The 288,358-nt window shown below is 36.4% G+C and overlaps 10 protein-coding genes across 27 annotated transcripts in view; 5 read left to right on the top strand and 5 right to left on the bottom strand.

Moving 5' to 3' along the window:
* The first annotated feature begins 15,652 nt into the window (after nucleotides 1-15,652).
* Nucleotides 15,653-18,122, top strand: s1pr3b (sphingosine-1-phosphate receptor 3b). The gene is made up of 2 exons (XM_087792429.1): nucleotides 15,653-15,796; nucleotides 16,887-18,122. Exon 2 carries the CDS (start codon nucleotides 16,945-16,947, stop codon nucleotides 18,049-18,051), a length of 1,107 nt encoding a protein of 368 aa, XP_087648555.1. The 5' UTR covers nucleotides 15,653-15,796; nucleotides 16,887-16,944; the 3' UTR covers nucleotides 18,052-18,122.
* Nucleotides 18,123-22,623: 4,501 nt separating this feature from the next.
* shc3 (SHC (Src homology 2 domain containing) transforming protein 3) lies at nucleotides 22,624-39,737 on the bottom strand. Its single transcript, XM_087790689.1, has 14 exons — nucleotides 39,662-39,737; nucleotides 38,150-38,519; nucleotides 35,909-37,091; nucleotides 32,665-32,735; nucleotides 29,765-29,828; nucleotides 29,133-29,252; nucleotides 28,192-28,245; nucleotides 28,006-28,057; nucleotides 27,799-27,928; nucleotides 27,579-27,732; nucleotides 27,382-27,472; nucleotides 26,430-26,609; nucleotides 24,943-25,268; nucleotides 22,624-23,882 (listed from the first exon to the last, which is right to left on the bottom strand). The coding sequence occupies exons 3-14, from the start codon at nucleotides 36,506-36,508 to the stop codon at nucleotides 23,754-23,756; spliced, it is 1,971 nt and encodes a 656-aa protein (XP_087646815.1). The 5' UTR covers nucleotides 36,509-37,091; nucleotides 38,150-38,519; nucleotides 39,662-39,737; the 3' UTR covers nucleotides 22,624-23,753.
* Nucleotides 39,738-43,177: 3,440 nt separating this feature from the next.
* LOC148079219 (cyclin-dependent kinases regulatory subunit 2) lies at nucleotides 43,178-43,853 on the top strand. The gene is made up of 3 exons (XM_087790690.1): nucleotides 43,178-43,236; nucleotides 43,440-43,567; nucleotides 43,775-43,853. Exons 1-3 carry the CDS (start codon nucleotides 43,178-43,180, stop codon nucleotides 43,816-43,818), a joined length of 231 nt encoding a protein of 76 aa, XP_087646816.1. The 3' UTR covers nucleotides 43,819-43,853.
* Nucleotides 43,854-44,998: 1,145 nt separating this feature from the next.
* On the bottom strand, nucleotides 44,999-48,968 carry LOC148079220 (uncharacterized). The gene is made up of 4 exons (XM_087792274.1): nucleotides 48,896-48,968; nucleotides 48,171-48,305; nucleotides 46,498-46,710; nucleotides 44,999-45,147 (listed from the first exon to the last, which is right to left on the bottom strand). Exons 1-4 carry the CDS (start codon nucleotides 48,966-48,968, stop codon nucleotides 45,005-45,007), a joined length of 564 nt encoding a protein of 187 aa, XP_087648400.1. The 3' UTR covers nucleotides 44,999-45,004.
* Nucleotides 47,946-97,860, bottom strand: sema4d (sema domain, immunoglobulin domain (Ig), transmembrane domain (TM) and short cytoplasmic domain, (semaphorin) 4D). Of its 7 annotated transcripts, XM_087790696.1 has the most exons (17): nucleotides 97,736-97,860; nucleotides 84,671-84,765; nucleotides 78,231-78,289; nucleotides 63,333-63,466; nucleotides 60,422-60,567; nucleotides 60,284-60,346; nucleotides 60,122-60,220; nucleotides 58,808-58,901; nucleotides 57,841-57,954; nucleotides 56,809-56,960; nucleotides 55,572-55,741; nucleotides 53,786-53,942; nucleotides 52,730-52,952; nucleotides 52,445-52,557; nucleotides 51,550-51,722; nucleotides 51,418-51,464; nucleotides 47,946-50,155 (listed from the first exon to the last, which is right to left on the bottom strand). In XM_087790696.1, exons 4-17 carry the CDS (start codon nucleotides 63,427-63,429, stop codon nucleotides 49,188-49,190), a joined length of 2,616 nt encoding a protein of 871 aa, XP_087646822.1. In that variant the 5' UTR covers nucleotides 63,430-63,466; nucleotides 78,231-78,289; nucleotides 84,671-84,765; nucleotides 97,736-97,860; the 3' UTR covers nucleotides 47,946-49,187. The 7 variants fall into 7 exon arrangements, with proteins under 7 accessions (XP_087646822.1, XP_087646819.1, XP_087646817.1 ...); XM_087790693.1 differs by lacking the exon at nucleotides 78,231-78,289; XM_087790691.1 differs by lacking the exons at nucleotides 78,231-78,289; nucleotides 97,736-97,860 and adding an exon at nucleotides 89,475-89,546.
* A 4,140-nt stretch (nucleotides 97,861-102,000) lies between these two features.
* On the top strand, nucleotides 102,001-133,232 carry add1 (adducin 1 (alpha)). Of its 10 annotated transcripts, none has more exons than XR_015711318.1 (18): nucleotides 102,001-102,139; nucleotides 111,882-112,087; nucleotides 113,359-113,521; nucleotides 113,691-113,842; nucleotides 115,485-115,565; nucleotides 115,628-115,777; nucleotides 115,841-115,984; nucleotides 116,709-116,807; nucleotides 116,881-117,054; nucleotides 118,433-118,789; nucleotides 122,518-122,613; nucleotides 122,691-122,780; nucleotides 125,729-125,885; nucleotides 127,012-127,257; nucleotides 127,665-127,760; nucleotides 129,796-129,902; nucleotides 129,935-131,258; nucleotides 132,337-132,412. XR_015711318.1 is itself a non-coding variant. In XM_087790702.1 (18 exons), exons 2-17 carry the CDS (start codon nucleotides 111,893-111,895, stop codon nucleotides 131,254-131,256), a joined length of 2,268 nt encoding a protein of 755 aa, XP_087646828.1. In that variant the 5' UTR covers nucleotides 102,001-102,139; nucleotides 111,882-111,892; the 3' UTR covers nucleotides 131,257-131,258; nucleotides 132,337-132,475. The 10 variants fall into 10 exon arrangements, 9 of the variants coding, with proteins under 9 accessions (XP_087646828.1, XP_087646831.1, XP_087646834.1 ...); XM_087790702.1 differs by having other exon boundaries at nucleotides 129,796-129,811; nucleotides 131,205-131,258; nucleotides 132,337-132,475; XM_087790705.1 differs by lacking the exon at nucleotides 129,935-131,258 and adding an exon at nucleotides 129,419-129,452 and having other exon boundaries at nucleotides 129,796-129,811; nucleotides 132,337-132,447.
* A 1,757-nt stretch (nucleotides 133,233-134,989) lies between these two features.
* Nucleotides 134,990-145,836, top strand: nop14 (NOP14 nucleolar protein homolog (yeast)). The gene is made up of 19 exons (XM_087790709.1): nucleotides 134,990-135,143; nucleotides 136,123-136,305; nucleotides 136,428-136,562; nucleotides 137,514-137,655; nucleotides 137,729-137,865; nucleotides 137,933-138,070; nucleotides 138,772-138,894; nucleotides 138,957-139,088; nucleotides 139,159-139,480; nucleotides 139,694-139,824; nucleotides 140,731-140,816; nucleotides 140,877-141,012; nucleotides 141,074-141,175; nucleotides 142,316-142,469; nucleotides 143,453-143,612; nucleotides 143,900-144,047; nucleotides 145,245-145,363; nucleotides 145,444-145,599; nucleotides 145,662-145,836. The coding sequence occupies exons 2-19, from the start codon at nucleotides 136,123-136,125 to the stop codon at nucleotides 145,756-145,758; spliced, it is 2,601 nt and encodes an 866-aa protein (XP_087646835.1). The 5' UTR covers nucleotides 134,990-135,143; the 3' UTR covers nucleotides 145,759-145,836.
* A 916-nt stretch (nucleotides 145,837-146,752) lies between these two features.
* Nucleotides 146,753-152,945, bottom strand: LOC148079224 (uncharacterized). Its single transcript, XM_087792430.1, has 6 exons — nucleotides 152,784-152,945; nucleotides 152,422-152,571; nucleotides 152,327-152,356; nucleotides 149,978-150,120; nucleotides 148,436-148,504; nucleotides 146,753-147,127 (listed from the first exon to the last, which is right to left on the bottom strand). The coding sequence occupies exons 2-6, from the start codon at nucleotides 152,540-152,542 to the stop codon at nucleotides 147,110-147,112; spliced, it is 381 nt and encodes a 126-aa protein (XP_087648556.1). The 5' UTR covers nucleotides 152,543-152,571; nucleotides 152,784-152,945; the 3' UTR covers nucleotides 146,753-147,109.
* A 103,646-nt stretch (nucleotides 152,946-256,591) lies between these two features.
* On the top strand, nucleotides 256,592-261,505 carry klf4 (Kruppel like factor 4). The gene is made up of 4 exons (XM_087790710.1): nucleotides 256,592-256,848; nucleotides 256,970-257,768; nucleotides 259,161-259,331; nucleotides 259,402-261,505. Exons 1-4 carry the CDS (start codon nucleotides 256,780-256,782, stop codon nucleotides 259,575-259,577), a joined length of 1,215 nt encoding a protein of 404 aa, XP_087646836.1. The 5' UTR covers nucleotides 256,592-256,779; the 3' UTR covers nucleotides 259,578-261,505.
* Nucleotides 261,506-264,899: 3,394 nt separating this feature from the next.
* The window catches only part of znf462 (zinc finger protein 462), a 53,700-nt gene continuing 30,241 nt past the window's right edge, over nucleotides 264,900-288,358 (bottom strand). For 2 of the 3 annotated variants that reach the window (XM_087790711.1, XM_087790712.1), the window contains exons 3-12: nucleotides 283,511-288,358; nucleotides 282,573-282,707; nucleotides 278,986-279,392; nucleotides 277,309-277,427; nucleotides 276,139-276,330; nucleotides 273,554-273,797; nucleotides 272,154-272,550; nucleotides 270,708-271,098; nucleotides 269,678-269,804; nucleotides 264,900-268,431 (exon numbers count right to left, since the gene is read on the bottom strand). The exon at nucleotides 283,511-288,358 is cut by the window's right edge and continues 290 nt beyond it. In XM_087790711.1, coding sequence (XP_087646837.1) covers nucleotides 268,272-268,431; nucleotides 269,678-269,804; nucleotides 270,708-271,098; nucleotides 272,154-272,550; nucleotides 273,554-273,797; nucleotides 276,139-276,330; nucleotides 277,309-277,427; nucleotides 278,986-279,392; nucleotides 282,573-282,707; nucleotides 283,511-288,358 — 7,020 coding nt within the window. In that variant the 3' untranslated portion in view covers nucleotides 264,900-268,271. The remainder of the gene's footprint in view (nucleotides 268,432-269,677; nucleotides 269,805-270,707; nucleotides 271,099-272,153; nucleotides 272,551-273,553; nucleotides 273,798-276,138; nucleotides 276,331-277,308; nucleotides 277,428-278,985; nucleotides 279,393-282,572; nucleotides 282,708-283,510) is intronic. The other variant, XM_087790713.1, reaches the window with a different exon arrangement.

The raw sequence follows: 288,358 nt of genomic DNA on the forward strand, positions 1-288,358 counted from the left end.
TTAAACACAACATGTACAGGAAAGGAGAGACGCAGAGGAAGCTTTGCGCTGAAGAATATTAATGAAGTTTGAATCGTACAAATACAGTCTGATGCGACACAAAGTGCCTTTTTTGGTAATTAAAGTCAAAATTCATAAAAAAGAAGCTGTAGGACTGTTGTTTATCCAGGACTAGTGTTCGTTCAGGACTATTGCTTGTCCAGGACTAGTGATGTCCATGACTATTGTGTGTCCAGGACTATTGTGTGTCCAGGACTATTGTTTTTCTAGGACTATTGTGTGTCCAGGACTAGTGTTTGTCCAGGACTAGTGTTTGTTCAGGACTATTGTGTGTCCAGGACTAGTGTTTGTCCAGGACTAGTGTTCGTTCAGGACTATTGCTTGTCCAGGACTATTGTGTGTCCAGGACTATTGTTTTTCTAGGACTATTGTGTGTCCAGGACTAGTGTTTGTCCAGGACTAGTGTTTGTTCAGGACTATTGTTTGTTCAGGACTATTGTTTTTCTAGGACTAGTGTTTGTTCAGGACTATTGTGTGTCCAGGACTAGTGTTTGTCCAGGACTAGTGTTTGTTCAGGACTATTGTGTGTCCAGGACTAGTGTTTGTTCAGGACTTTTTTTTGTCCAGGACTATTGTTTGTTCATGACTATTGTTTTTCTAGGACTATTGTCTGTCCAGGACTAGTGTTTGTTCAGGACTATTGTGTGTCCAGGACTATTGTTTGTCCAGGACTATTTGTTCAGGACTATTGATTTTCTAGGACTATTGTCTGTCCAGGACTAGTGTTTGTTCAGGACCTTTGTTCATCCAGGACTATTGTTTGTTCAGGACTATTGTCTGTCCAGGACAAGTGTTTGTTCAGGACTTTTGTTTGTCCAGGACTACTGTTTGTCCAGGACTACTGTTTGTCCAGGACTATTGTGTGTCCAGGACTATTGTTTGTTCAGGACTATTGTTTTTCTAGAACTATTGTCTGTCCAGGACTAGTGTTTGTTCAGGACTTTTGTTTGTCCAGGACTATTGTTTGTTCGGGACTATTGTCTGTCCAGGACTAGTGTTTGTTCAGGACTTTTGTTTGTCCAGGACTACTGTTTGTCCAGGACTATTGTGTGTCCAGGACTATTGTTTGTTCAGGACTATTGTCTGTCCAGGACTAGTGTTTGTTCAGGACTTTTGTTTGTCCAGGACTAGTGTTTGTCAATGACTATTGTGTGTCCAGTACTATTGTGTGTCCAGGACTATTGTGTGTCCAGGACTATTGTTTGCCCAGGACTAGTGTTTGTCCAGGACTATTTCGTGTCCAGTATTATTGTTGTCCAGTACTGTTTTCTGTTCAGTACTGTTTTCTGTCCAGGACTATTGCCAGTCCAAGACTATTGTTTATCCAGGACTGTCGTCAGTCCAAGACTATTGTTTATCCAGGCGTGTTGGAGGTTGAGTCTCCGAAGACATGAATATTTAATCATAATGCAGCTACAGCGTCTTAACGATGTATTAAAACCTCTCTAATTGCCAGTAATGCAGTTTGAAGAGTGGACAGGATAAAGCCCTCATGTTTTACTACATCACAGAATCCGCTCGTCTTATAACTTAACCTCTCATTAGTGTGCGGGAGTTGCGGGGTCAGATTCCCGGGCAGTGGGCAAGTCTACGTGCAATTACACCGACTCTGTCTTTAATTTGCTCTTCTAGTCTTGCAGAAGCCAAACACACGGCCTCGGAAATCTGAGACTCCTCTGTGGGTTTTCGATGTCAGGATCTGGAAACTCACGTGAACGAAGAGATGTTTCCGAGGAATCGTTTCACTTTGAGTTTAGACTCTTCTCAGGCCACACAGACCGACTTCCTCTTTCAGGGTCCAACACCTGGCTTTTACCTTCCAATGAAAGTCACATATACATATACTATTATAGTACATCTGCTTCAGTACAAGTTTATATTTAACTCTTTAGGATAAAGTTTGGCCCGGGGGCCACATGTGAACCTACAACTATATTTATCTGGTCATCATTCGCTCAGACTATAAAACCGATCACATGGAGATGACTCACAATTTAACTTTAATTATGATTTATTTCATTCTAAAAATAACATATTGTTTTTTACAAAACTTGTTTTTTTAAGGTTGGTAGAAATTTGGAAAAACAAAACATAGTTTTTCATGATGAAATAAAATGTTGATAAAACGAAATAATGTACAATTAAGTAACTAACATGTAATAGCATAACAACACTTTGGAAAATCTTTACCTGTGGGTTTTTTTTTTTCAATTCTTTCTTTGTATCTTTAATATTTTTGTAAAGTTTTTGATCAGATCTTAATATTTTCCATTTATCTCAGGGGCCCCTTGAGACAGGCCGGTATGTAATGTGGCCCCTTGAGAAATGAAGCACCTGGATTAGATTTCTCGAATATATATTTAAAATATATATATATATACAGTGTATATAAATAAATATATAATATATAACAAAGAAAGAGAGAGTGAGTGAAAGGTTCTGAGTGAAACATGAGCGTGTCATCGGTCAATGAGTTTATTTGGGCAGATCTTTAACGAAAGTAAAACCATTTATAAAAACATCAAACTAAGAGGAACATTCTGAGAACTTCTAACAACCCTCTGGACGCATTTTTGTAGGGGAAACAGGACGTCTGGTCACCATAGACTAGTTACGACTTCCTGTCAAAGCAGGTTCGAAATTGAAGAACATTTTTGACATCCTTGCTGTGGAAAGACAATCTGAGGTTGAACAAGATCTTTAAAAAAATCTTGATCAGTTAAAAAAAAGTCTCAACCAAAGTTCAACACAAAGTCAAAAAGAGTCCAGGACTAGTTTTTGTCCAGAACTGTTGACTGTCCGGGTCTATTGTTTATCCATGACTATTGTTTATCCAGGACTATTGTTTCTCTAGGACAAGTGTTTGTCCAGGACTATTGTTTGTCCAGGACTATTGTTTCTCTAGGAAAAGTGTTTGTCCAGGACTATTGTTTCTCTAGGACAAGTGTTTGTCCAGGACTATTGTTTCTCTAGGACAAGTGTTTGTCCAGGACTATTGTTTCTCTAGGACAAGTGTTTGTCCAGGACTATTGTTTGTCCAGGACTATTGTTTCTCTAGGACAAGTGTTTGTCCAGGACTATTGTTTGTCCAGGACTATTGTTTCTCTAGGAAAAGTGTTTGTCCAGGACTATTGTTTCTCTAGGACAAGTGTTTGTCCAGGACTATTGTTTGTCCAGGACTATTGTTTCTCTAGGAAAAGTGTTTGTCCAGGACTATTGTTTCTCTAGGACAAGTGTTTGGCCAGGACTATTGTTTCTCTAGGACAAGTGTTTGTCCAGGACTATTGTTTCTCTAGGACAAGTGTTTGTCCAGGACTATTGTTTCTCTAGGACAAGTGTTTGTCCAGGACTATTGTTTCTCTAGGACAAGTGTTTGTCCAGGACTATTGTTTGTCCAGGACTATTGTTTCTCTACGACAAGTGTTTGTCCAGGACTATTGTTTGTCCAGGACTATTGTTTCTCTAGGACAAGTGTTTGTCCAGGACGATTGTTTCTCTAGGACAAGTGTTTGTCCAGGACTATTGTTTCTCTACGACAAGTGTTTGTCCAGGACTATTGTTTGTCCAGGACTATTGTTTCTCTAGGACAAGTGTTTGTCCAGGACTATTGTTTCTCTAGGACAAGTGTTTGTCCAGGACTATTGTTTCTCTAGGACAAGTGTTTGTCCAGGACTATTGTTTCTCTAGGACAAGTGTTTGTCCAGGACTATTGTTTGTCCAGGACTATTGTTTCTCTAGGACAAGTGTTTGTCCAGGACTATTGTTTCTCTAGGACAAGTGTTTGTCCAGGACTATTGTTTCTCTAGGACAAGTGTTTGTCCAGGACTATTGTTTCTCTAGGACAAGTGTTTGTCCAGGACTATTGTTTCTCTAGGACAAGTGTTTGTCCAGGACTATTGTTTCTCTAGGACAAGTGTTTGTCCAGGACTATTGTTTGTCCAGGACTATTGTTTCTCTAGGACAAGTGTTAGTCCAGGACTATTGTTTCTCTAGGACTAGTTTTTGTCCAGGACTAATATTTTTCCAGGACTAGTGTTTGTCCAGGACTATTGTTTGTCCACGACTAGTGTTTTTTCCAGGACTATTGTTTGTCCAGGACTAGTGTTTGTCCAGGACTATTGGCAGCGCTTCATTAATCCGTGACAGCTGATATATTTTCAGGCACAATATTTTTACACTTTTAACTTGTGGCCCTTGTTGTCTCAAAGATCATGAAGAAACTACATTGTTAATTATTTAATTCTTTCATTCATAACTAAACGGTCATGAGTTCGACTCCCGTGAGCTGAGTGCCTCCAGTCAGCCCGGCAGACGGCAAACGTCCATTTGTCCCGGACTCGTCCTCCCGCTCAGACGCATTAGTGCTCCGAGCAGGTCGTTGTATCGACGTGCAACAGTCGCGCTGGACTCGCTGCTGAATGGACAGTTATGACTGATAACCAGAGACACGTCTGGAGCCCCGGAAGTCACTGACGGAGATGAGAAGATTAACTTTCCTCTGGTCGTTATCATGGAGACAGTTTAGCTCAGTTTAACCTGCTCTGTTCCTCTCTGACGCAGGAATGTCTGGCATCTCTATTTTTCAATGTCAATGTCAGAAGGAATACAATCAAATGTCATCTTTCATCATACAGTAATATCATCATATAGTTAAGTTGAAACAGATTTGTATAAATGACTTATGGATACTGATAATTAGCTCATGTGTTATATAAGGGTCAAGTTGACCCAAAGGCCCGAAAACAAATGTGTTTATTGTATCCCTTGTGTTGTCTGTTTCACCTTGACATAGAGGCAACACAAGGGACACCGCAAACACATTTGTTTTGGGGCACTTGAGTCAACTTAAACCAGAGACAACACAAGCAATAATGTAAAAGAATGTAAATAAAAAATCCAACTTTAGTGTCCTTCTTTTTTAGTTTAAGTGTATTCGTTAAAATTACATTAAAACCAACATCTGCAACAATAATACGGCAATTTACATTAAGAATATTTACAATAAATGATTAATAAATTGGATAAAAATTAGCATACATACAGCTAGCATTAGCATACACAAAGCTAGCATTAGCATACAACATCTAGCATTATCATACACACAGCTAGCATTAGCATACACAAAGCTAGCATTAGCAAACACACAACTAGTGTTAGCATACACACAGCTATCATTAGCATTCACAGCTAGCATACACAGCTAGCATTAGCATTCACAGCTAGCATCAGCATTCACAGCTAGCATTAGTATACAAAGCTATCATTAGCATACACAGAGCTAGCGTACGCTGTCTCTACAGGATTAACACAGTTACAGTATTCACACGAGCATGCGCACTGGCCTCTAACTCTAGGGCAAACTATTGACAAACTGACTTTTAAAGAAAGTAAAACGTTGTTTTATAGTGTTTAGCGAGCGTTTTGGACAAGTGCATTTGTTACAAAATACAACTTTATAAGCGATTTAAAGATACAAGAAAAAATGTATTTATTAGTTTTGTTTCCACTGTCAGTGTTGTTGTTGTTGTGTGTGTGTGTGTGTGTGTGTGTGTGTGTGTGTGTGTGTGTGTGTGTGTGTGTGTGTGTGTGTGAGTCTTATTAGATCAATAATAATGTGTTTGATTATTAAAAACGTGATACTTACTAAACAAACCTTTTTATCCTCACAAACAAAACAAGGACCTTCATATAAAATGTTTTGTGCGCGAGGTTTATGATCGTTATTATCACTGACACTATTTCTTCTAGCATCTAGAATTATCGAATATTGTTTTAATTATTATTAATATTTTATCATATTTTTGATAGAAACACTCGATTAAAATGGTTAAAATCACCAGAATTTAAAGTTAAAATAATATGTTTTTACTGAAGGTTTGAATAAATCAGTGCTGAACACCTTTATACTTCAATATATTTACAGTAAATATGAAAAAGATACAAGAAGGTGATTTATTCATTTACATGAAAAACACGTTGTTTGTTGAACAAATGTGTTCCTGCGCGTGTTTGTTTAAGTGTCATCATTGGAGAACGATGATGGTTTGATATAAACCATTACGAGTTTTATGTTGTTGTTGTATGAATAATTAAATCATTTGCTATTTTCCACGTCTGATAATTGACTTCATTCATGAACCTCACTGCACCTCATTAACTATTTAAAATGTTATTTAAAAGCTACTGGTTCAGTGAATAGTTTTCTTCCAGTTGCTTTTAAAGTTTTGTTTTGTAAATGAATAAACTTGCACAAAACAACCGTTGATCACTAAAACGCTTACTTTAATTTAATTGTATTATTTTTTTAAAGTTATATTTTTTAAGGTGATACGTCACATCCGTCAATACATCGTCACTTCCCGTTTGTGAATACTGTACTACGATCTAAACTACGATTGTTTCTGTCTGTTTGCTGACGGACTTAGAGAGGCCAGTGCGCATGCTCGTGTGAATACTGTAACTGTGTTAATCCTGTACCGACAGCTAGCATAAGCATACACACAGCTAGCATTAGAATACACACAGCTAGTGTTAGCATACACAAAGCTAGCATTAGCAAAACACACAGCTAGTGAAAGCATACATACAACTAGTATTAGCATACACAAAGCTAACACTAGCCAACACACAGCTAGTGTTAGCATACATACAGCTAGCATTAGCATTCACAGCTAGCATTAGCAAACACACAGCTAGCTTACACTGCTGTATACAATTGTATCATTACAAAAAGAGTTTTACATGTGGCCCTTAAGGAACTTAGAACAGGAACTGGTTGTAATAAAACATGCAGAAGACGTGGTGGTAGAAGATAGTCGTTACAGAGCGGCACCTGAAGAAGAGTCGATCGCAGTGAGATCACTGAGCCTGGACGACAAAACCGAGAGTTTAAGAAAGTGTAGAAAACATCACAACTGATGAGAAAATAGGTCAAATTATTCAACGATAGAATCCTATCTCTGCTCTAGCATACCTCTGCCAAGGACCATATTGTTTTAAATAGAACTCCGTGATAAAATCAACAAACAAGTTCAATATGGGAATCAAACTCCACAAGACTAAGTTCTTATCAGGTGCTCCAATCTTACCTAGTAACCATAAAACAATCATGAAACACTAGAATATGTATTTGAATGTATTTTGTTGATTCTGTAGTGTTTCTATAGTAAGTAAGTAAGTAAGTAAGTAATATTTATTGAGAGCTTTTCCAGACCAGGGTCACAAAGCGCTTAAACAATCAAAACAATATTCAATAAAGTATATACTTTAAAGGTCAAGATAATACCGAGAACAACAAAGGAGTTCCAGAAAATCAAGGAAAAGCCTGAACAAATAAGACTGTCTTAAGATGTTTCTTAAAGGAGTCAGTAGACTCCAGTGTGTTTCTGCAGCGGTTAAAGGCCATACAAGTGACCGGAAATTCCTTCAAAACCTTCATTGGTTTTATGATCCGATGCTAAAGGAAAAACTTTCAAAGTTGTGTTTTCAATCCGACAGATTTATCCATCACGTCGTTTTCTCCTCCAGATGATCCTGAAAACCTCTCAGTGGTCGTAATCGCATCATCTCAGGTTGAGCGTTGAACGCCGGCTCACCTTTTACAAACCTCAAAATGCATTTCGGATCAATGTCTTCGCATCACGAGCCGATCGAACCCTCGAGTGTGACGACCAGATTCCGGTCTTGGAACTTTTGACGCTCGAGGACAAAGAATCCAGACCATAGTTTCACTACAGATGACATCATGTTCCATGTTTGTTTGCGTCTCCTCAAGTCTGTCGATGTTTCCGTCTTAACATGTTTCACAACAAAACAATCCGGGATTAAGACGTGAAGTGTTTCCTGCTTCATGAATCGATACTTCACCAGATAATTACGGGATGTTTGGTCAGTGAAGGCACCGTGAGTAAACGTAGACGTGCATTAGCTTCACACTCTCAAACTGCTGACTCAGGTTCACACACTCGACCCAGAGTTTGGACGAGATTTTGTTGATTTATCTTTTTTTATATTTATTATAAACATGTTTAGTATATTTAAATGGTTTTGCTAAGACACTTCCTGTTAACTGCCCCCCCCCTGCATGACCTTCCTCTTGTCACATGACCAGTTGTTTTTAAAAAACACTTTTGTGTCATAAAAGATTTCATCTCAGACTCAACTCGTCCTTTTACCAAAACTATACATATTTTATTAGAGTCTGGAGCCTTCCTGACCTTCACACACACACACACATTAACACACACACACACAAACATGCACACACACAATTACACATGTATATATACACACGCACACACTAACACACACACACACACACACATAAACACACCTACACATATACAGTATATATATATACAGTATATATATATATATATATATATATATATAGACACACACACACACACATAAACACATATACACAACTGCACATACACAAACATACATATATATACACACACAGATACGTAGTAACATATTCAGACACACTCACACACATACACACAAATACATATATATATATATATATATATATACACACACAGATGTGTACTAACAAACACACACACACACACATAAACACACACCTACACACACAAATATTCATACACACACAGATATGTATTAACATATACACACACTCACACAGATACACACACATATACTGTGTATATATATATATATATACTGTATATATACAGTATATACAGTATATATATATATATATATATATATATATATATATATATATATATATATATACAAACACACACACAGATACATACGAACATACACACACACTTCTTCAAGAAACATCTGTGTTTGATGATCTACTGACTCCTTCAAGAAACATCTCTGTGTTTGATGATCTACTGACTCCTTCAAGAAACATCTGTGTTTGATGATCTACTGACTCCTTCAAGAAACATCTGTGTTTGATGATCTACTGACTCCTTCAAGAAACATCTGTGTTTGATGATCTACTGACTCCTTCAAGAAACATCTGTGTTTGTTGATCTACTGACTCCTTCAAGAAACATCTGTGTTTGATGATCTACTGACTCCTTCAAGAAACATCTGTGTTTGATGATCTACTGACTCCTTCAAGAAACATCTGTGTTTGATGATCTACTGACTCCTTCAAGAAACATCTGTGTTTGTTGATCTACTGACTCCTTCAAGAAACATCTGTGTTTGATGATCTACTGACTCCTTCAAGAAACATCTGTGTTTGATGATCTACTGACTCCTTCAAGAAACATCTGTGTTTGATGATCTACTGACTCCTTCAAGAAACATATGTGTTTGATGATCTACTGACTCCTTCAAGAAACATCTGTGTTTGTTGATCTACTGACTCCTTCAAGAAACATCTGTGTTTGATGATCTACTGACTCCTTCAAGAAACATCTGTGTTTGATGATCTACTGACTCCTTCAAGAAACATCTGTGTTTGATGATCTACTGACTCCTTCAAGAAACATCTGTGTTTGTTGATCTACTGACTCCTTCAAGAAACATCTGTGTTTGATGATCTACTGACTCCTTCAAGAAACATCTGTGTTTGATGATCTACTGACTCCTTCAAGAAACATCTGTGTTTGATGATCTACTGACTCCTTCAAGAAACATATGTGTTTGATGATCTACTGACTCCTTCAAGAAACATCTGTGTTTGATGATCTACTGACTCCTTCAAGAAACATCTGTGTTTGATGATCTACTGACTCCTTCAAGAAACATCTGTGTTTGATGATCTACTGACTCCTTCAAGAAACATCTGTGTTTGTTGATCTACTGACTCCTTCAAGAAACATCTGTGTTTGATGATCTACTGACTCCTTCAAGAAACATCTGTGTTTGATGATCTACTGACTCCTTCAAGAAACATCTGTGTTTGATGATCTACTGACTCCTTCAAGAAACATCTGTGTTTGATGATCTACTGACTCCTTCAAGAAACATCTGTGTTTGATGATCTACTGACTCCTTCAAGAAACATCTGTGTTTGATGATCTACTGACTCCTTCAAGAAACATCTGTGTTAGATGATCTACTGACTCCTTCAAGAAACATCTGTGTTTGATGATCTACTGACTCCTTCAATAAACATCTGTGTTTGATGATCTACTGACTCCTTCAAGAAACATCTGTGTTTGATGATCTACTGACTCCTTCAAGAAACATCTGTGTTTGATGATCTACTGACTCCTTCAAGAAACATCTGTGTTTGATGATCTACTGACTCCTTCAAGAAACATCTGTGTTTGATGATCTACTGACTCCTTCAAGAAACATCTGAAGACCTTTTTATTTGAGATTTTCCCTGATTCTCTGAGACTCCTGTGTTTGTCTCACTGTTGTCTTGACCTTTAAAGTATATCTTTTTATTAAGTATTGCTTTGATTGTTTAAGTGCTTTGTGACCCTGGTCTTTTAAAGCGCTCTATAAATATAAATATAAATTCCTTACTTACTCACTTACACACACACACAACTACAAACATCTACACACACATACAAATACACACCTACACATACAACTACACACATCTACACGAACACACACAGGCACACACACTCACCTACACATACAAAAATATATACACAGTCACACACATACACACATGAGGTCACATGAGGTCACATGACGTCGTGAAGTCTCCTCATTTCCAGACTGGACTTTGAGCAAATATACAAGAAGCTCTAATGTTTTAGTGCCGTCCTTTGTTCTGCTTCTTCTCTCCGGACCTCCAGGAAGGATGGGCCGGGCTGGCAGACCCGGAGGGAGAGAGAGGGGGAGAGAGAGCGAGAGGGTGAGAAAAAGAGAGAGAGAGAGAGAGAAAGTACTTTTTTTAATACTAGACCTGAGTCCACAGTGTGAAGGAGAAACCACCAGAGACTGTGTCACGTTCGACTCCGGCGGTGAAAGTCAGGAGCAGATTTTTTTAACACGAGCCGAGAGTTTCGAGACTCGGTTTCAAACCATCAACTCCAAACTGAAGGAAGCGTTTTCACTCCAGATGTTTCTAACCCTGGAACACAAACGCCACAAACCATGGCTAACATTACATACCATAATATACCAGATATAATAGGTCTGGAACATATGCTGGTATTTACGTGGTCCCTAGAGGTCTTAGAAGAAGAAAGAAAATGATTAACATATAATTAATTTTATTAACTCAAAATACCACATTATTAAAAAGTTATTTGTTTATTACTTTCTTCATCTTTCTTTTTTTTGTGAAAATTTCTTGGCCCTTAAATAGTTTGAATATCTATTGAGACCTTTTCAATAAAAAAAGTATTTTCTATCAGTTTCTATCAGCCCCTGGTCTAGGGTCAGTCTCAATGAGGTCATTGACAATTAAATAATAAATATGATTTAAAGACGCATCGTTAGCATCATTAGCATCGTTAGCATCTTAGCTTCGGTGTTAGCGACTAAGTATATATAAGAATTGATAAATGAAGTCTTAAAGTTGTGTTATGAGGCCAGTTTAAAATCTACTGAGTCAATTGAAAACTTGTAAAACACTGAGATTTTCTACACATTTGATTTAAAATATGAACCATCATTAATTATGATAAGAATTTAAAAAAATGCATTTCTGTAAAATATCGATTCTGTTTCGTGAAATAAATCATTTATTTTGAAACCAAAAATATGTCCCAACATCAGCCTGACAGCGACTGGAGTTGACTGTATCCTCTCGTCCTCAGCCATCTTTTGGATCTCGCAGGATTACATCGCTCCCTTAGCAGTGAAGGATGACTGCTGCCATCTAGAGGCTGGAGGTTCAATCGCAACACAAACATGAAAAAAACGCTTTAAATAAATCCATGTTAATGATAGATTAAATAAAAATGGAATATTATTATTTTATACACACTATACTAAAATATAAACCATTACATTTCCACACACTCAAAATGCTACATAGCTAGCATGCTAGTTTAGCTAGCAATCGTCTGTGAATAATAAACCAGGATCTGGCTCCTGCGAGAGGTTCCTGCAGCTGCAGTGAGAACACGTTGGAAAAAAGCTCTCATGACTTAAAACATCTGCGTTTACATGAAGAAAAATGAAAGCATCAGCGAGTTTGAACCCATAATGTGTGGTTAGCGCTGCTCGCTGTGTATTCATAGAAGAGCAGCGAGGGGGGGGGGGGGGGCTGAGAGGGGGAGAGACCACCCTCACCCTCACCCTCACCCTCATGAACGTGAGTCTTCCGTGGATGAAACCTGTGACTTCCTGTCATTAAAGAGCAATAACCAGCTTCACACTGTCATGGAGGAATTGAACCAGCAGCTGCCGAAAGCATTGCACCCTGGGAAAGTTTTATCCACCGCAGACCTCGTGTTATTCCAGCGTAGTTGAAGAATTTCAAATGTATCTCAGTGGAGACATAACTATATCACAATGTGGATGTGGAAGATGTTTGTTGGTTTATTAAGAGCTGAGCCAGAGGCTGTGTGTGTGTGCAAGTATTTGTATGTTTGCATGTCTGTGTGTGTTTGCAAGTCTGTGTGTGTTTGCAAGTATTTGTATGTTTGCATGTCTGTGTGTGTTTGCAAGTCTTTGTGTGTTTGCAAGTATTTGTATGTTTGCATGTCTGTGTGTGTTTGCAAGTCTTTGCGTGTTTGCAAGTATTTGTGTGTTTGCAAGTATTTGTATGTTTGCATGTCTGTGTGTGTTTGCAAGTCTTTATGTGTTTGCAAGTATTTGTATGTTTGCATGTCTGTGTGTGTTTGCAAGTCTTTGTGTGTTTGCAAGTATTTGTATGTTTGCATGTCTGTGTGTGTTTGCAAGTCTTTGTGTTTTTGCAAGTATTTGTATGTTTGCATGTCTGTGTGTGTTTGCAAGTCTTTGCGTGTTTGCAAGTATTTGTGTGTTTGCAAGTATTTGTATGTTTGCATGTCTGTGTGTGTTTGCAAGTCTTTATGTGTTTGCAAGTATTTGTATGTTTGCATGTCTGTGTGTGTTTGCAAGTCTTTGTGTTTGCAAGTATTTGTATGTTTGCATGTCTGTGTGTGTTTGCAAGTCTTTGTGTGTTTGCAAGTATGTGTATGTTTGCATGTCTGTGTGTGTTTGCAAGTCTGTGTGTGTTTGCAAGTATTTGTATGTTTGCATGTCTGTGTGTGTTTGCAAGTCTGTGTGTGTTTGCAAGTATTTGTATGTTTGCATGTCTGTGTGTGTTTGCAAGTCTTTGTGTGTTTGCAAGTATTTGTATGTTTGCATGTCTGTGTGTGTTTGCAAGTCTGTGTGTGTTTGCAAGTATTTGTATGTTTGCATGTCTGTGTGTGTTTGCAAGTCTGTGTGTGTTTGCAAGTATTTGTATGTTTGCATGTCTGTGTGTGTTTGCAAGTCTTTGTGTGTTTGCAAGTATTTGTATGTTTGCATGTCTGTGTGTGTTTGCAAGTCTGTGTGTGTTTGCAAGTATTTGTATGTTTGCATGTCTGTGTGTGTTTGCAAGTCTGTGTGTGTTTGCAAGTATTTGTATGTTTGCATGTCTGTGTGTGTTTGCATGTCTGTGTGTGTTTGCAAGTCTTTGTGTGTTTGCAAGTATGTGTATGTTTGCATGTCTGTGTGTGTTTGCAAGTCTGTGTGTGTTTGCAAGTATTTGTATGTTTGCATGTCTGTGTGTGTTTGCAAGTCTGTGTGTGTTTGCAAGTATTTGTATGTTTGCATGTCTGTGTGTGTTTGCAAGTCTTTGTGTGTTTGCAAGTATTTGTATGTTTGCATGTCTGTGTGTGTTTGCAAGTCTGTGTGTGTTTGCAAGTATTTGTATGTTTGCATGTCTGTGTGTGTTTGCAAGTCTGTGTGTGTTTGCAAGTATTTGTATGTTTGCATGTCTGTGTGTGTTTGCAAGTCTTTGTGTGTTTGCAAGTATTTGTATGTTTGCATGTCTGTGTGTGTTTGCAAGTCTGTGTGTGTTTGCAAGTATTTGTATGTTTGCATGTCTGTGTGTGTTTGCAAGTCTGTGTGTGTTTGCAAGTATTTGTATGTTTGCATGTCTGTGTGTGTTTGCAAGTCTTTGTGTGTTTGCAAGTATTTGTATGTTTGCATGTCTGTGTGTGTTTGCAAGTCTGTGTGTGTTTGCAAGTATTTGTATGTTTGCATGTCTGTGTGTGTTTGCAAGTCTGTGTGTGTTTGCAAGTATTTGTATGTTTGCATGTCTGTGTGTGTTTGCAAGTCTTTGTGTGTTTGCAAGTATTTGTATGTTTGCATGTCTGTGTGTGTTTGCAAGTCTGTGTGTGTTTGCAAGTATTTGTATGTTTGCATGTCTGTGTGTGTTTGCAAGTCTGTGTGTGTTTGCAAGTATTTGTATGTTTGCATGTCTGTGTGTGTTTGCAAGTCTTTGTGTCTTTGCAAGTCTATTGGTTAATATAGAGATCCCGGTGATGACTGAGGACAAGAGGACGCAGTCTTTTAATGTTTGCTGATGTTTGTGACATATTTTGGTTTGAAAACAAATGAAAGCAGTTACAACTTCTTCAAGAGTCATGTGGTCTGTAAATACTACAACACCAGAGTCAAGTACTCCACAATACTACAAATAAATCCTTGTTACTTTAGTATCACTATATATCGTATCGCTGACCCTGTATGGTGATACATAGCATAGATTTATGCCAATACACACTAACTATGGCAATAACATATTGATAAACATTTAATAAAGACATTTTTACAAAAGTGTTTGTCATTATCAACATGTATGAGCATCACATTTACTGTGAGATCACGAGGGCCACTTAAATACAGTCTAAGGGCCAAATGTGGCCCATTAGGCAGCATAAGCTCTGTAATAACTAATAAACAAATGTTTGTAGTAAGATTTATTAATGGACAATATTTTATCTAAACTAATAATGAGTTCACGAGCTGAAGCACATCCCAGCTAACCGGGTCAAGAGGCGGGGGACACCGTGGAGAAGCCGTTATAAACCAGGATAAACTGTCACGCTTGCGTTTTTAAACATCACGAGCGGTTTGAAGAAGTTGATTCTTCATGAACAAGTCACTTTTTTTTTCCATCTGTCGATCCCACACAGATGCAGGAGAAACATCACTCACACACACCTCCTCGAGGGGGGAGGAGGAGAGGGAGGAGAGGCAGGAGAGGCAGGAGAGGGAGGAGAGGGAGGAGAGGGAAGAAGAGTGAGGAGAGGGAGGAGAAGGAAGAAGAGGGAGGAGAGGGAGGAGAAGGAAGAAGAGGGAGGAGAGGGAGGAGAAGGAAGAAGAGGGAGGAGAGGGAGGAGAGGCAGGAGAGGGAGGAGAGGCAGGAGAGGGAGGAGAGGGAGGAGAAGGAAGAAGAGGGAGGAGAGGGAGGAGAGGCAGGAGAGGCAGGAGAGGCAGGAGAGGCAGGAGAGGGAGGAGAGGGGGGGAGGAGAGGGAAGAAGAGGGAGGAGAGGGAGGAGAGGGAGGAGAGGGAGGAGAGGCAGGAGAAGGAAGAAGAGGGAGGAGAGGCAGGAGAGGGAGGAGAGGGAAGAAGAGGGAGGAGAGGCAGGAGAGGGAGGAGAGGGAAGAAGAGGGAGGAGAGGCAGGAGAGGGAGGAGAGGCAGGAGAGGGAGGAGTCCAAGGGTCCGACTCTCAGTCTGAGTTTGGAGCCCCAGATGAGGAGCAGCTTTCTTCAGACAGGAGGACATGAGGCTTGTTAGGAACCAGGAGAGATCAAACCTGTGAGATGGTTTTCTTCGGGACGAACTCTGAGCTCAAGACTCACACGGTAAGAACTTTGATGCTGAAGAGACTCTGACCTTAAAGCAGACGTCCATCATCAGCAGTGGACACTTTTATAGAGCCTTATTAGAATAATATATTCAATTAAAACATGTTTATTTTCATGTTTAATTTTTAAAAAAATGTAAACGTGGATTTAAAAACATCCGCAAACATAAAAATTGTATTTAATAATAAATCATTCATTATAGTGTTTAAAGATCAATGAAAAAGTATAAAAGTAAAAAGTAAACTTCATGTAAAATTACAAACAACTAAAATGTAGCTGAAACAAATGAATGAGAAACAAAAATTAGAACCAATGCTAACGTAGCAACATTAAAAAACTAGCTAAAATGAAAATAAAATACTAATATGTTTAAATTTGTTTAAAAGAGAATAAAAGTACTTAAGATGATTTAAGCTGTGAAGTCTTTAAAGCTAGCATGCTAACTGCTAATAGTTAATGTAATTCAAGCTACAAATTAAATATGTACAAAATTCAACAAAAATATATATGAATAGTTTGAGAAACATTTATTACTTTTACCTGAACTTCAATCCTCCTGATCTTTGGAAGGAGAAAACTAGAGGAAAGTGGAATAAGATTTTTCCAACATCCGTGAACAAACCAAGAATCATTGCTAACGTAGCAGCATGAGCTTAAGAGACAAACACGGTAAAACACAAACAAAAATATAAATACTAAGCAAGATGATAATACATTAGAGGAGGAAACAAACTTGTGATTGAAGAGCTGAAGTGAATCATTAATGTAGCAAGCATGCTAAATGCTAAAAGTTGACAAGCTAACTTTTCAGTAGTTTTATTACATTAGTACATTAGCTCACTTTTCTATCAGTTTATATTTCTGTTCAGTTTATAGTCTGACCTGTACTTTCATTGTGTATTTTATTCGCTAACATCAAGATCCCTTTAGCTAATCTGATCAGCTAATCAAACAGCTAATCTAGTTAACCTGTGTGGTTGTTAACTAGCATAAGACCTGTAGGTTCTCATCTCATGGAGTCAAATCAATATTCGCTTCAGAACTTCTCAGGTGACATTTAAGATAAATCTTACACTTTCCTGTCCAGACGCTGGACTCTGGCGTCCCGTCTCTTCCGACCTCCGGTGGATCCTGAACCTCTGAAGATGAACAACTCCCAGATCTACCAGCACTACAGCTACACCGGCAGGCTGGACCACCGACCATCCCTGGACGCCAAGACCATCGTGTTCATGGTGGTGTGCAGCTTCATCGTGCTGGAGAACCTCACCGTGCTGGTGGCCATCTGGAGGAACCAGCGCTTCCACAACCGCATGTACTACTTCATCGGGAACCTGGCGCTGAGCGACATGTTGGCCGGGGGCGCCTACCTGGTCAACCTGCTGCTGTCCGGCGAGAAGACCTTCAAGCTCTCGCCCGCGCTCTGGTTCGTCCGGGAGGGCAGCATGTTCGTGGCGCTGGGGGCGTCCATCTTCAGCCTGCTGGCCATCGCCATCGAGCGCCACCTGACCATGATCAAGATGAGGCCCTACGACGCCAACCACAACTACCGGGTCTTCCTGCTGATCGGCGCCTGCTGGCTCATCGCCATCTTCTTCGGCGCGTTGCCCATCCTGGGCTGGAACTGCCTGGACAACCTCCCGGACTGCTCCACCATCCTCCCGCTCTACACCAAGAAGTACGTGGCCTTCTGCATCTCCATCTTCATCGTCCTGCTGCTGGCCATCTCCGTCCTCTACGTCCGGATCTACATCCTGGTCAAGTCCAGCAGTCAGAAGGTGAGCAGGAACAACACGCCGGATCACGCCATGGCGCTGCTGCGCACCGTCATCATCGTGGTGGGCGCCTTCATCGCCTGCTGGACGCCCATCTTCGCGCTGCTGCTGGTGGACGTGACGTGCGAGCAGCGCCGCCGCTGCCTGCTCCTCTACAAGGCCGACTGGTTCGTGGGGTTGGCCGTGCTCAACTCGGCCATGAACCCCATCATCTACACGCTGGCCAGCTACGAGATGAGGCGCGCCTTCCTCCGGCTGGTGTGCGGCGCCTGCTACGTGGGGAAGGACTCCATGAGCGGGAGCGTCTACCAGCAGGCCCGGGAGCTCAGCCGCAGCCGGAGCAAGTCCTGGGGCAGCCAGATCAACCAGAACCAGCTCGGGGCCAGCAGGGCCGAGCTGGATCGAGACCAGGCGGTGGAGGAGACCCGGACCGCTGCGAGAGGGAACACCACTTCTACTGGGACACAAACTACTTAGAAGACCATCAACGACTGTGCGTCTGCGGAGCAGGAACATCCTGTGATCCAGTTATTAGTGAAACATGTGGAAGTAGATCAGTGACGTCACAACATTCAATGGTTGAATTTAACATTTTAAATGTTTAATTTATTATTTACATTTTTTTTTTAAGCATTTCATTATTTATTATATATTATTTAATCAAATAATTTCCATATTGAAATGAAACGTTAATTTTTTTTTTATTAATTAAATGTAAAAATTGAATGATTTCAAACTATATTTTTTCAACATTAAATTCGATATTCTAATAACAATAATAATAAAAATAAAAGTTTAATCTCAATAAAAAAAATAAGGTATAATGGTGCTACTGTTTTTATATTGAATTTTATAAGGCTATGAATGATTTAAATATTATTATTAATTATTTTTTTTATTCAATATAATAATGTTGGTATAATACATTTTAAATGTATGATTTAATCACAGGAATCAGAATATAAAATTCTATGTATAAAATAGGTTAAAACATATTATTAAATAAATTATTGATTGTTTATTATACCAAAAAAATAAATAAAAAATACACTTCAATATAAAAAATATTAAATTTAAATATTAAAATCTTAACCAAATTTAATTAATAAATATAAATATTTAGCAAATAATTGAAATGTTGAATTACATTCTGATGTCCCTGATTTACTTCCATAAATGACAGGAATATTCCTGGAAATACTCGTGTCCGAGCTTCACTTTAAAGAAACATCTGTGATGAAGTAAAACTGAACTTATTTATTATTCTGAAATCTCACGAGGATCTCCAGGACCAGTCGGAGAATATTAACGCAGTTAGTAAAGAAAGTTAACAAAGTAGAAACAGGTTAATGGTGGATAAAGCTAACGGATGGTAGTCATTATGTCATGATTCGATTAAACTCATTGTAAATATAAAGACACGATCATCTAAACTATTTATTACAAACATCAAGGGTCATTTTTTAAGCTAAAACAAGTATTACGGTAATGTTCGCCATCTGCTGGTTAGTAACGGAAGTGAATAATTCTGTCAGAAAGTTGCATGCTGGGTAAATATTAATAACCAATTATATTGTCCGATTGTTACCACATTGGATTGTTTATGTCAATTTACGGAGCGATTATGAACATTGTAATGATCCTTTGATTTTACCAGTCGTTTTACTATAGCGCCATCTGGTGTCCAGTAATGGCAGTACCTGGAGTATATATCTTTTTTTATATCAGACATGTCGCATGATAAGAAGATATTTCCAGATGCACGTGAATGTAACAGTTTGTGAAACCATGAAAAAAAAATGCAGAACTCACAGGTGCTGTTTTGAACTCTCTGAAATAAATACAGATTATCAATAAACATTTGTAAGTGTTATAATAATTTGTTTAATTGACGTGTTTAATTAAACCACCATTTATGATGTAGGATTGTTAATTTAAAGACATCATCGCCTAAACCGCTTTTATTTGATACAACGTCTTTTTATTTTTCAACCATTAATTACTTTATTAATAAAAAATGCATTCTTTATCTAAATGATATTAAATCTTTATTATTAAACAACATATGTAGTTACGAAGGACGATAACATATATATTAATAGTCATATTATATTCAAGTCATTAAAAAGTATGATGAGAGTTGTAACAAGAATACAATAAATAGAATTACAAGATTAAAGTTGTACAAAATGCGTTTATTTTGAGATTAAAAATCTCAAAAAATACTTAATTGCGATATTAAAGTCGTACAAAATAAAGTTATTACTAGATTAAAGTCATACTAAGTCATTTATTAAGAGATTAAAGTAATTAAAACAATAAAAAATGTTTGAGATTAAAGTCATATATAATTAATAAATTAAATTCATTAATTGAGAGATTAAAGTATGTTTTTAAAATAATTTATTGCAAGTTTAAAGTCATTTAAAAAATGGATTCATTACAAGTCTAACAAATGCATTTATAAAGAGATTATAGTTTTACAGAAATGCTACAATTGCGGAGTTTGAAGTAGTTATTTATTTATTTTACCAAAGCATTTATTAGATTAAAGTCTTACAAAAATACTTTTATCACAAGTAATAAAAAGACATTTATTAAGAGATTAAAGTCGTACAAAAAAAACATTTTTATCTCATAATAAATGTATCATATACTAATTTAATCTTGGAATAGATGTAACATAAAACTGTAATCTCGGAATAAAATGTAAAAAATACAATTATTTTACAAAACATTTGGGATTAGAGAAATGTTTTTTTATCCCTTTCAAATCTTATTAATCTTGTTATGATTGTTTTTCTTAAAATAACAAATTGACCAAGACTGAAACTGGACATTCACAGGCACACAAAGTTGTAGCGCCATCTGTTGGACAAAAACATGCATCACGACTCTAAAGAAAAAACAGATCAGGGGAAACTAAACGCTTGTGATGACTATTATGGTCTGTGATCACTTACTTTGTTGCCGAGTAACGACTGGAGCCAGAGACGAAACCAGCGACACATCATTTGGACTCTTTGTTTTTATTGAGATTCTAATCCTGTTGCAAAATAGTGACTTCTGCTGTGATTCTCTCGGACAATATTCAGAATCTGGAAAAATGAAACATTTATTATAATATATATCTGGAGAGGGAGGGAGACAAAAGGAGGACTCGTCTCAAGCATCGAACACACAGCAGGACCCGACGCCACCCGGCGTGAGATCGGACTATTGCACTTTGAAGAAAACAAAGTTCAGAAACACCTTTTGCACAAATAAAAAAGGCACATCTTCATCAACACAACCATGAAAAAGTCTCTGCAAACACTTTAGAATTGTATACTTTCGTCTTGTTTTTGAGCGCCTGTTGCCGGGTGAGATATTTGAAATGTGGTCTTTTGAAGTAATTAATTGTTTTTATTGAGTAATGAGTTTGTTTTTTTTATAATTCAATTAAAAACGAATCAATAATTGTATTTAGAGATGGAGAATTTGATCATCTACTTCCAAAAAGTGTTTTAAAGTAAACATTTGTTGCCTTTTAAATTGAATATAAAAACGTCGGTATAATATTGACAGCAGACAATACTGAATTTAAAAGGCTACAAATGAAAAAACATTAAATTTAGAAAGTGTAGGTTTCAATTATTAGAAATTGAATATAAAATTCCATGTGTAAAAAAAAACAACTACATTTTTTTAATGATTATAAACAAAAATAAACTAAAAAAAGATAAATCCTTACAAAAAAAAACAACTTAACATTCTTAACAAAAATGTATTTTTTAATTCCATGACTTTTTAAAGGCCTCCAAAATTAATATAACGAAAAAAATTATCACTTTATCACATTATCACTGATTTACGAACCAAACAGCATCACTTCTATGGTAAATTTGGAGGTGCTGATGCACATCCTGGCTGCTTCAGTGAACAGAGCCAATGGACGCATAACATATCAGCTTCAAACTTTGATTTTAAGGCAGTTAAAATGAACTTTTTTCAAATATTATTATAGTATTATATTAATATTATTAATATCATACATTTAAGGGTAAAAAAGAAGCTGATCTTGGCACCCGGCAACAGATGGAAACCTGGAAAAACAATTTTCCGCCTCAGATTTCTAGCAAAGAAAAAGACAAATGTGCTGATGTAAGATGTGGATCTAAGACCCTCACTCTGCTGGAGTGTGTGTGTGAGATGCTCCTCCCTCTTGCAGCAAAATACAGGCACGTTAATATTTTACATTGCATCTGTCTCGTCGTCACACGCGGGGTTTTGGTTGGATGTCGGATGGTTCAGTGCATTTCGACTCATTCATAAACACAAGAGGAAAGAAAACAGTCTGACCAGGCAGTCGTGATTCACGTGTTCCTCGTGACCCGTCGAGCACGATTTCAACAAAAGTCACAGAAAAAAGATAAATATCATCGATCGTCGACAACATATCAAAACTTTTTCTGGTGACACATTTTTTAAGACTTTTGTTTGATAAACTCACTGGAGATTTCATGAAGAAAATCATTTTTAACCATAACTTTTGACAGATTTACTTATAAATGTAAGACGTTGCACCAAATTTAAATCTTAAATCTAGTTAGATATTTATTTTAATCATCGTAAAGTTTACTGAAGAAAATTCAGCAATATTGGATGAACCTGCCATAAAAAGTTTTGAGCTAAGATGCGACAGTAAGAGATGGAGCTGATTTATAAATGTATTTATGGGAATTTTTATTTAGATTTTTGTTTTGTTTTTTACAGTATTAAATTATTATTTTTGGATTAATTGAATTTAATAATTTGTTTATTGAATGGTTGGAATATTTACCATTTGAAATGTTGAAACTTTTAATTAAAATGTTGTTGTTTTTTTAAGATGAAATGATCATTATTGTAGAATTAAAATCAAATATTTGCACATTTAAATGTTGAATTCGTTTTAAATTGAATAACATCTTAAATAATTGAATTTTTAAAAATTGCATTTTCTCTAAATTAATTCATTTTTCAAATATTTATAGAGTTTTAATTTTAATTCCAGTTAAAAATAATAATGTTTAAATTTTTATTCGTATAAAGCAACTTTTTTCAAAACATCAAATTAAATTATTTGATTTATTTTGAATAATTCATGGTTTTGCACACATTTTAATACATTTAAATAATGTGAAAGACAGCATATTCTGTGTGTGTAAAATAACTAAAACTATTTTTAATTTCAGATTAAATACAAATTTCCATGTAAAAAAAAACAAAAACAAACTGATCTGTTGAGATGATCGTATTCATAATAGTCATCATTTCATAATGTTTCACACAGAAAAAGTGCAAAAATTATCGTTGACTTCCATCTTCTTAGTTAGCATCTGTTAGCATCTTAGCTCAGCCACGACTGTCACAGGCTCGCGCTGAAATCAACGGGTGTTTGAAGTTTGAATTCATGTCTCACCTCCTTCATGAAGTGACCAGTGAGCGTACGAAGGGTCTCCTAAAGTGATTGTGCTATTTACTGGAGGTGGTCGAACTAAGAATCCACAAACAAAGTGAGTGAATATCGTGAGAGTATTTAGTGCTTCCAGAACTAATCCTTCACTACACACTGGAAACAAATGATCCGGAGGAAAAAAACCGACTCTCGAGTCGTCACTACCGTCAAAGCAAAAAGTTATTGTACAGTGTCAGCAAACACAAGCACCTGCTCCGTGTAAAGGGTCTCGGGATCTACGAACGACGTCGACGACAACGGCTGATTCATGCGGCTGCAGTGACACGAGAAAGAAGTGAGAGTTCCCACGACTGCAAAAGCAAAAAATCACATTCAGCTCTAATCCTCGCTTCGGAGTAACTCGTCCGCGGAGCGGGAAATAATCCAATATAAAGTTTGCCGTCTCATCCTCAACCTTCTAACCAGCAGCTCCCGTAGAAATGTGGTTGTGCTTGACAGACAAAAGTTTTTCTTATTCTAAAATACTCTCACCGCTGTGAAGTCTCCTCTAAACTACGAGAACAACCTTCTTTATTACCAGGACATCACGTCCAGATGCACCTGTGTCTTCTCAAAAATATAGTATTTCAGTCGTCGCGACAAAATAATAACAGTTCTATAAATATCTTTAACAAGTGGATCCTCTGCCTACAGTGTTGTGATGACCTACGATTCCTTCTCCCGCGCTCCGGAGCTTCCATCACAGTTTCCTCGCCACCGGCTGCAGGAGACACAGTTCACTCCCGGCAGACACGATTGGTAGATTGTTGTCACGGTGATGACCAATAAGGTGGCTAATGCTGTCGAACACGTGATCTTTTGTCCGTACCTTTGAGGAAACAAAGGGAAAAGAAGGGTTATTTGAACAGAACTTTAATACAAACACAGGGATGCACAAACTACCACACCCACCTCACGTATGGTGCCAGAAAACATTGAACTCCCATAATGCATTTCCACACATTGCTCTATTTAGTGACCTCTGATTAGTTGATACAATACTGGTTTTAAAGTCTATGATGCTATGACAAAAGTGATCAACAGCTGTGATTAGGTTTCTGGGCGGCAAAGCATTATGGGAGTTGTTCGGGTGTGATATGAAATGTTGTTAATAGGAAAGGAAACCAAACTACTGTCTGGATCTATGAATCGTTCAAAGAATCACTTCCTGTTTTGCAGAAGATGCAGCGAAAGCTTAATGGAATTAAATCAGTGTCATCAGATTATTGAACGGTTGAATACCTATTTTTCTGTGTGTTTTCAATGTTTTTATTGTGATGCTTTTATCCTTTGTAAGGCGTCCTTGGGTGTCTTGAAAGTCGCCATCAAATTTAATTATTATGATTATTATTAATTATTATCATTATTAGCGTTTCAAATGTTACAATTTTAATTTAATTATTTTTTTATTTAAAATTTTGCTGATTTTGTTTTTTTTAGATATTAAAATTTAACAATTTGTTTATTATAGGTAAATGTTTTTTTTATAATTCAATCAAAAAAGTTTTTCAAGAGTAATTTCTTTTCTTTTTTTTTTCCTTTTTTTTGTTTTTGTAGCCTTTTGGATTCAATATAAAAATCCTAATAGTATAATCGTATCACCAGATGATACTAAAACAGTTACAAGTTACTTGATCAAACTTCTAGCCAATTGTGACACAAAAATATTAACATTTTTATTATTAATTCATAAGGCTGTGAATACAAAAATATAAAGAACGTATTTCATATTCTAAATGTTAAAAAAGTATAGAACTCAATCCTAAAGGTCATTTAATTTATTGTTTCATTCTGGTTGCTCTAAAGAAGAAACTCGAGTGAGATTTAAGACAGAATCCAACGTCTTCTGACAGATTTTAATTTTGGCCTTCACTGCTGCGAGTCCTTACCGTGCCCTCGGGGTCCACCAGCAGAAGGTGCTTTGCCAGTCCGTTGTGCATGCCCGTCAGTACGTAGGACCCGGGGTTGGTGGTGCTCTTACGGACCAGGAAGTCTCCGTCCTCCATCAACAGCTTCTCGGCGTCGCGGCGGCTCATCTTCCCGTGGTACCACGTCTGACCCTCCAGCTCCTCCTGAGTCCTGAAGGCCAGCGATCGCACCAGTAGAGGACTGGAGTTGTCCACGGACGCCGCCTTCTGAAGACCAGATAACTGGGACTGGGGCTGAGATTGGGACGAGGGGTGTGACTGGGACTGGATGGCGTCTTCGAAGGGCTCTGGTGGAAGTTGTTTGGAGGAATAATGAGCGAGAAAGATGGAAAATATGGTGGACATGTAAGATGTAAGACACAGAATCTACCGCTCTATCATCTATCACTTCTCACATACAGACTAATATTTTAGGACTATGGGAGGAAACCAGAGTGCCAAGTGGGAACCACAAAAGTACAAGAAATAAAAGTACAAGAAAGGAAAACAATTCTTAACAACACTACACGGAACGATCTTCCTCCCTCTTTCCGCTTGATGGATCTACTGACTCCTTCAAGAAACATCTGAAGACACTTTTATTTGTTCAGGCCTTGATTTTCAGGAACTCCTGTGTTGTTCTCAGTAATATCTTGACCTTAAAGTATATATTTTATTGAGTATTGTTTTGATTGTTTCAGCGCTTTGTGACCCTGGTCTGGAAAAGCGCTCTATAAATATAAATGACTTACTTACTTACTAACTTACACAAGATTTACTGCTGCCATCTAGTGGTCGAAAATTGAATTGCAACACCAATATTAACAAACCATTTGAATATTTGTAATATTGTAAATGAAAAATAGAATTATTATATCATAAACACGATATATTGAAATATAAGCAATAAAAGACCTATGATGAAAATGAATTATTATTATTATTTCAAAGCCAAAAGAACAAAACAATACATTGCTGTTGAATTTTGAAACAGTACTGTTAATATTGTAATGGTTTCAGATGTGTTTATGTTAATGTTGCTATAGTTACGGATCGTATCGCGAGAATAGTGAGGTCAGAGTTGTGATTCCGGATGTGGTGTGTGTGTTGTTGTGGTTCTGAATGTGTTCTGCATGGCATGTGAGTGGTTGAAAAAAGTAAAAAAGACTAATATAACTGCGCCTTGAATCCTTCAAATAACAACAGCGTATATTACATTATCGATACCTGGGAGCAATTACGCAACTTTTGTTGCCAACATGATATATATAGATATATAGACATATGGAAGATTAAAATAAAATAACTAAATCAAGTTTGCAAGTTCTAATAAATGTTGCTAAATAAATGCCATTAACTTGAACAAGTAAAAAATGCAATGGTCACTACCTTGAAGATATCATATAGAACATAGTAAACAAAATAAACCAGGGGCGACTGTAGAACAAAGAAGTTTTAAAGGAACTCACTCATGTCAAACAGGTCCTTCTGTGGACTTTCTTTGTTCATCATCCCTTTGTTTGCATTGTCAGCCTCTGCCTGGAGAACAGCGAGAACCTGGGCGTCGATCTGCTGCGTGTTCACATACGTGGCCATCTCCCCTCCTTTGCCCCCTTTACTCTCTGGTTGAGCACTTATGTCAAAGGACCCTGGGTGTTAGGACATGATGCAGAGCAACAGTTAGGATGTGATATTGAAAAGAAAGTTTACAAGTATGAAAGTACATCAGTGTCATTGGAAAATTGACTGTTTGAATTTTACCCTAAAATGTTCATTTGAAATGTTGTCTTTTTTTGTTGTCATTTCATTAAATAATTGATATCAATAATTATATATTGATAGGTTTTTTTTTGTTTATATTAAATCATTTAATTCAATATTTTGTATATTTAAGGTTGGATTTCAGTATGTTTTTTAAAGGTCAACTAATGTGAAAACCCAACTCTCCTGACTCACATGTTGTAAAAGTCTTCTTTTCCAAGATGCAGTAAGTCTGTAATCATGACCATGTTTTCAATTTATTACTTTATAAAGTTTCTCGGAAATCTGGGCAAACGAGAGGTTACGGTGTGTGGTTATGGTCAACAAGATTTAATCTCCAGAAAAACAAAGTGTTTTTAGCTTAATATCATTTCTTATTCTCAGTTGTTGTTTGACCATGTGGCTTCTATTGCACATGCTTGATTCTTGGTTTAATATTGCCAACTGACAATGGTAAAAGAGTACTGAACTACTATATATATAGTTGCGTGTGTGCGTGCGTGTGTGTGTGTATTGCAATTACAATATATATATATCAGTTATAATTCAATGCGTTTAGTGAGAACAACATTTTAATTCAAAAGAAAAAAACATTTGAATGTTAAATTAATATCCGATGACACTGAAATACTTCCATACATAAGTCTGGGTTTATCTTACCCTGTTGAATGAAGTTGGACTTCTTCTCGTCAGCCCAGTTCTCTCCACAGTGCCGACCCTGATAGTACGTCTGATCCACGGTTGGACCCATCTGAGCAGAAAACAGATTTATTTTTAACAAAACTCTCTTTTTTTTACCAACAGTTAAAGAGTGTTATTGTAAAATTATTAAAAACTATTGTGAGGTTCAACTGTACCTGGCCTCCGTCTGATGCTGCGCTCTGATTGGTCAGACGTGTGTCGATGAAGCCTCCAGGTGGCGGCATCTTGCCGGGGATATTGTTGTAGTAAGGGTGCTCGGCTGACTCCTCCTCTTCCTCCGTCCACGGCAGCTCCTCCATGTTGACCACCCTGGAAGTGAAGCGTTATGCACCCACAATGCATCTGTGGTCAGGCGTCGAAATGGAAACCTCTCACCTGTCATGTGTGGACGGGAGCTTGGTGGAGGGACACTGCAGGTACTGCTGGAAGCGAAGGTCGAAGGCCTGACCGATGGTGCTGATGACATCCTGGGCCAGACCATCCGAACACTCTAGGATATGACAAGCTTTGTACGGGTGGAAGCAAAGAGTCACCAAACCGTTGTTTTACTGCATTTAAAACAAATGTGAATAAAACATGCACCTCTTCTGTTCACAGGGTCTTTTGCTACATAAGCAACAAAATCAGTCGTGTCCTGAAAAGACATGAAGGGAAAGTGAATATTATTCGAAATAAAACAAATTATGAGACTTTGATTCACTCTTGCTCAACAAAATGTGTCGTTATTTTTTGCTAATCGTGATAAGATCAACCAAATCAGTTACTTACAGGGTCTCCTCCTGATGCGAAGGAGATAGACTGCATATGATGGTTGGCTATGATCTAGAGGAGGAAATAAACATGATCAATCATTATTGAAATATGAGCGAAAACACAAACGCTATCATTTTTGTTTCATTATTATTCTATTCTAATGTTTATATATTATTATGTATTGTATTATTGCGTAATTATTTTAACATGTGTACTGTGTCTCGTAATATAATGTGTATACATGTTAAATATTTTTTGACTACCCCTTAATTCCCCCAAGTGTGAAGAATTAAAGTGTATCAAATCAAATCTTCCTTCAGGCTGTAAAGCACTAAAGTTGTATTTGGCTCCCTCTGCTGGTGTAAAAAAAAGAAGAAATAAATAATCTATTTCACTCGACTGTCATTTTGGTAATGATGAGATCATTTGATCGAATCACTAAAAGATCAGCCATGTATTAAACATGAGTGTCAGCTCAGAAGGTTTAACAAAAGTGGTTAAAAAATTAGAGAGTGAAAATGGACAGACTTTTTAATATTTTTTAATTTAGTGCTTTTTTAATTTCTTTTTTTTTGGAACAAGTGGAAAAATAACAAAGGTTTAGGTTAGGTTTAATGTATTTATTTATCTGGTCACAATGCTTGAATATTGTTTTTTATTATTATTATTAACAAGTTTTTAATTTGGTTATTAGTGTAAATAAAAAATATTATCACCTTTGATTTACCCTAATTTATTTATTTAAATTTTTATGGGTTTTATTGTATTTTCATGGAAGACGTGACACGATACAAAAAACAACAATGAACTAACAAAGACAGAAATGAGTCATAAATATAACTAAAACGAACAGGAAAAACAATTATTAATTTAATTACATTTTTTAAAAATTTGCATCAAATGGATTTTAGTTTTTCATCTGTAAAAAACATAAAAAAAACTTTTCACACACTTACCTGTTTGCAGTCCGGCGTCATTAGGTTGAGGCTACTTGTGGAGATATTTAGGTTGATTGACATGCCAGCGAACTGCAGGTTGCTCTTGCCCAGGATATTGGACAGAGATTTGGAGGGCGGCTGAAGAGATGAAAGAGTGATGTTACTGAACGTCTTCGCTTGATTCGCTCGCGTCAACTTGTGTATATTTTCTTATAAATGGTGCGTTTGTTCGTCGCACAAATATCTAAATAATAATTAACATTATGCTCCACTTTAGTGTCTAATGTGAATGAGTTTGAGCGGATGAGGCTTCATCTTGTACAGACACACTCTTCACACACACACACACACACACACACACACACAAGCTCAGCCTCCTGATCACAGATATTGTGAACTACATGAGTCACTGAGCACTGTGCGCAATGCATCATGGGATGGAGCTACGCCCACACAGTCCCAGCACCTCTTCATGTCTTTTCTCTCCAAGAACAATCTCTCATTATCCCTGGCACTTGTTGTCGCTCCACTGAAGGTGATCCAAGTGCACCAGAAATAAGGATAAATACTTTCCAACGTATGTTTTCTGTCTCACTCTCCCGTGCGTCTCGTGAACCTATAGCGAGTGTTTCGAGCTCCCTCTGACGTACCTTTCTCTTCCGGAGAGCTCCCTTTGTCCCTGGAACCGCCTCGCACACCATGCTGATGGCCTCCCTGAAAACAGGAAGAACATGTTGCAGTTGCATCTGCTCAGTGACCTGACGAACACTTTAATATTTTGCTTTTATATGAACTATTAAGTAAATACGACCATTAAAACATACGACTCTTGAGTAGATTTTGGAATAAATCTCTACATGAAACCTTGATCTCTGTGTTACATATGTTTCTTGTAATATTTAATCTCTGCGATGGTTGAACCAACTTGTTTGACCACCTGATGGTTCTGAGAAATCTCAAGATAATTATCCACTTCATGCACCAGATAGTAGTGATGGGTTGAAGAGACCTCGTGAAACAGCTCATGAGGCTTCATGATATATGTGTCTTCATTTTGAAAGACCACTAGATGGCGCTGTGAGTTTGAAAATGATCGAATGTTTCATTGAACTAGTAGATCGGAGACAAGGATCATTAAGCAGAGAGTGACATCTAGTGGTCTTTCAAAATTAAGACACTGTATCATGATACTGTTTCACGAGGCCTCGTCGATCCATCACTACTAGACACAATAAATCAGAAACTGATAGAATGTAACGTGTCATTAAGAAACAGGACTTGTAGAGCAGGTGAAGTACTTTGATTTTAATTACTGTATGTGGTTCGATCTATTGTTCACTAATAATATTCACACGTGATATTTGTATACAAGACTCATGTGGCTAAATTGAGACGAGAAATACAGGTTTATATCTTAGATTTCTTAAATAAGGTTGACATTTTTGAAGGGTTTGAATTTATTTTTCTATAAAATGAAGACATGACATGAACCTTGACCCGGTTCCTTCCATCTTAAGTCGAAGGAAGATCTAATACAGACCCTGACTAAGTACAGCCCGGGGGCCCTTAGTGGCCATATGAATATATTTATGTGGCCCACATTTTGTTATTCATTACTAGTATATGACGAGAGTTTTTTTGTTTTAGGACTTTACACTTTGTGAGGATTTATTGCCCCTAAAAATATATAATATTATTATAGTAATTTATAGTATTTGGACTAAGAAAGCTTTTAATATGATATTTTAAAATGAAATAAAGGTTCATATATACATCTTAGCATATTTAGCTTGATTTGTTTTGTCTTGATATGTTTGCTTGATGGCTCCTCACAAGTAACACTGTATAAAATATGGCCCCTGGTGAAATGAAAGTGCCCAACACTGATCTAAAATGCTGGAATTCAGGGCCACATTTGGCGACGTGAAAACAAACAAGGGCCAAAAGTTTAGAATGACATCATACCAAGAGTTGTTTCATTCATAACTTCAAAATAAAAGCCTTTATGTCTTCAACCATTTTAACACTTGTTAAGATATTCCTCTTACAAGAGCAGACAGGAAAAACCTTTTCAGTATCTTGGAATTAACTTCTTCGTTTTCTTGCGTTTTCATTTGATTGTCAGAAAAAGATTGTGTCTCATTGGAAAGTCTTATTATTAGAATTAAAAAATGTGATATATTGTTAACTGACTCAATTATTTTTTCTTTTTTTTTCTTTTTTTTACAATAGGAGATAATACTAGGATCTAATATGAACAAATTAAACTAGCCGCAGAATTTTTTTTAGTTTATTCGACAACATTTTATCCATAGAGACACGTTCCGCACAAAAGCAGGAGCGACTACAAGCGACCGGTGAACGTCCAGGCGGCGCCGCCCTCAGCTAGTGGAGCAGAAAAGTGGACATGACACAATCGGATGTGACTCTCAGCTCTCGGCTCACCGCACATCACTCAATGATTTCACAGATAAGACCAGAATAGTCGGTGAAATGTATGCACCAACACATGAGGAGGAGCCATCGTCATCCAAAAAAAAAGAGCAGCACGACTGAAACCATTTTTTGAAGGCGGCAACATAAGACGATTTTTTTAATAAAGTGACCCTTAGATTATGATTGTTAGACGTTTTATTAAAGCTACGTGTCATTTTAAATCCCCTTTTAATATTTAATTGAACTATGTTTGGTATTTCTCAAATATCTTCAAGGAAACTATTTAATAATCTTCCTCTTGAGGGTTTAACAATTTGGTTTTTGAACATTGCTAGAGTTTTCTTGTTATTTCAAATGTTGAATAAAATCCTGCAGCTGTAATGGAAGAAGCGTGTATACATGAAAATAACAGAATCAATTATAAATTTGGTTCTTGATCTTTCAATCAATTTGATAATTAAGACGGTTCATTTCAGTTTTAACAACATTATGTGAGAGACGGTGAGAGTTAATTTGAGCCATCAGACTTTAAATATTAATTTCAAACATTGAATTTATACTGCTTTAAAATCAGACGTTCAATCAGATTTCAAGCACTTGTAATTTTTCGCAGTCTATTTCTTTTTCAATCTAGAAACTCATTCAGTTTAAAATTGACTGTGTAAGAATATTGAATTCAAATAATGTTCAGTGCAAACAATTGGATTTCATTGTAAAGCAATTCAGTGTAAAATATTTTGTTGTGAAAAAATATAAGTGTTAACATCAGGGCAACTATCAGACTTTAAATATGAATTTCTAATACTTGGTTTTCACAGCATCAAAATCTTTAAATTTGAAAAAACATCTTTTAAATTTTAAACCACACTTTTGTTTCTTCGCCGTCTATTTTTTCAACCTAGAAATAAATTCAGTGCAAAATTCTATGAGTTAAGAAAATAAATGTAAAACACATTTATTGCTACCAATTAGATGTAAAAAAAATAATAATAATAATAATGTCAAATACATCACTGCGAGATATTTTGATATTAAAATAGGCGAATTTCAAGCACTCTTTTTTTCACTGTTTTTCAAACCAACATTTATCCGTTTTATAGCGAGAAAGACTCACCTGGTTATTTGTGATCTTGTGGTGAAATCCAGAGACCTCATCGATCGCAGAACTTCAATACAACCAAGGTACTGGAAAGACAATTGTTGATCAGTGTATTCTTGAAACGACATAATAAGAAACAAGTCACTGTTAACAGCAAAATATTTAAGTTAAGATATTTCAAACATATACTGTAGATCATTCTATGAGTTATAATGATCTTTAAAAGGTCATTTCTACCTTTCATGAGTCCTTGTAAACAAAAGCCATTTTGCCAACATTCTGTGGAATTGTAATTAGATCCGAGTAAAGTGCCGAACGTCCAAAAATACATCAAAGACTGCTAAATGTGGCGGGAAACTATTTTGGGAATATCATGGGATACCGTTCCCTCGAGATGCACTTTCAAACAAAATGTGAATCACAGTGTGAGGGAACATCAGGAGATCATAGATGAACCTAAACATCAAGAATCGTTTGGCATTTTCTCATTAAAAGTCAATTTATAATTGAGAGTATCGTGGCATCTAGATTATATTAACACGCTATAACAAGTTAAATTTTCAATCAATAAGGTGTAAATCACAAACAAAATATTTGCATTGAATCTGTGTTTTTAACTTTTGCGAATAAGGCTCAGAACCTATTATTAAAGATGTGCGATAGTTGATGCATTCTACTTTACGGCCACTAGGACTGCAGCTGTCAAATCTTTCACAATAAGACTTAGTTAAACTATAACAAACACAACAGAGGAAATATTACATTTAAATTAAGAATTAACGACCATCTGCTTTTAAGATACACAATTATTATTTAGTAACAAAATCAAGAAAAACTAGAAAGCATGAGGCATTAATGTTAAAGTCATGTTTTATTTTGTATTTGAGAATTTAAACTATTATCTGCAGATATTTCGAAACGGTTCTGTGTCAGAACAAGGGGATAAGATACGTATCACGATAAACAATACGATATATTGCAATACTGTAGGAAAAAGGATATATTACGTTTCTTTAACATAATTTAATTGACAGTTAAATAGAGAAAATACTTAAACGTCCTCACTGCTAATGCTAGTTCTTAAACATCAACTTAATAAATTCAAACATATTAATTGATATTGTTTTATTTAGTAAGAGAAGGAAAAAAAATGATGGTGCTGTTAATTATTCATACAGTCTTGTGACTAAATTGTAGCAGAAATTTCAATTGTATCAATATTTTATTACACCACTAGCGAGAGTATCTGGATGTTCTGTTCTATGTTAGTCTTTGTATCCTTTGTCTTTGTTGTTTTTCTTTGACCTATGTTCTTTGTCTTTATCTTTAGACTTAGATTGTGTCATCTTGTTCTTCCTCTTTATGTTCTTCTTCTTATTTTATTTTGTATGTATTATATTTTATTGTTTATAAAACAAATTGCTGGCTACTGGAAAAAAAACAATTTCAATCAATCAATAAAGTTTTACCTACCTACCTACCTAGTTCTGTTTATAAAGTACCGTATTGTTGATCCGTTGATGAGCCAGCGTGGTTCTCCTAATGTTCTTCAGAACTTTTGTTTGCCATCAAAGTGTTAGACCTCGAAAATAAAACTCCTCCGAGCTAGAAAACTGCCCTTACAGATAATTAAAGACGACTTTATTTTGACTTCCGAGGAGCATCACATGCTTCCTGTTATCTCTTTAACACGCCGTCACCCGTTCATAACTCTGTGTTTTAGTAAACGCTTCTACTTTTGACGACATCAAATTCAAGCAGATTGGCAGGATCAACGTGGACGTCAAAAAAAAAAGGGTGAAACGTGCGAGTCCGAACCGTGTCAGGGCGGATCAATGTCGCCACAGAGTAATGGTGCATGAAGTGCGGGGAGTGACCACATGACGCTAATTAAAAGTGCTGTGAGCAGAACACCATGTTGAACTCAATACACGCCGGACCTACAGGAAGAGCAGGGGGGCTGGCGGAGAGCAGACCCCCTTCTTTTTTCTTTTTTTTGTACCCTGTCAGGACGGACGCTGTCGGCAACATGGACCGGACCAATAAGTGCCGGCAGCCCCGACACAGTTAATGGAGCGTCACGCTGGACACGGAGACTGTGGTCTTTGTTCAGAGTCGTCGTAGGTGTCATGTGATGGCAATCAAACCTTAACTCGATTTAAACTGGAAACTCTTTTCACCTGACAATCGTTTACCCGTTTATAGATGCTTTTTTTTTAGATGCCGCTTTAAGTGGAGGCTATAAATGTACATATAGCTTCAGTTTAGATGGTTTGATGCAAAGGTTTTACTAAATATAGATAAACTAATATATCTGGATATTTAGTTTCTTGATTCTCTATTGATATTTGACAGCACTGTATCCATTTTCTTATATTTCTCATAGTTTTTACACTTTTATGATTTATGTTTCGATTCATATTTTTTTATTTACAATAAACATTCAACTGATTACGTCATTTGTTTGTTTTTGTGTCGCAATTAAACATCTGACGCTGGATGGCAGCATTATGTCATCTGCAACTATAGGAACAATGAAAGCCTGCGAGATGACTGAGGATGAGAGGATACAGTGGACTCCAGCAGCTTTTAAAGCTGATGTTTGGACATATTTTGGTTTGAAATCAAATGAAAGCAGTTACGTCTTCGCCAAGAGTCATGTGGTCTGTAAATTCTGCAACACTAGAGTCAAGTACTCGACAATACTACACATATATCCTGGTTACTACAGTATTGCAATATATGGTGACGTTGCCCTGATCTTTTCAAAAGATTCTTGCCAACACACACACAGCTCTAGTTCGTTCTGTTTTCCTTCCTTCAGCTCACACCGTGAGGAAGTCGACATCATCGCTCCTCATGCTAGTGACTCATTGCCAGCATGATGATATTCACCGCCTCACAGTTGTGCGCCAACTTGCTCCCCTTTAAACGATGTGCGCCGACAAATACTGATGTTATTAGATAAACATTATATTTCCCCTTTTACCACCATTTCACTGAGGACAGCTCAATGTACAGAAATAACATGTCGCCATGGTTACCGAGCATAACGCCATGGCTGTACAAAAACGACTGTGGCTACATAGAACACGATTAGCAGCAGATGAAGGATTTTTCCAGCACTATTTTTTTCAATGTTTGTTTAGTGGTCGCTGCTCTTCACCTCACCTGCATTCAAGGACATGTTGTGATGACGGTTTCCTACTTCCTCTCTCTCACAGGTGGATGCATGTTAAGAGACGGAAAATCCACTGACCTTTACGACGTATGTGACTCCCGGTCCGGAGATCTTGTCGCTGGAGTGCAGCCATCCCCTGGAAGGTTTGCTGACCAGTCCGCCCGAGTTCCAGTCCTCCCCTCCGTGGTGAAGGTCCTCCAGCCTGCTCTTCTTGCTCATGCCGACTGCTGGCTCCAGCTGCGAGCAGGGGGTCGAGCCGCACAGAGAGCCGCCCACACCAGAGGCTGCCGTCGCTGCCGCTGCTGCGCTGGGACTGGATCCACAGGAGCCGCCGGAGCCCGACCCCCCACCCCCCTGCAGCTTAGACACAGCCAGGTCCTTCACAGCCGAGGGCAGACTCTTGATGCTCAGCAGGCTTCCCGAGTTGCTGAATTTCAGGTTGGACACCTTGTTGATGAGGGTGCAGAGGGTGGTGCCTCCATCTTCCAGGTGGTCGGAGGAGCCGGTGGTGCCGGACGATGAAGAGGTGGTGCCGCCGGAGGAGGGCTGCGCCTCGGTCGGGTAGGACGTCTCGGGGTTGGCCGAGACCTTGGAGTTCATGGACAGGCCGTGGAGGAGATCATCGACGGATGTTACTGACTCATTCCTGAAGCGGTTGTATTTGGTACGGTGAAGCATAACCCTTCTCTCTGGTGGACCCTCCGCTCTCTCTCCCCGCCGAGCCACGCTCACAGCCCGCCTCGTTCACAAGTGTGTCGGCAGACGTGGCCGAGCACCCGCTCCGTTGACATAGCCGCGGCGGCGCTGGCGGCGACGGTGGTTACAGGTAGCGAACGCCTTTGAGCAATCAGAAGCCACCTGACTGTAATTTCCTCTATTGAGGTTACAGTGGCGCTAGTGTTCGGTCGCCAAACTGCTGTCAGTGAAATCCACGGCCGTAATCCAATCAGTCGGAAGGAAACGTTGAGACAAAATCCATCGAGAATCTGAAGCTGAGGAAGAAAAAACCTAGAAACTGGCGTTTCCAGCGGTGACACTGTTGCCACAGCCAACAATTTCTCACCCAACAACAGCAACAAAAAATAAAAAAATAAAGAAAATCCAAAAAGTATGGAAGCAGAGAAAAAGCTGTATTGGCGGTGATCACCGCGAGGGAAGAGCAAACACTGTGTACTGACTGCCTGCTCAGAGCCGAAGCATGACTCACTGATCTGAGAAAACCGTCTCAACAAAAGGCTTGCTGAACACTGCAAATCACTTCCTGTTGGAGGGAGAGAGAAAAATAACTCCCACTTACAGCACACTAGAACCAATCAATTTTTAAATTCCCCAGTCTGTTATTAGTTCACAGAAATGTGTACCCTCGCGCTTGGTTTTTTATTCACCAGAAACTAAAAATGAGGTAGCTTGAAACAAGGATTCAACGACGGTTCTTCCTAAAGAATAAATCAAAAAAGTGGCTTTTAAATAGAAATCATAAAGTGATAAACCCCTTAAACACGAAAAAAAATACTGCCTTATATTTCTATCTGAATGTCGAATCAGACTTACTACGCATGAATATAAGAGAGAACATTTCTTGACGACTGAAGCCCATAATAACGACTTATAAAAATATAACCGCCGTTCCACGCTTTCTATCTTAGCAACGACGGATAAAGAGCCGTTTCCATGATCAACCTCAAAAGTCTGACAAGGATTTTAAAACAACAACCTGTTTCTCAGAGAGACGTCAGGGTTCGGCACAACAGTCTAAATATACACGCATCAATTGCTTCTGCCTGAACTCCATGAATGACACAACTCCCAAACAGACGGCGAGAACGACATGTTACTGAGGACGGATGAGTCAAAGCCAGGACTGAGCGGGAGCAGAGAAAAAAAAAAAGGGAGCTAAAGGAGACGACCCTCAAAGCCGGCGGCGTGCGATCATCTTTGTCTCTCTGCTGGAGGAAAAAGCGTGAAGCCAGACACCATTCATGTAAAAAATGTCCTCAGGAGCATCTAGCGAAGCCAAAAGACTGACGCTCATTCATAAGCTGCTTCCGCTCTCACTCTGCCGCAGACTTCGCACTGCAGTCCCTCCCAACATCTCTCTTTCCTGCCTGGCAAATATAGAAAAAAAGGGAGAAAAAAAAAAAAAACAGCGCGTCTGCCTTCTCTCCTTAGAAACAAAGCAAAAAGACAAAAGCAGGGATTGAAATCATAGTCCCTGGTAAATGAAAAGTAGCACGAAGATGAAAGAGGAAATGGAAAGAAGAGGAAAAAAAACATGCAATATTTAGTCTTTTGTGTGAATGAAATAGCAGGCTGGCATACCAATGTTTCTGTGAATGGAAGCAAGGCCTTTCTGCCTCTGCAAGGCAATCCCTAGGGATGGCAGGGTCTTATCCAATGAGGAGCCGGCAGGATGACTCATTCAGGGAGGCTTGCAGAATAGTGGAAGAAACCATTCTGACAAAGCAGGTGCTCGCTCGACGGTCTCCTCGTAAACCTCGACAAGAACGCTTCGGGCATCGTCGGCTTCAAGTAAAACGCATGATGCGGAACCGGAGCGTGATTCTTGAGATGATGGTGGTGTCAATAGACGCGGCGGTACGTTAGTGGAGATGCACGAGTCCAACCCCCCCTCCTCCCCGACCGACACTATTTAGGGATCTTCTTCAACATCCATGTGAATAGTCGCCACCTACACATTTAATTAGTAATCATCAGCAGGGATGGATGAGAGCAGGTAGTAAAACATGCAGGAAACAATAAATTAATGTATATGCTTTAATACGTTGATTATTATTCATAATACATATTATTATTATTATCAATTATAATAATTATACGTTTATGCATTGGTCACTCATTTTATTGTATTTTATTCATCAAATTTTTATCTATTTATTTATATGTATTTTATTAATTCTACTCTATACTGTCATCGCCACAAATAAACCCTAGGTTGTGTTTACAACACCTACAATCTGATTCAGATTTCTTTTTTTAAACTTGCATTGTCTCAGGGTCAAAGTGACCCGGAGGTCCGAATACAAATGTGTTTGTGGTATCCCTCGTGTTTTCTCTGGGTCCAGGTGAACGACCTTCACCACTGCATTCCAAAATATATATTGTTTTGGAATGTGAAAATAAATTATAATAATTATTTATTTCTGTACTATTGTTTCCCTGCATTTACTGGTATATAATTTAGATTATATTAAGATAAAATAATCCCACAGTGTAATAATCGGTCAAAAAATCAAGTTCACAGCAAGAAAAGATAAGACGTGCAGTGCAAGTATTTAGAAAAAACGAAATAAAAAATAATCAAATAATGTTAAAAAAAATCGAACACATTTTTTTTTACAAAAAATACAAAACAAAAAGGTAGTAGTACCATAACGTAAGTAGTGGAAAATAAGACTACAAAGTACGACAACATAATAAGTGATTAAATTATTTTGTCAATGGTATATTAAAGGTCAACTCAACGTCCCTCATCATTACCATGTTTTGAACTTATTACATTATAATAAAAATCTGAGCAAACGAGAGGTTACGAGAGTCCATTATGTAATGTAACAATGTCTCCACGCCTCCTCCAGTCAGCTGTAATCACTCCCCGCTTTGTTTATACAATGAGTCCCTTGGAGGTGGAGACTTCCCGGGATTGATGACGTGCAGCGCTAATCTTGATGTTTGACCAATTACAGCAGAGTGGGTGTGGTTATGGTAAACAAGATTTTAAATAGGTTCCTGTTTATAAATGAAAGTGTTAGATTGCTACAGAAGAGGATTTAAAACTAATAGTTCTGCTGATGCCATGAAAACTAGACTCACCAACAGTGGAGGTCCAGGCAGGTCAGCAGAGGGAGGCGTTCCCTGATATCGGCCTGTGCTGTTCATCCCTCAGCAGGGGTTGTCAGCGGGTGAGCTGATGGAAAGTTTGGGATTCATTAATGGACGAGAACAAGAGCAAGATATGTTTCACTCGTGTAGAAGCATTTTAAACAGTAGTGGAGAATCATCACTTTTTCTGTCTGTTTGCAGGAAAACCATCTAAAGTAGATCATGTTTCAATCAAAATGTACAGAGACGTCAATAATAGGACAAGGAAGGTTCAATACTACTTTTCAAGAGAACGCTGCAAAAAGAGCTCAATTTCTTTAACATGCTACACTTTCTGCCACATACTGACGTATAGCACTGATTAAAATTCAATATTATTCATTTTAATTATATTAGAAATGGTGAAAATGTATCTACTTAAGGGAAGCGTGTCAGTGTTGTCAGAATATTGAATGGTGGAATTTAAAACTTTTCAAATGTTTAAACTTTTATTTATTTTGTACATATATTTTTTTTAATAATTGAGGTCAATATAATATATAAAGAAAGGCTGAATTTGTTAATTAAAGAAAAATTACTGAATCAAAAAATGTCTATATTTTTAATAATGTATTTAAGATAAGTATGTTTTTCTAAATTCAACATTTCTGTAAATCATAGCCTTTTACATTCAAATATACAGTATATCAAATGTCAGTATGTTAGTGCAACCAAAATTACTGAATTGATAAGGGATACCAATTAAAAAATATTAAATTTCAAAATTTTAGTTTTTAATTATTGGTTTTGAATACCTAAATCTATGTGTAAAAAAAATGAAAATATTCCAATGTTTAAATAAATAATTTTAAAAAAGTAATTCAACCCTTAAATAATATTGAATTCAATTATGCAACAAAAAACAAATTCCAACTTTCAATATAGAAGATTTTTGAATTCAGTTGTTACAGAAAAATACATCAATGCTTTAAAACAAAAATTCAATTTAAAAAGTCGATATTTTAAATATTAAATTCAACCATATAGTTCTGACAACACTGACATACTATTAGAAAACATTAAGCTTTATGAGCAGTTTAACGTAAACATCAACATTCTGGTGAATAAAAAAACATGTTCCATCTGCAGGTGACAGTAAACTTGGACATACAATGAGAGACGATAAGAGCATCCACCAGGAAAGGATCTCACACTTTCTCCACTTGACGACTGTTGCCTGGTTACGGAAAACATTTTTTTTTGTAAAGCAGTTATTTTCAGGCGTGTTGGAAGCCAAACTATCAATTGAAAACTTACCCTAGATAAAATAATGTAATTTTTGATGGTAAATGATCTGGTCTACATCGGCTTGTTTATAGACTAATTGAAAAACTTCTTGGCTCCAACATTAGGGAAATTCACGCCATTTGTTCATTTTTGTGTTGCAGTCATTATGTCCTCCCCAGCGAAAAGTACATTTTTTATTGTTCTTATTTTATTTTGATTTATTTTTTATGAAAAATTGCTGTATTTTCTGTGGCTATTGGAAAAAAACAATTTCCCGAAGGAGATCTCCTGAGGGATCAATAAAGTTTTACCTTACCTTACCTTACCTTAAATTGAAATCTCATGAGATACCGGTGATGACTGAGGAAGAGAGGATACAGTGGACTCCAGCAGCTTTTAAAGCTGATGTTTGGACATATTTTGGTTTGAAAACAAATGAAAGCAGTTAAGACTTTGTAAAGAGTCATGTGGTCTGTAAATTCTGCAACACCAGAGTCAAGTACTCGACAATACTACAAATACATCCTTGTTATAAGCATTACTTGCATAACACAATGCATACAGCATTACTACAAGTACATATGGCAATATATCGTATCGTTGTCCCTGTATCATGACTCTAATCTTATCCAATACACCACACTACCTATTAGACTAATTAAAATAGCCTTAACTGAAGTTAAATATATAAATAAATATATAGAAAACAAAGTATGTTAATATTTTAAACAAGAGCTAAATTCCAATAAAGGATAAATTGCGTCGTCAAAAGCGAGGGATGTAATACTTTAAACTTATTACTAATAGATAAAGATCTTTTGTTGAAGAATAAAACATCAACTATTATATATCTCTGGTTGTGGTGATGAAGAACATATAGTTGTTAAGAAAGAAAGCTGTGCTAACAGATACTATAAGATGGTAAGATTTCTCAAAAGACTTTAAGAGACTAATAAGACGTATGAGAGAATGTTTTAAGTGACTTTTTTCAACCAGTTGTGTAATTTAATCAATACTGTCTAGGTCGATGAGTTTCCTGCTTTTATACAACATTATATCAGATTAAAATCCTAAAAATAGTGGTGAAAAAAGAAGCAACGTTGACGTGCGCAGCCGAGTGATGCAAGAGTTTCCTGAAGGAATGAAAGAAATACTCTTTCTTCACAACTAGGTCAGGGTCACCGAGAGCATTTTTGTGAATGAGACGCTTCACAGATTCAAACTATGAAAATTATGCAGAGAAGAAGAGAAGACAAGCATGTCATGTATGAACGATCAGCAACACATGGTAAAGATTCAATTGTAAGGAAGTAAAGGAAGTTATTTATATTTGTAGAACGCTTTTCCAGACCAGGGTCACAAAATATACGTATGGAAACTATAATTGTCGCAATTGTCACTATAGAAACACACTCTTAAATAAATGTTTTAATATTTTTCTTAATTCTCATTGAGAAAATATGTGACTCTATATTAAAATAAGTTGTTTTTTTAAATGGGTTAAGCGGTATTATTTATATATCATAATTAAAAAGAATATTTTCTAAATAAAAAATAAATAAATACACAAGTGTAAAATGTAGACTCTTATTTAATCATGTCGTAAATGTTTTATTTTTGTTGTTGAATTACTCATTACAGATTCATATCAGGCACATCTTACTCTTTAAGGTTAATTTAGAAATATTCATATTTTATTTAAAGTAAAAACGTTATTTAAAAAAAAAAAAACGCTTAGAAAGTCAAATAATAACGATAATGGAGTAAAAAATTTATCATAAAATGCTTTATTTTGTGATTACAACACTGGCAATAAAAGTGTCAAGAATTTAAACAATAATATAATTAATAATAAAAAGTAAAAAACAATAAAGTTATATGTTTATATAATTTTAAATATCGCTATGAATGAGATGACAATGCAAGTATTAGCTAAAGCAGCTAGCTTGTACTTGTCACACTTTTTATTCAAACGCGGAAAAAAAGAACAAAAACCTCAAAATGAGGGGATCTATTAACGTGTAAATACAATAAAATATTTATAAAAAATAACCTAAATGAAAGTATTATACTTTAAATAATATTATTTTATTTCGCTTGTTCTCACCTGTTTCTTGATTGCTACCCGGAACCAGAGTAGGTCACGTGGTTTTGCCTATCCAATCAGGGACGAGCGAGTGTGTATTTAATCAGATGATTCTCCAAACGTTTGGGTTTTTTTCCCGGATTTTACCAACAATTATGTCTCAAAACCAAATATACTATTCAAACAGATACTATGACGATTACTTTGAATATAGGTGAGTCACTGTAAGTGCGATATATATATATTTTTTAACTTATTTAGTGAAATTTGATCGATATTAGAAAAAAATAAAATAAAAATTCAAAACTAAACTAGTAAAAGTCAAATTTATTCTTGGTCCAGTATCGTGGATACTATAGAACATTTACGATCAACAGGTTATTTTATTTATTTTTTATTTTTTATTTTTTACCTCAGACACGTGGTCTTGCCTCGAGAAATGGCGAAATACGTGCCGAGATCTCACCTGATGACTGAGGACGAGTGGAGAAGACTTGGAGTCCAACAGTCCCAGGGATGGATCCACTACATGATCCATGAACCAGGTACTCTTAATACACGAGGATGAAAACTTCTATAATCCATATTTATGGGTTTTTTTTACTCACATTCTTAGACAAGTTAATAAATGATAAGTGACAATTTTATATATTAATTTTCGGAGAGAAAAACATCTATAAACACATATTTTTCTCGCACAGTAAAAAAAGCGACTTGTCTTTTTAAAAGTTGACGTTTTGTGCATGTTTCAGAGCCGCACATCCTCCTGTTCAGGCGGCCCATCACGAAGACTTGATGTATATTTTAAATCTGAACTCTATAGAGGACTATTGTTGATGATGTTGTCCCAGAATCCTTATTTATCTTTTTGGTTTTCCTCAAACTGTGAAAATTGTGTTATGAATATATATTTTTTTTGTCTCAATTTGTCAAATTTTGAATTAAAAAAAACAGAATTTGTTAAAATAAATATTTGGTTTATTGATCAATTACCAAAATGGCCACTGGATGGCGCTAGTTGACAAATGACAACTTCGATATCGACGGACATGAAGGACTTAATCTGTTTTATTTTGGTGAACATGAGACTTTAATTCGTGGCCTTTCGAACTCAATATAAACCTGTTTGTTTGCCACCATTATTTTTATTTACTTTAAAAAACGCATATAACTAACTCTATGGAAAAATATGAATTTTTAAATTCAAAATAAAAATTGTTGGTATACTTCCGCCGTTTTTACATTGAATTTAAAAAGCTAATATAATATAAATAGAAAACATATTGAATTTAGAAAAGTATTTAATACATTGTTGGAATAAGAATATAAAACTGTTGAAAAAGAAAAAAGAAAAATTAAATTCTCAGCTCGTCAAATTGTTTTTTACATGTTAAATTTGGAATTAAAACAATTTTGTTTTACACGTCAAGGAAGTAAAGTTTGACTTAAAAACGTCCATTTTTGGTAAATGTGGGGCTTCAATTTGTAGCTTTTTAAATTCAATATAAAATGGTGGCACATAGTTCCACCATATTTATTTTGGTTTTAATATTCGGTTTTTAACTTAAGTTTTATTCGTAACCTTTTAAATAGAATGAAAATGTTATCGCACCACAATTTCCGTATTTTTGAATTAGAATATCAAACTATGTAAAATAAAAAATATTTAGAGAATATTCGTGGCCTTTTATTTATGGTATTTTAACAATTTCTCTTCAATTAAAAAAAAAGAATTGTGAAAACGATGATACCAAGGTTGGCCACTAGATGGCGCAAATGTCGCTAATAAGTGAATCAGATGCAAATAAAGTTTTATTCTTAACAGAAAAGAACAGCTCGTGCAGGTGGTCATAATGTAACGGCAGCAACAGAATTACAAATGTGTACAAAACGTGTTTCCTCTCGACGTCTTGATCACGACCAGCAGATGATCTTCAGTGACGCCTGGAGGTCCTCAGTGTCCGTCACACGTCTCCTGTCAATCACAGGTGAAAGGTCAGAGGGCGTCGCTCACAGGAGGAGAAGCTTCTTCTCACCCAGGCCTCCTGCCACCTCCTCAGCAGACGCTCGTGCTCGTTCAGAGAACTCCTCCACTGGTTCAAGTCCCGCCACGGAACACTCTCGTCTGTCGACAACATGTGTTTAGTTCATCGTTTACATCTTCAATTATTTATTCGTTTTTTTTGCTATAATCGACAAACTGAGCATGTTTTTGCTCCTGGACAAGAATAAAACACAAATTTAAACAATAATTATCGACTGTTTTCTTTATAATCCAAAAGAAAAAGTTTTAAGTTTTTGCTCATGGAATATTCCACCTATTTGTATTTACACTGAATATTTTAAAGTACTGAACATTATAAAATATGTCAGTTATTTACTAAATAAATGGTGTCAAACATTCTTTTAAAGATCTTGAAAAAATGTCTTTATTTTTATTTCCTTTGCTACAGCGAGTGTCTACTGTGGTGTACCACAAGGATCAGTTTTAGGTCAGATTTTATTTTATTCCTCTTGAAAACTGAGCATTTGTTGTCATTGATACGACGACCAGAGTGTGACTAAAACTGAGGTTCATGTGTGTAAATATAAAATATATAAATGTCAACAAAATTATATTATTTCTGGAAGCAAAAACTTTTTTTTTTTTCTTTTCTGGACAATTTATAATTAAAATATATATATATATATATATATATGCTGTGGAATTTAAAATCCAAAAGAATTAAAGGAATTTTTGCTCCTGAATATTCCTGGATTTTTTTCCTCTAAAAAAAAAACAGTTAAATTTTCCAACCAAACAAATGTATCTGACAGGAAGAAGTTTGTGATTTCTGAATTTGGATTTAACACATTTATCTCTTTCAAGTTCATTTTCTTTCAGTTTGAATCTTAACAGTCTTTATATGATTTATGAGTATTAAATGATTATATAATTGTTGATAATCCAAAGTTTATCTCAAACACATCTTTATAGGTCGACATATCAACACGAACACTGAGCTTAATTTTCATCCTCAAAAAATGACTCCTTGACGGAAAAATTCACATGAATTTGATTGACGAACTGAAGGCTCTGGAAACAAATAAAAACTGAGAATAAAAGTGTTTTAGTGTTTCCTGTAAGTACTTCAGATATATAGTTGTTTTCAAAATAAAATACATTTATATTGAATGTGTGAATTTAACTTTCCCAATAACTAATTTTAATAATATTTTTTGGAATAGTTGAATAATTTATTAAAATATTGATTTAAAAAAAAAAACAATAATTGAATTAATTAATTTTTAAAGATTTTCACATAGTTTAATCATTCAAAAATATATTTTCTAAACTCAATATTTTTTAATTCGTAGGATTTCAAATTCAATATAAAAAAGTGGCCATAATTGAAGTCAGTGTTAAGTTCAAAGGTCGTCTCTAATGTCGACCTTTGACCCAGGAAGGAAGAACGTTCGTCCAAACACCAAATACCTCCGATACTGAGCTGCAGGTCGATCTCTGACGTGTCACTTCCTGTGCTGGCCTCGGCCACGCAGTGGAACGTGGCGTCCTTGAGCAGCGGCGCCTCCTGGATCCAGCTGCTCACCAGAACCGAGCCCGAGCCCAGCAGCTGCCGGTGCTCCTGGACCGGAGAGTTCAGGACGTGTTTGTCCCGCAGCCAGTGGACGCTGATGTCACTGGGACCTGAAGGACGGAAGCGTGAGACGGAGACGCTCGTGGACGGAGATCAGCGGCTTCAGTGTCAACGTGTTAATGTTTTACATGTTTATTTGTTTTTTAAAAACTGAATTCAATTTTATTTTTATTAAAAAGTTCAGTGATTGATTCGTACATTGAAAGGTTGACATTAAAAAAATGTAATACAAATAAAATAAAAAATTCATAGCCTTTTACATTTAAAATTAAAATGGTGGCACTATTTCTACTAATTAAACTATTATTAATTTAAAAGGCTACAAATAAATTTAGAAAAATGTAATGTAATATCAAAACTATATTTTGGAAAATCATTGATGAAATGTATAATCTTTACTTCAATCATTTAAAATAATAAATACATTTAAACGTTCAGTATTCAAAATATTCAAATAAAGAAGTTAAATGACAAACATTTTCAAGATAAGATTAATAAAAAATTCAAAGTTTTGTAAATGTTAATCAAACCATTAAATATTCTGATACCACTGAGTTGCTTCCATAAATCGGAGTAAAAAAAAACAACACAAACCACAATGAAATCCATGCAGCACTTCACGCTTGTTCCGAGCACTTGCATTTTGTAAAAATACAATTTTAAAATCACATTTTTTAAGACCTAAAATAACTTTTGAGACTGAAAATATATACCGAGTAAATACATAATTCTTCGAACTAACTGCATTTAAAAGTGTTGACATCTGGAAAATAATAGGTGCTGATAAAGTTCAAAGATATATTATATTTATATATAAAGACTTTAAATTTGTTTTATTTTTTGTATCATTTTCTCTTTTTTTTATTTTTTATCTTCACATGTTTTGAATGAAATTATTACAAACAAGTAAAAATACTGACTAAACATGCATCAACTAAAATTTTAATTTAAAAATATAAAATAAAATGACATAACCAGAGACCAAATGTAAAAAAAAAGAACTTTAAAAAATAATCGGCTTAAAATTGATGAATAATTGAGAAAAACAATGTTAAACTTTATAAATTAAAAATAAGGTCATATTAAAGCAATTACATTTAAAAAGAAAATGTATTCAGTGTACCAATGAGACCGCCAGGGGGCGCCAACGACCAAGTCCGCAGTTTTACTCTTAAAATATTTACAATGATATAAATATATTCTTTCACCTCCTGGTCCTACAAAGAGACGACATTTTATTCCACGAATGCTTCACGTCTGAATGAAAAAAACAAAGACACTGATCTGAAAAGTTTCACAAATTTTATTGACAAGAACTGTTGCCAAAAAAAAAAAAAAAAAGTCACCTAAACACGTCTGTACATCGCAAAAAAAAAAAAGTTTTTTTTTCCAATATTTACAAAAAATATTTACAGGATTTCAACTAAAATTCTTCATGAGCTCAAGCAACACGACAAACTTGTTAGTGAGCAAACGTCAGCGAGCAAGGGTCAGAGGCAGCAGGACTCACCCACGGCCAGGCAGACGAGCAGGAAGGCCTCGTGGGCGTGGACCCCCCAGGCCTGGTCCTTCAGCAGAGGGGGCAAGAGTCTGACCTCTTGACCCTCCGCCGAGGAAGAGGAAGGCAGAGAGAAGGGAGGACGACCTCCAGAGAAGGAGAGTGAAGGTGAAGAAGCGTCGACAGAAGAAGAAGAGGCTGCGAGGGAGGGAGGGATGGAACATGTGACTTCAGGAAAAGTTGTGTTTTTTCAAATATATTCTTCAAAAATAATATTTTTTTTTTAAAACCTTCAAAAATAATCTTTTAATTTCTTTTCTCACTAAAAGAATCGTCTGGAAAAGATGGTGATGCCGCAGGAAAATGAGGGAAAAATGAAGGAAGTGACGTTAAAAATAAGGGGGAAAAAAGAAAGTATGCAATAAATAAAAAACACAGGTTTTAAATAAATTTCGCTAAAAATATGTAAAAAAAAAAAAAAAGTTTCAGATCGTTTCCAGGGAAGAAGAAGAAAGAGGCGACAGGAAGTGAATCCACAGCGTTAATGTTTTAACAAATAACACGATTTAAAAAAAAAAAAACGTAACCTCGTCTCTCATTGGACGTTTTCCCCACAGTGGTTTGATCGGCTCCCCCTACAGGCTGTACAAAGAACTCCCAATTTTTGGAAAACATCAACGCGTCGTCTTACCAATTTGGTAAAAGAAAAGTTTCCAATTTGGAATTTTTTTTTTTACTCGTAGCTTTTCTTGCTGGACATGTCAACGAAGAAGCTCCGCCCACGATTCCTGCGTCCACACCGTGTAGCATTTAATGCTAACTTGTAGCATTTAATGCTAACTTGTTGTTTTTTTAACATGTAGCATTAAATGCTAACTGTTTTTTTTCGTGTTTTTTCGCGAGTTTTATGATTTCAAAGTGACGCCAAATTTCTTCTTATGGCGTATTTTTAAATCTTCATCATCAGGAATCAAAGTCGTGTGGACGCAGAGTCCCGTCGCGGAGATGCTAGCGTCGCCCGTTCCAGCGCTAAAGCTCGTCGGCGTCGGCGAACTGTATGGGCTGCGCCGTGCAGTCCACGTCGAAGGGTTTCTCCGCCGAGAGCATCTCGTCCCCGAAGGAGATCCTGCCGTTGCCGCACTCCGGCTCGGTCTCGTACCCGGTGTCGCGGAGCGCCCGCAGGCTCTGCGCCGTCTGACCGCCGCCGCCATTCTGCGTTGGCGGCGGCGGCTCGGCGGCGGCGTCGACTTTGTCCACCGCGGACGCCTCCATCATCAGACCCGCCTCGCAGGTCCGGTACTCGGTCTGCGCCGCGCTCTTGTGGCTCCCGAGGAGCGCCGCCCGCAGCCGCAGACACGGCGGCGGCAGGTACTGCATGTAGCAGTTGTAGGCGAGGGCGGCGAGGAAGAGCAGGAAGAGCAGGAAGAGGAGCAGGAAGAGCGAGACGAGCGCCGTGTTGTTGTTGTGCTGCAGGTACCCCGCCTCCGGGTCCTGGCTCTCCGGTCGGGAGGCGCTGGATCGTGGGAGCACGGGCTCGGGCCCCAGGACGAAAAAGGTGCCGCCCTGGGACTGGGTTAGTGGGGCGTCGGTCCGGGGCGTGAAGCTAGGCGCGGTGGCGCGAGCTAAGGTTAGCACGGTGGCGTCGGGCTGGGCAACGTTACCTTCCCCGCGGTGAGTCGCCGTGACCTCGGCGTGACGGGAGGGCGGGAGGTCCAGAGCCAGGGAGTACGCCTTCAAGAGGCGGCTGAAGTTCCTCCCGACGCCGTGAGACCACTCCACGGACCAGCACTCGTACTGGCCCTGGTCCTCGGGGGCCACGCTGTAGATGAGGAGGGAGTTCTCCCGGATGAAGTGGAAGCGAGAGTCCTCGGTGAGCGGCGAGCCGTTGAGCTTCCACGTCTGCTGGGCGGCGTTGGAGGCGAGCGAACACGGAAGCTCCACGGAGGCGCCGGGCTTCGCTCGCACGCCGCTGTAGTCGGTCGTCAGGAGACGAGGCGCTGAGGAGATGAAGCTACAGTCACGACGACACTCTCCATATGTTATATTAAAAGTGAGAAGAAAATGGTTAATATTTTAAGTCAGTTAAAAAAAAAAAAAAGTATAAATATTTTTGGATTATTGTCAAAAAAAAAGTGCAAAACGTTTCATTTATTAAAAAAGAAAAATCAAATATTTTTGGGTAATTATTTAAAAATTATATATATTATCGAAATTTCAATATGGAAGTGTGTAAAATGTTTTTTTTTTCTTTTTCCAAGTCAAATATTTAAAACTCTTTGAATATAATTTTGATAATTAAAAAAATATTGAATTCAATTATTAACTCATGTGTTATCTCTGGGTCAAAGTGACCCAGTGGCCCGAAAAACAAAAGGCTGTTCACTTTGACCTTGAGATAACACATGAGTTAATAATTGAATTCAATAATTTCTATATTAAACTTAAAAAAATATATATTTTTAATAATTAACTTAATTTTTTAAAATATGTTTTAATAAATAAATAAACACACTTTAATACTCTTATTCCAAATTAATTTATCTAAAGTCAATATTGTTTTAATTTAATGTAAAAAAAAGAAAAAAAAAAGAAGATAAATAATGTTGGTATTATAGCGCCACCATGTTTATATTTAATGTTATAGGCTAAGGATTTGAAAAGAATACATTTCAAAAACTTATTTAAGTATTTGGAATAATAATATCAAACTCTTTAAACAAAAGAGTTCATTCATTTTTTAAATATTAGATTAGCTTAATTCAGTTATATATAAACTACACAAATTCGACCATTTAATATAGAAAGTTTTGAATTAAATTATTCTTATATAATTCAATGCTTCAACTATATATACACATATATAAAGTTGTGAATATTTCTAAATAATGTATAAAAATGAAAGAATTTTGATAATAAAAAAAATAATTTACACAAAGATATTACATTTATAAAAATAATTTAGGAATTAATTGAATTAATGATCAAACTATGTGTAAAAATGTATTCACACTGAAAAACTTTATAATTCAAAAACGTAATTAAATGATATATATATATATATATATACACACATTTAATTATATAAGTATAAGTATTTTTCATATTCAACCTAAAAAATACTAAATAGAATTATTACAAAAAAATAAATTAATAAAAATGAATAAAATATATTAAAAAAATATATATAATAAAATTAATAATAATAAATAGTTTAATTTCAATGTATTGATGCTAAACCTCCACAGATCAGTTTCTTCACCTGCTGGACACTGGTCTGCGTCGCCGCTGAGGCTCTGGATCAAAGAGCTGCAAGAATCAAGAACAAACACGTTAATACACAGAGTTACACGTTTGGAAAAAAGATGCTGTTTTGAAAACACGGAGCCGATACCTGAGCTGCTGACTGGGGGTTCCCAGGATGTTGACACATGCGTCGCCATGAGGGTTCCACGCACAGTAGGGGTCGCGGGCCAGAACGCAGTCCATGCACGACTGGTAGCGGCCGCAGGAGGACGTGGGCGACTGGACCACACCCGAGTCAGAACCAGCGTAGAGCGAGCGAGTCTGAATATCACAATCAAACCTGAATCAAACTCTACTCTGTGATACCCCTTAGAACACATTTCAAACTCTGACATCTAGAAAGACTTATACTCTGGAGAGATTTATTTGTGAAATTATTAACACATTATTACCGGTACATAATTTCACATGTTATTTTCACACTAAACCGCAAGAGGGCGCTCTAGGCCTGCGTTGATAATGTCGACGTAGAAGAGGAAGCGCCGCATCTTCTACCTCCGGAGTTAGTTAGTTGTTTAAAAGTGACACCGAGGATGAAGATTTCATTGGATTTTAGTTGTTAGGAGTTACACGGATGGTTTGGTAAACTTAAGTTATTTATGCTATAGTTCTCTGAATAAGTCTTAATATGTTATGTTAACATACCAGGTTCTCAGTTGTGTCTTGTAACGTAACGTACAATTATTCAGCCTGTTGTTGCCTCTATTCTATTTTTATTTTAAATTGTCTTTCAAGATGACATGTCTGATCTTGGTGTTGGATTTTATCAGAGAAATTTCACTGCAAAAATGAGACTTATACTCCAGTGCGACTTATATACGTTTTTTCCTTCTTTATTATGCATTTTATGGCCGGAGCGACTTATAGTCCGGAAAATACGGTATATATATATATTTATTTTTTTTGCCTCGTGGTACCAAATACTTCAGGTTGGTCCAGATACAGATAACTTCCATGACTGGAGGCACCAAACGCACACTGACCTCAGACGACAGAAGCAGGTTTTTGATGGACTCCGCCTCCTTCAGCAGCTGAACCTCCTCCACGGTGTGAACGTCTCCGTCGTAAACCACCGACTTGTGAAGGACGCCTTGATCTGAAAAAGGACATTGTATATGAGGAGTCTTCCCTCTAGACAACCCTCTCAGAAACGGTGACCTCAACAGCTATGGTAATGCTTTGCCGCCCAGCCACCCAATCACTTTTGACAACATTGACGCACAATTCAAAAACACTATCGTAGTCAAAACTTAAATACGATACGTTACCTGTCGCAGTGAAGATGACGTCGTGGATCCGTCCGTCCAGCGCTCGCACTCTTTCCACCACGATCTGAGTGTAGTTGACGTCCTTGGCGATGAGTCGGGGTTTGTTGCCGATGGGCAGGATTTGATCTTCCAGCAGCGGGTGGTCTTTGACGAACTGGAGCGTCTTGTCCGGGAGGTGCAGAGAACTGCTGATGTTCTGACGCCGCATCGCGTTGTTGATGCACTGAAGGCGACACGGAAACATTTAACGTTAATGTTAATGTTCAATCTTAGCCGTCATGGTATATTCATGTTATGAAGTTATTATTTATGATGGATGATGAAAGCAGATGGAGTGAACGAATGCTCCTCCCATGATGCAACACTAATAGACTCAGGGACTCATTCATTCCTTGTGCTATTAGTCTGTTTATTTCTGAGTTTGGGGCAGGAGTGAAAAGATATTCCATGTTAATCTTTGTATCCTTCCGTTTGCGTTGTTTCATTTTGACCTACGTTCCTTTATTTTGATCCATGTTCTTCATACTTGTACTTTGTTTTGCCCTTTGTTCCTGTTTTTATGAAACTATCGTCTGCTGTGAACAGGAAACCAAATTTCCCGAAGGCGATCTCCAGAGGGATTAATAAAGTTTATCCAACTCTAATTCAAATCAAAAAGGTAAAAACAGATAAAATACAATAAAATAAAGTAAATATAATTGGAAAAATATTTAAAAAGTGACTCGTACTTTTTACAGCCAGACAGAAATGAAAACATGAAAATTAAACCATAGAATAACTGAAGACGATAACTAGGACTGGCATTTTTAAAAAACAATATTTTCAAGTATAACTAATATTTAGATAAAATACAATAAAATAAAGTAAATACATATAATTTGAAAAATATTAAAAAAGTGACTTGTACATTTATCAGACAAAAACGTAATTAAAAAATGGAAAATTAAACGATTGAATAACTGAAGACGATAACTAGAATGGCATTTTTTTTAGAAAACAATACTTTCAATTACAACTAATATTCAGAGGATCAAAGGTTGAACGTGTGCAACTCACGGATCCGGGGCGTGGCGTCGGCGTGGCGCCGTTGTAACGAACCCACTTGGTGTGCGACTGCTCCACCGTGGCCTTCTGCATGTACTTGCCTCTGGAGAACACGTCTTCCACGGCCGTCATGTTGTAGGAGCACACGGCTGACAGACCCACGTTACTCCTGCGACACAACATCAAAATATCATTAAAACACCTGTAAAACAAACGTGTCTGTGGTATCCCTTGTGTTGTCTCTGGGTCAAAGTTAACAAGGTCAATCAAATTAAACATCAAAATATCATTAAAACACCAGTAAAACAAACGTGTCTGTGGTATCCCTTGTGTTGTCTCTGGGTCAAGGTGAACAAGGTCAATCAAATTAAACATCAAAATATCATTAAAACACCAGTAAAACAAACGTGTCTGTGGTATCCCTTGTGTTGTCTCTGGGTCAAGGTGAACAAGGTCAATCAAATTAAACATCAAAATATCATTAAAACACCAGTAAAACAAACATGTCTGTGGTATCCCTTGTGTTGTCTCTGGGTCAAGGTGAACAAGGTCAATCAAATCAAACATCAAAATATCATTAAAACACCAGTAAAACAAACATGTCTGTGGTATCCCTTGTGTTGTCTCTGGGTCAAGGTGAACAAGGTCAATCAAATTAAACATCAAAATGTCATTAAAACACCTGTAAAACAAACTTGTCTGTGGTATCCCTTGTGTTGTCTCTGGGTCAAGGTGAACAAGGTCAATCAAATTAAACATCAAAATATCATTAAAACACCAGTAAAACAAACGTGTCAGTGGTATCCCTTGTGTTGTCTCTGGGTCAAGGTGAACAAGGTCAATCAAATGAAACATCAAAATATCATTAAAACACCTGTAAAACAAACGTGTCTGTGGTATCCCTTGTGTTGTCTCTGGGTCAAGGTGAACTAGGTCAATCAAATCAAACATCAAAATATCATTAAAACACCAGTAAAACAAACATGTCTGTGGTATCCCTTGTGTTGTCTCTGGGTCAAGGTGAACGAGGTCAATCAAATCAAACATCAAAATATCATTAAAACACCAGTAAAACAAACGTGTCTGTGGTATCCCTTGTGTTGTCTCTGGGTCAAAGTTAACAAGGTCAATCAAATTAAACATCAAAATATCATTAAAACACCTGTAAAACAAACATGTCTGTGGTATCCCTTGTGTTGTCTCTGGGTCAAGGTGAACAAGGTCAATCAAATTAAACATCAAAATATCATTAAAACACCAGTAAAACAAACGTGTCTGTGGTATCCCTTGTGTTGTCTCTGGGTCAAGGTGAACAAGGTCAATCAAATCAAACATCAAAATATCATTAAAACACCAGTAAAACAAACATGTCTGTGGTATCCCTTGTGTTGTCTCTGGGTCAAGGTGAACGAAGTCAATCAAATCAAACATCAAAATATCATTAAAACACCAGTAAAACAAACGTGTCTGTGGTATCCCTTGTGTTGTCTCTGGGTCAAGGTGAACAAGGTCAATCAAATCAAACATCAAAATATCATTAAAACACCAGTAAAACAAACATGTCAGTGGTATCCCTTGTGTTGTCTCTGGGTCAAGGTGAACGAGGTCAATCAAATCAAACATCAAAATATCATTAAAACACCAGTAAAACAAACATGTCAGTGGTATCCCTTGTGTCGTCTCGTTCACCTTGACCCAGAGACGACACAAGGGATACCACAAACACATTGGTTCTCGGGCCTTCGGGGTCATCTCGACCCCGAGCTAACGCAAAAAGTTCAAGGCTCTGACGACTGACCACTGCGAGGTGAAGACCCCGTAGATGACGGTTTCCTTGGGGTCCTTGAGGATGAAGACGTCTCGCACCACGTTGAAGACGAAGTTGAGCTCAGGCATGGAACACACCAGCTTGGCCTTCAGGAACGACGTCCACTTCTTCTGCAGAGTCCTCTGACCCCCGAGGTCGCCCTGAAGGGACGAGGAGAGATTGGAAAACGGTGTCAAACTCGAGATGGTAACATCGGGGTCAGGGGTCAAACATTAAAATCTTTCAAAAGAAGGATGTGGTTTCAGTGCAATTTAAGATTATCATGTTAAAATTTTAAAATAAAAATTTAAAATATACAGTTTATATACACATTTGCTGTATAAAATATTTGTGTATAAAAGCTTTTAGATTCACAATTAACGTATACATAACAGCGTGTTTATTTTTATATCGCAATTAAACTTCCAGCCACTAGATGACAGCAATCATTATGCCCTCCATAGTTAAGGGAACAGGGGGAATCCTGCGAGAACCCGGTGATGACTGAGGACGAGAGGATATGTAGCATTATTTAACAGGACCATATCGGTTTAGATTATTTATTTTTTTAAATGATGCATTTCAAGTTATTTTTACTTTTACCATATTCATTTTATGGGTTAAATTTCATAAAGTGTGTGTGAAATAATTTCTTCTTTTTTTTAAATTCACAATTAACATGCAAATATTCACAGTGTTTGTTCATTTTTGTGTTGCAAATAGAATTTCGACTGAGGACGAGAGGATACAGTGGCTCAAGCAGCTTTTAACGCCGATGTTCGCAGTCATTTTGGTTCCAAAACAATTGAAAGAAGCAGTTACGACTTCGTCAAGAGTCAAGTACTCAATACTAAAAAAAAAAAAAATTCCTACAGTATTACAATACATCTTATTGTTGACCTTATATCATGATACGTATATAGTATCATCAGATTCTTGACAACACACACCTCTAAATTGTGATGCTACTAAACAGTAAATACGTTTTATTTTTATTTTAACACCCTTGCAGGCCTCATGAAATGATTTGGCGGGCCAGATTCGGCCCCCGGGCCTTGAGGTCACTGAAAGTAGCAGCGACGACTACGATGGGGTCACAGAGGGTCGTGCTGGGAGGTCAAGTCTCTGATCGAGGACGGACAGAAGATCGAAGGCGTGTGCGTTAGAACACGTGTGAAGAGACGAGCCGAGCAGAGAGGCTGCTGGGAGGTCGACGGCTTGCTCTGACCTTGCAGACGCGGGCTATGCGGGGTATGAACAGCTTCCCGAAGAACTCGTACTCCACGGACACCTCGGTGAAGAAGTAGTAGACCTTGTCGTCTTCGCCGTCGGCTTCGCTCCTGCCGTCTCTGATGACGTCGGCGAAAACAAAACTGGGTTCTGTGAAGGAAGAATGAAATCAGTTCGTATACGAGTGCGTCAGTCTATCAAACGAGAGTGCAGACCCAAGCAAATATGATTGACCTACATTAATGAGATCTGGATCATTTCAAAAATCGTTTAGTTCAATATGGTTGAGAGCGATACGCTTACTGGGCAGCAGGTGGCAGTGGTGTTCTGAAACTAACCTTTTACACGCAACATAGAGAGGAATCTTGGAAAAGATGATGGTACCATCTCAAATGACCATTTGAATCCACAAATATTTTCATAATTTCCATTAGCAACATTTCCTGAACTATCAAAACACTTGAAGAGAAACCAGTTCCTGGTTTAAAAAGTATTTTCTTTAAAAAAAATAAATAAATAAAATCACCAATAAGTGACTTTTTCCTGGGAGTGTGAGAAAATATCAATTCTCTTAAACATGGCAATACATGTTTTTACTTTTGCTATTAAACAAAACTGTTTTTTTGTTAGTTTTTTTCAAATTTCATGTTGTTATAGTTCTTTTATGGTCATATGTCCATGTGTGTACAAGACAAAAGTATTAAAAAAAACTTCCATTTTATATTCAGAGAGTTGCATCTAGTGGCTGGAAGTTTAAATGCAACACAAAAATGAACATTCATTAGGTCCTCCACAGCTATGGGAACAATAATTCCCCGCTAGATCCTGGTGATGACTGAGTACGAGAGGATACAGTCGACTCCAGCAGCTTTTAAAGCTGACGTTTGTACATATTTTGGTTTGAAAACAAATGAAAGCAGTTACGACTTTGCTTTCTAACTTAACAAACCACATGACTCTTGAAAATTACTCAACTATAAACAAATGTCATTCATTGCCCAAAGGGGAGAAAATAATTCCGAAACCGTACCGTTGAGCCAAGACGTGGAGTACTCCGTCCTGAGCGATTGCAAGGGAGAGTATCTATAAATGATGGGTTCGCTTCCTAAAAAGTTGAAAGATGTGCCAGAATACAGCTCTCCGTCTGGAAGAAAAACAAAAAACATTTGAATCTCAACCGCTTCATATGAGACATTCGATTTGATACTCGAGCTTGAGGTTGCAGGCCCAACAAAATGTACATTTACCAAACTGTCTGTAACAGGAAGTACGAGTTTGATTCTTTTTATTCTTCTAGGCTCGATCAATTATCTCTGGAGTTTCCAATCGAATCCTTTCAACATGATTTTTAACTTTTATTGGATGTGCAATAATTGAACTTGACATCGATCATCTCGTCCCTCATCTTATCTTGAACTCAACATCTTTACATGTTGCCATAGCAACATGCATGTTAATCTACTTTTATTCAGAGACTACCGTCCAACTGGCCCCATAAAGTGACTTGACAAAAATGTGTTATATTTATTGTTCAGAAATAATGACTTTTTCTTATTTTCATACATTTGAGTATTTGTTGTTATAAAAATACTCTTTATTTTTATATGTGGCAAATTTTTTAAATTGTATTTAGTTTGAAGGTAGTTTATTGCTTAAGATAAGAAAGAGTTTATTGATTTCTACAATTAAACAGAGACTTTCAATAAAGGTTCAACTTTTGCCAACTGAAAGAAGTTGGTTTTGGAAGAGCCTCTAAAATTGAAAAGACAACATTATCAGAGTTATACTTTCTGTCAAAGACAGTTTGATAACTATTCATTTTGCTCGGCCTTTGACTGATAGTTGAAATACATTGTGTGATTGACTTCTTCTGACTTAGTGACAGGACATGTCTGGCCTTGTTTGATGTAAATATAAAGGAAACATCAACGTGGATTTGTAAGAAAAAGGAATAAAAAAGCAGTGATTCTCCCTCACGGCGTCGATGTTTCACTCACCGACCATGACGCTGGTGAAGCTCTGCGAGGGGTCGAAGGAACATTGACCTCGACCGTCCTTGGGTCGACCTGCCAGTGAAAAGTCCGACAGTTTCTGAAAAAGACAGAAAGGAATTAAAACGACATCAAATGTTCTACTTTATTTTTCTACCATGTATTTAAATAACATTAATTAATAATATTAGCTTGTAGAGTTTAAGACAAAGATGAACATTTAAATGTATACATTTGATAATATTTAATTGACACGATAGTCCAAATGTCTTTTAAGCACATCTGCAATAATAAAGATACACACAAATAACTAATACAGTGGATAATATTACTGCGATAATGTAACTGTTTTTGTTAATAAACTTTCAATAATTGCATCTTTTACCAGACTTGTGTGCATTTACATTTAGATTAAAGATCATTAATCTTTTTTCTTTACACTAGAGGTATTTAATTTATGCACCGTTTTAAGAACAAAATGGAAAATTGTACCATTTCAGTCGTAAAACTGTCTAATCTGAAGCATAAACACAACTTTCTGGCTGCTTTGACTTCTAGGAAAAGAAGAATCTACCAATAAAAAGTAAAAAATTATGAACTATACTTTCAATTCTGACATTTAAAATGCTGAGAATTTTTTATTTATTGAAATGTTGGCATTTTATAAAGCATTGTTTGTTTGTTTGTTTTCTCAAATAATTAAATTCAAATATTTTCTATATCAATTGGTTTGACTAATTATTTAAATTAAATACACTTGCTTATTGAAGAGTTGAATTTTATTTTAATAATTTGAATGAAAGAAAGAAAAATTGTATTTCAATATATAAGATGAGTTTATTTTTGCCGTATTGTACCAACATTTGTATATTGATTTTCAAATGGCCGGGAATGAAAAATACTGGAATGGAAATAATATTTTTAATTATTGCTCAAAATTTCATATTCTAACATATTGATAATCCAAAATGTAATTATTAATTAAAGAAACACTTGTATTAGATGATTTAAAAGATAATAAATTCTTAAAAGAACAACCTTTTAAAATTTAAAAAAGCAATAGTTTCAACTTTGAAAAGATTAATTCGACCATTTCATATTTTGAATTCTGATTGACTTCAAAAATAATAAAAATAAATGGACAAAATGGACTTGTTATGGGTTTCGTTGTAGCTAAAACAAAACATGGAGCTTTAGTGCATGAGCTGCACTTTCTAATGAAATCTCAATTTGATTTAATTAATGTATATACAGTTTTTAGTGGAATAAATACAATGGATATAATGTGTATTCTGACAACCATGAGTCCTGAGTACGTACCAGATAATCACACTGAGGCTGGAAGGCGTGTGTTCCGCACACATAAAGCTGCTGGTCGTCCATGAACTGAAGCACTCGGATGTAGTTCAGACAATCTCTCTGTCAGATCACGACAGTTAACATCAAGACAAAAACCTTTCTTCAAACCTCAAAGTCACTCACATCTTTGCTCTTTCCTTTCAGCATGCACATATTCATGGGCTCGTCCGCCACCTTCCACGTGAGCTGTCAATCATTGGAAGCGTGAACATCCAGGTCTTTTTTTTTCTTCTTAAAAATCCTCAAGTGTCGCAAAAATACCTTGTTGTGACTGAGGCTCACGTTCTTCTTGCTGAGCTCGAACACGGCTTCTCTGGCTCCCACGTACAGCGCGTCCCTGTCCTCGCTCAGCAGCAACGTGGAATAGTTGAAAATCCCCGGCTCGGAAAACTCCATCAGATCCAGATCTGGGAAGAAGATTTGTTTTTTTTTACCACCGTAGACAAACTGTCGCCGTCACACACTTGAAACAGTTTTGTGTTTGGACCCGGCGTGTCCGGCCGGCTCGAGTCACACCAGGTGCGAGAGGGTTTCGAGTTGCCGCTGCTCGACCACGAACACCGACATGAAAGCAAAAGCTGTCGCCGACGGACCGGTGGGGAGGAGAGGAACTCCACTGTGAGAACCAGCTTGAGCAGCTATTTATGTCGGAGGCGACGGGCAGACGACCTCCGCTTGAAGGCAGGAGAGCGTGGAGATGAAGCAGGTGTTGACACAGTTGACAGTTGAAGAAGAAAACATGTCACGTACAGTTCAAAGATACACTCAGAGTCTGTTCAGTGAATTACTGCAGCCACGTATGCACAATTATGCATACACATAAATTACTCATTTATTCATTTTCTACCGCTTTATCCCTGACCGGGGTCGCGGGGAGACTGGAGCCTATCCCAGTGTCATAGGGCGAGAGGCAGGGGACACCCTGGACAGGACGCCAGTCTGCCGCATGGCAAACAGACAGACAACCATTCACACACACACTCATACCCAATTTCCCCAAGTTCTGAATCAACCTCTGTAAGTACAACTATAGATCGCAATATTTGATTTCAGGATACTGCAGCCTGAAAATAAAAATGATTTGTAAGGAAGCAAAAAACTGTTTTTTTTCAAGGTTTATATTTAATATAGTTCATATAAAGCAAAATCATTTGATTTTTGATTTCCAATTAACTTAAAAATATTCACACCGTTTGTACATTGGTGTTCATATAGAGTTCTGGCCTCTAGATGACTGAGGACGAGAGGATACAGTGACTCCAGCAGCTTTTAAAGCTGATCTTTTGACATATTTTGGTTTGAAAAGAAATGAAAGCAGTTACAACTTGGTCAAGAGTCATGTGGTCTGTAAATACTACAACACCAGAGTCAAGTACTCGACATTACTACACATATATACTTGTTACTACACTATCACAACACCAGAGTCAAGTACTCCACTATACTACACATACAGTATATCTTAGTAACTACAGCAAATTGCAATACATCACAATATATTATCATTCGATTCTTGCCAATAAACCCTCCGATCATTAAGATCTTTTTCTCTTTTTTTTTCCCACTATTTCTACACATCAAACTGTCAACACACAAATAACAAACTAGCTAAAAAAGAATCAGGACATGTATAGAACATTTTAAGTATCTAATCACAAAAATGATTATTATATAATATATTTATATACTATTATATAATATTTCTCTATTATCCATTTTCTGGATAAGACAATAATGAACAAATCGAATGTTAAATTCATCAGCAGATGATTCATTGAAGGCCATGTTAGATGTTTATTCTCAGGATCAAAGTCCAGTGAGATCCTGAAGGCACCACTGTGATCTAGTGCTCTACAGGTGACATATTATGAGTTAGCGTTTAGTCATCTTGTGGTCGGAATATGACCTCCAGAGATCAAGATCAAACTGGTTCTCAACGCTCCACTCTTGCACTGATAGCTGGAAATTCCTACGCTGGTGAAGTCAGCGCTTGATGCTGCGATATTTGGATGGAAACTGGAAAGTTGTGGTTCAGACGTCTGTGGGGATGCATGGCTGCTACAGGAATAAAGTCTGCTTTTTTCTGCTCGCTCATCACTTCTAACGGAGCGTTTGGCATTTAACATTTTATATTATTAGCAAATAGAGTAAACATACTTTATGTTTTAAGGGTTAATCATTTAATTTCTGCCTGTAAGCCTATTTGATGTCTAAGTTTAATGATGCAGGTCGAGCAAGAGACCATCTTTAGCAAGAGGTGGTCAAGAAATAAAAAATCATCACATAAAATGTTACCATCATATCATAGCTTCGATTATATAGTTAAATTGTAACCGATTTGTAAATTAAAATTGGACAAAAATGGCCCAAATTTACCGTAAAAGCACACAAAGACCAACAACAAATTTAATTTAGAATTTTTTTGTTTCAAAGACTTTTAAATAAAAAAAATAAGTTGAAAGACCTGCGGCCCCTTCTCCACAAGAGTTGACCTCTGGTGACCCTGCGGACAGTTGAGTTTGAGACCCCTAAAGTAGAGGCTTCTTCAAATCCTTTTAAATATGCTTTAGGTTCAGACTTTGTTTTCTGCGTTAAAAAAAGTATAATTTTCTGTCCACCACAGAGGAGGTTATAGAATAGTAGTCAAATATAAACCTATTAAATATATTTATATATCATTCATATGGCTATATATTATATGTTGATATATGAACATTAACATGAGGAGATTGCAACATATAAATAAGCCATATGGATCATAAAGCTCACTATTAATCTGAAAACATCAAGGTTTTATGTCAGTAATCTTGATTTGTAGCTTAAACACATTAAAAACCATGTTAGAGCCAGACAGAATTATTATTTCAGCTTTAACTCATGACGTTTCATCCTCTGATAAATGTTTGACGATGAAGTGCATTTAACTCTTTATATCAGTGGATGTAGTTACGAGTAGAAATCATGTTGTACATCTCAGCTGTAACACAGTGACCCTCGAAGAGGCTCCAGCCAGGGATTACAACACTTCAGCAGCTGCTTTACTGAAAGTGTGTTAATGAGGTTTTTCCGGGGAACTCGGGGTGTTTCTGTGTTCTATGTTCTTTTCTGCCTTTCTCAGAATCCCCGAAGCAACCAAAAAAAAAGAAAAAAGAAAGAAAAAAAAGACACTCACCTTTGTGTTTCCACGAGCTCCGGGGCACAGCGTGGGGTCCGTGAGTGGACACCTCCAGAAGCAGACCCAGGAACACCCCCAGCACGCCGACTCCCATGTTAGAATCCGATAGCTTGGGAACCGTCAAGTTTCCTCTGCAAGACACGGGAGAAAAATGGTTGAGACATCAGTTCCAGGAAGGTTTTTAAGATGAGTAAGATGATGAAAAAAAAAAAAAAGGCAGGAGTTCCTCACAGGCTGAGCTCATGTGAGGACAGAGGCTGACAAGAAGGACATAAAATCCACTTCCTCTCATAGCGAGAGCTGGCAGATCTGATTCATCCTCTTTTCTGTTGCTCCGTCGAGCGAGTCACATGATCGACATCAGTGCAGATCTATTGGGCGACACCGTGTGCGACGTTTCTTTATCATGTCACGTCAAATAATGATATTAAAGTACCTTTGAATGCATGTATTACACACTGTTGCAACCAGTCTAAGAGACTAATAAATAATAATAAAATAGTACATAATGACCTGAATTCTGTCAACCATATATTGAAGAATTTTTTTTATATAATAATAACAATTACTTTATAATAATGTCCTTTGCTTTTTCTACAAAAAAATGCCCAGAAAAATGAAATACATTATAACATTATATATATATATAAAGATTTCAAAAGCAACAATTAATTATGCATTTATTTAATAGAAAAGTAAGTATATCAGTAGAATCATTAGTTCAATACGACTACATGTTGTCACTTTGTTTCATTCACGTTTGCCGATGAAATATGATATAATGACATTAAATGTCATAAAAGTCTAAACTTGACATGAGGTCACCGTACACAACTATATACGTGCGGTCGAGATAACATCAAAGGTCAAACCTGCGTCTACCACGTCAGCATCGAGCGCCAAAATACTTTAGAAAAATCCCCTTTTTCAAACAAACGAGTTCTTCCACACACAGGCGAGCGTATCTGATGACGACGGGCGTCGTGGCGACAACATTCCTCGTGGATATCAAATGCAGGTGTTGTTTGTGTTTAGTGTCGTAATAAACAAACATCTCTACGCCGGTCAGTCCATCACTGTGATCCGTGGACAAAAGTCACCGGAAACATGTTATTTACCGAGAGGACTTCATACAGGCTGATGTTAAAAACTGTTTGACGGGGTTGAAGAATGGTTTGTAACATCTTTTCCCATTTAGATCTGTCATTTTGTTTGATTCTTTTCATTTAATTTAAACAAGTTGATGCAAGTTAAGTCAGTTATTAATCCGCCTCTGTAACAATGTCAGCCATAACGTGTGTATCCACAATATAATGATACAAGATGTTGCAAGACTGAGATCTCGATCATAAAAACCACAACAATTTTTTATTTGTTCAGGCTTTTCCTTGATTTTCTGGAACTCCTTTGTTTTTCTAAGTATTATCTTGACCTTTAAAGTATATACTTTATTGAATTTTGTTTTGTTTGTTTAAGCGCTTTGTGAACCTGGTCTAGAAAAGCACTATATAAATACAAATTACTTACTTACTATTACTATGATTTTTAAATAGTTAAAAAGCATAGTTTTGCTATTTAAAATTTAAAACAACATGGAGCTTATTAACCGCTAACTAGAAGCACATTTAACAACGTGAGTCACAAGTTTCATCCGAAATAAAAATGAGCTCCGAAATAAAACTTGACATAAGCACTGGGTGGAGGAGTTGAACTAACAGCTGGAACATCTGTTGAAAATGAAGCGATCTGACATATTTAGAGGCCGGGCTTCCTGTTGTAGGAATGTGTTGCTGACCACCCAGTGACCCTTTCATCTTCGCTATTTCTCGTCGTTCTAATGCTCCTGTGCACAGACTTGATACTTAATTATATTAGTTTGCATTAGAATTAATGTTTGAATTAACTTTAAAAATCTTTGCACTTACGAGCTCCATAGTTTCAACTATTTTACTAGTTTGAAGGCAGACAAGGTTCAAGTCTCTGAAAACTCACAAAACATTGTGTTTTTCTGGAGATAAGATCTTGTTGAACATAACCACACCCAATCTGCCGTGATTGTTCGAGCATGGAGGTGTGTCACCACGCGTCATCAATCCTGAAAGTCCCCACCTCCATTTGACTCGTTGTATAAACAAAGCGGGCGTAATCACAGCTGGCTGAAGTTCATAATGGACTCTCGTAACCTCTCGTTCGTCCAGATTTCAGAGCAACTTTATAAAGTAATAAGTTGAAAACAACCTCGTGATGAGGAACTTACTGCGTCATGGAGAAGAAGACTTCATTATTTACTACATGTAAGTGAGTCAGGAGGGTTAAGTTTTCACATAAATAAATCTTTAAAGAGACTAAAAAGGTGGGCTATTAGTCTGGATTAAATTGCATATATTGCAATATAAATGGCTGATAAAAATCACAAATTAACAAAAAATAGGCACTTCATTTCAGACAGTATTGTATTCCTTCTCTTTCACAGAACTTTCCAGATTAATTCTTAACACTATATAACAGGTGAAACATTCAATCTGTGATCAGGATGATAGCAAATATTTTACCAAACAGACTTTAATTTTAAAGCTCTTGAGGGGCCACATAAAATGGGTTGCTGGGCCAGATTGGGCACATGTGCATATCTTTCTGGGTTGAAAATAAAGAAAATAAAATGGTTTTAACTTTTGTTCTCATTGATTATTGCCGTTTTAAATGGATTTTATTTTGAAAAAAGGACGACATCGTAAAATATAAGCCTTCAAGTCTTGACACATCAAGACGTTCTTTTCAGTTTACAAAAAACGAGTTAAAACGTGTGAAACATGATTTATTTTGACTGTTCAATCAGAAGCTCAGTCCGTGAATATAATGCCGACATTAAACTGGTCGTTGGTGTAAAATAATTGGGGTTTATTGGCTTATTTTTTTCCCCATTGTAACTTGAATTACTTCATCTGTTCATCACAGCTTTTTCTCTTTTGATGCGTCAAGTTAATTTTTTGGGTCACATTAATCCAATGTTGCAAAAAGTGCATAAATTAGCCTGGATTCTTTACTAGCAACACACTCTTGGCCCATATGTGCTCTTTGAATAAAACTTCTGTCTTCTGGTCTCAGTTTCCTTGAAGCGATTTACCAAAAGAAGAAGAAAAAAAAACAAGTGTGTCACGTCGGACTAAATATAACGGTGCAAGTTAGACTCAGTCGAGCGAAAGACCTTCAAGTCCTCACGTTATGCTTAACCTCATTATCTGTTTTCAAGTCTTCAAACCCGGAAAACAACTTTGACTCCAAACATGCTTTGCCGTTATTAGCAGTTTTTTAAATAAATGTAAACATGTTAAAAGTCTGCAGTTTTAGGTCAGATTGTGGAAGCTTTAAAGCTTAGGTCAATGTGAAAATAAATCTAAATCTGTTCCCAATCCTGCACATGAACCTTGAGCAAAATGATGCGTCTACAGATGCTACAGTTTCCATTTCTAACTCAATAACGCTCACTTCGACTGCTTATTGAATTTCCAGGTGCGTTTGGGCTCGATCATGTGAGGAGTAATATGATGCAGTTAGTTTTGGTTCCTAAGAAGGAAGCCATGAAATACCTCAGGGGCCGAATTATAAACAGTGATCGCTATCATCGAGCCAAAAGAAAGAAGGGATCATGAAAAGAAGCCTTATTTTGAAGGGGAAACTCAGGTTACAAGGAAAGAATAGAAATATATTTAAAATTTTACGCAAGGATATTACAAAGTGCAACATCCAGTTTGAATTATTCAATATAATCTATATTTTATTTAAATATACACAGTAAAATAACTATGAACCAAACATGTAAATATTATTTTTTTAAAACCTTAATTTCTTAAAATACTTTTTTTTAAGTGACAGTTCTGGATAATTTAAGAGTAAAAAAAAAAAAAAGTAAATTAAAGTCCCTAGATTAAGAAACAGAAATGTGGAGGGGAAATGTTACATGTTGTTGCTTTAATGCTATAAATCCCTTTGCAATGGTTGGTTTAATTTTGAAAAGTCTTGACTCATTTAGTAGCACTAACATCCCATGTTGTAAACTGTACAAAGAAACTAAAAATGTACAAGCAGAAATGTGTAAATGATGCAACAGAACATTTAGGACATAGTGGTTTCACTACTTAGAGACTAAGGAGTCAGAAAATCCATGTTATACATCTGTGGATACAGACTTTAAAACTAAAACATACATGGAAAATACAAAATACCACCAGTCAGCTGTCAGAAACATTTTCCATTATCAGTTTTATAGTTTACTAAGATCTCATAAGGGCAGAATAAATACAGTGCTAGTACTGAGCTACTCACGTGGAGTGGAGTTTTATTAAAAATAACTTTAAAAGAAAGCAAAATAAACCACAGAGCAGACTCAGTGAAGGGGTGGGCCGGCCCCACCAGGACTGGGATTAAAGGTTATCGGATGTCTAGGGTGATGAAGGCCGAGATAAGGAAACGTTTCACTTGATATAGCGCTGCGGCGAGTAGTAATTACAGACCTTTCTGACGACTTTAAAACTGGAGATTTCCAGGGCATGGATAACAAAAGGAGGCCAAATCTAAACATCTGTGCATTTAAGATGAGTGAAGCCACCTGGGGTTCTTCACACTGCCAAATACAACCTGATTTAAGATGAAAGTAAGTGAGTAAAGCTTTATTTTTACAGCAGCAACTAAGGAGAGAAGATATTAGTGGTAAAATAGCATTTTAAATCACATAGATCAAGTTTAGTTTGATCAGTTCTTGGGTTGAAAACACTATTTAAATGTAGTAATGAAGGCTAAGAACAACCTAAATAAACTAGTATTTTACTGTTTATAATTAAAGTTATTTTATTAACCAGCGGTTTTGCCTCGACAAGCTTCACATCTTTTATTTTGATTCAAAAACACATGTTCATTTGCCTGCGATATCAGTGATGACCTGAAATATCTTCGTATATTCACATGATTGTTGCTACATTTATTTATAGGTTCTTCGTGTAGGTTCTATGTAACGTCTTCCTGTCTGTAGACAGAAAAAAGTTACATTGTGGTGGGTTGTGTAAGAAATGCAACCACACTGGAAACGGCGTGTGTCAGCCGTGTGGTGACAGAAGAAGCACGCTAGAGCCATCTGTCACACGCGTTCACACGGATGTCTTCATCATGGTTTTAACAAAGCCTCCCCCGCCCACCTTATCACAGAAATCTGCAAAACAACCAATTTTTTCCACTTCCCCATTGCAATTCATTTTTTTTAATTCAGTACCCGTTGTTTTATGAGTTTTTTTTACCCCCCACTGTTTCCAAACTATGGTCCCAAATGGACCTCGACCCATTGGACAAGTTTGTTAAACTAATCCAGTTTCTTGGGATTTTCTGTTTGTATCAGAGGTATCAAACACAATCAAGTGGCCAAAAATCCTTTAGCCACAGGCCTACAAAATGTATATTTACAAGGAAGTATCGGTCAGATTGCAACATTTCTTAATATTATTGGAGGCTCCATATATCTTAACCTTCTCCGTTAGTCCTCTATAAATAAATATAAATAAATAAAAATATAAATTATTATTTTTCTTTGATCTATGTTCTTTATCTTTACATTTAGACTTAGACTGTATCATCTTGTTTTTTCTCTTTATTTCTCTTTGTCCTTGTTCTTATTTTATTTTAACATTTTTTTAATGAAAAATTGCTGTACTGCTGTGTCTAATTGGAAAAAAAACAATTTCCCGTAGTAGACCTCCTGAGGGATCAATAAAGTTCTACCTAACCTAAATACTTACCATTCTTTTAATACAAGTCTTTTGGAGTCCCTGTATTGTTGTTGACGATGAGCTTTGTTACTCATCTTATATTAAACTTAAGTCTTCATAGTTCATGATATAAACATGAAAAGGGTGGGTTGATAATATGGTAATATCAGCCGTCTTGAGTGCTTTAAGAGCCCCTGTAGCATGAATAGAAGAAGGAAGTATTTTGTTTATTATATATAAAGTTTGGTCAAGATGTAGTATTCCTTGGATGGAGGTAAATACATAGATTTTTTTTTTTTCAGCTCTGAATTTATCTAGAGAAGTTTTCCACTGATATACGATTGATCTCATTTTGTAACATCTCTCATCGATGGGCCTTCGCTCTACTTTGGATTATGAATCGGAATGCGATTCATCCATTTACAACTCCAACTAAAGATTTAATTAATGGCACAGCAGGAACAAATCTAAAAGTATTTAACGTATAAATCACTCAGTCATGACCTACTAGCACACTTTCAAGTTGTTCCACTTAAAACAATCTCTGGCAACACGGTTTGTAACGCGCAGAATCAATGAAAGATCGATCTGTTTAAAAATGAAATGAGAGGCGCTTTGAATTGATTATTGATCCCTTGTTAATGTGGAAAGGTTGTGGTGTGACCTTGTTGTTTGTGAACGTTTCCACCGAGTAAATTCGGGCTAAGTTGGAATTCCGTTACAGTGTTAACTGTGGACTCTGGTCGGCTAAGAAGGGTCAGATGCACAAGGACCTATTGTTTCCTGAAGATGAGGGTAGCCTCCACTCGACTCCACCTCCTCCTCCTCCCCCCATCGCCGTCCACATCATCACTGTGGAGTCCGGAACAATGGACGCACAGAAACCAGGAATAGAAAAAGGGGGACAGGGAATGAAGGAGAGGCATCACCCTTCACCAGAGTTTCTTTTACGGTCTTGCCAATCCAAATGCCAGGACGAAAAAAATCACCGCTAAGATCTGGAAACGGCCATAAAAACGGCCTTCGACCGTAAGACGATCGTTCGTGAAGCTCTCATGCTCATCTCTGAGGCGCGACATAAATAAAACCTTCCAACTAGACCATCCATCTTCGAGTGCCGCGACTATCAATCCCTACCCTCGGCGTGAGCTCCATTTAGGGCGATGACTTAAAGAAAAAAAGAAGCTGGAAACCTCTTTGAGAAGCGGTGATACAGTGGCAGAAAGAGCATGTTGGCAGTAACCCTGTGCTGCCGAGAGATTTAGAGCCGAGGCCACACTGGCGGAGGACATTTAAGGTGGTCGCCATGCTGGCAGGTCTCTTTGAGCCCTTTGTGTTCCCGTCTCGGCTCCTTTGGCTGGACCGGGAGGTTGACACCTGCTAGGGGCCTCGGGGTTCCCAGCACCACACTGTTCCGCGGGCACGCGGCCCAGCCCGGGCCAGAGAGAAGCAGGATTTCTGTTTATGGAAGCTTACCCGGGTGCGATAATACGGCATGTTTATCCATCGGAAGAGGCGGCGGTTCCTTTGTAAACGGCTAATAAGGTTACGGATCACGGGCGGGGCTTCACATTTACAAGATACTTGCGGTCGGTCCATGTTTGATGAATCATAATCACAAGGAATTTCTGACCAGCTGTACAGTTTCCACTTCTGAGCGAGCGTGTTTCACGGGGGAATAACATTTCCGACATTGGACTCCAAAGATCGGTTAGATGCACTCGATTAGACGAGGGAAAACCCTAGAAAACCTTTCAGCTCATTTCATTACTTCTGGAACGTTAACCCTTAAGTGAATGAAATGTCAGATTATAAAAGGTCAAACCAAATGGAGCATTATACAAGTGTGTACAATTTTATATTTTAGATACACATGTCTAACCAGAGGGCCCAGTCTGGATGGATGGTCGCCCCGAAAATCAAAGTATATGAATGTTCACGATGATATGGTGACTTATAAAGATATTGTGTTTGAGATAAAGAGATTATTGAAATTTGAAGGTATGGTCTAGTTCAGGAGGACTAACAAGTAGATGGTTATGACAGAAAACACTGCAACCAGATCCTGTTAAACATCGGTAAATATACATTTTTTTGGGCCGATGAGCTTGAGCGTTGGAAGAATTTTGGCTCCTTGTTTTATACAATCAAGGTAAAGCAACAGCATTTAACTTAACCTAAATCTTCCCTAAACCCGTCTACTGAAATGTCAAATAACACAAGTTTTCACAACTTTGGAGAACCACCGTCGTAAAAACGAAACATGAACCACAGTCGTGACAAGCAAGGGTGGCTTACTGGTAAAATCTTTCATGGGAAATGCCAAAGAAGATCAAGACATTTTGCAAGATTTTGCCCCCGAGTGTTAAGTGATCAACGATGACATCTTGGGCAATCGTTTGGTGGCTTTTGCAAGACGAGCCTCTCCTTTTATGATATCATGGCGGAATATATCCTCTTTTTGAAAGAGTGGTAGAACCATGTGATGATTTCATATTCCAGAATGTGCCACTTTGAATCTCCCTCCATAACAAAAACAAAAACACCCATAAATATAGATCTTGTGATAGAACATACTATAGCAGATGAGACGGTTGAAAATTGGAAAGGAAGGAAAACCTTCAGGGAATTGTGGGAGGAGCTGGGAAGCATTTAAGAATAAGCAAGAAGTGCCAACATTCAGTAAATTTGAACTTCTATACTATTTGGGTTTGGCCTCGGTACTTACCACTGCACAGAGGGTGTGACCAGAGGGCTGGTGGCACAAGTGCAGTGACGACAGATGTTCTGTCGGATTAGAAGGTAAAGCTGGCGTATGACAAAATGGGAATGGATCATTAAATAACCTTTATTAGTATCCTTGGTGACAAGACGACTCATAACGTTTTAACTTATACGTTTCCAGTTTACGAAGGACGGCGTGAAACCGTTTGTCAGCTGATAACTTGACTTCCTTTTTTAGTCTGACATTTAATCCTTAAAGTGCTGCCTCATCTTCACCGGTATCTTTTATTGCGTGTCCGGTTAGTGCTTACCTAGTTTTAACTTCAGTATTTCACACAGGTCAGTGAGGGGTCAGGACACTGGCTTATTGACCGATTTCTTTTTCCAGGTTAAAGGGAAAAGAGTGAGAATTGTTCTGGTCGTGGAAAAGCGCGAGACAAGAAAAGTGTGTCGGCCTTTTGGAGTCGACTGAGGTCTACAGCAGTGTGTGCATCCGTTCATCCAAAATAAAGTCATAAAAACTACAAAGCGTCTCGTAGCTCGGTCAGTCGGGGATGCTACAAAATATTAAAGCTCCTCTGATCTCACTCTGTCCCACCAATCGCCCGTAAAGTTTTCCATGGAAAATTATATTTACCGTAGTCTCTCGACCAATCACGACACAGCACTTTGATGCTAACCCAATCCAAACTGAATACAGGATACAAAACCGATTCATACAGTAGGATTTAGATGAAGAATTTATTATTATAATATATTATTATATATTTTTAAAGCAGTATCATCTTGTTCTTTCTCTTTGTTCTTATTTTATTTTTATTTATTTTTATGAATAATTTCTGTATTGCTGTGGCTGATTGGAAAAAAACAATTTCAATAATTCGATTAATAAAGTTCTACCTAACCTAACAGATGCAAATAAAACCTGCAAAACAGCAAGACTGCAGAAACTGTAATATGGTGAGGAAGCATTGAAGTCTCTCAGTTATAAACTTCAACCACCTTAGTTGAGGTTCCATATTAACAGTAAAAAAAAAAATAACTTGATGTTCAAATGACGCTCACATGACGAATGATAGAGAACTAATAATATCCAAGAGACTAAAATCTGCAACACCTCAACCTTTTTTACAAAATTCCATCTTTATACGCCAATTCTAAATGAATATGAATAAGTCTTTATGCCCAAGACAGTAGCAACCTTCAGGGAATCATCTAAAAAAACCTGTTTGTGGCTAAAGAAACCAGATTTTTAAGAAAAACAGTCTTTCATATCCATCTCTCAAGGCTGGATTCATACTAGAAATAGTTCAATTGCATATATGAAGCAAAACATGACAGAAATAACCAAACGCATATCAGAAATGTAGGCTTTAACATCAATTTATTGCGTATAAAGAATCAGAGCTTGAGCTTTATTCCCCAACGTCTCCAAATCAACCTCTCATTTTAACCAAAGAAAGGGAAAAAGCCGGCTTGGATCACGAGCAAATTAAGCAAACCGTCATTTAAAGCCAGACACCACAGACATGACACGCTGATGGGGACAGATGTCCACTGCAGTCATTTGCACTTAAGACTGTGGCGGTAAATGACAGAGAGAGGCTCGCTTGTGTGTAAACAATAATGCCAGGCCCAGGGTTGTGGTTCCTCTCATACATGTCCAGCCAGAGGCCAAGGGTTCAAGATCACCGGCTGCTGTAGACGTGTGTCCCGACATCAATGCTCGACTTTACAGAATGAGGCAGAAAATGTTGATGTAAAGACTAAATCAATCGGTGAAAAAAAGAAAATATTTTAGAAAGTATCTTAGCAGAGAATTCCCTTTTTTTAAAACTAAAGCCATACAAGGTGTATTTATGGTATTTTAATTCTGAATATATTTCAACTCAATTGTTACCAAATCTTAAAATCAAGAAACAATTCCGTCATATTTCATTTTCAGTTTAAAACTGGCGCACGTACAATATTTGGCCTTCTGGCATTTAAGTAAGTAAGTAAGTCATTTTATTTAAATGATAAAACTGATAACACAACAGGAGTTCCAGAAAATCAAGGAAAAGCCTGAACAAATAAAAACGTAATTTAATCGTGTTGAATGTAAAGATTCAAATAATGAACTTATTTAGCTTCTAAGGTTCAATTACAGGCTGAGGTATGTTTTTAGATTCCTCTTTTCTACTTCCCCCACAAAACCTTAATAGGAGAAGCAACAAAGAAGAAATGAAAAGGTGAAATGACTATTTTGGTCATGTGGACCAAATAATACTGAAAGTTGAGAAAGGAAATGAAGTATTGAGGCGACACCAAGTTGCTTTATAAGGACATTGTTAGTACATCCGTTAAAACAAACAAGTTCAACATGTGTCCAACAAGGTTGTGTTGCTCAGTACTTTTTTAAAGGACAGATTTACTCCGTTAAATAAGTAGCACTTTCAATAACATTAAGTTTTAGAATTGCTCTTCAGGGCAACAATGTAAATGTATGATTATTAAAAGTCAAGAAAAAACAGTGAGTTGCATTCGTGAGGACACTTTTGGCTTCAAAGTAACATCACTCTGCATGCACAGCCCAGAAACATCTGGGCGTGACGGTAAATAGACGTCGCCCGGACTTAAGCCTCTGTAATAAAGCTGCATCATGTTAACATAAAGTCACCATAAACCTCCTGGACAGCTGTGCCACCTCCTGTGGAGAGCGTCAGAGTATGGGGTCGTGCGGAGAAAAATCAAGTGCAACAGATGATGAAAGTCTACTGGTTGACAGATGCGGGAACCTTTTAAAAAGCCCGATTTTGGATTAATAAGTATTAAAATATTGAAATTAATCCAGGACTGAACGATGAGAATCTCTATTCCCGGAGCAGAAACCAACCGCTAACAAACCAATTCTTGAGGATTAAGAAATAATTTGTTCCATCATTGACGGCCTTAAATCCGAACACCGAGTAAGAAGGTTTGTGTGAAGGCGACACCATACGGGGGAAATAAACTGGAAGCCCTCCTCAGTAATTACTAGTTGGAGGGGCCGCATTGAGCGTATGTCAACCTAAAGTGGCCACAGCAAAGGCAAATGAGGGGTCAGGTCCAGTAAAGAGTATATTTAGTCTTCCAATGGCAAACTTTTTAAAAACAACACACCCTCTCTGAGTCACATGGCTCTGAAAATTCTGAAGGAAATCCATATAAACACTCGAGTGAAGTTGTCCAACTCGGAGGAACAAGGATTTCTGTGTGGCGTTCCTCCTGCGGAGCTCTGAATGTGCCTCTGTCGTCCAAAACCCTTCCACCAGAATTCACATTCGCTCTAATTAAAAGGGACAAGAGTTTTACTATTGACATCTGCACCAACAAACAGCTGTTTACGCTTTAATATTGTCCACATAATAACACGTCACCTTAAATGTTGAGATCTGTAGTTTAGTTGGGTCAAGTATTAGGTGGTTATATCTAGTGAAAACTTGTTTTGCCATTAACTATACCATGTCCCATTAAAATAATAAAATTTCTGCTGTGGAACTGATATTTCTACCTATATACAATATTTTTTTCACTTCCTTGGAATGGGAATTGATAGTCATCAGGCGTGTAATAAAACAAAGTTTTTTTTTCGCGATACCTTCTCGATATCCAACTGCACTTTATTAAAACAATTTAAAAACAAGTTATTTTTTCTTCAAACTATAGGTCATATATTGTTTTAAGTTAATAAGCTGGTATAAAATACAAATACATCTTAATTAACAAACGTGAAAATATTCAGTGTTCATCATGTGTTGCAATTAAACTTCCGGCCGCTAGATGGCAACTTTCAATATGGCCTCCGCAACTACAGCAACAATAAAAACCCACGAGATCCTGGCGATGACCGAGGATGAGAGGATACGTAATGTTTAATAAATTATGCGTAAAAGGTTCCTGAAATCACAATGATCATCTGCATAAACTTCTTTCATGATAATTAAAAATGTATTGTTTCCCTTAAATATCAAATGTATACAGTTTAATGTTCATTGACATCTAATGCGCAAGAAAATATCTATACACTACTATTCCACAGTACCGTCTCTGATAATAAATATGGTATACATTTCAATGATTCCAAATAGTTTTTGTGTTTCAATTGAACTTCTGGCCACTAGATGGCAGCAGTCATTACATCCTTCGCAGCAAGTAAGGAACAAAACCCTGTGAGATCAAAGCAATGACTGAGGACGAGAGGATACAGTGGACTCCAGCCGCTTTTAAAGCTGGTGTTTGGCCATATTTTGGTTTGAAAAAAAATGAAAAGCAGTTACGACTGTCAAGACATATCATGTATCATAAGTAAGGTATTGCCAATTCACACCCCTAGTTTTAATTGATTTTTTTCCAAGTAACCATGAGCCAAGTCCAATACACGGTGGAAATAATATTTAGTTTTAAAAGCTGGTTCCATCTAGCATTAATTGTGGCTGTTAATACAAACAAGGTCAGAAGCAAGCCAGCAGTCCCAGTAAAGTCACAAGGCACTCACTTGATGGAGTTTCCTTGAGGCTAATGTGAAGCCACCGAGGCCTTGAGGTGAACATCGTGAGACTATTTTCAGACATTGCAAAAGCCCAGCTGAAGGCCTCGTGGTTTAAAAAGTGGTGGATGGCGTTAAAGTGAGAGAGCAGGTGACTGCGACACCCTGAGGAATCATCTTGTTCTTTAAAATAAGTATCAATGAATTGGTTACGGCTACAAAAAGCACGATTTCCTCTCCTCTGGCACAAACAAGAATTCTCCATATTCAGCAGCGATTTCATGGTGGAAAGTTGGATCAGCAGGAGACAAAACGCTCCTTCCTGGAGTTTTGTGAAAACTCGACCCATCGCCCACAGGAAGCCACCACACACTTCCCTTGATAAACACACAATATAAACTAAAACCATCAAGATGTCATCTGATGCATTTCTTCAAAAAGGGGATATGGAATTACCTTCCATTTTTTTTCTTCAAAAAATACATTCAACTTTTATTAAAATAAAGTCCATGACATCAGTCACACACACAATTGAATCCCTAAATTATACTGATGTAATACAACTCGACATAAAATGTAAAACTATGCAGGAACGTTCAAACTTATTCCACTTTTCACAATGTTAAAACCCATGAAACCTATAGGATTTGGCATGTAGAATGTTTTGCTCATAGTTTTAAAAGGGTAGTTAATAATGTACGCTTACAAAATTGCTCATAGATATAACAATACTTCCTGCTGCGCCTTCTAAATATTTATTAAAAGATATGACTAGTTTTCATTAGTGTTAATCCCTCACTTCAGTGCTATTTTCACTGCTACTTGTATCATCATACTGCAATTGTGTAGTATAATTTATTATTGTTTTATTAGTTGTATGTTAGTCATTTATATTTATTATTATTTTTGCACTGTATGTTTAATTTAACATGTATTTATGTTCAGTCCTTTTTGATTTCCATTTCTACTGAAAACCCAAAATTCCCCAACTGTGGGACAAATAAAGTAATTTCTTACCCTTATATGGTTATAGATTTTAATAACACACTGCAGCCGAAGAATATATGTGGGATGCCTGTGTTCCTCACTTATGTTAAACATGCAATTTTTAAAGTTAAACGAAAATGTAACATTTAGAATCTGGAAAGGTTTCAGATTTGAGTACATTTATAAAGCAGCGTTGAATTTAATACTTGCACAACAACATTTTGAAAAGAAAATATTTATACCCTACTATTCCACAGTACTGTACTAGTTTTTGTGTTTCAATTGAACTTCTGGCCACTAGATGGCAGCAGTCATTACATCCTTCGCAGCAAGGAAGGAATGAAACGCTCTGAGATCACAGCAACGACTGAGGGCGAGAGGATACAGTGGACTCTAGCTGCATTTAAAGCTGATGTATGGACATATTTTGGTTTGAAAACAAATGAAAGCAGTTACGAACTTTGTCACAATATATCATATCGATAACATTTTGAAACGATTGATAAATAAATGAAATGTTACAACTAGGTAGTTTGAATGTTGATATTTGAATCATTTATAAAACAATCAGCTGAAATGTGAAAAGGCAATAAGTGCAATTTGAGGAAAGCTGCAGCTGATTTAGAAGCGGAATTCACAGAAGACACAATAACATTTTGCAACAGCACAAACACCATGCAAAAATAATACAATTGCAAAAATAAAAGAGAACCTTAAAAAAGGTTTGACCCTCAATCACCACAGAAAGGCAAATTGCAGAGGTGTGCTCATGCAGGAGACGGGAATAAGAAGGGAAAAGCCTCAGGGTGGTCTTTGGGCAGAAGATTAAGACAAGCATGCAGCGTCGCGTTGAAGCATGCGAGCCCAGGATGAGGCCAGTAAAAGTTTGCACAGCGGGGATGAGATAGGAGTAGAGTTTCTGACCTGTGGCTCCTTACAAGTCGCGCCGCTCTTCCTCTGGACAGAACTATAAAATCCTCAAGCTGGCGAAGGGGGAGAAGACAGACAGATCAGACATGGCAGTTTAGTCACAATGTATGACAGGAAGGAAATGGTTTTGTTAGTTCTCTTGAGCTAAAACAGATAAAATGATTTTGCGACATTTAGAAGAAAAAAAAACAAACAAACTGTCGAGTCAATTCAACGCACCGTCAACTGACCGCATGCTCATTCTTGTAAAATGAGCTTTTAAAACCATATCTTTGAAATGACAAACCACGTGTTAAGAAGAAGTACCAGGGACGGAGGTCGGTTCCCCCTTCGTTCATTTCCCCTCACGCTATGTGGCTAACACCATTGCAGATTCATGTACTGCATCTACTGCTTGCTGTGACTTCTTCTCTGAAAGTGACTGAACCACAAACCTACTTCTGGAACATATGAGTGCACGCTATTGTATATCTTATCAACCTACAGCGCCTCAGAACAATAGGAGCATATGAAACTAAGCTTCAAGCTACAGTCACAAGGGGAAAAAAAAGAAGCTGGAATATTATAATTATAAGGTGGAAGTGGTCTTGGTCTCTGAAGCCACTTTTGTGTTATGAGAATAACTAGTTAAGCCACGTAGCTTTGGACTAATTCTCACGTTAAAACCATGAAGGTAAGCTTTAGAGTCAACGACAGCGATGAATATATTAAGCATAACAAATTATTTTTAAGATGTTTTCTCGACCTGCAATCCTAACTTCTATTTATTTTGAATAAGTAAAAAAAAAACACTTTGAATGTTTGACTTCTAGAGTTTTGTAAATGTTCCCTTTTTCTGGATATAGAACAGAAAAGAAGATCACGGGCAATGAATTTTCAATCATTTCTGTGGCCACTTTGCCATCGTTATCATTCCGATCGCATTTGATGCACGGTGGTCTCCGGTTTGACTTTCTTTCATACTCGTTTTTCTCCTTCTCTCCTTTCATTTTCCTTCCACCAAACTAGTAGGGGCAGATGGCTGCCCACCCAGAGCGAGCGACGTCTCGACACACTTCGTATTAAGACAATTTTGAACTCGTATTATAGACAATACTCGACTCTATGGTCAAATTATTATCGAACGTAATCGCAAGTGATAAACTCTCATGAGGAAGAGAAGGCACTTGAATCATAAAACTAACAACATTGATCTATTCCAGGCACTTAAATTCATACTTTCCATTAACACAAGGTCCTGGTTAATCTAGTTAATGGATATTGAGTGTTCGACCGGTTCTCTCCTTGACCTGGGGGAAAAGCAAGTAAAAAAAAAAATAGACTTTAACCTGCACATACGTTACTGAGAAATATTAATCATTTATTATTTGCAAACTACTCATCTGGATGTATACAACGAGAATGTCAGTTGGCAACAAAAACAGGGTTAAAAATCTTCTTGTGACAGATGGTTGGACTTCTATTCACAAAAGTTTCCAGTCTGTTCCCTTAGACTGCCTCTCTGAGTGTGAAGAAAAAAAAAAAAAAGCTCACAACCGGCCTGAATTCATTCTCCTCGCACAAGTACACCAGCTTTTATTCCCACAGTCCCCTGCGATTCCAAATCTGTTTGAGTGGAAAACATGGGCTTACATATTTGCCCCGGCCCTCACTATTGTTCACTTCACCAAAGCTACCAAACGTCCACTACTCTGAAAAACACTTCAGTAATCCGAGCGCCGACGACTGTAGACACCAAAACATAAGTCTCAAAAGTGAGGTCATGTAAAACGGTGGATCTCAGACGGACATACCAAATACAGGTCAAGCAAACTGACCTTATTCATAGGCACTGGTGTTTTACTCTAAGCTCCACTGTACCAAGAGACCCCTTAAACCTCGGTGTATAAGAATAATCAGATTATGTAAAGCAGACACAACAGACCAGGCGATAGGTGATTATTGAACCAAAGTCCATTTAAATATCTCAAATAGAGTTAATGTCATTATACTCAAGTGATGGGAGAAACATTCGCTACAGTTACATGGACAGATGTTGGGGATTAGCTGGAATCCGTGGGCACCATTTCAAGCTTACGTCGGAGGATAAATAAAGGAGAGCAGGGTTGTCAAACACGATGAAACGAGGGGCAACAATCCTTTAGCTGTCCAAGACTAGTGCTGTCTCAAATCACATACTTCTCTTAGTATACTATAAGTTGGTTGCATCAGTTTAGTGTACGGACTAACTAGTACGCACATTCTCGACTGATAGTATGTCTCAAATCAAACACTGTTGCTACACACTGACAGGAAATGACGCGACAGCTTCTTCTTCTACTATTTAAAGATGGTTTCAACCAGCTGTTGGAACGCTATCAACACCTGCTGGCAGCAAGTTTTGCAAGTTTGGAAGAATAAATAAAGAAAAAATATGAGAAATGATTTTTTTCCGAGATATTTACGCCTGTATCAGCACCAAAGACGCGTCATCCTCATACTGCTGCTGAAAATGCATCTAAGATGGAGCCGTTTAGGGTAGATAGTGACCATCGAACCATACTCAGTTTTGTGGGCGTTTTAGTGACAATTTAGTGTGCATAGCGCATACTAAGAATTGAGTCGCACTTATGCACTAAAAATACTAACTTTGAGTACGCAAGTATGCGATTTGAGACACAGCTCAGGTCTGAAATGATTTTTAGTTAACCAGGCAGTCTGATTGCGATGTTGTCTTTTTATTCTTGGAGACTCGATATATCCTGATTATCTTTGTGTCCGTCCTCCTACAAACACTCACCGTGCAAAAGCCTTTCACTTTACTGTTATTGGGAGTCTCTGTATAAATTGGTGAGAACAATCATCTCTTTGAAGGTCATGATATAAACATGAACGCTGTTTTTCTTTGATTTCAGGAAAGCATCTAGCATGTCAAATTAAATGACATGGTGGGCCAAATTTAGCCCTGTGGCCTTGAGTCTGAAACATTTTTAGTAGAAAAAAAACAAACGGGCAAAATCCACTTAATCATTCTTAGGGTTGTGTACTTACATTAACCAAAATAACCCAGTAAGTTCCGGGTTACAGATACCGCAGACAAATAAGACGCTTGACATATCTTTAACGTTTTATTTCAGTAGTTAACATCGATCATTTTACTTCTCATTGTCAACCAATGCAGACATTGCGGCATTTTTCAGCAATTTTAGGTAAATCTTTTGTTCAAGTACTTAAAATAGGAGTTGCTTCATCAATTTGTTTGGGGTCAAAATTAATAATAATAAAAAAAATAAAGTAGAATCAGCGTGAATTTGCAAGTAGGATTTGTGGGTTAACTCGGATCAAGGTCAAGATGTGAACCCTCACAGGGCATGTTGCCACTCCAAGACCGCAAAGAGGCTCCTTCAAGTTTACAAATGTGTCTCACCATCATTATCATGCGTATTGTTTAGTCACCACTTCTCACCGTCGCACAAAGAAAAGTAAAACATGCAGCCCAACGGACGACACAACGGTCTCAGTATCTCGCCCACTTTCACAGCATCAACGGGGCGGAGGGCGCAGGTGACAGCGACGCAAGATTGATGGGGTGCAGGTCGAAGGTCACATCCCCTTTCGACATCCTTCGGAAGCACTTTGACTCGTCTAACCCCGGCTCGCACAAAAACCCTCTGACAGCTGAGGTTTCAACTGAGCCCCGACGAATCCCGACGACGACAACGCCTTCGCTTGTCTCAATTCAAAACATCCCGACAGTGACCCACACCTTGCCCTTGCTGACACCCCGGTCTGGAGAGGAAGTGGACATGTCAGGGGACAGGGGGTCTTAATTGATGAGTGGACGTGAATGAGGAGTGACCGAGTGGGGTCTTTTGAAGACCCTTCATCCATGGACAGATGTTTTAGTAGAGCCCCTTTAGACCCTTGGACCTTTAAGTCCAGGGTAAACATGGTGTCGCAGCTTCGTAGTTTCTTCCCACCCGTCTTCATAGGTAAATAAACCAAGAACCAAATAGTAAAAATGGGTGGTAAAAATAACAGGAATAGATTGGATTGCTGCCATAATAAAGTTCTTGAAAGTTACTTGGAAATGACTCCTAAAGAACCTAAACCAGTTCCAAACAATAATTTGTCAACTCTACATCTGCCAAAAAATCATTCGTACAAAACAAACTATTACGACATTTGTACTCTTGGCAGCCTTCAATGGAAGACAGAACATTTCTTTGCAAAGAATTCCAATCGTTGCGTCCACAGGCCCGGCTTGTATCTGGGAATCCATTCGGAATGCAAATATCTAAAACAGGAATGTGGATCCACGTGTAAATGTTTGCTCAAGAGTGAACCAGAGAAAGTAGGCATTTGTGTGCCGGGCAGAACATAAGATGGCATCTTCTCAGGGAGGCTTTGTTTGGCTCCACCATCGGGAGAGGGGGGTGTAGGGGGGCATCCTCCAACTTTTCCCCTCACTTCCACTTTTGGCACAACATTTATCATTCTTCAAGCTGACGAACAATCGTCCAACATGGACGGTGCTAGTGGCCCACAATAAACCGCTGCCCTTCCCCTTCTTTTCACCCTCGTTGTTGCTCGGTTACCTTTCATCCTACGGGACAGCTCATCAACAACATCATCAGCGACTTAAAAACTCCCTCGTGTCGGATGGATTTGTTCCAGTAACGCTTGAATCCCATAAAAGACACATAAAAGGTTGTTTTCTTTATTGAACTTTTTTAAAGATCATATTGTTGGCACTTTGTCTGACCTGTTCTGGTGTTGGAGCTTAAATAAACAGGCCTTCAAATGCTTGCAATGTAATGGTTTTAGAAAATTAGTTTCTGGATGTACGTCTTTTACAAATCATATTTTGAGAAAATGAAACGCTATAAATCACAGGTATAAGTGGGGAACAACATGCGTTCTTTTTGTGGCCAATACCGACGGCTGAGTCTCCACAGGACAACACTAAACTAAGCAACTTAAACAAAGGACCCCTTTTTTTTTCTTCTTTTTTTTTTTTTTTTTTAAACACAAATGTATTAAATAGCGACAATAAAACTGAATGAAGTTGTATAAAAACACCTTTTAAAGGAAACTTAATAACAAACAATACAAAACTTAGTTAAAAAGACATATAATAATAACTTGAACCCATGAAATAATCAAACCCAAAATCTAAACTTCACTTAAATAACTTAAATAAATGGCGAGTTTATCTTCACATATTTAGCAATTGTCATTTGTTCTCTGCTAGTTTATTTGTTTTGTCGTTTATTGCAGTGGTTACTCTTTAGATATATTTTTCCCAGTCCAATTTTCCATGCATCCATTGATTTAAAATGATCAATAACCAAAGGTTCTAGCTATCCATCATCGTGTATGAATATAATTGGCGTATACTTGTCATTAGATCAGCCGATAAGGATGACTTTTAAAAAAATGCTAATTTTACTGCGCTAGCTTTTACCAAACAATATCATGGCATAACTACACCCAATGCAATATTGCACTCATTTATAGCATTTGATTTTTTTCAATTATATTAGAGACCTTTTTCTTAATACCCAATCTGCTTTGGCCCCTCAACTCTGTATATATTGTGGACACATAAAACACTTGAAAACATTAAATTGCACTTATTAAGGTTAACAAATACTTTCATTTCCAAATGTCTACCTTGTTGTCTTACAGTACAACACGCTCAGGACTCAACAAAGACTTTAACAATCCACCAGGTCTGTAGAACAGGAATGCATTTGTTCACAACTGGACTTTAGATAATAAAGTGTCTGCGAGCCCAAATGTATTCAAAATAACAACCATTTTCAGTTCGAAAAAAGGCCAAACTTGTTTCACTGCGATTTCCATTTTCTTTACCGAGGCACATAATAGGCCTGGCCCTCATCTGGCCCCCTTGTGCCGTTTGTGCCGATCCTTTTCAGCTGAGCGGACTGCACCGCCAATACTGTTCAGTAACAACGCTGACAGATTATTTTCTTACTAGACCAGAATCCTCCATCTTCTATTAAACTCAAGACACACTTGGAAAGAGAGACAAAAGCCGAGTTGACAAAAGAAAACGCACAAAAAAAAGTAACAGGGCCAGTCTGCACTAAAAGAAAGCACCAAAAAAAATGAGATTGCAAACAAGTAGCGAAGAAAAAGTAGCACAAATCCTTTAAAAGCCTGTTTTGTAGGAGAAAGTGAAGCAAGGGCTGGGAAAGAAAATGCAAATTGGCCTTGATGCGAATGCCATACATCTTCATGGGGTGACACAGACCATCTTTTCTGACCAACCCCCCACCACAACTCGCTTCACTTTGTACTGCGATACCTCGGGCTCTCGCTTACGCACGTCAACACACTCAAAAGTAAACACGACTGGGACGAGGCGTTATCTCCTGAGACACAGAATCATCCTTGTGAGAAAAAGAAAACAAAAAAAACACACTTACTTGTCGGTCATAGCGTCAGCCAGCGTATAGTGGTTCATGAAAACTTCTTTTGAGTTCTCCTTACTTTTGTAGGAATGGTTTTTCACAAGAGGGTTCTGGAAAAAGAGAGGCAGAAAATTAGTTTTGTTGCAGTTTATATGATAAGATTAAAGTAATTCATGATTAACAAAGATTTACCCAAGTATGCAGGAAGATATAGATTACATAATAAACACAAAAACCTTTGCATTTAAGAAGTAAAATTACAAACAACTAAAATAAAGCAACTGTTTTGTAGTTTAGGGCAAACAAAAAAATGCATCTCAAACCAAGAGACATTCTTGAGCAGCCAAAGTAAATATTTGTTCAACATTTCTGTGACTAATAAGACGTACATGGATGTAAACACCAAAAGAAAAAACAGACGCAAACCGTCTAATTATGCGTCCATGCTTGACTGACTCACAATCATCCTAACAAGGTCACTTAAACTTTCTGGGGAGAGGTTGCCATGGTTACCGATGCAACCAAGCAGCCAGCTAGCTAGCATAAAGGGAGCACAAAGTAATCCGGCAGCCAGCGAGCCAACAGTAGGAATCCAGAAGAATGCATTGTGTTTAAGATGAGCAAGAGCTGCCGGTCGCCCCCCCCGGGAAAATAATCTAAAAAAAAATAAAAAAGCTTTCGTCAATATGGAGCGTTTTAGGTACCAATCACATGAGTCGTAACAGATGTTTTCTCTGCCAGAATTCCAGCAGTGAAATTATTTTGAGGAGATGAGTCCAAGCAAATCCTGAATCCTACTGGCCGATGAGTAATATCCAAAAAACCTGGCGTTAACCCCGAGGCTTATCTGCCCTTAAAGGATTATGACAGGAGCGATGGAGCTCTGGTGGACGCCAGGCCATTATGTACAAACACGGGAACATGACACAGATTTAAAGAGGGATTGTGGGGTTGAGGAGCAGAAACGGATAATTCGATACATCTCGGTTACACAAATATGTGCCGCGGAAAGATGTTCAAATTGAATTTGGGGGATTATGGGAGTAAAAATAATTTTCATCGCACCGCCCAGAGAGAGGCGTCACATTCTGTGGGTTCAGACGACGTAAATAGGTTTAATGTCTGGTCCCGACTTAATGCTACTCATTATTGTCACAAACATTTTATCTGCATTACTCATCCTCCATGTGACAGTAAGTCAACTAGAAACCGATACATTAAAATAAAGGAGAATTGGCACCGTGAAGAAACTCTGTGGGTGTAGTTTGAACGCTCAGGTCAAGTGACTTCTGCTTACAACACTGTGTTGGCAGGAAGTCAGCAAGAGTATTTATCTCATGACCAATTTCAAAACATGCCAAACCACTGAAATTCACAAGACTTTTGACTCATAAATATCTCATTTTTTTAGAGTCAGAGTTCATATGGGAAGAGTGTTTAAGACATTAGGAATTTGATTAACCAGCTAACAATTCTTGACGCTATGAATCAAAATTAATTAAGTTTAAATCCAAAATCTTTAAGCCATTCTTGGTTTATTTAGTACATAGCGCTAAAAAAAAAATCTGTCAAAGGCAGCGCAGTATGTTGACTCCCCGAGTCATACTATTACTCTACGTGACAGAATTATTACTCTAGCCAGGGTAGTATTAAGGGCTGTGTATTGACAATAATCTGGCGATACACGTGTCAAGATATATTGCAATTCCATAGGAACAATGATATATTGTTTATTTTTCTGGCTTTTACAGCAAATAAATAAGCAAAAACCTTCTCTACTCAATTGTGAAAGTGCTTGTAGGAAAGTGCTTCTCAAAATATAAACAAAAATATTTACTTATATTAACAATGAAGTGCATTAACAATCACAGACAACCTGGAGAAACATGTAATATCCAGTATCCGTCAATGTTTAATGTTTGTAACTCTTGTTTTAAAGCCAAAATTATTTTTCTAAACATTCATGATTTGATACCATAGTAACCGTTTACACATGTAGACGGTGACACCCATAATAGAAACCCATCTCATGTAATGTATATTTTAAAAAACAATAACAAAAATCCTTTAACGCTATAAACATATACTGTATATAATACGTATAAAATCATGGCCAAGATTCTGGGGAATCTTCTCACAATAACCACACATGCGAGCAGGGACTTAGAGGTTTGGAGTGAAGGTCTCAGTCCCGCTCAAGACCATCAGACGGACACACCCTGCAGCCATGGAGACCGTCAGCGGGCTGTCAAGGTTTATCACGGCTCAACAAGCGAAGGCACCTCCTGCTTCTTCATCTAAAAATCACCCTTTTTAATCATCATTTTACAACAAAGCTTTTCATCTCCGACTCAGCAAAAATGCGTCCAAGTGTAGGAGGACGTCCAGTAATGGAGGGATTTCCCATGATTGAAGTGAAGAAAATGACTTTCACAGTAGCTGAGAGTTTTCACATTTAAGCCATTTCACATTCTTGGGTTCAAAAGCACAGAAATTGCAGAGAGCGACTTTCAAATTCCCCTGATCCTCGAGCTAAACCATAATTAGGTGCATGACTACTGGACCCTTGTTTGACGCAGTTTTCAAACCAATAAACATCCTATGCCACAGTCACAATATTGCCATGTTCCGTCTGCATCTGGTGGTCGAAAAAAGAAGAAGAAAAAAGTCACATGAATGAGAGCAGATGAAAAAAAGTGTTGTGACTGTTGAGGAGCGATAAGGAGTGGCTTTGAGTCGGACGACCTTTAAGGAGGTACAAATCACTGAAGCTGAAATGTATTCAGAGATTTAGAGCTACAGTTATATACACAGTTAACATGACAACTTCTCAATCTAACATAACATTAAGAGCCTTGTTGTGATTTACCCGCCACACATTAAACTGTATTATTTTTTAAATGAGTAGTTGATAATGGTCGTCCGCCCTGGTACAATGCCAAAAATGTGATATTAAAAAAAACATTGAGCAAAAAATAATTTGATTAGATATTTTTTTAATAAATATCCGAAAAACTACAATATTTGTTTCACCATCTAGGACATTTCCCAGATTCTTTTGAAAAATATTTTTTTCATGATACCATAATTGATATTCAACAGAACTGTATTGATGTTTCTAATCAACAATTAACATCACTTGTACTTATATATATATATAGATCCCTCCGTTTGATTTTAGTAGGCTGGTGTTAAGCATGCAACAGTATTGAGCGTCTACGACAGTTTTTCTAGAATAATCCATATAGTGTTCCTACAGAATAACAATTTATCCTAATTTATCGTTACCTGTATTGTGTACGTATTGCAAAGCAAGGTTCTTGCCAAAACACACATTCCCGTCAATAATCAAAAAAACAACTCACCAGGTTTAAGAAAAAGTACACGAGCATAAACAGAAAATATCGAAACACCTATTCTAATATTTATTTATTTTTGCACAACACTCTTGTTCATAGTTAACAGCCCTGTATGGACATTTTTAATTTAATAATAACATGTAAATATTCTGTTCATTTTGCTTCCTCTTGTGAAACAAACATAAATCCCAGTAAGCTGGAGTTAAGCATGTAAAAACACCGTGTTTATATTTGCGTTGACAGATTTCCCACAATAGAATCATTTAAAAGAAACACAATAAATCCTTGTTCTCACTGTATCACAATATAGCGTGAATATGCCGCGCCGTTGCTCCTGAATTGCGATACGAATCCCCGGATTCTTGCCGATACACACCACCACTTTACCAACCAAGAACAACCATCTTAAAAAAAAGTGACACAACTGCCAACAGATGTCTGACCAATTGGGGGACTTGGATCAAAACAACTAAAACCACTTCAGCAGGATCTTTGATAAATATTGTATCCAGTACTAAACCATAGACAAAGCAGTTTTGAAGGAAAAGTCTCCTGATACCACCGCAGTCACAACAACCTCTGTAGCACCTGTTTGTCTGCCGTCTCCAAACCTACTCACGAAACACACAGCAGAACCAAACGAAAACTAAAGGTTTTACAGTAGTTATAATGTGGGATTGCAGACGACCATACCGACGGAGACGCCGCTGACTTTTTTCAAAGCCCGATGAGACGCGCAGCAGACAGCGTGGAAATAATCCTTTCCATTCCATCAGACAGTTGGAACAACACTGAGCCTGTAAGAGGCAAAAGGAAAAGCACTTAATGGACTTACTGTGCTTTGACATAGACACGTTGGCCACACAGTCCATTCTCAGGTCAAGGTATACAAACAGATTAGAAAAGTGAGAGCAACTCGGAATGACCAGAAACGTCCAGTACCAAATGAACTAGATAAACAAAAAGGGGTTACCGGGTCCACTATCGCATCATAGACCCACTCACTTTCCAGCTGACAAACAATGAATTATTAACATCTTTGAATAGAAATAGCAGGCAGCACAAAACAAAGCTGACAACATCTGTATCCCATCCTTTTGATTCACAGAACAACAGGGCGAAGTCGACGGCATCTGCAGTGACGCCGAGTGACAGGTCTGGTCTAGCTGTTTACAACGAGAATCTCACCATCACAAGAGGGGAGTACCTGGAGGAGCGCTGGAGCAGAAGATCATCCCACTCAGGGTGTTGTCATTTGGAGAGCGTTGTCGTCGGTGACAGCTCAAAGAAAAGAAAAAATAACCTGGTCATCCAGGACTGTGGAGCCTCTATTTGACTCTGAACCGCCACCCGATTCCCCCCCTCTCTCGTCGCAGCGTCTTCAAGCAGCCCTCGCAAGTCGACAACCTCGTTTCCCTTTAATAAACGTCAGCTGAAGTCATCCATCGGGTCCGTCTTACCGCAGCCGAATGCTTCTCGCCTGCCGACAGCAGCAGCAGCAGCGCAGGCATCGCGCCTCCGCAAAGTGTTGATACCAGCGCCGACTAGGGGGAGGGGGGAACTGGGGTGACGAGTGAGAAGAGAGGAAAAAGGGGGGAAGGGGGTCCGAGGTTAGAGTAGCGTGCATCGGTGGGAGTGTGTCTATTGTTAAGGAGATGCCTTTTTTTTCCCCCTTCGAGGCAGGAATGGTAGCTCCGGGTCCAGCTGCCGCCGCCTGAGGTGCGGTCAACTACACCGACACAAAAGGTGAACGCCAGACCCGGTTGGCAGCCCTGGGGGGGGGGGCGATCAACAGGCATCAGAACCTCTTGGTCTTGATGTGTAAACAGTACATTGTTTCCAGTAAATTGTTTCCCATCAGAGCAACTTTGAATACGCTGACTGGTCGAGATTTTTCAACGGACTATCACCTAGAGACGGTTGGTGCCGAGTCAGCCAAAGATAAAGGTCCGAAAGAGAAGTCTGTGTTCTGACGCGTGACACAGCGATATTAACCTTGATGACGGAATGTACTGCATGTACTCCACTTCATAGCACAGAATACCTTTTTCTAAAGCCTACACTGCAGCTGACATATCAACACTTTCAGCTGTCAAGTCACAGGACTTTAAAATCTACTTGAAAGTTTGCAGAGCTCGGCATTTGGTAAGTTTTATAACCTAAATGCTACTGTTAACTATACCAGGGAGGTCATTTTTTATTACAACTCAAGGAGTACTGTACAATATTTTGCGGTCTGAGGCGCTTTAAGGGGGAGTTATACTACGAAGCCTTGGGGTGTAATACTACGAAAACAACGAGGAGTAATACAGTACTATGAAGCCACAAGGAGTCGTACTACTGAGCCTTAGGAGTATTGCCAAGGAGCTTGGAGGTGCACCTTCGTGGCTTAAAAGGTTGTGCTAAAATATTTTGACACATTTTTGAGAGCCATGTACCAAATAAAATCAGTCCAGGTCAGTGGAACCACAAACAATACAGTAGGAACACTTAATTTTGGGGGGAAATTGTAAGGTTTTATACAAAAATATGGTACTTGGAGAAAAAAAATTCAGAGAAATTTGAAAATGATACAATTTTGTGGTTTCTTTAGCTCCAGTTGGATTTAGAGTCGTTTTAAGTATCGCCATACACTTAACAGTAATACAAATATTGTCTTTGTAAAACACAGCGTACAATCGAGCAATTTTTTTTTGGCCACAACTTTTTCCTCAAACATGAAGGTCGTTTTTTCTCTTGGCCGCGATATCAAGACATGAAAAAAAGCACATGGCAGAAAAATGTGAAGTATGTTTGGATCTACACTATTGCATGTAACACGATATTAGCAATAATTCAGCTCAGAGTTTAAATGAAATAAATGTGTGAACTCATAATGCAGAGTGTTTACAAAAAGAGTCAAAGCATTGATAAGATTAATAATAATAATAACAGCCCTTTTTCATGTCAATAAACCATCCAAGTCTGCCTAATGTTTAAAGTTATTTTCCAGCATTTGTTTTAAATGTGTATGAAAACAAACAAAAAAAATAACCATTGCGAAAACCAAGCACTAAATAAAACATTTCTGATTTGTAGAAAGCAGGAATAAATAGAAGACAAACATTTGCGTCCATCCCGAGTGATTTTTGCTGAGACATCTACGGAATGCACCGATTTATTATTCATGTGTAGAAACGCTCAAGCGCACACGTTAAGTGTCGACACATGCCCGAGCTTTTTGCTCAACAGCCAGACCTTCGCTGGCAGCAGAAAATTATTCAAGCCCGGGGGTGTCCTGGGTACCTGGGTGTGGCAGGGGAGTGTTGTTTGTATGCGTTTGAATAAAAAGACGGGGGGGTTGGTGGGGGTCACCCAAATGTCTGCTGAACCAGTACACCTCCAACATCAGAGCCCAACTCTCTGGCCTTTGACCTCCAACTCCCCCCCCTGACTAAAACAAAAGAGGTTCCGGCAAACCATACATCAAACTGTCCGATCTCGTTTCCTTGAACTACACCAGCTAATAGATATTTGGAGAAACATTTCTTTACCCGTTATTCATCTGAAGCTGGGAATTGCTGAATCAATCGTCGGGAAATCCTGATAATGGGATTGCTAATGAGTCGAGGCGGACATTAAAGCCTACGTGGGTCAGTGTCAAAGTTGTCACCTTCCTGGGTGACCCCCCACAGCAGGGGATTAAGTGCCTCCCACAGGATTCAAACTAGGCTACATTGGAGTGAAGCAGACGACATGAACATTTAAAAAGGGGGGGTTTTCATGAATTCCAAAGCTCAGACATTTACCACCTACTCATCTATCAACGACCCAACACGTCTCCATGAATATGTTGAATGTATACTTAGATCTGGGTCCCTTCTTTGTGACGCCAACATTTGGGAGACCTCTCGGAAACACCAGGATCTTCTCTGAACACAGTACTGGACCGTCGCCACATCACAACCCCCGGGTTTAAAGGTTCCAAGCTTGAGCGAGAGAACTGAACTCGATGAGAAACTAAAAACAAGTGCCATCCCTGTCCAAGGTTCAAGCGCAGAACAAAGCTCCGCTTCAGACCCACCGAGTTCCCTGACCGAGTTTTCCCACCGATGTTAAGTTGATAATCGACTGTGAAAATGCTCTTAAAAGGAGGTTTTGCGTGCTTGAGCGCGAGCATGTTCTGTGTAATCACATTTGAACATGAGAATTCCATGCTTTCGCTCAATATATAGGAGAAAACATTCTCTCATAGCTTATTTTTTTTAAGAATACTGTTTACATTCAAATCAATAAAACAGCAAGATTAAGGGATTGTGTTGGCTTATGGGAAATAAATCAATACACAAAGACCACTATTGATCTATAGCTTAGCAACATTTCAGAGATTTAAAAAAACTTTAAAGACTATAGCAATATTCCTTAGCAACCCTAAGACAATCCTGAGAATTATACATTGTGTTTGTATAGACTTTTGATTGTATGCCACCTTTTTCAGTTCAAGTTTTTAAGATTTGTTTTCGTGTTCAAGACCAGACTGTCTTTTCTTGGTCTCAATGGTCAATGATCTTGGTCTTGGGTTCTGAAGCCCAGATAGTGGTCTCTGCAAGGATTATCTTAAGACTCCTATAGTCGCCATTTTATTCATTAATAATGTTGTCTTCAAAGATTGACTTTGTGTGAAGAAGGAAGGTAATGTTAATGCTGGTTATGTGACGATAACTTTTGACTTTTACTAGACTGAACCTGAACTAGACTAAAGAGTATCAATGTGCCTTAAACAAATTTAAACCAAAAAGACTAGACTTCAATTTAATAATTTGCCGAAAACAGTATTAGTGTGTACTGGACTTGGTGTGGTATCAGGCCTTGGTAGCATCTTGGTCTGGTCCGAGGCGATCTTGACTTAAAGTTTAGTTTTTGTTTGTGCGTGAGCAGCAGCAGTAAGAAGCCATAAGAGTGTATAAAAATGATTTCAAAACTTTTCTAGAGACCACAAGAGTGTAATCACTCGTTTTTTGTACCAATATTAATATGCTTTGAAAGTGTCCTTAAATACACGGAAGTAAAATCTGATGAATAGACCAGAAAACAGCCTCCTTGGTCATGAATATAAATCTCTCAAGTAGAGTAGTGTCTCTAAATACAAATTATGATTCAATAAAGCATGATGTTAAATGATAGACATCAACTTGATACACAAAGTATAATAGACTAATAACAGTATCGCTTAATAAGACATTTCCTTTGCTTGGTTTTCGACTACATATAATTGCAAAGTTGTTTTATATTAAATCGGCTTTATTTTCAAACAATTACTTTTCTGTCTTGTTTAATCAATAAATCCAACTTAATGTTGTAAATCTTCTTACAAAGGTTGAACATGTAAAAAAAAAAAAGACCCATTTATTCAGGATTAAAAGAAAACTTTTTTTCTTCAGGATCCGTTAAACCTCCTGCTACTGCCAACAAACAGGAATCTCTGGCATAGCAGTTCAAATAACAAACCCTTGGGCTTATCATATTTTCGAGTTTAGGCCACAAAGTTTCTTGCCGTTGAAGCAGCCTTAGGCCATGTTTACATAAGATGTTGATAAAGTACTTGTTCCCAGGAAAATACAATATACAAAGCGATAAAATAGGATCAACCTCTTAATAGAGACGTCTGTGAAGAAAATGTTAAAATGTGGAATATCTGACGAACAACCTCTCAACCGAGGGGGAAACTCGGTGATAGAAAAGCAGACAGAAAGCTCAGAGCCAGCAGCTTAATGATTTGTCTGCTCTGGTGAATGATCACACAGTAATATCCTGTTCTGGCTGGTTCTTTGGGCGCCCCTCGGGGGTCTGGCGAACATGAGACCGACTCTCCCAAGTTCCAGCCGAGAGCCAGTCGGAACCCATCGCATCGACAGCATCCGGGTGACGTGACCCAGGCGTAGAGGTGCGGAGTCAAAGTCAACGGCGCAGAAGAAGGACTTATTCAAGCAGCTCCGGACGGGGATGTCATGGCGGCGGAGTTTTGCTGGAGGAGCCCGGTGGCTAATTGAACCGACCCAAGAAGTGGAAAACCCATTTGGACAAGACAACAGCTGTATTTAGAAAAAGGGTAAACAGCTGGCGTGTTAGAAAACGACCCTTTAGTGAAGCAAATCAAGTGAATTATGTGAGGCGTTCCTATGAAGCAGAACCATTTCAGATACAATAATCATAATTTAATGTATTGAGCAACATTCAGCTGTATAAGAAAAGCTAGTTTTAATGCATTATGCATAAAATGTACCTGATAATAATAAAAAAATGTATTGCTTTCCTTAAATATCGGAAAAATGTCTCATCTTTAATAACATCTATTTTACAAGAAAATATCTATACCCCGATACCATATACTGTAGATATTTAACAGTAGTAGAACTTTAATACTGTACCATATACATTTAAAGAAATTGCCAATATTGACAGCGCTTGTTCATTTTTGTATTGCAATTACACTTCCGGCCACTAAATGGCAGCATTCATAAATCCCTCAAGATCAAAGGTCACTGGGGACGAGAGGATACAGTGACTCCAGCATTTTGGAAAGCAGTCATGACTTCGTCAGGAGTCATGTTGTCTGTAAATTCTGCAACACCAGAGTCAAGTACACGACAATACTAACAATACATCCTTGTTCCAATTGCCAGATTCACCATAACATCCAAGGGAAGTTGTAGCATGAAGTCACCTTCGTGTTACAACATTTTTTTTATTATTATTCTTACGAGCAGATTTTATTTTTGACCATCAACGCAGATGCAGCACCACTATCTGTTCATCTGTAAAACGTGTTTAACTACGTCGTTGGATCATGAGTAGATAAGGAAGTTCTTAGCCGAAACAATACACCTCAGCTAGGAACTCAAAAGGGCAACAAAGTTCAGCACCTGCTCAATGAATAGGATCTTGGCCACAGATATAAATTTGTCAGTATTCAGTATTCTAGGTGAGCATGTTAAACTCATTTTGGCATTTGTAACAATTTTTCTACATGTTTAAGAGGCGTTTAACCTGGTGGTGCTATATAACCTCTTAATGGTTTGCTTTCTTTCAAACACCTAATCCCATTACGGCAAAGCCCTTCCAGTAGTAATCAGAGAGGAAGCTTTATTCTTGTAAACCCTATGGGCCTTATGTATGAATTCTGGTTTAGCTTACACGGCACAAATGGATTAATGTGTTACATGGCCCTTAAAATGTCAAAAAATGCTGGTAAGCTACAAAACACCATTAACTCCAGGAGGCTTCATAACAATGCGCTTTATGTTTATGATTTGATATTCGTGTAGCTGCAAGTGTAGCAGTGAAACCCCTAGCACTGAAATAGACCCTTGTTCCTACAGGAAAATGGAATTCTATCTTTATTAAATCCCTGCCAAATCCAGGTCGGATTCAACGTTATTTGTGCATGGGTTTTTCACAAGGGAAATTCCATTAATGACACTGCATGGCAAGGAAGAGAAAATATGAATGAATGAAGTGAATATAATTTGATTATAAGAAATATATTCGGTGTGAATAAGGAGCTTTTGAACTGGAAAAACGACTTGAGTGTCAACTTGATTTTGAGCCAACCAGCCATCTGTCGTTAAGTTCAACACATGTGATCTAGATTTTTGGTGAACGGGTTGGTGAAGTGGTCCAGGTATGTTTAAGTGCTGGATATGTTTGGTCATTTATATCAGAACTTGGATTTTAAAAACAGATGAAACACTTTATGTTTACACAATTGTCAAGTTTACTTTTTATGCCAAGACAAGCTGACAGTACAGACGTACCATTAGCAGTCGTGTCGTTTTTATCTCGTGGTAAACTAAACTTGTGATCTTTTCTTACGAGTCAAGTATAAATATAGTTTCTAACTGAACCACATTTTGTTACCAATCACTCGTACAAACGCCCAGCATTAGCTGAAGAAGTATGTTGGTCCGACTCCTATCTAGCAGAAGTGATTTACGAGCTACTCGTCTCTGATCCTGGCCAGAGCCATTCTTTTCTCTAAACATATGCGTAAATCAATGACCCCGTCGTCGGTTCACCCACTATGGACGACTATTTATAGGCCTTTGCGGAGCCGGAGCACCCCTCTAAAGTTTTGGCAGCGAAAAAAAAAGAAAGAGTCCCACATAATATCAGCAAGTTGTCACAATGGCATGACAGCTTTGTGGGTCTCCTAATGGTCAGCTATGCCAATTAACGCATTGCTTTGATACGTGGCATAGCTGCAGTGGTCACAAAGCAGGGGGGGGGCACTGCTGGACACGCCAGAGGGCAGGAAAAAGGGGGGACAAAAAGCATCTCGAAAACATCCCATTAATCCCTCCAGCGCTCAAAACCTGCAGGTGAAAGGTTTACGAGCCCCAGCTGCATGCACACGACACACCTCTGGCGTCTGGACCAGACCAAACATCCCATAAAACTACAGCAAATGTCTGCTCCCGACATTAATTCCTCCCAAGAAACCGGAAGTGTTTTGGTTTTGAGCCTCGTTGATGTCACTGGCGAGAGCTCCTGATCTATGCATGCTGAAATAGGACTCACAGCGATGACTGAGGACGAGAGGATACATTGACTTCAACAACTTTTATACCGGATGTTTGGACATGTTTTGATTTCAAAACAAATGAAAGCAGTTACAGCTTCGTTAAGAGTCATGTGGTCTGTAAATACTACAACACCAGAGTCAAGTACTGGACAATACTACACATATATCCATGGTCCTATCACAAATTATCACATTAAATTGTACCTTTGCCCCTGTATTGTGACATCTATCATATTGCCAGATTCTTGCCAATACACCCACTTACTAAACACATCCGCTCCTCCAGGAACTGAAGTTGGACAAATGACCAAATCTCTTTTCAGTTCAGTTACTCTAAATACCGCCAAAATAGTATATTATTATTGTTACACCTTTAAAGCACAGCTTTCTTATATTATTATCCATCTATCCATCTATAATACTCATCTAATTTTACTTGTTTTGTTTTATTACAGAGTGGACTAACATTTTTCTACACCTGTTGAGCTCAGTTTTCTCCGATTAATATTATTATATTTCCATTATTTAACTTGTTTTGTTAAGAAAGTGTGGACCATTAAACTTCCTACTTTTGTTATACAGAGATTGATTTTAGATTCTTGTTTTGTCGTGTGTTTAATGTCAATAAAATGTTAAAATAGCAACAATACAAATGAATAAACCAACTAATATTTAAAAATAAAATCAAGATTCAAACTCATCGTGATTTATTTTTTGTTGGCATCTCTCCCAGCTCTTTGCTGAAAGCAGAAACCTCTCGGTGACCTCCAGTGCCATCTTTAAAAACTCCAATCGGACTTTTAATCTTTAAAGACATCTTAGAATCCACATGGAAGTTTCCTTTTATTTTCCAAACTTAAAAACACGGTATGTTCATCCAAAGTGTCGTCGGCGAACAACTGCGATAAAACATTTGTATAATCGTGGAGAAGAAGTAGCGAAAATATATATATATATATTTCAAAGTGAAAAAATGGCGCTTTTAAATCAAAAAGTTTGTGCTTCTTTAATCCTCGTGTTGTTCTGATGCTGCGGGAACAAGTGCAACAAGACTGAAGCTCCGCGACCCGACATCAGAAAAACGGGTCAAAATGGGTTCGTTTCTTGATGCTAGCAGAAGCTAATTCACTTTAGCATGGAAGCTAAACGAGTCAAACTCACCTTCTTGTTGTTTTTTCTTCTTCTTCTTCCTCTTGTTTCTCAGGCGGTTCGTAGATGTCGCTGCAGCTGCGGAGTGAGAAAGTTGCGAGTCCTGCTCTCAGCTCAGCATGGCGGCTGTGACCGGAGTCTGATTCAAATCTCTCCCGGCTATGATAGCAGCAGCCCGGGGAGGAGGGGGAGCCGCGGGGGGAGGAGGTGGAGGAGGGAGAGTTGAGGGGAGTTCACCTTTTTCTTTTGCATTTCTTGCTTTAATGTTCACTCTTCTCTGCATTCCTACACTGAAACCTAGTTGTACATGTACAAAACATTAAGTGTATTCCAGAATAATATTTCTTAATCATTTACTGCAATTTAAAGTATTTTCAGAAGTAAAAAAGTGCAAAGAAAGTAACTTTTAAATCTCATAAACACCGAAATGTATTCATTTTAGTAAATATTTCTATAAAGCTATACTTGCATTGAACTTTCTTTTAGTTTCAAACATTCAAGTTAAAGATTTAATTCCTTCTTTTTAAAAAAAATCACATTTCAATAAAATCTGTTACTAAATAAAGACAATATATTCCTATCTTTAAATTTGTAACAAGCTGGAAACGAAGTAAACTTAAAATCTTTGTTTTAAAAATGTATATTTTTCATTACTTGTTTTTTTTTTATCAAGATATTTTTATTGAGGTTAAACAGGCAGTGCTTATACTTCAGTACCACATACTGGTAAATACAATTTTAATAGATTGTACCAGCAACAAACAATAATAAAGACATAGATACTCATTAGAACGTCTGAGATTAACCTGTAATACTTTATATATTTTCGAAATCAAATAAAAGGACAAATCATACTCACACAGAATTGTTAAACGACAAATAAAACAACTAACAATCAAAGAAGAAAAATCAGTTTAAACCTACTTATTTTAACATTTAAGTATTTGTCACATTTAGGAGAGAATGAGTTTTAAAATGAATGATATACCCACAAATTTGCTTGTATTAAATAAAGACAGTTTAAGAAGTGAAAGTTTAAAAAGCAAGATGTTTAAATAAAGCCACATGAGGAAACTGACCTGCATTTGAAGGCGATCGATGTTGTTGAGATCAAATTCTACAGTAAAACAAACAGCTTTAAGTCAACAAAAGCATCTTTCTCTCTCCTTTTTTGCTAGCCTAGCTAACCCGAGCTAAGCTAACGCTAAATACTAAATACTAAAACAAATCAAAGGGCCACATGTCCCCGAAGTCTGAATGAATAAGACGCTCGTGAAGTTCAGAAGAAAAACAGAAACGGACATTACTCATCACTCAGGCATGAGGAGCGTTCGAAACCAATTAAAAGTATTTACTTTGTAAAGCTTATATAAGTCACTTTGTGTTTTAATAACTAAATAAAATTAAGCTCTTTAATAGTGTACAATTATCAGTTGACAATAAAAACTAAATATATTTATCGACAGTCAATACTAGTGAGATTTCAAGACATTAAAAAAAACCAGCAGTAAGTAAGTAAGTAAGTAAGTAATATTTATTTATATAGCTTTTCGAGACCAGGGTCACAAAGCGCTTAAACAATCAAAACAATAGTGAAGTATTTTGATTTATAAAGTTAAAGTTCAGAGATTTAAACTACTTTAATCAATTTAACTATTAAATTAAATGATTAAATATACACTATATATTATAGTGGTTGTTTAAAACTCAAAAGCATATCTGTTTGAAACTTAAACAGTTTTTAATACAATTTATTTAGTCATTTTTTACAAAGTAATTTATTTGAAAAAAACCTTTTTAACTGAAGCTTCCTTATATACTGCCTAACATGTGTTTTTTATTCATTAAATGAAGATACAAGACGATCTCAAGCGACCGTATGCTCTCGCTGAGAGACCTTGTTGGCAGGGGCAAGTGGGTTTGGTAGGTCACTGTTTGGGGTCAAAGGGTACGCAACATTTTGCCAAAGGAGGAGTGAATCAAAAACACAGGCAGGGCGAAGACAGTCTGACCCTTGTCTCATTGTGGAGAGGAGGGCGGTGGGTTTCCCCTTGGCCCTGCAGACTGAACACAATACCATCTTTGAGTCACATTTCTGCTGGTCTGGATGATAGCGCCCGGGTCTACCTCTGCACCTCCTCCCGTGGAAACACAAACACCCAGAAAATACACCTGAGGATCGAATATGTCGAGTCACCCCGGCAGCGTTTCTGCAAATCGTTTATTTTCATTTGGGAGCGAATCGAGGGCTCCGAGGGCGAACGCTGGCCCGAGTTAAAAGGGGACGATAAGTACCAGCTGAAATGAATCTGAAAAGCAGCTGGGTTTATCTTCACTCACCCTCTGACATGTGCTGCTGAGAGAAAACAGGTGACCTCAGGAATGCCTGCGGAAGTTTGAATCCAATACCGAAGCTCAAATTGTTTGTCGCTACTGATCTGCGTTTTAACAAAACACATGTATTATTATTATGACTCACGTCCATTTGTTTCATTTAATACCAGCGTGTATAACGTTGACTTAACCGTACTTCCACATGCTTGAATAGAGTTATTTCAATATCGCAGACTCACAACCTGTCGGGACACAGACACGCGCACACAAAGGACAAGGAAGTAATATAGTAAGGTGTAGATTTCCAGTCTAAGTATATGATCTTCATACCACAAGTTGGATATATTTAGAGCCTCTTTGCTGGTGTATCCATGTGACGCAGCAGACCGCAATTATTCGGGAACACCGGGAGGTCCAAGTCTCATCTGCGAGCGGTCATGAGGAGGGCTTCGGGGACAAGATTAATGCGGGGGTCAAAGGTCAGGGCTAACAGTCGGCTTGAATTAATGGAACCTCCGGTGAGTTTTGAGGCCATTGCGAGATTATTTTCACACGCTGAGAATCACAGAGCGGGAGAATCAATGCATGACATGCATGAGAAAATAAGGGAAATATATTGTATTTAATTCACATTTACAGTGTTTTCTGTCTTCCTTTTATTAAAATATAGTCAGTGAGGAAACTTCAAAACAAAACCTTAAAATGTTGAAATTTCTCACCCCTCAAGTTTAAACTCAACAAATCAAATCTGAAAAGATAATGTATATTAAATATAAGCTTGTCACCTTAATACATTCCTGTTGATGTTTCACAGGATATTGCTCGTTCTTTCAAGTAAGGAAGTATCAATCCATGAGAAGAAAAGAGTCAGTGTTAAAAGGCAGCACCACCTAGTGTCAAATTATGGTGTTACAACAATTTACCCACTAATGATTTATTGATAGATATAACAATATAAATCCCTTATATTGGAGCGAATGAAAGTTTGTTGAACATGCCTTTTTATTTTTAGAACCTCTGTAAAAAGGTTGCCTTAATAATATAGCACCAATAATTCGCAAAACAGCGTGCAAGGGAATTAAAAGGTCATTTTAAATAACTTTATTATAGAGTTGTATCAATCAAATGATGTAAGAGATCATATAAGATTCGTTCTTTCCACAGAAAGTTCAGAAAAAATATTTAAATAAACGCACATTGGATTAAACATATAGTAAACATATATAACAAATATTATATGCAAACAAAAAGTTAAATATACTATTAAACTAATAATAAATAAATTGAATATTCATGAACATAACAATAACAGTAAAAATACACGCAGACAGTTCACCTTTTAACCTTGTCTCTGACAACAATGTGGTGTTTTTTGTTCTTAAAAAATGATACAGTCTATTCAATGAATTGCTTAAATCGTAAATTGGTCATAAAAACAAAATAACTAATAAATTAGTCCATAATGTTTGGGGAAAAACTTAAAGGAATTATACATACAATTTGGATAAGTTAAAAAACGTTTTTATTTTACACAAATCATTTTCAGAGGAAATTACACTGACGACATTATGTTATAATGTAAATTCCCTTTACTTATTATTATTATTTATTTATTATTATTTATTTATTTATTTATTTATTTATTTATTTATTTATTTATTTATTTATTATTATTATTATTATTATTATTATTATTATTATTATTATTATTATTATTATTATTTACTCAGTATATTAATTGTAATTTGATTTAAAACAAATTAAAACATTATAAAATGTTATACGTAGTAAAAAATAAACTATATTTTAGCACTAACGTAAAAACCTTTGTGAGGCGGGCAAAACGCTCCGAGAACCAATCGCGTTGCCGTCCTTCGTCACATGTGTCCGTTCAACCAATAGGATTTGTGAGATTATCTTTTTTGCCGCACCCAAGTGGGATGGCGGTGGAGGGGCGGAGTCGGGCGGAGAGCAGCAGAGATAAACTCCGGAGCCTCCAGGATCCCAATAAAAAAAAATAGTGGAAACCGTGGTTCCGGTCGTGCTGACTTTTAAACACTTTAATCGCGACAACAACAGAGGGTAAGAGCAACAAATACACACATTATTTGCAACGTTAGCTTCTGGTTTTAACTGCACCGTGTGTTAAAGTGAGCGAGGCTACCACTGTTGTGCTAACGTGTCGAAGCTAGTCTTGTGTTTTTCAACACGTTCCAAAGCATTTTAGGAGAATTTTAGTGTTTTTTTTTTAAAGCACACACACCTCTTTTCGGACGGTTTCCGGTGAGGAACAACAACAACACGCTAGCTTCATGTGCATGTTCGCCTCAGGTATCCTCGGAGCAGGCCCCGTTATTTTTGCTCTTCTTTTAGCTCCTCTTTTGCTTTTCTGACTCCATTTTATATTCTCTTGGATGAAGAGAAGTTTTTTTCGATCAGGGTGTGTTTTTCTTCTTCTGGAGCTGGCAATGATGGAGCAGTTTCCTGTTCGCCACACGGCGTCATGTCCTGCATAACAACAACTATACTTTAGCAAATAATCACTTTACTATTGTAGTTTATTTGCCATGTTTTTGTTGTAATTCATTTCAAACCACCATTGATAAATACGTGTGGAACATATGTTATTCAATCACAAAGTAAATTGAGCAAATCTAAAATACATTTGACTTTTTTTCCCCCAATATTAATTGATAATCTTTTATCCATTCCTGTACATCTATTTTTAAAATAATTATTAATGACCTAAATCTACAATTAAAGACGGATTCAATTTTTTTCGTCGCATCCAGAAAGTCCTTATCATTTAGTGACCACAACTGAGTACTGCTAAAGTTTTTGTCATTAAAAAGGGCCAAACCCATATCCATTTTACCCAAAGACATTTCCATTACTCTTATTTTATTTAAGGAATTCAATCACTCTTTAGAACCAGAGCATGAATAATCCTTGGAGAAAATGGATCCAGATGGTAATATTCGGTTTCTTGTCCCATCTTAAACTTTTGTTTTGGGGTTATTCGCCAGATCACATTAGCTCGGGAGATAAAAAGGTAAAATAATACAGATTATTTGTGTTAATTTAAGATCCATTCATCCATCATTACCAGGGTTGTAAAAAAAATCTAAACATTAATACCCTTGTATTCGAAATATTGTTTTCCATTTATCAATATTAAACAGTACTGTATTACTGTTTTTATAGAACGACGCATGACGCTCACATTTGATTGATTTAGCTTCTTTGTGAAATGAATGTATAGATCCCTCTTTGTAACTCCAGAAATCTGATGTTAAACATGTAACAATATTTTGTGTTTACTATGCTATGATAGTTTTATTCCAATTAAATTCTTTAACGTAAACCCAATGTATTCTTGACTAAAAGAGTCTCTTGATATATCGAAGTACATCTTGGGTCTGTATCGCTGGATTCCTGCCAATACACACCCATAATATTTGCATGGAGGGTCATGCTGTGGAGTTATTAGCCGGGGCAATCATCTATGAAAGTGTACCGAGGCATCAAGCTGAAAACAAGCTCTTCAATGTATACTAGTTCTGCCCCGAGTTCTCTTCTTGTTTCTCTGAACTCCTAAAAATAAAAGCAGAAACATTGCAAGCATGTTTGCACAAGGGTGGGCGTGATTGCTTCGTACACTTAACAAGGCTCTCACCACTTAACTCCCCTTTACTCATTACCCGTGTGGGTTTACTGTTGTAATTCAATGATTCCTTTCTCATGTTCTGGACCATGATGAAGTTGTTTTTGCACATAGAAGTTTAGTTTTTTTTGGCCATAAGCCGTTGTAGAATGACTGCCATGGTGCTTGGTTCTGTTTTCTATTGCTAATTTTGGGTGTTATTTAATTGAATTCTTTGATTCTGTACTGACACAACATAAAACCTTTGTGTTTACAACAATAGCAGTATGAGTTTCTGATTCAGATGAAGATTATTTAACTTATTTTTCTTGTTGAAAAGCAGTGAATTATCACAATATTTTGGCTCTATATATATATTATTCTCTATGATAAAGAATCATAAAAGAAGATCGTAATTCATTTCTGTTCCTTCTTAATGCCAGGATGTAATAAAACCAGGTGAAATGATACTGTTGTTTAACAGCATTTAATGTAAAAGTTTTTTGGTTTTTTTAAACTTTCTGTTCATTGAAATCTGGACATCAAAATCTAATCTGTTGCTGTATTTGATCGACACCCACAGTGAGCCAAACCCCCCCCATCCCCCCTTTTCATCTACTGGATGCTGAAAGTGGATTAGCGAAGCAATACTGTCAAGATGAATTTTGGTAGCTTGCACGATGGGAGACGGCAACGACTAGACTCTCCGTTAAAGGAATGAAACTCGGACGAAAAACGGCTTAGTGTTGTCGGTCTGGCTTTGTGTCGCCACCTTTGACACACGCGCACATATCTACACTCTTCATACGAAGATGTGTGTTTGCTTTACTCCCACTCCCCGACACCCACGCTCGGCTGCAGTGTACTTGGAAATGTGTTTCTCTTTTTAAAAAGACCAAAAAAAACCATTGCCTTGATTTAATTTTCTCCTTCATATGGGATCACTTAAACATTCCTGCCCCTTTAGGTTCAGTAGGAGAAACGATGATGTATATGACATTATTATGTTGATACGGTCCAATCTTACGTCATCAGAACGTTCACACACACACACACACACACACACACACACACACACACACACACACACACACACACACACACACACACATACTGTTTCATACAACAGCTGATGTGACTCACTGTTGTCCTTTCCCTACACAACTTTGAAACATATAAACATGGGAGACAAGTCAGAGTTACGTAGAGTCTTGTACTTTCATGTGTGTCTGATGGATTATTTGACCAGTTGCTCGCAAGTTCATACTCTTAAGCGTTAGTTGTTTGTCCTCACATTCAAAAAATAAATGCAATGATCACATATTTTTTGCGGATGAAACTGCCCGTCGAATTAAATGTCATTGTAGCCCAGTAGGGCTGTGTATTTGCAAGAATCGGGCAATACGACGGTATTGAGATACATTTGTGACGATACCATGTATTACGATATTGTAGGAAAAAAAACATTGTTTCTCTGGATTTTACAGTAAAGAAATGAGCAAATACTTTCTCTAATCTAATGTGAAATAGTTTGTAGGAAAGTTATTCTCAAAATATCAACACTAAATGATAGATGGATGGATGGATGGATGGATAAACTTTATTGAACCCTCTGGAGAAATATAAACTTGTATTAACAATGAAGAGCATTAACAAACTGGAGCAAAATGCAATATCCAGTAACTGTCAGTTTAATTCTTTAACTATTGAAACCCCTTTTATATGGCTTTTAACCTAGTTTATCATTTATTTTTCTGTCCTAAAAAGTATTTGCTCTTTTTTGAAAAGAAAATAAACTTTTAAGCATTTTGTACGTACTACTTTTTCCCCTTTCTGTACAGCGTTGTTGTTTGCAAATGGATCTTATTTACATAGCACTTTTCTATTCTTATTCAGCAGCCAGAGCACTTAACACTAATTTACACTTTCACCCATTCACACACACAATCTTACACTGATGGGAGTAGGCTGCGATGCAGGCGTAAACAGGGTAAAGTGAGTCTTGCTCAGGGACACGACATCACAATCTCGTCCTTGGATTGAACCCACAACTTCTCAGGCCACGAGCCAACAACTCTACCATCTGAGCTATGACGCCCTTAAAATAAATATATATATATATATATATATATATATATATATATGTGTGTGTGTGTATATGGTTTACCTCATCGGATCTTTACTTCACTTGAGATCCAGAAACGTGTAACATTCATAAATAAAGATATTTTCCTTTATATTTATCACTTTAAAATAAACTTTATTAAGCCTTTCTTGCACGAATGGCAAACCATTCATTTTCAAGGTTTTTTCCATGTGTTAATATTAACACAACGGCAGCTTCATAGTTGCTAGCGTTGAACCTCCATTTAATTCCGTTAACCACTGTAATTTAGACTCGCGTGTTCACTTACTGCTCTGTTCTTCATACCAGCTTCTACACACAACCTTGAGTTGGAACAGTGTCCATATGACACCATAGGCATTCCTATCAGTTAAACATGACACACACTCACGACCAGTTGCTGTTGGATTCTTTCTCCAGTAATGCCTGGCATCTCTGAGCCTAGGAGTGAGTATTTCTGTTGCCATACTGAACCTTGAAATGTACAGTAGTTTAACTTGATGCTGCCTTCATGGTAGAGTTTGTTGGCGAGAATATGTTAAAACGATAACGTATCCCGATTACAGAGGTATCGATACAACTTATAGTATACTGTAGGAACAAGGATATATTTGTTGTATTGTTCAAGTACTTGACTCTGGTAAATTCTACACGTTTATTCCGCAATGATCCTGCGGAGTTGTAACTTTTTTCAAACCTAAATATGTCCTAAATCATCTTCAAAAGTTTCTGTATACGACTGTATCCTCTCGTCCTTGGTCATCGCCAGGATCTTTGCAGAATTCCATAAACTGAGGTCGTAACGGGTGCTGCCATCTAGTGGCCAGAAGTTTGATTGCAACACAAAACTAACATCGTCAACATTTGTGTGACGCTTTGATGTGTGTGTATTTTTACACAATAATGCAATGTTTAAGTGTATCGATATTATCTTGCAATCCTACTAGACGGCAGCAGTAAATGAGTCTGTTCATATTGATCAGTGGTCGTTCTACTCCAGAGCTGTCACTCATGGCACTTTGCATCCCCTTTGATCCCATTAGACATTGGATTTTAGCAACTGTACAGTCGCCACTTCCTCTCTGTACAATATCAGCTGTTTAGGGAATATAACAAATCTGAATTGGTTACTGCTCTTTGGTCAATGGTTAATACCAATCAAATCTATCAATACACTTGATTATCTTAATATCGTTTTTCATGATACGTTATTTATATTCAACGGTACTGTATCTATTTATTTATTCATTTTTTCAAATCAATGAGTGGATTTTAAGCATTTAACGACATTGTGGGATTATTGTGCTGAGCTTGTTTTCCTGCAATTCAATTCTAAAATAAATCAAATCTATCGTTCTTCCTACAGTATCGCGACATCGCAATATATCGTGTCGTGGCACTGTATCGTGATGCATATAGTATCGCCTGTTCTTGCCAATACACACCCCTATAGTAACTTAAAAACTTCTTAACTAATTCTGCAGCAAAGATTATGTTTGAACTTGGAAGAGATACTGTAGCTTTAATGTAAAACTGCCAAAATACCTACATATAACTTAAAATGTATCTGGTTTCCCCTGTTTATCGGCCGTCTAAAGTCTCTAAATTAAGTTTCTCTAGTGGACTGGAATGTTCTAAATCCATTGTTTGGACTGTCACGACTGTACCTCCAGGAATGAATGTTCCCACAAGTTTCCTCCGTGTGATGGTGGCCTTACAGCTGGTCTTACGTAACCCAGATCTCAAAAGATCGTCTTGTGTGTTTCCATGGTAATGTTTGGTTTCCATGGCGACGGCGCCCTTCACAGGAGTGGAGGCTGTGTTGAAGCCCATGTGCGTACATTTTTTCGGCGGAGAAGATGAATCGAGGGGTCCGGTGTCGAGGCGGGGGCGTCGGCGATTGTAAAACCTCACAGTAGTTTCCCTGCAACGTTTTCCCAGCTTCGTAACATAAACTCCACTCTGTGTTCAAGAGAATGCTGGACATGGAACGTGATCAAATGGTTAATTTATCGTGAACGACAAAATATCATATAAAATATTACAAAAATACAACTTTTTAAAGCTGATTCTTCAAGTTGTACTTCAAAATGAAACTCTTGGTTCTATAGGGTTCCAAATAAATCATGAACTTCAGTTATTTAATTTTTATATAGATAGATGGATACTTTATTGATTCACCAAAAGGAGAAATAATTTGGTCCTGTAGCAATAACACATCCATAATTACATCTAAAGACAATCAAATAAATACAATCCATACAATAAATACACACATACTTTAATGTACCAGTCACCTATTTCATCGTGTTTTATTTATCTTTATTTAATTAAATATGACGAGGGAATCTGATGCATATCTTGACTGTAAAAACGGGTATAATTATTGCTGATGTTGTACAATGACAATAAAAGGTTTCTGATTCTGGGAACATTTCAAACTATCAACTGAACTAGTTGATTTTAAAATTGGTGAACTGAAGTTTCAACTAGTTCACATAGAAAGTAAACTTTCCCAACAATGTTGACGACTCTATTTAATGTCATTTAAAATCATTTTTAGTTTTCCTTCAATTCACTTCCTTGTTTATTCATTACAAGTTGATTAAACTAAAAAGAATATTATTTTTTACTTATTTATTTTGCATTTAAAAGCTGCAACCTTTTGATGGTCGTCTTCAGAGAAGCCTGATTGAAATGTACACTAAAATGGTATTATCGATGAACATAACAACTGTTTTATGGCAGCCCTTATTCATAAATGTGCATAAAAAATATGCTTTAGGCTAAAAGATTTGATTTTTATTTTGTATTATTAGTTTTATTTGGGTAAGAACTTTACAGAAATAACATAACACTATCTTGAAGACCAGGCCTGCATATTATGATAAAATTAAAAGATCTGAACTGATCACAAAGATTGATTTGAGTTAAATATCTTAACTTTTTTATCTGTAAAATAACACTGCAAAAAACAATTCTAATGGCCAAAATATATAAAAAATAAAAACAAAAAAATCACACAAATTAGAGTTGCAAAAATCACAGTGTCCGAATTTTAAAAGTAGCTAAATATTGTATTACTATGTTGGTTTGAAATGGAAAATAATTTGTAGGAATAAAAGTTAATTTTGAATATTTATTTAGGTTTTGAAATGGATAATCATATGTCATTTAATAAACTGTTTTATTTAGCTTTGATGTCGCAGAAAAACAGATTAAACTCTTATTTACTATATTTTAAAAGCCATTATTCCACTCGGCTCGTCTCACTTTCGCTGCTTGAACAACGTTATGTTTTTGTAGAGCAACATGACTAAAGCTACTTTGGCTTTCCTATGACAAGTCGTCTCTCACTTGTGCTGCTTGAACAACGTTATGTTTCTGTAGAGCAACATGACTAAAGCTACTTTGGCTCTCCTACGACGAGTCAGCTCTGGCTCACCAGCTGCAGATTCTCACTCTGACGTATAACAAAATCATCCCAAAGGGAAGATGTGACTCTGTCATGCAGAATAAGGATCAAACTGAGGCTTTAGCTTCTGTTAGATGGTTCGGCTCGGCCTCGTATGAAGATGTTCAGGGACGTGTTCACAGATGTTTGAATGTGTATTGTCTTCATGTGTTATTTCTTTCTCAATTCCCTTTTTTATTTGTAAACAATCTTTGCTAATGTTGAATTTTGAATCTGAATCCAAGTTTGTCTTTTATTATTTACACATGACAAGTTTGTATATATGATGGTGTGTTATTGTTGAGACTATAGTGCATTTGTGGCGAGTCCTGTCGTGTTGGTGACAGTAAACAAATCTTGTGACGCATCCGTCGTGTCTCAGGCTATTGGAATAAATGTCAGCCTCTTACAACATTGTCCTGATCCAAGACAAACCCTTTACCTTCTTTTAAATGAAGAAATACAATCAAGCAGTGATGTGTGTTAGTGATATTTGTATTCAATTTCATTGCTGTTGTGATTTTAGGCCTCATAAATCTGTATTATTATCTATTTTAAACACGTTATTTTCAGTTTTGTGTCGGACCATTAGTGTAATGTTGATAATCTTGGAATATTTTTTAGTTTTATGAGCTACATTTTCTTAAATAAATGTATTTATTTTTGGTTTATGTTAAATAATTATCTACCTTGTCTGAGAGTATACTCAAATATTTAAACAATTTCAATACAGTTCTATCGCTATCTATCTATCATCTATTTTCGTTGATTACACAAACATATTAAAATGACAATAAAAAACTGAACAATGCTGTATAAAAACAGTGCACCATTTATGGGAACATATGGTGTTATATAAATAAGGAGCAAATCTTTTTTTTTTGTTAAATATCCTACCATCTAAAATAGTGGTGTTGGAGAATATCGATACGGTTTATCGCAGTATTTTATCTTCAAGATACTGTATCAATATTCTACGACAGTCTATCAATTAAAAAATAAATAATTAATGTTAATTTTTCTTTAGGACATCAATGACATATCATTGGGAAATTTGCTTTTTGCTGGTAGCCAATACATTTTTTAATTATTCCCCTTTGAGGATGTGCTAGATGTTTTTTTTAAAAGGGGTCAAAGGTCAAGCTAAATAAGCTCCTTGGCAGGTGTATGTGCTGTCTTAGTGTTTTCCTGTTTCTTGCTAATGGAATCGATGTACACTGGTTTTGCCCAAATATTGGCAATATATGTTTGTTTTTTTTGTGTCCAATGTCTTGTTGTGCGTTTGTGGTTGTGCGTTGCAATGGCCGCTTATGTGGATCAACTGTATTGATGCTTCACTGTGGCGTGACCTCGAATACACACATTATCACGATCGGCTTCTGCGTACTTCTCTATGTTCAACAACTATTGTCCCTGACTCGCTTTCTAGTCTCGCAGCATCTTGTTATAAATGTCCAAGAGACCGATCGGTCAAAAACACTTTTGCTATTTTTACTTCCCTGGTGTGGTGATGCTCTTCCTGCTAATGCTTCTGTAGAAATCAATCAAACCTTTTATGTGCAGGAAGTGGATCGTCTCTGTATCTGCTCTTGTTCGTCCTCTTCTCTGAGAGACGATGACTTTTGTTCATTGAGGACTCATTTATATTTGTTGTACTGACTTATTTAAAAAAGTTATGTGTAAATGTTAATCCCCTGAAAATAATTAGAATTAGATTTCACTCTTTCAAATTAGAGTTATGGAACTGTATCTTAAATACCTTGAATTCAAGTTACATATTATTACATAAACATTTTTTTTTTTAACTTATAGACTATTTTATAACTTAGACATTATTACAGTTTAACGGCTGACCTAACAAGCATCAACTTGTTTAAATTATAAATAATAAAATAAGATAAGTTATGAATAAAATGCAAAATAAGGCCTTTGTAGACTAGATTCCTTTGTTAATTTTACATTATTTGGTTGTGTATTTCTTTTTATATTTGGGCCATATTCCCCCATTGGAGAAGTTTTCTACCGCTATCTTAATCGATACCTAAAGTGTTTCGATAAATTATATTAAATGAATTGTTTGAAATATTTAAGAATACAGTTAACAGTCATATCCAATTCTAAAGTTTGTCTTTTTATATTTTCCTGTTTTTCCTTCAGTGTAGAATAATATATTACAAAAGTATTTGATTGTTTCAGGTCATTTATTTAGTAACATAAATATGAACCAATAGTTGTAGTATTTCAATCGGTTGTTTTGACTTGATCATTGAAATATATCATGGCATCATCAGAAAACAAGCATTTGTTATTGATAGTTATTCCTTTTACTGCTCACTTAATACTATATTTTATATTCTTTTAATGTTAACTTGTGTTTGACGACCCCATATAAAGCTGCAGGAACATTATTTAATACAATTATCAGATCAGTTTGTAGAGATGTTGCTGAAGGAACATAAGTGATAAAACAAATGTTTCTTGTTCTACTGGCCTGAGGATCCTTCTGTACTTGTTAACATCCAAGCTTCATAAGTGCACATGACCAGTGGCCATTTTGTCCTGCAAGATCTTCACCATCGTGTCGTTCCCCCTCTGACCTCAGGTCTGCCCAGGATGAACGGCGACTCAGGCGCCGGTGTGGTGACGGCCCACCCCCCCACCGCAGCCCCCCACAAGGAGCGCTACTTCGACCGGGTCGACGAGAGCAGCCCCGAGTACCAGCGCGAGAGGAACATGGCGCCCGACCTGCGGCAGGACTTCAACATGATGGAGCAGAAGAAGCGCGTGTCCATGATCCTGCAGAGTCCGGTCAGTGCTGGAGTCGGAGGGTGAACTTCTGACACCGCAGTTTGTGAATCAAGTTTAGTGTAAATAGTTTGGCATGTCGTACATCCCATGATGCAGCTGGTTCGGTCCAAATCAATGATGTGTTTGTTCAGAACACAGGTCGTCACTGTTTACATCATATGCTTAAGTGCTCAAGTGCTTAAGAGAGCGTCAGGTCAAGTTGCTTTTAACAACATTTAACATCTGTGCTACACAATTATTCAGAATGTTTTAACAATAGAACAAAAGTCACGTGTGGATTAGACGATAATGACAGTTATTAAAAGGTCTGGTTCAGTTACTTCAAACCTATTTACACACATGTTGACATTTAACTATTTCAGTTTAGTATATTTAGTGACGTCAAGAGATTAAGATGGTATAATTTATTATGCAATTAGTTGATGTAGTTAATCTATGTTTTAATCTCAACTGAAAATTCCGGAGAAATTGCCTTGAAATATCATTTAAATGTACTTTTCTGTCGGGTATAAAAAATGTATACATAACAAACATTATTATTGTGTTGACCTGATTGATTAATTGTTATTTTTAATAATCTATTTCAAAAATATTGGTTGAATTTGTTTGATTTGAATAAGTGTAAAAAAAAAAACCATTGGAATTTAGAGTTTGAGTTCAATCATTAAAAACAATCAATATATTATACAAACATTTTTATATTTATATTGAATGTAAATGACAATAAATAACAACAGCATTTAATTCAGAAAATATATTTTTTAATTATTGAAATGTGTAAAAAAAAAAGAAGAAAAAAGTTATTAATTTGCAAAACAACAAACTTATTTAAGTTCAATTATTATTAAAAAAAAAAAATAATTTAAAATTTGGATGCAGAAATGTATTAATTTATTTATTCCAAATAAAAGATTTGAACGCACACTTTAAATAAAAACCAAAACAAATCTAACAATTCAATATTGTGATGGAACTTGTATACTTTCATACATCTGGTCTTTATAAGTTAAATTAATATCAAGTACTATATGATTTACCATCAATGACTAACCAACGCCAATAAATTAGATTTTTGAGCTAAAAATATGTTTAATTAACCATCACTAGTTATTATTCTAATTAATTAAATTCAATTAATGCGACAATTTGACCATCCATATTTACGATGATGTCCTTCACCTTGTTCTTTATTCGTTCTTTATTGTAAAGTGAAGTAAGAATATTTACCTTTTTTTTTTCTTCCCATCCCTGTGCTATTTTTGCCAAAAAAGGCGTTCTGTGACGAGCTGGAAACCATGATCCAGGATCAGCTGAAGAAGGGGAAGACGCCCACGAGCCTGCTGGCGCTGCAGCAGATTGCTGACTTCATGACCACTAGCATGCCTTCCATGTATCCAGCTGCTCCGCAGGGAGGGATGGCAGCGCTCAACATGAGTGAGTAGAACCAACTCCATCATCTCCAGCACTTGATTTTCTACTTTTGTTCTGAGCGACCGTACGTTACATTTGGACCCTCTCGGAAAAATATCTTCCCCGCTTCTGCTCGACCTTTCCTGAGTCTCTGCCGTTCGACGGACGGATCTAACGCTCTGCCGCCCGACAGGTTTGGGGATGGTGACCCCCGTCAACGACCTGCGGGGCTCGGACTCCATCTCCTACGACAAGGGCGAGAAGCTGCTGCGCTGCAAACTGGCCGCGTTCTACCGACTCACCGACCTGTTCGGCTGGTCCCAGCTCATCTACAACCATCTATCCGTGAGACACACTTGAATTTACATCCATGTTTTGTTGGATCTGGACATTTTTAACCTGAACATTTTCACATAAAACCAAACACACCAGGGAAATCAAAACCAGCAATAAAAACTAAATGGAAAAAAATACAATGGAAGTATACACACGTATGTGCTAAAAACAAAATCCTCACACAAGTCGTTGCTGTGTAAACATGGTCCATTTCATCCATTTGTATATACATTTATCTTCTTGTATTTTCCATTTCAAATCCATATAATACAGTCCATTCATCAACCAAAGGTGATTGTATCTTTTGGCATTTTCTCTACATTTATCTTGTATATATTATATATAAATTAGGTTTTTTAAATGCTGGCAATAGTATTTTAATTTTTAATAATAAACATAATGTACGATATTTAAATGATATGATATAACAAAGACTGTGAAGTTGAATATAATTACCAAATATATTTTCAATAACTTCATGCACATCCTTTTTAATATTGTAAAATAATATTGATCTACATTGACATCTGTAAAACTGCTCCAACATAGTTGTTCAGGTGACGGTACTTCAAATATAATTAGACTCTTTATTGCACCAAAAATGATGTTTCCTCCAGATACAGGAAGTTGTGTAGATTGTTGCCAAATATGAATTCACTCTTCTTGAGAAACAATGATAGGGAAATATCCTTTATTTCCATCAGTTGTCAGTAGGTGTGTTTGAGAAAATATCGATTATATGTTATTTCGTAGGATGTCATTTGTATCGACATTCAACATCACTGTATCAATTTATTTATTTATTTTTTATACATCCTACTATTTATCTATTTTTCAATAAAGTTTGTAAAATAAATAAAACATTTTATTATTAACATTTTATGTATTATTAAAATTGTGTGTATATATATATATATATATATATATATATATATATATATATATATATATAATTATTCACAATTAACATGCAAATATTCACGTTGTTTGTTAATTTTTGTGTTGCAAATAAACTTCCGACCAGTAAATGGTGGCAGTCGTTAAGCCCTCCGCAGCTAAATGAACAATAAAATTCCAAAGGGGACCGGTAATTACTGAGGACGAGAGGATACAGTTGACTAAAAGACGATGTTGTCGGCATATTTTGAACAGTTACGACTATATAAAGACTCAAGTGATCTGTAAATTCTGCAACACCAGAGTCAAGTACTCGACAATACTACACACACACACATGTATATCTATATCTATATCCATCCATCCATTGACTGGGGACGAGAGGATACAGTGACTCCAGCAGCTTTAAAAGATGATGTTTGAAAACAAATGAAAGCAGTAACGACTTCGTCAAGAGTCATGTGGTCTGTAAATTCTGCAACACCAGAGTCAAGTACTCGACAATACTACACATATATACTTGTTACTACACTATCACAATGTATGGCAATATATCTTGCCACAGTGTCGCGTGATGCGTATCGTGTTGCTACACCTGCAGATACAGATACTTATCAATGGCTTATTGTATATAAAAAATCTGCCATTTGACCATGAATAACTTGTATCGTCATATACATCATATTATGGAAGACGACTTTATAAAAGGTGTTTAAGTTCAATAAAAAAAAAGGCTATTGTTGTGTTCCTTCAGGTCCGAGTCAACTCTGACGACGAGCGCTTCCTGCTGGTTCCTTTCGGGCTGCTGTACAGTGAAGTCACGGCCTCCAGTCTGGTGAGAACCTCTGCTGGTTCTTCCTCCCTCTCCCTCGCTCACACCGACTCTCCCTCCTCCAGGTGAAGATCGACATCCAGGGAGAGATCGTGGACCGAGGCAGCACCAACCTCGGGGTCAACCAGGCCGGCTTCTGCCTCCACTCGGCCATCTACGCCGCCCGGCCCGACGTCAAGTGCATCGTCCACGTCCACACGGCGGCGGGTGCTGCGGTGAGACCCCTCGCTGGTGAACCCTGAAATAACTCTGGTTCTAACTTCCTCTTTCCCCGTCAGGTGTCTGCGCTGAAATGTGGCCTGTTGCCCATCTCGCCTGAGTCCCTGGCCGTGGGTGAAGTGGGTTACCATGACTACCACGGTATTCTGGTGGATCTGGAGGAAACCGAGCTGATACAGAAGAATCTGGGGAAGGACAGAAAGGTTAACGATTGTCGTATTATTATTTTTATGAGTTTAAGAATGTTACATTCAAACCTGGGACTTTGGATTTAACATTTTAGATTTTGACAACTTTAATGTTGTCTCATTTTTATATTGAAATGTAATATTTGTTTCAAAATTTAATTATTATTTTTTTAATTGGTGGCTTTTTAAATCCTTAATTAAAATGTTGGTGTAATAATTCCTCCATAAAAGTTCCATCAAGTAGCTCGGTATTCGTTTGCTACTGTCTGGTGAAACTATTAGAGCAACATTTTTACATAAAACTTAAAAGACTTGATTTTTTGACTCGGTAATAAAAAATACTGAAAGTATTATTTAATTTATAACATTTTTTTTATTTTTATTATACATCAACTTAATTATTTGGCTTTTTTAATTTAAATTTTATTAAGCGTTTAATTTCACTTTTGACATGTTAAATTCAACAATTCAATTTTCTAATGGCTATTATATACTTCCTTTTTACTGTAATTACATATATCTCATTAGGTTCAGAGAAAAACCTTTAAAATGAATATTATAAAATAAAGATTCTGCAACTATTCTTATTCAACTCTAAATAAAATACATTTGATTTAGGTTTATTTCTTTGTGATCAATTAAAAGGAAATTGATTTTAAAATACTGTCATTTCCGGTCCAAGTATATGTTATTTATTCATAATGTATGAAACGTAAGATCTAACATCCAACTGTTGCAGGTGCTGATCCTGAGGAACCACGGTCTGGTCTCTGTGGGAGAAACCGTGGAAGAAGCGTATTATTACATCCACAACCTGGTCACGGCCTGTGAGATTCAGGTACAGACGCTGAGTCACGGAAGAAACCTCGATGGTTCAAGCGTTAACGTTCTCGTCTCTCTCTCTCTCTCAGGTGCGAACGATGGCCAGCGCTGGAGGCGCAGAGAACCTGGTGCTGCTCGACCCAGCCAAGTACAAGTCACGTCCTCGGGTCCCCGAACCAGCTGGTGACGGGTCCGCTGCACATCCCAAGTGGGGTGTCGGGGAGCAAGAGTTCGAAGCCCTCATGAGAATGTTGGACAATTTGGTAACTATGAGATTTTATGAGATGAAAAACGTGTATAAAAGAAGTTTAAACTTTGCCCTAATGGTCCAGGTTAAAATGTGGAAATTTAAATGAAAATTTATCTGACGTTGTTGAACGGTTGAATTTTATATATATATGTATATATATATATATAATATTTTATTTAATATTTGCGAAATGAATCAGTATCCTGTACATGAATCGATAGTTTGGTATTCTATTAATAAATATAAATGCAATATACGGTTGAATTTTAAATGTTGAAACTGAATGTTTTTTTGTTTTTTTAAGTGAATGATGTTTTTTCAAAGCATTAAATTATTATTTTATTTAGTATTTATTGAAGATGATATATATATATATATATATATATATATATATATATATATATATAATAAAATCATCTTAAAACTTAAAATAAAGTTCACTCGTGCGACCTCATATATATAATATATAAATACAATATACAGTATTTACAATAAGTAAAAAAAATAGTATATTTTAATTTGTAGCCTTTTAAATTTGATAGAAATGTTGGTATTTTTGTTGGTAATGTGTGTAATTCCACCAGACAATTAAACAAATTTAAAGGTAAAAAAAAAAGAAATGGAATTAGAATATTAAACTTTGTTTTATAGTTGTATTTTTTTTTTTTTTTTTTTACACAAACATTTAAAATCTAGAAATTATTGAATTCAATTTTTCAATAAATACAAATCAAATATTTAAAATATAGAAATTATTGAATTTAATTATTGAATAAAAACAAATTAATATATTTTAATTTGTAGCCTTTTAAATTTGATAAAAATGTCGGTATTTTTTTTGGTAATGTGTGTAGTTCCACCAGACAATTCAACACATTTAAAGGTTACATGTTGAAAATTAAGTGCTTATTCCAATAATTTAAAATACAAACATTGTGATGTGAAAAAATCTTAATTTTAAAAATATATTTTCTTTTAAAAAGAATATGAAGGAAAAGGAATTTTATGTGTTTAAAGGAGAATGAACACATTGTGATTGACACTTTTTTCCTCAGAAATAAAGGCACAGTTTTACACTCATAATTAATGATAGTAAATATACATTTAGTTCCTCTTGGTTTTTAAATTCAACTTAATAAGTGGCTAAAATCTCTGACGGTCTAGATCTAACCATTGTGTTGTGACTCCTTTAAAAAACATCTTAAGACGTTTTTATTTGTTCAGGCTTTTCCTTGATTTTCTGGAACTCCTGTTGTGTTATCAGTTGTATCTTGATCTTTAAAGTATATACTTTATTGAATATTGTTTTGATTGTTTAAGCTCTTTGTGACCCTGGTCTGGAAAAACGCTCTACAAATAAAAATGACTTACTTACTTACTCCGTGTCCCAGGGCTACAGGACCGGCTACCCGTACCGCTGCCCCGCACTGCGAGACAAAGGTAAAAAGCACAGTGACGTGGAGGTGGCCGCCTCCATCCACGGCGGCTACTCGTACGGCGAGGACAGTGACTCGGGCGCTCGCTCCCCGCTCAAGCACAGCTTCCAGCGCGGCCAGCGACCCGACAAGACCCGCTGGCTCAATGCCGGCTCCCGCCCCGACGAGCCCTGTGAGGACGGGCCCGACGGCGGCAGCAGCCCCAAGTCCAAGGCTAAGGTGTGGACGAACATAACACACGATCACGTCAAACCCTTGCTGCAGTCTCTCTCGTCCGGTGTCTGCGTGCCAAGCTGTATAACCAACTGCTTGGTCTGTGCCAACCTTATTGTTCATAGTATAGATTGTTGTGTGAAAGAAGGGGCCGGTGGTCGGCATCTAGAGCCTCGGGTCAGCAGAGGATTCTTTTTACTCAACCCTTCCTGGAGTTTAGCTCAAAAATAATATAAACATCAACCTCAGTCAGCCCTCCACCCTGGTAAATCTTTGAAATTTAATTGTTATTAAAGTACTTTTCATTTTATTTATTTTTTAATTGGTTTTATATATACATATCATTTTCCAGGAAATTATTGATTACAAATTGAAATGTTATCTTATTGTATAAATGCACAAACATTTTTTTTGTACTTTAAGTATCTGCCTATAGATGGCGCTAACAAAAGGCAAAGACTATATTTGTTAAGAAGAAGAAGTATTTGCCATCAGATTATTGTGAATGATTGAATTTTTGTGTATGTAATTATTTTATTTGGAATACTTTTAAGCAATAATTTTAATATTTAAAGGAATTTGTTTTTTTAATTTAATACAAGTATTTAATTTAAGTTTAAATTTTATTTTCTTTAAACATCTTATGCTTTATTGAAGCATATAGTTTTAAAAAACATAATTTAATTCAATAATTTCTATATTGCGTTTGAACTTGTTTTTAATTGAATAACTCGATTTAATAATTTCTATAATTTAAGGTTGAATTGATTTATTTTTTTAACTTTAATTTATTTCAAAAATATCTAATACATTTACACATAGTTTGATATTCTAATTCCAATAATAACAAAATGTTCTACATCGTCTACATTTATTTCATAATATTAATTCAATTTTATTAATTTTTTTTAATTCCTCATTCTGATATTTTAAAAATGTAATTCAACCATTCAATATTCAAATGGCGCTGATATACTTCCATAAAAGAAACTCACTTTAAATCTAATTTAATATAATTATTTGTGACTATAGATGCTGTTAGTGACTTTATTTTCATACGTTGTTTTATCAAATTTGATATGTATTTATTTCACGTTACTCTTCAAGAACGTAGGTTCATTGATACACAAGAAAAGTAGTAATTATTTATAATAAATGCATCTTAATCCTGTAATATTGATATGTCGAATCCTAAATAATTTAGTTTTGAGAAGCTTTACTTTTAAACTTCTATGTTGATTATTGCGTAACAACATGATCCAGTGGAAGCTGACTCCTCCTCCGGATGCCGGACCACCTGCCCACAGCACGCTTTATAACCCCCCCTCACTGCATGATCGTCCTGAAATGCATCGTCGTGTCGACGTGTTTCCCAGAGGAGCGAGCAGCAGGTTGTTGTCGCACGAGTCCTCAAGTGGACGAGACGTGGGCGGCTCTGAGAGCGAAGCTGCTTCAGTATAAACACCATTATGTTGAAACGATGGAAGAAAACACACTGAGAGTCATTTTAAGTGAATGTGAACAAAACACTAGTGTTGTGTCTCAAATCGCATACTAGCGTACTAAAAGTTAGTATTTTTAGTGCGTAAGTGCGTCTCAATTCTTAGTATGCGAAATTTAGTGCGCCATGCACACTAAATTGGCGTACTAACACGCCCACAAAACTGAGCATGGTTCGATGGACACTAACCACACTAAACAGCTGCCATCTTAGTGACGTTTTAAACTAAGGTTACGTCATATATAAATGCATATATATTCATATACTTACAGGTGCATTTTCAGCAGCAGTAGAAGAATAAACACGTCTTCGCTGCTGATACGAGCTTAAATATCTCGCGAATATTTAGATTCTCATATATTTACTTTATTTATTTTTCCAAACTTGCAAAACGTGCTGCCAGCAGGTGGCGATAGCGTTCAAACAGCTGGTTGAAACATCGTTAAATAGAAGTAGAAGAAGAAGCTGTCATGTGATTTCCGGTTGGGTTGGAGCTTCAGTGTTTGATTTGAGACATACTATCTGTGGAGAATTTGCGTAATAGTTAGTACGTACACTAAACTGATGCATACTAACTTCTAGTATAGTAAGAGTAGTATGCGATTTGAGACACAGCATAGTTGAGTCTGTAGTTAAAAATAGTTTTTTTTTTACTGTTAAATTGAGCTTATTATTGAAGAGAAACTGTTAATGAAATGTGTTTTTTTTTCGATGAACTTCTGCATGTTGTCGGTAAAAGTCTTACCTAACATGTGAAGTAATTATCTCCTGTTGGGAAAGTAGGAAGTGTTGTGTTGTGAAACTCTTTCAGTGAGTATATCACGTTCACATCTTCATCTCATCCTCCGACTCCACTGAGCTTCCCTCATTTAATTTAATTAAAGAGAAAAAAAGCTGCATGACGGTCAAATATCTTCCTTCACCTGCTGCTCATTCAGTTTTTAGTCCCAGGCTTGTTTTTCTTCACTGAGCATTACCAGGTTTTTCTTTTTATAATCTAAACCAACGTGAGATTGATGAGGAGAAAAACAGGTTTGATGGTTGAGCGCTGGTGTGTTTTTCTCTCATCTGTCTTGTCATGTGTGTCGGCCTGGACATGACTCTGGTGATGCTCACTCCTCACTCCTCACTCGTCTCGCTTCGTAAGCCTCATCGTCTCCATCCCTCTATCTCTCTTTCAGTCTCTCTCTCCACCTTCTCCTGTGTTCAATATGTTTTCTTTTATATTTAAGTTTGTCAATGATGATGACTGATGTGTGACACAAGGTTGAACAGAATTGTTCCACCAGACAATAGACTGTTAAACCTTCATTTTATATTGAACTGAAAAGACTACAAATAACAAACAAACACATTTTTTGTTGTAATTACAATATTAAACTTTTTTTTATAGTTTAGTAATTATTATTTTTTTACACAAACATTTAAAATCTAGAAATTATTGAATTTATTCATTCAATAAATACAAATTAAATATAGAAAATATTGAATTAAATTATTCAATTAATACAAATTAAAAATATTTCAGTATAGAAATTATTTAATTGTTCCAAAAACAGTGCTGAAAAAAACCTGCTTTTTTTTAATCAAAAAATGTCTAAGGTTTTCAACGTGTTACATTTAACCATGTTATACGAACATAGCCCCACTTCAATTTAAAAGTAATTGTTTAGTAAAAAGAAATGAATCAAATACTTGATTAAAAAATTAATTCATGTGATTTTTCTTTTTTTTGACAAACTCGTCACTGCTTTCATTTGTTTTCAAACCAAAATATGTCCAAACATCAGCTTTAAGTCGACTGTATCCTCTCGTCCTCAGTCATCAAAGGGATCTGACAGGATTCCATTACTCCTCTAGCTGCGGGAAACGTTAATTATTTCAATTGTAAAATTAAAAAATCAATTTACTTTATACACGTTATCGCAATATAAACCCTTAATTAACTATATTAAAAATAAAATATGATTTGAAAACCAAATGAAAGACATTTGAATGATTAAGATTATTAACGTTGTTGAATGTCGATACAATAGCGTAAAGAGTTCATTGTTTTTTTTAAAGTAAATCAATAATTTAATAATAATGAAGATTTAATATCACGTGTTTGTATTTAGTGTTGGTTCTTCACACAAGTCTCTCCCGATGACTCATCATCATTGTTCGGTCGGTTCTGTTGATCCATTTCATTTCAGCATGAGTCAGTCTGGTGATGCCTGCGATTATATACTTTGTGTTTTTATACTTTGTGCTCGTGTTTTTGACTTTGATTTAAAACTCAAACCCGTGCGGCGCCGGTGCTGACGTTGTGTCCTGATGTTTCCAGTGGACCAAGGAGGACGGCGGGCGTCAGGCAGCCGTAGCCAATCAGTTCATCCCGCTCAACACCAACCCCAAAGACGTGCTGGAGATGAGGAACAAGGTCCAGCGGGTTTTTCCCTTCTTCGGTTCTGCCAAGGAACGTTTTTTAACTCTTCACTGTGGTGGTCGTTGTTGTAGATCCGGGAGCAGAACCTGCAGGACATCAAGACCGCCGGGCCTCAGTCTCAGGTGCTGTGTGCCAGCACGGTGGAGCGCAGCTTCAACCAGGTCAGAACCACCAGCTGTAAGACACTGATGTTGATCATGTGCAGGATGTATCAGTGGAACTGGTTATTACTGGTTGTTATTACAACACATGGATCACAAACGTGTCCTAGAACTGTCACATGATTGATGCATTACGTTCAATTTAAAGTTGAATTTAAAATTTCAAAAGTGTTTCTAGTTAACATTACATCTGTCAACAAGTTATGTGTTTTCATGATAAATGTATTTAGTAAGAATTCTGACTGAAAATAATTGTTATAATTCTCAGTTTACACCAGTGCTTCTACGCCGTCACATGATCGTGTTCGGGTCGCCTGATTGGTCAAAAGTTCTGTACTCTTAGTTTAGTCTAGTGTTACCGTTTGAACGTTTTTATATTGAATTTAAAAGGCTACAAATTTAACTTAGAAATTGAGTTTTACATTTTAATTCCAATAATTAAAAATCTATGTGTAAAAACAAATTGATTCACTTTGAAAATATAATATTTTTGAAATTCAATTATTAAAAAAAAAAAAAAAAAAGGAAAAATAATTTAAACCTTCCCAATATTCATAGTGTTGAATTCAATTATTCAATAATTACAAATTTAACCTTTTAATATCCAAACTTTTATTTTATATTGAATTTAATAGGCTACAAATAAAATAACAGTTTTTGGTAATTTGAATATCAAAAAAATCATTATCATAATTATTATTTCAGAAATGATTGAATTCAATTATTCAATAAATATAAATTACATCTTTTAATGTAGATATTATTGAATTTAATTGTTCAAAAAACAACTGCTTTTAATTTTAAAGATTTTTAGGTTTTAAGCATTTTAAATTATTGATCAATTTCTCACAAAAAGAATCAAATGCAAATTTAATATAATAATATTTTAATGGCACTGATATATTTTCAAACCAGCATCAATTGAAAATAATAATAAAAATAAATCATATTAAAAAAATAATTATTGTGATGTTATACGATGAAAATAGAATGATATTGATTTATTTTTAAATAATAATGATATGAAGCCTCGTATTATGTTGGTACTAGTTTTTAATTTCTAGTGCGTTATATTCAAACGCATCAAGAGAAATGAAAAGATTAAGATCATGTGAGTCAATGGTGGACAGAGAAGCATTTGTTGGCTCGCTGAAGCTGTAACTGTGACATTATTCTCTGACCACAGAACTCAGTGTGGCAGGTAAGTTCTGACAGGTGACCTCACTCTGCTCCTCAAAGCTGCTGCCTCCAGGTCCATAGTCATACATCAGACTTTACTTTGAATTGATGTGACTCAGTTTAGTTGAGGATTACTTGACTAACTCTTCATTATCATTCCTGCATGAAGTTTTAGTTTCTATCAATGACGCCTCGTAGGATCTCATTCTTGTCGCCTGCTTCAAATCTGGCTTCACTGAATAACGTCCTGCAGAAGAAGACGAGAAGGAATTCTGCTGCTTGTTTGTCCCTCATTCAGCTCTTGTTTCCAAATGACCTCTTTCTATGGAAGGTCATCAGTGCCTTCTGAATATTGAATTGAAACTTTGAATATTTTGTATTGAGATTTTGGTTTTTAATTATTTATATATTGCTTTTAGAATAATAAATTAATGTTTAGGTCAAAATATAATCATTTATTATAAAGGTTGCATTTTAATTTTTTTAAATAATAAAACAAAATAAAATAGTGTACATCAAAACTATATTTTTGAGTCCATAACCTGGTAAATTCAATACAAAGGTTTTTTTTTAATCATTGAATTTAATGATTTAATTATTGAATGTTTTAATTAGAATTTTTAATAAATAAATTGTATATTTTGACATAGAAACTCAGTATTTTTTGATTCCAAAGCCTGTTAAATTCAAAAGTAGTTGGTATAATAGCGAGGCCAATGTTGACCGGACAATATTGTAGTGTCCACCATTGCTTCTGTGTCGTGATCACATGATCGTCTGCGCGTCGCATGATTGGCTGAATGTTTGATCAAGTAGCTCGGTGCTCTTATGGTATTGTCTGGTGGAACTATTATAGCATTTGAATATTGAATTTAAAAGCCCCCCAAAAAAAAAATATATATATATATATATATAACATTTATTTCTGCATGATTAGAATTTGAAAATAAAACTAAAAATTATCAAATATTTGCCAAATTAATTGTTTACCTTTTTTGTTTTAATTATATAAAAATCGAGTTGAACCTTTCAACATTGAAATTGATTTAAATCAAATATAAAAATGCTTTAAAAACAAGGACATATCAATAGAAAATGTCAAGGTTTCAACATTAGAAAAGTAAAATTCCAACCACTCTATACTGATGGCACTGATTCTTCCTCATCTTGCTGCACGATCCCTCTTCCCTTCACAACCCACTCATGTTGGCCATCATTCAAGTGCAAGTCTTGTTGAGCGTGAACGCCGAGGTGGAAAACGAGCTGCTTAAAAACATCGAAATAAAACATCGAAATAAAACATCTCTTGTATTCTAGAGTATTCTTGATGTCAAGTCGCTGAAATAAATGATTCTAATGAATCAAATGTATTGTTTATATAAGTTGAAAACTGCTCTTTCCACCTCCGAGTGAACGACGCTCCGCTTGCTCGTGTTCCTGCCTGCATGGATGTGCTAGTCTTGATCCACTAGGATGTTTCCGATGGGCTCACCTGGTTTACTATTGCAGGACGCCCCTCTCTCTGACTGTACTGACACTATTGACGGCCTCGATGTGTCCGAGGGGTCCTATAGTCCTGCTAGATCCTTTAGAAAGGTACTGACTTAGAAACAGATGATTTGAAAATACATCTCAACGTAAACACGATTGAATCCTTCAAACCCTTCACGGTTTCTATTTTCATTTCCCACATTTACCGTTTTATAATTATCTGAGGAAAATGTATTTAATTAACGTTCCGACGTGCGTTTCTCGTTTCTGTCCTGCAGGGGGAGCTCGTGACGGCTTCCAAGGCCATCATTGAGAAGGAGTACCAGCCGAGGGTCATCGTCAGCAAGCAGGGTCCGAACCCCTTCACCAAGCTCACCGACCAGGAGCTGGACGAGTATCGCAGGGAGGTGGAGCAGAAGCAGAGAGGAAGTGAAGGTAAAATGGTTTGACTTGAGTAGAACTATTGATCCTTAACAAAGCTTGAGAAATCATTGACTTTAAATGAATAATTCTTTTTCATATTATGCGTTTTTCAAGTTCCTAAAAATAATATATCTATAAACTAAACTATGGCATTTGTTTTATTTCCTGTATTTTTGTATTTTATTGTTTTTATTTTATTTTCGGGGAGTTTTAAAAAAAAAAATTTTTTGTTGCCTGAAATGTCTGAAGAGTAAAGATGAATCTTTGTTGAAAATTGAAACACTTAACTTTAGCTTAATATAAATAAAAAACTGCCTTGATTCTTTTATAAATAAATGCCTTTTCTTATTTTGATGATGTTAACAAATTATATTCTGACAAAATCAAATGTATAACTTATTAAATTGGTAAGAATTAATCAAACACAAAGTGGTTTTAATAGGAACCATAAAGGTAAATTTAAATAAATAAGATTTAAAATAATGTTTCTATCAAATACAATTGGCTCTTTATTATTATTATTCGAGTGAATACATGGTCGGAACAAATGATGCTCAACAGAACCTACTTTGAACATAAAACAATGTTTCCTCCAGTCAAAGAATTGATCTAATCTTTATCTTTTATGTTGCAATAAACACCAGTTCTTGACACGAACAATTTAAAAATGATAAGATGATGCATTTTACAGATCATTGACTCTGTTCAAATTATTGAATTTTCATTTACTATTATTTAATTATAATATTATAATATAATTATTTTTTATATATGCCATCTTTAATGTATGAATCACTTATTTTATTTTACTTAAATTAATTCATTATAAAATTGTATCCACACCACAAATCTTAAAAAGAAATTCCCTGCGTTAAACATTTTCTGTTTCGTAAATTAGTTTTAATCACCGTGGATTAATACAGAAAAAAGTGTTGCTTTTAACTTTTATAAGAATAAAATAAATGCAATTTTATTGCCTTAAACTATGAATTGATAACAAATGTATGTCATTCAAGTCTTAAAAAGCCAATACAATAAACAAAATAACCTTGTTTATGGTATTTCTTGACACTCTAAGTGGCCCTACTGTGTTGATGTCGCCCCACAAACACACACACACATCACTGTAACTTCACAGCACAAGGACGAGACTCGCTGCAGGGCTCGCCGCGCTCTGACCCAAAAAAAGCAGCACCTCCTGCTCCTCAGCAGTCGCTCGCTGCAGCATCAGCAGCTGCCTCGTCCTCCGCCGTGGACGAACCCACTGAGGCGGACGAGTCGAACCAAGAGTCCGTCCCTGAGTCTCCTCACCAGGAGTTCCACTGCGCCGTGGTGCGAGCGCTCAGCAAAGAGTCGGGGGTGACGGTGGCCGTTCTGGCTCCAGGTACACAAGGCGAAGTGGAATTCCGAGTGAATTTTTGGAAGTTCCGCTTCCTCCTCCTCCACCACCTCAGTCCTGGTCCTCCTGGTTCCTTCCAAGTCTCTGGGAATCCAAACCTGTTTTTTCCCCCTTTTTTTTCTGGGTGTTTCTTGGTCGTATTCTTTCTCCTCCGTTGAATGTGCCGAGGTCGGATGTTTAGAAAAGACTGAAATGTTATTTATTTTAAAATAAATATTCGTCTTAAGGGATCAGACGAGAGTCTCCTTGGGTGTATTTCTGTTGCTGTGGTTCCCCCTTTTCTCAGATTCAAACCAACTCTCTGAGTTAGGTTTGACTTTCAGTCACGTTGGGAACATTTAAAAAATATTATTTAAATCTGTCGTCCTTTAATTCCTCCCGCTCTCTTCCAGATCAACCACAACTGGAAGCAGAGGAGGAGGAGGAGGAGCCTAAAGGCCAGAAACCCACCTCCACCCCCCCCAGCACTCCGGTCCGAGCAGAAGAAGGTAGGTCGGTCCTGGTCGAGTCTTTTTAAGCTGAGCCGCCTCAGTCCTGCCTGGTCCAGTATGGGTTCTTTCTCCGGTGGTTTCTCCAGATCTCGGGCGGCATCTGCCTGTTCATCTGCCTGTCATGTTGTTTCTCTTCCTTTAAAGAAATACTACTGCATATGTTGTGCTGTGATGAACGTGATAACAGACCAGGAGTTAAAACTCACACGAGTTTAAAAAAAACAAACTCCTTTTCTTTCACTGAATCTTCTCCTTTGGTTTTGGCTCCTGGTCTTTATTACTATTGGATTACACCGGAACGATGATTGACAATTAATCCTGAACGTTTTGATGCATCCGCACTCGATTAACACGAACCAAACACCAATGTTCTGTCGTCAGAGCCTTTAATTTAAAGTAAATTATCAATAAAATTATACAAATAATCATGTATATTTCCCAAAGAAAGGTGTAGTTTTAATCAAATTATTCATAAAAGGTTGGAAAAAGATTTCCTTAAAGCAGCACTATATAACATTTTGACGTTTTTTTTTCATAATATTTTCTCTGATAGTTTTTTTGTAATTTGAACAGTAATGTGAAGTACAACTCTCCAGCGATTATTTAGGTTAGGTAGAACTTTATTGATCCCTCAGGAGGTTTCCTTCGGGAAATTTTTTTTTTTTTTTCCAATAAGCCACAGCAATACAGCAATTTTTCATAAAAATAAAATAAGAACAAGATGAAATAAAAATAAAATAAAATAAAGATCAAATGAGAACCTTAGGGAATAAGAACCCTTGTCTCGTTTTGTATGAGGCAACAGAGGATCCACGACATTGACCCGTTTTTGATAATTCTCTTTATTTTAATTAACAGCTTTTCTACAATTCTATGATATAAAATGGTTAAGTATTGGTTTTATATATTTAATTGTATCTGCAGTATTTTGTAACGGACGATATGGATTTATTTATTCACCTTATTTTCAATAGTAGGATCATTTATACCTTAAGTAGTTTATTAGAATAAGATTAAATTTACAGTTGACATTTAAAATATAAGAATATAATAATTATAATATTAAGATTAAAAAAAAAAAATGATAATAATACAATTAAAACGATTACAAAGCAGTAGTAGAGTAAAAATACAAAAATAAAAAATGTATGATGACTTTTATTCACAAACATTAATATTGTTGTATTAGTTCAGCAAAACAATTATTACCAAATAATAACGTTTTCAGTTCTTTGTTGGTAAAACAAATAGATCTTTCGTGAAAATGGTTAAAAAAAAAAACCAACATATTATATTATTTAAAAGCTCACAAATGTTCTAATGGTGAGTAATATTGTGAGACCTTTAAATAAATCCAATCAATGATCAAAACTTATTAAAGTATATAAACGTCTGATGCGTTAATAATAGTACAAATGATACAGTGGCGTCGTGGAGCAGTGACAGGTGTAATCTAATAAACTGTTTCTCTCCACCTTCATTCTTCATGTCAGATGGGGTCTCCTGAGAATGTCTCATTCTCCACATGACCTCATCTGTTATTTTATTTATTTTCCATCCCTCCCTCCCTTTGTTTGATTTGAACTCTGTGGTTTGACCTGCATAGACATTTGTTTCTACTTTGTTTTCTTCTTCGTGGCTGCGATTACAATCAGGAGATGGAAATACAAAAGAGTACCTGTTACCATAGTAAGTAACCATCCAACTGACCCCCCCCTCCAATCCTACCTCCCCCCCCGATGACCCTTCACCTCCACGCCTGCGTGTAATCACTCACCATCTGTGCGTCTGCATGGCTTCTCTAGCTCAACTAACCCATATATACGGCAGGTTTGGTCCGAACTCCTCTAGACCCTGAGCCCAGGTTTATTTCTCAACATCCTCCTTTTTTTCACCTCTTTGACTTAAAGCGATGATGATGATGTTTGACGAGGAGGATGTGACCGAAGTAGACCTCGGCTCCGACCAAACTAGTTGAACCAACTAATGATTCTGGATCAATCCGGTAACGTGATGTCACTTGTTCTTGCAGACGATGCCTTCAACAGGTACCTCAGGGGTTTGTGCTTGTGAAGCTTCAGGCTGTCGTGAGGCTAACGCTTGGCTGTGTGTGGTGTGTGTGTGTGTGTGTGTGTGTGTGTGTGTGTGTGTGTGTGTGTGTGTGATTTGAGTCGAGACTCGCTGGACTTCGGGTCACTGCTTCTTTTTTTTGTGTCGGGCAAGTCGCATGGCGGCTGCGTGGGGTTCTGATCTCCGGTGCAGATGATGGTCTGGATCCTCTCGCTGGTTGTTTTGGCTTCAGAGCTGAGCTCTCTTAACACTTTTCCACGAGGCTGCTAGTTTAGTGACGAGAATGTATGGATACGAATCTGACATAAACATGTGTGCGTAGAATCACTAACTTATCACAGTTGACATATTAATATTAAGGGTGTGTATTGGTGAGATATTGACAATACGAAACTCCTCACAGTTGCAGTGATACGATATATACTTGTTCCTACAGTATCACTATATATGTGTAGTATTGTCGAGTCCTTGACTCTGGTGTTGTAGTATTTACAGACCACATGACTCTTGATGAAGTTGTAACTGCTTTCATTTGTTTTCAAACCAAAATATGATATAGATATAACATCAGCTTTAAAAGCTGCTGGAGTCACTGTATCCTCTCGTCCTCAGTCATCGCCGGGATCCCGTGGGATTTCATTATTCCTTTAGCTGCTGGAGGATTATTTTGAACACACGTTATTGAACTGTAAACCATAGATGAATAACATGTTTGGAAGAAAAAAATGATTTAAACAAAATACCAACTTAATAATTGTAATAGTGGCGTTATGGACTTAAAATTTCAATTAATTCGTAATTTTAGGGTTTATATTTCAATACAATAAACATGCAAAGTGTTTCTTAATTTCTGCGAGGCAATTAAACTATATAGATAGAGATAACGTCCTACACAACTAAAGGAACATTGGACTACTGTGAGATCCAAGCGATGACTGAGGACGAGTGGATACAGTGGAGTTTTTAAAGCTGATATTTGGACATATTTTGGTTTGAAAACAAATGAAAGCAGTTACGACTTCGTCAAGAGTCATGTGGTCTGTAAATACTACAACACCTGAGTCAAGTACTGGACAATACTACGCATATATACCTGTTACTACAGTATCACTATATATATCGTATTGTTGCTCCTGTATCTTGATACATATTGTTAGATTTTTGCCAGTTGACACACCTTTAAGAAAGTAAATGCAATATACTTAAAAAAATTTAAAAAAAACGACACTTGTACACATTTAAACAGCATCTTTAAGTTTGGACGCGAGTGATTTGAGCCTCTTCTGTTTGAGTTTCTGACTAAAACCTCTGGAGACCTTTTGCTTCCTGTTTCCTGTCACAGACCTTCTCTGTGTGTTTGTTTGTGTCCAGGCTGAACATGAACACAAGAACTGCTCTCATTAAGATTTCCCTCTTTAAATGAAGGTAAAGCCGCTCCAACCGCTCGGGAAATGATGACTAAACACAAAATCAAGTTAACTAAACAACTTCCTGTTCATCTGTCAAATGATCTTTAACAACATTACGACCACTGTGGTCAGAAGAGCAGCGACCATCTTGGAATAAAACTTTGATTTGGGAAGTTAATTCGTGCTTAGGAGTTAATGTGTATGTTGTGTACATGTGTAGTAACGTCCTGCTTCAGGAAGTGTTAAATGGTTTTAGGAAGTTTCTGGCTTCTAAAATGGTTAAACCTGGTCAAAATTCTGAGTGACTCCTGTCTGTAAGTGAATATGAGGTTTAGGTGTTTTAAGTCCCGACATGGAGGATCATCTGTAAAGGAATATCAAAGAAGTGAAGTCGTTTTGGGAACCAAGGTTGGTCTTGAGTATAGTTTTGATGTCTGGAGAAGGTGGAGCTTGTTTGAAGGAAGCAGCTTCGTTGTTGAAGGAAAACCACCATCTGATGGTTCAATATGGAAGAATATCGGTGCCATCAGAATTTTGAATGGTTGAATTTAACAAGTTAACTGTTGAAAGTTGTATTTATTTAATGAAATATTTTTAAGAATTTATTTAAATAATTGAATTCAATAATTTCTATATTGAATTGTTGATTTATTTACTTTCAAAATTGGATTTAAAATATTCAATATATTGCACGTAAAGTTTGATATTCTTATTACAATAATTCTAAATCAAACAATTTAACTATTCATTTAAATATAAATTGGTATAATTAAAAAATATTTGAAAAGGCTATGAAGTAAAAAAAAAAACCCACTAGTTTTATATAAATGTATTTTTGAATTATTGGAAAAAATCAAAATAAATCATTCATGTTGACTTTTTTCATTGATAATACAAAAAAACCCAAACAATTCAACCTTTTAACATGGAAATTATTCTTTATTATTCAAGAAATAACTAAATGCTTAAAACGACAAGTTTCAACATTGAAATGTTAAATTTGACGTTGAATATTCTGATGTCCCTGATATAAGTCCGAGCGTGATCTGCATCCATGAAACCCTCCTCATGGTCTTTATCTCCTCCTCCCACAGAATCCCTGCCTGAGCAGACCTTCAAGGACGAGAGCGACGCTGCCACACTCAGACAGACACTTCCAGATCTAACCCCCGACGACCCCTCAGACGCCCCGCCCCTCCCCGCCGAAGACCCCGCCCCCGCCCCCGCCCTCGCCTCCGCCCCGGCCGCCGAAGCGACGCCCGCAGACGAGACGACCCCCGACCCCGCCCCCCTCGCCGAGGCGGCCCCCGAGGATCCCGCCGAGGATCCGGCGGACGCCGGCGAGCAGGAGGGCGACGACTCTCCCAGCAAGTCTCCCTCCAAGAAGAAAAAGAAGTTCCGCACGCCTTCCTTCCTGAAGAAGAACAAGAAAAAGACGGAATCCTAGAGGATCTCGGGATTCTTTCGTCCAGGCTGGCCTTTGGTTTTCATTCGTGTCCTGCTTTACTTTCAGTGTCACTCACACTTTTTTTTAACATGATTTGTCCCGATCAGTGTTTGACCCACTACTACTACACAACTGCATCCAGTCTGCCAGCCTTTTTATGCATGTGTGTTACCACTGACCCCAGGCTTGACCCCAGGCTTGACCCCGGGCTTGTCCCCCCCCCAAATCCCCCTCCCGTCTGGATTTTTTAGTAAAGATAAGACATTATAACCACTAGAATGTATTGGGATTGTATCTAAACTCGTGTCTTTGAAGAACAGTGAATGCTGACGCCTGAACACGCATTTAACCCAGAATTAAATCCGACTAAAACCACAATTAATCTGCTAAATCTTAGTGTAACGCCTTTTTGTAACGCCTCATCGTCGTCATGGTTACTGAACATCCTGGTTCTTCAAAATACTATTTCACGATACAAGCAGCAATATATACATACATATAAAGTCTGTATTATCATATTTTGATTAAATCCGCTGAACAATGTTTTAACTTTTGTTGACTTTTCTATTGGAACCTGACTTCCCATGATCCTTTGTTACGGCCTTTATAGACGTGCTGAAGGTCGCTGAGGTCTGTGGCGCAGATTCAGGATGTTTGGAAAGTGGTTTGTGTAGTAATGCTTTTAGAATGAAGGAATGTGTACAGAGTTTTTCGTTATAATTCATCATTTTTTTTATTATGTTTTAGTTTTGTATTTACCCTTTTTTTTTTTTTTTAATTTGGGAAAACTGGTCATTTGGAAGAATTTATTCCTAAGCTTGGTGTGTATTTTTTAGGAATTTAAAGTCACACATCTGATGACAAATGTAAGACATGGAAGAAAACTATTCAAATATTTCTGTGACTCATTTAAAAAAATACTTTTTGAAGCATCCAGGAAAATAAACTTGAGTTCCTTCCAAACATGACGATAACGTTTCTTAAACACATTTAAGAAACTGAAAAAATGTCCTTGTTAACCTGTTTATTCTAGTTCAAGTTATAACATTTTAAAACAAACCACCAGCTCTGCAACATTTCTTCTTCAATGATCAGTGACTCTTGTATATTCAGCTAAAGTGATGCATGTTTTCCTTTTCTAAGCATTTAATTCTCAACTTTTTAGATTTTAAGAAGCAAGAATAGAATTATAAAATTATTCTTTGTTATTTCAACCACGATTTCTCAGTTGCTGGGCACATTTTATACAAGATTACATTTCTGCATTTCCATATAGAAGAAGAAAAGCTAAAGAGTTAAATTGCAGTTACTCACTGTTATTACCGTCTTTTTTCATAGCATTTAATTTTAATTTGAACCACTAATCTTTTTATTTTATTTCTGATGCTTATTAACAATGTGATCATAAGTAACACTGGAGTGTTTTCCTTTAATTCCTCTTTTTGTTTCCGTGTTTTAAACTGTTGGTTGTGCATTAACCTGCTCATGTTTTGATAATAAGTCAGTTCTTGTGTGTTATGGACTTCTGCAGCAATACACGGGGAATCCCACTTCATCTTGGACGACTTCAAGCAAACAAAAAAGCTTTTTCTTCTCATGAACTATAACCTCCTGTTTAGTTTACTCGCGCAAAACTGTGAAGTCAGTACAGAAAGCTTTTATTTTTGCAGATCCGCTTCCTGTCCGAAACCACTCCCACACTTTATTATATAAGAGAGAAAATGATCCACCATCGTCTTCTGTCATGGTTCTGCTCCTGATACAGCCATGAATAAAACACTATGTTGCAAGTCAAATGTCTTGTTGTCGTTTATTTTGAGTGAATCGTTTAAAGAATCTTTTTTTAAGTTAATTTTCACTAGAATTGTTAATGAAAAAAACCTTGGTTAAATACAGGCATTAAAAAGCACAAGATAAATTACATTTTTAGGGTTAATATTTTTCTTATTTAATGCATATAATATTTTCAAAATATTACTTTTACATATATTTACAGTGACATTTATCGTGCAGTATTAATAATCGTCTATCTATCCATCCATCCAATAGTAATCATCTATCTTGTTTTAATTATTTTAATACAATATGAGTAAATATGTTTTTATTCGCATTAAAAGTTCATTTATTGTCTTAAATCTTCGTAGAAAATCCAATTTATTTGACAAAATAAAGTTTGTTTTTGTTTTCCATCTGGTCTGAGGAAGAGAGTTGTAACTCTTCCGTACGGTGGGGGGCGCTGTGGTCAAACTCCACCAATATGCGTCTTTTGACTTCTTCTCTGATTTCACCTCTGACCTCAGCTTCTGCACGCTGGATGCGGAGTCTCACTGAAGCAACGTGGATATTAGGAGAATAACTAATCCAAACTAGTAAAACTAACTCACCACAATTGCTTAACCAAATGATTCGACGTGTATTTAGTTGAGGAATTGATTTCACGAACCCGGAAATAAGGTAAATACGTTTGTCTGTCGAGTTTGTTGACATCCTCTGACTTTGATTTGGGACTTTTTGTTTAATAAGAACAACAATGGTGGTCAATTTATCACACATTTTAACTGAATATTAGTCAAAATACATGTATTGTATTATTATTTTTGAGTTCCACATCGTGTCCATCTTATTGAAAACAGTATTATCGTAAAGATTCTCTAGTGTAGCTAGTTTTGCTATGTTGTGTGTTTTATATTTTAATCTATAGATTATGTGTGTTTAGTAGTTAAATGTATCGTCACAGTAGAGTTTGATATTTTAGGCTTTTTGTGAAATTCAAGCTTTTATAATGTCATACCTTGCTTAATATTAACCCCATTTTTAAAAGGTTGGCATCATTGAATAACTTTCTAAATAGAAAAAAACATGTAAAATCATTGTTAATCATCAATTCATTAACGTTAAATAAAAAAAACTGGCTCTCAGAATATACATAGAAAAAGCAAAAGAATAGCCCAGATTGAACAAAAAGGCTATATGATGTTAAAATATACAGAATGGAAAGATAAAGCACAGCTACGGGGTATTTTTAATTGATTTAATTCACAAACTAGTGTTGAATGTAAACATGGTCAGACTTGACCAGTCAGCCATCAGGTCCAAAAAAATCAGTGTGTGAATCGATTTAATTTACAATATATTTGGCAGATAAATGTCTAACTTGTATTATACAGATACCAGTGAACACTTTACTTGCCTTAGATGTTTTGCGGTGGAGTTTTGTCAAGTGAAAACTTTGAAAATGTTGTAAAAGGTGTGTGACGCCTGTTCTTGGTCAGTCCGAGAGTTCAGTTCATCTTGATAAACTGGGACATGTGTTCTATGTCATCAGTATAGTGGTGGTGAAAATAACGGGGCACACAGAGGTCCGCAATCAGACATGAAACACTTGTACCTATATAGATGTGAAAATGCTTTATTGCTTGTGTTTTTATTCAAGATGGGGAAGCCACCGAAAAAGAGGAGCCTCGCAGACAAAGTCCGCAAAACCAAGACCAAAGCCGAGATCAAGAACAACCCCTTCGAGGTTAAAATCAACAGGAAGAAATTTGATATCCTAGGACGGAAATCCAAACATGACGTGGGTCTGCCTGGCGTGTCTCGGTCCAAAGCCATCAACAAGGTTTGTCGTCTTCATCTCTGAACCCGTCGTGTTCATTTAGCTGAGTTTGAATGATATCTTTGAGTAAATAATAACTTCAATAATACCGTGTGAATCGTATCAAATGTATTTACTCCACACAGAGAAAAGAGACGCTCCTGAAGGAATACCAACAGAAAAACAAATCCAGCAAGTTCATCGACAGACGTCTGGGGGAGTACGACACTAATATGGAACCAGAGGAGAAAATCCTGCAGAGGTTTGCAATGGAGAGACAGGTGAGCTTGAATATTGACACTAACCTCTCCTTTAACTTCCATTATATTCAAGCAGAATATCTCTGTTTTTAGTTTTGATCTTGTCTTGGTTTGATAAAACATGATCAAATAATATACCTTTTTTTGTGTGAAAGTGTTTGTAAATGTTGAGTTTATGAAAACATTAATTTTACACGTATAGAATTTAGAAAATATATTTTTAAATGATTGAAATTAAAAGCCTTTTAAATTCAATATAAAAATGTTGGTATAATAGTGTCACAAGACGATACCAACAGAGTACCGAGCTATTTGATCGAACTTTTAGCCAATCATGCGACGTGCGGATGATCGTGTACAGAAGTTAATCAGTTACATCAATTTTTATTTGTTGAATTGTTTTTGTTTTCTATGAAAAAATGTACTTTCTCAGTTGTTCCCAAGTTGTCTTCATGAATTCCCCACCATAAGTAGCTCAGTACTCTATTAGTTTTGTCTGGTGGTACTATTGTACCAGCATCAACATTTTTTAAACTGAATTTAAATAATACAATAAAATAAATGAATATAGAGAAATACATTTTGAATGATTGCAATTAAAGTATACAACTATATGTGTAAAAATAAAAAAATATATTCTTGTATTTTAATCAGTCATTCAAATGCAACAAACAAGAAATTCAATAATACAAATAAATTCAACCTTTTAGTTTACAAACGATTTAATTCAATTTTTTAAGAAACCAAATTCACCATTACAAGATTTGAAATGTTAAATTCAACCACTTAATATTCCAATGACACAGATGATGTATGGATGGATCATGTGACAGTTGGAAATATTGGAGTACAATAGATGATTGAAAAAAATTGTGTCTCATGCTTTTAATTTAAACACTTAATGTTTTTGAATTACTTTTAAAATAAAGGTAGTGAAGCTACTCCCTCAACTGTGACTGCTTTCTCCTGCAGCGTGTCCATGAGAAGAAGGATCTTTACAACCTGAACGAGGAGGAGGAGTTGACTCACTACGGCCAGTCTTTGGCCGAAATGGAGAAATTCAACGATTTGGTGAACAGTGACGACGAGTCGGAGGAGAAGGGTCTTTTGTCCGGTGGGTAAAAAGGCCTCTCTTGATGTCTGATGAATCTGGACGTTATCAAAACGACGATGGTTTCTTCATCCAGCCGAGTTGACGGCCACGCACTTTGGAGGAGGGGGCGGTCTCCTCAGGAAAATGGGGGATTCGGAGGCCGACGACCAGAGAGCGAAGTCCAGGCAGGAGCTCATCGAGGAACTCATTCACAAGTCCAAGCAGGAGAAGGTTTGTCTTTTTCTTTTTTTTTGGTAACGCATGTCATGATTAAATCAACGTGGTTCGTCTCTGCCAGCGAGAGCGACAGGTGCTGAAGGAGGAGGCCCAGGTGCTGACGGAGAAGCTGGACCAGGATTGGAAGAACATCCAGTCCCTCATGGTGAAGAAGACGCCGAAAGCGGCGCAAGACGACAAGGAGGAGGAGAAACCGAAGGTGAAACATGAACGTTTAAGATGTTTTCAAATCCATAATAAGAGTTTATATCAGAGCCATCAGAACATTAGTTTAATTTAATGTTTAAAAAATGTGAATTTATTTTGTGACATTTTTCTTATTCTTCAGCTTTGAATGTGTTTTATTGAATTAATCAGTAAAATTATTTTTATATTGAATCTGTAAACTGAAATGCTTGAGTTAAGTAGTTAAGTATTTTACTAGTATTCAAAGTAAAAATGTGTGAAAAGTTGAAATTAACTGAAATAAGTTAAGGAGAAAAAAAAGAAGAAAAAGGGAACAAATTGAAATAGAAGTAGAATTAGTATGAGAAGTATACGTAGTAAAATCAGTAGTATAATTGCTAGCAAAAGTATACGTAGTAAAATTAAAAGTAGAATTAGTGATATAAGTAGAAGTAGTAGTAGAATTATAACTAAGTAGTAAAAGTAGAATATGTAGTATAAGTAATAAAAGGAGTAGAAGAATGAGTAGTAGAAGCAGTAGTAGAATTAACAGTACAGTGTACTAACAGAATTAGTGGTAAAAGTATAAGTGTAAGTAGTAGTGGATTTAGAAGTAGAATTTGTAGTAAAAGAATAAGTAGAGGCAGTAGTAGAATTAACAGTAATTCAATGCTTAGAATATTATTTTAATTCAAACAAGTAATATTCTGATGTGCTTCCATATACTTGCCTCAGCTGGAAGAGTACGACATGAGGGTGAGGGAGTTGGTGTTCGAGATGAAAGCTCAGCCCTCGGAGAAGATGAAGACTCCAGAAGAACTGGCTCGCGAGGAGAAGGAGAAGCTGCAGAAACTGGAGGTATTTGATGACGTTAACACTTAAATTAAAGCTCATTCTTAACTTATGAACGTCACGCTCAGGCCGACCGACTGAGGAGGATGCTGGGAGACGAAGGTGTGGGGGTCGCTCGGGCTCCCACTCACCTGTCCGCCGACGACCTGAACGACGGATTCATCCTGGACCAGCACGACAAGAAGACCCTGTCCTATCAGGCGAGGATCTGACCTGGGATCTGTTTGTGCTTTGAACCTGTAGTTTATTAATGTTAGTGTAAATGTTCAGGATGGAAAATGGAACTTGGGTGAGGAGGAAGCGGGTGAGGAGGACGAGGAGGAGGGAGATGATGATGATGAAGATGATGAAGAAGGAGGCGAGGAGGATGATGATGATGATGATGAAGAAGAAGAAGAAGAAGATGATGAGGAAGAGGGCAGCGTTGAAGCAGAAGAAGAAGAAAAAGAAGACGGTCACTCAGACCTGGAGTCTGATGGTGACAGTGAGGAAGAGGAAGATGAAGAAGCTGCTGCACAGGAGACCAGGAGCAAAGAAGAGATGAAGGTTCAGCAGGAGGCGGCGAAGTCTGAGCTGCCGTACACGTTTAAAGGTGAATCATCTTTTAATCTTTTAAAAACTTGTTTTTAATTTTGCTGATCAATTAAACTTGTATAGAAAAATGTCTTGTTAGTTAATTATTCTCAGATTTTAGCTTTAAAATTCCACAGAAAATTAGGTTTAATTGTGTGAAAATAGTATTGATTATGTGTGTATTGAGTTTCAAGTCACTCGCGTGGTCACAGAAAGGTTGTGTTTCCTGCAGCTCCTGAAACCCTCGACGACCTGAAGAACCTTCTGCTGGGACACACTCCGGACAATCAGCGCCTCATCGTGGCCAGGACGCAGAAGTGCAACCACCCCAGTCTGGGGATCGGAAACAAGGTCAAGCTGCAGGTAGGAGACCGACCTGTTGAGGCTTTTATGACGTTTACAGGAGAGGATGAGAAGATGAAGGAATTGAAAGTTAATTATTATTTGTTGCGTCGTAAGATGGTTAGTAGTAATAGTAGAAGTCATAGAAATAGAAGTAGTAATATGTATAAGTAAATATGTATAAGTATACGTATTAAAAGCAGCAGCAGTAGTAGAATTAGTAGTAAGAGTATAAGTAGAGTTAGTAGTAAACGTATCAGTATTAGTAGAATTAGTAGTAGAAGTAGTAAAAGTAGTAGTATAGATATAAGTAGTAAATGTATAAGTAGTATAAGTAGTAAAAGTAGTAGTAGAATTAGTACTAGAATGTGTAGTAGAAGTATATGTAGTCGTAAAATGAGTGGTAGAATTAGTAGTGTAAGTAGTAGAAGCAAGAATTATTGGTAAAAGTAGAATTATGACTAGTAGTAGTAGAGTTAGTGCTATAAGTTGAGTAGTAAAAGCAGTAGTAGAAGTAGTAGTAGAAGTAGAATGTGAAGTATAAGTAGTAAAAGCAGTAGTAGAAGTAGGATGTGAAGTATAAGTAGTAGAAGTAGAATGTGAAGTATAAGTAGTAGTAGTAGTAGTAGTAGTAGTAGTAGTAGTAGTAAAAGGAGTATATGAATAAGTATTAGAAACAATAGTAGAATTGGTAGTAAATGCATAAGTAAAAAATGAAAGCAGTTACGACTTTGTCGTGTGTGTGGTCTGTAAATTCTGCAACACCAGAGTCAAGTACTCGACAATACTACAAATATGTCATTGTTACTACAGTATCAGTATGTATAGTATCGTTCTCCATGTATCGTGATCAGCAGATTCTTGAATGCAATTCTTGATGCGATGTCCAGATGTTCTAGTGTGTGATCGTTTGATTTGTCGCGTCAGAAAATGTGTGGCTTCCTGCTGGAGTACGTGGGAGAACTGGCCGCGGCGAGTCCTCCTGCTCTGGTCACCATCGACAAGCTGATCCCGTGAGTCGATGAAAAAACAGGTTTCAAGGTCGTGGATCTGAACGTGCGGTTTCTCCACAGAGAGGTCTACGTCCTCTGCCAGATGTTCCCACGAGCCACGTGTCTATCCCTGCAGAGCGTGATCCGAGACGCGGCTCACAGCATGGAGGAGGTGCTGGAGGTCAAAGGGCACGCCGCGTTCCCGACGCTCGACATGGTACGGTTCTGACGACAGGCTGTCAATCACGCTGGTGCTAGATCTCCTCCGGTGTCTGCAGATGATCTACCTGAAGCTCACGGCGCTGCTGTTCCCCACCTCGGACTTCAGACATCCGGCCACCACGCCTGCGCTGCTCTTCATCAGCCAGACGCTCACCAAGGTTTGACGCCAATCATGACCGTTTCCACGGCAACACCTGTGCTTATCATCTTGAGCTCGTTTCATTCTTCAGTTTGTGTGGAGAAGAGAAACGATAATAGTCGTTGAAGATGAAAGAAGCTCTTGATACAATCATAAGAAATGTTGCTGAACCTGTGAGTTTGTTTTTGTGATGGTGTGTGTTTGTGATGGTGTGCGTTTGTGATGGTGTGCGTTTGTGACGGTGTGCGTTTGTGATGGTGTGTGTTTGTGACGGTGTGCGTTTGTGATGGTGTGCGTTTGTGATGGTGTGCGTTTGTGATGGTGTGCGTTTGTGACGGTGTGCGTTTGTGACGGTGTGCGTTTGTGATGGTGTGTGTTTGTGACGGTGTGCGTTTGTGATGGTGTGCGTTTGTGACGGTGTGCGTTTGTGACGGTGTGCGTTTGTGATGGTGTGCGTTTGTGATGGTGTGTGTTTGTGATGGTGTGTGTTTGTGACGGTGTGTGTTTGTGACGGTGTGCGTTTGTGATGGTGTGTGTTTGTGACGGTGTGCGTTTGTGATGGTGTGTGTTTGTGATGGTGTGCGTTTGTGACGGTGTGCGTTTGTGATGGTGTGTGTTTGTGATGGTGTGTGTTTGTGATGGTGTGCCTTTGTGACGGTGTGCCTTTGTGACGGTGTGCGTTTGTGATGGTGTGCGTTTGTGATGGTGTGCGTTTGTGATGGTGTGCCTTTGTGACGTGTGCGTTTGTGACGTGTGCGTTTGTGACGTGTATGTTTGTGACGTGTGCGTTTGTGACGGTGTGTGTTTGTGATGGTGTGCGTTTGTGACGGTGTGTGTTTGTGATGGTGTGTGTTTGTGACGGTGTGCGTTTGTGATGGTGTGTTGGTGTGTGTTTGTGACGGTGTGCGTTTGTGATGGTGTGTTGGTGTGTTGGTGTGTGTTTGTGACGGTGTGTGTTTGTGACGGTGTGCGTTTGTGACGGTGTGCGTTTGTGACGGTGTGCGTTTGTGACGGTGTGCCTTTGTGACGGTGTGCGTTTGTGACGGTGTGCCTTTGTGACGGTGTGCGTTTGTGGCGGTGTGCGTTTGTGGCGGTGTGCGTTTGTGACGGTGTGCGTTTGTGGCGGTGTGCGTTTGTGACGGTGTGTGTTTCCTCTCAGTGTCCAGTGAAGTCGCTCCAAGACGTGACCTCAGGCCTGATCCTCTGCTCTCTGGCCGTCGAGTACGTGTCTCTGTCCAAACGCTTCGTTCCCGAGCTCCTCAACTTCCTGTTAGGAATATTGAACCTGAGCGTGAAGGATAAGACCAGTCTAGGTAGACACACACACACACACACACACACGACACATGCAATCACATATATAATAACACACATAATCACACACAGGTATAACACACATGCACACACACAATAACTCACACTTGATGCATACACATAACACACAAAGTAAACAACACGTATAACACGCATGCAAACACAATTACACACACATTTTTAACACACATGCACACACACAATTTCGTACACATGTATAACATACATGCACACACACAATAACACACACTTGATGCATACACATAACACACAAAGTAACCAACACGTATAACACACATGAGCGCACACAATGACACACACACTTGTAACACACATGCACCGATAACGTTTACACGTATAACACAATGACAAACGCACTTATAACACACATGCACACACAATAACGTACACACGTATAACACATGCGCACACACAATAACACAAATAAGTATAACACACATGCGCACACACAACAACACAAATGAGTATAACACACATAATAACACACATGCAAACACACTAACACACGCACAAAACATGCATGCACACACACAATAATCCAAACACATTTAACACACACACGTGAAACACACATGCACACACACACCTGTAACACACACACAGTAACACATGCATAAAAAATGCAAAAACATACAGACACACATATAACACACATGCGCACACACAACAACACAAATGAGTGTAACACACATAATAACACACATGCAAACACACTAACACACGCACAAAACATGCATGCACACACACAATAATCCAAACACATTTAACACACACACGTGAAACACACATGCACACAGACCTGTACCACACACACAGTAACACATGCATTAAAAATGCAAAAACATACAGACACACATATAACACACACATGCACACACATATAAAACACACATGCGCACACACTAACACACGGACACACACTAGCATGTGTGATGGAGACTGACTTGATGTGTTGCTCCAGGTTACTCCACAGTTCCTCCCTTCAGGACTTCAGGGAAACACAGTGATCTTCTGGTTCTGAGCGACTCGGGCTCCAGTCACCAGTGGGTCAAGAAAGCTCTGCCTCTGTCGGCGCCGACGCACCTGCAGCTGGAGACGGATCAGGACAGAGACGACTACAGGTGACGTTTGGACCTGCAGTTGAACCTCGATGTTGTTGTTAAAAGAGTTGAATTACTGCTCGATGTTATTCAATGAAGTATTATGTTTATACTTGTATATATTTTGTAAGTTAAACAATCGTTTCTTGATGCTGTGAATGTTCCTAAGACATTCACACCTATATATGATAAGAAGATAAGAAATATGTTGTATTTTCAACTAGTTCTACTATGAGTTGTACACAGTCAAGTACTGGACAAGAATGAGTTACTGTCCCTTTAAATGTTGACCTCTCGTGTGTCTGCAGGCTGTCGTGTGTGTCCACGTGTCTGGACCTGGTGAAGAGATGTTGTCTTCTCTACAAAGATCTCCCGTCGTTCACTCACATCCTTCAGCCAATCACGGCGCTGCTGTCCAAGCACCTGTCGACCCAGACTTTACCGGACTCTCTGAAGGTCCGGGTTTATTTATTTATTTATTTTTTTAATCTTAACCTGTTTCCCCCGTTACATGTTTAGACATCATTGTATGATTTTTATTTATTTAATTTTAACCCACCAATGCAATTTATTTTATCAGAAAAGTTACTATTTCTAGCGTTTTAACATATCTTTCAATGAGCTCTATGGTCCAGCAGGTGGCAGTGTCGCTCGCACAGCACACAATAGATGCAAGAAGAAGAAGAGCAGCTCAGTCTTTAAATTATTCTTGTTCTCGTCATTTTATTGAAATATCTTCATGTTTTTTTAATATACATTTAATTGTATTTTACCACAAATGACTTAAACTTATTATTTCTTTGACTCATTTATTGCATTTACGTGATTTAGCTTTGAAAGTTATCGAATAATCATCATTAACTTTAATGTTTTTACAAATAAAAATAACTTAGTAATTATTGTTTAAATGTTTTTCATTTGTAAACGGTTAAAAATTAAAAAAGATGCAGCAAATTGAGTCTTAATTAAAACACAAATAATGTTTTGTTTTACTTTATTTTCATGGATAACTTAATCGTTTTATTTGATTTTATTTATCGTTGAGTTTTATGTCCTAAATATATATCACTGTCATCAGATAATGGAATGGTTGATTTTGATTTTTTTTATTTGAATTGAATAATTTTTTGAATAATTGAATGAAAAAAATCTAATATTTAAAGTTTGAATTTATTTTTATTTAATAATTTATTTTTAAGAAATTCGATTATTTTCGAACTTGATTTTAATTTTACAAGGTAAAAGTTCCAATAATAATAATCATTTTTCTAAATTCAATATTATTTTTTATTCCTTTGAATTCTAACTAAAATATTTATAATGGTGTCCAATGATTGGCTGAAAGTTTGATCGAGTTGCTCAGTAATCCATTGGTAATGTCTGGTTGAACTATTATAACTTTTTTTATATTGAATTTAAAAGACTATTAATTTAAAAAGTATTGAATTTTTATTTTTTTCCCATAATAATTTTAATCAGAATATAAAACTCTGTAAAAAAAAAAAAAAGAAAAAAAAAAAAAGAATTAATTCATTGAAAATGTACAAATTATTTAATTATTTAAAAATAAATGAAAGTCTCATCATTTTAATGTAAAATTCAATCTTTCGATGCGACTGATTTATAAAACTTAAAAACGCGAATCTGTTCCAGGATCTGTGCTCCGAGATCCTGCAGACGATCGGCGGCGCGTCCGTCGCCCGCAGTCGACTGGTGTTCGACAAGAAGAAACCGGTTCCTCTGAAGATGCTCACGCCCAAGATCGTGGAAGTGTACGTAGACTTTCTTCTTCTTCTTCTTCTACCTCTTTTAAACGACCTCCTGTGACCCCTGCTCGTCTGTGATTGGTCAGCCTGGACTACGGGAAGAAGCGCGGCTGCACGAAGGAGGAGCGCGAGAAGGAGCGTCTGCAGCACAAGTACAAGAAGGAGTTCAAGGGAGCGCTGAGGGAGATCAGGAAGGACTCGCGCTTCCTGGCCGACGAGAAGCTGAAGGAGGTCATGAGCAGGTACGAACACCGGCGCGACCTTCGACCCTCGCGCCCTTGCTCAACGACCCCGTGTGTTGCAGGGATACGGAGAGGAAGAGGAAGGTAAAGGAGCTCTTCGGCAGCTTGGCCACGCAGGAGGGCGAGTGGAAGGCTCTGAAGAGGAAGAAGAGGAAGTGACGAGGCTTGTTTTTTATTTTCTGCTCTTTAAAAACCGTGTTTTCTGTCACGCGTTCCAATAAAACGCTTTTCATCTTCGACTGTCGTGAAGCTGCAGCTGGAATAGAAATGAGTTTGTGTGACGCACACCTGTGGCCTTGAGTGGAACACAGACGCTCGGCTCAGGATTTTAGGCAGTTTTTTGTCAAAAATACCCGTGAAAAATCTTCTTCAACACAAATTCATCTGAGAGATTCACACGAGCACGAACGTTGCATTAATAGAAGGATTTACAGCAGAATATTAGTCAATTTATGAGAATATATTAACATTTCAAATTTTGAAGCTTTTAATTTTTCATTGGATTTTTTGTTCAAGCATTGAATGTAATTATTTAATAAAAGAAGCTCCATAATTCTATATTAAAAGGTTGAATTGGGTTTTATTAAGTAATTGAATTGAAAAAACCTGAATATATTTTAAAAAACATTCGAAAACGGTTTTTCTTTTCAAATTTAAATATTTAATATTTTATTAGTAGTTTTTATATTGAAATTAAAAAACTAATTTAAAATTATGTAATTCAAAAATGTATTTTTTAATTGTTAGTAAATAGTCAGTTTAGTTATTCTTAAAGCTAAATGTAATAGATTTTTATATTAAATTATTTAAAATAAAAGTTTCAAAATTTGAAATATAAGATTCAATAAACATTTATTTCAATTATTCAATAAAAACTAGTGAACCTTTCACTAAAGAAGTCATTGAATTCAATCACTTGATGCTAAAAATAAAAATGTTGAAATGTTATATATTCTGACGACACTGATTTACTTCCATAAACGTCGTGAAGTTCATTAACTTTAGAAACGTCTGCTTTAAGGAAACGAGCGACGAGAGCTAGTTTAGCTTGTGTCGCTAAAGTAGTAAACATGATTTAATCTCAACAGATAATCTCGATACATGTTTGTGTAACTATTTGTACGACTGGAGTCGAAGACATCGTGGAAACATCTTTGTAGACATTTTTATTCAACACTCAAAGTTCAGATCACCGACTGTTGCACATGCTCTTGTACTGTAAGACGCCGTCGCCATGGTTACATTAAAAAGTATGATTTTACAGGCAAAAATAGACTTTTTACATCACGTAGTCACTCATATTCAGACACACACTCACACACACACACTTGGTGACTCGGTGCTGCTCTCAGTGGGAGGGAGTCACTGGAAAGCGCGGCGGGTCACGGGGAACACGGGACGAGACACGCTGGGGGAACGGACTTTGTCAAAGACTGGGACGAGGCACGATGGGACTTGGCAGGGAGACGTGGAATGTTTCCGTCGTGAACTTTGACCTCGGGACGTCCGTTCAGTCGTCGGTGTCGTCCTGCGGGAGACGGACAGGAAGTAGTCGAGTTAGCTTAATACGTCAACAGGAAGTAGTCGAGTTAGCTCAACACGTCAACAGGAAGTAGTAGAGTTAGCTTAATACGTCAACAGGTAGTAGTCGAGTTAGCTTAATACGTCAACAGGAAGTAGTAGAGTTAGCTTAATACGTCAACAGGAAGTAGTCGAGTTAGCTTAATACGTCAACAGGAAGTAGTAGAGTTAGCTTAATACGTCAACAGGTAGTAGTCGAGTTAGCTTAATACGTCAACAGGAAGTAGTAGAGTTAGCTTAATACGTCAACAGGTAGTAGTCGAGTTAGCTCAACACGTCAACAGGAAGTAGTAGAGTTAGCTTAATACGTCAACAGGAAGTAGTCGAGTTAGCTTAATATGTCAACAGGAAGTAGTAGAGTAAGCTTAATACGTCAACAGGTAGTAGTCGAGTTAGCTTAATACGTCAACAGGAAGTAGTAGAGTTAGCTTAATACGTCAACAGGAAGTAGTCAAGTTCGCTTAATACGTCAACAGGAAGTAGTAGAGTTAGCTTAATACGTCAACAGGTAGTAGTCGAGTTAGCTTAATTCGTCAACAGGAAGTAGTAGAGTTAGCTTAATACGTCAACAGGAAGTAGTCGAGTTAGCTTAATACGTCAACAGGAAGTAGTAGAGTTAGCTTAATACGTCAACAGGTAGTACTCGAGTTAGCTTAATACGTCAACAGGAAGTAGTAGAGTTAGCTTAATACGTCAACAGGTAGTAGTCGAGTTAGCTCAACACGTCAACAGGAAGTAGTAGAGTTAGCTTAATACGTCAACAGGTAGTAGTCGAGTTGGCTTAATACGTCAACAGTTAAGTAGTTAAGTTAGCTCAACACGTCAACAGGAAGTAGTCGAGTTAGCTTAATACGTCAACAGTTAAGTAGTTAAGTTAACTCAATACGTCAACAGGAAGTAGTCGAGTTAGCTTAATACGTCAACAGGAAGTAGTCGAGTTAGCTCAACATGTCAACAGGAAGTAGTCGAGTTAGCTTAATATGTCAACAAGAAGTAGTCGAGTTGGCATTAATATGTCAACAGGAAGTAGTCGAGTTGGCATTAATATGTCAACAGGAAGTAGTCGAGTTAGCTTAATACGTCAACAAGAAGTAGTCAAGTTAGCTTAATACGTCAACAAGAAGTAGTCAAGTTAGCTTAACACGTCAATAGGAAGTAGTCCAGTTAGCTCAGTATATTGTATCGTTGCCCCTGTATCGTGATACGTATTAAAGTAGAATATTAAAGTACATCTGAGTCAGTGTTTTTAACTCACCTCTGTAGCGTCCGGAGTGTCGGTGTCGACCGGTGACTCGGCCAAACATTCCACAGGCTCGTCTTCGTTCTGACGACAAACACAAAAGTATTTTAAGAAATATTTATATTGCATTTAAAATGCTACAAATTAAACATGTGTCAAAATGAATTAAATCCTTTTTTTTTCTTTCATCTAATTACTTAATAAATAACAATTATCACAGTATTGAAATTATTTAATAAATGATCCCAATAATTAATAAATTCTTTCATTTGAACCTGAAACTTTATTTAATTGTACAAACATAAAAACAAAATAGAACCATTTTAAATTGTATTTCTTTAATCGAACACGTTTTATTTCCGTGTTATTTGATAAACTTTGATACAAACGAGTTAAAACTGTTACATTCGTCTCGTCACATAAATGAGAAAAAGATGTAGAAATGTTTTCGTTGCTTCTGGTTGTCATGACGACGTAAACGACTCAAGGTTGTGTTTATGTTACGAAACCGTTACACAACTCGTGATCCAACATCCTGATCGAGGACATATTTCAAGGTCGACACGTACGAGTTTCTGAAGGAAACGTTTCTGGAATGTTCTTCAAACTTTCATGACTGGTCCGGGGGCCAAATACGGCCCTCCAAGTCATTCTTTGTGGCCCGTCGGATGTTTGTCTCAAATTCCAAGTAGTTTAAAACTCATGTTGATGCAGTGATGTTTGAAGTTGTTGTGTTTAAGTTAAGGAAGAGAAATGAAGGACGACAACGTGTAAAAATGTTGAAAGAAAGACATTTGTTTGATGAACGACAACAAACACATACTTTAAAAATATGATATTTTCAAACTATATTTAGGAAATAAAAAAATAAAAATTAGAAATAATTTCCTTTTTTAAAAAAAAAAATTGACTTGAATAATCTCTTTATTGAAATGTTGATTTAAAATATATACTATATATATAATATTTTTTATTAGTGTCATCATGTTTGATCAAATACTCTTTTTTCAGAACTCTTTTGGTCATGTCTGGTGGAACATTTCAAATGTAATTTTTTTTTAACCAAATGCTTTTTTTAAGGCATTCAATTTTTTGGGGGGGAATCATTTGGATATATATTTATTTTTTTGAATAATTAAAAAAAATGGCGGCACTAATATGCTATTAATTAATTAATATTAATATAATATTTAATTAAAAAAGCTGCGGATTTAAAAAATACAGAAGTTGTATATTTGATTAATTATTGAAACTCTAAATAAAAATCAATGTAAAAAATAATCCATTTTAAAATACAATTGTCTCTTAAAGAAATAACAAATTCGATTATGCATAATACAAATGAAATGGTTGAAAAACTATCATATTTCAAATATAAAAATAAAAAAATGTATATATGTAATATCATTATGTCACTGATTTTCTTCCACACTTTGATCGAAACCTGTAAATCTAGAACACACGCCCCCTGGTGGACGCCATCAGTGAAGCAAATTCACGACAGGTAATTCTTTGGTCATGTGACGTGTGATCAATAACCGGTGAAGCGACTCTTACCGGTTTAGCTGGTTCCTTCTTGACTAGTCCAGTTGCCGCGACGATATTCCCAGCTCCCGTCGCCGTCTTCTGGGCCACAACCGTTACCCCGGAAACCACGGCTCCGCTCACCTGGGACACGCCCTGGACAGTCTTACCTGCGACTGTGAGCAGAGAGTGATTTAGATGTTGTCACCTGGACTCTCTGGCGCCACCTATAGAGCCTTCAGGGGAGTTTACACCTTCTATTGTCTTTTTGGTTCTTGGTTTCAGCAACAAAAGAAGGTTTTCACCAAATTATGAATAAATATAAAAATAAAAGAAGGTTTTTTAATCAAATTAAGAATAAATATAAAAATAAAAGAAGGTTTTTGATCAATTTAAGAATAAACGTAAAAATAAAGTAGGTTTTTCACCAAATTATGAATAAATATAAAAATAAAAGAAGGTTTTTTAATCAAATTATGAATAAATATAAAAATAAAAGAAGGTTTTTTAATCAAATTAAGAATAAATATAAAAATAAAAGAAGGTTTTTTAATCAAATTAGGAATAAATATAAAAATAAAAGAAGGTTTTTTAATCAAATTAAGAATAAATATAAAAATAAAAGGTTTTTGATCAAATTAAGAATAAACGTAAAAATAAAGTAGGTTTTTGATAAAATTAAGAATAAATGTAAAAAATAAAAGTAGGTTTTTCACCAAATTAAGAATACATATAAAAATAAAAGTACGTTTTTGATCAAATTAAGAATACATATTATTTTGATTGTTAAAAAAAATCATACCTGTGTTAAACATGTTATTCATCTGTAAAATCACTACATTAAATAAACTTTCTTTTAATTACGAAAAACTTAAATGACGTTTTGTTACAAGATAAAAATATTAATAATTGTGTACAGTAATTATAATAATAATACAAATGCCAATAATTCAAAAAATAGGACAAAAAGGTATACAAAATATTTCTAAATATAATTAACAATAAAAAAGTGTAGTTATACAGTACAATTTCTTACATTAACCAATGATGTAACAATATTTTTTAGCTTCTAAAGTTAGACATAAATACACATAAACACAGCTGATGAAGTTAGCATACATTAGCTTAGCAAACACATGCTAACTCCAAACAGACTCAGTTTGTAAATTATGTTAAAAACATCTTCTAGTCTCTGATCATTGTCTCTGTGAAACTGGTTCGACTGGTTTGGGCTGCGATTTAAAACTTCCTTGTTTTGTTTCAACTGAAAGTTGAAAAGGTTTTTAGAAAAAAAAGTTACAATTTTGTGTATTTTCCGTCCATTAGAGACGCCTGTTGCTGTTGCTGACGATACTTTAGATGTTGGTGTGAATCTCAGCAACACTTTCTCAAAACACTGGTTTCCCTGAAGGCCTGAGTCGCCCTGGATTCTGTTGTGCGTCAGTGACGCGACCCGAGGGAGGAGGACCAGAACCCGACACGACAACAGGTTTTTGTGTTTGTGCGAAGAAGAAACTCAGGTTTAGATCTTCTTTGTCATGCTAATACCTCTGTTGATGCTAATACCTCTGTTGATGCTAATACCTCTGTTGATGCTAATATACCTGTTCATGCTAATATACTTGTTCATGCTCATATACTAGTTCATGCTAATATATATGACTGTTTTTAAAAACTCACTTGAAATACCACATTCTAAATAAGCTGTAAATCATGTTTTATGTTGAAGTTTCATAATTTTTTATTTATTCTTATTTATTTATCAGTTTTGTAATTTTCATGCTCTGTAGTTTTTTAGTTTTCATACTTTGTAGTTTTTCAATTTTTTGTTATTTTCATGTTTTGAAATTTTGACTTTATATTTTGTAATATTCATGTTTTGTAGTTTTTATTTTATTTTGTAGTTTTCATCTTTTGTCGTTTTTATGTTTTGTAGTTTTTTATATGTTGTAGTTTTTTTTATATTTTGTAGTTTACATCTTTTGGTAATTTGTCGTGTTTTGTAGTTTTTATGTTTTGTAGTTTCAGGTTTTGGTCATTTTTATCATTAGTCATGTTAGAATAAAACGCATTAATAATCAACAGGGTGTGGTTATGATCCTGAACCGCCTCTAGGGGGCGTCTTACGTCCAAATCAAATGTGTTAATATTTGTGTATTTATTTGCACTTCATCAATAAAACATCAAAACAAAAACTAGTAGATTTTCTTATTGTTAACACTTTTCATTTGATCTTTTGTTTCCGGTGATAAAAAAAACCCCAAAAATCTCTTCATCTCCTTCAAAACCCTCATGAATCCTCGAGGACTCTGACCTTGAGTGTTTGGAACACACCTCGCTCTAACATGACATGTTTCATCTCTCAAGACACACAAGGCTCACCTGTGGTGACGCCATCCTTGGTCCTGGTCCCTGTGAAGACACAGACGAGAGGATGAGGATCCGGGTGGACCCCCCGCCGGGTCTCAGACACTCACCCACGAACATGACCCCGTCCTTGGTCATCTCCGCCGCGCCGGTCACTCCCTGCCGGGTCTTCTCCGCCGCCAGCACGACCCCGTCCTTCGCCTTCGTGATCCCCTTCATGAACACGTCCATGTCTCCCGAGTCCTCGATCCGAACCTCGACTGGAGACAAGACCACGAGACGAGACAGGGTTACACGCGCAGATGCCACCGCCCTACTTTTTCTCTCGGACGCTTCGAGCCGCGAGTGTGAGAGAGAAAAAAAAAGAAAAAAAAAAGGGCGCGGAGGAAAATCCACCTGTTGGATCGTGATCGTTAACGAGTCACAAGTGAGTCAAAGATTCATTTGGGTTCAGAACCAAGGATCCACGCACCTGTTCGCGTCTTTCAACTTCCACGGCGCACTGATCCTGATCCACGCAGTCGAACCGGTTCGGTGTGGACTCAGACGGACGCACGAGCTGCAGGTTCCACGGACGCCTCCTCGCAGGATGAGCTCGTGGGTGATCGATCCGCCGCGTGATTGTCAGTCCACGCACGCGCGCGCGCGCCCCTGCGATGACGTCGCTTTGACAGAGACGTGGGTTGCCCACGAACGTGTGGGAACCGAACACCCGTGAGTGAAGGATCCAGACTCTAGTCACGAGTGTTCGGGGTTCACGCCTCGATCCAGAGGGTCAGGTCGCGGGGGCAGCAGCAGCAGCCAGTGATCCACCTCACAGTCATTTAAATAAACAGTTAAAAATGTTGTTTTAACAAAAGTCATATTTCTTATACAAGATCTTCATTCTATATGTCATCGCATAACATCTTTTTATCACAAAGACATGGTTTCTTTAAGTTTTATATATCATTGCATAACATCTTTCCATTGCAAAGACATGGTTTCTTTTAAGTTGTATAAATCATTGCATAACATCTTGCCATTGCAAAGACATGGTTTCTTTAAGTTTTGTATATCATCGCATAACATCTTGCCATCGCTAAGACATGGTTTCTTTAAGTTTTTTATATCATCGTATAACATATTTTTATTGCAAAGACATGGTTTCTTTAAGTTTTTTATATCATCGTATAACATCTTTTTATCGCAAAGACATGGTTTCTTTAAGTTTTATATATCATCGTATAACATATTTTTATTGCAAAGACATGGTTTCTTTAAGTTTTATATATCATCGTATAACATATTTTTATTGCAAAGACATGGTTTCTTTAAGTTTTATATATCATCGTATAACATATTTTTATTGCAAAGACATGGTTTCTTTAAGTTTTTTATATCATCGCATAACATCTTTTTATCGCAAAGACATGGTTTCTTTAAGTTTTATATATCATCGCATAACATCTTGCCATTGCAAAGACATGGTTTCTTTAAGTTTTATATATCATCGCATAACATCTTGCCATGGCAAAGACATGGTTTCTTTAAGTTTTATATATCATCGAATAACATCTTGCCATTGCAAAGACATGGTTTCTTTAAGTTTTATATATCATCACATAACATATTGCCATCGCAAAGACATGGTTTCTTTAAGTTTTATATATCATCGCATAACATCTTGCCATTGCATAGACATGGTTTTTTTTAAGTTTTATATATCATCGCATAACATCTTGCCATTGCAAAGACATGGTTTCTTTAAGTTCATGGTTTCATTTTTACGAATAATTCAACAAATTGTTAATTGAAAGGTTTTAAATTTAGTAATTGAATGAAAAAACAATTTAAATTAAATTTTATGAGTGAGTGAGAAAAGTTTGATATTCTTATTCCAATCATTTCAAAATAAATCTTCTAAACACACTATTATTACATATTATTATTATTCATTATTATTTTACATACAGGTGCATCGATACGATATATTGTGATAGTGTAGTAACAAGTATATATGTGTAGTATTGTCGAGTACTTGACTCTGGTGTTGTAGTATTTACAGACCACATGACTCTTGACGAAGTTGTAACTGCTTTCATTTGTTTTCAAACCAAAATATGTCCAAACATCAGCTTTAAAAGCTGCTGGAGTCACTGTATCCTCTCGTCCTCAGTCGTCGCCGGGATCTCACAGGATTACTTAAATTGTGGAGGATGTAGTGACTACTGCCATCTAGTGGCCATAAGTTTAAATGCAACACAAAATGGAATATTTACGATTATTATATTCTATTCACTTTATTAAACTATTTTGAGATTTAAAATAGAATTATTATTAAAGTATTATATTACAGTAGCGTAATTATATTATTTAAATATTATATTACAGTAGCCTAATAATATTATTTGAATATTATATTACAGTAGCATTATTATAATAATATTTTTAAAATATTATATTACAGTAGCCTAATAAAATTATTTAATTATTATATTACTGTAGCGTTATTATAATAATATTTATAAAATATTATATTACAGTAGCCTAATAATATTATTGAAATATTATATTACTGTAGCGTTATAATAATAATATTATTAAAATATTATATTACAGTCGCGTAATTATATCATTATTATTAAAATGTTATATTACAGTAGCGTAATAATATTATTAAAATATTATATTACTGTAGCGACATAATATCATTTGAATATTATAGTACAGTAGCGTAATAATAATAATATTATTAAAATATTAAATTACAGTAGCGTAATTATATCATTATTATTAAAATGTTATATTACAGTAGAGTTATAATAATAATATTATTAAAATATTATATTAAAGTAGTGTAATAATATTATTAAAATATTAAATTATAGTAGTGTAATAATATTATTATTATTTAATTATTATTTTACAGTAGCGTAATATTATTAATATTATTAAAATAATACTTCTTATTATAAAATAAATCAACACAGTATTGTAAAGAAGTATATACAGTTAACCTTTAAATTCATCCATATTTTCTCACTGGAGCTGGATTGTGATTTGACCTCTGACCTCTCGTGGCGATCCTAACCTGCCTGTTGCTCTGTGATTGGAGGAGGTTCTTGTTGGAATCATGTCCTCCTGAGAGTCTCTGCAGCAGATGGTCTCGACATCTCAGTTCCTTCACGTTCTTGTGAATCATCTCCTCTCGCCTCACAGACGCTGAGACGTTTGTTCCTCACATTGTCTCTGGTCCTGTATCTCACACTTCATCACTCTTCACCACAAACACTCAACATTATCTCCAGGCTCCTCTATAAACTAATAACCTTCATCGCCATGGTTACCAGTGTAGATCTTCGTTCATGCTGCTCCAGTGACGTCATCATCGTCCTCAAGTTAATGATTTATTAAAAATGATTTTAATGCATTTTTTAAGAACTAATAATTTATTCCTAACAAGCATTGTTTGACTCTGATGCCGACACATGTGCCCACATGGTCCAGAACCTGAAATAGAAATTCCCAAGTTGATGATTAGATAATGTTTTTTACAGCTATATTTAAAAGTGGGTGAAGCTCCGGTGCGCCCTCTAGTGGCGGCGACGTTGAATAAAAGATCTATTACAGTAGCGTTTTAATAATATTATTATTATTAAAATATTATATTACAGTAGCGTTATACTTTTATTATTATTAAAATAATAATAATAAATTAATATCATTATTAAAATATTATATCACAGTGGCGTTATAATATTATTATTATTAAAATATTATATAACAGTATTGTAATACTTTTATTATTATTCAAATATTGTATTACAGTAGCGTGATAATATTGTTATTAAAATATAATATAATAATAATACTATTATTATTAAAATATTATATTAAATTGGTGTAATAATAATATTATTTTACAGTGACGTTATGATATTATTATTATTAAAATATTATATAACTGTATTGTAATACTATTATTGTTAAACAATTTTATTACAGCGGCGTAATAGTTTTTATTATTAAAACATTATATAACACAAGCGTATTATTATTATTATTAAAATATTATATTACAGTGGCATAATAATATTATTTTTTATTAAAATATAATATTACAGTGGCGTTATAATAATATTATTATTAAAATATTATATAACACTAGCGTATTATTTTTATTATTCAAATATTATATTACATTGGCATAGTAATATTAATATTATTAAAATATTATATAACAGCAGTGTATTATTATTATTAAAATATTATATAACATTGGCATAATGATATTGTTTTTTATTAAAATATTATATTACAGTAGCGTAATAATAATATTATTATTAACAAATTATATAACAGTGGCGTAATGATATTATTACTATTAAAATATTATATTATAAAACTATATAAATAAATGTATGATTAGAAAAGGTAAAAAGTTAATACAACTTTTAATAACATTAATTAAATTTGATTAAAAAAAATACAGTTGATCAATTATTATTATTTTAATTAGATTTAATCAACGTTTAAAGGTTGTGTGTAATTAATTCTTTATTGAAATTGATTATTTTCTAGCAAGAATTTTTTTTTTTTATAGATCTCAGACACACCCAAGGTCTGCAGTTCTGACCTGCTGTCACTAGAGGTCACTGTTTTCCACATGAAGAAATATGAATCTTTTGAACGTGAACTGATCATTTCTACAGTTCAGTATCTTCAAGTCTTCCACGATATTAAGACGTTAAAATACACGACACTGCCATCTAGTGGATGATCAGCGTAACACAAGTCTGAACTCGTGTTACAACGATTCATTCCAGTCACAGTCGTCAGGTCAAGGTCAAGGTCAAGGTTATTCATTTTTTAAATGAGTCTTCCTGAGCTCATATGGTCCAAGAACTAACTCCGATTTCCTCCCACAATGTGAAACATTCAGGGGTTCATTGATGACTAAATCATGTGTCCTCTGCCTCTCACCCTTGGTAGCTGGGATGGACTCAAACTTCCTCTCACCCTCGACTGAAATCTTCATGAGAATTCATGGGTCGGATCATTTTTTTATGAATGAAAGGCAGACCCTTGTTGTGACTCTTCTTTCTTACGTCTCCATGGCGACGCTGAGTCATCGCCGTGAGTGACGTGAACGTGACGTCAAAGGCTGAGACTCGTGTCTGTGTGTCACTCAAAGTGGTTAATATTCTGACGTCAACGTTTTTCCACGGATCCTCTCGTGAGTCACGAGGGAAAGACATGATTCGACCTCGACAAGATCAGTGAAGGGAGCGACTCAAGAGCTGTGAGTCACAGGAAGTGACTCAGGTACAGATTCACCTTCACACCCCTCCCCCACTACCACCTCACCCCTCCCCCACTACTACCTCGCCCCCCCCACCCCCCCCACATGACGTGTTGTTGACCCAGATGTGATCACATGACCTGATCCATGCAACACATCAATGTCATTTCTTCCTCGAGAGAAGAACTTGATAGTAATTTAACTTTTATTTTTTATTTTTGAACAAGTTTCTATTTCATTCACTTTTGTGCGAAACATCTTCCTTTTTTTTTTCTAATTCTTTTGACACCTGTTTTTTTCTAGGCGGTTAAATATTTAAAAAATGTTTTTTTTAATTTTTTTTAACAAAAAACTGAGCGGTTAAAAATGAGAAACAAAAGATTTGAACGAAATACTGGGCGATTAAAAATTAGAAACAAAAAATTACAACGAAAAACTGGGCGGTTAGATATTACAGACAACATTTTTTAACTAATATCTGGGCGGTTAAAAATTAGAAACAAACATTTTTAACGAAAAACCGGGCGGTTAAAAATGAGAAAAAAAACATTTGAACTAAAAACTGGGCGATTTAACTTTTTGTAGTTTGAACAAGTTTCATTTGACAGTGTTTTAAATAAATGAGGGAGAAAATATTAAAGGAGAATTCATCATAAACAATACTCCAAAGTATTACCTCGTTTCAAATTAAGATTTAATATGAAAATATTAATTGTGAAATACACAATACTTATATTTAATGAAAAATTTTTTTTTTTTTAATTGAAGTAAGACGCGAGAGTTTGCATGAGAAGCAATTGTTGCACTTAAACATATTTTATAATTTTATTTTTAGATTAAACAAAAACGTTTTTAATATCTTTACAAATGTTATCTTGAAACGACATGTAGGTTTTAGTCCAGTGAAATTTATGTAATAGATTTTAATCTGCATGTAATTTCAAATTAGGATTAAATATTACAGTATTATAGATGCAAACTGTAGATATTTATTGATGTCCTGAGTTTAATCAAAGACATCGAAATAATTAGAGAAAAATATTCAAAACTATAAATATTAAATATTCATCTAAACTCCGCGTCATTTATGCATACAGAAATGACCACTAGGTGGCAGCACAAGATTCACAAAGTCAACAGCGCATCTCTTTGACGTCACTATTTGAAATGTAAAATATTGATATTTATTGAAAAAAAAGTATTATTTTTGTCCTTAATCGAAGTAGTTAAAATAAAAGATAAAGGTAGAAAAATGTTTCTTCAGGGGAAAACTGAACTAAAACATTCTATTTTTGAAAAAAAACAACCTATAAATACAATATTTAATTGGACTTAAACCTGCGTAATGTGTATCTTTAATCAGTGAATCAAAGTATATAAAACACAACTAATAATGTTTATTTAAACTACTATACAAAAATGAAACTAGGTTTAGCAGCACCTGCTAGTTAGCTATAGCAGCTAGCACTGGCCGTACATTGAATGAAATACTAATAAAGTTTTATTGTGAAGTCAAACAGAATCTAAAGGTAAAAGTGTGAAGTAACTCATGACAGTGTTTTGACTTCATGATCATCGTCTGATGTTCTGCTGCTGAAAGTCGCATCAAAAAAGCCACATGAGTTGAAACACGAGTTGAAAGAGTTCAAAGCTGTGAGTTAAAGTAGTTGAACTTTCATGTGGTTTGTTTGTGAGAGAAGCTGGTTCTGTTCACTTTCACTGCAGGTTCTACTCAGACTTGAACGTGAGGATTTATGTTCATTTTTGTATTATGTTTATTATCTAAATAAAGACTCACATGAAACTTATTTACCATTAAAAAAATTATTTTTGAAAGTTATTTGTTTTCTGTTTATGATGAATATTCGCAATTATTTTTATTTTCTCACTATTTAATTGTTTTTTCTTGCTCTTGAGCACCAAATATTCGTTATTACAGTTTTTAACATATTTGTATTTGTACGGCTTTATTTATTTTTCAGTTTTCCTGCAATTTTATTCAGTTTTGTGCGAACAATTTTTCCTTTATTTCGTTCTAATTCTTTTTACACCTGTTTTTTAGTTCAGGTTCATTTTTCGTTCTCGCAGGATTAAAGCAAAGTGGCAAAAATTCAACGAAAAGCAGTGAAAATAATATATAGAACCGTGTAGAAAATGTTTTAAACCGAAAAGTGGGCAAAGAAAAAATAGGAAAGAATTAATAGGAAAATGAAGGCAAAAAATGGAGAACCTTAAAATCGTCGAGGGAAAAAATTTCAATGACAAACTGAGTGGTTAAAAATTTGAAACTATAAACATAAACTAAAAACTGGGCAGTTAAATATTAGAACTAAAAAATTTGAACGAAAAACTGTGCGGTTAAAAGTTAGAAACAAAACATTTGAACTAAAAACTGGGCAGTTCAAAAGTAGAAACAAAAAATGTGAACTAAAAAAACCAAGGGATTCAATAATTTGAATGGAAAAAATGAGCAAAAATAATTTAAAACAAAAAACACAGTGATAAAAAAGTAACAAATAGAAAATGTGGATTTTTTTTTTTACGGAAATAGAGTAAAATTTGATTGAAAAACGGGTTGGAAATAATTTAACCAAAAAAAGTGAAGTAAAAAATGAGAACTTAAAAACCAGGTTGGAAAAATGGGAAAAGAATGGAACGAAAAACCAACCAAAAAATTGCACAAAAAAACTAAAACGTTTTTATTGCCTTCCTGTGAATGAAATACACTGTATGGATTATATCTCAGTCTAAAGTACTTTTTAAACATATTTCTACATTATTTTCTGTACAAAATTATGGAAGAAAAAACCTAAGAATAAGCTCCTCTAAGCCTGACAACTTTTTGAAGGTCATGTCATCCTTCAGAGACTCTGTGTAGAACCTCCTCCCGACCTAGGATCCTTCTCTGGTCCAGGTCCGGGTCTCGGTCCGGGAGGAAAAGTTTGGATCAAAAAGGAATGTTCGGGGTTGACGTCGGATCAACGATGATTAGCTCAGAAGATCCAGTGAAAGACGTTAAACACGAGGAACTGAACTCACGTCCTGCGTCTCAACTGGACTCGTGAGGTCATCAGGACTGTTGTATGTTAGGCCTGATAAGACTCCAGGGGGCGCCGCTCGTGACGTCACTAATGTGGATCATCTGCTGGCTCTCAAACCATCGTCGTCCGGAATTCCACAGCATTTGATCGGAATCTCGACCCGGATGAAAAAATGTGACTCTGACACACTGAAGTACACTAGTGTACTACTGCGTTACTGTGTACTCTGATACTATGAACCAGTGTCAATCACATGACTCATGCATCAACTGTTTGAAACGACCTTTATTGATAAAACAAAATATCTTTGCTTCTGCTGCTACTACTGTCAATACATGTTCTACTTCAATTACACATATATCTACTACTACTGTACTACTTACCACTACTGACACTAAATCGCTGACTGTTGCTACTTCTACAGTATCACTAAAACCTTTGTTTATGTCGGAAACACCAACTGTTATGAATATTGTTTTGATGAATACTGCCAAAAACTGTACTACTACTAATACTATTAGTACTACTACTACTACTACTACTACTACTACTACTACGACTACTACTACTACTTCTATTACTACTAGTAATTCTATTTCTAATACTATCATAACTTCTACTACTACTACAACTACCACTATTACTTTGATTACTATTACTATTACTACTACTGCTATTACTACTTCTACTTCTACTTCTATTTCTAATACTAATACCACTTCTACTACTACTACTTCTACTACTACTGCTACTACTACTACTACTACTACTACTACTACCTCTACTACTACTACTGCTACTATACTACTACTTCTACTACTACTACTACTACTTCTACTACTTCACTACAACTTCTACTACTATTACTACTACTAAAACTACTATTACTACTACTGCTACTACTAGTACTAGTACTTCTACTACTACTACTACTACTACTACTTCTACTACTTCTACTTCTACTTCTACTACTATTACTACTACTAAAACTACTATTACTACTACTGCTACTACTAGTACTAGTACTTATACTACTACTACTACTACTACTACTACTACTACTACTACTACTTCTTCACTACAACTTCTACTACTATTACTACTACTAAAACTACTATTACTACTACTACTGCTACTACTAGTACTACTTCTACTACTTCTACTTCTACTTCTACTTCTACTACTAATTTTTAAGGATGTTTAGGACTAAACACTTGAGAGATCTGCTACTTCTATGACTACTACTACTTCTACTACTACTACTTCTACTTCTACTACTACTACTTCTACTTCTACTTCTACTTCTATTACTGCTACTAGTACTACTACTTCTACTTGTCCTTGAAGACCCAAAGAATTTCACAAAGATCGAATCAACAAAATAAAAACACAAGTCCGACTATCCCAGCTTCGATCTCTCTGGCTTCATGTTACAATCGTTTTAATGATAACAGTACGTTCAGATCGATCGCCATGGCAACCTGTTGCTGGTTGTTTACTTGGGATTTTTCTTTAAAAAAAAAAACTTGGCTGTAGTTTCGCTTTTTGAAACAAGAACGAAACTGTTTTGGACTGATGAGCATGTGGCTCCCAAAACAAACGCACACACACAAACACACACACACACACACACACACACACACACACACACACACACACACACACACACACACACACACACACACACACACACACACACACACACACACACACACATACACACACACACACACACACGCAGTGTTTGATGTGTGTGTCGTGCCTGTGTGAGTCTCTGCCATCGATCTGCGGTTTCCAACACAAATCTCTGGCAACTTTTCCCTCTGTTGCTACACACTTTCACTCAGTGTTTCTTCACAACATGTTCGGCAGCGTCAGCCGCACTCTGACCCCCCCGGGCCGCACACGGATCCAAGTCATGTGACTTCGACTTCCAAACCCTGAGTCATGCTTTTTTGGTAATTATCGCTCATTACCTGCAGGAGGAATAAGAACATCTGTCGACCCCGAAGTGTGTGTTTGACGAGAGCAGACGAGGTGCAGCAGGACACATGATAGCACGTGAAGTGTGTGTGTGCGTGTGTGTGCGTGTGTGTGTGTGTGTGTGTGTGTTGTTTTTGGAGGGGGTCCAGACATGCAGATGGCTCTGGTTTGTGTTTTCACCAAACGGCTGCACGACTCTGGCCTCCCTGGTGACCATGACAAGCATGCGCGGTCCAACACACACTTCTACACACACACATGTACACACACACATGTACACACACACGTATACATGCACACAAACACATGGATATATACACACATATACAGTATATACACGCACTGGCACACAAACATACTGTACAGTATATATGTACATGCAAAAAAACACATAGATACTGTATATATTAACACACACTTGTACACACACACACATGTACATACACACGTATACATGCACACAGACACATTGATATATACACAGACACATATACATGCACATGCACACAAACACATACTGTAGATATATACACACGTATATATACATGCACATGTACAGAAAAAAACAACTTACTGTAGATATATACACACACACATACATGCACATGCACACAAACACACATATATATAAAGACTCACATATATTCATGCACACATATACACACATCTATACGTATATGCATACACACATATACATGCACACGCACACAAACACACACACATACATATATATAACACACACATATGCACACACTGAGAAACACAGATACACACACATATATACACACACGCATGCCCTCGCACACAAACACATCGATATATACACACACATACATACACATACAGACATATATGCACACACACACACACACACACACACACACACACACACACACACACACACACACACACACACACACACATATACAAGCACATGCACACACACACAAACACCACACGCACACATTCACACATATATATGCACACACATGCACAGACACATACACAAATATACACATGCACAGACACACACACATATATACACATGCACAGACACACACACATTTATATATACTGTATATATATATATATATATATATATATATATATATATATATACTCACACACAAACAAAAAGACACACAACACATATATACAAATATACACCCAAACAGATGCACAACACATACATACAGATACACATACACATGGAAACACAACACATATTTTGCCCACACATACACAAACACACACACATACACACGCAAAGCGCACATATTGTCAGCCCTAGTTCTGTAGATTTAACAGGTTTCTACATGAACTTGATGTCTCTGGGTCAAAGGTCAACAACCTCCCTGGCGTCCATAAACACAGTGGTGGAGGTCATTCACCTTGACCCGGAGATAACACAGGGGATACCACAAACACATTTGATTCCAGGCCTTCGGGTCACCTTGACCCTGCTTGAATGTACCAGGTTTCAGTGTAAATACTACTGAAGATATTTGTATCTCCTCGATGACCTCTCGTTGACGCTCCGCGTTGCCACGGCAACACACTTGTCAACATGGAGTAAATAGTTGGGGAAGCCCGGGTTGCGACAGCAGGCGTGACGCTCCTCAGGTGTGTCCGCGTCTATTTTTAAAAGACAGCAACAGGTAAGCCGGCGTGTGAACCCTCTGTACACACACTCCGCGGCCCGGAAGCCGTCGCCACGGCGACGCCGACAACAGCGTCGGCGGGGGAAGCCTCCGCACTTCCTGGGAGCTCCTCTGGAATCCACCTCAAGTCTGGACCGGTGTGTCTTCAGGAATGTTGCCGGGGCGACCGGAGGCCGCGAGGGAGATCCCTGATCCGCCGTCACAGGCGCTCCACGCACAAAGGCTCGCACACCTCGAAAAGGTTTGGTCCGATTGACAGCCGGGCCCGTCGCCATGGAGACCCCCGTGTTTGGGTGGAGCCTGTGAGGCGTGAATGGTTGAGAGAGTGAAGAGTTGAGTCATCAATGAAAGTGTTTCTGTTAAAACTTTATTGACATGTTTTTGTTCACAGCATTGATTTATTATCTTTAACTCATTCATTTATTTCTATTTTGAAATGTTGGATTTGTTTTTTTTGAACACGTGTACATGTACACAAACACACACATATACTGTAAGTACTTACACACATATACACACACGTGTACATGCACACATACACACATATACTGTAAGTACTTACACACATATACACACAAGTGTACCTGCACACAAACACACACATATACTATAAGTACATACACACATATACACAAACGTGTACATGTACACCAACACACACATATACTGTAAGTACTTACACACATATACACACACGTGTACATGCACACAAACACACACATATACTATAAGTACATACACACATATACACACATGTGTACATGCACACAAACACACACATATACTATAAGTACTTACACACATATACACACATGTGTCCATGTACACCAACACACACATATACTATAAGTACTTACACACATATACACACACGTGTACATGCACACATACACACATATACTGTAAGTACTTACACACATATACACACACGTGTACATGCACACATACACACATATACTGTAAGTACTTACACACATATACACACAAGTGTACCTGCACACAAACACACACATATACTATAAGTACATACACACATATACACAAACGTGTACATGTACACCAACACACACATATACTGTAAGTACTTACACACAGATACACACACGTGTACATGTACACCAACACACACATATACTGTAAGTACTTACACACATATACACACACGTGTACATGTACACCAACACACACATATACTATAAGTACATACACACATATACACACACGTGTACACAAACACACACATATACTGTAAGTACTTACACACATATACACACAAGTGTACCTGCACACAAACACACACATATACTATAAGTACATACACACATATACACAAACGTGTACATGTACACCAACACACACATATACTGTAAGTACTTACACACATATACACACACGTGTACATGTACACCAACACACACATATACTATAAGTACATACACACATATACACACACGTGTACATGTACACCAACACACACATATACTGTAAGTACTTACACACATATACACACACGTGTACATGCACACTCACACACACAAACACACACATAAATATGTTGTATATACAGTATATACTGTACACACAGATGAACAAATATATACACATACACACAAACACATATATATACATATATAAATACACACACAAGCACACATCTTTACACACACACATGCACAAATATATACACACCCATGCACACACCTATACAGACACAAATGCACAAATATATACACACACACATGCACAAATATATACACACACACATGCACACATATAGACACACACATACACATAAATACACATGTACACACATAAACACAAACATTGTAATCAATCATTTGTACATTGAAAAAAAAAAAAAAAATTTTTACACATACACTTTGATATTATAATTCCAATAGTTCAAAAATAAATTTTCTGAATTTAACGTTTTTTAATTTGTGGTATTTTAAATTCAATATAAAAATGTTGGTATAATAGCGTCACCAGACATTACCAAAGGATCACTGAGCTACTGATCGAACTTTCAGTCAATCATGATAAAAACAATGTTGAAACTGTTATTGACTGAAAGTTTATTCATGTAACTCCGTCCTTTTTTAATCCAATCATTTAACCCTTATCTGTCTCTGGGTCAAGATGACCCGAAGGCCAAGGGTCACCTTGACCTCTTTATATAAAAATAAATAAAAAGTTAGTATTGGCACTTTTAGACCAACATTTAACATTAGATCTAAAAGGCAATGAATTAAAAATGCTGAAACTTATTTTTTGAATTATTATTGGAATTACAAAGCTTTATATATAAAAAATACTTTCTTTCAATATAGAAATTATTTAAATAAATTATAAATTAACCAATGCTTTAAAAAAAGCACCTGAATTAAAAAATAACCAAATGAAATACTTCAATATTCTTGATATATTTATATAATATACTGTTGATATATTGATTTACTGTTGATATACTGTTGATATACTGTTAATATATTGATATACTGTTGATATATTGTTGATTTACTGTTGATATATTGATATACTGTTGATATACTGTTGATATACTGTTGATATATTGATATAGTGTTGATATATTGATATACTGTTGATATACTGTTGATATATTGATATACTGTTGATATACTGTTGATATACTGTTGATATATTGATATACTGTTGATATATTGTTGATATACTGTTGATATATTGATATACTGTTGATATATTGATATACTGTTGATATACTGTTGATATACTGTTGATATATTGATATACTGTTGATATACTGATATACTGTTGATATACTGTTGATATACGGTTGATATACTGTTGATATACTGTTGATATCTTGATATACTGTTGATATACTGTTGATATATTGTTGATATACTGTTGATATATTGTTGATATACTGTTGATGTACTGTTGATATACTGTTTATATACTGTTTAAATACTGTTGATGTACTGTTGATGTACTGTTGATATACTGTTTATATACTGTTGATATATTGTTGGTATACTGTTGATATATTGTTGATATACTGTTGATGTACTGTTGATATACTGTTTATATACTGTTTAAATATTGTTGATATACTGTTGATATACTGTTGATATATTGTTGATATACTGTTGATATACTGTTGATATATTGTTGATATACTGTTGATGTACTGTTGATATACTGTTTATATACTGTTTAAATATTGTTGATATACTGTTGATGTACTGTTGATATACTGTTGATGTACTGTTGATATACTGTTGATATACTGTTGATATACTGTTGATATATTGTTGATATACTGTTGATGTACTGTTGATATACTGTTGATATACTGTTGATATACTGTTGATATACTGTTGATATATTGTTGATATACTGTTGATATACTGTTGATATACTGTTGATATACTGTTGATATATTGTTGATATACTGTTGATATATTGTTGATATACTGTTGATGTACTGTTGATATACTGTTTATATACTGTTTAAATATTGTTGATATACTGTTGATATATTGTTCATATACTGTTGATATACTGTTGATATATTGTTGATATACTGTTGATGTACTGTTGATATACTGTTTATATACTGTTTAAATATTGTTGATATACTGTTGATGTACTGTTGATATACTGTTGATATACTGTTGATATATTGTTGATATACTGTTGATATATTGTTGATATACTGTTGATGTACTGTTGATATACTGTTGATATACTGTTTAAATATTGTTGATATACTGTTGTTATACTGTTAAAACATTGTTGATATATTGTTGATATACTGTTTATATACTGTTTAAATATTGTTGATATACTGTTGCTATACTGTTAAAACATTGTTGATATACTAAGTATGTAAGTAAGTAAGTAAGTAAGTAATATTTATTTATATAGCGCTTTTCGAGACCAGGGTCACAAAGCGCTTAGACAATCAAAACAATACTCAAAAAAGTACATACTTTAAAGATCAAGATAATACTGAGAACAACACAGGAGTTCGAGAAATTCAAGGAAAAGCCTGAACAAATAGAAACGTCTTAAGGTCTTATACTGTTGATGTACTGTTGATGTACTGTTGATATACTGTTGATATACTGTTGATATAATGTTTATACTACTTCTACTTCCATACGCTTGTGACCGACACAGAGTTGTGCGACTCATGATTACAACAACGTTGTGTCGTTGTTTAACACTCACAGACCTGAGAGCAGTATTACGTTCTGAACAGATCATGTCCATCATACACAGAGAAGTACCGAGCGTCACCATGTTCGTGGCCCAGTATATGTCAGTATATGTCACCACAGAGTCCAATAACAGGTGGCGGCGGCGCATTACTGTGAATAAATCATCTTTACGACCCGTAGAAATCTCCGCCTCAAGATGCGACGCACAGATGTTGTGAAGGTTCCACTGGAGTGTGTTCGCTCGACGTGTTCGTGCTTCTGCAGATGAGGTTTGCAAATGTGCGGGTCTTGAAAACCCAGATATTATTATATTTTTAGAATGTTCTTCTGGTCGCACTGGTCTCGGATCCAGTCTCGTCTCGGCCACTTTGAAGTACACGGATCTGAGACGAGTTCAGTCAAAAATACACTTTTCTTTGGAACATTTTGTCTCATTATAAGTGAGTATCCGACGAAGTAAAGCCACCAAAGTCATTAAAAATAGGAGAAGATGAACAACAATTACTCACTATTTTAAAATGTATCTAAATCAGAACCAGAGTGTGCAGACCCCTGCCAAGCAGCTGCTTTCTTATCACATATTGTGATTTTCCCAGTATTATTGTGGTACATTTATCTTTCAACGAGATTTGATCATTTTTTAGCTTTGAAGTTTCACAGGATTGATAGGAATTTTTAACAACTGATGACATTTAAATAAAAAAATTCTGTCTTGAGATTTTGCTAACAAAACCCTTTTTTGTAAAACTTTCCTATTAATTTCCTTCATGATTAAAGAGGAACAAATCTCATTTGTCTAAGTTCTAGGGACTCATCTAAATCGACGCGCAACAAACGCACACATTGAATTGTGTGTTTGTATTTATTCTATTTTTTCCTTAATTATGAATATTTTGATATGTTTTATTTTGTAAATGGAATGTATCTTATTTTATAATGTTTAATCATCGTGCTTTTTTTAAATGTACTGTGTCATTTTTAAATCACTGTTGTTTTTGGTACAGAACCTTCTAACATGACATAAAGTAATAAATAATAAATAAATGACATTCTTTTTCTAAAACATTTCATATATATATTCAATTATTGTTATTATTATTATTATTAAAAAGATGAAGGATCTGAAACTATTGAGAATATTAAGAAAACATGAACAACAAAGGCCTTGACCCAGAGACAACACAAGGGATACCATAAACACATTTGTTTTATGGGCCTTCGGGTCACCTTGACCTCAAGAAAACACAAGGATACCACAAACCCATTTTTTATCAGGCCTTTGGGTAATTTTGACCCTGAGATAACAAAAGGGATACCACAAACCCATTTGTTATCAGGCCTTTGGGTCATTTTGACCCTGAGATAACACAAGGATACCACAAACGCATTTGTTATCAGGCCTTTGGGTCATTTTGACCCTGAGATAACAAAAGGGATACCACAAACCCATTTGTTATCAGGCATTTGGGTCATTTTGACCCTGAGATAACAAAAGGGATACCACAAACCCATTTGTTATCAGGCCTTTGGGTCATTTTGACCCTGAGATAACACAAGGGATACCACAAATACATATGTTTTCAGGCCTTCTGGTCATCTTGACCCAGAGACAACACAAGGGATACCACAGACACATTTGTTTTTGGGCCTTCGAGTCACCTTGATCCAGAGAATATTAAGTAATATAAATTAAGTAATATTAAGAAAACATGAACAACAAAGGCCTTGACCCAGAGACAACACGAGGGATACCATAAACACATTTGTTTTATGGGCCTTCGGGTCACCTTGACCTCAAGAAAACACAAGGATACCACAAACACATTTGTTATCAGGCCTTTGGGTCATTTTGACCCTGAGATAACAAAAGGGATACCACAAACCCATTTGTTATCAGGCCTTTGGGTCATTTTGACCCTGAGATAACACAAGGATACCACAAACGCATTTGTTATCAGGCCTTTGGGTCATTTTGACCCTGAGATAACAAAAGGGATACCACAAACCCATTTGTTATCAGGCCTTTGGGTCATATTGACCCTGAGATAACAAAAGGGATACCACAAACCCATTTGTTATCAGGCCTTTGGGTCATTTTGACCCTGAGATAACACAGGGGATACCACAAATACATATGTTTTCAGGCCTTCTGGTCATCTTGACCCAGAGACAACACAAGGGATACCACAGACACATTTGTTTTCAGGCCTTCGGGTCACCTCGACCCTGAGATAACACAAGGGATTAATAAAATGTACGTAAAGTTAAATAATAAACAGTCGAAGACACAGTTTTACCTTCATTGTATTTACAAAACATTGCTCAAAAAAAGTGATTTTTGTGTTTTTCTAATTCATGCGTTCATTTGAACAAACAGACGAACGAAGCAGAAGTTGGGGGTTAGAATCCCGCGCTGACGGCAGGCGTGTTTGAGGTCACCATGACGAGGCGTTTTATGAAAAATCTCTTAAAAACACTAACAGCGTCACATTAAAGCTGAGCTCAGCAGAACGAGCCGGAGAAGATCCTATAATGCGAGGATGACTCACTCGCCCTCTCAATATAGAATCCGTGGGTTTTTTTTTAAACCCCGTGAACTTCCATGAACTCGTCGAGTCCCTCACGAGTCGCACACAAGTCGCTCCATAGGCTCCGACAAACCATCGGCAAATTACGGCGAGCGACCATGGATCCATATTACGGTTGTAGTTCCCGGGCCGACGCCAGGAAGACACGCTGTTGGACACAGAGTGACCTTTCCTTTGATAGGCGGGAGTTGAAGGCGCTCCTTCCATCTGGATAATGTTAATAGAAGCGTTGAAAGTTTGATGAGGGATGAGCGGCTCGTTAGCACGACGCTAATCCTCGCAGCATCCAGCGCCGACGGGTGTTGACGCCGAGGTTGACCTGCTGAATTAAAGATCAACGACAAGATCTTAACTCCTCGTCAAATATTCATGAGTTCAAAACAACATCTTTGGATTTGGGAATAATAGTCATCGGATCGTTGAGATATTTTATGGAATCATTGAATTCAATACTTTGTTTGAGTTTGTTTTGAATTTGTTTCAGGTTTTTGGAACTTTTTGTCCACTTAATAAATAAATACACTGGTGTTTTAATCCGTCCATCTGTCCATTTGTCCGTCCATCCATCTGTACATCCATCAATTAGACAACAGGTGTCAAACTGGTCCAGAAAAGTGCCGAGACGGTGCAGGTTTTGGATCCAACCATTCAGGCACATATAGTTGAACCAATCAAGCGTCTGGATACAGTAATCAATTAATTGTCAGTCAGGTGTTTCTTGTTTAAGCCGACACCTGATTCGTTAACTCATGTGTGCTTGACTGGTTGGAACAAAAACCTGCACCGGCTCGGCCCTTTTCTGGACCAGTTTGACAGTCCATCCATCTTTCCGTCTGTCCACTCGTGTGTCCATCTGTCCATTCATCCATCTGTCTGTCTATCTGTCCATCAATCAATCAAAGAATGCATCCAACCATCCATCCATTCGACTATTTGTCCATCCATCTGCCAGTCTGTCTAGTTGTTTGTCCATCCATCCATTCAATAATTTGTCCTTCCATCCGTCTATCAATTAATCAGTCCATCCTTCTGTCTGTCCGTCAATTTTTTTTACCATCCATCTGTCCATCCGTTCATATAATTTTTCATCGGCCCATCCGTCAATCTGTCCATATATTCATATATTTGTTCATTAGTCCATCTGTCCATCCGTCCATACATTCTTATATTTGTTCATCTGTCCATCCATCCATCCATCATCCGTTCGTCGTAAGAGTTTTACTTACAGATCAATTGCTTCTGTCAGCATCAAGTGACATGAATTAAAAGTGACATGAATTCAAAGTGACATGAATTAAAAGTGACATGAATTAAAAGTGACATGAATTAAAAGTGACATGAATTCAAAGTGACATGAATTAAAAGTGACATGAATTAAAAGTGACATGAATTAAAAGTGACATGAATTAAAAGTGACATGAATTCAAAGTGACATGAATTCAAAGTCACATGAATTAAAAGTGACATGAATTCAAAGTGACATGAATTAAAAGTAACATGAATTCAAAGTGACATGAATTAAAAGTGACATGAATTAAAAGTGACATGAATTAAAAGTGACATGAATTCAAAGTGACATGAATTCAAAGTGACATGAATTAAAAGTGACATGAATTAAAAGTGACATGAATTAAAAGTGACATGAATTAAAAGTGACATGAATTAAAAGTGACATGAATTAAAAGTGACATGAATTAAAAGTGACATGAATTAAAAGTGACATGAATTAAAAGTGACATGAATTAAAAGTGACATGAATTAAAAGTGACATGAATTAAAAGTGACATGAATTCAAAGTGACATGAATTCAAAGTGACATGAATTAAAAGTGACATGAATTCAAAGTGACATGAATTCAAAGTGACATGAATTCAAAGTGACATGAATTTAAAGTGACATGAATTAAAAGTGACATGAATTCAAAGTCACATGAATTAAAAGTGACATGAATTAAAGTGACATGAATTTAAAGTGACATGAATTAAAAGTGACATGAATTTAAAGTGACATGAATTAAAAGTGACATGAATTTAAAGTGACATGAATAAAAAGTGACATGAATTAAAAGTCACATGAATTAAAAGTGACATGAATAAAAAGTCACATGAATTAAAAGTGACATGAATTAAAAGTGAAATGAATTAAAAGTCACATGAATTAAAAGTGACATGAATAAAAAGTGACATGAATTAAAAGTGACATGAATTAAAAGTGACATGAATTAAAAGTCACATGAATTAAAAGTGACATGAATTAAAAGTCACATGAATTAAAAGTCACATGAATTAAAAGTGACATGAATTAAAAGTCACATGAATTAAAAGTCACATGAATTAAAAGTCACATGAATTAAAAGTCACATGAATTTAAAGTGACATGAATTAAAAGTGAAATGAATTAAAAGTCACATGAATTAAAAGTCACATGAATTAAAAGTGACATGAATTAAAAGTGACATGAATTCAAAGTGACATGAATAAAAAGTGACATGAATTAAAAGTCACATGAATTCAAAGTGACATGAATTAAAAGTGACATGAATTAAAAGTGAAATGAATTAAAAGTCACATGAATTAAAAGTGACATGAATTAAAAGTGACATGAATTAAAAGTGACATGAATTAAAAGTGAAATGAATTAAAAGTGACATGAATTAAAAGTGACATGAATTAAAAGTCACATGAATTAAAAGTGACATGAATAAAAAGTGAAATGAATTAAAAGTCACATGAATTAAAAGTCACATGAATTAAAAGTGAAATGAATTAAAAGTCACATGAATTAAAAGTGACATGAATTAAAAGTGACATGAATTAAAGTCACATGAATTTAAAGTGACATGAATTAAAAGTGACATGAATTAAAAGTGACATGCATTAAAAGTGACATGAATTAAAAGTGACATGAATTCAAAGTGACATGAATTAAAGTGACATGAATTAAAAGTGACATGAATTCAAAGTGACATGATTTAAAGTCACATGAATTTAAAGTCACATGAATTAAAAGTGACATGAATTAAAAGTGACATGAATTAAAAGTGACATGAATTCAAAGTGACATGAATTCAAAGTGACATGAATTAAAAGTGACATGAATTAAATGTGACATGAATTAAAGTCACATGAATTAAAAGTGACATGAATTAAAAGTGACATGAATTCAAAGTGACATGAATTAAAAGTGACATGAATTAAAGTCACATGAATTTAAAGTGACATGAATTAAAAGTGACATGAATTAAAAGTGACATGAATTCAAAGTGACATGAATTAAAGTGACATGAATTCAAAGTGACATGAATTCAAAGTGACATGAATTAAAGTGACATGAATTCAAAGTGACATGAATTCAAAGTGACATGAATTCAAAGTGACATGAATTCAAAGTGACATGAATTAAAGTCACATGAATTTAAAGTCACATGAATTAAAAGTGACATGAATTAAAAGTGACATGAATTAAAAGTCACATGAATTAAAAGTGACATGAATTAAAAGTGACATGAATTAAAAGTGACATGAATTAAAAGTGACGTGAATTAAAGTGACATGAATTAAAGTGACATGAATTAAAAGTGACATGAATTAAAAGTGACATGAATTAAAAGTCACATGAATTAAAAGTGACATGAATTAAAGTGACATGAATTAAAGTGACATGAATTCAAAGTGACATGAATTAAAAGTGACATGAATTCAAAGTGACATGAATTAAAAGTCACATGAATTAAAAGTGACATGAATTAAAGTGACATGAATTAAAGTCACATGAATTAAAAGTGGCATGAATTAAAAGTGACATGAATTAAAAGTGACATGAATTAAAAGTGACATGAATTAAAAGTGACATGAATTAAAGTGACATGAATTAAAGTCACATGAATTAAAAGTGGCATGAATTAAAAGTGACATGAATTAAAAGTGACATGAATTAAAAGTGACATGAATTAAAAGTGACATGAATTAAAAGTGGCATGAATTAAAAGTGACATGAATTAAAAGTGACATGAATTAAAAGTGACATGAATTAAAAGTGACATGAATTAAAAGTTACATGAATTTAAAGTCACATGAATTAAAAGTGACATGAATTAAAAGTGACATGAATTAAAAGTGACATGAATTTAAAGTGACATGAATAAAAAGTGACATGAATTAAAAGTGACATGAATTAAAAGTGACATGAATTAAAAGTGACATGAATTCAAAGTGACATGAATAAAAAGTCACATGAATAAAAAGTGACATGAATTAAAAGTGACATGAATTAAAAGTGACATGAATTTAAAGTGACATGAATTAAAGTCACATGAATTTAAAGTGACATGAATTAAAAGTGACATGAATTCAAAGTGACATGAATTTAAAGTGACATGAATTAAAAGTGACATGAATTAAAAGTGACATGAATTAAAGTGACATGAATAAAAAGTGAATAATTCAGTTCAAACATCCTGTGAAACCTGATACGACAACATTGGCTGTAATCCTCGCCAACAGTATGTTTTGGATGAAACGACGAAGCAAACAAACACTGTGATGCGCTGAGATGTCGACAAAGAGAATTGTTGCCACACCTGCAACAGAGACGACATCAAAGATGTCCTCCATGCTTATTCAGCCCGAGCGGCGTCCAAACAGGTCCAGCTGGTTCTGTGCAGCAGGACCGGACCGTCAGACATGGAAACCCAAGCTGAGATCTCTGGTGTCCACACCCTGTTCGTAAAGAAACATACGCAGATGTTCGCGCACCAGCTTCTCCGTTTTCAGCCGTGACGTCAGAGGAATCCTGCCGGGCCGCTCGAAATAAACCTCCATTCACTTTTAGATCCACAACACACTTTAACATGCTTCACTTTAGTTTTTTTTTTACACACATGTGTTACGTCAACATGGGATCAGAGCCAGGACATGGAGAAGGTTCGTCCAGTTCAACGTGTAGCGAAGAGAAAGTTCAAAATTCTTCTTTTTGTTTTCCTTCTTTATTTGTCTTCATTGTTGAGTGTTGAGTAAGGTAAGGTAAGATAAGGTAAGGTAAGGTAAGGTAAGGTAAGGTAAGGTAAAACTTTATTCAGTGTGCGCTTTCCATTGTCTTCATTTTTGTGCGTTGATTGTTTTGAAGAACTTACATTTATACTGGAAATGAAAAAGTTATGAATTATGTTTTTACAGATATATTTTAACAACTTACTTTAACAGGCATGAAAGAAAATAAATATATAAGTGAATAATACAAATAATAACAAAAAAACGAGGACATTCATTTCATGTGTGTTGATACTTAAAATGACTAAGTTGATATCAAGATTGTCACACAAACCTACAGTTCAAGATTATACAAAAAACAGTAGGAAGGCACTACGTAAGAAAAGTGAAATTACATTGTCGTGAAAATGGAAGTGTCTCCAGCCCCGCATGTCCAATTTCTTTTTATTTTACAAAAGGCGCTGGTTCTGTTGTTGTTTTTTATACTTGTGTAAACTTCAGAAAGTCATCTTGGTAGTTATGGGTTGATGAAGGTTCATGGAGTATTCTCCTGATTTTCAGAGCCCACTAGATGGCGCTCTTTGCTTTGGCTTTTGCGCAGCTCTTTTAATAAAAACCTCTCGTCGTTTTCGTCTCAAGAGCGCCATCTTCTGAGAACATGTGGCACTGTTTCATGAAGCTTCATAAACCCTTATAAGCTGTGGTAGAAATGAATGCAACTGCCGTCTCAGACGGTGGTGATCAGTTGGTTCGCCCCGAGTCAGTTCTACTGTGCAAATACTCCAAAATTAAAATAAATACTCACAGAAAGTATGGAAAAAAGAACAAAAATCCAAACGTTATGTTTCCTGGAGATATAAATAATTACCCATCCGTCTGTCCATCCAACAATCTATGCATCCATCTTTCCATCAATCAATCTATGCATCCATCTTTCCATCCATCAATCTATGCATCCATCTTTCCATCCATCTGTCCATGCATCCACCTTCCCATCAATCTGAGCATCCATCTGTCCATCCATCGATCTATGCATCCATCTTTCCACCCATCCATCTTTGCATTCATCTATGCATCCATCTGTCCATCTATTCATCCATCCATCCATCTTTCCATCCATCTTTCCATCCACCAATCCATGCATCCACCTTCCCATCAATCTGAGCATCCATCTGTCCATCCATCGATCGATGCATCCATCTTTCCACCCATCCATCTTTGCATTCATCTTTCCATTCATCTATGCATCCATCAAACTATGCATCCATCTGTCCATCCATCCATCCATCCATCCATCCATCCATCCATCCATCCATCCATCCATCCATCCATCCATCCATCCATCCATCCATCCATCCATCCATCCATCCATCCATCCATCCATCCATCCATCCATCCATCCATCCATCCATCCATCCATCCATCCATCCATCCATCCATCCATCCATCCATCCATCCATCCATCCATCCATCCATCCATCCATCCATCCATCCATCCATCCATCCATCCATCCATCCATCCATCCATCCATCCATCCATCCATCCATCCATCCATCCATCCATCCATCCATCAATCTATGCATCCATCTTTCCAACCATCAATCTATGCATCCATCTGTCCGTCCATCAATCTATGCATCCATCTGTCCGTCCATCAATCTATGCATCCATCTTTCCATCCATCAATCTATGCATCCATCTTTCCAACCATCAATCTATGCATCCATCTGTCCGTCCATCAATCTATGCATCCATCTTTCCATCCATCAATCTATGCATCCATCTTTCCATCCATCAATCTATGCATCCATCTTTCCATTCATCTATGCATCCATCTATGTATCCATCTTTCCATCCATCAATTTTTCCATCCATCTATGCATCCATCTTTCCATCCATCAATCTTTTCATCCATCTTTCCATCCATCTATGCATTCATCCGTCCCTCAATCAATCTATGCATCATTCTTTCTATCCTTCCATCCATCTATGCATCCATCGGTCCATCCATCAATCTATAAGTAAGTAAGTAATATTTATTTATATAGCGCTTTTCGAGACCAGGGTCACAAAGCGCTTTAACAATCAAAACAATACTCAAAACAGTACATACTTCAAAGATCAAGACAACACCGAGAACAACACAGGAGTTCGAGAAATTCAAGGAAAAGCCTGAACAAATAGAAACGTCTTAAGATGTTTCTTAAAGGAGTCAGTAGATCCATCAAGCGCAAAGAGATGCATCATTCTTTCCATCCTTCCATCTATGCATCCATCTGTCCATCCAACAATCTATGCATCCATATTTCCATCAATCTGTCCATCCATCTAGCTATCCATCTATCCATCCATCCATCCATTCATCCAACTCTGCATCCATCTAATCAACTTGTTTTAAATGAATGTATCTTTATTTAAACAAACAAAGAAACAAGAGTTGTGTTGTCGGTGGTCAGTGATGACTACGACCATGTTTCTTGAGAAAGAAAGAACGCCAAGAAACGAGCAGAGAACTTTAATATCCAAGTGAATAAACACACTAAACGTTGTATTCACAGTAGATTTAAAGGAGATAAAACCTAAATTCCTGCTGAGTTCTTTTTTTCTCATCTCGCATTAACGGCACGAGTCATGACGAGTGAATTGAACACAGGTGCTTTACGTTCAAGTCTGGAACCGTTTGCAGTCCACCAGCTCTGTTTTGAAGCCGCAGACACGCGAGGGGATCTTCTGCTTTAATTTCAGCCGACAGATTTAGGGAAAAAGTGACGTGACCGCGAGAGAAGGCCGACAAGACTATCTGGTGTTTGCTGCTTTCGAGAGCGATGATGAGAGAAACTACGACCACGAAGCCAGAACGCTTTATTTACCAAACATGTAGTTTATCAAAGATAAGCGTCGTGATGTCGTGTCATAATCACGCTTCCCTCTCAGGGACGTCCTTGTCAGGACTTCACTCTGGTGTAATGGATCCATATGATGAGGATCATCATGTGAAGGAAGCAACACTCTCTCCAAGAACTTTAGAGCAGTTTTCAACTTGAATAATCCGTCAAAGCTTGTTGTTACTTCCTTTATTTGACTCGTGTCTCTGCTGTATCACACTTTATCTCTCTATGGTAAAGTATTTGTGATCTCATCGTATATGTTTGCATTCCTCACGATAACATTTTGAACCAAAATACTCTGTTAGAACGTTTCTATTATGTTATTATAGTTTTCCAATGAAGCTTTTTGCTAGTGTTGGTTACTTTCCATTTGTTTTAAACACGTTTACTTCGTACTTCTCAAGTGCACTGCTTTACAGTACACTGTAGGAGAGTGCACTTAATTTTGCAGTGCTCGAATTTCAACAGGGTAGTACTGTCTCAAATCAAACTCTGTTGCTACACACTTACTGGAAATGACGCGACAGCTTCTTCTTCTACTACTTTTTAAAAATGATCGTAATCGAAACTAGTTATTAAGTTGTGTTTCATTGTGTTATTACTGTTGTTGCGTTTTTTTGTGGTAAAAAGAGTGTTTTCTCGAGACGTTTACGTCGGTATCTGCTCCGAATACGCGTCGTCAGTGACGTAGCTTCAGTTTAGCTTCATCTACGTCACTAAGATGGCGGTCGTTGAGGGTGGAAAGTGTCCGTCGATTCACACTCAATCTTCTGGCCGTTTGAGTGCGCCACTTGAGTTGACTACATTTTCGCACACTGCTCAGTGTGAAGGCACTTGTGTACCTAAAACATTAAGTGTAAGTGCAGAGGTGCGTGATTTGTGAAACACCATTTGACTTAAAAGTAAAATTTTCAGGATTGTTTAGAAATAAGTGACTTAGAAGAGACTAAAAAATGTGGGTGTTTTGATGGTTGCATTGTATTCAAAAGTTGGTTTTAAAGTTTTGGTCATTCTATTGTACTGTATTCTATTGTACGGTATTCTATTGTACTGTGTTCTATTGTACTGTGTTCTATTGTACGGTATTCTATTGTACTGTGTTCTATTGTACTGTGTTCTATTGTACGGTATTCTATTGTACTGTGTTCTATTGTACTATATTCTATTGTACGGTATTCTATTGTACTGTGTTCTATCGTACTGTATTCTATTGTACGGTATTCTATTGTACTGTGTTCTATCGTACTGTATTATATTGTACGGTATTCTATTGTACTGTATTCTATTGTACGGTATTCTATTGTACTGTGTTCTATTGTACTGTGTTCTATTGTACGGTATTCTATTGTACTGTGTTCTATTGTACTGTGTTCTATTGTACGGTGTTCTATTGTACAGTATTCTATTGTATGGTATTCTATTGTACTGTGTTCTATTGTACTGTGTTCTATTTTACGGTATTCTATTGTACGGTATTCTATTGTACTGTGTTCTATTGTACTGTGTTCTATTGTACAGTATTCTATTGTACGGTATTCTATTGTACTGTGTTCTATTGTACTGTGTTCTATTGTACGGTATTCTATTGTACTGTGTTCTATTGTACTGTGTTCTATTGTACTGTGTTCTATTGTACAGTAATCTATTAAAAAGTAACTATATAATACCTATCGATTCATGTTTGAAATGTATTTTTCTGACCATAATCCGACTGGATTATAAAGCAATTTTTGTACTACATCTTAAAAGTATTTGTATCCACCAAGCTCTATAGTATCACTCTGCATGGCTTCGTAGTATCACTCAGTTATACCACGAAGTACCACATAACATTTGTTCAAGCTCAGTAAGGAGAACCAGAGTAAGTACAAAAGGCGAAAAGTGGATTTTGATGTCACTTTATAGTCCGAAACTCAGAATCCAGATCGAGAGAAACGCTGATATCGGTACGTCATTTATATGTTGTTGTCATTTCACCTGAAATAATTAAAAAATATATTATTGACTCAACAGAACTCGCCTGCGAAAACCTTTATGCACACAGTCTCACGGTCAAACAATTTTCCAACCAAAATACAGTTCTTTAAGCACCAGAATACCTTCAAAAGTAGCCGTCTTGCACCAGGGCTGTGTCCCAAATCACACACTTCTGCAGTTACACTTCATTCTTTGAGTGCACAAGTGCTTCCCGATCAGCAGTGTGTGAAAATGTAGTGCGCACTCAAACAGCGAGAAAATTGGGTGTCGAGAAAACACTCATTTTACCACAAAACAACACAACAACAGTAATAACACATTGAAACATCTTGTTTTAATTGGCGTAAAATGCTGTCAAGTGTTGTTGATAGTGTTCCAACAGCTGGTTGTAATCAGTGATAAAAAGTAGTAGAAGAAACTGCGTTTTATTTGAGAGAGTACTACCCTTTCCAAAATCGAGCACTGCGGAAGTAAGTGCACTGTCTTACTGTCTTACACTGTCTTACAGTGCACTTAGAGAAGTTTTTGAGACACAGGAGAAGTATATAGTAATACAGGATGATATTTGCATGATCACATTCTTGATAATGTTGATTATTATTGATATTATTGTTATGTATTTCTTATTTTATTTCTATTCTATATTCTAAAATGCTAATTCTCTGTGTAGTCACTAACACTGGACAATAAAATGTAGTGTATATTGTCATTTAAAATTGGTATTACTATTTTTGTCTACACAAAGAATTCAAGCTGTAAACTATAAATACCATTGTTTCCACATTATCTTAACCCAAAAAGCGAACTGTAATAAAGTATAAAAAAAATGGCCCAAAAATAGAAGCTGTTCACACCCCGAACCCAAACGGACCCACTCATGATCTTGAAGGAGAGTTCTATTGTTAGAGTAGAACCTCGTCACAGATGGAGTTTATTTGTGCGTCCTGGTGAGTTGTGAAGCTCCCGCTGATACTTCCATCCCGTCCTCAACTCCGTGACTCAAACGCGAGATTTAAACGCTCTGGTTTTATCATCAGGCTCGTTCTAACAACTGTATAATTGAAAAGCCCTCGGTAACTATTTAAAGACACCAGTGGGAACGTAGAAGCTCTAAAACAACAGCGGAGGAAGGTTTATAAGTAGATGTTTTTTTTTTTTATTCTTATGAGCATTGAAGTGACAAAAGAGTTGAAAATCTTCATTGTGTGTTTAAACTCCATCTGTTCCTCCATCTGCCAGAGCGAGTGCCCACAAAAACCAAAATTAAAGCAGCTTTACTGAGCCTGAACCCGTTAAACCAGCAGAAATATCAGCAGTCAGCGCAGTTTTTCACAGGATTATATCAGCAGAGCAGGAGTGGAAGCTTGTCCTCCACGATCAGATGAGACTTTCTCGAAGACCTCCCGATGAAAGGGTCCTCGGGACGAACGCACCAGACAGGTTAACGTGAATATGAGTCATATCGAACGGTGACGAATCCTCAGGGAATGTTTGAACGAGAGAATTCAGGAGCGAGTGAGGACAGATTTTTCACCAGATCGAGAAGGTTCTAAGAACAAGGCGATCAAGACGTGGATTTTTTTGTTGTTACAAATATTTGATTCCAAATTTTTAAACTGCCTCAATTATAGTGAAAAGATCACCTAAAAAGCAACTTTCATTATAACTTGATTATATAAAGGATTTTCTAATCCACATTTTTCATACTCAAGGCTCACAGAGTCATTTTTTTGTGGTTGTTCAAAAATTCAAGTTGTTCAATGTTCATGTCGATATTTTGACATGTAAATATGTTTAAATGTTTGATAACTTTTTTTTAAACATAGAATTTGATAGTCTATTTGTAAAAATCCAAAAATAAATGTTTTAAATTCAATATTTTCTAAACCATAGCTTTTTAAATTCAATATAAAATTTGGTTATGTTTCAGTCACAATGATTGGCTGAAAGTTCCATTATTAAAAACAAAATAAAAAATGAATCATTTCAAATAGAAATTTTTGAATTTAAAGAAAAAATCAAATTTTTACACTTTTATACCAGCATTTTTATATTGAATTAAAAAAAACAACGAATCTAAAAATATTGAATTCATATTTGTTTGAACTATTCAAATAAGAATAACTTTTTTTTTTCATCATCATTTAAAAAAAATCTCCCTTTTAATACATAAATTATTTAATTAATAAAAAATAACAAATACAAATGACATATTTCAAAACAACAGTAACAAATTTCAATTAAAAATATTTTTTCTACAATTAGAACATTGAATATTCTGGTGACACTAATTTACTATGGATTATTATTATTAATTTAATATGTATCAGTTATGGCATTAATTACAGAAACTCACTATAAATATTGAATCTTAAACAGTACTTATTGTAAGACAAATTCTGTTTTTTTCACGTGTTTTTTTGGGGTACATTTGAAGTTATAAACATAACTTGAAATCATTATCTGTGATCAGATCAAAGCCCTACTGAGAGAACAATAGCAGCAGATCGTGTACGTTCTTGACATCACGTATCAACACTCGTCCTGAAACACATCAAGTCTTCGATGCTATCGTGCAACAGAGTCTCTAACAGTCGAGTGTGTTTCCAGATCTCCAGGTCATTACGGTAAAGATCAAAGATGCAGGAGTGAACCGGCGAACAGACGTCAGGAGAGTCTTGGTACCAGAAGGTCGACACATTAGACTGTAAAGTCATCACTGTTAACAGACTCACGCTGCGTTTATTTCACAGCAGAAATGAGAGGATATATAGTGTTTAACGAGTGTGTTTGTGCGTCGCTGTGCTAATAATGGCTGGTGTGGTGGATTAGTGCAGCTGTGAACGCACTCACCATCATTAATGATCAATAAAAACCTTGATTGGCAGGTTTAAAATGTTGTATTTTTGTTCGTATTACACTTTTAAATACTCTTCTTTCAATGATTATTTGATCCAGGAGCCTCCTATAGAAGTATATCGATGCTATATATATTGAATTATTGCAATTTTACTTTATTACTTTGAATTAAAATCAATTAAAATCTTGTTTTATAAGCATTTCTTTGTAATTCTAATGGTTTAATACATTTTTAATTTGTATTCTTTAAGTCGATATAAATGCTATAATAGCGTCACCAGACAAAACCAACAGAGCACCGAGCTATTTGATCAAACTTTCAGCCAATCATGGAGTCACTATTATAACAACATGTTTATATTGAATAAGAAAAGGCTATGAATATAAAAAATATTTAATTTATAATTTTTTCAACTATTTCAAAAAAACATTTTTTTATATTTCATTATCAACGTTTCAATACAGATATGATTGAATTCAATAATAAATATAAATGACACACTTTAAAACAAAAAGAACAAAATTTCAATTAAAAATTCAAACATTTAACACACTATACATTTATAGTATATTTATACACTGATATATTTATTTACAAGAGCTTGAACTAAAATGCTCTATTGTATCATCAGTGTGTGTTTGTACAAAACTCTCTTTTCATTGAAATATTGACATTAGAAAATGATCTTAAGCTCCGCCCACTGAAAACACTTTTCTGGAGTTTCATTCTTGTTGACCATAACCACACCAACTCTGCTGTGATTGGTCAAACATGGAGGTTTGTCACCACGGGTCATGAATCCCGGAAGTCTCCACCTCCAAGGGACTCGTTGTATAAACAAAGGGGGCCTTGATTACAGCTGGTTGGAGGAGGAGTGAAGCCATTAGTATGAGATAAATGACTCTCGTAACCTCTCGTTCGCCCAGATTTCAGAGCAACTTTATAAAGTAATGAGTTGAAAACATGGTCATGATGAGGAACTTACTGCGTCTTGGAGAGAAAGAACATTTACTACATGAGAGTGAGGAGAGTTGGGTTTTAAAGATAGGTGTAGTTTAAGTTTAATTATTTTTTCACTTTTTAATAAATGTTGTGAATATTTTATTTTATCTATATCTATATCTATATCTATATCTTTATCTATATCTATATCTATATCTATATCTATATCCATCTCTCTCTCTCTCTATATATATATATATATATATTTATATTTATCTACATCTATATCTATATCTATATCTATATCTATATCTATATTTATATCCATATCTATCTCTCTCTTTCTCTCTATCTATATAAATATATATTTATATTTATATTTATATTTATATTTATATTTATATTTATATTTATATTTATATTTATATTTATATTTATATTTATATTTATATTTATATATATCTATACCTATATCTATATCTATATATATATCCATATCTCTCTCTCTCTCTCTCTCTCTCTTTCTATCTATATATCTATATCTATATTTATATTTATATTTATATTTATATTTATATTTATATTTATATTTATATTTATATTTATATTTATATTTATATTTATATATATCTATACCTATATCTATATCTATATCTATATCCATATCTCTCTCTCTCTCTCTTTCTATCTATATATATATTTATATTTATATTTATATTTATATATATCTATACCTATATCTATATCTATATCTATATCCATATCTCTCTCTCTCTCTCTCTCTCTCTCTCTTTCTATCTATATATATATTTATATTTATATTTATATTTATATTTATATTTATATTTATATTTATATTTATATTTATATAGTAATAGCTTATTGAATATTGAATATCAACACAGTATTGTGAAAGAAAACATGACTGTATCCATATTTTCTTCCGCTTCTAGCAAAGAATGTGAAGATGATGCTTCCGTCTCTAACATTACTGTCACAACAAACACTTTGTCTCCAGATCCTGAGTCACCAGATCTCACCAGTACTGTTGGCCGAGGCTCAGCAGCAGTTAACTCTTGTCAGAGTCGACAAACAAGAACCGTGTGGACGAGCGACAGACTCTCTCTTCATTAGAGTTTAGCTCCAATTAACAACCACTTCAACGACCATAAAAACCCGAGGAGGGAACAAATGAGAGCCTGATCTGTTTCCAACATGTCCGTCCAGACTTTTCCCGACATCAGCAACACAAAAAAACACTTTTAAAAATGAGGAGATACAAGCCGACACATCTCAGACGCAAAACTGTGACTTTTTTTTTAATGGCTTGTAAAAATCCCCCCACTTTTATTCAGAACCACTCGTCTAGACCGGGTTTTATTATCATTATTGCCACTGAGCTCATTACAGCTTTATGGTGCCACTCGCTTGTTTTGTCTTCGCTCGACTGTTTGTCATTCCTGGTGTCTCTGGGGGGACGCCAGGCCAGGAAAGAAGTCCGTCAGCCACCCACTCGCTCCCCGAATCTAGGGGGGGCGGGGAGGGAGGGGGGACCACGAGGAACCAGGAAGTGTCCGCACGACGCCTCGGGACAACGTTCGTCTTCACGCCAGACTGAGCTTGATCAACATTATTCAGGAAAACAAACAAGTACCATTTTTTTGGGGACCATTTAACCAATGAAATCACCAGAGTTATGCTTGATAACTGTAGTGAAAAATGACAAATAAAGGTCGTCAGCAGCTTCTGCTTTTGACCTGAAACATCAGCAAACTTGTGCAATTATACAACTGTCATCTGAAGAATTTAACCTTTTAAATGTTGTCCTGACATGTTTCAAATGTTGAATCTTCCTCTTCAAGACGCAGTAAGTTCCTCATCATGAATATTACTTATCATAACTTATTACTTTATAAAGTTGCTCTGAAATCTGGGCGAACGAGAGGTTACGAGAGTCCATTATGTTGTAATAATGGCTTTACTCCTGTACACAGCTGTAATCACGCCCCGCTTTGTTTATACAACGAGTCCCTTGGAGGTGGAAACATCTGGGGGTTGATGACGCGTGGTGACAAACCTCCATGTTTGACCAATCACAGCAGAGTGGGTGTGGTTATGGTCAACAATATTTCATCTCCAGAAAGTGTTTTCAGTGGGCGGAGCTTAAGATCATTTTCTAATGTCAACGGTAAGATTTCAACTCAAGGTAGTTTTACTGTTTGGTAAAAAAAAGTCGGATCAAGTAGTTTCTGTACTTGTTTGTTTTTGTCTGGCGGCTCTATTTATTATTATTATTACTATTACTATTTATACTATATTAACAGTTTTATATTGAATTGAAAATGCTACTTTAATTTTTTAATTATTAGAATATCAAATTCTATGTGTAAATAATATATATATATATTTGTTTTATTATTGTATGATTTAAAATAAACAAATTCAACCTTTCAATATAGAAGTCATTAAATTCAATGATTAAAATAAGATAAGATAAGATAAAAATAAAAACGTTTCACTGATAAACTTCCCTAAGATTCAAACTGCGGAGTCTGTGGTGGATTCGCACCCGAGGCGTTGATTTAAGGAAGATCTTATCTTTGCCAACTGTTGCCCCAACCGATGCTGAGCCTCGCACTGTAGGCCCCGGGGCCCGACAGCAACAGTCTCCTGCTGTGGGACGACTGTTGGCGGCAGTAGCTGATAGTGGACCTGGACCGGGGGCCCCTGGAGAAGAAAAGGCAGCGGTTTGGTTTTGGATTACGAATCATCATCTTTTTCTAAGGACGACATGACACCTCTATTCACCCCCCGTCACCCCCACATTTATACAGTTCTCCCCCCCCCCCCCGACCCCCGACCTCACCCTCCACTCCGCACCTGTCGTGAACGCCATCAGGTGTCACAGGTGAAGGTGTGAGGATTGTTTGAAATACTTCAATAGTGCACTGATATATTTCAATAGTACACTGTTATACTTCCATAGTACACTGATATATTTCAATAGTACACTGTTATACTTCCATAGTACACTGATATATTTCAATAGTCCACTGTTACACTTCCATAGTACACTAGTATACTTCAATAGTACACTGATATACTTCCATAGTACACTGATATACCTCCATAGTACACTGATATACTTCCATAGTACACTGATATACTTCCATAGTACACTGATATACTTCCATAGTACACTGATATATTTCCATAGTACGCTGATATACCTCCATAGTACACTGACTTACTTACATAGTACACTGATATACTTCAACAGTAAACTAATATACTTCAATAGTACACTGATATACTTCCAGAGTACACTAATATACCTCCATAGTACACTGATATAGCTTCATCATACATTGATATACCTCCATAGTACACTGATATACCTACATAGTACACTGATATACTTCAATCGTACACTGATATACTTCCATCATACACTGATATACCTCCATAGTACACTGATATACCTCCATAGTACACTGATATACTTCAATCGTACACTGATATACTTCCATCATACACTGATATACCTCCATAGTACACGTATATACTTCCATAGTACACTGATATACTTCCATAGTACAATGATATACTTCCATAGTACACTGATATACCTCCATAGTACACTGATATACTTCCATAGTACAATGATATACTTCCATAGTACACTGATATACCTCCATAGTACACTGATATAGCTTCATCATACATTGATATACCTCCATAGTACACTGATATACCTACATAGTACACTGATATACTTCAATCGTACACTGATATACTTCCATCATACACTGATATACCTCCATAGTACACTGATATACTTCCATCATACACTGATATACCTCCATAGTACACTGATATACCTCCATAGTACACTGATATACTTCAATCGTACACTGATATACTTCCATCATACACTGATATACCTCCATAGTACACGTATATACTTCCATAGTACACTGATATACTTCCATAGTACAATGATATACTTCCATAGTACACTGATATACTTCCATAGTACACTGATATACCTCCATAGTACACTGATATACTTCCATAGTACAATGATATACTTCCATAGTACACTGATATACCTCCATAGTACACTGATATACCTCCATAGTACACTGATATACTTCCATAGTACAATGATATACTCCTGATATACAAAAGTGCCGAATCATTCTTTTTCTAAGGACGACACGACACCTCTATTCACCCCCCGTCACCTCCACATATATACACTCCCACCCCCCCGACCCCCGACCTCACCCTCCACTCCGCACCTGTCGTGAACACCATCAGGTGTCACAGGTGAGGGTGTGAGGCTCGTTTCCCTCCAGATTCCCAGAGAGCCTGGTTCTTCCTGGTCGTGTAGAAGTAAACAACAGGTGTGACTCGAGGAGCCCGAGGTGATCATCTGAGCAGGATTAGTCAAAGAGCATGAATCCATTAAGTGACACAACAAGACCCTGGAAACATGGACCCCTCCGGCGTTTGTGTGGAGATAAATAATACACGCCGGATTATAGTCCCAGTAATCTGTTCCTTTTTAGAGTTATACACAAAAATGTTTGTTCATTTTAATGTAGCGACAGGAGCTCAGTTGTGTTCGTCTTCATCTTCGTCCAAAATGATGCTTAATAACATCAAAATACTTGCGTACTGCTAGTCTGTAGCGTCCATCTTGTGTCGATTAGAAATTGTACCGAAAAAAATGTAACAAGTGTAAATTGTGAAGCAGAAGCTAACAGGCTAACATGCTAACATGCTACATAGACAGACACACCTCTGGAGCTGTGTCTCAAATCACATATCTCTCTTATATGATATACTTCAATAGTACACTGATATACTTTAATATTACACTGTTATACTTCCATAGTACACTAGAATACTTCAATAGTACACTTGTATATTTCAATAGTACAATTATATACTTCAATAGTACACTGATACACTTCAAAAGTATTTTGATATATTTCAATAGAACACTGATATATCTCAACAGTACACTGATATACTTCAATAGTACACTGATATACTTCAATAGTACACTGATATACTTCAATAGTACAATGATATATTTCAATAGCACACTGATATACTTCCATATGACACTGATATATTTCAATAGAACACTGACATATATCAATAGTACACTGTTATACTTACGTAGTAAACTGAAATATTTCAAAAGTACACTGATATACTTCCATAGAAGACTGATATATTTCAATAGTACACTGTTATACTTCCATAGAACACTGATATACTTCAATAGTACACTGATATACTTCCGTAGTACACTGATATACTTCCATAGCACACTGATATACTTCCATAGTACACTGATATACTTCCATAGTGAACTGATATATTTACATAGTACACTGATATACTTCCATAGTACACTGATATGCACACATATACAAACTCATAGTTGTGTATATTTTCACAGTAATCTGTCATGTGTACGTGTAGTTCTCAACTGGTATTTAAGATATTCATAAGTTCTTACCGCAGAGTAATTTGCTTATTTGCTAATGTGCAAATTATTCTTTTGTGATTGTTAGAAGGTCGTAAATCTTGGTCTGGGAAGGGCTGAGGAAATATTTTTAGATCCAGCACTTCAGGAAATACAGTAAGTGGATTTACACTCAATTGCTACTAAATAGAATGATACATTTTTATTTTTAGAGGTTATTTACTAAAATAGTGACACATGAAATAAAGAAAATAAAGTCCAAAAGCAAATGTTCTTACAGGTTATATTTAGAATGACAATGTTAATAATACTCGTATGAAGACGAAGTAACAAACAGGTTGGAGTTCGTTGGTTCCTCCCTGGAGCTGGTGACGTGAGATGTTACCAGGCTGGTGTGTTTAGTAACTGACGTTCCTTCGGAACAAAGAGCCGAACAAAAGATCCGATGCCAACACGAGTTATTTCTGCTGCTGCTAAATGTTTTCACTCGTCACTCTCTTATGATTTAAGTTTGTCTGGTTAGTTGACAGCTCTGTGTCAATCAAACTCTGCTAACGCTAATGCTACAGTGCTAGCTGGCTACTAGCTTAGCCGAAGATGCTACAAAACAAAGTTGAAATTGTAGTTAGAATAGTACAAGATATACTTCAATAGTACACTGATATTCTTCATAGTACACTGATATACTTCAATAGAACACTGATTTACTTCTATAGTACACTGATATTCTTCCATAGTACACTGATATACTTCCATAGTACACTGATATACTTCCATAGTACACTGATATTCTTCCAAAGTACACTGATATACTTCCATAGTACACTGATATTCTTCCACAGTACACTGATATACTTCCATAGTACACTGATATACTTCCATAGTACACTGATATACTTCCATATTATACTGATATTCTTCCACAGTACACTGATAGACTTCCATATTACACTGATATACTTCCGTAGTACACTGATATACTTCCATAGTACACTGATATTCTTCCACAGTACACTGATAGACTTCTATAGTACATTGATATACTTCCATAGTACACTGATATACTTTATTAGTACACTGATATACTTTCATAGTACACTGATATACTGTACTTCCATAGTACACTTTCACAGTCATCTGTCATGTGTACGTGTAGTTCTCAGCTGGTAATTAAAATATTTCTTAAGTTCTTACCGCAGAGTAATTTGCTTATTTGCTAATGTGCAAATTATTCTTTTGTGATCGTTATCAGGTCGTAAATCTTGGTCTGGGAAGGGCTGAGGAAATATTTTTAGATCCAGCACATCAGGAAATACAGTTAGTGGATTTACACTCAAGTTGAGATCAAACGATAGTAACTTACGTTTACATGGATGTTTTTATTCAACCAGTCAATGAATTATAAGATAAACTTTCAAACAAGTTAATACATTGATAAGATGTGTTTTTATCATCTTAACGTGTGTTTTTTAAGTCACTTCCGTCCGCAATAAATACAGTTTCATCAAGTCTACGTGTACTTTAGTGGCACTTGTTACACAAGCTTGTCATCAAACCGGTTAATAATTTCTCTATAAAAAACAACTACATATAGAGAGAATAAAACTGTAATTTATTGAATTTAAAGTACATTATTTATGCATATTTGAAAACACTGTCAGGAAGTTAATATCTTTTTTTTTCTTCTGCTTGACAGATAAAACCCTCGATGGATGAGTGTTATATGAATCCATAAATAACTCTTTAAAAATGATAATCTGACCTCAAACCAAATGCTGATGACATCATGACACTCTTTTTGAATCGCTACAGATTATAAGAAACCACACGTCAATACAGGCTCTTAAAACAAGTTTCAATTTGAATTAAATGCCCTTAAAATGGTCATAAAAGTGTGTCTAACCTACTTTAAAAAAAATCATTATGCTTTTAAGCATAAACCTCAGTAACGCTTGGTGTGTGAGTGAACAAAATATTGAACAAAAAAGACTTGAGAACGAAAAAAACAATACCTTATTACTAGAATGGGCTCATGTACTTCACATTCTAAGGGAAGTTTTAAACTAAATTACAGCTCTGTGACTTGAATATTAAAGAAGTTACACCCTTTTAAAAGTCTCAACGTTTTCGTCCTTCCTTTTAGCTCTTAGCCACTTCGGTCCTTTTTTGGATTCCGTCGCCATTTTCCGAAAAATGCTAGCATCCTTTTTAAGCATCCGTTTCAAGGTCACGTTAGTCGACCTTGAACGTGAAAACATGTCAAAGCGGGTCAATAAAATATTGATTGTAGTCTTGTTGACCATGACCACACCCACTCTGCTGTGATTGGTCAAACACGGAAGTGTGTCACCGCGCGTCATCAATCCAGGAAGTCTCCACCTCCAAGGGACTTGTTGTATAAACAAAGCGGGGGCGTGATCACAGCTGGCTGGAGGAGGAGTGAAGACCATTATTACCTCATAATGGACTCTCGTAACCTCTCGTTCGCCCAGATTTCAGACTTTAAGTCACTTAGAAAGGTTTTCTCCTTAACATTTGATGCTATCGGTTCAACATACTTGTAACCTCGACTGTAGATCCGTCCAGCTCTGGTCTACATTTCCCATATACCAACCTCCGAGTTGAGTGACTTGTCCTCAACATGTTTTGTCTCCACTTTTATATCCTCTAAGATCCAGCCTGAGACCGATGCCCCAGCATGCCGAGCTGTAATCTGATGGGCGTCCTCGACATCCACATAGTTTCGAGCGACGCTGTATTCCAGCGGCTGATGTCAAACAGGTGCTACATGACTTCCATTCCTGAGCTGAAATAAAAATTACAGCACCTCGTGTACCGGGCTCTGACATTTCCACCAGTCAGCGCTTTTAACAATGAACTCCTGTGAACACGCTGGAAATCTGACCTTTTATTTATAAGCCGCAGCCTTTTAAATTTGACAATATCTTAATCAGCAACACATGAGCGCTCCAGCTGAGGCTCTCTCCCAGAATGCACCGCTGGTGCCACGGTCGCTCTTTTCTTAATGAAACGTTTCTGAAGCACACCAGGCAACACGTTCTAATGAGGGCTTCCTTTTCTTTTTTTTTGGGGCGCCAGTAAACATCTCAGCTCTCGTTAACGTTGATCAAAACCAACTGCCATTAATGGAGTTTTTTCCTAATGAAGCTCGCGACGCCATGACTGTCGATCGTCCTCCGAGGATGGATCTGGCAAATATATTCGCTGGGATTGATTTCGATTTTGAAAAAAAAAGTCGCTCGTTGAAATTGTGCTCGCGCGGACTTATCTGACTCTCGCCCGGTGATTGGAACCAGCTGACGGACGTCAAAGAATCCTCGCATTAGGAAAGAAAAACAGGATTTATTTGGGAAAGAACCGCGTTTGCCAGCGACAAACGATAGTGTCCTCCTGCCATGGTTTGCCTCCTTTGGTGCTTAACTATGTGTGAAAAGTTTATGTTTGAGAGGAAAAAGATCTCTTTCTTTTCAAGGCCAAATATTGGGATTTTTCTGTGATTTTTCTGACTCATCAAAAATCGCAAAAGACTATTTTAATTCCTCGGGCCAAAGAAAACGTTTGAGCCGAGTGTTGACTAACGTGAAACTCTCCTGACATGTTTCAAATGTTAAAGTCTTCCTCTCCAAGACGCAGTAAGTCTCTCATCATGACCATGTTTTCAACTTATTACTTTATAAAGTTGCTCTGAAATCTGGACGAACGAGAGGTTACGAGAGTCCATTATGATGTAATATTTGGCTTCACTCCTCCTCCAGCCAGCTGTGATCACGCCCCACTTTGTTTATACAATGAGTCCCTGGGAGGTGGAGACTTGATGGGATTGATGACGTGTGTTGACAAACCTCCATGTTTGACCAATCACAGCAGAGTGGGCGTGGGCGTGGTTTTCTTCCACTTGTATCCTTCATCTGGGGTCAGAGTTCAGTCGCCAGCTTCTCTAAAGTTGCGTTTACACCAAATAAACTGGTTTACATGTGGAGGCGCTGTTAGGAGCGACAATATGGGAGCAGTAGTAGCGGCAGGTTTTGGGGGTCCGGGGGCTAAATGTTCAATGTTCAAAACATGCATTAGGGAACTGTAGTATCAAATGATTAAGTTAAAAAAAAATCTCCAGATTTTATTTATGATACTTAAAGACATTTAATGGTAAGAACAATAAGTAAATAAACCTCAACAATCTAATGGGTCTTTTGAAGGATCTGCTGAACCCAGAGACAGCAGCATCCAGATCCTTTTCATACCTTCATGTTAAATCAAGGACTAGTATTCTCTTCACGCGGCAGCCATTTTGACTTCCTACGAACTTCAGACCCTCTAGCACAGCACATACGTTTTTGGATGCACATTAAGAAGGAGTGGGACGTCTTTCCGCTGACAATTCCAGGTGCTAGTTACAAGTTTTGCCAAATCGTGTTTTGGTGCGAAACAAAACAAGTATCTGCTTCAAATGTACAGTGCTGGTGTAAACGCAACACAAACCTGGTCGTGTCTGTTGAGTAGAGAAGGGCTAAGGTGAGTTGGTGGAAAAGGGGCATAAAAGTAAACTTTGTTGTTGTTTTTTCAGCACCTGTTGCTGAGTATAAGCTGACCTAAGACTGGATAGAGGGTTCTGGTCAAGTCTTGGTTACACCAGTGCTGTCTCTCAAATAGTGCACTTCTCTAGGTGCATTGCTTTACAGTACACTGTAAGACAGTGCACTTACATGCGCTCAAATTTCAACAGGGTAGTACCCTCTCAAATCAAACACTGCTGCTACACACTTGACTCAACAAGCTTCAACACTTGACAATACTTTTCATCAAGTTTTTACGTTGTGTTTCATTGTGTTATTACTGTTGTTGTGTTGTTTTGTGGTAAAATTAGTGTTTTCTCGAGACATTTACATCTGCTCCGAAGAGGCGTGTTTGTATTTTTTTGTTATTTTAATTTTCCTATGAAGCTTTTTGCTAGTGTTGGTTGTTATTTTCCATTTGAACATGTTTACTTCGTACTTCTCTAAAGTACACTGTAAGACAGTGCTCTTACTTGCGCAGTGCTAGAATTTTGTCAGGGTAGTACTGTCTCAGATCAAACACTGTTGCTACACACTTACTGTAAATGACTCGACAGCTTCTTCTTCTACTACTTTTTAACACTGATTGTAACCGGCCTTTGAAACACTTTCACCGACACTTGACAGAACTTTTCTCCAATTGAAACACGTTTTTAAGTTGTGTATCATTGTGTTATTACTGTTGTTGTGTTGTTTTGTGGTAAAAAAGAGTGTTTTCTGAAGACATTTACGCCAGTATCTGCTCCAAAGACGCGTCGTCAGTGACGTAGCTTCAGTTTAGCGTCATCTACGTCACTAAGATGGCGGCCCTCGAGTGGGGAAAGTGTCCATCGATCCACACTCAACTTTCTGGCCATTCGAGTGCACCAGTTGAGTGCCACCAATGCTCAGTTTAAACACACTTGTGTACTCAAAACATCAAGTGTAAGTGCAGAAGTGTGTGATTCGGGACACGCCGCAGTTATGTCTTGATTCGAATTGTTATCAAAGTGGTTTCTTTGGAAAGAGGAACAAAAACTCACAGCCCAGTAAACATGACTCTGAGATATACTTTAAGGTGTGTTCCTACTTTCTGACGAGATGATTTAAAGACTTAGAAAATGTGATGAAGCGACAAATAAAGCCCGTGCATCGACACCGACCGAAGCACTTTGAATGCAGTTAATCTCACCTCAGGGCTATAAAAAGCTCCAGTTATCTCTCTCTGCGCCGGATGATCCAATGAACAAAGACTCCGGAGAAAGGCGGTAATTCAAGCTTTGTCGCGACATCACTGGATAGCGTGTGGACTCGCGAGGGCCTAGTTTCAGCCCATGTTTCCTGTTCCTCCAAGGTGTCGGATTACACTGGATCTCTGGCGCCAAGAGTTGGAAAGTAAGAGAAGAAGGATTTCCACCAAAGGAGGCGCAACGTACCTCTAGAAATACCTCTTGGTTCTGCGGTACCTTCAATTTTTACAGCAGGAAACACAAATATGATTCTGGTTCTTGTGTTTTTAGAGCCATTCTACACTTGTCCCTGTGAGGGTCTGGGTAACGTGACCGGGATAAAGTGTCACAATACAGCAGGTGTGGGAAGACGTGGTTCCCAAAACGCTGACGTTTCCCAAGGTAGCCATCAATAGCTTGGGTTTCTAACCGTCAACGTGGCCTTGGGAATACTGGGCCGGTGCAAGAGGAGACAAAGACAATGGGGGTTAAGGTGTGTGTGTGGGGGGCGGAAGTTTACAGAAGGAGCCTCAGGGGCCAAAACCTCTTTGTTGTTATTCATCTAACAACTCTGGTGAGGGTCTGGGAGGTTCTGAGAGGTTCTGGGAAGGGCCACATACAGCCAGTTTTTTTGGCCCTCGTGACATCAGGTGAACTATAAAAAGATTATTTAGAACGAGAGTTTTAACGTTACATTTAAGTAAGTAAATAAAGTACTTTTCACAGACCAGGGTCACAAAGCGCTTGAACATAATGTTAACACTTTTAATTTCTCCCTTTTGTCAGAAGTTCTTGTCAAAATATTTTGTATTAAGGTGCCTTTATGTAGTACCATTGTTTTCGCACTATAAGGCGCTGCTAAGATACTTCAATTTTATAAAAAAAGGCTTAATTAATTAATTAATTAATTAATTAATTAATTAATTAATTAATAATTCTGGTTGTACATCACTGACCTCAACTTTATGTGGTACACGATGCTAAAAAATTCTGTCAAAATGTTTTACTAAAATTAAAGATTTTTTACAGATATGAAGCCATAAAGCAGTATTATTATTACTCCACGGGGCTCTGAAGTATTACTCTGCGGTAGTCTATAGTATTATTCCGTGAAGCACAGTAGTATTTTTCCGCAGGGCTTCGTAGTATTCATCCGCAAGAATCCGTAGTATTTCTCCGCAAGGCCATGTCGTAATACTACGTAGGTTTTGTAGTATTACTCGGTGAGGATCCACAGTATTACTCCGCAAGGCTCCGTAGTAATACTCTGCGAGGATCTGTAGAATTACTTTGTGAGGTTTCACAGTATTACTCCTCAAGGCTACTCAGTATAACTGCGCAAGGCTCCGTAGTAATACTCTGCGAGGATCCGTAGTATTACTTCATGAGGATTCACAGTATTACTCCGTGAGACTAACCAGTATAACTCTGCAGGACTCTTTAATATAACTTCTCAAAGCTTTGCACATTACTTAACAAGACTCCGAAATACTCCGCAAAGCTCTGCACTATTACTATGCTAGGCTCCCCAGTATTACTTTGTAGTATTACTCTGCAAGGCTTTGTACATTACTCAGAGAGACTCTGTAGAAATACTCTGCATAGCTCTGCAATATTACTCTGCAAGGCTACCCAGTATTACTCCTCAAGGCTCCCTAGTAATACTCCACGAGGCTCCCCAGTATTACTCTGTAGTATTAATCTACAAGGCTTCGTAAATTACTCAGCCAGACTCTGTAACAATACTTATACAGCTTTGATCATGTAGTTAAGATGGTAAACTGCTCACATATATGAGATAGAGACGTCACAGTCTAACCACACAAACATCCAACAAGATCTGAATCTAAAGCATAAATAACTGTCTAAAGACCCCCCAGCCTGGACAAGAATCCACCTCTTGTGCTCCGGTCTAGGGTGTCGACAGCCGTTGCATAATCGAGCCCAGTGTCTCCCTTTCTTCTGACTCTCCCTTGTTTTTGCCAGACCCGACTCTCCATGAGAAACCGTAACGTCACACACGAACAAGAAGAAGCTCGTCCGGGATAAATCTGAGAGTCATTACAGGGATTACATGTCAGCTCCAGTGTATTAACAGCCTGTGGTTCTGTACGTTCACCAGGCTTTGAAGGTCTCAACTCCTTGAGCTCGTGCCCCCCCCACACACACCCCAACCCCCCGGCCTGTAATTATTCCTACAGAAACTCGTTGGTTCGCCGGAGCTCACGGAGGTAATGACCCTTTACCTCGTAACATCTACAAGAACCAGTCGAGGGGAACGTCGAAAATTCCAAAACAGATAATATTTCTGAGGCAAACGTGCTTAGTCATTTCTCCCTGGATTCCTTCTTCTTCTTAGTAGAAGAAACTTAAAATAAGTTTCTCGACATGTTCTTTCCGAGTCACCGGGATCTATTTATGTTGAAGAAAAAAAAAATCCTGGTTGCTGTGATTTTTTCCCGCTTTGTTTATGTGTCACGTAATCTCCCGGAGTAAATGCAGCGTCGATAGGCTTGTGGGAAAACCTTATAAATGTCCAGGAACGGTGATGACATCAGAAGGATTTATGCAAAGGTTAAAGTTCAGCTTGGACGCGAGAAAAGCCGCAAACATCTGCTCATGGATGACGCAGCGACACCGAAGCTCCGGCTCTTCTGGTCCAAACCTGGAGGTTTTTTTTCTTTTCCAAGTTTATGCAACTTGGACGTTTGTGAGAAGTTCAGCCAAGAGCAGCCTGTGTAATTAAAAGTGATAAACTATGTCCTAAAACTTTGAGCTTCAGTGAGAAAATATTTCAAATAACAGCACCGAGATGACACATACCTCTGCCAAGGAGGTACTTTTGCATAACATCACAATCAAATAGTTAAAGAACTTATATGAAGAATTATTTTGACTTGTTGTAAGGACAATTGTAATAGTTATGTTATGTTATCTCAGGGTCAAGGTGACCCGAAGCCCCGAAAACAAATGTGTTTGTGGTATCCCTTCCTTTGTCTCTGATACACATTTCTTTACCGGGTCTTCGGGTCACCTTGACCCTGAGGTTAAGACAAGGGTTAACCACTACGTATGACTACATATAATTATATGTATAAAAATGTGAGTAAATAAATAAATAAAAAAATAAATTCATGAATACTGTTGTCGAATAACAGTTTCTATATTTGCATAAATACACATTTATTAATTGATACATATTGAAATTTCACAATATTACAATGAAACATTTTTAGGTATTTATTTGTAGATTTAATTATTTATGTATTTCGAATTAAAATTGTGTCTTTTTTTTTTTTTACACTCAACTAACCTTACGCAATTGGGATATATATATATATATATATATATATTTATATATATATATAGTTAGAAACTAATGAACCATATCATATATCAAAAATATATGTTTACTACACGCATATGATTGTGTTAGGTAAGTTGAGTGTAAAAAAATACATAATTTTATTATGAAATACGCAAATAATTAAATGTACAAATATATATTTTTTTCTTTGAATTTATATATTAATTTTCAATAAAAAGTGACCTAACGTTTTTTTTCAATCAAAACAAAAATACATTCAATCAAAAATATTTTTAATAAAATAAATGTGCTTGATTAAAAAAGTTATAATTTAAATTAAAAAACGACATTACAAAAGTATATTTTAAATGTAAAGAAATGAAGTTGCCAAAAAATGATATATATATATATATAATTCTGTATATAATAATATGTATAATAATATAGATCAATATAATGATATCATTATATATATAATTTTCATACATAGAACATTATATATATATATATGTCATTTTTTTGTTTTATTGCTGATCTAAAACAAAGCGTGACTCAGCAGATCAGGTTCAAACACGAGGATCACAGGTTAAATAACGAGTCACCAGTCGCTCCCTCGTCCTACGCAGCGAGGAAATCCCTCTTGTGTCGATACGTGTTCGATGAGAGTGACGTCAGGAGGAACGTGGCGTGATGTCGGCGCTTCTTCTCTCCACACCAAAGACTCTCTGTGGTCCTGAGTCAGCAGATCCTGCAGCAGACTGCTGACGGAGGCGCGACATCTATTTGATACACAACAGAAACGGCCTGAACTGAAACATATATTAGGAGACGCTGGAGCTGTGTTTAGAGATAATGCCACAATTACAGAGAAGACTTGTTTTCATCCTGGAGTCAGAAGCGTCTGCTCGGAGCAGTGAGGAAGGTTTTCAGACGCACTTTTATGGAGTTTAGAAAATAAAATCAATGTTCTCCTAAATAATGCTGACAATGCATTAAATCTAGCCCTAAAGAAACATGTTCAAGATTAATTGTTGAACATTTTTGTATCTACTTTGAAAATGTATTGCCAAAAAAGTTTTACATTCGTTAAAGCTTTTTAAGAGCAATAAAAGTATCGGTTTTGAACCAGTATCCCTTAATAAACTTTATCGATACCCTTCCCAAGAAGTCTTGAAACAGTTCATCCAACTGCAAAAACTGAAACCTAAGAGTTTTGTTTAAAGGTTTATGTCTTTTTTTAAGCAAGATTAAAAGAGAGACTCTTTTATTTTAATTATATTAAGAATTGAAAGTTTCTAAAAACAAGGATAATATCTAAGATATAAGTACCATTTTTTTTCAGTCCATTTGACAGATTTTATTTTACGTTTTCCCAGCAATTCAGGTCCAGTTTCAATCTCTACTGATAAGAAATTCAATTGGACAACTTTTTTTTGGGGTCACCTTGACCCTGAGATAACACAAGGGTTAAATAGACTCATAGAGAAATATATGTCGTGAAATATGAAGGTAGATTTGTTACTTTATTATTTAATGTAATTAAAAAATGGATATTTTTTAATAAAAAGTGACTTCAATTAAAAAAATGGTGAAAAAAAAGTAGATTTTCAATAAAAAGTGACCTAAAAAAGGTCAAAAGAAAACTAAATTAAATAAAAAATAAGTTTCTAATAAAATAAAGTTGCTTTAATAAATAAGAAAAAAAAGGTGCTTCAATAGAAACGGTATATTTACAATACAAAACATGACTTCAATTAAAAATAAAAAAAACTTTGATAAAAAGTAGATTTTTAATAAAAAATGACATCTTCAATCAAAAGATAAGTAGATTCAATCAAAAAAATATTTGAGATCAAATAAAGTTGCTTCAATAAAATAGAAAAAAGTTGCTTTAAAAACAGTCTATTATCATGAAAAAAGTGTCTCCAATAAAAAGGTTTTCAATCAAAAGAGAAGTAAATTCAATCCAAATACATTTAAAATAAAATAAAGTTACTTTAATACATGAGAAAAAAAGGTGCTTTAATAAAAATGGTATATTTTCAAAAAGAAAAAGTGACCATAAAAAATAACCCTTCTTTGATAAAAAAGTTTTCAATCAAAAATATATTTGAGATCAAATAAAGTTGCTTCAATAAAATAGAAAAAAAAGAGTTAAAAACACAGTCTATTATTAATTAAAAAAGAGTCTTCAATCAAAAAAAATTAAATTAAAAGAACATTTTCTATAAAATAAGGTTGCTTCAATAAAAAGTAAAAACATATATTTAATAAAAAAGATATATTTGAAAAAACCCAGACTTAAATCAAAACGAAAGTATATTTTATATTTAATAAAACGGAAATAAACAAAAAAGAATTGTAAAAACGATAGCATGTTTTTTTGAAGCAACTTTTAGGGCGATTGAATAATGAATATAATATAAAATATTTAATAATTTAATCCAAATCCAAGAAAACTGTTTAAATCAAAATTAAGTCCCCTTTTTTATTTAAATACTAATTGTCACAACTTTATTTATTAAATAACACAGTAACTAATTGACCTTTATTGTCAAATTTGATTCAATTATTTTACAAAAAAATCACCTCCACGGACCAGAAGGAATAAAACACGTCTCTGCCAGGATGTCGTTCTCGTTGTTGAGGCTGGAAACATTGACACGACTATAATTTCATTACAGGATTTACGACACGGACCTGCATTACATGTGTTTTCGGGGCCATGTTTGTTTCCCCGGCTGCCTCGGAACAGCTGTTTGGCCTAATGGTACGTTTGAAAGCGTCATTTCGCAGATAAGAAACATCCAGGCGTCATATTTTGGAATGGCAGCCGGAAAACGACTTTGCCGACTTATGGAAGCGATAAACAAACATGTCTGATCGGAATCTCAACTAAAAATGCTGCTTAGTAGAAAATCAGAGTCCAGAGAGTTTTTGCTTTCTATTGCACTCAAGATGTTTTTACCATCTGTGTCAACAACGAGATTAAAAAAAGTACCTTCCCTGGCGAGATGTTTCCAATCCAGTTAAGAAAAGAAAGTTCTACGAGTGAGTTTTTTGGTTACATTGTTTGACATATGAGTTTCTGTGTAAAAACAGTTGAATTGGCAAAAAAAGAGAAGAAAAAAAACATGATCTAAAACGATGTCAGATAATACATTTGTACTCTTTAACGTGTTTAAACTTGTGTGGTGGCATTAAATGGTGCCAAACCTTGCCAAATTGTAAAAATTATATGTATCTGTGCCGTGAACCTTAAACATGTAAATGGATTTTAAATGTTTTTTCAATTTTCGCAGACTTGTTCCAACTTACATATTTAGGAATCATGGTAAAGATAAACAAATATATTTGCAAAATCCCTTCACGCATTTTCTAAAGGTTACGATACAATAATGATCCCATATACAGCACTAATCGTCCATATACGGTACTAATATATATATATATATATATATATATATATATATATATATATATATATATATATATATATATATATTTATGTCAAAGTACAGATTGTAATCCAGTAGGATCTGGAATCCTACTAGTAGAGACTGGGATCTGAAGATTGGAATTCCAATCTGTCCTAGGAGGATTCCAGATTATACTAGTTAATTCCAATCACTATTAGGAGAGATTGGAATTCTACTACTGTATAAGGATCTGAATATTGGAGTTCCAATCCGTCCTAAGACAAATGGGAATTCTACCAATCTCCAATTCTAATAAGAGATATTGAGTTTGTTATTTTAATGTAATCAAACCCTAACCCTAACCATAACCCTGACCCATATAAATATTAAGATCCCAGGTCAGTAGCAGGATTGTACTGGTACTAGTACCAATCTGTACTGTGATATATGTATAGCTCTTTTTTTTTAAAGAGAGACTTGACAAAAATGTCTAACAAAAGTCCCAGATTATCCGTCCAACAGAAAATAAAATAACTTTATGAAGACTCTTTAACCCCATTTCTCATGTGTGGAAGGTATTGCTGCTGGTTTTTGGGTTCTCAACTATACAACTAAATGAAATGTATAGTTTTTCACTTTCAAAAACCATCAGAATGTTTTTAGTCACACTAATTTTTAACAAAACTAACAATAATAAGACACTTGACCATGACGGTATAACAGTGCCATCAAAATATTGACTTTTACATTTCAGATGTTTAAATTTTGAGCTGTTTAATTAAAATACTGTTGTTGTAGACATTGAATTTAAGATAGAAAAAGGTATATTGAAAGGTTATATTTAGTTTTGTTACTGTTAAATTTAATTATTTGTATATTGAAATGTTAAATTTGTTTTGATTAAATGATTGAATTAAAAAAAAATCTTCAAATTTTTGATAACACATATAGTTTGATAATCTAAACACAATAATTAAAAAATAAATGTTTTAAATTCAAATATTTTTAATTCCTAGCCTTTTAAATTCAATATAAAAACGTTGTTATAACAGCGTCACCAGACATTACCAGTAGAGCACCGAGCTACAGTAGAAAACAACAAATGACTGAGCGTCAGTATTTGAAAGTATCATGAAGAACAGCTGGACTCAATGTTCGTTTATACAGATTTAATTCAATAAAGTTCAAATGTTAGTAAAACACTATGATCTTGAACTTGATTTGGCTTCATTTTTCCCTCTTTACCTCCGTGTTGCTCGTCCGAAGTGTCGTGAGGTCAGAGATGTTTGTGAGTCGGCGACGAGGAGGAGCGAGAGCGAGGCAGATGCTTTCTCAGGAGGAGTGAAGCAGCATGTTAGCTCGCTGTTACCTCGCTGTTACCTCGGCCACAGATGGACGAGGGAAAACAAAAGGGAGGTGATCGGGTCGTTATCATTATCTGGACGGTGATACTTTTAAAAACAAAATGGAGGCTGAACTTTAAATTAAAAAAATATAGAATTTAGACAATGTATCTTTGGATTTCTGGAATTAGAAAATCAAACTCTATTAGGATTTAATTTCTTATAATATTCTTGATTTATTCTTTTAATTAAAGCAAATTCAACCTTTCAATATATTATATATAATAATATTTAATAATATATTTGTATTCATCGTGAAAATATTAAAATCTCAATTTAATCCTTCAATGAAAAGAAACTAAATCTTTCATTATACAAATTATGCAAATGTGTATATATATATATATATATATATATACACATTTGCATAATTTGTATAACATATATATTTACATAAATATATATACATATATTTATACATTTACATAAATATATATATATATATATATATTTACATAAATATATATATATATATATATATATATATATATATATATATTTACATAAATATATATATATATTTATATACATATATATATATATATATACACATTTTAACATATCTATAAACCTTGAAAAGTTAAATCTATTTTAATTCAATCATTTTTTATAATAATAAATTAAATATAATTAAAAATTCGAAAATTTTCTAAATAAATAATTATTTTACACATAGAGTTTGATATTTTAATTCCAACAATTCAGAAATAAAACGTTTAGATTTAAATGCTTTTAATTTGTAGCCTTTTAAATTCAATATAAAAGTGTTGGTATAATAGCTTCACCAGAAGAGCAACGAGCTACTTGATCAAACTTTCAGCCAATCACGAGAAGCGCAGACGATCACATGACTGATCATCTGCACCCAATAAAAGCAGTTTAATCCTTTTCAACAACAAAGAAACTATTCGAATTCCATTATTCAAAATAATAAATAAAAGCTTTAAAAAAACATATTAATAAACTGAGAAGTTTCAATTGTTAAATTCAAGCCTTAAATATTCCGATGTCACTGATTTACTTCCAAACCTGCTCTTGTGAACGACCCGTGGGTTTCGTAACATTCAGCTCATGTAACGTAAGATCCAGAGTCTTGACCTCATCGTGGCTTTTATCGCTCTGTGTTTTATCTCTTCTCTTTTTTTATCACTTTAATCAAGCGAGCGAGGGGACGATCTGGTCCGTCATCCGTGGATTTATAACCGTGGAATATCCAGCGTTCGTCGTCAACATTTACGCCGTCGTTGACTCGTCAACTTGACGTGAAGCTCATGTCCGACGTGTTTAAATCCACAGTGTTTTTCCAACGGTTGCTCGGGGCAACCACGTCACGCCGACCCCTCAGGAGGTTGTGGGTTCAAATGCAGTTCGGAGTCTCCCGGCTCATTGGCTCATCCTCGTGAGATGCAATTTTTTGACCTTTGACCCCCCCCCCCTCTCTCTCCCGGAGGTCAATACAGGAGTTCTGGTCGCGGGTTCGACGCCTCGTCTGGCGGTGACGCACGGGTACGAGAATGTGCTGATTTAAGTCGTGGCCGCCGTGAAGGTTGACTTTATTGAAACCAGACTTGCAGATTATATCCAGTTAAATCCCAACAATCACAGCGTGATCGGCATAGAAATGTTTTCTCCGTCCAAGACATTCTCTGGCCAGAGTGGACGCGTAATCTCGGGGTTTACCCTCGTTTTCAAAAAAGCGTTGCCCAAGTCGATCCACTTTTAAACAAAAGTCTATAATAATATCTTAAATATGACGTCTTTTCTGCCACGTGTAAACCTGTGACCCAGAGCCTACACAAGGGATACCACGAAATACATTTGTTTTCGGGCCTTGGGGTCACTTTGACCCTGAGACTTTTGGTTGAATAAATAACTTTGCTAAATTTAATAATGTAGAATATTTTATCATGTGCATTTTTGACTTACACGTGAAAGCAATAAGCTCAAAAAGTGAATAATAAAATTCATTAAGGGCGATAATATTATGATTTTTTAATTTTTTTCATTTCAATTTAACATTTTATGTAAAAAAAATAGTGTCAGGGTATTGAATTTTGGTATTTAACATTTCTAATGTTTTTGAAATCATTAAACTCAATTGAGAGTGAATTGAAAGGTCGAATAGGATTTTCTTTTGAATAATTGAATTAAATCATTTCTATATTGAAATGTTTTGAATTAAATAATAATTTAAATAAAAATAATTTACACACTTTACAATTAGGTTTTCATATTTTAATTCCAATTATTAAAAAATAATTTGACTTAATTCTATATACTTTAATTTCTAGTCTTTTAAATTCAATACCCGAGTCCTGAGTACCCGAGAGGTAATGGTCAACTTGGAACGAGAGGATACAGTCAACTCTGTCCATCTGTCTATATGTTTTCGGCCCTTTGGGTCACCTTGACTCAGAGGTAACACAAGGGATACCTCAAACACATTCGTTTTCAGGCCTTCGGGTCACCTTGTCTAAGAGATAACACAAGGGATAACTCAAACACATTCGTTTTCAGGCCTTCGGGTCACCTTGTCTAAGAGATAACACAAGGGATAACTCAAACACATTTTTTTTCAGGCCTTCAGGTCACCTTGACCCAGAGGTAACACAAGGGATACCAAAAACACACATGTTTTCAGGCCTTCCGGTCACCTTGACCCAGAGATAACACAAGGGATAACTCAAACACATTTGTTTTCAGGCCTTCGGGTCACCTTGACCCAGAGATAACAAAAGGTATACCTAAAACACAATTGTTTTCAGGCCTTCGGGTCACTATGACCCAGAGATAACACATGGGATACCTCAAACACATATGGTTTTCAGGCCTTTGGGTCACCTTGATCCTGAGATAACACAAGGAATAACTCAAACACATTTGTTTTCAGGCCTTCGGGTCGCCTTGCCCCATAGATAACACAAGGGATACCTCAAACACATTAGTTTTCAGGCCTTCAGGTCACCTTGTCTAAGAGATAACACAAGGGATAACTCAGACACATTTTTTTTTCAGGCCTTCAGGTCACCTTGACCCAGAGGTAACACAAGGGATACCAAAAACACACATGTTTTCAGGCTTTCCGGTCACCTTGACCCAGAGATAACACAAGGTATAACTAAAACACAATTGTTTTCAGGCATTCGGGTCACTATGACCCAGAGATAACACATGGGATACCTCAAACACATATGGTTTTCAGGCCTTCGGGTCACATTGACCCTGAGATAACACAAGGGATAATATTAACAGATATGATTTTCACATTGATCCTGAGTAGCACAAGGGTTAACATTTTTTTTTAAACTTTTGTACAACTTGATCTATTTAGGTCATAATAAACTTGTGTTTTCGTTGAATTATAGAATTTTTTCTCTGTTTTCAAAAGAATGTTTTTCCAGCTCGTTAACCTGACGACAGAAAAGTTGAGACAAATGTTGATCTAACTTTATGAAGCAAAAAAAAGTTCCGGGTGTCGATCAGGACCTCGAACGCGTCACGAGCGTCACCTGAGGAAGATTTTTCACTTGATCTGTGTTGAAGTTTTGATTTTGTTTCATCAGAAAAAGAAACAGGTTATAAGTCGACTCCGAGTCTCACGGTCACGAGCCGGTGTTTCAGGTTCTTCAGAACATCCCTCCTCGTGTAAAAACATCTAAAAAAAAACGTACTTCAAACCCAACGGAGTCTGAGTGTTGGCTCTGGCTCTGTTTGCTCTGTCGCTGGGATTAATAGTGTTTTCTTTGTGTCGATCCCTCCAGAGAAAGTCATTATTTGCAAATGATGATTCATCGCGGGAGAAACAATTCAGCGTGACGGGTTCAGATCGGGACGATTACATGAGAATTATGGCTACAAGTTTGCAATAAAGAATCGTTTAAGACTTTAATTTATTTGAACAACTTAGTCTCGACCGTCACATGAATCTCGGACGAGGAGGTTCAAAAGCTCTTTGAAAAGAATTTCCAAGTGACGGAGAAAACAAGTCGTTGCTCGGAACGATCTTTTAATGCATTGAACGCCTTTAATCCTTAACATTTTGATTCATATTTTGTTGTAAATGTTTATGGATTATTTATGTACATTTTGGGTCTAAGTGTGTGTGTGTTTTTTTAAGGAATCTGTTCAATATTAACTATATAATCAAAGCTATACAAATAGTAATGATGATCTTTAGTACTTTAATATCTGATATTGTACAAAGCCACGCATGTTTTCAGGCCTTCGGGTCACTTTGACCCTGAGATAACACAAGGGATACCTCAAACACATATGTTTTCTGGCCTTTGGGTCACTTTGACCCAGAGAGAAATCAAGGGATACCACTAACACATTTATTTTCAGGCCTTCGTATCACCTTGACCCGAGACACCACAAGGAATACCACAAACACATTTGTTTCTGTGTCTTCAGGTCACCTTCGGGTGTTGCAGAATTTACAGACCACATGACTCTTGACGAAGTCGTAACTGCTTTCATTTGTTTTCAAACCAAAATATTTCCAAACATCAGCTTTAAAAGCTTCTGGAGTCACTGTATCCTCTCGTCCTCAGTCATCGATGGGATCTCTTAGGATTCCCTTTTTATTTTTGGAAGAAACCTTCTTACGAAACATAAAACAATCGAGGGGAACAATAGAATATACGGATATCTTGGGAATTTTTTTTAAAGTTTCCTTACAACTGGAGTTGACTGCATCCTCTCGTCCTCAGTCGTCGCCATGATCTTATTGTTCCTTTAGCTGCGAAGGATGTATTGACTGCTGCCATCGATCGCATTTAGAAGCACTTTATCGAACTGTAAACCATAAAAGAACTATGGTAGTAAATCAAATAAATATAATCTGAAAGGCAAAAAATACATTTACATATATGAATAAAATGTATGCAGTTCTGTCGAAAACTGTGAAAATATGGTGATATAACACCTCTCCAGGCTACTGATGGAAAACATATGGAAAAATGTTAATTAAAACTATGCTCAAGCCATTGAATTAAACACAAAACTGCATCAAATGTTTCCACTTTCTCACCATCAAATGAATGAATATTAATTACATGTAATTACAGGTATTACCGTGAAGTCAAACACAAGTGGACCGGTCCGGTGGGTTCATAATGTCTGTCACAAGACAATTAAAAAAGAATAAATGCTGACTTAAGCGTTCTATTCTGGATTGATCCGGGTTGGGCTCCGATCACAGGTGTGAAGAGCTGAACCCGGGACGGTCGGCTCCTGAACCAGAACCGTTCCCACGGTTCAGAAAGTAGTTCTTTGCCCGGTTCTCCCTGGAAGAACCGCAGCAGCTCTGACTTTCCACGGCGTCGGTTCCGGCGCTGACCTTCACTTCATCCTCTTGCGGTGGGAAAAATAATTGTGTCATTTTCATGTATTCGAGGAGCTCCCACGCAAACACATTAGGATCCATTTGGAAAAACTGCTGAGGTCATCGATTCATAAACGAGACGTTTTCTCTTCGAAACGGAAACGAAAAGAGTTTATTTATAGACTTTTAGGAACAAATCCAGGGTCTGTGACGTCGACAAGTGTGTAGAGTTAGTTTGGATTTTCTACTAGAGGTCAGAGGTCACACAGTTGATTATATGTTTGTGTATTTGTGTTTCTGTAACAACTATTGTGTTGATGTGACGTGTGAATCTTTTGTATCATCAGTGTGTGTTTGTATAAAACTCTCTTTTCATTGAAATATTGACATTAGAAAATGATCTTAAGCTCCGCCCATTGAAAACACTTTGTTGATCTGGAGATGAAATCTTGTTGACCATAACCACACCCACTCTGCTGTGATTGGTCAAGCGTGGTTTGTCACCAAGCGTCATCAATCCCTGAGGTCTCCTCCTTAAAAAAAAATCATATTAACATGTAATTAACTATTATGTGTTATGTTAAAAAAAATGCTCAGAACACTCATTTTTTAAATATAAAAACAGATCAAAAATATTGATTTAAGAAGTGTATAAATGTTCATAAAGTTAATTTTTTGTTTTGAAATAACAAATAACTGTTGTCATTAAAATTCTGCTGTATTTGAGACTAGAGTTATTTTGTTTTGACCACAGGTTTTGGTATCCCTTATGTTGTCTCTGGGTCAAAGTGACCCGAAGGCCTGAAACTAAATGTGTTTGTGGTATCCCTTGTGATGTCTCTGAGTCAAAGTGACCCGAAGGCATGAAAACAAACTCGGTTTGTGGTATCCCTTATGTTGTCTCTGGGTCAAAGTGACCCGAAGGCCTGAAACTAAATGTGTTTGTGGTATCCCTTGTGATGTCTCTGAGTCAAAGTGACCCGAAGGCACGAAAACAAACTCGGTTTGTGGTATCCCTTGTGTTGTCTCTGGGTCAAGGTGACCCGAAGGCACGAAAATCAATGAGTTTGTGGTATCCCTTGTGTTGTCTCTGGGTCAAGGTGACCCGAAGGCACGAAAATCAATGAGTTTGTGGTATCCCTTGTGTTGTCTCTGGGTCAAGGTAAACGTTTATCTACTTTGCTTTTGAGACAAGCGTCTAGTTTGACGGATGTTGTGTAAATCTTTAGAAAAATGAAAGTAAAAAAGGGATGTGCAAGGGATGACAAAGTGCAAATAAAGAACAAAGTGCAAGGGATGACAAAGTTAAAATAAAGAACAAAGAAGAAGGGATGACAAAGTGCAAATAAAGAACAAAATGCAAGGGATGACAAAGTGCAAATAAAGAACAAAGTGCAGGGGTTGACAAAGTTCAAATAAAGAACAAGGAATAAGGGATGACAAAGTGCAAATAAAGAACAAATGCAAGGGATGACAAAGTGCAAATAAAGAACAAGGGCAAGGGATGACAAAGTGCAAATAAAGAACAAAGCGCAAGGGATGACAAAGTGCAAATAAAGAACTAAGAACAAGGGATGACAAAGTTCAAATAAAGAACAAAGGGCAAGGCATGACAAAGTGCAAATAAAGAACAAAGTGGACAAGTGAAAATATAATTCATTGCATCGCTACAGCGCTAAAACCTTTTTTTAAATTGTTTATTAATATTATTGTATTCCCATAAATAATATAAATTAATCTGAAAATATGTTTAATTTTATAGAATTTTCATTGGTTCAAAAGCAAAAACAGGCCATTAAAAATAATTTTGAATTTCAGTCCAGCAGTTACAGTGTTAACATCACCAGTCTTGTGACATTATTTGAATAATATGACGTTAAACGAGGCGTTACATTTTCAGTCTTCGGTCCGAGGCGACCAGAGCCAGAAATAAAAAAAAAATCTTCAGGAATGTAGCGAAGGTGAAAGTTGAAAAAAAAACGATGATTCAATTCTCTTGTTATGAAAATGAAACACAATAATGTGCCTGTAACTCATTACTGCTTCGACTGTAGCTCACTTTAGAATTGATGAATTGTTTTCGAACGGAAAAGTCATAAAAATCCAATTATCGTGTTACACTTTTTTATTTTATCTTATTTTCAGTGTATCAGGTTGAAACAATTACTCCCGAGTCAGCGAGTTTACGCGGCGAGCTCGCCAACTTCAAGAACCACGTTTGACTCTTCGGATCTGATCCCTGCGATATTTACAAATATATTTTTTTGCGCTCGTGAGCGTGTTTTGATTAGATTTCACGCTCCGTTTGTAATAATACTTCACACCTCGGGATGTTTCCAAAGTCCCGGAGACATAAACAAACGGCCGAAAATCCCCCCGAAAAAACGAGGTGAAACAAAAGAGACCTGTTCATAAACCTCCACCTAAGCCTTTGTAGGAACACTCGGGGCTCATTAGAGTTTTATTAGCGCCGCACTTCTGCCCACATGTGCTTCGGATTTGCCGGGGGTCAGAGGTCACCGTGCGTCTTAATCAGCCGATAATAAGTATCAGGGTGAACTCTCACCTCCGCCGTCTCGACGTGTGTTTGTTGATAATGCGTTACGACCTTTCATCGCGTTCATTCGCTGATGCAATCCAAGGAATGATGTGATTTCTCCGCACACACACACACACACACACACACACACACACGCACACACACACACACACACACCCCTCAGACGTCTGATGAGATTAAGGGTCGTTTGAAGGAACATTTTGACACGTGTCTCATATTTGGAGGCTGAAGGATGGAGAGGATGTTGAGCAGCGAAGACGTGTTTCATGTGTGGAGACCGAGAGGAGGAAACTTTTATTTGACTTTTGTTTTTCCTTCTTTTATGATGAGAGTCACGTCCTGGAGATAATGAAATGAAAGATAATCACTGACGAAAAACATTTCTCTCTGTCCTGGAAGATCATTCTGATTTTAACAGACTACAGACCAGATTAAGGGAACAAGGTTGAGACTTAAACCTTAAGAAAAGTTTCGAAATCCTGTTGAAAATACATATTTTTAATCATTTTTAAAACTCAACTCAACTCAACTTTATTTATGAAGCACTTTAAAAACAACAGCAGTTGATGTACAATAATATAAAAGTGTCAGTTAAAGTTAAAAACACTAAGATAATAAGATACAAAATAAAAAAAACAAACGAAAAATAATCATGTTTATTATTTGGAGGTTCCAGAGTCACATGTGCGTGAGTTGTTATGCTATTAAATATTGTGAAATAAGAAGCAGGAGCCAATTGTTTATTTATTATAAATAAATACTTCACTATAAAAAATATTTTTAAAATTAATTAATAACTAAAAATAATACCTTATGATGAAAATATATAATTTATATCAATTTCATTTGTATTATTATTTTTCTTAATTTTGTATTAAGTTTTTTTTTTAACTTAAATTATTATTTTTTAATTAATTATTAATATACTTTTTGTTTTAAAACTCTCCTTGTAATATTTTCATTATAAAGTCATTTAAAAAAATTGTTTTATGTTCATTACATTTCATTTACGTTAAAAATTGCATGTAAATATATATATATATATATATAAATAAATACGACTATACTTCCATGTATATAAATATATGAAAATAGAAAAAAAAAAAAAAAGTGTTAAAATTTACATCTTTATACTCATTTAAATGTTTTATTTTCATGTTAATAAAAGATACCTATATATATGTATGTATATGAATGTATATAGATACACTTTCTTTCTGTTTTTAAACAAAATTACCACATGATGAAAATATATCAAAATATTACAAGAAGAGTTTAAATAAAAAGTCATAGAATTCATCCAAAAACTGTGTTTTGCACTTTATCTTTTTTATGACCTTGTACTGAAGTATTTTCTTCAATATATTAGTGATTTTCTTCGTTCATAATGTGACAAATTCTGAAGAACGTCCAATCAAGTTTAAACAAGTTTAAAAGAATTTTGCTTCCGACATTTCAATGAAGCAAAGGAGAAAAAATCCTCAACTATCTTTTAATCCTTTTATTTTCTCTTTATTATCTCCCGTTACACAATATTCTGAGCCGCTCGTCCTTGTTTTCACGTTTATTTAATCCGACGTACTGAAGGAAACACGAGAGATCAGTTTTCCACTGAGGCCTGGAGACAATAAAGACACGAGAAAACCTTCATAAACAAGCTCCACCGACGTATGTTCGCTCTTACATCTCGAGATCCACTTCAAGTGTAGTTCGCTTGTTTTTAAAGATACTCCAGATCATGTCGTGGATGTTCTGCTCGTCCACAAATGAACAAAGTCTACGAAGGAAATCAATGGTTTACAGTTGAGATTGCTGCAGTTGTGGGTTTGAATCCAGGTTCAATCAACTTCCATCAGACACTCCAGTTTCTTCCCACATTCAAAATGTTATTGAATCTTTCCATTCATGTTTGTGAGAGGTTGAGTGTCCTGTTTTTGAATGGAAAACTTTCCAGGGTGTCCCCTGCCCCTCACCCCATACCCCTCATTATACAAATAAAAGATCTAAATGTCTTTACTGATGACCGGTGTTTTTATACTTTACTTCCCAGGTGTCAAACTCAAGGAGCAATGAAATTGATTTTAAAAGAAAGGAAAACACAGATCATTAAGTTGAGCCTTCAAGATTGACAATTTTTCGCGATCGGACTCAAACTTCCCGTCCGAAATCACTAAAACTAGACAATTCCTCGCTGGGAAATCGCGAGAGTGTTGCTGTGCGCTTTGCTCCGTGACGAAAAAACTATGAAAGCTTCAAATAAGTCAAACTCCACGTTGATAATTTGGACTTTTATCTACATTTTAAAGTTTGAATGACGTTTCTACGTGAAAATACGCCAGAGCGGGAGATGTTAGAAAAACGGCGAAGATTTGCGATTCTTCTCTTACCTCATCCCATTCATTCCTTCTGAGTAATTTATCGCAGTTTTTTGCGACTTACGTCACGAAAAGTTAGAAAATAAACAGCAGTGCGAGTCCGATCCAGCTGTACGTTTTGATGTTTGTTTTTTTGGTATGCGCTCAACGGTGCGGCCTCTGAAAAGTGTCAAAAACGGAAGGAGGATGAACAATAAGAACAGGAATAACAATAGTATATACTAACTATTCAAGATTTTGGTGTGATTGAGTTTGAAATTCCTGATTTACTTAAAAATAATTTGAATTTAACAACATAAGCTTAGCAAAAAAAAAATACACAAAAATGTAAAAGAACATAAAAATCTGAAGAAAAATCTAGGAAAATACCATATAAAAGTAGTTAAGGCATTGAAAATAAATAAATAAAATACAGATTGATAGTACTTTGCAGTCAAGGTAGTCAGGATGGTAATACTCGATGAAAACTATTCGATAATCAATACCATTTAAGATACCAAAAGGATAAAAAATGCTAGAAATAACCTTAAAACATTCAAATAATGAACAGATCACATGTTAAATATTGATAATAAAAACCTGTAAAAGAAACTACAACTATCATAACGAGTTTAAGAGTCAAATACTTTTGATGGTATCAATACTTTCATATCAAGACAGAACAAACTACTATCGATACTTTTTGGAGTCTCAATACTTTTGAATACCCTGGTCCGGCGTAGGGATGTCTCGTCATCACTCAAAGGAAGTGAATGCAGGAGTTTCAGGAAGTCAAGAAGTTTCTTCTTCAAACTTTCATCAACTTGAGTCAAACAAACCCCGAAAATCCAAATCGTTTCCTCGAACCCTCGTGTCGGTCCTGATCGTTCCAGATCCACCGCACCAGCAGGAAACCGGCGAGAAAGTCGACGTCGATCGCTGCCATGAGTCCGGGTGACACTCCGGGTTTTCCTACGTCACTGGATCTCTGTGAGAAACCGCCGGAGCGGAGCTGGAAGTCGTGTTTGGATAAACACTGGTCCAGAAACCACCTCCGTCACGACCAGGACTCCGTGGTGCTGCCAGGATTAATATGTGGTTAATGACACGGTCTGGCCGAGCGCCGCCTCCATCCATCCAACATGGATTCTTCCACTTTATTACACTAATGTGAAACATTCATCACTGATGCTGTGCCGGAGTTTCCCTTTGGCAGCAGAGAAGCATCACTGAGATCACGAGACGCACGTCAGGTTTACATTCTGCGCTCGTGAGAACCTCTCAGCGGGTTGAAGGCCGGGGATTCTGGGTAAGATTTGAACCACTGATAGACCCGTTCCGATTAAACTATATATATATAAACTATATATATTTTTATATATAGTTTAATCTGTATATAATAAATTCAATTATAAATAATATAATAATGGGTGATGACTCATTTCAAGTTTTCAGTGGAACAAAACATGACGACTGTGTTCACTTACACACACACCCATACACTCACATACACAAATACACACTTACACATCTACACACACACAGATACACTCACATACACCCCCCCCCCCCACTCACACACACATACACACTTACACATCTACACACACACACAGATACACTCACATACATCCCCCCCCCACTCACACACACATACACACTTACACATCTACACACACACACATACACTCACATACACCCCCCCCTCACTCACACACACACATACACACTTACACATCATCACACACACACACATACGCACACACACCTTCACATCTACACACACACACACACAGGCACACACGCACCTACACAAAAATACACACACTCACACACCTACCAACCTACACACACACATACAGACCTACACACACGCACACACACACAAACACAACTAATTAATTGAGTGTGTGTGTTAAATCGATGTTGTGACTCTCTTGTATCATCAGTGTGTGTTTGTACAAAACTCTCTTTTTATTTAAATATATTTGAAATATAATGTATTGTAGTGAATAATACATTATAAAATGTGCTTAAGCCCCGCCCACTGGAAACACTTGGTTTGCTGTGATTGGTCAAACATGGAGGTGTCATCAATCCAGGAAGACTAGCTCCAAGGGACTCGTTGTATAAACAAAGCGTGGCGTGATTACAGCTGGCTGGAGGAGGAGTGAAGACATTATTACGTCATAATGGACTCTTGTAACCTCTCGTTCGCCCAGATTTCAGAGCTACTTTATATCTGGGCATTTTAATGGTTCGACTTTTTTTTGGATAGAAATACTTATATTATACTAATAAAAAATACTAAATACTAAAGAAATACTAATCATATTTAAATATGAATTTGAAAATGTATAGATCCAATCCGGACATTCTGTACTTCTTACCTATAAATATGTCAATTAATGCAATTGAAAAAAAAAGAATATACAAATTTCTGTTTTTTGTTGTCATTGAATGAAACCGAAAACATATTCAAAGTCAAGTCAAGGTCAAGGTATGTATTGAAGACATTATTCAATGTTGAATTTCTTGGCAAAGGGGAAAGTACTTATTCAGGACACACCCTTTTAAAAGACGGAATGTTTATGTTTTATTTTATTTTTTAATAATTCTTACAGAGAGTAGATTATTTCAGTCATGAGGTGAAGTTGAAAAGTCAAAATCATTCTGGGAGTTAAATCTGTTTTGTATTTGTATTACATTTATAATTGTATGAATCAAAATCAATATATGTATGTGTGAAAGAAAATAAGTAAAAATCAAAGCAAAATAAAACTACATTTTTATTAGCAAGTATTGTTCTCTCCTATACTTTTCATACTTTTTGTATCAGTTATTTGAGTTAAAATGTTTCAAACGTTTACACGTGATAATAGTGTCTCTGTGTTGAGCTGATGGTTTGTGAACCGAAGCCTCAATTCACACTTCCAAGACCAAGAAGAAGAAAACAATTCAACAATAACGTGGGTGAAGGAGAGAGTCGGGCCTCGTCTGCAGAGAGTTGTTGGCGTGAGCTCAGGACTCGCTGAGACATAAATCATGTGTAATAACGGGCAGTTTATCTCTCACATGATTCGCTGGATAAAGAGGCAATATCATTATTGAACGCCAGCCACACGCAGCCGCATCTGGAACTGATCTGTCGAGCGTGGCAGCATGTTAATGTGTTGCAGCGCTGCAAGATGGAGACGGGGTAACCCCCCCCCCCCCCCCCCAAATCTATTAGACGTACTAATGTGAGGCTCCAGCGGCGTCACATGTCAAACCTGTTGAAAAAAATGTTGAAACTTGGATTTTTTTCTGTCTGAAACGTTTTATTTTATTGATTAATCAAATTCAATAGTATCTGTGTTGAAGAGATACATTTGTTGTTTAAAGAAACCTAATGAATTAATGAAAGAAAATTTACATTTTTTTTACACAGAGTTTGATATTGTAATTCCAATCATTCAACAAAATATTTTCTAAAGTCAATATTTTGGCCTTTTAAATTCAGTATTTAAATTGGTATTGTCCGGTGACACTATTATACCAACATTTTAACGTTGAAAGTTAATGCTACAAATTAAAAAAGATTGAATTTAGAATTTTAAAAAAATATATTAATATTATAAAATCGTAAAGTGTAAATGACTAAATAATTTTGGAATATATTACATTTCTTTATTCAATTATTAAAAAAAAAAAAACTAAAATTCAACTGTTGCTATATTTATAAACAAATAATTGAATTATTTGATAAAAATAAAAATAAACTCTTTCAATTTTTCATCTTCCTCTTTATGTTTGCATCGAAAAATGACTGTCATGAGACTAGAAGAAACTTTACATTATCAGCTTCTTAATGAAGTAAAGTTGAATTTTTGATCGCATTTGCGTCAATGGATCATTTATTTTTCTCCTTATCTTGTTGCCATTAAAACGTAAAGAACGAAGACAGACACAAAATGACCATATCCTGTACTGACAAGTCCCAGAATCCTTTGCACCGGATACATTCACAAGTTCAGGTTGTTAACGTTGATCTCAAAGCGGCGCCTCCGCTCCGAGTCTCCCATGGATGTCTCTACTTCTGAGTTTGGTTGAAAGATATGTCTTCGTCAACAGCTGCGATTGGAAGGCTGGGCGGCAAAGCAGTACGACAACAAGACGCCTTTTTTTTCTTCTTCTTCTATGTCCTTCAACCGTGAGTCAGAGTTTAATGTCCTTGATCTGGGCGTCGTTTTATTGCCGTGACGACGTCCGTACATTGTTTTTTATTATGATTTCTGTTTGGATTCACTAGGTTCTCTTCCCCTCGCTTTGATCCGAGCTGGTACCCCACCTATCCGTGCTTCATCCCCTTCTCCGGCCCATCCTGAACACTTCGGACTTTAACTGCCGACTCATCCTGTCCACGTGTTTCCTGATGTTCGGTGTCAGTGCAACACGCTAGCTTTCTTCATGACGTCTCGGCGTGCTTGTTGCATGTGTCATTGGATTCCTGAGGACACACACACACACACACACACACACACTGATTGACATGTGCGAGAAGGAATGGTTGCGATCCAGCTGCGGATCATCTGCTCTGCTGCTGCTGCCAGAGATGATGATGATGCCGATGATGCTGGAGCTCCAGCCAGCTTCGGTCCCATGATGACATCACAAGCTGATGTCATGTTCAGGGGTGTGGTGATTGGCCGAGCAACCGAGAAAATTTGCTTGTGTGTGTGTGTGTGTGTGTGTGTGTGTGTGTGTGTTTGTGTGCTCGGGCAGGGCGAAGGAATGCGTTCTCTCGAGGCTCGCAGCTATTTTTTTTTAACGGAATGAAATACATGTTGCTGTGATGAGAAAGGATTGAGGAAGTAGAAGATAGACGAGCGAAAGAGAAGAAGTTCTTCATCTTGATGATATTTACCAAAATGTATTCTTTTTTTGAAGTATGTCTTTACAAAAAAACGCATTGTAAAATAATCATTTAATACTCGGTACAACAATATGCAATATGTTTCCTTTTAAATAAAGTTTTATTCAAATGATTCAATTTAAAAAGATGTGTTCCTGAGTAACCTTTAAGAAATGCAACGGTTGTCAAACTTTTGATCAAATTCCTTGGATTCAGGAAATTTAATCCAACACAAAGTTACAACATGTGTTTCACATCGAAAGAATAAAAAGTTAATTCAATTTATCATGGTAAGAATTTACAAATAACTGTATAAAGGCACGATTTGAGTGTAACAATAACAATTTAATAAATATATAATAATTGAATTAAAAACAAAATTACAACCACATTTTTCAACTTCTTTTTACAGTGCATGTCAAGAAGTTACTAAGTTTTGTAAAACTTTTTTTTTATTCAATATTCAACTAATAATTATACTAATTATTATTAATAACGGTAGCTCGTTCTTTAGCCTGCTCATCGTAGTGATTAATGTAGTAATAAACAATATTCTTACGCTGTATTTCTACTGATATCACAAGTTATACTCACAGAATCTCTGTCACACACAATCACAGTATAAAAACGATATTTATTTGTTGATAATATAATCGGAAATTATTTTTAAAGCTATATCACTTTAAACTTCAAAATCATTTAGTTGCTTTGTCTTTAAAATAATATTACTAAAAGTGTTTAAAACATGTTTTAAAAAATATCTTTAAATATTGTTTTCGTTTTGTTTATGAATTCACTTTACATTTTATTGTCCAGTTTTGCAGACAGTAACTTTTGAAATAATGACCAAAACACTGTATTTAAATGTAGGACTCGAGATGGTAGCTCGGAGCATGTACAGCAGAGCTGTCAATCACAAGTCTTACAGTTCAGGTCAAGCAAAGTTTTCTTTTGTTGCAGTTTTATAACCAGATTTATTTCCCTGTCACACTTACAACAACCTTAACCATCTCTAATCTGCGTGAATATTTGGGAATTCCCCAGATTAAGTGTTTACATTTTTTGGTCGGCGCTCGCTAGCAAAGATCTCAGATGTCAAAGCTTGAACATTGTTGACATTGTTGTGCGATGAAAAGAACGTTGGAGCAGAGGTTTTGAAGCTTTCCTGGACATTAAATAACAAACTATGAAAATGTTTGAGCCGAGCACTGTTTAAGTATCTTCTTGAAAGCTTGCTTAAATTACATGTCTGCGTTGCTACGACAACAGCTGTGATTGGTAGGCTGGGCGGCAAAGCACTATAGCAACAATGATGTTCTATATCTATTCGGAATTACTGCTGATGAAAACTTTTAGGCTCATTTTTACGGTTATAAATAATTGGTAATTGATGTCGATTGCTTTTGACATTAACCTTGACCCAAAAGGGCAACACAAGGGATACCCCAAACACATTTGTTTTCGGCCACCGGGTCACATTGACCTTGAGATAACAATAGGGTTAAGAACGAATCAGCAGAGAGAGGCAGCATTAAAAGGGTGAAATAGTCAGTGAAAGTCTATTAAATACCAGAAAAATGTAGGGAAAATGCATCGATAAATTATATTAATAAAGATTTCATGATTTTTTATTGTAAAACGAGACGGTGTTACCCGGGATTTATAACCATGAAATATGTACTTAACGAAAAATTGAATCACCATGTAATTCAGTTTTAAATATCAAATGGTCACTTTACACTCTTGCATGGACTTAAAGGTTTTTTGTAGCGTAGTTTTCTGACCCAATTTACATTCTTTATCCACCTTAACAGCTTCTACGATGCTTTGCCGCCCAGTCTACCGATGGCAGCTGTCGATCACCTTTGACATTAACGCTCACCTTGACTCCGAGGCAACACAAGGGATACCTTAAACACATTTTTCTTCAGCCACGGGGTCACCTTGACCCTGAGATACCACAAGGGTTAGTTATTCTTAATATAGTTATTCTTATGGACTTACAAGGTTGCTAGCGTAATTTTTCCACACATTGTTTATCGACCTAAGCAGCTTCCGGGATGCTTTGCCGCCCAGTCCACCGATTGCAGCTGTCAATCACAACAGATTTCTGGAAAAAACTTTGGAGGATTTGCGATATTTAAAAGGTTGTACCTAGATATCTAGTCTAGTTTAAAACCTGCCTCGGAATCAGACTATTGTAGATAAAAACCATCTCAGTCCAGACACAGATCAGTTCACGGCGGCCATCTTGAGTCCAAGTGGACCCTCTTTATTGATATAAATGGCGATACAGTTTAGGTCAATTGCACTATATTTAGAACGTGCGTTTGAGTAATTACGTGTCATAACATCGTAAAGTGTGTCTCTCTGTTAACACGGAAAATCGATAAAGTTAAGTACGTGATTTATCTCTCAGGCGCTAATCTAATCTGGAGCGCGTTTAAAGAGGGTCGCCGGGTTTCCCTGCCGTCGCTCGCACACTTCCGGCCTCCCTCGCGCCAGGTATGGCGTGTTGGACTTTGGCTCGCAGTAAAATCACGCCACTAAAAAAAAAAAAAAAAACCTCCCACGCCGTCTCCAGGGGCGATAAGATCCGCCACGGTGTCTGCGGAGATGACGGATCCGACAGTCGCACGTCATTTAACAGTCGCTGTTACGAGCCGTGTGGAAAAATCAACTGCATGTGTTGTCATAATAAAAAAGGCTTCATCGTCTCACGGGCGGTGAGTCACGAGCGGGTGAAAGTGGGCCAGAGTATGCAGAACAGGTTTTCAGGTGTAACCGCACGCACCTGTGTGAGTCCGTCTCACCGTTCACACACATGCACTTTTTCACCTGACGCACACTGAATATGTGAAATATTCATCAGGTATTCAGATATTTATAGCTCGCTGACGGGTGACTGAGTTGTGGAAATGTTCTTGGCATGAACGTTATTTCTTTGATGCAGTTTTGAGGTTAGCGTTATTGTTTTGTTGTCGTGTGAATCGGTGCCAGAAATACCAGCACAAGAACACGACAAACCAGACTCTGCTGTTGCTGGTGCGATTCTCCAGAGCGCTCGACTGATCCGAACACTATCTCAAGATGCAAGAAATGAATCTTTTTTTTGTCCGTCTGTGAGCGAGATAACTCAAAAACTAGTTTAACATGTTAATAAAGAATCAAAAAGTACCATCTGGATCCAAAAATGATTAAAAAAAATCTTGAAAAAGCTAAATAATTACCTATTCGTATGATTAATTATGGCAATTTTTTTGTCACAAACAATCACAAAACGCGTCCTTTAAAATGTCTCATAATAATAGATGCAAAATAAACATTATTTAAAAGTTATTCAGCATTTTTTTTCCAATTGTGCTTGTTTTGTACATGTTATTTTTGTCACTCAAAAAAAAAGTTATGTATTCATTTTATGTATAATTTAGTTGCGGAATAATGATAACAAACATTTTAATTAAAATTCATTTTTTAATTACCTTAAATAACTTTGTTGTTTCGTCAATTTTCCATTATTATTTCCCAGTTTTGTACACAGTACCAAAATATTTTCTTCTTTAGTATAGTGTTATTTAAGAAAATAATATTTTAGGTTTGTCCCTAATGTTTTGATAATTGTTTTATTCCACTCTTACAGATACATTTATTTAGCTGTTCCTTATACATATATCAGATATTTTTTATTTATTTGGATTGTTTTCTTTGTATTCAAAAATAAAATATTGGTTAATACTTTGAGGTTTTAGGTTTGTCAAGTGGTGGTTTGTGGTTACTGCGGTCCGAGCTCTGACTCTTGAGCAAATGTATTTTGAGTGTTGTAACCTACATCTGTTTGTCTTCCAGCCACAGAAGTTACACAGTTTACTCCTTTTTTTTTTCTCAGCACAGTGACGCAGATTCAGACTCGGACCCGCAAACCCCGGAGGTTTCTTTATAGACATGTAATTGAGTTTCATAAGCCCAGCTTTACTTGATAGTCTGGATGTTCGCGGGAGATTCTTCGCTGATTGATCAAAGATAATGAAGAAAACTTTGACGCATTCGTTCAGTCTTGGTCTCAGACACGACTTGACGAACAACAGATCACCGATGGCGTACTTTAGTTGTGTTGTTGTTGTTCTGTTGTGGTGTTAGATGTAGCTTCATGTGTTGTTCAGAGCTCTGTTGCTTTATGACAGAGAAGTCATAATGTTTAACTGAGTCAAACACAATGTGTTTTTACCAACAAGTTTAAGTTTGACTTCGATGTTGTCTTTTCACTCTTGACCCATTTTCTCTGTGTTTGTCCAAAATCAAACACGTTAAATCTCTTTTCCTTCAGCATCAGTTTTAAATATATATATCATTTTGTTAACATAGAAAATGTGTACCTTATTTGATCTTAAACATCAAATCTACTTTGATTAAAACTGTCTGTCGGCCAAACATAAAACCTGGCCATGAGTTTAACACAGAAACTTCGACCTAAAATTAAATTATGTTTTACTAAACATTTTTATTGATTTTATTTAATTTTGTCCATTATTTTATACTTATTCTACCTGATATAAAAGTTCAGTTATTTAATGATTTAATTTTAATTTATTAATGATTTGATTTTCATTTGAGAACTTTAAAGTATGAGGCATTTATTTTATTTCGTTTCGTTGAGTTTAATTTCATTTCATTTCATTTCATTTCATTTTATTTTATTTTATTTTATTTTATTTTATTTTATTTTATTTTATTTTATTTTATTTTATTTTATTTTATTTTATTTTTCTTTATTTTTCTTTATCTTTATCTTTATCTTTATCTTCATTTTATCTTCATTTTATTTTATTTTATTTTATTTTATTTTATTTTATTTTATTTTATTTTATTTTATTTTTATTTTATTTCATTTCATTTCAATTTAATTTAATTTAATTTAATTTAATTCATCTTATTTCATTTCATTTATTTTTTTTCTATACTAGCACATTTTTTAATGATGACTTTTATTTTAAACATGATTTTGTTCCACATTTTGGTCCGAATGTTATGTTATTTTTTACCCACAAAGAAATAAAGAAGAAAGACAAGAGGATCCTTACATCTGTTTAATGTGTGACATAAATAAACGACATAATATGCAATTTAATGACTTCTAGATAAAGCTATATTTTATTTTATTTTCACTTTGTCAATTTAATTTAATAGGACAATAAAAGTCAAATCACAGTCATATTTAAAATACAATTCCTAGCAACCTGCTCATCTTTTTTATTTTCTCATGAATCGAACAGACTTTGATGTCGTCTTCAGAAGTCTGTCTGGAGGGTCATGAGTTCACTTCCTCTGTCAACACTGGACTCACTGGCGAGGCTCGCTCTGGTGGGTGTTCAGCGTCCTGTCCGGGCGAGGAGGGAGGAAACCTGGAAAGTCTTGCTCCGAGGGTTTCGCTCGTAGGCACCGGTGTGTGTGTGTGTGCGTGTGTGTGTTTGTGTGCATGTGTGTGTGTGTGCGGGGGCCAACACTGGGTGTGTGTCCTCGTCTCAGTCTGGGTCAGCTGATTAGAGCTTCCTGTTGTAATTTTCTTTTTATAGCTCCGGTGAGACGCCCCTGGGCCGCGGGCAGACGTGCCCGGAGAGTCACCTGCTGCTGCCGGAGAGAAACTTTGCTTTCAGGGGGTAAAAAAAAAGTGGATCTTTGTGAGGGACGTGAAGAAAATGTTACACAACTGTTGTTTATCTTCATGAGGAGAGCATCCTAGAATTGTTCCTCCACTGAATAGTCACAAGATTAGAGGCTCCTATGTGTGTGTGTGTGTGTGTGTGTTTGCACGTGTGTGTGTCCATGTGTGTGTGTGTGTGTGTGTGTCCACCTCTATGAAACCAGCATTCTTATCCATGGCTCTCCTCCCTTCTCCTTTTCCTTCCTGAACACTCTGATATGAACTCTGGCCTGTCTTTCTGGTGGTCCTCCTCCCTCTCGAGCGCTGGTCCGTCCACGGCCTTTCCTCCCCGGGCCGGTCGACCCCCGGGTGGCGCTGCAGCAGCAGTTGCGTAAGGAGCCGTTGGAGGAGCGTGGAATGAGGTCACCGTCATCCCTCTCTGTGACCGACATTTTCTGCTGCTCTCCTCGGACCGGGCCCGGTGTCGCTCCTCCCTTCCTGACCACGTCCTGTGATACCAGTGTTGAGTCATGACTCTGGTGCTGGGAAGAAAACCTGGACGTCCATGATGGCGACCCTTCAGATCTGGGATCATTCATGAACCCCATGTCTTTATCATCCGTGTTGGTTTGTTTGTAAACAGTATATTATGACCATGAATTTACAAAAATACTACAATATATTTATTTATTAACTCAGCAGTTACATTAACAAAAAAAAAACGAAACCGATAATAAACCCGACTCTACTGACATGTTTCAAATGTTAAAGTCTTTCTCTTCAAGACGCAGTAAGTCCTTCATCATGACCATGTTTTGAACTTTTGAAAATGACTATAAAGTTGCTCTGAAATCTGGGCGAACGAGAGGTTACGAGAGTCCATAATGACGTAATAATGGCTTCACTTTTCCTCCAGCCAGCTGTAATGATGCCCCCTTCGTTTATACAACGAGTCCCTTGGAGGTGGAGACTTCCGGGATTAATGACGCGCGGTGACAAACCTGGATGCTTGACCAATCACAACACATTATGGTAAACAAGATTTCACCTCCATAAAAACTAAGAGTTCTCAGTGGGCGGAGCCTAATCACTTTTTCTTCCCGCTGTAAAGGGTGTAAAGGGTGAGATGAGATTCAAATAAATTTGCTTTTACAGCCAGAAAATATTAATTTATCAAAAGTAAACCTGATTATTTCCAGCCATACATTTTATATAAGAGTAGCTTCTTCTCCACCAATTTTTAACCCCTGTGTAATCTCAGGGTCAAAGTGAACCGAAGGCCCGGAAACAAATTTGTCTGTGATATCTCTTGTGTAATATCTGAGTCAAGGTGAACGATCTCCAGCACTGCATATGTATTCATGGAAGCCAGGGAGGTCGTTCACATTGACCCAGAGACAACACAAGGGATACCACAAACACATTTGTTTTAAACTCACATTGACCCAAAGACAACACAAATGATACCACAAACACATTTGTTTTTGGGTCACCTTGACCCTGAGATAACACAAGGGATACTGCAAACACATTTGTTTTCAAGTCACATTGACCCAGAGACAACACAAGGGATACCACAAACGCATTAGTTTTTGAGTCACCTTGACCCTAAGATAACACAAGGGATACCACAAACATATTCGTTATTGAGTCACCTTGACCCAGAGACAACACAAGGGATTAAACAAACACATTTGTTTATGAGTCACCTTGAACAAGAGACAACACAAGGGATAGCACAAAAACATTTATTTTCGGGTCACCTTGACCCTGAGATAACACGAGGGTAAACTTCAGCTTCTCCCCTTCAGACAAGAACTGCTTTGATGACAGAATCGGAGGTGCTGATCCTCTTCCACGTTCACGGGGAAGACGTAGATTGTAGTTTGAACTCTTGAGGATAAAAGATTCAAAGTCCTATAAAATCCCTTTATGATGTTTTCTGTGTGCGCCGGCCCTTTAACGGGTCATGTGACCCTCGTAAGGTGGAAACTGTGACCCTTTACAAGGTTTTAAACATGTTTTTTCTTATGTTGTGCTTAGTTTTAGCTCATTTTTAATGTGAAATAAAGTTACTTGTACTTATTTGTTAATCATAAATATATTTTATTGTCTCTGAAACGTATTTCACCGGCCGTGACTCTAGTTAATGATCTGAGGACGAGGGTCCGACCTCGTATCACAACATCCTACTTCACTTTTACGAGGCGCGATAAGACGCGTCGCTCGACAAAGTCCTCGTCCCAGTTCTTGGTAAGAACCGGCTCAGAGTCGAGTCTTTGGCCTCACGTTCCACGACGCTGCCGCTATTTTCACCTCCTTCCATCCGGCCCGACCTTTGAACCTGTGACCCGGAGGCACGATGTCGTGAGACGTCACCGCCGACGCTCGTGCGGCGGCCGGTGTGTGTCGTGACGGCGGACGATTACGGGTGTATTTCAAGACGTGAAGGTGGTGTTTGTGGAGACACACACACACCGGTCTTTGAGGAGCTGCTCAGGTGGGTTCGCTCTGATCCCCTCCAAGTGGCTCCATTAAGATGCTTATCCAGAGCCACGTATACTGCACTAGTGTCGACACACACTGTGATCGCACATGTACTGACGTGTGTGACGCACACACACATAAATGAACGACGTCACACTTTTAAATCACATCATTGGCTCGTCTTTCCAGGACTTTTTACTTTTTTTTAATTCATCACAGGAACATTTAAACATAAAACAAATTACTCCATATTTTCAATGACGTGTTTTTACCACAACTTTTTTTTGTGATGTGTCAACGGATGTGTTGACGTAAGTGTGTGTTAAATAGATGTTTTGACTATTGTATCATCAGTGTGTGTTTGTACAAAACTCTCTTTTCATTGAAATATTGACATTAGAAAATGATCTTAAGTTCTGCCCACTGAAAAACACTTTGTTTTTTCTGGAGATGAAATCTTGTTTACCGTAACTCCACCCACTTTGCTGTGATTGGTCGACCATGAAGGTTTGTCACCGCACGTCATCAATGCCGGAAGTCTCCACCTCCAAGGGACTCGACTCCTTTAAGAAACATCTTAAGACACTTTTATTCGTGCAGTCTTTTCCTTCATTTTCTGGAACTCCTGTGTTGTTCTCAGTGTTTTCTTGACCTTTAAAGTATATATTTTATTTAGTATTGTTTTGATTGTTAAGCGCTCGATGGATCTACTGACTCCTTTAAGAAACATATTAAGACGTTTTTATTTGTTTAGGCCTTTCCTTGATTCTCTGGAACTCCTGTGTTGTTCTCAGTTATTTCTCGACCTTTAAATTATATACTTTATTGAGTATTGTTTTGATTGTTAAAACGCTTTGTGACCCTGGTCTGGAAAAGCACTATATAAATACAAATTACCTACTTACTTACTTGTTGTATAAACAAAGTGGGGCATGATTACAGCTGGTTATTGGCTATTAAATTCAGAAAAAAAAACTATTTTTGAATCACTAGAATCAAAATATCAAACTCCATGTGTAAAAAAAAAAAAAAAATTACATTTTTTAATTCAATATTAAAAAGTATCCAATGCTTAAAATACAAATGAAAAACATTCAACATTTGAAACGTCAAATTCAACCATTCAATAGTATGAAGTAACTAATATTCTTCGAGACATTTAATTTAATTTAATTTAATTTAATTTAATTTAATTTATTTAATTTCATTTCATTTCATTTCATTTCATTTCATTTCATTTCATTTCATTCCATTCCATTTTAGTTCAGTTCAGTTCAGTTCAGTTATATTTTAATTTATTTTATTTTATTTTATTTCATTTTATTTTATTTTTTCTATCTATTAATTAATTTGTATTTATTTTGTATATTTACCACATAAAGAAAAATAAAAATCGAATTCTAATTCCGATTAACCATCATTCATAAAGTTTAAATAGAGTAAAGGGCAACAGTGAAGGGCGGCGAAGAAGAGAGTGCAGACCTGGTGGCACAGATGAAGCAGTAGAAGGACGAACACGTCATGTGTTCAGAGATAATTACTCTGGCAGAGACGACGTTGTGGATCCAAGAGTGATTTATTTACACATAAAAGTGATTGTGGTTCATTATTTACATTTAACATCAGTGTAAACTTTAACATGTTCAACAATAAATCATCCATAACATCAACATTAAAACCATGACTTTCTTTTTAAGATCCTGAAAATGTCGACTCAGCACTTTATGTGTGTGTGTGTGTGTGTGTGTGTGTGTGTGTGTGTGTGTGTGTGTATGAGTGTGTGTGTGAGTGTGTGTGTGAGTGTGAGAGTGTGTGTGTGAGTGTGTGTGTGTGTGTGTGTGTGTGTGTGTGTGTGTGTGTGTGTGTGTGAGAGTCAGAAGGATGCAGCTGTCTCTGGTTCTAGTGTGTTATCAGCACATCCTCCTGTCGTGAACATTCTCTCTCTGGCTCGTCCGACGCGAGAACATCTGTAGGAGGTTCCGTCGCTTCTTCTCGTCTCAGTGGGACTTTCACAACGACACGAACTCTTCAGAGAGCGTCGACGCAGGATCGAGTTTTTATTAAAGTTTTTATGTCCAGATACACCTGCAGCTCAGATCCACGGCTCATGTTCTCCAGGGTTGCTGCTCCATCAGAGATGGATCACTCTATGGACCATCAATATCATGATGAACATGATGAACATGATGAACATGATGAACATGATGAACATGATGAACATGATGAACATGATGAACATGATGAACATGATGAACATGATGAACATGATGAACATGATGAACATCATGAACATCATGAACATCATGAACATCATGATATTGATGAACATGATGAACATGATGAACATGATGAACATGATGAACATCATGAACATCATGAACATCATGAACATCATGAACATGATGAACATGATGAACATGATGAACATCATGAACATCATGAACATCATGAACATCATGAACATCATGAACATCATGATATTGATGAACATGATGAACATGATGAACATGATGAACATGATGAACATCATGAACATCATGAACATCATGAACATCATGAACATGATGAACATCATGAACATCATGAACATCATGTCACAACTGAAGTTTAAAACTTTTTCATTGGATCTTTGGCAAAAATCAGCCGAGATTTGTGAGTTTTAAAATAACAACTTTTTTCACTTCTTAAAATGTTTGTTTTTCTTTTTGTGACCTTTTTTTTCCCAACTAATTAAGATCTTTATAAACTTCGTAAGATCTTTCTTAATTATCAAGATCTTTTTTAACTTACTAAGATCTTTTTTAATTTCTAAAGATGTTTTTTTTTTTTTTTTAACTAATTTAGATCTTTTTTAACTTCTTAAGATCTTTTTTAACTTCTCAAGATATATATATTTTTAAACTATTTTAGATCTTTTTATTAACTCGTTAAGATCTTTTTTTTTAAGTCTCAAGATATTTTTTACCTTCTCACGATATTTAAAAAAAAAACACCTATTTTAGATCTTTTTAACTTCGTAAGATCTTTTTTAACTTCTTTAATTTTTTTTCAACTTCTTTAGATATTTTTTAACTTCTCAAGATCTTTTTTAACGTTTTCCTTTCGTCCAACACAAACAAATACCAAATACTCAAATGTCAAGATCTAAAACTCGCCAAAAAATCGGACTCATGTTAAGATATTAAAAAAGGAAGTTGACAAAAAACTTCACTGGAAAAAAGTAAAGAATTCTACGATCATCAAAAAAACATGAATATTTTCTCAAGAAAAATTAACCTTCTATAAAAAATGACACTTAAAACCTTAGAACAAAAACCTTCAAAGTCATCTGAAGTTTTGTCCACCTTTTGGGGAAAAAGTTTTCAGAAGAGGTTCAGAGAATTTCGTGGAACTTGCTGAACTATGCTGTATGCTAGCTAGGTAGCATAACCCAAGTTTTGTTTTCTTTTATTCTTCTGACCCTGATTCTTATCCATTAAAAGAGCAGATGAAGAAACACATTTCTCCGGTAACCACGGTGACTGGACTGTTATCGTAAGGGTTCATAAGAAAAGCGTCTGTTGACTATAATCCACCACAGGACGACAGTGATACGTGGAGTTGTCTCAACATTTTCAAGGTATTCCGTGTGAGTTAAGAGTATTTTTTACGCGCTTGTAACTCATTTAAATGAATATTCTCCTGTGTCTCCTGGAGATACTAAAAATAAGAAAACACCCTGTGATAGAGGATTGACGTAAATATATAAAAGACAGTAAAAAGAATACATTTTATTTAAGTTTTTCTTCCACACACGTCCTGAAGGGACTTGTAAATCCTGCTCAAATCATCTCCTGGACCGAGCGGTTGATGGTTCAATTCCCTCTGACGAGAAATGGTTGGTGATGATTGGAAAGATGTGGTGAAGGTGCGACCAGAGTGTGGACGGATCTGTTGACGCAAGCGTCCACCACAGAGGAGCCGACACTGACAGAACGCTGTCGTTAATTCTCTCCCGGCGTTCCAGAACCAGGTCCGATCGGACCCACGAGGAACACGAGGAACCCGAGACCGACGCGATGCAGATCCAAAGTCGTTCCGGATTACGAGCGAAGGTAACGTAATGCTTCTCCGGAGCGTGCGGCGGCTGCTCGCGCACGTTTGTCGGAGAGAAAACCGGTTCGGTCGTCACATAATCTGGATTCTTTGTTGTGCGGAGAGAAGGTCATGCTACGCAAATATGAAGCTTCAAAGAGGAAGTCAGCGCTTGTGTTTGAGAACTTGTTTCACTGACGAGATATTTGTGTCGACTTTGATAACGTTTTTTAGTTTTGTTTATTTTGAAACCTGTCATGGAGTTAAACTTCCAGATCCTTGTTCAGGTGCAGGTTCTAGAACAGGTGTGAGCAATAAAATGTACCAGACGGGAATGAAATGATAATAATATTTACCTAACGAAGGAACAAACTGAATGTAAGGATGTCAGACTTGTTATTTAATTGCATATTTTTTATTTAATTATTTTAAATGTATTTAAAGATTCTCAAGATGTTACATTTATTTGAAGAAAAATACAGGCAAATGATAAAAAGATTGTTTTATTTTTATATTTAAAAGAAAAATCCAATATAATTTTCTTCATATTTTTATTTTGTATAAAGACTATCAAGAGGTGAATTTCTTCAGACAAAATACATCAAAATGATTAAAAATTTAAATTAAATAATTATTTAAAGGTTATAAAGAAGTGAATTTATCTCAAAATACATGCAATTTATATATATATATAAAAAACATTTTTATTTTAAAAAGAGTTTTATTCCATATATATATATGTATATATATATATATATATATATATATATATATATATAATCTACATACATATTTTTGAACCCATTTTTATCTTTGCGAACTGTACTTCAGTTCAACTAATGTTCAGGTTTGTAAGGTTTGATAAATAATAAAAAATGTAGCTACTTTTCAAGAAAATGTTAGCAATATTTCAAAATGGGCTTTTTCAGAAAAAATCTAATAATGCTTTAATCGCCATTAATTAATCACAGAACTATTTTTGGCTTCATTTAACATAATTGACTTTGAAAAATATCTAAATGTTTTCTTTTTATGAGTTTACAAAAAAAAAAGTTTGTTGTTTTTCTGTATAGTAAATTAACCTTTTATTTCTTGACAGCGATACCTGAAATATAAATAATGAACATTAATCAGGAGAGAAAGAAAAAAATACACATTTTCTGTTCTATTGATTATTACCTTCTGAAAGGTGTTTCAAAAATTTTACTTAAAAAAATAATACTATAAACTGGTGAAAGAGAGTAAAACAAACTCTTTATGGAAGTTCTTGCTGCAGGAAAAACAGTCTAGAGCTTCTGCTGACTCAGCTTTATGGATTATATTTATTTTGTTTTGCACGTAAATGTCAATTTTTTTTGTCGATCAATCTGTATTTTAACTTATTTCATCTGAGGTCGATCTGTGAATATTATGCCCACATTAACTGGTCAACGTCACCGAAATTTTTGCTATAAATGACTAAGAACGAAACGCTCAGATGTTCATTTCATCCCCAAATATCTCTTGTAAAATAAATGATGCAAAAGTGAGATGAACAGCAACAAGTTCTGCCGTCGAACGTCAGTCACTTCCCGTCGTCACCGACTCGTAAGATCTTTTTTAACTTCTCAAGTTCTTTTTTAACTTCGTAAGATCTTTTTTAACTTCTCAAGTTCTTTTTTTTAACTTCGTAAGATATTTTTTAACTTCTTAAGATCTTTTTTTTTTACTTTTTCAGTTCTTTCTTAACTTCAAAATAACTTTTTTAACTTTTAAAGATCTTTTTTTTACTTTGTAAGATCTTCTTTAACTTCTCAAAATCTTTTTTAACTTCGTAAGATCTGTTTTAACTTCTCAAGATATTTTTTAACTTTGTAAGATCTTTTTTAACTTCTCAAGATCTTTTTTTACTTTTTCAGTTCCCTCCTAACTTCGAAATAACTTTTTTAACTTCTCAAGATCTTTTTTAACTTCTTAAGATCTTTTTTAACTTCTCAAGATCTTTTTTAACTTCGTAAGATCTTTTTTAACTTCTCAAGTTCTTTTTTTTAACTTCGTAAGATATTTTTTAACTTCTTAAGATCTTTTTTTTTTACTTTTTCAGTTCTTTCTTAACTTCAAAATAACTTTTTTAACTTTTAAAGATCTTTTTTTTACTTTGTAAGATCTTCTTTAACTTCTCAAGATCTTTTTTAACTTCGTAAGATCTTTTTTAACTTCTCAAGTTCTTTTTTTTAACTTCGTAAGATCATTTTTAACTTCTCAAGATCTTTTTTAACTTCTTTAGATCTTTTTTAACTTCTCAAGATCTTTTTTAACTTCTTACGATCTTTTTTAACTTCTCAAGATCTGTTTTAACTTCTTACGATCTTTTTTAACTTCTCAAGATCTTTTTTAACTTCTTAAGATCTTTTTTAACTTTTTCAGTTCTTTCCTAACTTCGAAATAACTTTTTTAACTTCTCAAGATCTTTTTTAGCTTCTTAAGATCTTTTATAACTTCTCAAGATCTGTTTTAACTTCGTAAGATCTTTTTCAACTTCTCAAGATAATTTTTTAACTTCTCAAGATCTTTCTTAATTTTTTCAGTTCTTTCTTAACTTAGAAATAACTTTTTTTCAACGTTTTCCTTTCGTCCAACACAAACAAATACACTAACATCAAGATCTAAAACTCGCCCAAAAAATCGGTACAAACAGCAACAGACTCCGCCATCGAACGTCAGTCACTTCCTGTCGTCGCCGACCGGCTCAGATCTTAAACCGCAGCGACGAAGGTGAGAGACTCTCGGACCAGGACGGTGTCGACCCTGCGGCGCTTCACACGGCGAAACCTTCTCGACGACAGATTTCCTCACGTCTCACGGACGACGACCTCCCTTCATAGAACCGCGGTCATCAACGATAATTCCAGCTCCAGCCGAAGCCAAGAGACACAGAGCAGCCGCTTGTTTCCTGAATAACTCAAGCGGCCGCGATACAATCATGCTACACAACAAGCAGAACAAGTCGTTCATTTAAGAATAATCGTGGAGCTTTAAATAGCCAAATGAGGTTTTTTTTCTTGCGGAGACTGGATGTGGACGACGAGTCCAAGACAAACACACAGTTGTATTTTTCCCCTCCTGAGTGTGTGTGTGTGTGTGTGTGAATATTCTAACCTGATGTTTGCATTCCCACGTTTCATTTTTCGGGTCCCATCATCCGCCGGCATTACAGCGTCACATTTTCCCCCCCGAGCCGAGCAGATGTTGCTGGCGTATGGCGGGCATACATAGAGCGACTTGGCAGGAGCCGGCGCCGGTGGAACAAGTCCTCGCTCGCACAAATGAAGCTGCGAGGTCTATAAAGAAACGCGGTGCAACGAGGTCGCGCACTTATAAACACTGAGTCACGGCGTTCTCTTAAAAAAAAAAGAGTCTGTGGTTCGAGGTATTGTTGGAAACACAAACAAGGAATTCCAATTAGTTTGTCTTTAAAATGACTTTTATTATTCCACCATTTTTTTTTTTTAGCGGTGAAAATAATTGTAATATTTCTGTGAAATGAACGTGAAAATAATGTTTTAGGCCGAAGACGTGTTTGTATAATGTGCCAGACTCATTATTACGACTCACGCCCCGGAGAACCGAAGTCAACCAGAAGACTTTATTCAAAGTATATTTTGGGTAAAAGTCTTTAACACTAAACACAACGACGCCAACGAGATCAAACTTTCTCAAGATATTTTTCAGTAAAAATGGAGTCCATTTCGGACAAATCCTTGTTGTTGCATTACTATGACGAACACGTTTGACAACCAATCGTAGCATCGTGTTGATTCAAGAAAAAAGTGCAAATCTTTTTTTAAAAGTTGTCAAAATAGCCAAAAAACAATAGCAACAGAGCACCGAACTACTTGATTTAACTTCCAGCCAATCATTAGACACTATTATACCAACAATTGTATATTGAGTTTAAAAGACTATGATTAAGGAAATATTGATATTAGAAAATGTATTTTTGAATTATTGGAATAAGAATATCAAACTCTATGTGTAAAAATATTTCTATGACATGAACGTGAAAATAATGTTTTAGGCCGGAAACATGTTTGTATAACATGTCAGACTCATGATTACGACTCACGCCCCGAAGAACCAAAGTCAACCTGGTACAGAAGACTTTATTCAAAGTATATTTTGGGTAAAAGTTTTCAACAATAACACAACGACGCCAACAAGATCAAACTTTCCCTTTTTCAATAATTTTTTCCCGTAAACATGGAGTCGATTCCGGATAAATCTTGGTCGGGACAATAACGATGTAGCGAACATGTTAGCCTGATATGTTGCATCGTTATTACGGACTTGATTGACAACCAATCGTAGCATCGTGTTGATTCGAGAAAAAAGTGCAAATCATTTTCAAAAAGTCGTCAAAATAAGCAAAAAACTGTAGTATGTCAGACAATAGCAACAGAGCACCGAGCTACTTGATTTAACTTCCAGCCAATCATTAGACACTATTATACCAACAATTTTATATTGAATTTAAAAGACTATGATTAAGGAAATATTGATATTAGAAAATGTATTTTTGAATCATTAGAATAAGAATATCGAACTCTATGTGTAAAAATATTTCTATGACATGAACGTGAAAATAATGTTTTAGGCCGGAAACATGTTTGTATAACATGTCAGACTCATTATTACGACTCACGCCCTGAAGAACCAAAGTCAACCTGGTACAAACCAGGTTTAGTGTATAGTGTTGATTCCTTTACAGCTGATAAAGAAGAACATGGACGTTTACAACACACTCGCCAAAGAGATCCAACTTTCTGAAGATATTTTTCTGTAAACATGGAGTCGATTCTGGACAAATCTTGTTCGGCACCATAACTATGTAGCGAACAGGTTAGCCTCATATGTTGCATTGTTATGATGAACACGATTGACAACCAAACATAGCATTGTGTTGTTTCGAGATAAAAGTGCGAATCTTTTTTTAAAAAGTTGTCAAAACAGACAAACAACACAAAAATATGTGTTGTACCTTTGGTAGTATGTCAGACAATAGCAACAGAGCACCGAACTACTTGATTTAACTTCCAGCCAATCATTAGACACTATTATACCAACAATTGTATATTGAACTTAATAGACTAAGATTAATAAAATATTGAATTCAGAAAATGTATTTTTGAATTATCGGTATTAAAATATCCAACTCTATTTCTAAAAACAAATAAATCATTCATCTTGAAAATATTCACATTTTTGTATTCAATCCCCCCAAAATTTCAACTTTCCAAAACAGAAATGATTATTGAATTCAATTATTATTGGTAAAAAAAATCAATTCTTTAAAAGAAATGTCAATAAATAATTTGAATTTTTAAATACAACCATTCAATATACTTGTGGCACTGATATACTTCATAAGTACGACTCCGTTTTATGTAATAATAAAAATACATTTAAGTTTGTCAGGTTTTGTCATTCATAACCTCATGATGGAAAATGTATTTATACCTCAATAGTCAAATGCTTGTTTCCAAATAAAAGCAAAAATGTGCATTTTTTCCAAAATCCACCTCACATCAGGACTTAATTAATAAAATATAAAAACGCAAGAAGAAACATACTTATTTGTAAGCATTGAATTATGTTTTAAAATATAATTTATTTTATTAATTTGCAAATTAATAAGGTTGAATGTGTTTTATTGAAAAAGTGAATTCAATAATTTAAATATTAAAAAATAAAAAATACATTGAATTTTTAAAAATCGAACATTTTCATAAACGACCGATTTATTTTTTACACATAGTGTTTGATATTTTTATACCAAAAGTTGAAAAATATATTCTCTAAATTCAATATTTTTACATTCATAGCCTTTTAAATTCAATACAAAAAAGTTGATAATACTGTCGCTTTGAATGTCTCTTAACATTTATTATATATAAAGTTTATTATATAACAGTTTTATTAAAACACATTCAATGCTTTGTTATTCATTGTTGGATTAGATGTTAAATTATTTTTTTAAATCTCAATAAATTGAACCATGTTAAGTTTCCTTGTTTTTCATTTCTGCAACTTTATCTCTGAACGTCGACATGTTTTTCTTCCACAAAACTGACTTTCATCGCTGGTTCACGATCCGCAGACTTGCGTCACAAATGTCGTGACGGGTTTCCTGCATCCAACCGCTCCACGGACGTCGAAATCAAAAATCTCTCAAGTCGTTCCAAGAATTAAAAAAAAGAAAAAGCGTCTGCAAACACAAAAGATCTGACGATGTGGCACTTTTCCCGTGGAGTCTAAATAAGTCCTTGTGAAGAGTTGACTTTCAGCAGCACGACTCATTAGTTCCACGTGTCTAATGAAAGTGCCTCTGAAGTGTGTGTGTGTGTGTGTGTGTGTGTGTGCATGTGTGTGTGCATGTGTGTGTGTGTGTGTGTGTGTGTGCATGTGTGTGTGAGATTCCTCAGGATCAGAGTGAAACTTGTCTTTTAAATGTTGGTCGACATGACTCTCAGCTATATTTGGGTAATAAAAACCTGGTGAAAATTGGAAACTTACCAGAGAAATAAACTGAAAACAAGATCAAATATTGATTTTCTATAACGCCGGTTATTCATTTGCAACTTTGACTTTTCTTAAAGGTACACGAATGTGTGTTTAACAAAGCGTTTGCATAATATTTATCTTTCATTTATTTACACTTTCGCCTCAGAAGTTTGAGCCTAAATATGGATCATCCATTTGGAATTTTTAAATATTTCTCATAGGTTTATTTTTCTTCTGAAAAGCGATACACATCTTAGTTACATTGTCTATAGTAACGACAATACTTGCTACACAACATGTTTTCCTGTTGTCAGAGAAAGTAAACACAATCAAAATGTCCACAATTTATGCTCATATTCATACGTTTTTTGTTCTCTAGAATAAACATTTCATGTTGTGTTTCATTAGTTGGACATCTATGGTTTTAAGTTAAAAACAGTGCTAGCTCTTGCTAACCTTACGTACCACACGCTGTTCCATAAACTGTATTTCTAGAATACAGTATTTCTACAAACTCTATTATTCTTCACCTCGTAGTCCCAGTTTGAGTCGCAGCCGATCATACGAAAATATATGTTTATCTTTTAGACAATATAAGTCAACAAATGAGGAAATTAAGTGTTGAATTTGATTTTGTTTACTCTAAAAACTAACCAACTATCTAAGACACATGTGTCATTCTTAAGATAAGATACAGAGATAATGGTCAATAATTATACTTCCAAGATTTGTCTGATAGAGTTTGAAAACCCTGATCTAGGAAATATCTTTTTCACCCACAGGAAGCTTTCGTTAGCTCTATACTCTTGGAATACTAATAATAGTAATACTAACCAACCAAAAACAATACTTTATTAAAGTGTCTCAGTTGAATGAACGCAGAGTATTGTTACGAAAGCGCTCGAGACGCCTTTTCCAGTCTCTCCCAGACGACTGCCTGAGAATCGAACCACACTTAGAAGTGACTTTATTTTGGCCCCGACTACTCTTTCAACAACTACCTGATACTAAGAGTAGAAACACTTATATATATACTTGGACACAACAACAGAGTACGAACACATGGAATGTGTTTTTGGACGCCTTGGATTCTGTCTCGCATCGAAAGGTAGGTAAAGGGGTCTAAAGTAAGTGGAAAGTCAAAATGGTGGATCTGAGAAATACGATTGTGGAAAAAGAGCATATTTGTTTTGAACTATATGTGGGTTCATCAGGTACTTCACAGGTACTACCACTTATTTCAACTTCTTTCGTTATCGTGGACAAGTTAACGTTGATTTGAGAACTCGGCTTTGATTGGTTGAAGCTCAGTGACTCGAATATATATTGAAGCATGACGAGTCCCGTCCACCGTGTTACTTGTTCTAATGCATTGAAACTTCATAAAATAAAACAAATCTTCCTCACGTAATTCGATTTACTTTAACATCTTAAAGTGTTAGTTCAACCAAAACTTCACTCATTTTCTACTCACCCTCATGTCGACTAATGTCGATTATTTCCAGATGAATCTGTTCCTTTTGAGAGTGATACACAAAAATGTTTGTTCATTTTAATGTAGCGACTGGAGCTCAGTTTTCTTCGTCTTCATCTTCGTCCAAAAAGACACTTAAAAACATCCAAATACCTTCATATACTGCTCGTCTGTGACGTCCATCTTGTATTGAAGCCTCGACATGAGATATTGTTCCGAAATAACTTGAATAATCTATATTTGAAGATCATTTGTGGGAGAATTTTAAAGAATAACATGCGATAAAGACAGGAAGTACTTTGGGTAAATATCCTGAGTGCTTTCAGAGCACATACAGTTTACTGTGTACACTGGAAATAAAGTTATTTAAGTCTCATGTCGAAGCTTCAATAAAGCATGGATGTTACAGACGAAGGTATTTGGATGTTTTTAAGTGTGTTTTTGGACGAAGACAACTGAGCTCCAGTCGCTACATTAAAATGAACAAACATTTTGTCTATAACTCTAAAAAAGATCAGATCACACTGAAAATAATCCCAACATGAGTCGACATGAGGGCGAGTAGAAAACGAGAAGTTTGTTAATGTTTCAAACTCTCCAGAGCGTCTCGTAATTACTTCTTATTCAGCATCAAAATGATTCTAACATTTGCTCCGACATGTTCTTTTGCACCGAGAACCTTTTTTTTTTTTTTACGATCCGTGGCACCGAATCAAAATATAACAATCTGCGTTCGACCCGACAGGTCGGATTTATGACGTTTCATCCCCAAAGTTTTATATTTCACGGCGAGCCAAACAGACATGTAGACGGTGAGCGAGACGGCGCGAGGCAAGGAGGGGGTGTAGGGGGGTGTGTAGGGGGGCGCGGTAAGATCATGAGCTGGTGGCCCATCTGGTTCCAGTTACTCAAACCCCTCGCTTCAATTAGACCCAGCATGATGTCAATAAAACGTCAGACTGGAGAAGCGATCACTGAAAGTGGGCCTGTCACGTAGCGCTCTCCCCTCGGCCTTCCCGGCGCAGCCGATCGCTCCGGAATGATTTGTAGTTTGATTAGCGTTACCACAAGTTGCCATTTCTGATTTCATCCTGGAACGCGTCCTGACACGGTTGCCATAAAAAAAAAACATATTTCCCAGGGACCCGAGGTCTGGTGCCGCCGAGTCATCTGGGACGGACTTAATTGTATTTTTTTACAACTATTCCGAACGTAGAATAATTGAACCTGCCGGGAGGTTTGAGTGACACGGACATTATTTTGGGGGGGAGTTTGAGTTTTTCCAACACGGATCCCTCAGATCGGACGCCCACGCTCGCTTGAAGCCCGCGTTATTGCCAGTTTCGTACTCCTAATGACTAGTCCGGAAAAATGGCGTTCCATAAGAAAAGGTCACACATTCCCGAAGGCTCCCGGTGGGAGAACGAGCGAAGTCGACGCCTTCGCAGGAACGCGGAGCAACTGCACGGTCTGACAACAATTACCAGATGAGTTTCAGCAGATTATTATTATTATGCCAAACACTGGATCCGTGCACCTCCACTCACCGGACCGTCTGGAGATCATCAGCATCTCGACGCTCCGGCAGGAAAAAGAAGTGACCGTTGACTCGTCGGCATGTGTTTCCAATTCTTGCACTTGATGTGTTTTAATATCAGAAACAGTTTGATTCTGAAGCCAGTGTTTGTTCCGCATTAGTTTTGGATCGACGTGAGTCCAAGTGCTGATGGTGAAGAAATGTTTCCGACAGATACGGTTTCACAGATTATACTCATTTATTAGTGGTACTTTTTTGTATTTGTTCCTCGAACTTTTCGCTTTTTATTAAAAAAAAAAAAATAAAGAAAATGCACTGATCATAAAAAATGTAAGTTTTGTGTTTTCTTTTTTTTTTTTGCACACAGTAAAACATACTTTCACATTACTATGTGTATCCAGAACCACAAAGAAAATAATATTAGGGTTTTCAGTCACTTTTTGTTAGTGTTAGATGTCATTTAAAAATATATACATTTACTGGAAAAATGTAAAACCTTCTTGTCTTTGTTCGCTCTCTTAGAAAGAAATGACTTATAAACAGCAGATAAACTTCTACACAACTTAGTGTGAGGCAGTAACTACATCAGCCAACTTACCAACACAACAGTGAACTCCCATGATGCCTTTCGACACACGGATCTATTGAGTGGCGACTGATCGGTCGATACAAAAATGTAGTTCAATTGTACGTCTTTGTTGCTATGTCAACGGTGCTTGACGAGCTGTCGTGGGTTGGCTGGGCGGCAAAGCATTATGGGAGGGGATCAGGTCACCGTTACCGAGAGGGATGTTTAGAGGGATTCAAACTCATAAGCAGTGTTGAAATTGCAATGTGAATAAATGTTATTAATTATCTACATGTTTTAAAGTATATAAACTGACTATGAAAAATGTTATAATAAGGTTTATGAAGACTTCAAGGAGGTATTTTGAGGTCTGAACGTGTATTTTAATAGTGAAAAACTTCTGCAGATTTCGATTAATGCAGAGTTTTCAGAACACAACCGCTGCGACAAACAAACACTCTACATACACAGTAAAACTACAATTATAGGTTATATATTTTTTGCTATTTCTACTTTACCTTTGGGCTTTGTTTTCTTTTCCCTTTTTGACTTTATAATGTGGTGCCAAGAGGGAGGTATACGGTCGTAAACAAGTCCGAAAAACATTTATTGAAACTTGTTTGTCCGTTAAAATGTTGATATTTTCCACGCTCTTGTTTTCTAGCTCGATTAAATATTGTAATCCTATGTTGTCTGCTCTGTTGTATCAGTACAACTGTTCAGTACAACTGTTGATTCTCAAGCAGTGACGTGTCCTCACTGGTTTAATCGCTCATTCGTGAGGGAAAAAGAAACTTGAAGAAAAGTCAAAAACCTGCTTTTTATTGTTTAGCAAAACCACGAAACTAGGGCTGTGTAGTGTCAAGAATCTGACAATATGTATCACCATACAGGTGCAACGATACGATCTACTGTGATACTGTAGTAACGAGGATATATGTGTAGTATTGTCGAGTACTTGACTCTGGTGTTGTGATACTGTAGTAACAAGTATATATGGGTAGTATTGTCGAGTACTTGACTCTGGTGTTGTGATACTGTAATAACAAGTATATATGTGTAGTATTGTCGAGTACTTGACTCTGGTGTTGTGATACTATAGTAACAAGGATATATGGGTAGTATTGTCGAGTACTTGACTCTGGTGTTGTGATACTGTAATAACAAGTATATATGTGTAGTATTGTCCAGTACTTGACTTTGGTGTTGTGATAGTGTAGTAACAAGGATATATGTGTAGTATTGTCAAGTACTTGACTCTGGTGTTGTGATACTGTAGTAACAAGGATATATGGGTAGTATTGTTGAGTACTTGACTCGGGTGTTGTAGTATTTACAGACCACATGACTCTTGACGAAGTTGTAACTGCTTTCATTTGTTTACAAACCAAAATATGTCCAAACATCAGCTTTAAAGGCTGCTGGAGTCGACTGTATCCTCTAGTCCTCAGTCATCGCTGGGATCTAGCCGTATTTCATTGTTCCGTTGGCTGAGGATGACGTCCTGACTACTGCCATCCAGCTTCTGGAACTTTAACTGCAACACAAAAATAAACAAACCCTGTGAATTATTTTTGTGTTTATTTTAAATAAGTAAAAAATCGAATTACACACTTTATTGAACTTTGAATCATAAAAAGGAAAGTGAAAGTAACATTTATTACATGAAGATAATCTCAATACTCTTTTTTGTGTTTCCTTTTTACATTTAATTTTAATGTTTAACAAGTTGTTTTTCTTTAAGTAACTACAACAATAAAAAAAAGGTTTCATGTCAGTAATTCTTAACAAGTTTTTATTCTCAGTAAAGCTCGATCGCGTCTGAATCTCCTCTGAACTCAACAGTTATAATCGAGTGTCGTGTAAAAAAGTGTCGACAACAGTCGAACAGAATCTACACACAAGAGTGTAGTTCAGGTCTTTATGTTGTAACTGTTGTGAAGACTCTGATTTATGGCAGTAGTTAATACTCGTGTGTGTTTCTACACAAACGTTGTAAAGTTGTGTGGTCTTGGTTTTATTGGCTTGAAGACGCTTCACGAGCTGCAGAAATATTCTATAATTTAACAAGTAAACGTAAATAACACGTTTGTTTGTTTCTTATGTGACTTCATTCATCGACAAGATTCAGAGTCAAAGAGTTAACGTTTGGACGTGTAGATGTTTGGAAGTGTTACCTTCGTGAACTCAAACATGTTTGATCTTTTATTATTATTTTAAAGTATGAGAGGATTTTTTTCAAGATAAAAAAGTTGTTTTTTTAACTCAAACAATGAATTATTTAGAACTTGAGAGAAACTTAAAACACAATTAAAACACAATAAGCTTGAAATTATGAGAACAATTTTAATTTTAAAAAGTTTTAAAACAATAATTTTGTTTTAAATTATGAGAAAAAAAATATCATTAAAAAATATTTTAAACAATAAATTAGTACTAAATGATGAGAAAAAAAAGTATGATTTTAAACAATTTAAATATAATAAATTGATTTAAATTATGAGAAAAAAGTATATAAAAAAAGAAATTCGTTTTAAATTATGAGAAAAAAGTATAATTAAAAAATAAAAAAAGTTTTAAATTATGAGAAAAAAAGGATAATTTAAGGCAATTTAAAAACAAAAATAATTGTTTTTATTATGAGAAAAATATTTTATTATAATAAAATAAATGTAAAACAAGAAATTAGTTTGAAATTATAAGAAAAGAATTAATAAAAAAAAGGTTTGAATTCAGGGAAAAAAAACACATAAAAAACAAATGAGTTTATACTCAGAGATAAACATATTGTTAAATCAAAGTATTTTTTTTAATTAAAAGAGAAATATGTAATTTTTTGTCATCTTAAAACAACAGCATTAAAAACATTGTCATGTGATAGTAAAATACGAATGTTTGGTTTTGCTCTTCAGTTCTTTAATGTTGACAAAATGTAAATGTTGGTTTAGGATCTAAATCATAAATTAATTGTTGTAGTACTTTTCCCGCCTTAAATGATCACCTTATGGCGGGCTCGACCAGTTCCCATTGAACACTTGTAAAAAAGTTCAAATATTATCAATTGTAAACTGAATGAAGACCAAAAAGCTTTTGTAAAACAGTTTATTTTAAGTACGTTCCTGTTATTCTTTTTACATTTTGACGCCTCAGTGTTATTTTTCCGTGGTAATATCTTGAGGATCAGAGTCGTCGAGCCGGTACCGATCGCGATGTTTGTCCGTGAGATTAAAGCTCTGTGGGAATTGAGCGTCTTCCATGTTTACATTGCAACTTCTACGCTCGACAAAGACTGAATCTCCTTCACACACAAATACTTAACCCGTTTGACGGAGCGGAAATAAATCAAGTGGCCTTTTGTGAACTTGACACAGAGGAACGTTTTCACGAGCGACGCTTCGTCACGATGAGCCGCACTTAAGACCGACTGGTTCGACGACCTGACGCTAAACGTCGAGAAGCTGCCGTCGTGTGAAAATGTCGAATCAAATGTTCTCTTCATCATTTATCGTCACTTTTGAGACCATTTTAGGCTTGTTTTGTTGCTTTTGATTATCTTCCTTCATTCTTTTGCCTCTGATATATATATACGACAAGTTCAAGAAAATAATGGAATTAAAGTAATAACATATTTTTTTACAACTTAAAACTTTAGTCTTAGTTTAAGAAAAAAACACGTTTTTTTTTACCACTTAAAACAGCACTTTATTCTAAGATCAAGAAAAAATATATAATTTTTACAACTTAAAACAAAAATCTAGTCTAAGATCAAGAAAATAACCCTATTTTTTTACAACTTAAACCAACAATTTAGTGTAAGATGAAGAAAAAAACAAGAACAATTTAGTCTAATATATAAAACATATTTTTTTTACAACTTAAAACAAAAATCTAGTCTAATATAAAAAAACATATTTTTTTACAACTTAAAACAACTATTTCGAAGATCAAGAAAAAAACCAACTTCTTCCACCTTAAAGCAACAATTTATTCTAAGATAAAAAAAGAAATAAACATAATTTAAAATTTTAATTTGAAATCATGAAAAAAACCATAAACTTTTGAAAATGTATAACAAAATTTAGTTGCAAATGAAGAAAACAAATGAAAGAGAATGAAGAATATTTGTATAATTATCCGAATGTTTGTTTATAGTTATTTACTTTAATAACATAAATAAAATATAAGGTATAATATAATTTCTTTGTCATGGCAAAATTGAAATTAATATAAAAAGCAATATCTTTATGAACTTTTTATCTATTTCCATTGTTTCTACTTGTATTTATTTAGATTTTTTTATTTGTCTTCAGCACTTTGTCCTCACTTGACACCTCTTTTCCATTGTTCTTCCACAGTAGCCATGTTTGTTACGCTGCAGGAGCGATGAGCTCCTGTAACGATTTAAGTCTTTGGTTTCAGTGAAACTGCGCTTCATTAACTTCAGTAAAGATGCAACCGTCGACCAGTCTGTCAATCATCTGTTTCAATTGTTGTTAATAATAGCTTTTATTTAAGTTGTCGTACGTCCAGCTGTCAATCAAGGCTGAAGATACAGTTTCAAATGTAGGTGGAATGTCGTTCGAACCTTCTCAGGTTTCTTTAGAGTTATTATACATTAAATATTATATATAAAGCTTTATATAATATAAAGGATTTTAATCCGCCTGAAAAAAGGTTATAAAAAATAAAAATGTATCAAAGATGTGATTTTAAATTCAGTAATAAATTAAATATTTTATTCAAACATTTCTAGTTAAATTTTTAAACACATTTTGCTGTAGAGTTAGTGTAAAATAATGTAATTAATTAATAAATACATTAATATAAAACATATTTAAATTGAAAATAAATTAATAAAATAAATACATTTAAAAACAATTTTAAACATTTGTTTTTAATTAAAATATTAAACTCTATGTTATCATTTTGAAAATATTGCAAATATTTAATGAAATTATATTATTAAAAAAATGTTACATGAAACAACAAAATGTATTTTAGCTAAATTCATTATTCTAAAAAAAAAAAAGGTTCAATTTAACTGAATACATTAACAAAAAAATGTGTTGAAGCTTAAAATAACTAAATAAAGTCATCGTTAAAAATGTAATAAGAATATAATGAAAAAATCTTGAAAAAAGTTGGATTTTTTTCATTTTCTTTTTAGAATAACAAAGTATATGTAAAGAATTGTAATAAATTGGAAAATATTGGAAATCTTTTATGAAATTAGATAAAACAAAATTAAAAATTCAACATGAAACAACAAAATTATTTAAACTTAAAATGACTAATTGAAGTTAGTCTTAAACATGTAATAAGAGAAAGAATCTTGGAAAAAAAAAACTAAAACTACTTCATCAAACTTTCAGTCAATCATGCGACTCTCGGACGATCATGTGATGATGAAGAACCAATCAACTCTTTTGCTTCTGTCTGATGACACAATTTTACCAACATTTTTATATTAAATTTAAAACACTACGAATTAAAAAATATTGAATTCAGGACATTTATTTTTTACATTTTTGGAATTAGAATAACAAACTCTATGCGTAATAACATACGTTTTGACAAAATTCAAGTTTTTTAATTAAATCACTAATTTAATTTAATTAATAAATTTAAACGTATTGAAACTAAATAGAAATACTATATTTATGTGAAATAATTTAAAAAAAATGAGAAGAACAGGTTTGACTCTGTTGTTTGACATTTGGATTTTGAGACTTTCTTCACTGCCAGGCTGAGGATTTTTGGGAGGAAATCCGAGTCAATCCTGTCTCTCTCCGATGCAGCGTTTGGCCCCGGAGAACCAGTCAAACCCGACCCAACACCGTCTTCTATCCTCGCGTTGACGTCCGTGAAGACGTAAAGCCGTCCGAGCATCAACAAGGTGAGCTCATGGGAAGTCCCTGGTTCTCCCTCCGTCGCCCCGAAACACATTTTCTCAAGCAGCTCTGGCACTTTCTCTCCTTTTTTTTTTTTTTTTGTTGCTTTTCAGAGGCTTCTAATCCTGGCGGGCCCCTGGCCTGACGTCACAGAGACCCCCCCCTCCCCCTTCCACTTTCATTTCCTCCTCTTTTCCTCTCTGACGTCCAAACTTTTGATTAAAAGCAAACGTCTGCCGAGATGAAGAGCACGAGTGAATATACTCTTTTGTTTCTCTCGACCTTCTCTTCCACTAAAAAAAAAAAAAAAAATCATTTCTTCGTCTGTGGCGACCATGTGACCAGGAAGCGTGGCTCCAGTTCCCCCTTTCTTTAGGCCGAGAGGAAGTCTCGCACCGGAGGGGCCGGCCCTCGCGCTGTGACGTCCCCCGGTTTAAAAATAACTGGAATATTTAAGGCTGCTGAGGAATCCCAGGGCAGGCAGAGGCTGGACAGCCTGCCGCCCGGCAGGAGCTCCTGCCCCGTCTCCGCTTCCTCCGCCACGCCGATGACCTCACTTCCTGTTTCGTCGGTGGGTTCTGCACGAGGGCCCCTTCGCCGGCGACGACATGGCACGACGGCTTGAAATGTCACATCTGTTGGCAATAAAACAACAAACAAGCGCTCGTCGTCCAAACAGTTGAGCGAAGTGCCGACAGTAGGATCTGGTTTTGGTTCTTCAAGGTAGATTCTGCCTTGAAGGTGTTTGATCTGAACTGGCACGACTCAGCAAATATTAGCAGAAGAAGAAGGTCTAGACGACTTTGAACGTTAGCAGGACTTTTTGAAGGTTTTTATCTCATTAAGTTTTAGTCTTTAAACAGAAAACCTCTAGCTTGTTGTGTTTAAAATTAATTAATAAAAATGAAAGTTCATATCGATATTACGACCTAAGACTAGTTTTTCAACGACAAGAGAGACTTTTTAAAGTCATTAAAAAGTACATCCGTGGAATATTGAATTTATTGTTTCAAATGATGAAACTTTTACATTTTTTATTCAAATGTTGTTAATGTTTGATACAAACTGAATATGTTTTGCATATTTTAATGCAGTAGTTTCTATATTAAAAGGTTACAGACATTATTATTATGTATTTAATTAAAAATATATAGAATATTTTCAAAAATAAACTTACATATAGAGTTTAATATTCTCATTCCAGTTATTCTAAAAGAAACGTTCCGAAATCTACGTGTTTTAATTCGTAGCCGCTTTAATTCAATATAAAATGGTAAATTAGTGCCAAACGAATACCAATCACTTCTTGACGTAGAAGTAAAGTAGCTCAGTATTGTCAACCATTTAATATAGTTTTGGGGCTGAAATACTTCCCTAAAACTGTCATTGAATGAATAAAATTGATTTAAAAAAGGTTGTTTTTGGTGAAAGAGGAAAATCAATCAGGAAAGATGATTTGAATTAAATTAAATCATTCAAAATATGAAATTCAATGCTAGTTTTGACACTGATATACTTCCATACACATCCTTGTGTCCTCTTGGGTCCCAAACGAATTCTTAAATAACACAAGAGTACACAAACATTTTCTAAAAATATGTTTTTTTAATTTCTGTTCTGAAATTATTGTTGTGAAATTACGGCATTAAAATACAGACGTATTTTGTTTGTGCGTCCTATAATGTGATGGTCCTACATCTGTGTCTCATCTCAAGCGTCTTCACTTCCTGCTTCTAGTACGGAAGGTGGTTGTCATAGCAACAACGTGAACCTCCAGGGTTACACACCAGTCCACGAAACTCGTTGTTCAAGTCGCACCTTCGGGCCATCAAAGATCTGACAGTTCTTCACTTTCAAAGACAGGAGAATCTTTGTTTTCCAGGATTTCCCTCCAACCCTGAGGGCGATCTTGATGGTGTCCTCTGGGCCCCGCCCCCAGATCACTATATCATCCTCAAACATCATCGGACATCGCGGTAGAAGACGAGTCGATTCGCGCCTGGATTCCATCGATCTATCACTGACTACAGCACATGTTACCAGAGCCTTAACCTCGTACGTTCTTCTGAGCTACCCTCACGTACTTCTCTGAGTACATTCGTATATCAGTATCATTATTATATTGAAAGGTTGGTTTTAATATTTCAAACTTTTATTTTTTGTCAAAATGTCACTGTTTTTAGGTATTTAATTATTATTTTTTATTATTAATTAATTTGAAAAGTTTCTATATTGAGTTTTTTTTTTTTTTTAACTGAATTTAAAAAAATGAATAAAACAATTTTCTACCTATCATCGTGACACTTTTACGACAATTAATTAAAATATCAAACTTTATGTATAACTCTTTTTTTTTAATATTAATTTAATAAAATGTAACTATTGAAAACAAATTCTAACTTCAAATGCACAAATTATGGAATTTATTTGGTTTAAAACAACAAATTAAACCTTTTGTTTTACAAGAAATGTAATTGAATTATTAATAAAAGGGAAAGTTCATTGCTAATGCTAGTTTTGGCACTGATTTACTTCCATACACATCCTTGTACGGCATTAAAAAAATGTGTTTAACTTGTTTGGCTAAATGAACAAAAACGACAGAAAAAAGAAAAGCAGATTTTAATATTTCTAGTTTACTGAAGACTGAGTAACTATGAGTGAGGGAAATATTTGAGCTACTTTGATTTAAAACGCATGAGGAACGACACAAACTCAATGCTATCGACGACAACAAAGACTGTTAGCTAAACGCTAACCGCACTCCTACATCCGTTCCTCTTAACTTTTTTCAAAATGTTTGGAAAAGTATTAACCGCTCGAGCAGTTTATCTGCAGAGCCGCTGCTCAAATATTAACTTAATTCAAATCGACATAATACTTAGATTATTCTATTTACAGAAGTCGTTATTAGCTTCGTGGCTCATCAGGCGGTTTGAGAAGAAGCCTGGACCCACGTGAGATCCCTGCTCCGGGCAGCACCACAGAACGCCCACGTTTTATTGATAATAGCATCGCGGCGGTTTATCTTCTCGATGTAAAACGTGTTTGTCGACACAAAGCTGTACCTGGAAACACTTTTGTGAATTAAGTGTATCCTGAGGGTGTCATCGTCGACAAATAAACAACATCATATTTATTTAACACCTGAGCTGTGCCTCGAATCACATACTTGCGTACTTAAACTTAGTATTTTTAGTGCTTAAGTGCGTCTCAATTCTAAGTATGTGAAATGTAGTGCTCCATCCAAACACTAAATTGTCACTAAAACGCCCACAAAACTAAGTATGGATCGATGGAAACGTTCGACCCTAAACGGCTCCATCTTAGAGACCTTGTAAACTGAAGTTACGTCATATATATATATATATATATCTATATCTATATAACTCTCTCTCTATATATATGCATATACTTCAGTGTTGATACCGCCGTAAATTTCTCGCCAATATTTAGTTTCTCATATTTCTTGATCCAAACCAAACGTGCTGCCAGCAGGTGGCGATAGTGTTCCTACAGCTGGTTGAAATCATCGTTAAATAGTAGTAGAAGAAGAAGCTGTCGCGTCATTTCCTGTTAGTGCGTAGCAGCAGAGTTTGATTTGAGACATACTATCTGTCGAGAATTTGTTACTAGTTAGTACGTACACTATCCTGATGCATACTAACTTCTGGTGCACTAAGAGAAGTATGTGATTTGAGACATACTATCTGTCATACTAGTTAGCATGTACACTATCCTGATGCATACTAACTTCTGGTGCACTAAGAGAAGTATGTGATTTGAGACATACTATCTGTCGTACTAGTTAGTATGTACACTTTCCTGATACGTACTAACCACCAGTGCACTAAGAGAAGTATGTGATTTGAGACATACTATCTGTCGTACTAGTTAGTATGTACACTATCCTGATGCATACTAACCACCAGTGCACTAAGAGAAGTATGTGATTTGAGACATACTATCTGTCGTACTAGTTAGTATGTACACTATCCTGATGCATACTAACCTCCAGTGCACTAAGAGAAGTATGTGATTTGAGACACAGCTCTGGATTTCTCACAGATCATCATCCATTATGTCTTCCTGTGTCGTGATTCGACTATTTTGTCCTGGAGGTTTACATTTGGCCAAAGAGAATCCGTTTCACTTCCTCGTCCCTGCAGGCTTGAGTTTCTCTTAACTGAGACCAAAATCTTCTTTTAAAAACATTGAAGAAAACTCGGAATCCTCAGAATTCAATGATTCGACAAAAGTGATGGATAGCTGTGACTTGTTGGCTGGGCGGCAAAGCATTATGGGAGCTGTTTAGGTCAGTGAGAGGGTTGTTGAGAGGGATGGAAAATCATATGCAATGGAGACTTTGCAAGTTTAAATCAATATTGTTTATTTAAACATCTACATAAATTAAGAATTATAATTTCATTTTTTTTAATGATTAAACGTAATTTTGAATAATTTTAAACGTATGGTTATAGGCAGTTTTTTTGTTTGTTTTTTAAACAAGATTCCAAACAATCCATGATAACTTTCACCACCGACTTCACTTCGTAAAACACTCAACGCTTTTCTTTTCTTTACTGTTCATCAACTTTTCCCTTTTTTTTTCATCAAATACAAACTGCTATAAAACACCTTTTTGAACGACAAACCCGTATTCTTCCCCAACCTTGATGATGACGTACATTTGATCTTTTTATTGCTCTTTGAAACTGATTGAATTTGATTTCAATATTAATAAAAAATAAAACTCTAGTTTTTATCCATAGTCCATAATAAAGATTCATATTTAAATACAATTAATGTAAAATTAAGAATTGAGTCAGATGAATTTTAATGAATGAGTGTTGAAATAGTGACATTCTTAAGCTCCACCCACTAAAAACACTTTTTTTTTTCTGGAGATTAAATCTTGTTGACAATAACCACACCCACTCTGCTGTGATTGGTCAAACATCAGGGTTTGTCACCGAGCGTCATCAATCACAGAAGTCTCCAACTCCTAGGGACTCGTGGTATAAACAAAGCGGGGCGTGATTACAGCTGGCTGGAAGTGATAGTGACAGGAGTGACGCCATTATTACGTCATAGTTGACTCTCGTAACCTCTCGTTCACCCAGATTTCAGAGCAACTTTATAAAGTAATGACTTGAAAACATGGTCGTGATGAGGGACTTACTGCGTCTTGGAGAGGAAGAACATTTACTACTTGTCAGAAGAGTTTGAGATAAGTTGACCTTTACATACAACTAAAAAACAAGAGAGAAAATCTAAACATTACAGTAAATTTTCAAAGGTTTTTCCATTGTTGTTTGTCATTAAGTTGATAGTGTGGCCTTTGAAAGATTCACAAAATAGATATTTATCTGCTATACAACTGTTTATTATGACCCAATTTTCCACTTTTTTAAAATGATTTTCTTCTATTGTTTTCATGATTATTCCTCAGCGATAAGTTAAAAACAAAAGCATGTATCTGTCCATTCACAAACTCCTCAGAGTGTGTTTTCGTGTCACCAGAAGACATGAACTTGTTTGACTGCGAGTATTAATAATCGCTTCCGTCCGTGACTCTCCGAGAGTCTGTGACTGTATTGTCGCTGACAGTGGTGTCGTCTTCTCGCTCTTTATCTCCAACCCTGTATCATTATTGCCATCACGGTTGTCCCAGTCTTTGTCTCCGGGATTCTTTACACCACTATTCTCTTCCCGGGTAAAGAATATGGATTCGATGACGGCCCCGCTATTGTTGCCGGAGGAAGCAGGTTTTTTTTTTTAAAGATTCTGGAGATGAGAAAAGTTTCTCTCCCTCCGTCAGGACCAGTCAAGCGAGTCGAGAGATTAGGTCGAGATCCAACAGACGGCAGCGTGTCCTGGTGCGGTGACGGCACCACTGTTGACTCGACTAACGGACAAGATCCTGATGCAGCAGGATCAGAGCTTTGTTTGCTCTCACACTCAAGTCAATGTGGCTCATTATGGAGGATCGAGAGTTTTGTGTGAGCAAACACCGGGCGCTCCATAAAACTTCCCGATCCCGGGAACCATTTGTCCTGGTTTCTCAGGGACGGATACCTCGAGGCGGGTCTCATCAGTTGAACTCTGAACTCTTTGACAATTCCATTTTGACTATTAGCTGTCGATAAATACAAAAACTGATTCAATATTCATTTTACAGATTCATTTTTTTAATTTATTGAATATTTTTATTTTTTGAAACAATCTTGTTTCATTGGCTTTGATATGGACTTATAGACCTTTAGAGGTTTAAAGATATGACAGTTGGGGTTGGGGCTAGGGCTGGGCTAGGATTAGGATTAGGATTAGGATTAGGGTTAGGGGTAGGGTTAGGGTTAGTCATTGAATTCTCTTCTCTGAATCCACTGCATCAATACTAACATTATCCCCATAACCCTAACCTTAACCTTGACCTTAGAATTAACCTTAACCTTAACTATAACCCTTAACCTAACCCTAACCTTAACCCTAACCTTAACCCTAACCCTAACCTTAAACCTAAACCTAACCCTTACCCTAACCCTAACCCTAACCCTAACCCTAACCCTAACCCTAACCCTAACCCTAAACCTTACCCTAACCCTAACACTAACCCTAACCCTAACCCTAACCCTAACCCTAACCCTAACCCTAACCCTAAACCTAACTCTAACCTAACCCTAACCCTCCTACATTTAAAATGTTTTTAATTTAAAATTTAAAAGTTAAACCCTCAGGAGTCTTGTTACGTGGCCCGTGGTATGGTTCGCTTAAAACAAAAGTAGGCTACTGTTGACGTTGAGATTGTGACCTATAAAGATAACAGTTTTTTTTCAGATAAGATAAGGAATGAACATATAGGAAATAAATTTGTTAGGAGCGTTTGATAAGTTAATTAAGAGAGACCGAGATCACGAGAATCAACAGACAATCTCGCACACGGACTCACACTTTGAAATAAAAGAATAGTGATGTGTTGATGAAGCTTCATGAAACAGTGTCATGTTGTTTAGAGGTCAGTAGGTCGCGCCATCAGTTTAAAAATGATGTGATGTCAGTTGTTCTAAACAAAGGAAAATAGTTCAGAAACGCCAACTAGTGGCCTCTGACAATAATGACACTGCTTCATGAAGCTTCATCAGACCATCACTATAAAAGACAGTTTGCTAAATATACTTTTTTAAGCCTGAAACTTGAATTATAAAAATATATATATTGGTCCCTTGTGTGAGTTTGAACTGCCGTTTTTTAACAAGTCATAAGTTCTGTGGTTGAATTTAATGAGTTACTCGAGGCTAAATAAGAGAGTAAAAAGCTTTTTAACCAGCAATAAATTCATGTTTTCATTTAAATAGAACCAGGAGGTGGCGATGCTAATGCTAACTCTTACCTGTGTGACTTAAAAGACATTAGTGCGTTTATCAAAGCCTTTATTCAAAGTATTTTAAAGCATTTAAGATCAATTATCGACTGAATGTTACATTCATTTGTTTCCAAATGAAGCTTAAAGATGTGTTTTTAACCTCATCTCTGCTAAGGTTTGGAATCATTAACTCGTGTCACGCAAACTTTCTTTTAATGACATTTAAATGCGGCGGCGCTTTGAACAAAGACTTTGACAATTCCGTTTAAATTGTTGCTGAACTGGTATAATTGCTCACCTTCTAAAGTACACCTTAGATTACCTTATGCTTTTTATCACGTTTCCTCTAATGTACGTCAAATAAAGGCGTGTGTCACGTTCATGAATGAAGTGGTTTTTTGTATGTGTCATAGTTTATTACGACATATGTAGGAGTAGATATTTGAAAAATCGCTCTCACAGATCCTCGTATGATTGAAAATAAAGTATTTTTTTTTTTCTTCTGCTGGGATTTTCCATTAAGTAACTCATTCACCTACTTAAACATCCTTGTCACACCTTTTTGTTACATTTTTTTATGAATGATGGGATATTTGACACTATAACCATCAATAATTATGTATTTAATTCAATGCATTTAATTCTAATTTCTAATTCCAATTATTCTAATAATTCTAATAATTCTAATTTTGAATTTATTTGAATACATAATAATTGCATTTTTTTTTTAATTCAATTGTTAATTTCCACTTGAATGTATGAGTCACATTTTTTTTTTTTATAAATTATTCATTTATTTTTAATTTATCTATTCATATTTATTTCATTCATTTTATTGTACGATTTTATTTGTATTTTTATTTTATTTTATTAGTATGACAATATTATAAACATAAGTATTTAACCTCTCACCTGTAAATGAACATTTATTTTATTTAATGTATTTAATTATGAATTCATTGAATTTCATTAATTATTTTCAAATGCACTTTAATGTACGAGTCACATAGTTTATTTTACACAACTCGTTTTATTTACTCAAATATTTGAATTCATATTTATTTCATTTATTCCATTCCTTTTATTTATCTATCTATTTTTTCTAGTATGAACTCTTTAGTGAGTTTTAAATATTGTACACAGTAGTATTTAAAATCACAACTATACACAATTATTGATTAAATTAAACGTATTTAATTATTCATTTCCATTCGCACACTAATTCAATATAACGTTGTTTTAAAAATGTTTACAAACGAGTTTTTCTTCTGTCAAACTAAGAAATGACTTTGGTAACCGAAAGTATGAATAAAGTATTGATTAAAAATAACTTTATTATTTAAAAGCTTTTAGTTTATTCGATGCTTAATAAATCTAAAACTAATGTCCTCGAACTATGTCTCTTCTAACTTCAGTCTCACCCCCTTGTTTTATATCGTTGTTTATTTCGTGTTGCGTTCAGGGCCCGTCAAAGGTAGAGCTTCGCGGGGGCTTCAGGGTCGCCAGACTTTTTTTTTTTTTTCCTCTCCTGAAGAAGATGCTCCTCGTCTCTCCAAGAAATAACAGCAGAAGAAAAAAAAAACCCAACGCAGCCGTTGCTAAGGGTGGAAAAAACACCCCCTAATGTTTTCCTGGTCGTCCCGGGCAACGGGGGCGGGGCCTCCGGTGTGTGTGTTTTAAAGAAACTCACGCGCCGGAGCTCAGAACAGACTGTGGCCGGTCTCTGGTGGAGGGATTCCCCGCGCGCGCTCCTCTCTCCCTCGGTGTCTTCTCGCGCGGTCACGAAAGGTGTGTCACGGATCCCCCCCCACACGCACACCCCCGCCCCTCCCTCACCCACTCGCCACTCGGGATTGGGATCGGACTTCTTTTCGAGATTTTTTTTTATTTCTTATTTTAATTTTCGCGTTCCAATGCCTGTGAGATGGCGCTAGGAGGAACTCTCTTGCCCTCCATCTCCACCTTCTCCAGCGGCCCCGCGGCTTCGACCCTAGTGAGTAGACCTGCCGCTCGTTCGTGACGCATGCGCGATGGACGCTGTCAGTTAAGAAGGTGTCAGCGCAGGTGTTTGAATCTCACATCTTCTCCTCCTCCTCCTCCTCACCCTCTCCCAGAGATGGAAGGAGGAGTCGTCCCATCCTAGGAGACCGCCAGCGGGCCCCGGCGAGGACTCCCCCGACGCCAGTCCCAGCATGTCCAAGAAGGACCCCGAGCCGGACCTGGACTTGGACTACGACTTCATCCTGTCCAACTCTCTGCTGCAGCAGCAGCAGCAGCAGCAGCAGCAGAAGCAGGAGGAGGAGAACATGTCCTGCACCTCCTCCTCCGCCCGGGGTCCCTCACCCGGGTCCTTCTCCTCCTCGTACCCTCTTCCCTCTCCTCAGGACTCGGCCAGCGAGCTCCTCTACACCATCCCGGACATCAGCGACGTGTCCCCCTCCGGGGGGTTCGTGGCGGAGCTCATGAGGCCCGAGCTGGACCCGGCCTACCTGCACCCCACCAGCCTGCAGGGCAAGTTCGTGGTCAAGACCACCATGGACTTGGGTGAGTACGGCAAGGCCACGGTGCCGGAGCCCCTGCGGGCCTCGCCGCCCTTCACCTGCCCGAGGATCAAGCAGGAGAACCACCACGGCGCCTGCACCATCTCCACGCCCCTGGACCCCCACCTGGGCAGGGGGGCCCAGCAGAGACCCGTCCACCTGGACCTGCACGGGTTCCAGGGCGGCGGGAGCAGGTCCATGTCGGGCAGGTTGTCGTCGTCGTCGTCCCTCTCCCCGGACCACCCTCTGAGCCGGGAGCACCAGATCCTGGGTCACCCCCACTCCCACGTCCCCCTCCCCCCGCACGGATACCACCACAGCTCGCCGCAGGGATTCACGTCCTACCCACAGAACTCAGCCATGCAGTACCAAGGTGAGCAAAAACTTTATTTAAACTCAAGCCGAGACAAACGCTGGTTATTTCTAACTTTTAAGACACTTTGGATTTAGTTTAGTAACTTTTTAAAATGATGTTTTGGTTGTTTATTTGTTCCCAAACAATGCTAACGTTCATGCTAGCTACAACCTTTCTTCAATAAACGTATAGATTTAACTTTTTAAAAATGTAAATAAACTGTTTACATTCAGTCTTTTCACTCTGACAACTGAAAATAAAAAGGTGTTTTGAGCTAAAAACCTTAAGTTTAATAGTTTTGTTTCCTTGTTTTATAGGAAACTTATAGTAAAGCATGAGTCAGCAATAAAAGCGTTTTTTCATAGATTACTCTCGGTTGTTGTTCGGATATAAACCACAAAAAACAAAAACATTTTGTTGTCGATCTTTGTGAGACTTTAATTCACTTCTCATTTCATTCGTCGATGTTTACGAAACTTTAACGGACGACATGTGACTTTGTGGATGTAAATTGTTGTTTATTTTGACTTGTTTTGTTTATTTTGATTATTTTTAATCCGGAGAACATACATTCTTCTGGAGCCAACTTTATTGACAAATGAAGTTTGAACAAAAACACCTGCAGTCAAAACGTAATGTCAGTTACATCACCCCCCCCCCCCCCAACAATTGAATTCCCTCAGGGGCCACATTTTATAAAGTGGCTTTCATGAACAAAACAAGTAAAGAAGAAAATAGAAAAGTGTAAAATATAGTATAAAGTATTATTTTATATTCTCAAATAATGGGGTTTATATTCTCATTAAATGTGTGTAAAAGTTTAAGAACTTTTTGCCATATATATATATACAGTATATATATATATATATATATATACTGTATATATATATATACATATATATATATATATTTTCTGTTAATTCTTCTTAAACTTTTTATACGAAGATCTTCTACTAGATACTGATTCTCTGGAAAATATTCGATATCACAAAAAAACGAGTAATCATTGTTTAAAATAAAACGAATAAATAAATATAACAAACAAACAAACAAAACATTTTTATTAACAATAAAAACACAAAATTAACGTCTGTTATAATAATGAACAGAACAACGGGTTAAATATTTAAAGTAAAAATGTCTAAAATAAAAACAAACAAAAATGTCTGTCATGTCTGAAATTGTGCAAAAATATAAACAATCCATATATTTGTAGTAGTATTTGATATTGATACTTTTTAGAGTTTGTATACTTTTGACAACAATAAACACTCACATAAAAAGTATGACAAAAATACATGTCGTCATATTTAAAGACTAGTCATGAATAATAGAAAATAAATACAAAATTAAAACCGGTTGTTTTCGACCTGACCTTCGACCTCACGACCTCACCATCGTTTCTTTCAGATTCTCTGATGGTCTCCGTGGGCGACGGCGTGACGGAGGAACCCAAGCCCAAGCGAGGCCGGCGCTCCTGGCCCAGGAAGCGAGTGGCGACGCACACCTGCGACTACGTGGGCTGCGGCAAGACGTACACCAAGAGCTCGCACCTCAAGGCCCACCACCGCACGCACACAGGTACGTTTTTCCATCCGTCCCAGGTCCGACCCGGGGCCTCCTCCTACTAACCGCCGCCGTGTCTCCGCAGGCGAGAAGCCGTACCACTGCGACTGGGAGGGCTGCGGCTGGAAGTTCGCCAGGTCGGACGAGCTGACGCGACACTACCGCAAGCACACGGGACACCGACCCTTCCAGTGCCAGAAGTGCGACCGGGCGTTCTCCAGGTCGGACCACCTGGCCCTGCACATGAAGAGACACCTATGAACCCGCGACTCTCTCTCGACACGCTGTGGTCGTTCACGGCAACGCAAGAAAAAAGGAAAAAAGGAAAAAAAAAAAAAAAAGGAAGGAGGGTCGAGGACGGACCCTTGAGGAACGCTCGGTGGTTGTAAAACTTTTATGAAACTGGAATTTGTCTTATTTATGTGACAAGACTTGGAGGACCAGGTGCCAAAGACTTTGAACTGGAAACGTACTCCTGCCATGGAAACCAAACATCTCTCTAGAGGCCTTTCTTTTTCACCAGCAACACGCCATCAACACGCCATCAACACGCCATTTACACGCCTCGTGTCGGTCTCCGGGAGGATCTCAACACGCCTTGCCTGAAGTTGTGGGAAAACTTGACTCTCGCTTCGGTCGCCGACGGTTCAAAACCTGAACGTGCGGTTTTCATCCGGCTGTCAATCAAATCCAAAAACATTCGCTCGTCACGTGACTCGTTGAGGCAGAATTTTGTTTTTCTAAAATTTAAAGAGCCAAGAAAGTTTTTTTAAAAAAAGGTTATTGGTAGAAAATTAAAATCGGAAACTTTTATTGTTGTTATGACATATTATTAAAAAGGTTTATAAAGATAAATAAAAAAAAAGGTTTTAGTTGATTATATAAATATATTTTTTTAATTAGTGGACGCTGAGAGAAGAATGAAAAATAAATTATTTAATGCATTTTAACTTTAAAAGAAAATCGGATGTTACTAATAAAATGTGTTTCAGAAACACGCACGTGTCTCTACTGACACCTAACGCTCAATCCGGGTATTGCAGGAATCAAATAAAAAGCCAACCATTTAATTTATCGGATTAAGATGAAAAAAACATTTCTATTTGTTGCGTTTCTATGAATTCAAACTGATATAAAGTGATGATAGTTCTTCTGCTAGTTGAAGTAAATTAGGAAACAGATTATTTTCGTCAATATCTGGGTTTTAAGCGAGTAAAAATGAAACTAAATTAATCTTAAATTCTCAAAAAGAAAAAAAAGAAGCAGATTAATTTTAATTAATTATTAAAACAGTTTCTTGAATCTTCATTTTTGTGATTTTTCTCTGATAAATATATAGACTTTTTTACCGATAATTACTTCTACATATTGAAATTAAAAGATTAGTTTTGATCCGATGTTTAAAAACTAACCTAAAAACTCCCAACAAATGGCCTTTATTTATTATTAAATGGTAATTTTTGACATGTCGACAACACGAGTGGATGTTATAAAGATTGTAAAACAAAAAGGCACTTTATAATCAAAATAAATATAAGTTAATTCATCAAACAATCTTAATTAATTATGAATTGTTTTGAATTGTTTTATTTTAATACTTGTCCCGCAGAATAATCGTCAGATGTGATTATGTTCGTTTAAAAATCATCGAAAAATACTTTATTTAATTCATAAAAATCACGAGTTTCAACTAAAGTGGAAGAAAAGAATCAGAAGTTATTCTTTAATCGCGTGCGTTCGATCAGATCAGTTGCTTACGTCACAATCACACATTTCGCCTGCGATGACGTCACAGGCGCAGACGGTGCTCCCAACATTCCCGACCAGGTGTTTTTTTTGTGTGTTTTTTTTACGTGGTACCAAAGATGGAGTTTAAATCCAACTGGAAACATCCTGGAAACAAAAGTGCCAACTTGTTGTGTTTCTCTCTCACACGCGTTTCAGGTTCTGGCGATCGTCGCGCGCATGCGCACTGTCTGTTAGTGCAATAATTTATACGAGACTATTTTTCTATGGGACTCTGAACAAAAGCTTTTTTTTTTTTTTTAAATAGCCAAAATATGTAATATAATCTTGACTTTTGTACATTTGTAAATACAAATGTTTTGTTATTGTTTTGTATTGTACAGTTCAATATGGAAAATGTATTATTAAACAACGGGTTTTATACTCTTTTTTTCTGCCTTTGATGCCTTTGAACTACAAGAGACTTTTGTTCAAATCCACCGCTCCACACAAACGCACAACAAACGTTCACAACTTAAACACAACAACTTACAAAAACGTACAACAACGAGTAGCATGTAGCAGCCGCTAGCTAAATCTGACACACTGTGTGATGCTAACTGTTAGCAACCAACATATTTCAAAGATTTGCTAAACCCGCCGAAATGTTTCATCCCAATTGTTACGATAGCATGGTGGCTAACAGTTAGCATAACAAGCTAGGATATGTAACCAAAAAAGAATGAAAGAAAAGTTGTGGTCACACAATGCTTACATTAGAAAGGGCAAAAGTAAATCATGAAAACATTTGTAGTATAATATAGCTAGCATATCATACTAGCATAGCTACCATCGTCGGCCTCATTAGGACGGGGATGACGGGCCGTAGCGGGGACTTGTCCAGGACTTTGTTGACTGGTGCCTGGAAAACCACCTTCAGATCAACTCCAGCAAAACTAAGGAGTTGATTGTGGATTTCCGGCGGTGTCCCTCCATCTCCCCCTCACCACTGAACATCCAGGGACAGGACATTGAGATTGTCACGACTTACAAGTTCCTGGGTGTTCACCTCAACAACCGCCTGGACTGGGTGGATAACACTGCTGCTCTTTATAAAAAAGGGCGGAGTAGAATCTACCTGTTCCGGAGGTTGAGGTCGTTTGGTGTCCGGGGGCCACTCCTGAAGTCATTCTATGACTCAGTAGTGGCCTCTGCCATCTTCAACGGTGTGGTCTGCTGGGGGAGCAGCATGACAGCAAAGGATAGGGCTCAACTGGACAGCCTTATTAAGAAGGCCGGTTACGTCCTAGGGCGCCCCCTGGATCCTGTGGAGGAAGTGACTGGAGGGAGGATGAGGAGCAAGCTGGGCTCCATGAGGAGGAACTTGTCTCACCCTCTCCAGCACACACTGAGGGCATTGAGGAGCTCCATCAGTGATAGGATGCCCCATCCCAGGTGTGTGAGGGAGAGGTACCGCAGGTCCTTCCTCCCTGCTGCCATCAGACTCCACAACAAGAACACACCAAGATAACTATTTAACTGCACCTCTTGTTATTTATGTAAATATGATTGTGTATATATTATATAGCGCAGATTTATCTTTTATTCTATTTAGATTTTCTTTCTCGTTTTTATTTCTGGGTGTTTTTATTTCTCTTGCTGTTGTTAAACCGAATTTCCCCTCGCGGGACTAATAAAGGTTTTCTGATTCTGATTCTGATTCTAAACCTTTTTCATTCGGAATATTTTTATCATATACATGAAAAAAATCTCATTAAAATCTAGATTTTCGTATAAAATGCCATCAATTACTTTAGAAATTAAATATATATATATATATAAATATATGTTTATTATCATAACAAGCTAGGCTATCTCACCAAAAAAACAATGAAATAAAAGTTCTGGTCGCACAATGCTAACATTAGCAACTAGCGAGCATCCAAACCTTCCAATACTGACCACTGCATTCACTTAATTTAAAGATGGTGGTCGTAATGTTTTTAATCGCATTCATTTATGTTGGGAAGCATTTGTACAAAATGACTTAAAGTGGTTGTTGGAGAGAGAAAGTTATATGAAAGTAAATCATTAAAACATTTGTGATATAAGTTAGCTAGCATATCATACTAACATAGCTAGTTAGCTAAACCTTTTAGCATAATTCAAGTTTTAAAATAATGATCAATTGTAACATTCATACATCAAAAACTCATTAACATCTAAAAAAATAAATATATATATATATACTGTATATATATGTATACATGTATCATAATATAATTATAATATTAGGATTTTTATTTTGCAAAAAAAAGATGGCATGAACAATGTTCTTATATTATGAACATGAGCATGATCATAATTTTCGGTAAATCCAGATATATTTTACATATTTGACGTGTGTTTATGAGGAAACATGATTATTACTGAAAGTTTTAAGTATGCTATGATTTTGTTAGCATGCTAACAGTTCTGCAAACATACTAAAATAATAACTTTTAAAAAACATTTTTAACGTATTAATCCTGATGAAGTTCCATTTCTGTCCACCAGGATGTATCTTTAGTTGAACAAATGTAACGTTAGACTGAGTTTGACCTGAAATTACTCCTGTGGCCTCGTGGGAAAAGTTTTCACGGCGGAGCGACATTGCCCTCTGCTGGCCCGATTCAGAATTACACTGAGCCCTTTTTTTTGTTTCTAAAACTGCGTTGGTTCCTTCTCAGTTTAACGAGTATTTATTTCCATTGTAGGAATAAATTCGGTGTAAAATTCAATGTATAAAAAAGAAAAAAATACGTGAAAACTATATATAGTCAACATTTAATAATTAAATACTAATAAAAAATGTTGAATGTAAAGAAATAAAGTTAAATAAATTCGGTTAAACATCAATGTATGGAAGAAAATGTTCACCATCAGACTTTTAATATTATTTAAAATAACACTGAATTTTTACAGCATCAAAATCACTTGGAATTTTATTTAAAAAAATCATCACATCTCAATACCATTAATATTATGATTTTTCCGATGCTTTAACAAATTAAATTTAAAATAACAAACCAAAAATAACCATTTTACACTGAATTTCTTTACGTTTTTATTCCTTTACGTATTTCTTCCATAAACTTTGTTTTAAACCTTGAATTTTAATAAAATAAACGTTGCAAAATAAAATTATAAGTCCGATTTTGCATGGATATTTTATTATGTTCGGAAGTAGAAGCACAATTTCCTTTTTTTTTTTAAATTAATCCTAGAGATGAAAAAAACTCTATTGATCCCTTAGGAAAATTCAAATACTTTTGAATTTATTACTGAATCTTATCTTAATGTATTAATTAGCCACATCATTGACTTTAAGAATAAAAATGGCTTAAAAAATGTGTCATTAAATTAATAAATTCGGCCTTAATGTGTTGTTTAAAAACAAGATTTTGTTTTGTATTATAAATAAAAACATTGTGACATAATATTAAACATGCAAAAACTACTTTGTATGTAGCTTTATATGTTCAGACACAAAAATGATTAAATTAATTAAGTTTTGATTATCAGTCATCTCGTTCTAAACTACATTTGTTTTTGTATTTAAATCGCCTAGCATAGCTTAGCTTAGCATATTAGCATGTTGCTAGTAACCCTTCAAAGTATCTGATTGAAATATTAATATAAAATATAAAAAAAATACTTCAAATATTAACACTATATTAATGTCAACTTTTCACTAATAAAATTTCAATGGTTTTGTAAAAATTGTAATTTATAAACAAATGTTTGGAGGTTTTTGATACGTAGCATTAGCACGTTAGCACGTTAGCATCGAGGGAAGGACACGGACACGGCGGCGTCAACAGTTATCTGATAACTTTATTATCAAGTTAAAAAAGACAGTGAATTACAATATGTACAGAATATCCAGGTACATGGAATAAAATTGTAAACAATCATCCTAGGCAACATCACGAGCCACCGTCAGGTGTCGGGTTCAACGGGAAGAGAAGAAGGCAAGAGAGTCGGACCGCGGCGGCTCCGGGGACGACGACATATTTACACAGATCCAGTGTTTGGGACGTCAACGGGAACATGGCGGTCTAGAGTCTAGAGTCCGGCACAGTGAAGGATTCATGAGCACAGAGGGATGAGGTTCCACTTCTGGGTCCAAATACAAAAGAAACTACGACCACTTCAACTAAACACCAGTTAGCACCAAACTCTCCAGGGTTCGGTCAAGACCAGCAGCTGCTACATTCCCGAAAGAAAAGAAGAGAAACGTGAGAAACATTATGACCAGGAAGAGGTCGAGGAGTCCATTTGTTTTTTACTTTGACCTTTGATTCGAGACTGAAAATAGTGTTTTTCCATCTTTGTTCTGGAGGTTCATGACGACAAGTCTTTTTCTATTCAAGTGTCATCGGAATATTTTATTTAATATTTCAAATGTTAAAACTTTTCTTTATTGAAACGTTTTTTCAATCTCTTTTTCTAATTGACTTCAGTCATTTCTATATTGAAATATTAATTTAGTTTTAACTGAATTCAATCATTTGTATGTTTTAAGGTTGAATTATTTTTTCATGTTTAATTTTTTTAATTTTTTTTAAATGAATTGATTTTTAGAAGCAGTGTTTAATATTCCAATTCCAATAATAACACATTGTATATCTTGAATAAAATAATTTTCAACGTATAGCCTTTTTAATTCAAATTCAATATGAACATGTTATATATTATATTGAATTTAAAATGCTACAAACGACAAAATATTGAATAAAAAAAATAAAGAAATGAATTTTTGGAATACGAATATCAAACTCTATGTATAAATAAAGTTGAAATCAATTTGAAAATATTACATTTTTAAAATAAAATTCAACCTTTTCAATGTACAAACTGTTTAAATCAATTATTCAACAAAAACGAATTTAATTTTAAACCTGTCAGTATATAAACCTTTGAATTAATTTATATATATATATATATATATATGAAAAAAGGTTCAATAAACAGGTTTAAAAAGTTCTAATATTTTGAATTCAACCGTATAATATTTTGATGACACTGATATACTTATATATTTTTAATCTAACTTTTAAATAATGTAAAAAAAACTCTTCATGTGCATATTTTTTTCTACTGAAACAGTTTGTTTTTGTTGATTTTTGAAAGACCACACAATACATTTGCGTGCTTTCTTTCTAAAGCTTCACTGCCTCCTAAATTTGCCATTAACGGACACAACGGTGCGTTCAATGTCTTTTGAACAGTAAAAAAAAAGGCTTGTGATCAGATTCTTGAACAAATATTCAAAAACAGATTTTCAATCGACTCATATTTCAGCATCAAACTATGAAAGTAGATTTTTTTCTTCATTGATCAATCAAAAAAAATTGTTGCTTCAATTAAAAAATATATAATTAATTCAAATAAGTTGCTTCAAACAATCAAAAGGTGCTTCAATTAAAAATAAACTTTTATAAAAATGTGTTTTCACTACAATAAAAAACAAGTTTGACTTTTTCACTTCAATAAAAAAAACAAAAAAAACACATTATTTGATTGAAGCAATTTTTTTTTAGTTGATTAATTGTCCCACAGTATAATATAGTCAGAAAACACACCAAAAAACATATATTTTTAATAAAAAAATATTAGTTGATTTAAAGCAACTTAGCAAAAGCAAAAAAATAAATAGAAATTGTTGTTGTTTTTTTTAATTGAAGCTACTTTTTTTTTTTTAAATAGAATTTTTAATTTTACATTTTTTTATTGAAGCAAAATTTTATTGTGATTGAACAATAAAGAAACAAATTATCAATATTTTGCTTCCGGGAAAAAAACAAAAAAAATCTCTGGATTCTAACTTTTTCAAAACACCTACAAAATTCCTTCTGGAACACAACAGTTCACACACTTGACGAGAAGTTTTCTGTACAAACGTATTTTCGCTCGGTCGCTCGTCCGAACACAAAAGTGTCTCCGTTTCCTTTGAATTTGACATCAAATTTCTCCTCGTAAGGCTTTTGGGCTTCGAGCAGCAGCTTCCGTACAATCTCCGCCTTTTAGTCAACGTTACGGCGCAGTCGCCGGAAAAACAAAACAAACTAGCACGGAATAATGACAGCGTTCCCAGAGGGACGGAGGAGGGGCTAACAGTTCGATCTTAGTGGCGGGGGCGGGGCTAACAGTTCGATTTTAGTGGCGGGGGCGGGGCTAACAGTTCGATTTTGGGAGAGGGGGCAGGGCTTAACGTGTGATTTTGGGAGAGGGGGCGGGGCTAACAGTTCAATTTTGGGAGAGGGGGCGGGGCTAACAGTTCAATTTTGGGAGAGGGGGCAGGGCTAACAGTTCGATTGTAGTGGGGAGGGCGGGGCTTGATGGTTAAAACAAAACAACGTTAGATCAAAATGACACTCGATCAAAAACACACAACAAACCTTTAAGAATCAAACATTTCTGATAAGAAAAAAAATTTCTTTGCGATATTTTGGCCGTAATAACAACAAACTTTAGTAACGGCTTCATTTTAACCTTTAAACACGATTAATTTTTTGTTCCGATATACAAATGAGATTTTTTTTTTTTTTCTTTTGGGAAATAACTTGCATATTATATATAAAGTTTAATTTAAATTTATTTATTTTATTTATTTTTTCTTGAAGAAGAGTGTCATCCGTCACTTGAATAAAGCACACAAACTTCCATCACACAATTACCCACAATCCCCCAGGAGCGACTTCACGAACAATCAAATCTTCGGGGCTTATACGCAGTATAATATTCAGGAACCTAAATAGCAATTTGCTACAAACCTTTGGGGAAAGATAAATACCTCTACAGATAAAAAACGAGGGTTAGCTAGGGTCAGGTGCTACGTCCACACTCCAGACGCTGCGGCGCCCCCTGCTGGTCAGATGCTTTTTTTTTTTGTTTCTTTTTAAAGGTGCTGGAAAGAGTTAAAACGCTTCAATTTTCGTTGGAGATTTCAAAATAAAAGCTCACAAGTTTGACCAGAACGTCAGCAGACATGTAAAAGTTCTGTTCACTATTGGGTACCAATATATTTTTAGAAACCAGACGAGGAGGCCGCCGTGATGACGCAGCGATTACTTAAATATGTAACACCAAAATAAAATACGAGGTCACTTCTTTTTTTTTTTTTTTCTCTTTTTTTTCTTTTGAGCTTCAAATGTTTCTGGCTCCGAACCTGCCGCCGGACTTCCTTCAGGTCTGGAGCAGTTCGGGGTCTTGTTGGTCGGCCACGACGGCGTGTGCGTCCAGGAGGGCGGAGTCTTCTCTGGTGATGAGGTCACATCCTGCGGCGGAGGAGGAGGGCGGGTCCGAGGAGGAGGAGCTGCTGTCGGTCTGACGGTGGTTCACGACCCTGAGGGACGAGGACATCGGGGTCAGAGGTCGAGGTTAAATATCGTTGATAGATGATGACAAGCATCTTTCCTCTGGCCATCAGACTGCTGAATGAGATATGACTTGAGCAATGCACTATTTAAAATATTATGTATTTATTCCATTTATAACATATTGCCCTATTTAAAATATTATGTATTTATTCCATTTATAACATATTGCACTATTTGAAATATTATGTATTTATTCCATTTATAACATATTGCACTATTTTTAACTTGGTTATATTTATACTTGTATATACATTAATTATTATATGAAATATTTAAAACGTTATTGCACTACTTTTAACTTACTAATATTAATATTTATAGTTTTTATATATATTCATTCTACTGTGTTTTTAACGGTTGCCAGGCAACAAAATTTCGTTGCCAGTTTCACTGCTGTGTTTTCTGTGCAATGACAATAAAAGAAAGTCTAAAGTACTTCAGCGTCATCATAATATTGAATTGTTGAATTTAACATTTAAAATGTTGAATTTCTTTTTATAAAAAAGTTTCTTTATTGACACGTTGGATTTTTTTTTTTTAACTTAATAAAAAATAAATGTATGTTTTCAATTTTTTTTTTTTCTACACATATACTTTGATTTTCTAATTCAAATAATTCCAAAATGACAAAAATAAAATTCCACATCTTTTAAATTCAATATATAAAAGTGTCACCATGATTGGCTCGATCAAGTAGCTCGGTACTCTTTTAGTACTGTCTGGTGGTACTACTATAACAACATTTATTTGTTGAGTTCAACTACAAACAAACACAAACTACAATAACTCCAAATAAAATACTGTTAAATTTAGAGGGAAAAAAAACATTATTTTGAATATGAATAACAAACCATGTGTGTTAAAAAAAAAGTATTGTGATGTAATGTATAAAATTATAAAAATAAAACATTTTAAAATGCAAAATATTGAACAGAATCACTAGAAATAACCCACTTACCCCATTCTTATTTATTGAATTCAATAATGAAAGTATTAATAAATAAATAAATAAATAAAAATACATATAAATAAGAATATAGATTCAACGTTTAAAACATCAAGTTCATCCATACAATAGAATGGAGGAAACCAGAGTGATCGAAAGAAACTGTACGTCTACTGTCTGTTCTGTTTGAACAGCGCCCTCTGGTGGCTGTTAAATATATCACCCTCGTCACCAGGGTTGAGGAAGAAAGAAGGCAAGAAGCTCACATTCCGTGGCGTAGGACGTGTCGTTCCCACTCGCCGCTGTTGGTGAAGCAGCGTCCACAGAACTCACAGGGGAGACGCTTCTCTGGGGTGGAGGTGCTGCTGCTGCTGGGCGGAGACACAGGGGGCGCTGCAGGGCGAGAGTGAGCGACTCCAGGGTCAACCACTTGATTTACTTCACACTTTTATTCATGTGTGACTAGTGCTGTGTATTTGACCATAACCTGATATATAGTAATACTGTAGTAACAAGTATATATTTGTAGTATTGTCCAGTACTTGACTCTGGTGTTGTAGTATTTACAGACCACATGACTCTTGACGAAGTCATAACTGCTTTCATTTGTTTTCAAACCAAAATATCTCCAAGCATCAGCTTTAAAAGCTGCTGGAGTCACTGTATCCTCTCATCCTAAGTCATCTATGGGATCTCACAGGCTTTTATTTTAAAGTTAGCTGTGGAGGACATAATGGCTGCTGTCCTCTAGTGGCCAGAATTTCATTTGCAACCCAGGGACAACGATATGAAATATTGCAATATATTGCAATACTGTAGTAACAAGGGTATATTTGTAGTATTGTCGAGTACTTGACTCTGGTGTTGCAGAATTTAAGGACCACATGACTCTTGACAAAGTCGTAACTTCTTTCATTTGTTTTCAAACCAAAATATGTCCAAACATCAGCTTTAAAAGCTCCACTGTATCCTCTCGTCCTCAGTTATCGCCAGGATTATATTGTTCCTTTAACTGCAGAGGACGTAACGACTGCTGCCACCTAGTGGCCGGAAGTTTAATTGCAACACAATAATGATAAAACGCCATGAATATTTCTATGTAAATTGTATATATAAAAACTTAATTATTCGATTATATACACACTAAAAAAACAACTAAATATTAATAATCATTATTTTTAAACTTCAAATTAGACAGTATTGTGAGAAGGTTTACTGATAGTTTGTCAGCAGCCACACTTTCAAAAGTAACTTCCCGTTTGTTAAAGCAATAAATATATAAAAGCATCTTCTCACCTTGTGCAGACGACGTCTCCTCGTCCTTCATCACCATCTCCTCCTCCTCCTTCTCCTCCTTCTCCTCCTCCTCTTCTCCTGCTGCTGCCTGGTTCTCGTCTTCCACGTCATCGTCTCCGGCGTCCTCTGCCGCGTCCTCCATCATCTCCAGTCCTTCATGATCTTCCTCGTCCTGCACGTCCTCCTCCTCCTCTTCTTCATCTACAGGAGTGCTGTCGTCATCCTCCACCAGCTCCACCATGTCCTCCTCCTCCTCCTCTTCCTCCTCCTCCTCCTCTTTCTCCTCCAGCTCCTCCAGCTCCTCCAGCTCCTCCTCGTCCTCTGAGCTGCTCTCCTTCATCTCCAGCAGGTCCAGGTCTACTCTGCCCATCATCTCAAAGTTACGGATCACCTGAAGCCCCAGAAACAAGATGTTGTGAGACGAGTGCAGGAAAATACAGAACTTTTTATTATTTATTATTTCACATTCAACTGCAAGACATTACTAAACGAGTATCGAGTTGTTATATTTGTGTCACTTTTATGTCAACAATTTATATTGAATTTGAATTAAAACTATTTAGAAAATGTATTTAAATTAAATTGAATTATTGGAATTACAATTACAAACTCTGTTAAAAAAAGAAGTAAAAAAGATATTTGATTTTAGCTTCAATTGAATCAAACAGTTTTTAATGTGTAATGTTTTAAAATTAATAAAATAAGTTGCTGTAATAGCTTAACAATAATTAGCTCAACGTTTGTTCAAATAACTCTTTTGTCTGATGGAAACTTTTTTGGATTGAATTTAAGATGCTACGAATGAACACATTTTCAATTTATATGTATTTATTTTAAATTTTTATTTATTGAAAAACATTACAATATCAAACAATCTTAAAAAAAAAAATACATTTTATTTAAATGTTTTTTTTTTGCTTCAATTGTTAAAATGTAACAATAATACAATTACTTATTTGTACATTTAAAGGTTGATACTTTTATTTATTTTACACACAGTTTAATATCCTACTATTTAAAAATATATATTCTAAACTGAATCATTTTTATTCCTAGTATTGTAAATTCCATATTATAATATAATAGTCACACCATTATTGGCTGACAGTTCGATCAAGTAGTTCGGTACTCGTTTGGTATTGTCTGGTGGAACTATTATACCCACATTTTTATATAAGAACAAATAAAAAATGAATTTAGAACATCTATTTTTGAATGATTTTAATCAGAATATCAAATTATCATCAAACTATGTACATCTGTATAAATGCATCCATTAAAAAAATTGAACTATTAAATATAATTATTCAATTAAAAACCTATTTGAATATAGAAAAAATTGAATTTTATTATTAGAAAATAATAATAAAATGAAAAAACAACAATTGAACAACTCAATTCAACGTTAAATCCAACACTCCACCTCATACACGGTGCACCCCTCACCTTGTGCTCCTCCCGGAGATGTTCCTCCAGCTGGCGGCGGCGGCTGCTGTCGTAGTAGCAGAGCTGGCACTGGTAGGGTTTGACCTCGGCGTGCTTCTGCAGGTGCAGCTGCAGCGTCTGGTCGGAGGAGCAGGTGAAGGTGCACTTGTGGCAGCGGAACACCAGACCCTCCAGGTACCGGGACAGCTTGGAGCGACTGACCACCAGCGGCACCACTCGCTCCTCCAGGGCCGAGTAAGGGTCGCCGTGATGGTCCCCGCGGTGCAGGACCATGTGGTCCACCAGGTTGTCCTTGTGCTTGGTGTGGTAGAGGCAGAGCGGGCATTGGAGGTCCGGGGCCGGCTCCTCAGGGACCTCGTTCTTGTGACCGGCCTTGACGTGGGTCGTGAACTCGTTCCTGCAGGAGAATTGAACCTTGAAATCAAACTTTATCCTTTTTTATTAAGACAGCGAAACAACATGTGTGACTATGGAAGTAAATCAGGTCCATCAGAATATTGAATTTTTATATTTAAAATGTTGAAATGTTATTGTTTTAAGCATGTTTTTCTTTTTTATAATTTAGTTTAATATTTTTTTTATTGAAAGTTTTTTTTATTATTTTTAATTGTGTTGTGGTTTTATGTTGTTATTTATTATTGAGTAGAACAAATACATTTAAATTTAAATAATGTTTTTTTAACACAGAGTTTGATATTCTAATTCCAATAATTCATTTATAAATGTTCAAAATTCAATCGTTTTTAATAAATGCTCTTTAAAATTCAATATAGAAATGTTGGTATAATGGCGTCACAAGAAAATAGTGTAATCATTTTTTATTGTTTTTTTTTAATTATAATTTGTTATTGTGTTGTGATTTTATGTCGTTATTTATTATTGAATAAAAAAAATTAAAAAAAAGTTTAAATAATAATTTTTTAACACAGAGTTTGATAAACGAATTCCAATAATTAATAAATAAATGTTCAAAATTCAATAGTTTTTAATAAATGGTCTTTTAAATCAATAGTTTTTAATAAATGGTCTTTTAAATTAAATATAAAAATGTTGGTTTAATGGCGTCACAAGAAAATACCAAAGGAACGGATAAAACTTTAAGCCAATCATAGCTCGGTGCTCTGTTAGTAATGTCTGGTGACACCATTATACACAACATTTTTAAATTGAATTTAAAAGACTATGGATTTTAAAACATTCAATGATAATATCAAACTCTATTTAAAAAAAACTATAATAATTTTGAATATATTTAATAATTAAATGCTTAAAAAACAACATTTCAATAAAAAAAATGAAAAATTCCACATAAGAAATGTTAAATTCAAGCGTCTAATATTCCGATGACACCAACATACGTCAGTGCCTCTCGATCCTCTCGATCTTCTCGATCTTCTCACCTGCACCAGGTGAAGAAGGAACAGACTTTGCACTTGAACAGCTTCTTCCCTCCGTGTCGGTCCCGGTAGTGTCGCCGCAGACTCTGCATGTATCCGGAGCTGAACTCGCAGAACTGACATGTGAGGAAGCCCTCGGGCCGGAGGTCCGCGGTCCCGCCCGCGACCGGGGGGATCAGGCCGAGGGACGCCTGGTGGAAGTGAGAGAGCTGCTCGTGGACGTCCACCGGCTCCAGGTACGAGGAATCTGAGCCGAGAGGAACCAGAGGTTAGACATGTTCTACAAATAAATTATATATTTTTTATTTAAAAAAAACCCATAAAATTAACCTAACAATACTGATAAAATATTTATAAAATTAAATAAAAATACATTTTCTTTCTAAATATAAACTTGATCTTCAGGGAAATTATTTTAAGAACGATAAATAATAATAAAAGAAAATTCACTAGAAGGACAAAAAAAACAAGGGAAAATAGTGCAGACGCCGCCATCTAGTGGACTCTGAAAGTAATGACACTGCTTCTTCAGACCGTCACTATAAAATGATAACATAATTTTAATGACAAAGAAGCCTCATAAAGTCCTAATTATATGGTGTTATATAGGGGGCGCTAGATGTTAAATACTTGTCTGTATAGAGAGAAAAATTGTTGGCTTAAAATATTATTATATTATGTTATATTACATCAGCAAAACTTGAGTTAAAAAGAAATATAACAACAAATACAACAAAAAAAGCAGGTATTGGACAAAATCTTCATTTATTCTTGGTATTTCCCAATGAACAAAATGAATATGAAAATAAAATGTTTTAAGATGATTCAAAATCTTGTTTTTTCTTTTATTTTTGTGCAATAATTATCATCTTACAAAAGTGTATTGACATGTTCTCTCAGTGACAGCTCTATGGACAGGTCACCAGGCTCTGAAGAAAGCTTCTTTTTTTTAAACAGAGTTTTCCTCTGAGAGAACAGAAGCCTCGATGCTGTGGATTCATCCTCTCGTCCCACTTTCTGCCGCTGACTCATCAATAAATCAACTACAGTGATGGAAGTGAGAAGAGATTCATTGACTGAGGCGTCGACGACATCATCATCTTCATCATCATCATCATCATCCTTCTTTATATTGATGTATTCTCTCTGTTATTCACCGTGACTTCTTTTTACCAAACTTTTGTCACATTTAATTTGATAATATTCAGGCTTCATGTTTTTAGTTCTTTTCTAATTTAAGACTTAATGTATTTCCTGTACTTTAGGTCATAAAGAAGGTGGAATAAAGAGAGAAGGAAGAAATAGAAGTGGATCAACAAGTGCAGAGAAGGAACAAAAAGTGCCAGAAAAGAAGGAAGACCAAGAGAAAATCAGGATGAAATGAAGAAGATAAAAATATAAGGGAAAAAAAGTAAACAAAAATGGAAGTATACAAAAGAGAAGGATAAGAAATAATTTAAAAGTATAGAAACATTTAAAAAGGGAATACATCTCAATAAAAAAAGAAGTCTACAAAGAGAAGTAAAGGAATCTGAATACAAATGTAATGAGTAAAAAAAGTAGAATAGTATCAGCATATAAAAGGTAACTCTCAAATAAGAATCATGAAAAATAGATTAGCAGAAAAATAAGTAAAAGAAAATATCTATAAAGAAAATCAACACAAGGGAAAGTAAAAAAAAGACAGAATTAACAAGTCCACAAAAAGTAAAATAAAATTAGAATTGAACAAAACTGAAAAAACAAGATTTACAAAAGAGTACACAGAAGTCTACAAAAAAACTGTACTAAAAAAAAAAAGAAGAAATCAACAAAAGAGAAAGTTAAAAATAATCAAAAAGTAAAATTAAAACATCTGATTAAACAAAGAAGTCCAGAAGCTGAAGTAAGAAATGATTAAATAAGAAGTATATGAATAAAAAAAAAAAAAAAAAGTCCACAAAAATAAAATGAAAAAATCGAAATATAATAAGAATGAAAAAAACTAGAACACACTTTTTTTTTTTTTTACAAAGATAAGTTACAAAAATAAGATAATAAAAAGGCGATGAAAGCTTAAGTAAGAAATTATTAAAAAATAAATCAGATTAAAAAAGAAATTATTAAACTATTGTTTTTTCAATTCCCTAGAATTGTCCATGAAGGGCTGTTAGATTATGTTCAGGTTTCTGAGAAACAGAAAAAACGGCCCTCCATTGACAATTCTAGGGAATTTAAAAAACAGTAGTTTCTTTTAATATGTTGTAAAATCCCAGTAGGATTTTAGTATTTATTTTGTGATTTTTAGAATATAAATGTAAATTCACGCCTCTCTCCTTAATTAAGAAAGAAATAGAAAAAGTAAGTAAGTAAGTAATATCAGCCAGAGTCACAGTGTTAAAGGAGGACCACAAGCTGGAGACGGAAGAAAGCAGGAGGATAAAAATAGAAGTACAAAAAAATAATGAAATAACGAAAAAAGAAGAAAGTTACTCTGAATAACAATAGTTTCAAGCATGTATCATCTTCTCTCACAGTGACTTGGAAGAACATTTGTGTATCTACAGGACGTTGGTTCGAGTGCCTCTCATGAAGGAACCTTCACGTACCGTCCGGCGACTCAGGCTCGGTGTTGGCGCTGGGTTTGGCCGCCCTGAGGTGGGCGTGAGCGGCCTGAGTGGCGGCCCTGAGTTTGGGGAGGGTCAGTTCCTCGCCGTGGTCCTGCAGCGAGTGTTCCTTCAGCTGGCTGATGGTGGCCGAGGAGAAGGAGCAGGACAAGCACTTGTAGGCGTGTTGCTCACCTGATGGAGAGAGATCCAGAGAGGAGGTCATTTTTATCTGAAACATATGGATCTATGAAGTCTATCACTATTTTTAGCTTTTTCATCTGAAACCTTTTTCTAAAATAAGACACTTCCTGTCTGACAGGAAGTTACACGTCAAGCTGGGGAAATCGTTGTTTACGCTTCAGCTCTCTCACATCCAGGAATCCTCTGTGGAAGTTCGTCAGTGCCATCAGATTAGTGAATATTTCAATTGAGATTTTTTTTAAGCAAAAATTATTTTTTTAACAATTAAATTAAGTAATTTGTATCCTGAAAGGTTAAACCTTTTTTGTACTTAATTGAATAATTTTCTTTAAAAAAAAATCTGTATATTTAGAGTTTGAATTTGTTTGTATATCAATAATTTGTATTTGAAAGTTTTAGTTTGATTAAATTGTAATGAATTTAATTTGGTTGTATATTTAAATTCAATAGTTCTTATAAGGAAGGATTCATTTATTTTATTGAATATTTGAATAAATAGTTTGTGTAAGAGAAAGTTGCATTTGTAAAAAAAATAAATTAAATTAAAAAAACAATTGCGTATAAAAAAATTCTTAGCCTTTTAAATCCAATATAAAAATGATATACATTTTATAATAATAGTTCAACCAGACGATAGTACATTTTTAACGATTGGAATTAGAATATAAAATATGTGTAAAAAAACCCCACATTAAATTAGTTTTTTTTTACAATAATCTAACTTTAAATATAAAAATGATTTAATTTGATTAACAAATTCCAACTTATAATATATAAAGTATTGAATTTATTTATTGTAAGAAAAACCTTAAAATTGGGATAATATCAAAAAGTCAACTGTGTAAAAACCACCTTATGAATCCCCTATAAAAGACCAAACTATTAAATTAAAACCCTTCATCGTCTTAATCACCATCTGGTTTTCTGCTGCAGCCATATATATTTGGAGACGCCTCGGACAATCATTACCTGTGTGTGCTTTGTGCATGTGACTCTTCAGGCGGCTCAGGTAGGAGGACTTAAAGGGGCAGAACTTGCACTTGAAAGGTTTGTGGTGTCCGTGGTGCGACTGCAGGTGTCGGTCCAGACTGGAAGGAAGAACATAAATCATCGTCACATGACACTCGTACGTCCCCCGGCGCAGGATGATGATGTCATTCGAAGCCGCGGCTCTGCTGAAGGACGATCGATGTTTACCACACAAACACGCTCCATTTCCAATGACTACAGAACGAGGAGCCGCGGGGAAGGAACTCGACTACCCACAATCCCCCCGGTAGGAGAGAGCGTCTGAGGTGGAGACGGTGGCTGTGTTCTTAATGCCGGCCTCCAGGGGGAGTGCAGGGGGGCGGGGCGAGAGGACGAGGCTTCTTTCTGGGTCAGGGCTCAGAGCAGGGATTACACCTGGGAGCTCAGAGGAGATGAGGACTCTCGCTCCAGCGTCTCTGTGTCGGATGAAGCGAATCAAACCCCCCCCCCCCTCGATAAAAGTCCTAATATTTCTCTTGTTCTCAGAGGAGGTGGAAGATTGAAGGAGGAAAACTGACGGTTCAGACTCAAGTTTGAGTCACATGGCTATGGAAGTAGCATTAGCTGTTAGCATGACTGCTAACACAACTAAAATAAAGAAATATCCTAAAATAAAAGTTGGATTCATTATTTACACATTCCAAACACATTGCCTCCATTTTTCTCTTTTTTGTAATTATAATTTTTTCCTTTTTTTAGTGTATTTTAAAGAAATAATATGAAAAAGTCAAGCCTTTAAATCATTTATAATCTACGTACTTAAAATATATTCAGTCAAAGCAATTTTTTTTATAATGTCATGGCATGAAAGATGTTTATATATATTTTAAATTACAAACTTAAAAAATCTATAGTAAACGGTAGATTTGTTTCTTTTTTATATAACCAATCAATCAAAAAACATGCTTCAATAAAAAAAAAGTAATAAAAAAAGTAATTAAAAAAAGTTTCTTCTTCTAAAAAAAAAATCAATAGATAAAATAAAAATGGTGCTTGATTAAAAAAATAAAAAAGCTTCAAAAAGCTTAAACCAAAATATATATTTTTAATATATACGTTTTATGTTTTAAACGTTTAAACTTCATGTTTTAAACTGTTAAACATAAAAATAAAAACAAAAAAAAATCAATAATAAAAGGTAGATTTGTTCCTTTTTTATTCGGTCAAAAAAACGAGGCTTTAATCACAAAAAAAATATTTTCAAAACGGATGCATAAATAAAAAATATATATATATTGATAAAAAAGTAAGATTTGGTAAAAAAAATTAGCTTCAATTGAAAAGAAAAAAAGCTTCAATTAAAATAAGTTGCTGTAACTAAAAAAATAGTTTAGAATAATAAAAGATGAATTGATAAAAAAAAGAAAAAGAAAAAGTTGCCATCATTAAAAAAATTTAAACTTTCTCCTTGTTATATGGTCGGACATTTGTGGTTTTTTTTTTTTATTGAAGCAACTTTATTAGGATTAAAAAGATAATCTAACTTCATATTTCAATAGCCTACCTTTCATTTTTTGCTCTTTATGAATAACTTTTAAACTTCAATGTTTATCATCAAATGCATCTTTCAATCTAGTTTGATAATGAGTTTGACCTCAGAAAGGTCACAGGTCTTACTTGTGTCTGAAGGGCGAGACGAACTGGCAGAACTGACAGTTGTATTTGTCCTCTTTGCTGAACATGGCCATGGCGGAGTGGCTCCTCTCGTGGGACCTCAGTCCCTGCATGGACATGAACACGCGGTCGCACTGGCTGCACGGGTGACCCCCCAGGGTCAGCCTCTTCAGCGGGGACCCCGACACCACGGCCCGGGCAGCGGCCACCAGCGCCGCCGCCCTCCCCTCCACGATGGGTTTCTCCATCTCCAGGTCGTCCACCTCGACGCCGCCGCAGACGCTGGCGATGACCGGGGAGCCCATCTCGGCGGACCCCGTCCCCTCCAGACTGTCGCTGTCGTCCCGGTCCAGGTCCCCGTTGGTCAGTCTCTCTGGAGCCAAAGTCAGGGGGATCTCGCAGACTTCCTGCTACAAACAAGGACACAACCCTCGGATAAGTTGACGGTTAAAGTTTCGAGGCTTTAAAAACCGAGAACCTGCTGTTGTCCATTTATGCTAACAAACTCATGTTGCGTCGTCTGGTTAGCTAGTCAGTAGAACAAAAGTAGATCTAGTTTTAGTATTTTAATTCAATATAGGAACAGATCATAGCGTGGTAGACGTAAAAAACACTTTTGAAGTGACGTTTGTATGTTGGAGTAGAATTAAAAATAACATTAATTAAATGAAAAGTACAAGTACAACTAAGACAACAAATTCTACTTCATAAACTATTTTGTGTTTTTATTTTTGCTTAAAGTGCTTCAAAATCATATTAAAAATGTTGTGTTTACAGTTGTTTTTATAATTCATATTCTATTCCTACAAAAAAAACATTGGTTTGAGTTTAGATAGGAACAAATCATGTTGTAAATACCCATCAGCTTGTTTTAAATGTTTAAAATTTTATTTATATACGTTTAAAAAAGTTTGACGCTATTAAAATGCTAGTAAATGATGGCGCTAACCATGCTAACATGCTAAGTTGTAGCATTGCTAAGTTTCTAATATACAGCCGCAAACACATAAAATATTCAATCAAAACTTACATGGTTAAAAGATAGAAAAGTAGCTTAATCGTAAACAAACACTAGTGATCCAAAAGATAATGACCACCTGTTCAGACTCACTCTTTTGTGATACAGAAAGAAAATATAATGTGTGTTCGACCTCTTTTTACGTCAAGACAAACTTAATCAACCTAAATAATAACCATAAAAACTGAATTAAAAATAGATCAGATCAACTTTAAAACATGTCACATTATCATAGAACCCGGTTGTTGCTGCTGTTTGACACTGTGTTGTCGCCAGGGCTTGAGAACGACCATCGCCGTGACTGTTATTCCGTCCTTCGGACTGAACTCATTCCTTCTGTCCGAGCGCCTGACCCTGCACTTCATGGAGCCATAAATAAGGTGTCGCGTTTATACGCACCAACCTTGTCCTCCCAACAACTCGCCTCATGTGTGGACACGACTTAAGGTGGTTTTAGTGAATGTTTTGATGACAAATAACAGAAGATTCTGCCGTACGGAAGTACATCAGTGGCATTAGAATATTAAAGATAGTTGGAAATTAAATTTGAAATGTTGTTGTTTTTTTAAGCATGAGTTATTTTAATATATTTAAAAGAATAATTATTTATTTTTACACATAGAGTTTCATATTCTAAATTCAATAGTTCAAAAATAAATGTTTTAAATTCAATATATTTGTCATTCTTAGCCTTTTAAATTCAATATAAAATGCTGGTATAATAGAGCCACCGTGATTGGCTGTAAGTTTGACGGTATTTCAATAAGAAAAATTCAATTCAATATTCTGATGGCACTCGTTTAGTTCTAATCTGAACTCTAATGTCAAGACTAAACATGAAGCAACTTGAAGAAAGTACAAAACCCTGTACTAGTGAAACCCCGACACCATCTTTTCTTTGCTCAACTTCACTATACGAGCGACTGGAGAAGAGAACAGGCCTCTTATTGGACGCCGCTCCCCCTCTTTCAACAGCCCCCGTGGAATACTAATGTCTGAGTGGTAACCCACCGCGACTCTAAAAGTTATAGCTCCGCCGCTCCGTCCTTCACTGCCCTCCGTCCCACCGGGGGGGCAGATGGAATGTCAAAGCAGAAGGTCTCACCGCTGATAAACAAAATAGAATAACCAGTGGAAGAGACGAGGAAGTGAGACGAGGCAGCGGAACATTAACAAACTAACAAAGTGACGTTTATATGTTGGAGTAGAATTAAAAATAACATTAATTAAATGAAAAGTAGAATCAGTACAACTAAGGCAACAGATTCTACTTCACAAACTAGTTTGTGTTTTTATTTGTGCTTAAAGTGCTTTAAATTAATTTTAAAAATGTTGTGTTTACATTTATTTTTATAATTCATATTAACAAAAAAAGTATATTCCTACAAAAAACTTAGTTTGGGCTCAGATAGTAACAAATTGTGGTGTAAATACCCATCAACTTGTTTTAAATAACTTTTATTCATAAATGTTTGAAAGAGTTTGAACCTATTAAAAAGCTGGTAAATGATAGTGCTAACCATGCTAGCATCGCAAAGTTTCCAATATACAGTCGCAAAGTTAATTCTTATGCTTACGCTTTTTATTGTATTCATGTTCGCCATTATATTGATGCTCTTTTTCTGTTGTCCCATCCTTCTTCAAGGGTTGACGGATCTGTAGGAACTGTAGGATGTTGAACCTCATCGGTGCAAAAAAAACTATATTATAGTATAGTATAACTACACTATATATGTAGACTATACTATTTTCTGACAGATTGCCTTGTAAACCTTATGTATTAACCCTGATTGTGTTACTGACCTCAAATCAATTTTTTTAGGGGGTATAAGGCCCACAAACACCTGTCCAAATGCTGGTAAAACTTCAAAACACTAGTGACTGTCATATTAATGTGCGATACTCGTAGTACTACCACACAAGGCTCCAAAGTCAGTCCTCATATTCCACACTGGCATCTTTATAGTTAAGGATGTAAACATACACAATAATCCACTTAGATTCTGAGTTGTGTCACATAAAACCACTCGGCGGGCGGGATTTGGCAAACAAGGAAGTATTTGAAGTTCTATCTGAATGTGTAGCAATGCCAAGGTGCAGAAACAGCTAATTACATGAAACTTCAAGATGCATGATTTAATGGACGCGCTGGCGTCGCTATGTAACAAAAATCATTTAAAAAAAAAAAAGTATAATCTGCATTTTAATAGCCAAAGTGCTGCTGCTTGAAAGGTGCCGACTCAGGTCATGGACTGGGAAGTGCAGCAGACTGGGAAGAAGACCAGGATGGCGTCAGCAGGAGGACTCAAGTTGAAGAACGGACGAGAGGAAGCGGTTTCCTGTTCAGCCTTGAGTGTGCATGATGTGTGTGTGATGGCAGCATAGGTTTAGAAGATACATGTTCCTGACATCTGAACGTAAAGTGAAGACGGTTTGACTGTCGCTTGTGAAACTAGGTCACAACAATGTTGTTCCGATGCAAACAGGAACTAATATTCAAATGTAGTTCAGGTCACTGGTGTGAAAACAAGTCCGGCAACAGTTTAAAGAAGCGAATTTACGGAATGATTACCTTGACGTGTCCCTCTTTGGCTTCTCCGTGCTGGACATGCTTCCGTAGGTGATTACAGATGGCCCTGAGGGTGGAGTGCACCTCCACGCAGAAGTTGCACCGATATCCTACTGGGGTTTTGCTCAAAGGTGTTTCCTGTTGATAAGACAGAACAGAAAATCAGAATAATTATTTCAGTGCTTTATTTTAACTTCTGTAATTAAATATACTGCATTTTTATTGATTTTATATTGGTAGTAGTTTGAAAATATCTTGAATAAATCCTGTTATAAACTGTGGAGAGACACTGTACAACACTGACAGAGCCATTATCATGATTCATTTGTGTTATTTTCTAACTCTGACATGTCCATCTGCACATTCATCATCACAACGGTCGTATTTAGACAATTGACAAATGACCTCGGAAAGACTAGGAGCAGGTCCTCTTACTATGGAAGTATATCAGTGCCGTCAGAATGTATAATATATATTTAAAATGTTGAAACTTTGGATTTTTGTATTGAAATCTTATTGTTTTTAAAGCATTAAAATCTTTTTTTTATTTAAATAATTGAATTGAAAGAAAGGTTGAATCGTTTTTTATTGAATAAATGAACAATTTGTATATTTAAAGGCCTAAAAAAAACGTTTTACTACTTAAATATTAATATTAATACTTAAAACAATAAGTTAATTTTGTTGAACACATTTTGAAACATAAATGTGTTCAACAAAATTAACTTATTTTGAAAAAAAATCAATTATAAAATGTAATTATTTAAAAACACCAATTCAAGCTTTCAATATACAAACAATTAAATGTAGTGATCAAAAAATGTACTCCATGCTTTAAAAGCAACAACAATATTTCAATAAATAATGTTTAAGTTTCAACATGCAGATTGCACAGCTACACTTCCACGGAGTTCAGCTCTCCGACAAGGATCTTCACTCACCTTCAAAGGTTTGGCCACTTGTAGATCTACAGATTTCTGCTTCATCCTCTCTTCCTGCTTGATCGCCCACCTCTCAAACTCCTCGTTGTGGCTGAGCAGATGCGCGGCCAGGACGGACAGCGTCAAAAACTTCAGTTGACAATGAAAACACTGATACAACTCAGAGTCCTCGTTCCCCGGAACCGGCGACACCTCAAAGTCTCTCTTCAAGTCGTCGCTGTGGTAGTCATTGTAGTGCATAGAGAGCAGCTCGCCTGTGCTGAATGACAGCCGGAAGCATTTGAGACACTTAAAGGGGAGCTGGTCGTCGTCCTCGTCCTGCTCCGGCTCGTAAGAGACCTCCATCATGTGGTTCTCCTCCGATTCCTCAATTTTATCATCTTCTTTGGCATATATAATGGTGAAGTAGCGACCTAGCTTGCTACCTGGTTGTTTCTTGGGGAACACCCCCGGGTGACGTTTGATGTAGTGGGATACAATGCTCTTCCTGCTCAAGGCCTGGAAGGCACAGAGGGAACATTTTTTCGTCTCCACAGCCAAACGTATTTCCTCTGTCATCTCTGAATTATCGGTCGCTGGTGGGGGCGTTGCGATTATATTGTTTGGTTTCTCTTCTGTGGTCTTGGAAGCAGCCAGACAGTGAGTGTAATAGGCATCAATATCGTGACGCTTCTGGTAGTGGGCTGCAAGGCCTTTGCGTATTGGGTTTGTGTACGAACAGAGAGCACATTTGAAGACGTTGTTTTTACCCTCTGGCTGAGCGCGGACATTGTTGTGCTTGATTCTGTAGTGGCGGGCGATGCCTTTCCTTGTGGAGCAGAAGTACTTGCAGAGCTGACACCTGAATATTGCATGTTTCTCTGTCTTATTGATGGGTAACTGGGAGATGGCAAAGTCCAACTGACTGACCTCCTGGACTTTGGCTGTGCTTGATAAATTACTGGCACTGCATTCAGCTATTGGCTCAGTTTCCTGATTATAAGAGACAGTTGTAAAAGAGTGGGAAAACATCTCCGTGGCTGACTGATTGTGATATTTCTCGTAATGGATTTTGAGTTTCTCCAGTGTCCCGTGTGTGTAGGGGCACATTTTGCACCGGTACGCACCATAGCCCTGCCGTTGTGTTTTGCTTTTATCTTCCGCCTCATTGCCATCAGAGATTTGCTCGATGTCATTAGCAAAATCTTCTGCGGTGACCTTTACCAGGGGGTGTCTTTTTTGGTAGTGAGTTAAGACCCCATGAATGCGGGAGTTCACATACGGACAGTGGCGACATTTGTACACGGAACTTGGATTTATGTCTGCCTCCTGTGCAAAATCGGCAGCCTTGACTTTCATGCCTGGATGCTTTTTTCCATAGTGGGTAAGAAGTCCGTGAAGACTGTTGTACTCCGACAAACAAACAGTGCACTGGTAAGCATTTTGTGAGATGGAAAGACGGGGGTGGGATGCAGTGGGGTTGCCTTCTTGAGCCATGGTGGCGATGATCAGAGGGCCGTCATCTTCGACCATCTCGCAGTTATAAGATGCGTGTTCTTTGGCAACCTGCAGTTGGGCCTTCTCTGCCGAGCCCTGGCCCTTGATGATACTCAAGAGCACAGATTCATCTTCTTTAATGACCCAAGGGTGGACTGCCTGGTAGTGGCTGGTGATGTCCCATATAGAACAGGCCTCAAAGGCACAGTCTTTGCATTTGTAGTGTCTAGTCTCCCCATTGCCTCCCTGGTGATTAGTTTCTGGTCCAGCCCACAACTTGCTGGCCATGTATGCATAATCGACATTATGCTCGGGATGGCGTCTTTGGTAGTGCAACAGCAGGCCTTGGGGATCAGCGTGGGAGTAAATGCACCACTCGCAGTGGTAGCCTGCTTCTAAAATACCGTCTTGGTAAGCCCAGTGTAAAATGTTCATTGCAGTCGCCTTCACAGTCGGGTGCTCCTTCTTCAGGTGTTTCTTTAGAGCGTAGACATACGGTGAGGTGTAGGTACAGTGTCTGCACTTGAGGGAACGAAGAGGTGCTGCGTTTTCAGTGTCCTGGGGAGCTGGGGTCGTAGCTGTGGCGACGCCACCCGACTGGACCATTTGTGCACGTTCACGTTGACTTCGGACGACAGCCGTGTGACGACGGACCAGGTCAGCGTTGGATTTGGTCTCTCGGTGTTTCTTCTGGTAATGAATGAGAACCCCTTTGACAGTTCGGTTTCCATAATCACAGTGCTGGCAGAAGAATAGCTCGTCTTCGCCACCTGCAGGTTTCGGGCTCAGGTTCCCGTCGTGACCGTTGTTTTGGAATTGAGACATAAATTGTTTTGGGGCAGCAATTTGCAAATCATCCATTAATTTCATCAAACCTGGCGTGGGAGCACCATGCTTGATGTATTTAGCCGTCACCTTCACTTCAGGGTGCCTCTTCTGATAGTGGACCAACACTCCCACAACAGACTTGTTGCTATACACACAGTGTTTACAGTAGTACATTTCTTCATCAGATGCATAAACAGCAGCATTTGATTTAGGGGTTGATGACATGTTGAGGTTAAATGAAGCACTCCCGACAGATGAGGTCTGATCGACTGAAATTACCTTCATTGCTTTCTGGATACGGAAATAAGACGCCTTCTGTTCGGGGTGCTTCTTTTGGTAGTGGACAAGAACTGAGTGCATGTTTGGGCTGGTGAACGAACAAATGTCACAGTCATAAACAACAACATTTCCACCGATGGCGTCTTTGAAAGGGTCTGGTTCTGCGTCAGCCTCGGGACTCTTGGCAACGGATTTGCTAACAGGGCTTGATGTTGACCTTGGCGTGGATGCGTTCAAACTTTTGGGACCAGAGTTTAAAATTTCTCTGAGCGTTTGGGATTCACTGGGTTTCTGGGACTGCTCTACCACGTAACTGGAGAAGATCATGGCATTGTTGATTTTGACGGTCGGGTGCATTCTTTGGTAGTGCGGCATCAGGCTTCTGACGTTGGGACTTTTATACGAACAGAAACGGCACATGTACACCAAGTTGGGCTGGTTGAAGTTAAGGACGTTGCTGGATTCTGGGTGATGGTCCATGTAGTGTTGGTGAAGGTCGTTGTAAGTGGTGTACTCGATGTAGCACTCCAGGCAGCGAAACACAGCGCTCTGGTCCTCAGGGTCCAGGATGTATTTGAAACTGAACTTGATGTAAGGGTGCATCCGCTGATAGTGTGTGCTGACGCTACGGGCCGACTTGTTGTGGTAGTCGCAGTGTTTGCAGTAGAACCTGGTCATTCCACTGTCCTCTGAAAAGTCACTGTGTTCTGGAATTGCATCTCGACTGTCGTTCAGATCAGCCGAAATGTTTTCACTGTCATCTGAGAGGGTGAGTGTGATGGGGAGGCTTCGGGGTTTGGATTTGGGGTTGCTTTTCCTTTTCCCAATTCTTCCTATATCGTGAATGGACTCGTCGGAGAGCAGCTGCTGTGCGTAAGCGAAAACTGAATTTTGTTCGTCATCATCATCTTCTCTGTCGATGCTCATGCCCTGTTCTCCGTCTTCATCGTCGATTTCGTCCAGATTTATGATCAAGTCCTGTTGGCTTTGACTGATCTTGCTCTGAAGGTTGCTGGCTATTTCATCGATTCTAGTCCTCTTCTTGATGGAGGACAAGTCCAGAGGCAAGTCATTAATGGACTTCCTGGCTCTTTTCCCTGTCGTGATGGACTTTTTCGATGCAAGTCCTAAAATGGAGGTCTGAGTTTTTTGCACATAAATAGGAGACACCTCGGTGTCTGCGTCCAGCTGCTCGTTCAGCTGTTGCTCGTAGACAGTGGGATCTAGGTCGTCACAGTAGGAGTGCTTGTGTTGCTGGTGCACCCTCAGACCTTTCAGCGTGGTCGTGGAGAAGCTGCAGAGCGTGCAGCGAAGAGGGTTTAGCGGGTCGCTTGATATGCTGGTCTTTCGTCCGTTGACTTTGGAACTTCCGTTAACGGTTTCAGAGTTATTGTCGGCGTGAGGATCCGGGCTGTCACTGGTTAGGTCCATCGTCTCGAGATCTACAGGGTTGTGGGTTTGCTTGTGTGCGGTAAGTTTCGAAGTGCTGGTGCAAATAAAAGGGCATTCATCACATTTATAAACTGTCGCTTTGCCGGAGAGATGAATGTTCTCGATGTGACGCGAGATGCTGCGCCGGTGCATGGTGAGGAAGGAACAGAACGGACACTGAAACCGGTTCATGAACCGCCTGAACGGTACGCCTTTAGTCTCCAGTAATTTATTATCGTCATCTGATAAAAGTGCCTTTGCATCTGCAGACAGTGTTCCAGTGTAGCTGGGATCGTCGATGTCACCGAGATCCTCTTCATCGTTCTCCTCCAAACTGCTATTCGAGTCTTCCTCGTTAAGTAAGTGGGTGTCGAGGGCCACGCCGGAGGTTTCGGACGTGGCGAACCTCTTCGATAAAATCGAGGATCCAGTGCTGTTGGGTGTGACTCCTCTGAGAAGGCCAAACTGAAAGGGAGGGATTCCTACATTTGTTTTCTCAGATGCTGCTTTTTCTGTCGACTCATCGCTGCCGTCAGTCAAGCTGGACTTTGATCTGGGCGGGCTCGAGGGAGACTCCGGAGTGGGCGGGCTCGCAGCCGCCTCCCCTTCCTTGTCCTCCGCACAGGAAACTATCTTGACCTTGTCGCCGTGCTCCTGCACCACGTGATCCGTCCAGCTGTCCTTCTGGTCCGTCTGATAGTCGCACCATTCGCACGCGAACGTCCCCTTCATTAGTCCAGCTGCCGACTCAGACTCCTTGCCGACATCAGCATATTCCGTCTTGCCCCCTTCACCTTCCGCGGGGACTTTGCTGTGATACATAGCTTCATGCTT

This window comes from Callionymus lyra, chromosome 5 (assembly GCF_982586985.1).
Source record: "Callionymus lyra chromosome 5, fCalLyr1.hap1.1, whole genome shotgun sequence".
Lineage (NCBI taxonomy): Eukaryota > Metazoa > Chordata > Actinopteri > Syngnathiformes > Callionymidae > Callionymus > Callionymus lyra.

Coding starts and splice junctions, on each gene's coding strand:
- add1 (XM_087790708.1), top strand. CDS start 111,893: ATGAACGGCGACTCAGGCGCCGGTGTGGTGACGGCCCACCCCCCCACC. Junction 113,522..113,690: donor GATGGCAGCGCTCAACATGA/GTGAGTAGAACC, acceptor GCCGCCCGACAG/GTTTGGGGATGGTGACCCCC. Junction 117,055..118,432: donor TGAGAATGTTGGACAATTTG/GTAACTATGAGA, acceptor TCCGTGTCCCAG/GGCTACAGGACCGGCTACCC.
- nop14 (XM_087790709.1), top strand. CDS start 136,123: ATGGGGAAGCCACCGAAAAAGAGGAGCCTCGCAGACAAAGTCCGCAAA. Junction 138,895..138,956: donor AGAAGCTGCAGAAACTGGAG/GTATTTGATGAC, acceptor CGTCACGCTCAG/GCCGACCGACTGAGGAGGAT. Junction 141,013..141,073: donor CGTTCCCGACGCTCGACATG/GTACGGTTCTGA, acceptor CGGTGTCTGCAG/ATGATCTACCTGAAGCTCAC.
- s1pr3b (XM_087792429.1), top strand. CDS start 16,945: ATGAACAACTCCCAGATCTACCAGCACTACAGCTACACCGGCAGGCTG.
- LOC148079220 (XM_087792274.1), bottom strand. CDS start 48,968: ATGCTACACGGTGTGGACGCAGGAATCGTGGGCGGAGCTTCTTCGTTG. Junction 48,306..48,895: donor TCCAGCAAGAAAAGCTACGA/GTAAAAAAAAAA, acceptor CCTTCTCTGGAG/GTCGTCCTCCCTTCTCTCTG. Junction 45,148..46,497: donor CCTGCAGCTCAGTATCGGAG/GTATTTGGTGTT, acceptor TGTTGTCGACAG/ACGAGAGTGTTCCGTGGCGG.
- klf4 (XM_087790710.1), top strand. CDS start 256,780: ATGGCGCTAGGAGGAACTCTCTTGCCCTCCATCTCCACCTTCTCCAGC. Junction 256,849..256,969: donor GCCCCGCGGCTTCGACCCTA/GTGAGTAGACCT, acceptor ACCCTCTCCCAG/AGATGGAAGGAGGAGTCGTC. Junction 259,332..259,401: donor CCACCACCGCACGCACACAG/GTACGTTTTTCC, acceptor GTGTCTCCGCAG/GCGAGAAGCCGTACCACTGC.
- shc3 (XM_087790689.1), bottom strand. CDS start 36,508: ATGCTTCACCGTACCAAATACAACCGCTTCAGGAATGAGTCAGTAACA. Junction 32,736..35,908: donor GAGTCACATACGTCGTAAAG/GTCAGTGGATTT, acceptor TTGTCTTTCCAG/TACCTTGGTTGTATTGAAGT. Junction 29,253..29,764: donor GAGCTCTCCGGAAGAGAAAG/GTACGTCAGAGG, acceptor TCATCTCTTCAG/CCGCCCTCCAAATCTCTGTC.
- LOC148079224 (XM_087792430.1), bottom strand. CDS start 152,542: ATGGACGTGTTCATGAAGGGGATCACGAAGGCGAAGGACGGGGTCGTG. Junction 152,357..152,421: donor GGACGGGGTCATGTTCGTGG/GTGAGTGTCTGA, acceptor GTGTCTTCACAG/GGACCAGGACCAAGGATGGC. Junction 148,505..149,977: donor AGAAGGAACCAGCTAAACCG/GTAAGAGTCGCT, acceptor GTTTGTCGTCAG/AACGAAGACGAGCCTGTGGA.
- LOC148079219 (XM_087790690.1), top strand. CDS start 43,178: ATGTCTCAAAACCAAATATACTATTCAAACAGATACTATGACGATTAC. Junction 43,237..43,439: donor GACGATTACTTTGAATATAG/GTGAGTCACTGT, acceptor TTTTTACCTCAG/ACACGTGGTCTTGCCTCGAG. Junction 43,568..43,774: donor CTACATGATCCATGAACCAG/GTACTCTTAATA, acceptor TGCATGTTTCAG/AGCCGCACATCCTCCTGTTC.
- sema4d (XM_087790691.1), bottom strand. CDS start 89,525: ATGCCTGCGCTGCTGCTGCTGCTGTCGGCAGGCGAGAAGCATTCGGCT. Junction 63,467..84,670: donor GCTGACGCTATGACCGACAA/GTAAGTGTGTTT, acceptor CGTGTCTTGCAG/AGGAAACTTGACGGTTCCCA. Junction 52,953..53,785: donor CGACGCCACGCCCCGGATCC/GTGAGTTGCACA, acceptor TGTCGCCTTCAG/TGCATCAACAACGCGATGCG.